This window comes from Balaenoptera acutorostrata, chromosome 1, assembly GCF_949987535.1.
Source record: "Balaenoptera acutorostrata chromosome 1, mBalAcu1.1, whole genome shotgun sequence".
NCBI classification, from domain to species: Eukaryota; Metazoa; Chordata; class Mammalia; order Artiodactyla; family Balaenopteridae; genus Balaenoptera; species Balaenoptera acutorostrata.
The window spans coordinates 109,381,654-109,661,971 of record NC_080064.1 but is presented as its reverse complement, the minus strand read 5'-3'; the positions used below and the strand labels follow the sequence as shown (position 1 = coordinate 109,661,971).

The 280,318-nt window shown below is 43.3% G+C and overlaps 12 protein-coding genes, 1 long non-coding RNA gene and 1 other non-coding gene across 47 annotated transcripts; 4 read left to right on the top strand and 10 right to left on the bottom strand.

Annotated features, from left to right (window-relative positions):
* Positions 1–6,738: 6,738 nt before the first annotated feature.
* ADAMTSL4 (ADAMTS like 4) lies at positions 6,739–19,121 on the bottom strand. Of its 5 annotated transcripts, none has more exons than XM_057536484.1 (18): positions 18,759–19,121; positions 15,952–16,097; positions 15,675–15,732; positions 15,008–15,363; positions 14,142–14,823; positions 13,799–13,901; positions 12,892–13,028; positions 12,316–12,520; positions 11,916–12,088; positions 11,651–11,762; positions 11,361–11,489; positions 11,036–11,165; positions 10,494–10,698; positions 9,985–10,161; positions 9,462–9,668; positions 9,190–9,369; positions 8,771–8,915; positions 6,739–8,620 (listed from the first exon to the last, which is right to left on the bottom strand). In XM_057536484.1, the coding sequence occupies exons 1-18, from the start codon at positions 18,852–18,854 to the stop codon at positions 8,484–8,486; spliced, it is 3,378 nt and encodes a 1,125-aa protein (XP_057392467.1). In that variant the 5' UTR covers positions 18,855–19,121; the 3' UTR covers positions 6,739–8,483. The 5 variants fall into 5 exon arrangements, with proteins under 5 accessions (XP_057392467.1, XP_057392427.1, XP_057392607.1 ...); XM_057536444.1 differs by having other exon boundaries at positions 6,742–8,620; positions 11,361–11,546; positions 18,759–18,956; XM_057536624.1 differs by having other exon boundaries at positions 6,743–8,620; positions 11,361–11,546; positions 15,952–16,181; positions 18,759–18,897.
* Positions 16,201–18,511, bottom strand: LOC103005816 (uncharacterized). The gene is given in 9 exon segments (XM_028165446.2): positions 16,201–16,996; positions 16,999–17,048; positions 17,050–17,069; positions 17,071–17,118; positions 17,121–17,153; positions 17,156–17,380; positions 17,383–17,482; positions 17,484–17,565; positions 17,568–18,511. Coding segments are annotated over 9 exon segments (753 nt in total). The 5' UTR covers positions 17,692–18,511; the 3' UTR covers positions 16,201–16,925.
* A 21,368-nt stretch (positions 19,122–40,489) lies between the features above and the next one.
* On the bottom strand, positions 40,490–44,836 carry LOC103011240 (serine/threonine-protein phosphatase 6 regulatory subunit 2-like). The gene is given in 3 exon segments (XM_028165409.2): positions 40,490–41,484; positions 41,553–43,916; positions 43,919–44,836. Coding segments are annotated over 3 exon segments (2,835 nt in total). The 5' UTR covers positions 44,058–44,836; the 3' UTR covers positions 40,490–41,152.
* A 6,127-nt stretch (positions 44,837–50,963) lies between these two features.
* On the bottom strand, positions 50,964–60,187 carry ECM1 (extracellular matrix protein 1). 4 transcript variants are annotated; one of them, XM_007177990.3, is made up of 10 exons: positions 59,941–60,181; positions 58,708–58,770; positions 58,526–58,627; positions 58,343–58,420; positions 58,168–58,248; positions 56,725–57,047; positions 56,049–56,423; positions 55,314–55,534; positions 55,057–55,144; positions 54,149–54,629 (listed from the first exon to the last, which is right to left on the bottom strand). In XM_007177990.3, the coding sequence occupies exons 1-10, from the start codon at positions 60,008–60,010 to the stop codon at positions 54,399–54,401; spliced, it is 1,632 nt and encodes a 543-aa protein (XP_007178052.1). In that variant the 5' UTR covers positions 60,011–60,181; the 3' UTR covers positions 54,149–54,398. The 4 variants fall into 4 exon arrangements, with proteins under 4 accessions (XP_057388357.1, XP_007178052.1, XP_057388369.1 ...); XM_057532374.1 differs by lacking the exons at positions 54,149–54,629; positions 55,057–55,144 and adding an exon at positions 50,964–52,694 and having other exon boundaries at positions 59,941–60,184; XM_007177991.3 differs by lacking the exon at positions 55,057–55,144 and having other exon boundaries at positions 54,421–54,629; positions 59,941–60,177.
* Positions 60,188–60,593: 406 nt separating this feature from the next.
* On the bottom strand, positions 60,594–71,563 carry TARS2 (threonyl-tRNA synthetase 2, mitochondrial). Of its 5 annotated transcripts, none has more exons than XM_007177989.2 (18): positions 71,416–71,563; positions 70,893–71,089; positions 70,455–70,578; positions 69,652–69,776; positions 68,757–68,874; positions 68,574–68,638; positions 68,241–68,319; positions 66,913–67,059; positions 66,625–66,723; positions 66,105–66,322; positions 65,464–65,626; positions 65,109–65,246; positions 64,850–64,927; positions 63,050–63,150; positions 62,738–62,839; positions 62,490–62,562; positions 61,887–62,001; positions 60,594–60,966 (listed from the first exon to the last, which is right to left on the bottom strand). In XM_007177989.2, the coding sequence occupies exons 1-18, from the start codon at positions 71,479–71,481 to the stop codon at positions 60,818–60,820; spliced, it is 2,157 nt and encodes a 718-aa protein (XP_007178051.1). In that variant the 5' UTR covers positions 71,482–71,563; the 3' UTR covers positions 60,594–60,817. The 5 variants fall into 5 exon arrangements, 4 of the variants coding, with proteins under 4 accessions (XP_007178051.1, XP_057388330.1, XP_057388344.1 ...); XM_057532347.1 differs by having other exon boundaries at positions 71,407–71,554; XM_057532361.1 differs by lacking the exon at positions 60,594–60,966 and adding an exon at positions 60,975–61,138 and having other exon boundaries at positions 71,407–71,555.
* Positions 71,564–78,274: 6,711 nt separating this feature from the next.
* RPRD2 (regulation of nuclear pre-mRNA domain containing 2) lies at positions 78,275–163,767 on the bottom strand. Of its 7 annotated transcripts, none has more exons than XM_057532329.1 (12): positions 162,563–163,767; positions 125,241–125,370; positions 110,839–110,939; positions 109,896–109,973; positions 108,560–108,612; positions 107,839–107,965; positions 106,189–106,364; positions 91,074–91,356; positions 89,227–89,487; positions 86,441–86,641; positions 82,054–83,235; positions 81,688–81,913 (listed from the first exon to the last, which is right to left on the bottom strand). In XM_057532329.1, exons 1-12 carry the CDS (start codon positions 162,765–162,767, stop codon positions 81,825–81,827), a joined length of 2,886 nt encoding a protein of 961 aa, XP_057388312.1. In that variant the 5' UTR covers positions 162,768–163,767; the 3' UTR covers positions 81,688–81,824. The 7 variants fall into 7 exon arrangements, with proteins under 7 accessions (XP_007178047.2, XP_057388298.1, XP_007178048.2 ...); XM_057532340.1 differs by having other exon boundaries at positions 82,816–83,235; XM_007177985.2 differs by having other exon boundaries at positions 78,275–83,235.
* Positions 163,768–171,651: 7,884 nt separating this feature from the next.
* PRPF3 (pre-mRNA processing factor 3) lies at positions 171,652–190,562 on the bottom strand. Of its 2 annotated transcripts, XM_007177984.2 has the most exons (16): positions 190,430–190,562; positions 188,245–188,435; positions 187,434–187,564; positions 185,288–185,434; positions 183,856–183,939; positions 183,435–183,655; positions 182,145–182,451; positions 181,303–181,469; positions 180,439–180,518; positions 178,322–178,465; positions 177,506–177,605; positions 177,220–177,333; positions 175,728–175,846; positions 175,375–175,458; positions 174,263–174,324; positions 171,652–172,014 (listed from the first exon to the last, which is right to left on the bottom strand). In XM_007177984.2, the coding sequence occupies exons 2-16, from the start codon at positions 188,387–188,389 to the stop codon at positions 171,868–171,870; spliced, it is 2,052 nt and encodes a 683-aa protein (XP_007178046.1). In that variant the 5' UTR covers positions 188,390–188,435; positions 190,430–190,562; the 3' UTR covers positions 171,652–171,867. The 2 variants fall into 2 exon arrangements, with proteins under 2 accessions (XP_007178046.1, XP_057393219.1); XM_057537236.1 differs by lacking the exons at positions 188,245–188,435; positions 190,430–190,562 and adding an exon at positions 186,071–186,166 and having other exon boundaries at positions 187,434–187,565.
* A 42-nt stretch (positions 190,563–190,604) lies between these two features.
* Positions 190,605–202,871, top strand: LOC103002301 (uncharacterized). Its single transcript, XR_450606.2, has 3 exons — positions 190,605–190,681; positions 199,991–200,084; positions 202,541–202,871. It is a non-coding gene; the product is annotated as an uncharacterized LOC103002301 (long non-coding RNA).
* On the bottom strand, positions 199,130–212,794 carry MRPS21 (mitochondrial ribosomal protein S21). 3 transcript variants are annotated; one of them, XM_007177981.2, is made up of 3 exons: positions 212,715–212,794; positions 212,141–212,255; positions 199,130–199,720 (listed from the first exon to the last, which is right to left on the bottom strand). In XM_007177981.2, exons 2-3 carry the CDS (start codon positions 212,221–212,223, stop codon positions 199,540–199,542), a joined length of 264 nt encoding a protein of 87 aa, XP_007178043.1. In that variant the 5' UTR covers positions 212,224–212,255; positions 212,715–212,794; the 3' UTR covers positions 199,130–199,539. The 3 variants fall into 3 exon arrangements, with proteins under 3 accessions (XP_007178043.1, XP_007178045.1, XP_007178044.1); XM_007177983.3 differs by having other exon boundaries at positions 212,696–212,743; XM_007177982.3 differs by lacking the exon at positions 212,715–212,794 and adding an exon at positions 212,472–212,684.
* TRNAA-UGC (transfer RNA alanine (anticodon UGC)) lies at positions 210,496–210,568 on the top strand. Its single transcript has one exon. It is a non-coding gene; the product is annotated as a tRNA-Ala (tRNA).
* Positions 212,795–218,281: 5,487 nt separating the features above from the next.
* Positions 218,282–232,891, bottom strand: LOC103001469 (uncharacterized protein C1orf54 homolog). Of its 11 annotated transcripts, none has more exons than XM_057537358.1 (10): positions 232,863–232,891; positions 230,604–230,669; positions 229,328–229,411; positions 228,490–228,548; positions 227,962–228,072; positions 221,841–222,257; positions 221,598–221,673; positions 221,288–221,366; positions 221,070–221,172; positions 218,282–218,934 (listed from the first exon to the last, which is right to left on the bottom strand). In XM_057537358.1, the coding sequence occupies exons 2-10, from the start codon at positions 230,647–230,649 to the stop codon at positions 218,407–218,409; spliced, it is 1,503 nt and encodes a 500-aa protein (XP_057393341.1). In that variant the 5' UTR covers positions 230,650–230,669; positions 232,863–232,891; the 3' UTR covers positions 218,282–218,406. The 11 variants fall into 11 exon arrangements, with proteins under 11 accessions (XP_057393341.1, XP_057393380.1, XP_057393293.1 ...); XM_057537397.1 differs by having other exon boundaries at positions 232,855–232,873; XM_057537310.1 differs by lacking the exon at positions 232,863–232,891 and adding an exon at positions 231,111–231,306.
* A 129-nt stretch (positions 232,892–233,020) lies between these two features.
* On the top strand, positions 233,021–236,561 carry APH1A (aph-1 homolog A, gamma-secretase subunit). 2 transcript variants are annotated; one of them, XM_007177969.3, is made up of 7 exons: positions 233,029–233,360; positions 233,919–234,089; positions 234,256–234,329; positions 234,565–234,687; positions 234,841–234,968; positions 235,390–235,513; positions 235,853–236,559. In XM_007177969.3, exons 1-7 carry the CDS (start codon positions 233,248–233,250, stop codon positions 235,915–235,917), a joined length of 798 nt encoding a protein of 265 aa, XP_007178031.2. In that variant the 5' UTR covers positions 233,029–233,247; the 3' UTR covers positions 235,918–236,559. The 2 variants fall into 2 exon arrangements, with proteins under 2 accessions (XP_057393828.1, XP_007178031.2); XM_057537845.1 differs by lacking the exon at positions 234,841–234,968 and having other exon boundaries at positions 233,021–233,360; positions 235,853–236,561.
* Positions 236,562–237,293: 732 nt separating this feature from the next.
* On the bottom strand, positions 237,294–243,346 carry CA14 (carbonic anhydrase 14). The gene is made up of 12 exons (XM_057537939.1): positions 243,182–243,346; positions 242,981–243,042; positions 240,999–241,019; positions 239,847–240,026; positions 239,193–239,335; positions 238,871–238,966; positions 238,609–238,675; positions 238,254–238,411; positions 238,023–238,143; positions 237,783–237,803; positions 237,573–237,657; positions 237,294–237,448 (listed from the first exon to the last, which is right to left on the bottom strand). Exons 2-12 carry the CDS (start codon positions 243,033–243,035, stop codon positions 237,385–237,387), a joined length of 1,011 nt encoding a protein of 336 aa, XP_057393922.1. The 5' UTR covers positions 243,036–243,042; positions 243,182–243,346; the 3' UTR covers positions 237,294–237,384.
* Positions 243,347–258,888: 15,542 nt separating this feature from the next.
* On the top strand, positions 258,889–273,913 carry ANP32E (acidic nuclear phosphoprotein 32 family member E). Of its 3 annotated transcripts, XM_007177967.3 has the most exons (7): positions 258,891–259,258; positions 262,105–262,254; positions 262,733–262,855; positions 264,254–264,419; positions 265,481–265,662; positions 270,831–270,885; positions 271,551–273,913. In XM_007177967.3, exons 1-7 carry the CDS (start codon positions 259,205–259,207, stop codon positions 271,619–271,621), a joined length of 801 nt encoding a protein of 266 aa, XP_007178029.1. In that variant the 5' UTR covers positions 258,891–259,204; the 3' UTR covers positions 271,622–273,913. The 3 variants fall into 3 exon arrangements, with proteins under 3 accessions (XP_007178030.1, XP_057414580.1, XP_007178029.1); XM_057558597.1 differs by lacking the exon at positions 262,105–262,254 and having other exon boundaries at positions 258,890–259,258; XM_007177968.3 differs by lacking the exons at positions 264,254–264,419; positions 270,831–270,885; positions 271,551–273,913 and having other exon boundaries at positions 258,889–259,258; positions 265,481–265,645.
* Positions 273,914–280,318: the final 6,405 nt, after the last annotated feature.

The window sequence follows — 280,318 nt, the reverse complement described above, 5'->3', positions numbered from 1 at the left end:
AAGTTGGGAGTTGGGAATCTGCCTGCAGGCAGATGTAACAGACCTCTCAGGGATTCTGTGTTCTTTACTAATGATTCTTGTGAGGTTAAAAAAAAAGGGGGGGGGACAGGCTTTTGTTCCCACGCTATACCTGGTCTTTTCTTTTGCAGTTCCTTTCTTTACCTGCATAGCATAATAGTTCTTGACTGCTGGGAAATGTGTTTGGGCCAAGAATACGACTCTGGATTTTACCCCTTCCAAGTATCCATTTCCATGGCTTGTCTCTGCCATTGGATTTCTGTATTCTTACCCACTTTGCCTTCTCTCCTTTTCCCCTGTTCAGGGGTTACTTTAGTTTATTAAGAATGTTTCAATACTTCAATGAACTGGGACATTTAATGAGCTCAAGGCAGCCAAATGTTTGTTGAGTCTCTTCATTTGTCCATTACCTGGCAGGGGACTGCTTACTATGCACCATGCACTTTTGGATGCTGGAGTTATGAAAAGACTAATTCTTACCCTCAACACAATCAAAAAAGACTAGGGTGGAGTGGGAGGTTGGGGTTAGCAGATGTAAGCTTTTATGTATAGAATGGAAAAAAAAACAACAACCAGGGAACACTTGAAAGAAACATGACAACTAAATGCAGGGTGATCTTTGATTGGATCCTGGATGAAAAAAGCTATAAAGGACTTGGGAACAATTGGGAAAATTTTAATATGGGCAATATGTTAGACAGTACTGTATCAATGTTAAATTTCTTGAGTGTGTTAATTGTGGTTATATAAGAAAATGTTCTCGTTTTTAGGAAATACATCTGAAGAATTTATGCATAACAAATCCATGGAAAGAGCAATTGTAGCACAACGTTAAAGCTCACAGTCTAATAGGAGTGATAACATAGACAAAAATAATTAGGATACAGTACACAAAATACTATAATAAAGATGTAAGACGAGGTGAGACAAAGCAGGGTGACAACTTCTGGAAGTAGAAGGTGGTCAAGAAGGCTTCAAAATAAACATTTGAGGTTGGACCTTAAAATGAGTAGGAAACATGCACAAAAGCATGGAACTGGGAAAGAACCTCTGGTGGGGGGTAGGAGAAGGGGGAGATGTGTAGATAATTTTTTTTCTTCTCATTTCATCTTCCCTCCCTGCCTTCCTTCCCCTTCACCATACATGGCCAGTGAAGGTAGTATCTCTTCAGTTTCTTCCATTTAGGGCCTTATATAAAAGTATTGGAAAACACTGGTAGGAAAAAAAAAAGATGTCTCTTTGGTCTTAGAAGTCTGAATTTGGTATAAATACACACAGCTGGGTGGACTGCGTTTATTTGGGAAGTAAAGAAGATAGACTCTATTGGCCGTTTCCTCTGTCTTGTTAAAGTGGTAGCCCTGAACACACACAACGTAAGGATCATAGCCATCACTGGATCCTGGTGTAGGAGCTGGCATTGGCAGACCTGCTTTGAATAAAGTTGTCTTAAGAGCATCACCTAAGTTCGCTCACAACATCTCACCAGCCATCTTCACCCACCCAAGTTCACATAGTCAGGGAAAGGAACCAGGTTTTTGAACATGGACCCGAGACTGCTCTGCTCTCTGCAGAACAATTTAATAAAGAACAGCCCCCAAAAGTTATTTAACTGGACCCTAAGATACTGAATGATGGCTCCACTCTCCCTAATCCTGTTCCCGTGGGAGACTCAATCACAGCTATTCCCGTCCTGGTTCAAAAATGAGTTTGCTCTGACTGCCCGGACTTCCCCACAGGCTGCATTCTTGCCCATGAGCTCATTGTTTTGGCTTCTCTGCCTGTATAAATCCACAGACAGGGCCCGAAGTCTCAGTCCCAGCCCCCTAGCTAGCTGGGGCTGCATTCCATTCAGAATTTCCCCACCCCCACTTGGTCTCCCCTCCCCCCACCCTCTGTGGTCACATGTGTATGTTTATTGAAGTTATTCTGGAACAAGGTGTGCTGGGAAAGAGCCAAGGAAGCAGACAAGGAAGAGAGTATTTAACCGTTGGGTTTCTACCTGAATGAGATAAGTTTTCTACTTTATTTTGATTAAGAAACGCCTTCAATTCTGTGCCCCTAAAAAACAGTTCGTTTTCTAGTCTAATAGGAGGAGCTGGTTTCAGAAATCTTGCTACACATTTTATAGACACCCCTGCGGGGCTGGCATGACTCAGGTGTTCAGATTTGGGGTCGGGGGTGGGGGAGGTAGGGGTTTTCCCTAAGAAACATTGGTTTCATAAACATTTTATTCCTGAATCTCTATGCCCAGATCTTTCATGCATTCCATCCTCAGTTCACACCTCTATTCCTGAGGTTGCCTGGAGTGGTTCCCACCCATCTCTAGACCCTGAAAGCCCAGATCTAAGGCAAGGTGGGGCCCACTTAGGCTGAAGCGCTATGGGAAGGGCATTTTGCTTACTTTGTAAGGCTTTGGGTTAATACTGTATGCCCAGTGTACGCCTTTCCTGTCTCTCCTCTTCATCATACAAAAAAAAAAACAAAACCCAAAAAACAAAACTGCAGACTGAGACTGTGGGAGGTGACTTTTTTCATTTCTCAGAAATCCTCCGTGAAGCAAAGTAGAGAAACAGAAAGAGGGAAACAACTTCGTGTCGAAATGAAGTGAGGTTGTCTGTGTGTGTGTTTTGAAATGAGGTGGCTTGTTTTCAGCTTTAAGGAACAACAGCTGTACAGAGGAGCTTGGTAATGGTGGGGGAGTGGTTGATTACCTGCTTCTTTGCCCCTTTCTCTCACTTCAAAGTTTGATAGTTGGGGTCAGGTCTGAAACAGGATAGAGGTTCTGTATCTTCCTTTCCCCCCTCATGAACCATGATGGATAGATAACGTCAGTCCATCACGGTACTATTGAGTGAAAGAAAACCTCTAATACAAAAGAAGGATTTGGTAAGCAATCCCAGAAATAGGTTATTTAAAAAAGAAATGCAGCTGCATTGCTTTTAAGTCCAGAACATAATTAACATACAACTTTGATTAAGTTTGTTCTAGGGAAAAAAACTGTGACTCAATTAGTAATATATAAGCCTATGTTTGTATGACAGTGTGTGTACCTTACACAAAGACCATGTATATTTATTTTAATTTTTTCCTGGGGCCTAAACACTGAATATATTTGAAAGGATTTTTAATTCCTTGAAACTTTGAGTTGAAAAATGAAATTTAGACAGGATTTTCCTAAAATGCAGAGAAGTCATGAAAGACATTTGAAAACAACAAAAACACTTGATCCCATCCAACTTCCAGATCACTGTGGCCCAAAGAACTGAGTATTTTGATAAATGGTGCTCTGTGGGAATGAAATTGAATAGCAGATCAAAGGAATTAGAATTTTAAAAGTTAAAAGACTAGACTTAATTTTCTCCCCTGTAAACTGGATTTAATTGTCTTCCCCCATCTTATTATTGAGAAGATTTAAAGAGAGAATATATACAAGTGCTTTACTTTAAAGCACTAAACAAAGTGCTTTAAGGAATTTCGGGAAACGTCCCTTAAGGATTTACTCTATCAGCCATGTCCAAGTCATTGAATTCCCAGGGAGAAACCACTAAGAAGCCGATGTCAATAAATAGGATGTTGAATTAAAAGGGTCTACAGCTGTATTTTGAAGCAGAGGGGATACAAACAGGACTTTCCATGGCTGGGCATTGTGGGAGTTCAACCAGACAGAAGAAATCCCAGGGGTAAGTAAACTCCCTGCCAGCCAAATCTGCCCTATTGCCTGTTTCTGTATGGCTCAAAAGCTAAGAAGGTTTTTGCATTTTTAAATGGTTGAAAAAAGATATTTGGTGACACGTTAAAATTATATGAAATTAAGATTTCAGTGTCATAAATAAAGTTTGGTTGGAACACAGCCATGCCCATTTGTTTACAAACTGTAGGGCTGCTTCTGTGCTACAGCAGCAGAGTCAAGTAGTTGCAACAGAGATTCTATGCCCTGCAAAGCCGAAAATACTTACGGCTGGTCCTTAAGGGAAAAAGGTTGCCCACTCCTCTGCTAGAGCTAAAAAGGCATCTTATGATGTCATGAAAGAGGCAGGCAACCAAGAATCAATAGTAGTGAGGGGAGGGAGGAAGAGATGAAAGAGGGGGTCTGGTTCCAGGGCAGATTAACTCTGCCCCTCCCATCAAGGGCAGGGCCTCTTGCCTTTTAGCCTAGGGATCCCAGGGACACACACAGTCTTCTTTTTATGAGTAACCCCACCCTCTCACCCCCAGTTTCTTTTCCTCCTCACTCAAAGTTCTGTCGAGCTGTCTCTTAAAAAGATTCCGGCAAGGCTCAGAGGAGTACAACACACACACAGACATCCTAACCCCAACCTGGGACATTCCTGAAATTGAACCCATCTCTCCTCTAACACTGAGGTTCTTTCCCAGGACATTCAAACACAGCTCTCTGGTGCTCGCTGAGAAAGTGCTCTGGTCTGGTTCCTAGCCATCCATCCCTACACCTCCCCTTCAGCTGGTGTGGCTGATTGGTTGCCTAGGATCTGACTGCTATGGCTCATGCATACCTTGTTTTGGACTAATTTTGCACATTTCTCCCTCCAATCCTTTCTACTTTCTGACCTCAGCCATGAAACAACCCCCTCTAGAGCTTTCCCCAATCTCCAGGGTCAAGGAGCCCAAAGTCAGGTTGAAGATTTGCACTGTCTAGTTTGGTTAACCCAAACTGTTTCTCTCTTGTTGACTGACTTAGTCTTAGGTACTTTCCTGAGGCTTTCTACTTCCTGTAGAAGGTGCCTCTCACCCTTTAAAGCTGACATCTCTTCATCACCTGCCTGTGACAGATAAGCCCCCTCCGCTCTAACTTCCTCACCCACCTAACTCCCAGAACCAGAGGTGATGGATTTGAGGGATGCTGGTCAGAGAGAGGGTGGGAATGCAGGAACCCACGCCCCCACTCCACCTCCAAACTACTGAGGTACTCTTTAGCATGACTCCCCATGCTTCAAGGAGAGGAGAGGTCTCTGATTCCGTTTACTCTGGTGGGGGAAGGGTGTTAAGTTCAAATGAAGTCTCTGTTTGTAAAACTGGGGAGAAGGGGAAACAGGAAATGAAAGAGGATCTGGTTGGACGGAATCTGGAAGGGACCTTCTCCTTGCATTTTGTTCTCACTCTCATCCCTCTGCCCTCCTGCCGCCCTCCAGGTCTATCGAGATCCTCCCCTAAAGGGCTCCTGAGGGAGGGTGTCTTCAGGTTGAGACACTCATGCCGTAGGTCAGCAACTGGGGCCCTGTGCTCTGCTTCACTCCTAGTTAACCACAGAGGTTGAATCTGGATAAGTGAAGAGTGTGGGTCTGGTCTCCTCAGACTCACCCCTGCAGCTGTGAGCACCTGCTTGTAGGGAGGCCCCTGGTTGGGGAAGTATAGAAGCTAAATTTAGTCTGAAGGCTGAAGCTTAATTGGGTGGGTAATTACCCTGGGGAAACTGGGAGGGGGGAGGGGAGAGGAATTCTGACCCAGCTGAACTGAGACCTCACAAGTTCACCCCTAAGTCCACTGACACAGAACCACAATCCCCTTCCCCCAACAAACACCGAGAAAACGAGAAGCCCTAGCAATTTGCTGGCCTTCTGCACGCTTGATCTCTCTTGTGCACATCAAGATTGTTCCCATCACCACCCCACCCCCACCTCGATTCTCAGGGGTCCAGTTCCTCTGAGTCCTTCCCTAAATTCCACCCAGGGCACCAAACCTAGGGGCCCATCTAGCACATCTCCCTGACCTTGGGTTGCAGCTTCCTCTCTCCCAGCCCTCCAGAGGGTTTCAGAGGTCATCAAAGAGGTATCTGGCCACACTACTCCCCTCTAAGGGGCCAGGAAAAGGGGTGCTTGGGGTCAGGTTTCTCTTCCTGAAAACTTTCACATTGACACCCCCCCCCCAATACTGACCTCAGTGACCAGAGAAAAGAATCCTTAGGGGCTGCACTGAATCCTAGCTTTAAAATGAGGTGAAAGGGGGCGACCCCCCAGATGAAAGCCCACATCCTGAGCAGTCAGAGGCTGGAGCCTATGAGGGAGCTGGGGGCTATCAGAAAGAGAAGGGAGTTACCGAAGCTGGGGGAGCCCTTAGAGGGGCTGTGGCTGCATTCCCCACCTGTGATTGGTTCTCAGGCTCAGGCCAAACTCCAAACCTGCCCGGCAACAGCCCAGAGAGGCCCAAAGAGGGAGGAGGAACTTCGGGGAAGTCAGCTGAGCAGGGGCCACCGCCCAGCCTTCAGCTTCCAGGAATCGCTGGGAGGGCCCCAGCTATTCACCACACCCCTCCCTCGGTCTCAGGGCTCCGCCTTCAGCCCTCCGTATCTACAGGGCTGGCTCAGGTCCCACTTCCCTGGTCCCCCCGCGTCTCTGATCCCCTAAGGGGTTCACCAAAGAGAGGAACACATCTTATGCCTTCTCTTTACACTAAGCAGAGACACTAAGACTGGGCTTTCCTTGTACCCCCGTCCTTACTCCTCGCCCTGGACTAAAGTCAGTTTCATTTTCCTTTCCCCCCATTTTCTTTTGCCTCCTTCCTCATGCACTGTCCTCCCAAGATGTTGTCCGGAGTCTTCCTTCTCAGCCACTTCCAACCCAGGGAAAGCCTGCTTCCCAAGGCAACAGTATGATGTGAGGGAGCTGCCAGAGCAGAGAAGTCCTGTCTCCTCAGGCAACTCTGGGGTCCTCCCCAGTGTCTGGGTGTCTGGATGTGCAGGCTCAGGAAACAGTAGTCACCGAGTTCAGCTGTTTCTGCAGGCCTTTATTTACGGTCTTACTCGGCCAGACTTGTAGAGGCGCAGGGATGGGGGAGGGATGCTTCTAATGGGGAGAGAAGCTCAATTCTATTGCACTTCCCCTCTTCCTAGGCATGGGGACCCCTGGGAAGTCTGGCTTCCACAAGTGGAGATCTGGACTCAGACCTCAGAATTGTAGGGGTCAGGGAGAGGATCTGTGTTATGGAAAAGGCTGCCCACTCTCACACCACCTCTAGCAAGCTATTTACCTTGAGAGCGGACATGGGCGGGGGAGGGAGGAGGGAGGAGAGTAGGGTGAGACATCTCTGAAGAATGTGTCTTTGGCAGGACATCCAGTACTGCCTTGGCTCCACCCTCGACTCCACCCCCAAGTCCCCTAGAGCCGGGCCAGGCTCCTCCTCCGGCCGTTTCTGCTGAGGGAGAGGGGTGTGGGGTGTGGGGTGTGAATCATTTCCTTTCCTCCCACCCTATAAAAAGCAATAAACCAAGAGCTTAATAGGGAGATGGGTAATAGCAGAAAGGATGAGAGGGGAAGGAAGGCAGGGCCAAAGAAAGGGAACAGGAAAAAGGAGCCCTGAAAAGGCAGCCGCCATTCAGCTCAGCCCCAGATGGGAAAAAAGTGCTACTAGATTCCAAGAGACTGTACAGAAAGACTCAGCCTACCAAGAAACCCACCATAGACCAAGCAGTTTCTTCTTCAGCTCTGGACCCAAGCGCCCAACTCCATACCTAAACTGGGAGAAGTGGTGACCTCTAGTGGTCAATGACCAACCTGCAGGGCCTGAGGTGGGCCAGGATCCTCTCCCTCTCTGACCAAGGCGCCTGGTCTCAGGTGACTGGGGCTCACTCATTAGCCTTTCTGGACCCAAACTCTCTCCACCTGGGCTCCAAGTACCGTTCCCCTTCCCACCCTTCATTCTGATCTCACACTGCTTGCTTAGGTGGCCTGTATGGCTGGGTTCCCACGAGGACAATGAAGAGCCTGTTTCTCATTTGTCATAATCATCTTTAATAAAAAATAAATTAGTTCTGGGGTGGGAACCATTTTAGGAGGTGGGGAGCGGGAGCAGGGGCTAGGGTGTCTTATTCTAACCTTTCTCTTTTCCATCCTCTGCCCAGCTGGTCCCTGCTCTGGGGAGATAGTCTCTCTTCCTGGGGAAAAGCAGGATTGGCAATGGCTCACCCCATCCCTAGCTAACTGTGAGAGGGAGGGATAGAGAGACTAAGTAAGGGGAGAAAGGGTCAGAGGACAAAAGGATGGTTTAGATGATGTGTGGCCTGAACAGGAGAAATGAGGTTTAGGACACAAAGTTGGGATTAATGGGGAGGCCAGACTCTAAGTAGCTCAGATTCCCAAAGAGTTGCAAACTTGCTTTCCTTTCAGCCTAGAAAACTCTCACGGAAACAGGCATTGTCCCCTCTCCCGGTTCCTTCTCAGTCTGTGTAACTTCTTTTTGAGAAGTAATACAGATTTATGGGCGCACACACATCCACACAGGCCCAGATACACATCTGGGGGCATACGTGCACACACATCATCACACCACTGCACAGACCCAACCACACGTCCTGACGGTTACTGTCCGTCATCTTGCCACCTTCGACCACCCTGGGGGACGTCCCTAGTGAGACCAGGACAGGCTAGAGAGCCAGAGGGTACAGAGTGGGCTGATTGACAGGTGACTGATGGTGGCATGAGAAAACCACGAGGAGAGGGCCTCCTGGGCCCATTTCAGGCGGGCTCCGGGGGAGACCGCTCCAGGACATGGGCGCAAGAGCGGCAACAGGTAGCTGTGTAGTAGGGATAGACGCAGAGCCGGGCCTGCACCACCAGGGGGCAATGTGGAGAGCTGTCCTTGCATTGATCATCTGGGGACAGAGAAGGCCGTTGGGCACAAGAAGTCACCAAGATCCATCCCGCTGGAGGTGTGTTGCCCACTCCCACTCGTCCTTCCTAATCTCCACCCACACTTCAGCTAACTCCGCTCTGCTGGGGATTGGGGAGAGGGAGCTCTTTACCAGGGCGCTGGCTGCAGGGTTGGCTGTTACAGGATCGTTTCCTGGAGGGCCGCAGGTGAGGAGGGCATCGGATGCTGAGTGTCTGGTTGGCGGTCAGGCACTGGACCTCCCTTGTCTGCACGCCCCCCTGGCAGGAGCGAGAACACTGGGGAGACCCCAGCTATCAAATCAGACCTTTGCTGTGTCCCAGGCTCCTCCTGAACCCCAGGCCTCCTCCTCCTCTGAAAGGAGTTGGGGGGCTCTCCGGGAGCATTATGAAACCCCACGTGGAGGGGGCCCACCTGTCCTCCTGGTCTAGGAAATGGGACAAGTTAAAGTGCCGCTGGCCTTAGCCTGGGGCACAGAGGGAGGCACAAGGAGGGAAGCCTCCCCTCCCCTGGAAGTCCATGCTGAGCAGGGCAAGGGTGCCAGGCACTCACCGGACTCCAGGGTGTAGAAAACCATCGGTCCTGGCAGTCCTGCCCCTGACAGGGCTGCAGGGCAGGGGGCCTGGGCAGGTGGGAACAGTTGCTAGGGGAAGTCACATTGAACTCAGTCCCCAGTTTGGACACGCAGATGATGTCTCTACGCTGCGTGCCAGAGCCACATTCTGAGGAGCACTGACGGAGAAGACGGGAAGGGAGAGCAGGATTACTCCTACCTCCCCCCAGGGAATCCCACCGACGGGCCCCCTCCCAGGCTCTCAGCTCACCTCTGCCCAGGGCCCCGTGTACCAGCACCACGTCACCTCACAGGGCCCCAAGCTGCAGGCACGCATGTCAGGGGGGCGGCTTCCTGGTGCACAGGTCTGCTCAGTGGCTCCTGTCCCTGTTTCCTCCTGGCCCTCCCCATGGGTCTCCCCACTCCCGAGGCAGACAACAGAACGTCGCTGGATTCCCGTCCCACACTCAGCTGAGCACTGTTGGGAAGCAGAGTGTGAAGGGAGGCTGGAGTGACAAGTAGGGGAAGGGGAGGGGGCTGAGGACAGACACATCCGGATCCGGGAGTTAGGGAATGCCCCAGGGGTACCAGCCAGATACGGGGAAACTTTGCCAGGCAGGGGTCAGGATGTCAGCGTAAGTTTTTCTCTGAGTCCCCAACATCAGCAGTGTCTAGCAGACGGCAGGTGCTTGCTCAATCAATGTTTATGCAACCGTGCTGGAAAGGCCCCGGGAGGGTGTCCTGGGTGGGGGTACCGGGGGCGTGGGGCTCGGCTGAGGGGGTGTGGGGCCCACCTTGGAGCTCCAGTCGCTGTGGAACCAGGCTGTGGTGCAGGGCCCCATGTCACAGGCCTCTCTGCTGGGGGGCCGCGGGGGGCCTGAGACGCACTCCTGCTCGCTCACTTCATCACCGTTGTTGCCGACACAGCGGACCTGTCGGCTCCTCTGGCCGCGCCCGCACCGCACAGAGCACTGAGGGGACGAGGGGCATTCAGGCCTGGGCTTCCCGGCTGCCTCACCAGCCTCCAGCTCTGGGGCCTCTGGACCAGGATCTGCCTTTGATGCCTGGCTCAGCGGTTACAGGGCTTCGTGGGCTGAGGAGCAGGCTGAGTATGGGGCTCTGGGCCCCCAAGCCCCAGTTCTGTCTCTTCGCAGACTTACAGATGGAGGTTCTACATGAGATCTCATTTGTAAAAGTTTCTGCTGATTAGAACGGAGTTGGAAAAACCACTGCTCTAGCTCACTGGTGCCCACGCTTCCAGGATCTTCCCACTCCAAGAGCTTCCTTGCCTGGGGCCACTCACCTGGCTCCAGGGGGAGCGGACCTCCCAGCGGCCGCAGAGGCGCAGCTGGCACGGCTGGGTGATGTTGGGCCGGGGCAGATGTCCGCAGCGCTCCAGGGGCACCGACGAGCCGCCGCCCCCAAACTCCTGCCGGCAGCGCAGCTGACGGTGCTGGGTGCCGGGGCCACAGGAGCGGCTGCAGGACGTCCACTCGCCGGCCTCCCAGCTATGGGCGTGGGCAGGGAGGGGAAGGGACAGAGACACAGAGGGCAAAAACAGAGATGTGTGGGGCTGCCACGTTTGGGGAAGGGGACGACAGACTGGGGCTGGGGACCCCTCAGAGGAGAGTGGGCATATTTGGAGTCTGGGATCCCTTGTGGGGCTCAGGGTTTCCTTGTTGTCTATGGAATGTCAGCCTTTCTCACTGAATAACGTCTCTCTGAAGCCAGGAGATCTTGTGTTGAGTGCAGAGTCCAGGTGAGATCCTATGGGGGCGAGGATGTGTTTCCCCGGGGCAACCGTCGTGTCCCTAGGACCCTAACCCTCCCGTGGGGCACACTCACTACGGTGGGCACGGGGGGCCGTGGCAGGGTTCCTGGGAGGCTGGGGGCCTGGTGCCCACGGCACAGCTGCGTTCATCCAGTTCCTCTCCTGACTCACGAGAAATGCAGAGGAAGACAGGGCGCCAGACACCTGAAAGGGATAAAAGGGAAGCCAGGGGAGGCAGGATAGCTCGGCATCCAGTGTCAGTGGGGTCCCAGGCACTGAAGTCCGATTCGGCACAGAGTCAAGGTGTGGACCCACAATCCAGGCTATGGGGTCAGGAGTGCCAAGCTGGGGATCTGGGCTGAGGGTGCCAGGAATACAGGCTGGTGCGTGAAGTCTCACCTTTTCCACAGGAGGCCGAGCACTCAGAGTGTCCCACCCGTTTCCAGTATCCGGCTGGAGACCCCAGGGGTGTCCTGGGATGGGGCGGGGCGGGCATCTGGGGGATCCGCACCTGACGCTGGAGGGTGCCTGGGGTGCGGGCAGGGCGGGGTACTGAAGCAGGTGGGGGCTCTCCCCTCAAAACCTCTGCGCAGGGAGAGCCGGGTAGACAAATTAGATGCATCCCCATTGCCTCGAGCTCCCCTCAGCCTCTCCCCACCTCCTTTTAGGTCTGGGGATCAAAGTCTTACCAGGCTGGAGTTGGGGGAGACGGGGCTCTGGCGTGGGGTTCTCAAGGTTTGGAGGAGGTGAAGAGATGACATACTGGTAGAAAACACCTGGGTTTTCCTCCTGAAAGATCATCTGGGGAGAAAAAGAGAAGGTAATGAATGTTTGGGGGTGGCCAGGGGGGCATCCACTAGCCTTCTGCCCATCTTGAGACCCACAGCTTTCCCCTCAGAGGAGAGGCAGTGGGGCGGCCTCCTCCTCCGGCCCAGGCGCAGGCCCCTCGCTCACATAGACATCCACAGGCTGGGTCGTGGGGCCTTCCGCGGACAGACTCTCTCCCACGCCCTCCTCTCGAGGAGGACGGCTGTACCGGAAGACAGTCCCGCCGGCGGCGTAGGACCCAGGGGGATCCACAGCCCAGTTTCCATTAATGATGGACCGGCCCCCAGGGCCACGAAGTGCTGGAGGTGGCAGATCAGGACATGCGAGGTTAGTCATACTGTCCTCCTCTCCCACCACTTCCCTGACAGCACAGAACCCCACATACCCCGTGCCCACGCGGGAGGGAGGAAGGGAGCCCTGACTTCCCGGGTGGCTCATTTGCCGTGCTGAATGGGGGTGTGAAGGGCAGAGCCAATAGGCCAGGAATGGAACGGGGGACCAAGACTCGGGGAACCCAGGGACTCACCGAGGTAGTTGGAGCTGGGCCGGAGCTGGGCGATCCGGAGCCGGGAGGCTCCAGCAGGAATCAACAGGATTTTCTGATAGCCCAGAGGGCCCCCCCGGTCAGTGAGGTTCCCCGAGACGAGGCGACAGGTAGAATCATCACCCCCACAGACTCCACAGCCATCTGGACGCCTGCCCGAGCCAAGGATCCCATCACAGCCAGGGCTCTGGGGGAAAGCGGAGTGAGGCAGGGTCTGCCAGAAGCCAGACACCACCTCCAACCCTGGCCTGGTCATCTTGGAGCCTTCGGCTCACCACGTGCCTTGACCTCTGCACTACAAGTGAGACTTGTAGGTTCTCTGTCAGCCCCACCATCCCCAGCCAGCCTCTGGGAAGCTTGGATGGGCTTAAGGGGGTCTTTCTTGCAGTTCGACTCTTGACTCTGCTCAGCCCTGCTTGGCAGGTAAGAACTTTCCTCTCTGCAACCTGAGTCTGGTGTTTTGCCATTGTGATGATGAGCAAGGAGACTCTGTGTGTGTGCCTGTAGTAGTTATTAACACTGCCTCTCTCCCCATGTGCGCACCCCGCCCCCCCTCACCAGACAGTGTCCGGCCACACAGATGTCTGGGGCTCCAGGCTGACACAGGGTCCCGTCCTGGACCTTTTCGGTGTGACGGACATAGAAGCGGAAGCCACGGGGACGGCAGTTCAGTTCACAGCGCTGGGAACCCTGAACTAAGAGACAGGGTAGAAGGGTGGTTAGCTGGGGTCCCTGGCAGGAGGTTAACTGAGAAAGAACCCAGGGCCCTGAGAGCGGCTTGGCTTGCCTTATATTAGCAATAGGGCATCCTGAGGTTGCCGAGGTCACTGTGGATGAAGGGAACACGACAATTCTGTACTCTGAAAGGTCAGTTTGAGGGTCACACAAAAGTTGGGTCAGATCAATTGAGGTCACTAAGACCAGAAAAGGGGTTGTGAGCTCTGAGAGAGGACAGATACGTGAAACTATGATTATGTGAGTTCAGAGCTCATGAGGGCTTGTCTTGGTATCAAGGTGACACAGGCTGAAAATCAAACGGATGGTAACTTGGGAGAAAGTGATACAACACTGTCCAGGATCCATGGGGTACCTCCACCAAGCTGTCACCACTGGACAGGATCTCTCTGACCATACCCTGCTCATGTCACATCCATCCCACCTCCTGGGTTGGGCTTCTTCCCAGAGGAGACCAGCCAAAGGGCACCTCTGGACACATCCCTCCTCCTAGCCTGACCCCTCTGCTGACCATACACTGCCATCTGACAGCTAGGGCTCTGTCCGAAACCCCCAGCCCTTTCTGGGCCTGTTCTGTCTCTTCACCCCAGCACTGGGAAATAAGGAAGACAATATGACACAGGAGAAATACAAGAGCCTACAGAGAAGAAAAAGAGGGGCTGAGTGTCTCCCTCCCCATCATCCCCCAATCTCCAGCCCCCCTGTCCAGGGAGTGGGCTAGAAACCTCACCTTCTGTGAAGGGCTCCCACTGGTACAGCTGACCCATGAACTCCTGGGAGTCAAAGGCTGCACACTGCAGGGCCCGGGGGTCTGGCTGCTCAGGGGGGCAGGGCTGAGGTGGGGGATACAGAGGAGTCAAAGCTGGGGAGGAAAATGGGGGTGTGGGTCAGGGCTGGATTGGGGAGATAGGGAGGCAGGTCAGGTCTATGGAAGAGCTCCAAGGTCCCTACCCTGAAGAGGTCAGATGCCAAGGCCCTTCTCCCTCAGGTCCAGATCTGACAGGCTGAGGACCCAGGCTCAGGGTCAGGGAAGCAGAATTGGAAGTCTGGGAGGGGTCCAAGAAGGAACTCACCGCTTGGCTGCAGGCTCTCAGCTGCTCACTCTCCCCAGAACATCTTGGGACAGGGCTACTGGGAGCAAAGAGGCTCCAGAGGGGGCTGGAATGGGGGCCAGCACTCAGCAGAGGCAACCAGCCATCTGGGTAGTGAGGGACAGACTCCGTGAGGGACCCATGAAGATTCCCCCCAGGTCTCCAGTGCTCCCGGCTTTGCTGGCCTCGGCTCCGAGGGACAGAAAGGAAAGGATTAGGGTGTCTCTCTGCCAGCCGGGGACCGGCCCAACCCTGGGAACTTGGCCTTCTTGGCTGAGGGGACATGTGAAAGGAGCTACCTTCTCCTGGGGATGGAGGGAACAAGGAGGACTCTGTGCCAGAGGCCTGGGCTCTGGGGTGGGGCCGTGTGAGGGCAGGCCTGGTTCTAGAGGGCATCTCTGTCTGAGCAGCTTCGGGGCTTGGGGGTTCTCCCGGGGGGGACAGGGTGTGGGCAGACGGTTCAGTAGGAGGGAGTTCAGTTTGCGGGGTGTGGTTTGCAGAAGATGGCTCTGTTCTTGGAGTCAGGGATGGAAGATCTGAGGTCTTCGAGAGCTCAGAGCTGAGTGGTCTCCTGGGGTGCCTGCGGTTCCGATGGAGCGGCAAAGCAAAGGGCACTCTCCCATAACCGAACATTCCTGGCTTGATGGGGTCTCGAACCCGGGACCTGAGAAAGTGTTGCAGACGTGGGGTCACAGCGCTGGCTACCTCGGAGCCTGCCTCCCCAGGCGACTCCCTAGCACCAAAGATAAGCCTTTATAAATGCTGGATCCTTTGCTCCCCTTTCCTTCATCCTTAGCTCCGCCCCTTGCCTAAGGCCCCGCCTCTTCCCTCAAAGCCCCACCCCTCACCTCCTGGCTCCTTCAATCTCCTGGGCCTCCTCTCTCCCTAAATGAGAAGCAGGACCTCGAAGGGGGCCACCTCTTCCCCGAGGTGGTGGCCTGTACAGGGGAAGGGTTTCTCGGGAAGTATGAGGTCTGGTGCCTTGACCCCGGGGGAGCAGGGCTTCTGGATGTCTTGGGGGCCGGGGTGGGAGGGGCAGGCCCTGGTGGAGTTGAGCTGTAGGGAGCTGACACGTCCGGCTCCTGCGCTGCACCCCAACCCCGCAGGGCTGGGAGCAAGAGGCCCACTGGTCCCAAGGACCCCAGACACCCTCAGGGCCCTGGTTCTCCTCGGGAGGTGTCTGAAGAGAGTGCCCAGACAACACCTGTGTAGACAAAAAGTTCAGCCAAAATTAGAATGATTTTCGAGGGAACTGTACAGAATATCTAGTCCAACGCTGGAGGCTTGGGGCAGTAGTGACTGGCCCAAGGTCACATTCAGTAGGAGAGGTGGGACTTGAAGTGATTTGGCAAGGAGTTAGGGAGTTGGGGAGGCTGGGAGGCTGGGAGGGCCAAGTGTGAGAGAAAGGGGCCGCGGCTTATCAGAGGCTGCGGGAAATGCAGACGCGGCCTGGAGACTGTGGGAAGCGGGGAGGCAGGGAGAGGAAAGGATCGTAGTCTCTGGTCCCTGGCTCACCTCCTGATCCAGGCAGAGCTGAGGGAGGAACAGAAGCAGCATCAGACACAACCGGGACCTGCAAACCAAAGGCAGGAGTGAAGGTGTCAGCCGGGAGCCGGAGGAGGTGTTACGACACCGCCCTCAGCCCAAGGAGGCTCCGCACATCCTGATACCAACTGCTCAGAAATCAGAAGTTACTCATCACTTCCCCCAGCCCCTCCCAGAGAGCTCTTTTCCCTCCCTTCCAGAGACCGAGACCCAGCCATCCCTCCTCCAGGGCCGCTCCACCTCTTACCTGCCCACCCACTTCTCCATCGCTCCTCCCTTGATGGCCCCAGGGCCAGGGAGGAGGGGACTGGAAATAAACTCTACTCCGGCATCTGGGCGTGGGGTGGGGGATGCGCTCTGCAGGGACCGAAGCCTGGTCCAGTCTCCAGAAAGCTGGGGGTTGGGAGGGATGACTCCTCAGAAGGACATCTCAGAGTGAGAATGGATGGGTGAAGACTGGCCCACCCCTTTATGATCCTAAGGGAGGGAGGGAGAAGGCACACTGCCCTTGTCCATCCTCCCAGGCTGGAGGGGTGGCGGTCTGCCCTCAGCCTCCCAACTCAGGCTCAGTCCCCCTCCTCAGCTGCAGGAACTTCTCAGCTCCTCCATGTCCTAACTAGGAACTGTCTCTAGGCCAGCTCAGGCACACGCATCTTTCTTAAGATGGTTTTCATCTGGCTCCCTCTCCTGCCCTCCCAGAGGTCCTGGAAAGCTGAGGAGGGAGGCTCAATGAGGACTTACCAGACACCCCCTCTGAGCTGCTGACTGGAAGCCCCTTGGGCTTTCCGTTTCCTACCTGACTCCCAGCTTTTTCTTCCCTTCTTAGCTAATAAAGCTCCTTCTGGAACACTCAGGCACATCTCTGCCTGCCTCAAACACTTTCCAGTCAAGGGATAAACTAAATGGGCTGATGGTTTAATCTCTAGAGAAGCAGGTGATTTTTCCCACTGAGATTTAACCTCCCTCTAGGGGCCAGCATCCAGCATTAGATCAATGAGGCCTTACTTCAGGCAAGACTCTGATGGGCTAGGGAAACCTGGGAAGGGGATATGCAGCTAGAGATGCCATTGCTCCCCAATCATGCACGGTCTACCTTCTGAAGAGCCAGGAAGTCCCTCCTGAAGTCTAAACTTGATCCTTGGGGAAGTGGAGCTTGGAGCCTTCCCCTGGTCTAAGCCTGACTCTCCCATCGCTCCCCCTTGCCCTCCAGCCCCTTCCTGCTCACAATGAGCCCTTCCCACCCCCACTCCTCATGCTGCTCGGAGTTCTGCTTTCCAGGAAAAAAAAAAATGTTTCTGTTGGATCCAAAAGGCACCCGGGAGAGGAATCCAAGGAGCTAATGCCGAGGTGGGCCAGCTCAGGGGCAGGAAAATGACAGAGGGAAGGGCAGGAATGTGCTTGGGGGTAGTAACTCTCAGCCCCACTTCCCTCCCTGAGACCCCAGGACTTGGGAAGTTAAGGGAGGGATCACAGTGGTTGAGCCTGAGCTGCAGGGTCTCCTCAGCTGCTTGGGGTTGGGAAGGGGGTTGCTGATGGCTGCTCCTTCCCTTGGCTGGGCTGACCACTGAGGTCAGCAACTCCGCCCTGATGGGGGGGGGGCGGGTAGGGGCTCCAGAGGAGGGCCAACGTTCCACCCAAAACTTCAGCTCTCTGCCTGACTCTGTTACTGGATGTTGAAGGGAAGGAGAGATAGGGTGATGATCACTGCCGCTTCTTGCTGCCGGGTCCGGGTCCCCTCTCTACTCCCTCTCTGCCTCTGCTTCTCTCTGCTACCTCTTTCTCCATGGGTCTACCCAGTACACATAATCCTGTCCTGAGCTGGGTTTGGCTTTGGCAGTTCCCTGGAGAAGTAAGGGGTGGGGTGGCGTGAGCTCTTGGGGCCAGGGCCAGGCCTGGCTCCCTCTCTGGAAAAGTCCTACCCCACCCCCTGCATAGCTGGGCAGGGGGCCGACACTCCCCCTCCACCCCTGCAGAAACAGATACACATTTGTGGTTTTCACCCCTTCTCATGTTCCTCATCTGGTGTGTCTCACTGCCCAGGGTGAAGAAAGGAGAGGTCAGAAGTGGTCACTCTTGGGCCAGGCTGACTCTGGTCTAGACAAACCTGGGCTCCTCCCGGCCATACCTCCACACTGGCCAGTGAAGATCAAGGAAGAGAGACCTGGGCAGAACTAACCCCTTCACCCCCAGGGGACCCACCTCTGGGAAATGGGTGGTGCTGCGGGGCAGGGCGCCCCACAGCAGGCTCCAGGGCTGGCTGGAGAGTCCCTATCTTGGATGAGAACTCCCTGGTCCTCCTTGGGCCCTCCACTCCTGGGTCCTGGAGGCCCATCCCAACAGGCATCTTCCCTTTCTAGTCGTCAGGCTGAGCTGGATCAAGGGCACCCACATGCGTCCCTCATAGCGTCCCTGTCCCCCAACTCCAGGACAGAAGAGGGTGGCGGGGCTGGGGGATGAGGGGAACACATCCTCCAGGAGCACCCATCTAGAGGAGGAGGGCAGGAGGCGCCGGGCGTGTGCCGGGAGGTCCTGGCTACGTTTTCCAATTTTACTCTGTGACTTCGTAGGAATTTTGGCTGATTCTCCGCCCGAGTGATGGGGGTCAGTGTTCCAAGGGATAAGAACCCCCTCCCCAGGAATTCGACCCCAGGGACTTCCGAGGCTATAAGAGCTATAAGAGCTGGGGCTGGGGTCGTGGCTGGGGCGCGACCGCGGGGCGCAGGGAACAGGGACGGCGCGTGCGCGCAGGGCGGGGGGTCTAACGGGACCGGGGAGAGAGGGCGGCCGGGGCCGGGGGTCCCAGGGAAGATCTGTACCTGCTCTGCTCGGCCCCGGCGGCCCGTTAACCCCTCCGCGCCCGGGCGCTCTCTCCAGGCAGCCTTGCTCTGCGGCGGCCACTGCTGCCCCTGAGCCCGGCTCCGGACACTGCCGCCTCCGGCCGCGGCTCCGCCCTCGCCCCGCCCACCCGCCCGCCACGCGCCCAGCCCGCGCCCCGAGCCGGCCCCCGGGTCGAGGCGGCCCACCCCGAACCCCTTACCCGCCAGGGCCACCCACCCCGGGCTTCGGGCCTTGGCCACCCCAGCCCGGCACCCGCCAACGGCTCGAGGGGGCGAAGCCGAGGGTGTCCCAGCCCGCTTCGGACGGAGCCATCGCTCCCGGGCTGTCCCCAGGCCCGGCTGGAGTTCGGGACTCCCGGACCCCGGCCTCCAGACCGGCTCCGAGTGGGCGGTGCGAGCGCTGCGCCTGCCCAGGCCAGGCGGCCGCGAGTGGCGCCAAGGGGCTGGGTGGTGCCTGTACCCGAGCGGCGTGGGCGAGCCCCGGGCCCCAGATCTGGGCGTTGCTGGACCGAGATGGTCCCGCCCGACCCCAGATCCGCGTTGGTCCAGGCCCTCTCCTCCACGCAGCCTCCCGTGCAAGCCCAGTCACCCCTGCCTCTCCCGAGTTGGGCTGTGAACCATGTGGTTCTGACTGCTCAGGGACTTCTATGGGCCTCGGTTTCTTCATCCATAAAATTTTACACACGGGGCATAGCGGAAGGAATGCGCTGATTTAGGAATCCGACGAGCTGGATTTGAATCTCAGCTCGAGTACTTATCAGCTCTGTGGTCTTGGATGAATACTACAACTTTTCTGTGCTGCACTTCCCTCATCTGTAAAATGGGGCTAATCTGATATATAAGAATAAGCTTGCAGATATGTCTGTCTATTCATTTATATCTGGAAGAATACACCCCAAACTCGGAATTGGGGGCAACACCTGGGCAGGGGCTGTGGGGTTGGGAGAGAAAAAAAAAACAGCCTTTCACTTTTTACTCTACATGTTTATATGCTGTTGAATTTTTAACCACAAGCATTATCTATGTTTTTAGTTATGTTAAAGAAATAAATAATATACATGAAAGTGTATGACAAAGTAGATAATAAATGGTCACTACTATTTTTAAAGTTTTATTTGCCATTTATTCATGAACCACGGTCCTGTATTGCTGGGTCTACTCAGTATTTGAAAGGTTTTGGCTTTTTTTCAGTGACTTGTCAGTATTTTATTTTATTTTATTTATTTTAACTTTTTGGCGGCACCGCCCGGCATGCAAGATCTTAGTTCCCCAACCAGGGATCCAAGCCACGCCCCGCGCCGTGGAAGTGCAGAGTCTTAACCACTGGACCACCAGGGAAGCCCTAAAATGCTTTGAAGTGTAACAGGTATACCCTTATTTGAAGTTTAACATCCATATTTTGTTTTCTCAGTAAATCCCTAAGTTTTTTCAACACAAGGAAAGAACTTTAGGCTACTTTGTGTCATCTATATTTTTTCATATTTTGTTTTTATGTTTTGTTTTTTTTTATTTGTAGAGTTAAAAGAAATATTTGAATTGGAATGATATAGAACAGACAAATGAGTCCCAGGTGCCCAGGCCTGATTTCCAACTTTTTTACCCAAGCTCAGGCCCACAGGATGGTGGGTAAGCTGGCTGGGAACCCCTAAGACCCCTGTTATTTTGTGCGGGTACAGGACAATGTTGCTAGAGCTTTTTTATTAAGTTTTTATTTTTTAAGAGACATTATAAAGTATCCTGGTTTTAAAATATTGACAAGTCACTAAAAAAACAACTTTAAGACATCAAGTACAACCTACAAAACATGACTGTTGCTCAGATTTGTCTGCAGGCCTTAAGTTTGTGCCTCTTCTGAAAACATCCTCAGTCTTGGTCTCATGCTCCTAAAGAGCTTGGGAAGATAATGGGTTAAGGCCCCCTCCCGATAGGGGTGGTTTATCATGGGACTGTTGGTGACATGCAGTCCTAACCCAGAGGCATATTTATAGTCCTGGATTTGGAGTGGGAAGCCCCTTTGCTCAGACCTCAGAGTACAATTATGATGAGATGCCCAGTCCACAGGGACAGAGGAAGATATTTTAGGTCAGGGACCTTTCAGTGCCCCCAAGTCACACTCCAGCAGCATTCACTTATCTACCAGGAGGCAAGCTGCAGGACCAGAAGGTGTGACCGAAGACAGAAGAGTGGGAAGGAAGCCTGGCCGGAGGGAAAGGTCCGCCTTTGACATTTGTAATGCTGTGAACTGAGGGTCAGATATAGTCCTTTCCATTAAGAAGTGGCTGTGAGCCAAAGAGCTCACGAGATTTATTACAGCTGTCACCTCCCATGACTTGGTGGTCTGAAAATATTGTATAAGGAAAGGAATTTCCTATGCCTCGGCACTGTGCAAAATGCCAGATGAAATTTGTGGACACTGTCTCAAGGATTAAAAGAAATTTCTAAAAAGATTATGCAATAAGTAGATGTTCACCCAAAAGTACCTGTAGGGCTAGGACAAACGAAGGACAAAAAGGGAACAGTCTAAGTATGCGTCTGACTTTGAGCTTAACATAGTGATTTAATAATAATAATAATATAGCTAACATGTATATAGCACTTACTCTGTGTGCAGGCCTCATTGTAACAGATTTGGAAACAAAGACACAGGGAATTCCAGGGGTCTCGGTTTGATCCCTGGTCAGGGAACTAAGATCCAGCAAGCCTCATGGGGTGGCCAAAAAATAAAAGAAACAAAGACACAAAGAAAAATTCGGTAATTTGCCCCAAACCTCACAGTGAGAAGCTATTACCTGTGTATGTTGTGTGCAAGTGAAATGTTTGAGAAATTTAGCTAAGTTCACTTAATAATTTTTTTTTCTGGTAGTAGATTAAAGAAGTTTTATTTGTGTTGAACCGAATAACATTTTAAACTCATGTTTCCTGTGAGACGTTGTCCCTACTCCAACATAATGCTGATGCCGATACCAGTGTGCACAGGTGGGGCCCGGAAACTAGTGTGAAACTGTGTGTCTTTTGGTTTGTGGTCATAGTACCCATTTTCAGAAAGCCCAGTGCTTGCCTTTCTGCCTCTGGGAATCGTGGTTTGCTCAACTCCTTTGTTCCAGAAGAGCCACTCTATTACCAGTTGCTACACACCAGGCTGGTCTCCAGCCGTTGATTCTCAGTGTCCTGTCACGTTGTTCCGCACTTTCTGTCACTGATGCCATTCTGCTGACCATCGGCCTAGTTAGCTTACTCCCCACAACAGTTATGAGAACAGCCTATTGTGACCTGTTCTCTACAAGGAACCTGGAGGGTGGGGGCCACCCGGCCATGTTTACCTTTGTGTCCGCCACCTCGCCTGGCATTTAATAAATGCTTGTGGGATAAGCCATGAATGAGAAATGGTGATCCCTGCCTCAGCTCTGGCCACATTCCAGCACTTTCTGATTGTTGTGTCAACCCATTTTGGCTGAGCTGGTTCTAGGATGATGAAATCATGAAGAAACAGGATGTGACCCATTTGGTAAGATGAGGTCCAAGACGAGGATGGGACTTTCTGGTCTCCCAGTCACTGCTCTGGAGACATTAAATTTGGTCAGAAACTCTCAAAGCCAGGATTCTTTTTTTTTTTTTGGCTGCCTTGGGTCTTCGTTGCTGCCCATAGGCTTTCTCTAGTTGCGGTGAGTGGTGCGCGGGCTTCTCATTGCAGTGGCATCTCTTGTTGCGGAGCACAGGCTCTAGGTGCACGGGCTTCAGTAGTTGTGGCACAAGGGCTCAGTAATTGTGGCTCGCGGGCTCTAGAGCGCAGGCTCAGTAGTTGTGGCGCACAGGCTTAGTTGCTCTGCGGCATGTGGGATCTTCCTGGACCAGGGCTCGAACCCGTGTCCCTGAATTGGCAGGAGGATTCTTAACCACTGTGCCACCAGGGAAGTCCCAGGATTCTTTTTAATTTGATTACCATATTTCAATCTTCCAGGGCCTCTCAGGCAGGTCCTGGGGTCCTTGGTGACAGACTTTGCCTCAGTACCGCCCTGAGCCATGTGTCTGTCTGTCCATCGGCATTCAAAAAACAGGAAGTCCTCAGTAAATGTTTATGGAATTGAATGATTTGATCAAACATAACCTTGGCAGCCATTAAGTTTACAAAATCGTCAGTACTTTGACAACTATGTTAAGTGGTTTGAACTCATGTGCACATCTTCTTACATATGTGTTTGGGAAACATGGCCATAAGCTAGAGCTTCTGGATTAGGCCTCCAGAATGTTTGAGAATATTCATTGTTTGCTAAATTGGGAAGATTTTCAGATGATATTCTTCCTCTGTTATAGTCTCAATATAACCGATTTACAGATTTAATAAAATGGTACCCATCACCAGGCATGGGGAACAATTAGCCAGGACCCATTCCTCTGATACAAGCCTCCACTTAGTCCTGTCCTTAGGATCTTGGAGAACATTCTCAAGTAGCCACATTCCCCTTGGCTGCTAGGGCCTGGGGAGCCCAGGGCAGTCGGCTGTCCCATGCTGCCACTGCTGCTACTGCTGCTGCTGCGAGATCCAGCCCTGGGTCCTAAAGAGATTAAGCGCTGATCCAGATTCCATCCCAACTTTGCCATTCAGGGGCTGTGTGACCTTGGGCATGCTAAGCTTCAGGCTTCTCATCTCTAAAATTGGAGTAACAACAGTACTCAGTTTATCTACTTCATGGATTATTGCAAAAGCCAAAATAAAAATAAGAGCAGGTGTGTGAAGCTGTAGAGTCATAGAGAAAAAAGTCAGTCAGCGTTATGATTAATGATGCATTTAAAATTTTATTTTAGTTGATGTGCCGCGTAAATCAAGACTCTGCGCTGTGTAAAGACTGAGACCTGGGGCTTCCCTGGTGGCGCAGTGGTTGAGAGTCTGCCTGTCAATGCAGGGGACACGGGTTCGAGCCCTGGCCTGGGAAGATCCCACATGCTGTGGAGCAACTAGGCCCGTGAGCCACGACTACTGAGCCTGCGCGTCTGGAGCCTGTGCTCCTCAACAAGAGAGGCCGCGATGGTGAGAGGCCCGCGCACCACGATGAAGAGTGGACCCCGCTCGCTGGAACTGGAGAAAGCCCTCGCACAGAAACGAAGACCCAACACAGCCAAAAATAAATAAATAAATAAATTAAAAAAAAAGACTGAGACCTGCCCCATCGCGATGCCCACGTTCTGTGCTGAGGGTCCTCTCTCAGAGCCCAACAAGATTCAGCAAGGATTTGCCAGTGACAGAGCACATATTAAATGTGTTCTCACAGCAGGTTGACAACGGTGGCCCAGCCTCTGTGCCAGGGATTGGGGAAAAAAGTTATGTTGCTGTCTGGGTAGAAGCTATCTTCCTTACTAAGAAATCTGGCAGCAGATTGGCCACCAGGACTGAGTTCTGTGATGTCTTCCCAGCTTGGCAGGCTCTTTGTGCCTTGGGGTTCGTGGACCAGAAGGTGAGGTGCTCTGGACTGGCACAGGTTCAGCAGCGGCTGAGGGCAAAGATGCACTGGGAAGACATTGTCCCAGAGTCACAGAAGAAAGGGCAGGCCCTGCTTGGTGGAGGTAGGGCGAGGGTTGAGGCCTCCAAACATTTTGAGAAAACAGAGAAACCTATTGTTTTGTTCTTGAGTCTGGAATTGCACTTAATGTACTGGCCACACATAGTACTGTGACCAATTCCAAGATCAACTGCAGATGTGAATTAAGAGCAAGGAAACAGTGTGTTTTATCCCAAGTAAGGAAGGTGGCAGAAACCCATCTTTCCTCTCCAAAGGGGCTCCTACAGAGAGAATAAATGTCCGTGTGATAAGTGGGCCCAGTGTCCAACCCCTCACCTAATTCCAGAAGTAAATTAAGAATTTCTCCAAGCAGAGCAGAGGTATACAGAGAGGCAGGCTCTGGAGGTGATGTGGGTCCTGTTTGTGGTTTGAACAGGGCACCCCTTTCAGAGTTATAGAGCAGAGCGGGGAGATCAGCTCATGTGCTGGACTCCATGGGCCAGAATCTGAGCAAGTTATTTCCACCACTTGAGCCTCAAGCAATGGCTTCTTTCTTTAGTGGACTGTCGCTGGAGACAGAGGAGTCTAACCTCAGGACTGCCCTAAGGAAAGGGCCATGGTAATTCTCCCCACAATGAATCTCGCTCTCGTGCCTAGAAGTTTCCCTGAATTTCTAGAGAAAGCCAGCTTGGTGTCAAATTAATTTTGACAAATTGTGCTGAAGGCCTAAGAAAGGCAGACATAAAAGGGTAGGAATCAGGGTACAAAACTCAAAACTGCAGCCAGAGAATCGGGCAGGGCAGCCAAAAGAGAGGCAAGAATTTTGTACATACCAAGGACTTGAAGTCAGAAATGGAAGACTCAGAGCTGGCTCTGAAGGAAATGAGTCGAGGCAGGAGGTAGTGCGGGCTTGCCCCTCTGACCACAGGCCCAGGCTCATCTCAGAGACCTTGAGGGCCCTGTGTGGACAAGCAGGGGGCCACATCTGCTCCTGGTGCTGGAAAGGTCTCCCTTCTCTTGCTCACAGCCTTCCCTGCTCCTGGCAGCTTCAGGATCTAGTCCAGCTCTAAGCATGGCATTCAAAGCCTTGCCCTCTTGGCCACAGCCTGCCCCTCTGGCTTCACCACCCCAAACAGGCAAAGCCCCCAGCCAGGGCCTGTGTGCCTCCTTGCCTGAAATGCCCACCCCCATCCATCTCCTCTGAGGTTGGAACCTTCCATGCCCCAGCAGAGTCTCTCTATGAGTGAGCCCCTCACCTCCCAGGACCACCTCTGTCCCTCTCTCTCCTTGGCCCAAAGCCCTGGCCCTGGCAGCTCTCTAGGCCCAGGAGTCTCTCACTTAGGTGTGTCTGACAGTTGCCTGCGAGGCTATTAAAATACAGCTGCCTGGTCCCCAGTCTGGGTGATCTCGTTCCTGACCTCCACGGGGGCTCTGTGCACACCCACGGGGGAGGTCCACTGGTCTAAACCACTCCTTGGGAAGTTTGCCTGTGAACCAGGTACCCACTTGGGTCCTCCAACCCAGGTATGCAGGAACCACACTTCATTTCTCAATAACAGCCTCATTTCTGTTTCAAGCCCCCCTTCCCCCGGGGGTGATGGAAACTTAATTGTCAGTTTAGGGGCTTCCCACCCTCACCTGTGGGCACTGGGCAGCCACTCATTTCCTAGCAAGATTGTGTTGGTGATGGAGAAGGTGTTTATTCACAGAGGAGAAGCTGACAAATCTCCTGGAGCAAAGGCCAGGTCCTCTTCCTTACTCTGGCCTTGATGCAGCAGGGTCACGCTCTCCCAGGGGAGGGAAGCAGCGGATGCCAGGCAAGATGAAGAACAGATCGGCCTGTGGCAGTGGGAGCCAGAACCCAGTGGAAGGAAGGGTCATGAAGGGGTACACTCAAATTTATGTAAAACTGACATCCTCTCCCCAAACCTTGCTTCCTCTCCTGACTTCTCACCTCCTGTTGTTGGGACTGTTCTTCAAAACCCTAGAGTCATCTTTACTCCTTTCTCTCCTTTAATTCCAGAATAGTACGGAAATTTAGAGGTTATTTTACCCAGTCCCTCCATTTTCCAGGTGAAGAGATTGTGGCAATTTCTGGCAAACCCAGAATTAGATCCCAGATCATGTCATGGACATGAAGTCCAGTCCTCTTCGCCCAAAGACTTCCTGTCCTTCACATAGTTATGTGTCCTCATCCCTTCTGTGGCCACCACCTGACAAAGCTCTCCTCACCTCCTGCGTGGATCACAGTGACAGTGACCAATACTAATGTGTGACACTTTGCTCCTGGCGTCCATGGAACGCCTTCTCTCCTTCCCATCCCTTACATCCTACTCATCCTCCAAGGTCAGCTCAAATGCCACCTCTTCCAAAATCAGGTGCTGGTCTGAGGTGTCCTCTTCCGCTCCAGCTGCATTTAGCACCACGCCCCAACGGCTCACGGCAGGTGAGACGGTAGGCAGGCTGCACCTGTACGAGATTCAGTTTTCCGTAATTAGATGATAAACTCCTAAGAGCAGGGACTTGCCTTACACTTCTTGGTTTCCCCTACAGGGCCTCGGGGACCACATGATAAAATTTCAGTTGCTGCTTGTGTGGTGTATGCTAAGAGGGGAAACTTTAGCAAAATGCTTAGAGGTGGCCACTGAGCCGCTGGCCCAAGTGAACTGGGAACACAAACTGAGAAGGAAATGTTTAATTTCTGGGGTAAGCAAGCTCCAAGAGTGGCTGAGGGTGAGGGAAAGAACTGATACAGTCCAGCAGGCGTCTTCTTCCAGGACAGGAGGAAAGACTCTACATACCAAGGACCTGATGTCAGAAATGGGAGGGTGGAGGCTCGCTGCAGGGGGGGGGACGCGGGGGAGGTGCAGGTGGAGGCAGGAGGTAACCAGCTCGCCACTCGGACCTGCCCCCAGATGCACAGATGTGCCTGGACTCCGGCTGAGCCACTGGCCCCAGCTGGACTTCTGGGGCTCTAAGGTGACCACTGCTCTTCCTGGGGCTGAGAAGCCTAAGGGTCCCTGCTCTGTGGCCTCACGTTCAGTCTGGGACTGCAGCCTGGGTCCCCAGCTTCCCTAGTCTGGCTTCAGCCGCTGCTCCCACTTGATTCTCCTCAGTCCACATTCCCGGACAGGCCCCACACGGTCCCTCGGCTCTGCTGGCTCAGTCAGTGCGCAGGGGACTCCGAGACTCACCCGCCGGGCATCCACCTTGGGCACTTGGGAGCTCATTGTTTTCCAGTGTCTGGTACCCGGTAGGTGCTCAATTACATTGTTTAATGAATGAGTCATCATTCTGGGGTTCAGCTCCCTGAGCCTCCCCTTTGAAGCCCCAACAGTCAGCCCAGGGTCAGCATCAGAAAGAAAATCCCTGTTTCTGAGTCCTTGTGTCTTCTCCTCACCTCAGCCCCCTGCTGTCTGGCTGTCCTCTCACCATGGGGAGGGGCTGCTGCCCCAGGAGGGGGTGCCTGGCAGACAGGGCGACCTTGGTGGAGGGTGAGGGGCGGTTATGCCCAGCACTGCCTGCCAGTCTCACTTCAGGGCCTGTCCTCATCTCAGAAACGCCAGGATGCAGAGGGTAAGAGACCTGCCTTGGCCCCGGTTCTTCACTGTGCACAGAACCTCCAGTCTCCAAGGGCTTTTTATTTTTTCTTTTTTGGCCGTGCCACGCAGTTTTCGGGATCTTAGTTCCTGACCAGGGATCAAACCCGTGTCCCCTGCAGTGGAAGCACAGAGTCCTAACCACTGGACCACCAGGGAATTCCCTCCAAGGGCTTTTTTAGATTCATCATCTCATTTTATCTTCTCCCCAAACCTTATAAAGTGGGGGTGGGCCTGTGGACATTACTTCCATTTATCAGATGAGAAAAATGAGGCAGGAGAGGATGCCAAGCGCTTGACTTAGAAAGCAGAACTGGAGCCAGAACCCAGGTCCCCCCACCCCTGGCCCAGCAGCTTCCCGGCACCGTTGTGCGCCGCTGGGGCAAGGAGAAGTGTTGGCAGGCCTGGTAGTGGTTTTCCCAGCCAGCATCCCAGCAGGAGGAGCTCACACTTTTCTGGGAAGTAACCTGCAGCCTTTCAGAGCTGGGAGCGCTGGTGCAGTACAGGCTGTCCCCTTATTTTACAGAGGAAACGGCAGCCTGGGGCCCCTGACTCCAGGCCGGCAGCCGGTATCCCCGCTGCGTGCTTGTGTGCAACAGTCAGGACCCTCAAGTTTACTGGGCCCGGATTGCATCCTATCTGATTACTGGGCCCGGATTGCATCCCATGCAGCTATAGGCACAGTGTTCCCAGGCTGCCTGGGTTCACATGCCAGCTCCTTGACCAACTGGCTGCGTGACAGGGGGACGTGACCATGCCACTACCTCGGGGCTCAGTGGGTTTTTTTTTTTTTTGTAATTTTATTTTATTTATTTATTTATTTTTGGCTGCGTTGGGTCTTCATTGCTGTGCACGGGCTTTCTCTAGTTGTGGTGAGCGGGGGTACTCTTTGTTGCGGTGTGTCGGCTTCTCATTGTGGTGGCTTAGGCTCTAGGCACTTGGGCTTCAGTAGTTGTGGCTCGCAGGCTCCAGAGCGCAGGCTCAGTAGTTGTGGCGCACAGGCTTAGCTGCTCCGTGGCATGTGGGATCTTCCCAGACCAGGGCTCGAACCCGTATCCCCTGCGTTGGCAGGCGGATTCTTAACCACGGCGCCACCAGGGAAGACCCTCAGTGGGGGTTTAAATGGGATGATACACGTAGTCTTTAACTGAATACTACCTGATCCATAGTAAGTAAGTAAGTAAATATTGGATGGTATTATTATTTAATTTAGAGTTAGAAGACTGAGTGGTAAAATTCTATTAGGCTACGCAATTATAAATGCCTGTGCTGACACCACAGAGGTGGCCCCAGGAGGAAGCTATTGAAAGGTCTGAATTTTTTCCCAGCAGGAGAGCAGCTCTGCGGTTTAATTGGCCTGCACAAAGCCACCCTGATACCTTCCCCCAGTGTGGACAAGGAGGCCCTGGCCTGCTCTGCACCCTGCCAGGAACCTGTCATCAGCAGCTGATTCCACTCCCCAGCTCATGGACCGGGATTGCTGCGGATCTGAACACCCTAGGGAGGCAAGCCCCTGCCCACTTCCTGATCACTGAGAACAGGTGGGTCCTGAAGGTCGGGCCAGACCTATCTGTGGGGAGGCAAAGCACAAGATTCTGGAGAGAATTAAGAGAAAACATTCCCATCTCAGCCTCCATCTGCCTGGCTAGGGCTGGGCATGGACGTCAGGCAGAGCAAGGGAACTTTTACTCAAAGCAAGATGAGCAACAAATATCATTTGTTGGGGATGGACCCTTCATAAAAGAAGCTGAGAGATGCATTCAGATCTGAGCCCAAGGCTCCTGGTGGGGTCGGCAGCGTGCCGTGCTCCGGAAGCCCCGGCTTCTCTTGGTGAAGTTGCAGGGCTCAGAGGAGCCTGGGGCTCAGGCAGAGGACAGTGGCCTCAGGTCCTGAGCAAGGGCATCTCCAGGGGATCTATTCTGACTGAGGCAGGAGACAGATGGGCCCCCGGGGCAAACAGTTTGAGTTCGTTCCTTGTGGACCGATACTCCGGAATAACAGGACAGTTGAGAGAGGAGGCTGGGCCCTGCCCAGATAGAAGATAAGAGACCACATATTCCTCATTCTCGAAGTCAGGAGACCTCCCCGACTACACATGCACAGAAAGGCTCCTTGGAGGTCAAAAGGGGTGTGATGCCAACTAATGCTCACTTACCCATAAGCCTCTTCGGTAGAATCCATCTTGGCTAAGAGATGTGCAGGCACACATGGGAAAATCCTGAGCTATACCAAATTCAGACTTCGAACCAGGCAAATCAAAATGATTGGCCAAAGGAAACCTGGAAAAAGTGCCCCATATAAGTGATTTAAACTGCCACAAGGGCGCGACTCTTTCTGCGCCCGCCCGTGTGTCTATCCACACGTACTGTACTTCTTTTTTCTCCTAATAAATACTTGTTTCACCACTTTCCATCTCTGTGGGAATTCTTTTTCTGCAAAGCCGTAGGGCCCGGGCCTTGTCACTGACCACTGATCTAGTGCCTAGGATTCGGTGCTCTCACCGCCGCGACCCGACCTCAATCACTGGCCGGGAACCGAAACCCTGCTTCAAGCCGCTGCAGGCCGAGGCCACCCGAGATCATGACCACTCTCCCAAAGCAGTGCAGTTGGCGCTCGCTGGGCAGCCGAGCCCTCCTGCACAGACCCACATCTCTGGGACAAGCTCTTCAGAGTTGAGGGCTGTGAGCACCGGTTAGCGGTGGGGTGGGTCAAGTTAGGACCAGCAGGTACGTCACTGCCCTGCCCTGGCCACAACCAAGACTTTTGCACCTTCCTCCTCACCCTATCCATTCTCCTCTGGCTTCAGTCCTTTACACTGAAGCGGATTTTTAAAAATAGGTAAAGCAGTGGTGATCATTTTGTAATGTATAAAAATATTGAATCACTATGTTGTACGCCTGAAACTAACATAATGTTTTAAGTCAATTATACTTCAATTTAAAAAAATAAAAATAGGTAAAGCACATGGTGCACAGTACAACGCGTCTCCCCGCTTTCCCCCCCTACCCCTGCCCCTCGCTGCCCACATCCGCGGGTCCTTACTAAGAAGGCACATGCGTGCACAAGCATACAAGTCAGCAGCCTCCTTTTCTATCTTCTTTTGGTTACAGAGACTCCTCTGAGAATCTGACAAAGCCTGGGTTCTTCCCTAAAATAGGGTACACACATGCACAAAATTAGTGTACAACTTCAGGGGTTCACACACTCTCTGTGGCCCATTTTGTCCTCCTGAACAAGGGATTCTGGTTGTGATTTAAAGCAACTGGGCCTGAGCCACCTCCCATCTCCTCAGTGCCATCCCCCCACATACACACATCCCCCGACTACCAGGATCTTGACAAAATCTCAACAAGGGAGCTCTTCTAAGGCTTTGACAAAACGGCTGAGGCAGGCAAGCCGTTTAGTGCCTTCTCGCAATAGCTTCCTATTATATTTAGAATAAAATAAAATCTAAACTCTTAACATGGCCTCGAAAGCCCTCCTTTCATGCCTGGTCTGACCTGAGCTTCCTTTCCGGGTCTCATCCCACCACTAGTACCCTCCCCTCACGCTGCTCTAGCCACACCCACCTTCCTTCTGTTCCACCTTCTTTCTGTTCCATATTGAACGTATCAAACCCAGTCCCACTTCAGGGCCTTTGCCTAAGTTGCTCCCTCTGCCTGGAAAACGACTTCCCCTGGGAGAATTATTGCTGGTTCCTTCTGGTGTCAATGCAAATGTCATTCCTCAGACAGGTCTCCCCCAACCACATTTCCGTATGCTGTGCTGCCAACCCCAGCACCCCTTCTCTCTGTCCAACATCCTATTTTCCTCAGGGCACTTACCACTTCTGAAATTATATATATATTTTAAAAAATTAATATATATATATACACTTTTTTTTTTAGTCATTTATTGTCTGTCTTCCCCCACTAGGGTGTGAGCTCCATGAAGTCAGTGGCCATGCCTGGTACGCACTACGGCACTCAGTAAATATCTGTGTTTTGGATAAAGGATTTTGGTGGAGGTTAGAAAAGAATCTTGACTCAAATCTCCATCCCACCCAAGCAGCTCCAGGCAATTCTTGCTCTGGTTCTAGGCAAGATTCCTGCCTTTCCCTCATTTCTCTATTCCCAGTTGTCCTATCCTTTTCCCAGATCTTTGGAGCCTCTCCCTCCCAATCAGCATCTAACAAAAACTCTTTTGTGATTTTTATGCCTGGGGGATTTAATCTGAGTCAGTTTGGCTTCCCCAGCTCTCACTCAGTTGAGTCCAAAGGTCTGCTCAGCATTTCCAGTGGATCAGCCAGCAGCTCTGCTGTTTGAGGGCTCAGAGCTCCACCCCAGGGGAAACCAGGGAACTGACAGAGGTCTGGGTCTCTGCTCCCTGCGCTTTCATTCCGGGGTCTCATGGAAATAACCAGCCAAATGAGAAAAGCACGGGCAGGCTATGTATTCTGTCCTTGCTATAGCAAGGGAGTCAGCCAAGGTCACTTGTGTTTTAGGAGAGAATCAAAAGCAGGCAGAGGAATGGGAAAGCTTCATAGTGGATAAAAGGGAAGGTTTCAGGTGTGCCCTGATTGAGGCTGTTGGCATGGGGAAGCTTGTAGGCGGGCTAGCTAGAAATGGGGCATCCTGGGGCATGACTGGTTAGGGGTACCTATTTGGCTTTGTATGGTTCCTCCCACATTGGAAGTGGGGACCAAAATTAGGGAAGTTGTCAGTTATTAATCAAGTCCTGGCCTTTTTGATCCAATTGTTATGGAAGTTATTGGTTTTTTGTTTGTTTGTTTTTGGCTGCATCGGGTCTTAGTTGAGGCACATGGGATCTTTGTTGAGGTATGCGGGATCTTTTTCGTTAGGGCGTGCGGTCTGCTCGGGTTTCTCTCTAGTTGCAGGGCGTGGCCTTCTCTCTCGTTGAGGCGTGCGAGTTCAATGGTTGTGGTACGCAGGCTTAGTTGCCCCGTGGCATGTGGGATTTAGTTCCCTGACCAGGGATGGAACCTGCGTTCCCTGCATTGTAAGGCGGATTCTTTACCACTGCGCCACCAGGGAAGTCCCTAGAAGTTATTGTTTAGCTTCCTGGATTGTTGCTAGAGATAGTCTAACTTCCTACAAATCTGATTTATAGACTTCCTGGGTGGTTTACTGTAGATAAGGGGTTGGTTTCCTGGGCAGCTTTCAGAAGGTTGTGGGTGAGTTCTCTTTTTCCATAGGATCTGGCCACTGTTTATGTGCTCAGTCTCTTGGTCTACAGGGCAGATCAGCCTTTCAGTGTCTCTTCCTCCCTTCCCTTAGACATGTGAATACCTTGGAATAGTAGAATCATCAAGTATTTAATTTCCTTCACTCAGCAGCTCTCTAGAGAAGGCATTTTCTGCCCAAAGAGCAGTGATAGGTGCAATAAAAGGAGTAGGACTGGGCCTGGGAGTCTGCAGTTTAGTGGGGAGGTGAGCCGTGAGGTCACTGCAGAACTGTGAGCATGTCATGAAGTTGGTTCCAAACCGGGATTCTGATTAGGGGAACCAGAAAGGCTTTGTAGTCGGTGTGGGATTTCACAAGTAGGATTGTTGTAGATGGAAACCAGGGAGAGGAAGGGATGCCATGAGGAAGGGGGCAGGTGGAGGGGCCTTAGGTTTAGTCCCTTACTCTGTTTGGGTCTCAAGTCTTCACCTCAATGAGCTGCTGTGAGGTAGACATGGTATGTGTGAGGTGCTTTGTGAGTTGTGAAGGTTTCAGTGTGAGGGAAGGCTTGGGAGCCAGCTGCAAAGAGCCGCTCTCATCAAAATGAGGAGCTTGAATATACCTAGGCAGTAATAATAATATTAATAATAATAATAATACCAGCATTTAATGAGTTGGACTCACTGCTCTGAGCCCATATAGAAGGCCTACGGACTTCCCTGGTGGCACAGTGGTTAAGAATCCGCCTGCCAATGCAGGGGACAAGGGTTTGAGCCCTGGTCCAGGAAGATACCACATGCCACGGAGCAACAAAGCCTGTGCGCTACAACTACTGAGCCTGCGCTCTAGAGCCTGCGAGCCACAACTACTGAGCCCGTGTGCCACAACTACTGAAGCCCGCACACCTAGAGCCCGTGCTCCATAACAAAGAGAAGCCACTGCAATGAAGAGTAGTCCCTGCTCGCCTCAACTAGAGAAAGCCCGCGCACAGCAACGAAGACCAAACGCAGCCAAAAATAAATAAATTTTTTTTTAAAAAAGTGAACTTTATAAAAAAAAAAAAAAGAAGGCCTACAAAAATCCTATGAGGTAGTTACTATTACTAACTCCACATTACAGATAAGACAACTGAGGCACAGACCGGTTAAGGAACTTGCCCCAGATCACACAGTAAGTTATCAGGGAGAAGAGACTGCTCCCCCAAATGATGCCTCCTGATTCGACCTCTTTGTCCTGAATGTGGGTCCTGACGCATCGCTAACCATTAGGTATAATAAAAACCAGCTCTTACTAAGTGCCAGGCATGGTCCTAAGCACTCACATGTACTAACTCATTTAATCTTTGCAACAGCTCTCTGAGATAAGGAACTGTGATTATCATTCCCATTTGATAAGAAACTGAGGAGCTAAGTGGCATAGCCCAGGCCTCTGACCCTGGAGTCTACACATCTACCACTGTGCCATGCCACCTCTCGTTAATAAGCAGGGCTGTGACCACCCATCAGTCAAGCCCTGATGGACACAGTGGATTCACACAGTGGCTCACGGCTAGGAGCTAACCCCAAGTCAGCGGTTCTTGCCTTTCTGGGTCACAGACCCTTTTGAGAATCTGGTGGAAACTATGGACACTCACCCCAGAAAAATGCACAAGCACGCGCGCACACACACACAACACACTTTAGGAAATTCACACATCCCCCTCATAAGCCTTTCCATGGCAAGTGGGAGATGGGGGCAGACCTCTGCAGTGAGTGCTTCAGCCAAGGGATATTCTCCAGTCTGGAATGAAAGGGCAGGCCTTTTGAGTTCTACAAGGTTTAATCTATTGAGAGATTAAATAAATTAAATAGAATTCCATATCTACTTTTACTTACTTTACCAGAGACCAGAACAGAAAGCAGCCTGTCCTGAGAGCCCCCATCTTTGGATCAATCTAACTACGCAACTTCTTTCCCACACCCAGACAGCTGACCACTGCTGGAGGAAACCTCATAATTCTGCCGACTGATGCCAATGCACATACACGGTTTCTAATCCCAGCTGGGTCTTTAACACTACTTGGCAACTCTTACTTTTCCCAGATGAACACTCATACCCAGTTCTCACGATGGTCATTCCAACTCTTCTGTAATGATCCTTTTTATTTATTTATTTATTTCTGGCTGTGTCGTGGGCTTTCTCTAGTTGCGGTGAGCGAGGGCTACTCTTCGTTGCAGTGCGCAGGCTTCTCATTGCGGTGGCTTCTCTTGTTGCGGAGCACAGGCTATAGGCATGTGGGCTTCAGTAGTTGCAGGATGCGGGCTCAGTAGTTGTGGCTTGCAGGCTCTAGAGCGCAGGCTCAGTAGTTGTGGCGCACGGACTTAGTTGCTCTGCGGCATGTGGGATCTTCCCAGACCAGGGCTCGAACCCGTGTCCCCTGCATTGGCAGGCGGATTCTTAACCACTGCACCACCAGGGAAGCCCTGTATTGATTCTTTGAGCTTTAAGAGTTTTCGTCTGTTAGAAGAACAGTTGCACAAATTTAAATTCACATCCTCCAGGGTTTTTATCTAGTTTCTCCCTCCACTTGTGCTCTTGATGCTTTTATTTATGTGTCTATTTGGATAGTTATTTATTTATAAGAGGCTGCCATGCCTGGCACTGGGCTGGGCTCTAGGATACCTACCATGGTCTCTGTTCTCATAGAGCTTACAGCCCAGAGAGAGACTATCATTCAACAGATATTAGAAATATGATGAGGGGCACTAAAGGGAAAGTAGAGTGTATTATTGAATGTATTGATCTGGAGGTTTCAGAAAGGCTTCCCTGAGGAAATGTTATTTAAAGCTGAGTCTTGAAGGATGATATGTCAATTAGGAACACTTTGGACAGCACATAACAGAAAACCTGACTAACAGTGAAACCATAAGAATATTTCAGAAGCTTGGAAGCAAAGGGTTCCAGGATTTTTAAGTGGCTCCACAATATAAAAAACCATGAGTTGGGGCTCCCCTGGTGGCACAGTGGTTGAGAATCTGCCTGCCAATGCAGGGGACATGGGTTCGAGCCCTGGTCTGGGAAGATCCCACATGCCGCGGAGCAACTGGGCCCGTGAGTCACAACTACTGAGCCTGCGCGTCTGGAGCCTGTGCTCCGCAACAAGAGAGGCCGCGATAATGAGGCCCGCGCACCGCGATGAAGAGTGGCCCCTGCTCGCCGCAACTAGAGAAAGCCCTTGCACAGAAACGAAGACCCAACACAGCCAAAAATAAATAAATAAATTAATTAATTAAAAAAAAAAAAAGCCATGAGTTGACACTTCTGCAATTTTCTTGGCTTTTCCCTCGGTCGTAAGAGGGGTGCCACAGACTCAAGTGTGACTTCCTTCCATAACATCACCCCAAAGCACAAAAAAGAGAAAGGGCTCTGGTTCCCGATCAGCTCTCTTTTAAAAGGGCACAAAAATTCATCCACAAGTTCTCAGGAATTTTCCTCTTGTGTCTTTTTTTTCCCTCAGAAGTGGGTCATATGCCCACCTCAGGCATAGAAGAAGGGGGTTACCATGATTGACCTAGCCCAATTATGATTCATCCTATAGCACAGTGAAGATATTGCTGAAGATATTGCTGCCTATTGGAGCCCTCAAATGAGGGTCTTAGGGACCACCAGTTCTGGATATGGAAGCCTAGATAGTTCAGACAAACCCTCATACCAATAAAAACAAAACAAAACAAAACAAAAACTTTAAAAAGTCATCTTAAAAACATCAGAGAAATAAGGAGATTTGAAGAATTACTGAATTGAGATGCTGAGATACTGAAGAGCATGAGAAAGTGAAGTGAAACCTTCCCTACAGGCTGCTTATGCCTTGGGGTTCTTGTTTTGGAAAAGGCTGAGCTGTGGTACTGGCAGCCTCAAGGGGTTGGGGTGAAAATTTCAGGCTTATGTGGTTCCAGATTGCTAGTGCCCTCAGGAGCTGGCAAAATAAGTTCTGTTTAGTGGAGATGATATTATCTTGACCCTCAAGGAATTTCTATAAATAATTTCTCAAAAACAATGTCCAGCACACAGATATAACCCAAGGGTATAAAACAGCATAAACAAGAATAGGGGGACTTCCCTGGTTGTCCAGTGGTAAAGAATCTGCCTTACAATGCAAGGGACGTGGGTTCCATCCCTGGCTAGGGAACTAAGATTCCACATGCCGCGGAGCAATTAAGCCTGCGTGCCGCAACTATTGAGCTCACGCGCCTCAACTAGAGCCCATGTGCCGCAAACTACAGAGCCCACGCGCCACAACGCCTGGAAACTGCGTGCCACAACTAAAGAAGAGAAAAACCCACATGCCATAACTAGAGAGAAGCCCGTGCGCCACAACGAAGAGCCCATGCACTGCAACTAAGACCCGACACAGCCAAAAATAAATAAAATAAATAAATAATAAATAAAATCTAAAAAAAAAAAAAAAGAACAATAAGTACCATAGATAATAGAGAGGCAGATGCCACTATATCTTTCACTTCCTAGCCTCAGAAGTGACATACCATCACTTCTGCCATGCTTGATTGGTCACATAAACAACATGAGAGAGGGACTACACAAGGGTGTGAACACCAGTAGGCAAGGGTCAGTGGGGACCATCCTGGAGGCTGCCTGCCACAATCAAGAACCACACAAGGTCAGGATGCCCTCAATCTCTGCTTCCCATCAGTGTTCCTTCAAAGTCTATCCAGGGGAGTAAAAAAGAAAAAGAAATAAAAGACAAGAGGATTAGAAGGAAGAAACAAAACTATTGATACTCATAGTGGTTGTGATTGTGTGCACAGAAAATCCCAACGACTCTACAGTTAAGGCACATCTTCTTTCCCTCCCACAGTCACCTCTGGGATGCCAGCGCCTAAGACCACATCCTGCAGTTCACAAGCCAGTTCCACTGCCAGTTCCACCGAAGGCGAGTTAGAATCCACGGCAGATGTACAAGGTTGCCCTGAAAAAGCTGAAGCCAATCAAAAGAGACAGGAAAGGGTAAATCTCCAGATTTTTTTTTTTTTAAAGTCTAAACAATATAAAAAACGAGGAAAAGCAAAAGAGAGTTAAATAAGAAAAAAAAAACACCAAACCAAGAATGGTATGTAAAGAATACCTCAAAGAAAAGGGAGGAGGAGGAGGAAGAGAGGAAGACTTACTAGAGAAAACGAGGAGGGTTTTGGTGCAGCCTTGGGTGCAGAGAAGACAGGAAGTCACGTCTGGGACATTTTACATCAGGTTTATCAGTGGTCCTTGTATTGATACTAACCCTCAAAATAGTTTGTAAATGACTTTGTAAATGTATATTTTCAGTAGCCCTGGAAACATTAGGTTTTTTAGTAGCTAAAAACAAATTTTCAAGAGGGAGGAAATTCTACCTCACCTCATTATTTTTCACAAATTTAGATAAATGTAAATGCATGTGTGTGTGTTTTAAATGAGGCTGTTGATATTTCTGCACAACCATAAATTAGTGGCATATCAAATTAAGGGAGACATATCACCTTGAGTGCAAACTTAACATTCCATAGGCAGGGAAGGGGAGTAGTTTCTATAATGGATAAATGAATTTTGGTGAAATACAAAGCATAAATCAATGGCAATTTGGAATCATAATTATGTATTTAACATGTCTTAAGTATTTTAAATGGTCTATCTTCTATACCCATGTTTAAAAAAATAACTTTAGGGACTTCCTTGGAGGTGCAATGGTTAAGAATCCACCTGCCAGTGCAGGGGACACAGGTTCAAGCCCGGGTCCGGAAAGATCCCATATGCCGCAGAGCAACTAAACCCATGTGCCACAACTATTGAGCCTGCGCTCTAGAGCCCGTGAGCCACAACTACTGAAGCCCGCACTCTCTAGGGCCTGCATGCCACAGCTGCTGAGCTGGTGTGCTGCAACTACTGAAGCCCCTGTGCCTAGAGCCTGTGCTCTGCAACGAGAAGCCACCACAATGAGAAGCCCGCGCACCGCAACGAACACCCAATGCAGCCAAAATAAATAATTAAAAATAAATTTAAAAAATAACTTTATTAAAGCCTATTCTGCATATCATTTAATTCACCTTTTTCAAGTGTACAATTCAATGACATTTTAAAAAGTTTACCAAGTTGGGTAACCACCACCATAAATCAGTTTAAAAATATTTTCGGGAATTCCCTGGTGGTCCAGTGGTTAGGACTCTGTGCTTTCACTGCTGAGGGCCTGGGTTCAACCCCTGGTTGGGGAACTAAGATCCCACAAGCTGTGTGGTGCGGCCAAAAAAAAATTTTTTTTCATCACTCTAATAGGATCCCTCATGGCACATTTACTCTTAATCCTGTTCTCCCTCTCCTACCCCAGGCAACCACTAATCTACTCTTTGTCTCTATAGCTTTGCCTTCTCTGGAAAGTTCCTATAAATAGAATCATACAATATGAGGTCTCTTGTGTTTGACTTCTTTCACTGAGCATGCTTTTTGATGTTCATCCATGCCATAACATGTATTTTGCTCCTTTTAATTGTTGAATTGTATTCCATTGTATGGACATAGCAGATTTTATCTATCCATTCTCCAGTTGATGGACATTTAGGATGTTTCCAATTTGGTTTTCTTTTTGGCTATTATATTATGGAATAATATTGCTAGGAACATTTGTGTGCAAGTCCTTATGTGGATATATATGTTTTCATAGCTCTTGGGAAGACACCAAAGATTGGAATTGCTGGGTCATATGGTAAACATATTTCAACCTTTTGAGAAACTTCCAGTTTTCTGAAGTGACTGTACCATTTTTTATTCCCATCAAGAATGTCTAAGGCTTCCTGTTTTTCCACAACCTTGCCAACATTTGTTTTTATCTGTCTTTTGTTTTGGGATTTGTTTTCTTTGGCCGACGCGCGGGCACGAGGGATCTTAGTTCCCCGACTAGGGATCAAACCCCGCCCCCTGCAGTGGAAGCGCAGAGTCTTAACCATTGGACCACCAGGGAAGTCCTTCTGTCTTTTTTTTATGAATATATTTATTTATTTATTTATGGCTGTGTTGGGTCTTCGTTGCTGCGCGTGGGCTTTCTCTAGCTGCGGCCAGCAGGGGTTACTCTTGGTTGCAGTGCGCGGGCTTCTCATTGCGGTGGCTTCTCTTGTTGCAGAGCACGGGCTCTAGGCACAAGGGCTTCAGTAGTTGTGGCACTCGGGCTCTAGAGCGCAGGCTCAGTAGTTGTGGCACATGGGCTTAGTTGCTCCACGGCATGTGGGATCTTCCTGGATCAGGGATCGAACCACTGTCCCCTGCAATGGCAGGCAGATTCTTAACCACTGCACCACCAGGGAAGTCTCTGTCTTTTTGATTATAGCCTTTTTAGTGGGTGTGAAATGGTACCTCATTGTGGTTCTGATTTGCATGTCCCTAATCACGAATGATACTGAGCATCTTGTCATATGCTTACTAATAATTTTTGTATCTTCCTATGTGAAATGTCTATTCAAATCTTTTGCCCATAGTTTGATTGGATTGTTTGTTTTCTTAGTATTGAGGTGTAAGAGTTTGGCTATTCTCTTCTGTATATACACCATGCTGTTCTTTTTTTTTCATTATTTTTTTTTTGGTGAGAATAACAACTTTTATTGGGAGTTGTGGGATCTGGGTGCCCTGTCAGATTATCAGAACAGTAACATGAGATAACTCTGCACACCCCCCAGGGCAGCTCGGCCCTGCCCTCCACGGCAGGTGCAGGGTTAGGCCCCCACCCCCAGGCACTGCTGGGCCCTCCGCATCCCATCCTGCAGCCCGTGGCCAGCTCCTGCCAGGCGCCCCCACTGCCCACTGCAGCGGGAAGCCTGGGACACCCTGCCAGGCTGCGGGGGGCTCGTTTTATTTTTAAGTCAGTCAGGTTTGCAGCCTGGCTCAAGACCAGCTCCCAGGGCCACCAGGCAGCTAAAACCCTGTCTGGCCAGCCCAGCTCCAGACCCACATTTGTCCCCAGAGCCTCAGAGACCCTCTCCTGCACTGGATAAAAAGTGCAAACATGTAGCTCTATCTGCGTTTGTTAAATAATGGATAAAAACAGGCTCAGAGCCTGTGGCTCCCAGCCCAGCCCTCGGTCCTCACGGCGTCTGGAGTCACGGCCCCCGCAGGCAGAGACCCCGTCTGAGGCCTTATTGCTGTGCGTGGGGCTGGACCCTCGAGGCCCACCCAGAGTCAGGCAGGAGAAATGCAGGCTGGGCTGCCCGACTGGTTCCAACAGTCAGCTTTACCAATGCAGCATTTATTTTTAAATTAAATTTAATTTAATTTAAAAAGATGAACTGTGTCACCAGGTAGTTTTCTTGGCTGGGGCGCCAAAGCTGGGTGGCGGCAGCAGCATCACACGAGGCTATTTAAGGCGGCTCCTGCAGGCGGCGGCCCGTCAGTCTGCCTGTCCTTTGTCACCGTCCCTAGGGCGGCCGCCGTGGAGACAGCTGGGCCAGCTGGGGCTGTAGTGGTGACGGCCACGGCCAGCACAGGAGAGACTGCCAGGGTGGCCAGGGAGGGGCCGGCGTTGCTCGGTACCGTGGTGGCCGCCATGGCAGCCTCGGGAAGGACGGCCACGACCAGGGCAGAGGTCACTTCCACAGGCGCAAGGGAGGCCAGGTCTGGAGGCGTGCTGGTGGCGCACTCAGCCCACTCTGTGGGCCACACGGGCCCAGGGCCCTTCCCTGGACACCTCGCAGGCCACGTCTGTCCACAACACTCCCGCCCACACCTGGGGACTGACACGGGCGGCGGAGGGCGGCCTCCCGACCGGGACCCACACTAACGGCCTCCGAGGCAACAGCCACCATCTGCTTGTCCTCACGGCTCCTGGAGGCCACCAGGGGCGCCTTCCTGGTAACACATGCGTTCCAGGCACCCGGAGTGGCCGGGCCAAGGGTTCTCTCTGGGCCCTGGTTCAGGCCACCCTGGGCATCGCCATGACCTCTGTCCACCGAGGAGCTGCACCTGGGCCCCGACTCAGGGCAGCAGAAAGGCTAGAAGTCAGCGAACTCGGCCCAGCCTTTCTCCTCTGGAGCCAAGGCACTGGGGGAGCTGGCCGCCCACACACTGGAACCCACGCCCATCGCCAGTGCCAGGGCCGGGCCCGAGGCCATGGAACTCTCCGGCTCATCAAACACCGTCCACGGGGCACCTGCTTCTGAGCCACCCTCAACACGAGGACCTTCCTTCTGGGCGGCAGCCCGAGGGGCCCCCGCCCGAGCCGTGTCCCCGTCTGCTCCCGAGCTCTCCTCCCCGCCCTGGCCTCGGCGCTCCGGGCCGTCCTTCCGGCAGCTCTCTGAAGCATGAGGGCCCCCGAACCTGGCTCTGGTCACTTAAGCCACACGGTGTGCCTCCTCGTCCTCCCAGAGGTCGTCGTCCTTGTCAAAGGGCTGGATGTGGTCACTGCAGCAGGCCTCAAACAGAGTGGCACCGGGGCTGTCGACGCTGAAGTTGATCTCCACGATCCTGTCAAATGGGGCGTTGACGCTGTTGTCCTGCTCGGCAAACTCCTCGTTGCTGAAGCCAAACGGGTCCACGAAGGCGGCCGTCATCTGCTGGATCTGGTACTCGGAGAAAGCCTGCTGAAGGGACAGCTCACTAGGGAAAACGCCCTCCACGTCCTCTTCCTCACTTAAGGGGTGACAATGGTGGGTGCTAACCAGGTCCACCGCGTTCCTGCGGTTGGCCTCTGTCAGTGTCTCCTCCACAAAGCTCTCCCAGTGCCCGCGGCAGTCCCAGGGGAGCCCTCGGATGACCTCGCTGACCTGGGTCTGCATGGGGCCCCCCTCCAGGTTCTGCACCACCGTGTTGGCGATCCGGGTGAGGTGGCCCATGTTCCCGCGCCTCATGCCATCCACTGTCTGTGTGTGGTCACTGGCTTCCCAGGCCTCCAGGATCCTCTGGACCAGGCAACACTTCTGGAACAGGTGGGTCACCATCGTGCTCTCGGGGCGGCTGGCGGCAGGCTGGGGGGTCTCTGGGTCCCCGATGGAGGGTGGAGGCTCCACCCCGTCCTCAGGTCCACTGGCCACGGCCCTGTCCTCCCGGGCAGCGTGGGACAGGATGGCGGCCATGCACAGCTCCACTTGGAAGTGCAGGAAGTTATTCCAGGAGTACTTAACAAACAGGTCCAGCAGCAAGCTCATGGCGTTGAGCCAGCAGAGCTCCTGGTTGATGCTGGGCATGTCCGTGTGCAGCAGAGCGGCCACGAGGCGGGCTCCGTGCAGGCGGGCTTTACCCAGGGGCTCCTCCAGCACGCCGATGGTGGTCAGGATCGCTGTTTTCTTTGGCGGGCTGAGCAGAAGCTGGTGGAAGTCCTTCAGCCACGGCTCGATGCCACGCAGGACGCTGGAGCCGATGGCACACAGCCTGTCCAGTCCCAGGGAGCAGGAGTCCAGCAAGCCCTCCATCCCCGCCCTCCTGGGCTCAAGCAAGGTCAGTAACACCTGGGTCCCACTGACGAGGCAGAGCTCAGTCTGGGCTCCGTCAGACATGTTCTTCAGCAGCTGCTGCATGCAGTCCTGCGACTCCAGCACCGTGAGGAGGGGGTCTGGCTCCGGAGCCTCCTGCAGCTGGCTGCCCTGCTCCCTGCCCAGCCTGACGATGTCGCAGGGCGCCTGAGAAGCGTTGGACTGCCTATCTTCATCCTGACTCGCATGGATCAGTTCCTCGAGTCTCTGGATGATCTTCTCTTTATTAAGCCAGTGCAGGACCTCCTGCCGGAGCCCGGCGGGCTCTACGCAGCTGACCAGGTGCAGCAGCAGGTCCATGAGGGCCGAGGTGCCGATGTGCTTCAATACCAGGCTGAGGAACTTGTCCTTCTTCCTCAAGAACACAATCACCTGTTCAGTTCTTCTTTCAATGAGACTGCCAATGGTCTTGCTGAAAAAACTGGCGAGGAGAGGACTGAAGGGCGGCTCACGGTTCAAGAAGTCGTAAAGAAGGTTGAGCAAAGTCTCGTCCCCTCCCAGCCGGTCGTTGATCTGCGGCACGTCACACGGCAGCAGCTCACAGGCTGTATTTGGGTACTTGAAGTGGACCTTCTCTTCCATGTCCAGGGCCGGGTCCTGTGTGACGAGGCTCACCAGCTCCTCCATGCTCCGCTGCCTGCACAGAAGTCCAGCAGCTTCCAGTTCTGGGCCTTGCACTCCTACAAGATGTCATCTTCGTCCATTAACTCTCGCAGCGTCACGTCCTCCTTATCCAGCAGCTTGTTGACGTGGGACGTGGTGTTCAAGTCAAACTTCCAGAACATGGTGATGGCCACAGAGCAGTGTATTTGGGGAGAAGCTTCGAGAACAAGTTGAGGAGTGGCTGTCCTTCTATGAGACTGGAGAGATTCCACGAAACAATCTGCATGTCATGAAGGAGGTGTTCAGGCAGGGGAAGCAGCTGCCGAGATTACTAGGAAGCAGCATCTTCTAGACTCTTATCCAACAGCCAAATGAGAGGAACTTCAAGTTCTGCCTCTTCATTTACTTTTTCTGGTTAGTATAACCATCAGACAGAAGGCAGCTTCCAAAGAGAAATGTTGTCCGTGTGATCATGCAGTTCCATGCACAGAGCCCTGTAAACTGGGGGCAAGGAGCACCCTCCGCATAGAGCTGCTGTGAGGATGAACTGAGCTACCCGATGAGGAGCCCAGAACAGGGGCTGGCACACTTTCTCCTCAGAGGTCCTGACTTCTGTGAAACTCCTTGTTTAAATTTTGTATTTAGGCAAAATATAAAAACATTTGGGATTTTCTCTTGGAGTATATGCAACTTTAAGAAAAATGTTTTCATTCAGTAGATTTATAATCTCTTCACCCGCCCCGCGGGCCGGGCGTCGCGGCGGCTCCTCGGAGGCCCGGGTGACGGCCAGGGCGCGGGCGGCCTGGGGCGGGACGCGCGCACATGGGCCCGGCCGGGCGATGCGCCCACGGACACGGCGCCCGCAGACTCAGCGCGGCGGGCCGGCGGGTCGGGACCTGCGGCTCGGGATCGGCTTGGGCCGTGGGCGGCGCTCCGGTCGGTCCAAAATGGCGGCGGCGGCGGCGGCCGGGCGCGCGCATGCTGTTAAGTAGAATTGCCTCTTACGCACAACTATACTATGGTCTTGGATCTCCCTCTCAGAATCATGTGCTATCCTTGACATCTTTGGTAGTGCAGTCTAGTTTTTCCTAATAACTTTGATATGTGCTATGAAAGCCTAGAAATTTTTATTGAATATATGGTGTGTATAATATTAAAAATAATTTTAGAAGCACATTGTCTGTATTAGTTTCCTATGGCTGCTGTTACAAATTACCACAAATTTAGTGGCTTACAACAGAAAGTTATTCTCTTACAGTTCCAGAGGCCATAATTCCAGAAGTCTGGAAGCCAGAGTCTTACACAGCTAAAATCAAGGTGTTAGCAAGGCTCCTGAAGCAGCCTTTTGGAGGGCCCAGGAAAGAATCTTTTGCTTTTTTCTTCCAGTTTCTGGTAGCTGCCTACATGAATCACTCCAATCTCTGCTTCCATAGTTGAAGTCCTTCTCTTTTGTTGTCATCTCACTCTGCCTCCTTCTTATGAGGACCTTTGTAATTACATGTAGGGTCTGCCCAGATAATCCAAGATAATCGCCCCATCTAAAGGTCCACACCCTAAGTCACATCTGCAAAGTCCCTTTGGCCATGTAAGGTAACATTCACAGGTTCCAGAGATTAGGACCTGGATATTTTTGGGGGCCACTTGTCAGCCCCCCCGGATGTTGTCCAATAGAAATATAATATAGTGTGTGGGACTTCCCTGGTGGTCCAGTGGTTAATACTCCGCGCTCCCAATGCAGGGGGCACAGGTTAAATCCCTGGTCGGGAAACTAAGACCCCACATGCCACACTGTGTGGCCAAAAGTTAAAAATAAATAAATAAATAAAAAGAAATATAGTGTGAGACAAGCCACGTATGTAATTTTAAATTTTTTAGTAGTCACATTAAGAAAAAGTAAAATGAGACAGGTAAAATTAATTTTAATAATATATTCATTTAACCCAATATATCCAAAAGATCATGTCAACATGTAATCAAAAGAAAAACTATTAGTGAGATATCTTGCATTCTTTTTTTCATGCTGAGTCTTTGAAATCTGGTGTTTTTTTACAACAGGACATTGCACTTCAGGCTAGCCACATTTCCAGTGCTTGAGACCCACGAGTGACTGGCAGCTACTGTACTGGATAGCATGGCCAAATACTAAACCGGAAAGTCACTGTAATAACTGTTCAGAAAACACAACATGGCTCTTCTATTTTCAATACTTACATAAAAGAATCTGTACAAATTTGTGACTGATCATTAAACAGCAGTCAAGACACTCTTAAAAAAGAACAAAGTGGGAGGGACTTGCCCTATAGATATCAAAATTTGTTATAAAGCTACAGACTGTGTAGTATTGTGCAAAGATGAACAAATAATAGAACAGAGGGTCCAGAAAGAAACCCATGCACATATGGACACTTGACTTATGACAAATGTGGCTCTGCAGAGCAGTGGGAAAACAGCAGTCTTTTCAACAAATGGTGCTGGGATAACAATCTCCAAATGGAATAAAATATGAATCATGACCCCAGTATAAACAAACATCATCTCCTGGTGGATACCAGTCTTAAATGAGATAGGCCAAACAATAATACTTTTCAGAAGATAAAATAAGAGAGGATTGGGGCTCACCTGGTGGTGCAGTGGTTAGGAATCCGCCTGCCAATGCAGGGGACACGGGTTCGATCCCTGGTCTGGGAAGATCTCACATGCCACGGAGCAACTAAGCCCGTGTGCCACAACTACTGAGCCTGCGCTCTAGAGCCTGCGTGCCACAACTACTGAAGTCCCTGCACCTAGAAGCCGTGATCCGCAACAAGAGAAGCCACCGCAATGAGAAGTACACACACTGCAGCAAAGAGTAGCCCCCGCTCACCGCAACTCACGCGCAGCATCAAAAACCCAATGCAGCCAAAAATAAATAAATAAAAAATAAAATAAAATAAAAGAATAAGAGAGGATCTTTGTGATCTGGGGGTAGGAGATTTTTAAAAACAGACGGAAAAAGCACTAAACATATTGACAATTACATTAAATTTAAGAACATCTTTTCATCAAAGGCACTATTAAGAGAGTGAACAAATTTCCAACATATTACATGCCAAAGAGTTAATATCCAGAATAAAGAACTACAAACCAATAAGGAAAAGTCTAATAGAAAAATATGCGAGAGACTTGAGCAGGCATCTGACAGAGGATATCCAAATGGCCAATCAACATATAAAAACGTGTTCAACCTCATTTAGAGTCATGGAGATGCAGATTACATCTGCACTGAGATATCAACATAAATTCATCAGAATGGCTAAACAGAGAGACAACCTTAAGAGTTGGTGAGGATATGGAACAAGGGAAACACTCATACCCTGTTGGTGGGAGTAAAAATTAGCACAACCACTGTGGCATTATCTAGTCAGGTTGAACAGCTTCTATGACCCAGCAATTCAACTCCTAGCTGTATATTCAACAAAAATGCATACAATATGCACCATTTTTATAGTAGCATATTTGAAATAGCCTAAAACTGGAAGCTATCCAAATATCCTTCAACAGTAGAATGGGTAAGTTGTGGTATATTTCTAAAATGGAAATCTATATGCAAATGAATAAACTACAGGTATATGAAATAACATGAATGCATGCTTTATTTTTATTTTTTAAAATAAATTTATTTATTTTATTTATTTATTTTTGGCTGTGTTGGGTCTTCGTTGCTGCGTGCGGCCTTTCTCTAGTTGCAGCAAGAGGGGGCTACTCTTTGTTGCACTGCGCAGGCTTCTCATTGCGGTGGCTTCTCTCGTTGTGGAGCACGGGCTCTAGGTGCATGGGCTTCAGTAGTTGCGGCACGCGGGCTCAGTAGTTGTGGCTCACGGGCTCTAGAGCACAGACTCAGTAGTTGTGGCGCTCGGGCTTAGCTGCTCCGCAGCATGTGGGATCTTCCCGGACCAGGGATCGAACCCGTGTCCTCTGCATTGGCAGGCGATTCTCAACCACTGAGCCACCAGGGAAGCCCCGAATGCATGCTTTAAGAGCCAGACATAACAAAGAATATATTCTGTCCCGTTCCATTCTCATAAAATTCAAAAATGGACAAAATTAAATGATTGTGCATTATTCACAATAGCCAAAAGATGGAAACAACTAAAGTGTTCATCAACAGATGAATGGGGGACTTCCCTGGTGGGGCAGTGGTTAAGAATCCGCCTGCCAAAGCAGGGAACATGGGTTCAAGACCTGGCCTGGGAAGATCCCACATGCTGCGGAGCAGCTAAGCCCGTGCACCACAACTACTGAGCCTGCGTTCTAGAGCCCGTGAGCCACAGCTACTGAGCTCATGTGCTGCAACTACTGAAGGACGTGCGCCTAGAGCCCGTGCACTGCAACGAAGAGTAGCCCCTGCTCGCCGCAACTAGAGAAAGCCCGTGAGCAGCAACAAAGACCCAATGCAGCCAAAATAAGAAGTACCTACAAATAGTGTACATGAGACTGCTAGAATAGGCAAATTCATAGAGACAGAAAGTGGATTAGAAATTACCAGGGGGACTTCCCTGGTGGTGCACTGGTTAAGAATCCGCCTGCCAATGCAGGTGACACGGGTTCGAGCCCTGGTCCGGGAAGATCCCACATGCTGCGGAGCAACTAAGCCCGTGAGCCACAACTACTGAGTCTGTGCTCTAGAGCCCATGAGCCACAACTACTGAGCCCGCACGCCACAACTACTGAAGCCTGCACACCTTGAGCCCGTGCTCCACAACAAGAGAAGTCACTGCAATGAGAAGCCCGTGCACTGCAATGAAGAGTAGCTCCCGCTCACCGCAACTAGAGAAAGCCCGCGCACAGCAACGAAGACCCAATGCAGCCACAAATTAATTAATTAATTAAAAAAAAAAGTTACCAGGGGCTGGGGAGAGGTGGAAATGGGGCATAATTGCTTAATGGTTGTAGAGTTTCTATTTGGGGTGACAAAAATGTTTTGGAAATTATGTAGTAGTGATGTTTGCACAACATTGTAAATGTAATTAATGGCACTGAATTGTACACTCAAAAATGGTTAAAATGACAAATTTTATGTTCTATATATTTTACCACAATCTTAAAAAGTTAATAATGGAATATATTGAAAACCATTGCATTGTACACTTTAAATGGGTGAATTGTATGGTACGTGAATTATATCTCAATAAAGGTTTTTTGAAAACCTAAATGATTGTTTTTAGGATTCATATTTAGGTGGTAAAACAATAAAGAAAAAGCAAGTAAATGGTTACGATAAATATCAGGACAGTAGGACAGTGGTTACTTTGTGAGGGTTGAAGGAGTCTATGACCAGCAAGCAGTATTATGGGGGATTTCTGGGGTGAAGGCAATGTCCTTTTTCTTGACCTGGGTTGTTGTTGCAGGGGGGTTTCATTTTATAATAATCCATTGATATATACATTTATGTTTAGTGCATTTTAAATATGTGGATTATTTTTCACAATGTTTTTTTTTTAAATTTAAAATTCAGCAAGGGGACTTCCCTGGCAGTCCAGCAGTTAAGATTCCGTGCTTCCAATGCAGGGGACAGAAGTCCAATCCCTGGTCGGGGATCCCACACGCTGCGCGGCCAAAATATAAAAATAAATAAAAAAGTTTAAAATAATAAAATTTCGCAAGAACAAAGTATTGGGGGGGTTGAGGTGGATGGTTCGTTGAGTAGATAAGAAGTGTTTGTTAACCATTTGAGCAGAGGGGGGTAAGAGAGTTCTTTGCGGACAGAGCAGCATGGGAAAGTCCCTGAAGCACAAAAGAGTATGGTGAACCTGAGGAACAGAAAGCCCAGTTCTGACAGGGCTTAGAGAACAAGAGGAAAGAGGTGTGTGTGACATGAAGTCCAGAGACTGGGCAGAGGCCAGATGGCAGAAGGCTGGGGCAGCCATATGGGGGTGTTTTAAACCTTGTCCTAAGGGACCAGTGGGATGTCATTGAGGGGTTTTAAAGCAGCAAAGTGACCTGCTCAAACCAGTTAGCAGGTCAATCTGCCTGGAGTGTAGGGCATGGATTGGACAGGCTCAGGAGAAGGAGCCAGGAGGCTAGTTGGGAAGCTGTTTCAATAATCCCGAGGGTTGATGGAAGTTTGGACTAGGGTACAGGCAGTGAAGAGGTGAGAAATGCAGCATCCTTGTGCCCTGTGTACATTTAACAACTATATGCAGCACTATCTCACTTTTTTTTTTTTTTTTTTAAGATCAACAGGTTTATTGAAAGACAAGGGCAGAGGTCCTCCTCTCCCCCTGAGGTCCTGGCAGCGTTGGCCTCAGGCTCTGAGCTTCCAGGTGTCCTGCAGCTGGAGCACTATCTCATTTTTGTATGTAGTTGAAAATACTTTAATGTTATATTGTATATCTTATTATATACTGTACATTACTATACCAGGCTTATACATACATGCTTGCACATACATTTTGTTTACAGAGTTGTGCACACAAAACCATGGCTGCTGTATTTTTTTTTTTTTTTTTTTTAACTTTTGGCCCCACGGTGCAGCCTGAGGGATCTTAGTTCCCCGACCAGGGATTCAACCCGTGCCCCATGCAGTGGAAGTGCCAAGTCTTAACCACTGGACTGCCAGGGAAGTCCCATGACTGCTGTATTTTATGAGTGATTTAAGGGATTTCCAAAGGTTATGTTGACTATGTAACTTTTGCCTTATGTACTGACTTTAGAACCTAACCTTGGTATAAGGTGCAACTCCATTGTTGCTGGATGTAAGAGATATTTAGGAGATTTGGTGACTGACTGGAATAGAAGGGAGGAGAGGGACTAATTAAATGACATTCCCAGGTCTGTTGCCTAAATAACTGAGTAGATGGTGGTTCTGTTTATTGAGATGGGGTTCACAGGGGGTAGGGATAGTTGGAGGGTAGAGATGATGAGCTCATGTCAAAAATGCAGAAAAAGGTTGACAGATTGAATAGTGAACACCCATATGTCCACCACCTAGATTCTACAGGTCACTTATTGCTACATTTTCTTTTTCACATCTCCCCATATACCCAGAGGAATTCATTTTTGAACAAGCTGAATTTGTGCTATCTAAGGGACTTCCAAGTGTCGTGTCTAGAAGGACATTCAAAGAGCAGGCTACACATGCTGACTCCTCTTTTTCACCTCCCATTCACTATCAATTCCCTAGAATTTGGCTTTTGACATCTTCCTCCTGAAGGTGCTTTTCACTAAGGACACTAACTACTGAGGACTCAAAAACTGAACTCTTATCATCCTCCTGTAAAACTTGCTCCTCGTCCTGCATATCCTTACCCAAACCTCAAACTTGGGAGTCTTCCTAGACATCTCCTGTAGCAAACAGGTTCTGTCAATCCCATCTCCTAAATGTCTTTAAAAGATGTCCCCTCCCTTTTCATCCTCTCTACCATTAACAAAGTTCTGGATATCAGAGTTTCTCAATTTTATTAATATTGAAGAATTACAATTTCAACCTCTGAACAGGTTCGGGTCTCCACCCTCTCTCCAGCTCATCTACTCCTATCCACCTGTCTGTCCATCTAATTTATCTTTTTTTTTTTAAATTAATTTATTTATTTATTTTTGGCTGTGTTGGGTTTTCGTTTCTGTGCGAGGGCTTTCTTTGGTTGTGGCGAGCGGGGGCCACTCCTCATCGCGGTGCGCGGGCCTCTCACCGTCGCGGCCTCTCTTGTTGAGGAGCACAGGCTCCAGACGCGCAGGCTCAGCAGTTGTGGCCCACGGGCCCAGCCGCTCCGCGGCATGTGGGATCTTCCCAGACCAGGGCTCGAACCCGTGTCCCCTGCATTGGCAGGCAGACTCTCAACCACTGCGCCACCAGGGAAGCCCTAATTTATCTTTTTAAAAAATAAATTTGTTCACATCACTTTTCTTTTACAACCCTTTATAGGTGCTTATCCCCAAGTTGGCGTGACTTCTATCGTGTTTCAAGAGCTTCCAGAAAGTCTGAAATTTCCAACCTCATGCCTAGCTACTCCCCCACACTATTTTTACTACTTAGTGGCTCTTCAAATATACCAACCACAATTCCTGCTTTATTTCCTCCTCCAGAAGACCTACCTGAAAGCCAGGCTAGGTGGCTCCCAAAGAATCCTGAGAATATCTATCATTAGATATTCAAGTCTCCATAGAGCTAAAACTCATTGAGGACGATTTTTTAATATTCTTTATAGCCAGAATACTTAGCACTCTGTTTAACAAAAACATATACTCTGTTTACTTTAGCTGAACTTTGCATACACCCAGTGCTTTGTTCATCCTCCCTTTCCCTTCCAGCAAAATCCTACTCAAGCCTGCATTCCTCCATAAAGCATTCCCGGCCCCTCCAAGTAGTTAGGGTCTCTGACTCCTTTATCTGAACTTAGTACATTTTATCTTACTTATTTTTTTCTTCCAGTTTTATTGAGATATAATTGACATACAGCACTGTATAGAATTTAATATATTTTAAGTTTTTCTATACCACGAATTGCCATAAATGTTAACACGTTCACCATTTGGTAACTAACAGCAATCCTATCCATGCTTCGGGGCTCTGTGGAAAGCCACCTCCTCCATTTAACAGTACCCCGATTCCTACAGATAATTACTTCTTTTAACGCTCAGTTCTTGATGCTTATATCTATTTAGCACTTGATATTTTTTTCATGATAGCTGCTTACTACTGCTTTCCTGGTTTCCTTCCTCTCCTCCCCGGCAGACTGTAAACTCCTCGGGGCTGGGACTGTGGTCCAACGCGTCTCGGACTCCCTCTCCAGACTTGGCGGGGCGCTTTGCAAACGCAGTACGAAAGCATCTCCGGGAAGCTCCTGGAGGGACAGAGCCCGTTAGTGGTGCCTCTGCCGGTGGAGCTGCCCGCCCGTCCCTCCATCGGCCGGGGCTCCGCCCCGCGAGCTGGTTTGGACCCGTACACCGAGGGCGGACGAGCGGACGGTGTGGGGGAAAGAGGGAGCCCTGCCTCTGCCAGCCCGGTCCCTGGCGCCCAGAGGCGATCAGAAATGGTCCAGACGTCCGCGCATACAAGCTGACGCCCTCCGAGAGCGCTACCCAAGCGCGCTGGCCGGGTTGCCGTCGCAGGGGCGGGGCACGGAGTGTCTCTCGCCCGCTCATTGGCCCCCGTGCTGACGGACAGGCGAAGGAGCTGCTAAGACACTGATGAGTTAAAAACTGCTATGCGGGCAAAGTGTAAGTAAATAAATAAAAGGCGGTGGAGGAGCGGAGGGAACGGCGGGTGTCAGTTTTAGAGCTGCTGGGGCTCATCTAGTCCCCGGCTGGGGAAGGACGGCAGTCCCTGTTTCACCCTCTTCCTCCATAAGCTGGGCCGGGGACGTCCTGCTTTCTGGAAAGTTGTGCAGGCAGCAGAATCACAGAGGACTCATCCCCACGGGACTAAGCCTTCATTCCAGTTCTTTCAGCTCCACCCTGGAGGCTCCGGTTTCCTGTGGTCAACCTCGAAGGGCCGCAGGGTCCCGCCACCCTGTGGTCTAGCTCCAGTCTGGGTGCTACGGCGCCCTCCCCTCAGGCATTGGCACGACACTGTCCGAACTGGCCTCCCAGGTTCCTGCCTGGCTGGCTGCCGACTAGACATCGTAAAAGGCAAATCTGAACACATATTCTGCTTGAAACCGCCGGTGCCCTAGCGGGCAGAGGTGCCAAGATGCCCTTTAAGCCGGGCAGATGAGTCATTCGTGATGAGCTCCTGCTCATCTTTCCAGCCTCATCTGGGAGGAACAACCACCAGTCAGGTCCTTTCAGCCTTTGTGCTTCTGCATGAGTTGCCCCTTCGCCTGGTCCGTACCTGCCCCTTGTACCCTCTACTTCTCCTGGAGAAGCTCCGACTTCACCCCTGCAGAGGCCTTCCCTGGTGCACCCCTACTGCCCCCGGCCCTACTCCCAGCTCTGGCCTGGTTATCAAGTGCTCCGAGCATACTGGCACTCTGGCAGCCCTGTACCACAACACTTATCACACCTGCTAGGTTCCTGGAATGTGAGCAACCTGAAGGAAGGAACTGTGTGTTTTCCGAATGTGTATCCTGCAGTCTAGCACAGTGCACATCGACAGGAGTTCAGTCAATGTATACTGAATGAATAAACACATGGACTCCAAGGATCAAAAGTGAAGATTACAAAATGTCAGGCAGGGCTGTGCATTTTGGGTGCTCAACAAAGACATGAATCATATCTTTTCCACTTCTGAATCCTGATAGCCAACTAACAAAGTGACATTCCTTTTAAATGTGTGAATAAATTCAATGACAAATACTGAAGTTAAACCATTTAGTTTTGGTCCCAACAAAGCCTGTGGAAAGACTTCTGCTCAGTTAGTGGGGGTGGGGCAGTGGGCCTCAGGGGCCAGACACTGAAGAAAATCGGGCAGGCTTAGGAGGGTGTGTTTGTGTGAGACAACAGACACGATGAGGCCAAATCCAAGAGGTGTTTACTGTAATGAGTGTTCCAGGAGGGTGGGGTGGGGCGGGGTCCCCCAATCTGATCCTCCAAGGCTCTGGGGTGACTCACTCTTCCTTGGGCTCAGGGGTGGGGCTGATATTTGTTCCCCAAGTTGGGCCCTGCTCCCCCTGGTCCTTGGCATCCCTAATGTCTCCAGCCACTAGAGCCACATTCCTCAGATAATTAGTGTTGAAGCAGTTGATCTGTTCATCCCCAGGACTCAGTTTACAGCAGAAGGCAGAGTCTTGCCAGAAGTTACGTCGGGGACCACACAGGTCATCAATAAAGGCGGCTTTCTGATGACGGAGTAAAGCAGATATGATAGGGGAGGAGGGTTGTCAGAGGTCAGGCCTGGTTACTTGGATGTCCAAAGTCCCCCTTCCCTCAGCTTCTACTGCTCTCTCCCTAGATCCCTTCTGGGGCTCAGAGAGAGTACAAGGCTGCCTTTCACAGCTGGACTGCTTGTGATGGACAGATGTGAACAACTGGAAATGCCAGAAGCTAGAGGCCCAGAGAAGGCATAATAGGCACTTAGAGATGGGGAGCAGGTCAGGTCAGGAGTGAAGACTCCTGGAACCAAGAAAAAAGATCTCCCCAGTAGTCCTCATTATTTCAGTGGGCTGGTTTGAGGTACTAAAAAAAGGGGCATCCTGCCGTTCCAGCCCTCTCACTCCCCTCCTCTGCATTCCTCTGGAGACTATGACCCCCTGCCCTCACACTCACTTCCTCCTCAGCACAGCAGGCCTGCTCTGGAAACGGCAGGTCACAGCAGCGGGCAGTCACGTTCTGGATCAGCCCAGGAATCTGCTTACTATGTTGGTGGGAAACGGGTAGGGGTCAGGGTCTTTGGGTGTCTCCAGGCATCAAAATGGTGCTTGCAGACCATGATTTTGCTCTTCCCAAGAGTGCCCCAGAGGGTGCCCCAAAAGGGAGGTTTTGGAGAAGGGAAAAGAGTTGGGGAAGAACTGGGCAAGACTCACTGCTTGGTGAGAACTCTTTGATTTCCACAGAGATGACTCATGAAGTTGGGGGTAATTCGGCTGAGGTCCAGGGTCAAGATGTCCCGGTCATAGTTGGGATAGGGAGCCTGCCGGGCAAAGCACTCATCTCGGGCAGGGCTAGGAGGGTAGTGGCAACACGAGTAGTGGTGGGTATTTGTAGCCTTTTCCTGATCACAGTAGCTATCAAGGGTATCCTCCCACTGTGGGCCAGAAAAAGGAAAATCAGAAGCCTGGACACTTGGCCCTCCTGACCCACTGCTTCCCTCACTGCCCTACGCTATGAGATGAGGGACTCTCAGCCCCAGGTGCCAAAAGGGAAGGGCAAAGAACCAGAGGGCAAGGAGGCAGCTGTGGATGTATGGGATCGGGAAGGTGGAAGGGGAGAAGAACAGATGAGGTTCGGAGCTGGCCACAGGAGATGTGCTGGAACGGTAGACAGAGAGGGTCGGGTGAGGCCAGAGCTGGACAGATGGATGGCAGACAGGTACATGTGTAGGGGATTCGGTGGACGAGGCCAGGAGTGCAGGATGAAGGTGCACGATGAACAGACTCAGACGAAGAACACAGTGGATGGACGGACATTCACAAGCAGATGAATGGGCAGGCATGCTCACAGGGGGTAGGTACATGGATGATGAATAGGCTGGTGGGATCAGAGGTCAGAGACAGGTGGGCAGGCAGACAGGCTCTCAGGATGCTGGCATGCCCACTTACGGCCTTCCATGTACAGGTGTGGTTGTTCCCCTGCTGGCAGCAGTGCTGGAACTCCCCCTCCAGCCGGGTCAGAGCCTGCAGCTGCCTTTGGATGGGGTCAGTAGCTGGGAGGTTGCGTGGCACAGAGCGGAAGCGTCTTAGGTGGCAGATGTTCTTGATATTGTCCAGTGTGGGTAGCCCAGGGGGAAAAGGCAGCTCAGGACCCGAGGAAATACCAGGCTGGTGGCTGGGGCAGGCCTTGAGCTGGTAGTGTGGCCGGGGAGCTTCGTCTTGGAAGCAGGAGAATCGAGCCTCCCCCCGACGTTTGCAGCACCAATGGGCTCGGGTCTTGACAGAAAACTCAGCCTCACAGAACCGGGTCATTGCGTCCTCCCACTAGAGCAAGAGGAGTAGATCAGCCTGGTAGCCCACTCTCCACATACCTGTTTTCCTCCCAGGCTCCAAAAAGGACCCTGGGTATGCAGATAATAAAGAAGCAGAGGCAAAAAAAATAAAAAATAAAAAAGAAGCAGAGGCTGTCCCCTGCTCTTCTGGCACAATGAGGAGGCCCAAGGTAGGGCCAATGAAAGGGACCTGAGGTTCCTGCATACCCAGGCTTAGGCCTCTAGTCCTTGAAATACACACATACTGTCTGGGGGTTAAAGGACATCCCCAGGATCAAGAGCCCAACCCTTACCATGACTTTTGCACAGTCCAAGCGGTTTGTGTAGCTGTGATAGCGGCAGCAGCGGGAATATCCAGTCTCCAGCAAATTGAGGGTCTCACCCTGACGAACAAGGTGGGAAAAGCCAATCTGTGGCAGGTTCCAAGTGCCGTACACCACATGCTGACGATTAGGAAGGCAGATCTGGTTCAGATTGTCCGGAGAAGGCCGCCCAGGGGGGAAGCCATCCAGCCGGTGGCCCCAGCCCCCTTGGTATCGGCCCTGTTGGCAGTGCTGGGCTGGATTCCAAGACTCAGGCTCTGGGGGGCTGTGGTCCATGAAGCGAGCCAGCTTTTCTAGAATGGGGAGAACAGAGTGGGAAGGGGGAACATGCAGAGGGATAGAGAAAGGCTGGATTGAGTTGGGAGGATTGAAAGAAGTTGGGGTTGAGGAGAAAGTGTTGGGAAGATATAGAGGAAAAGGGGACAAATGAATTCGTGGCTCTTAACTTCAGAATGACTGACCAAAAGGAAAAGAGACCTGAGTCATGAAAGGTGTCACCCTTATAGCTCCCTGACCCCAAATCACGCCTGCTCCCTGTGCTGCTTCCCAAGGCTCAGAATACCTGCTCCCCCACCCCACTACCCCGACCAGGGTCTGAGCATTAAAGCTGGGGGATGGACAGACTAAAGCTGTCACTCACTCTCTCTCTGCTTAGATTGGAAGGTCATCTCTTGATAAAGGAAAGATGGGTCTACTGGGGTAGAAGGAGATGCGTAAAAAACATTCATGTTGGGACGGGCATCTCTAGAAGACAGGCCAGTTCCCAATCATAAAAAGTAACTCAATAGAGGGACTTTCCTGGTGGTCCAGTGGTAAAGAATCCGCTTCCAATGTAGGGGATGCAGGTTCGATCCCTGGTCAGGGAACTAAGATCCCACATGCCACAGGGCAACTAAACCTGCACGCCACAACTACTGAGCTCGCGCACCTCAACGAGAGAGCCCACGCATTCTGGAACCCGCGTGCCACAACTACAGAGCCCATGTGCCCTGGAGCCTATGCGCCACAACTAGAAAAGAGAGAAAAACCCGCATGCCACAACTAGAGAGAAACCTGCACGCCGCAACGAAAGATCCCGCATGCCTCAACAAAGATCCTGCGTGCCGCAACAAAGACCCAACGCAGCCCAAAATCAATCAATAAATAAAATTTTTTTAAAAAAGAAATAGCATATGCTTTAAAAAAAAAACGTAACTCAATAGAGAAGTGAAAATAAATGCTACTTTTGTGTCATGTAATCTTACAATTTTATAAAATAGGTATTATTTCCCCAATTTTACAAATAAAGAAACTAAGGCTTGGAGAGGTAACTTACCCAAGGTTATTACACAGCTAGTAAGTGGCAGAAGCCCCAAAGCCCATGCTGTCAGCCACGGGTAGGCAGGAGGGTAAAGAGGGGAAGGAGTCACTTACCTTCCTTCTGTTCAATAGGGACCTGGGGAGGGAATAGCTCTTCTTGGAGGGGGACGGCCTCTTGAGGGAGAGGCGGATCCCCTGCAAGATAGGGGTGAGGACACAAAAGAGCAAGGATCAGGCTGATGTCAGCCAGATGCAGTGGGTGGGAGTGAGGGAAAGGGCAAGCACTCACCTTTCTTCTCCACAGGGAGTCGGGGAGGGGGCAGCTCCTCTTGGACAGGGATGGCTTTCTGAGATGGAGATGGCTGTACTACAGAAAGCCGAGTGTGTAAGTAGCCCACTCCTTCTTCCCCTCCCATTCTGAAGATCAGGAAGTAAGTCAGACTAGAAACCTAGAGGTGCAACTGAGACTTACCTTCACTCTGTCCTTCAAAGTGAGGGCTATGCTGAGAGGTGTCAGGGTGATCCATGGGGAGAGCTCTGGTCAGAGGTGGGGAAGGGGGTGCAGCATAGCCAACTACCAGCAAGAAGGGAGATGGTCAGAGCCTGCATTTCCTCCTGGAGCCCCAATCCCATGCTACTCCCCCAAACTCTTACCTTCTTGAAGGGGGTGGGTGAGGTGCACTGGCCCCAGCTCCCTCGGCCCTGAAGCCTTGATGTCTGGAAGAGGAAGGGTGAGTCAGGGGTGGTTTTGAGGGGCCCTTTCCTGGCCCTGAGCATGGGAAGGGGAGGCAGTAGAGGTTAAGAGCTTAGAAAAGATGACCAAGACACCAGAAGCCTCTCTGTACTGCTCCTGCCCCACGTCCCCTAAGCCACCCCCAAAACACACCTGGTCAAGACCGATTGGGTGTGATAATCTGACAGCCTCACCTCTACCACGCTCAAAGCCTTGGGTCTCCCAAGTCCAGGCCTAAAGGGAGTGTGACACATGGAGCTGGGAAGGAAGGCCTTAATCTTGTGTCAGTGTCTTTCCCTTACAGCTTCTGGGCTCTCTCCACAGTCCAGACCTTGAACTGGCTGGAGCCTCACCTGCCCATCTCCTCCACCCTCCTGCCTACCACAGGCCCTTTAAACATCTTTGGGCCTTCTGGTAAGGAGCCCACACAGAAGTTGAAGTGCCTCCCCTTCGGCTAGTCTCAGATCCCCCTTAGTTCAGGTCTCAATTTAGGACCTGGGAAACTGGGATGGTTCAGGACTCCTGAGGCAATTCACGCCACAGCCACAGGGAAAGGAATCACCTGTAGCTGATCTGCAGTCACCAAAGACCAGGACCTGGGAAGGACAAGACAGGGTCTTCCAGATAGATTAGATCTATGACACTCTTGCAATAGTTTCCCACAGTAACATTTTGTTTGGTATCTAAGCAGATAATGTGTGTGTGAGCTAGAGAGTGGCTGTGCCTGGTCCCCTGTAGATGGATGATGCCCTCTCTTCTCCTAACCAGGTAGGGAGTCAGTCAAGGCTCTCTGGGTCAGTAAACTGGTTTTGAGCAGCCTGGGAGCTCCTCTTCTTCTCACTTCTGGCTAATAGGTGCCACATATACATCAGGCCCCTCACTCTGTGAATCTATCCACCCCCGCAGTTGTCCGTTTTGACTCCAATATGTGTTTCTTGGCAGCAATCTCTAGGAACCCCTTTCCTTCTGTACCCCTGCTCCCCTCCCTGGTTAAAGGCTCCAGTGCCTAGGCCCACCACAGGCCTGCTCAGAAACAGGCAGCCAAATGGGGCACCCTTTTGCTGGTGATGAGCCATCCGGGATGGCTGGACCCAGGCCCCAGGCCCATGCTGGCCAGGCCCCCTTTCCAAGTGCTGGCTCCGACCCCAACTCACCTTCCTTAGAGGCTACAGAAGCAACAGCTAAACAGGCCAAGACCAAGGCTGCTCTGGACGTGGTCCCCATCCTGGGGCAAGAACTGGTCGACGGCCACCCAAGTAGGTCCTCTCAGGCAGATCCGATTTGAAGGGCTGCGCTGCTGGGAACTTGCTTCTCCAGTTACTGTTACTGCTGTTGTGAACTTCAGGGCTGGTTCCTTCTCCTCTTTATAGTCTATCTGGGGATAGCTACCGCCCTCCTCAGCTTCCTGCCGTGACTCAGTCCCAGCTGCTCCTCCTCTGGCAGACACTCCTCCCACACACCCTGAAGTCTCCTGAGAGGACTGAGAAGAATGGTGAACCCAACCCCAAGAGAAACTGATTCTGAGAATCCTGGAGCAAGAGAGGTCTGAGACTTTGTTTTGTGCCTCAATTTCTCCATTTGGTCTTCTTTGGAGAATGGATCTGACAACCTGCTGAACTGGGGCTGGGGAAACAGGGCACTGAGGAGTTTAGACAGGGGAACAGGACAGCTATCCCAGGGAGCTCCCCAACCAGTGAGAGCCATGGGCTGCCCCTTTTCAATTACCCCAATCCCCTAGGACAAAACAGCGGGAGACAGAGTCAAACTCCCTTTTATGTCCCCATCAGGAGTCAGAGATGAAGACACATTCCCAGTAGTTTCAAGTTTATTATTTTTAGTTTCACTATCCTCACATCCAAACAGCTACAGCTTCCCCCAGACCAAATCTCTTTCCATGACAGCAGATTATGCCTCCACACGAGTTCTGAGGGGTCTGGGGAACTTCAGACTATTGTCAGTTAGGTTGGGCCCCTCCGTGTTAAGGGGGCCTGATAGCTCCTACAGGTCTTTGCCACATCTATACACAAAAGCTCAGAAAATTTCTTCAGCATTTGGGACCCTGGTGTTCTGTAGCTCCAGTAGCCGCTGTACAGCCTCGGCCAAGTCCCGTTCCCCAAGTCGACGATTATCTCGAGTCCGAATGTTCACTGTTCTCTTACTCTGCTCTTTCTGGCCAACCACTGCAGAAAGAGGGGAGGTTTGCGAATCTCAGGGCAAATTTATCCAGAGGATATCTCCTTTTGCTATGCAGAAATGTGAGAGACCGAAATCTTTAGGAAGAGCAGAGCTCAGACATGGTTCCGGGAAAGGATATATTTAGCTATCTCTTGCTCTCCAGGTTCCCTGGTCATCCTGAGGAGATAAAGAAATATTCCAGACATTCTCCTACATGCCTTATCACTTCCACTCAGGAGCCCAGGGGTCAGAGATAGTAGGGTCAGCCAAAGAAAGACAAACAGATCAAGAAGCAGATCCAGAGAGAGAGAGAGAGAGACAGAGTGTGTGTGTGTGTGTACATTACAGAAAGGGGAGGGTGGCAGGGTGGATGACACACGTGCAAGTCCACGGGCTCATGGGCAGCTTGCTCCAAGGCTGGCAGGATGAGTGGATGTGTATAACTAGAGAATCAGGTAATCTGGCTGAGACGTTCCTATTCCTTGCCTTCAAGACAGAGCTCTGAACCTTGGAAAATGAAAAAAAGGAGCAAGGTAGGCCTAGACTTTTTTTCTTAAGGCCTTTTTCCTCATCCCTTAGGGCTGACTCTATCTAGGTCTAGAATAAGCAAAGCTAACTAATTAATGCCTTATTAACCCTTCCTGTTCCTGTCTGATGCTCCCTTGGCTAATTACTAACAGACACCAAGAGCTAGGGTGGGGGTCAGAAGAAAACTGTTCTGAGGGTCAGAGGTGCTGGTCAGGGGGTGAAGGAGCCTAGGGCCCAATGGCTCAGGAGTTCTGAATCCTGGCTCCTGCCCAGCTCAGGTAACGAGCTGCAATTTACCCAAATACACGGATGACCAAACGTAGTAGACAGGAAAGAACAACATACAGGCCGAGCGGAAGAGTGCAAGGCTCTGAGGGCTGTGCTGACCCGGTCTTACCGAACTGAAAATTGTAGTGGGCAAGCTGAGCCCGGCGGATCCTCCGGCCGAGGGTCAGTCCGGAGTCAGCGTCCAGGTCGCCAACCAGTCCTGCAGCTCGCAGGCTCCGCTGTGCCTGGGGCAGAGGATCATTGACAGGAACCTGATTTAATGGAAGGCTGAGGGGCTGGAACAGGCTGATGTCAGTTTTCCTCAAGCTCCCCCATCTGCTCCTCCTTCCTCTGCCTCAAGGCTCTCCCTTCTCAGGGACAAACCCTCCTCACTCTCTACATTGAGGCTTCTCCCCAGCCCCCCAGCCTCCCTGTCGGTCTCCTCCTGGAGCCAGGCCTCCCTGGACTCTGCCCAACCAGCTGCTCGACTCTAGTACTGTCCATATCCTTACTTCTCTCTAGAGAGGAAAAATAAAACAAACATTTCTGCAAGCCCCCTTTTGTGCCAAGTGCTCAGCTGTCAGCATTTAACATTTATTAATTTGAGTCCAGTCTTGTGATTCCAAGTGCCGTGCCCCTTTCACTACCCCATGTGGCCTCTGCTACCCATTGCTCGTCCCCAGCCTCCCTATTAGTCTTGCTTTGGCCCCCAGCCTCACCCCCAACTCCTCACCTCCCTGGCATATTCCTCTTGCTCAGTCCCCACAGGTATGACCACCACCTGGAATGGTGACAGCCATAGTGGCCTGATTGAGAGAACAGAGGAAGGCAAATTATTTATCCTGGCTCAGACCCCAAGTGTGGCTGCAGGGAGCAGATTCTAGAAGGAAACAGAAGCTGGAGTCTGAAGGGAGCCAGGATGTGGAGCACGCACTACCTGGCTTGAGGGCCAGAACAGGCATCGGGGGTCAGAGGTCTCACCATTTTCCCCCGCAGCTTTCCGCCAGCACTCCCAACATCCTTTCCACAGAACCTAGCACTGCTCGATGAATGAGGACTGGACGCTCCAGGGCCCCCGCCTGCCTTGGAGGGAAAGACGGGGGGGCGGATGGAATGGAAAAGTGTCACACAATGTGCACCCAAGATCACCTTCCAGTTTCCAAGAATCTTCAGCCCTGGCAAGGGAGGGTGTGGAGGATGTGGTTGAGTTTTTAGGGTCAAAGGCAGAAAGGGAAGTTGTCCTCCACCTATTCCATGGGCCAAGGGAAAAGGGGACAGGACAAGGTTCTGTACCCCTTGTACTGGAGGTCAAATCTCAGGGGCAGTTGGAAGTCAAGCTGGATTGTCCCACACTGATGGGGCCGACCCAGGGCATCGCGGAGGTGCACGTCAATCTGGAGGAGACAGAAGGGAGGACATGAGAGAAACCAGAACCAGTATCCTCCATTACGCATGCCACCCCCTTCTACCTAGCCACATCCCAGGCTGTGTGGAGAGACGTGTCACCCAGCTGCATCGTGCTGTCTGTCACTCGCTGCAGACTCTGGCGGTGGCTCTTTCCGCTTAATAGTGGTGTATTATTAGGGAACATCAACATTCACATGAATGGCCCATCCTCACCCTGGCCTCTCAATTCCTTGAGTTCCTCATCTCAGAGACCTTCATCCACGCCCACACTATGGCTACATCCTTCATGCTGTCACCGCCCAGAATGGCTGTGCCTCTGAAACAGTCCATCAGACACCTGCTCTGATTACTATCTCTTGTCCTTCCAGCTCGACAATTATTCCTATTAATGGCTCTTCAATCTCTCGGCTCCTTAACTCCTCATTTTTCTTCCCATTCACAGGCCTCTCAGCCTCTCCCACCTCTCTTTCCCCATGCAGCTGTAACCACTGTCCCTGGTTCCCTGGTATCACTGTTCTTCTGTCACATCCACATGACAAAACCCCACCCTGGTGGCACCCTCGCCTCCCACTTCCTTGGCCCTGGAACAGAAGTGCCCAGTGCTGCCCAGCACGCCACACACCACAGACGCAAAAACAGCGATTGATGCAAGTTGCTGTTGTGAACCTCAACTGAACCCTTGCTGCTGCCTGCAATCCTTTGGCTGCCCTAATCAGCTCTGCGTCGTTCTCCTCAAGGATTTTCAAGCTTTCTCCTCTCTTCCCATCTTCAACCCCCTCACTGACAACTCTCCTATTCCCCAATCCTATCTCAGCAAATGATCCTGCCTCCTATCTCATGGAGAATTCTGATAGTTGGTATCATGAGATAGGAAAATGTCTCAACTTCTGTCACCACACCTATAAATATCCTGGCACCTACCCCCAAGCCTTTCCTTCTACCCCCTGAACAACAGCACAGGTGGTTCTTTCTGTGGAGGGCTCTGGATCCCACCCCTCAAGACTCCCCAGAAACTTTCCTCTACTGAAACCCCTTCTACAACTTCAACTTCTCCCTGACCCAAACAGGCTCCCTCTCATCACAGCATTTAAACATTCTCAAGTCTCTCCCTTCATCAACATCTCTTTGGATCTGCCAGCTACTCTCCTTTGCCTCTATAAGAGCCAATGTTCTTGGAAGTGTTAGGTTCATTCATTCACTTCTGACTCCACGTCCAGTCCCCACTTTACTGAAAAATGGACCCTCAAAACCTAACAGCCTTTTCACTAAATCCAGCAGACACTTTACAGTCCTTTTTCCCCGACTTCTTTCACCTCTTCCAACTTGCCGTGTGAGTTTTTACTCTTCGCCCCAGCCTCTGCCTACAACGTTCCCTCCTGAAGCACCTTTTTACTTGGCCAACGATTACCTTTCAGATCGGAAAGAGATTCCTATGGGAAGCCTTTCCTGACCCTCCTGAGTAACGTGCCCCCTTAGTACCTACACAGCACTGATCCCACGGTGCTGAAACACCCTATTTACCTCCCAGAGCCCTCACCAGACCTAAGTTCCATGAGAGCAGGAGATGTACTGCTCTTCTTTATATCTTACACAAATTTAAAAACATTCCTTCGTATCTATTAAACAGTTAATAAAACAAAACAAAAAAAGGAATAAATAAGACTCTAACCACGGTCCCCAGCTTACCTTAGGCCCATAGAAGGCACCATCTCCAGGGTTAAGGTCCCAGGGTTCTCCAAATTCTTCTAGGGCCTGTTGAAGGACCTTCAGAGGAAAGGGTACAAGAGAGGAATATGTCATCTTCAACTTTATGAACAACAGATCCCTTAGTCCCCCACAGTGACCCTCTCAGCACATGCCTCTGCCAGGGACCCTGATTCCCATCTCCCCTCTCCTTCCATCAGAGACTGGTTTATCTGCCTCTGCTTCCCTACCACCTGCTCACCTGCTCAGCCTGGTCCCAAAGGCAAGGCTCTCCCAGGAAGCCAGATGGCCGGGTAGACAGTGCCAGGCGGAAAGAGAACCCAAGGACAGTGTAGACAGAGCGGAGGAAATCAAGACAGCCTCGGATCTCTGCTTCCAGCTGGGGGAATAAGGGCAGGTGAGCTGCGTGCTAGCTAGAGCTCTGGGGTGGTGGTAGTTTGGGGAAAAGAGGGCAAAAACATAAAGGAAAGGTTGCGATAGAATGTAGCTAAATTATCATATATAAAGAGGGCAACTGAGGGTCAGGAATGTTGGCAGTTCACAAGGAGAATGCAAGGCGGCTTAGAAATGCTTTGGTGGAGCTGGGGAAGGGCCACCTGATCCGGTGCACAGAAGATGTGAGCGTCATCCTGCTGGAAGCGCCGCAGCCGGGTCAGTCCCCCAAGACTGCCAGAGGCCTCGGCCCGGTGCAAGGCCCCGAAGTCGGCCAGTCGCAGGGGCAGCTCTCGCCAGGATCTGGGCCGGTGGGCGAACATCAGGCTGAGTTGGGGTGGGGAGGAGTCAGGGCCACAGGGAAAACTAGCCCCTGAAGACTGCTCCTCCGCCCAGGCTGCTTGCTTCCCTTCTCTGCACCATCAGCTAACATGCTCTCCAGCCTCGGCATGCCTGAGTCCTGTCAATCCCACTCATCACAATCTGGGCCCTGCCTGGTTCAAAAGTGAATCTCAGTAACAACAATAACAGACATCACTTACTGTGCCCCTGTTCTGTGATAGGCACTGAACTGAAAGAAGAACGTTAGACAGCAACTCCAAACCCTTGATATTACACATGAGGAGACTGAGGCTTAGGGAGGTGCAATGATTTTCCCAAATTCACATGGTGAGCTAGAGGGCAGATTCAAGACTCAAATCAGGTGTTCCAATACGATTCCAAGTTTTCTACAACTTAGTATTTAGTAACCCAGCTGCCTAGCCCTAGCCCTGGGAGGACCCAGGTCTCCTGGATGCCAGCTCACCAGTGCGCAGGGCAGTTCATGGGCTTGAGGGCGAGCGTGTCTGCGGGATGGCTGGTAGAGTGGTCACTCTGGGAGCCGGCATGGCTGTCAGAGCCTGGGGGCTGCAGGGCAAACATGTCTTCCCGGTAATGCTCCCAGTGCCCTGACAGTTCCCAGAGTTTCGTAGAAAACAGCGTGGGGGTTTTCACTTCCGAGAAACCACGGCGGGTGTACTCGGCCTAGAGAGGAGGGTACAGACATGGAAGGCCAGAGTGACTGGGGGGAGAGGAGGCAGGATGGCGGCTGTGTGATTCTTCTGGGCCCTCAGGTCATGCTGAGCACAGCTACAACCTAGTAAGCACCATCCTCCCTCGGTATGCTCCTCACTGTAGACCACACATTTCTAGGCCCTTGATAAAGGTTACTAGCACTTTACGATATTTACGTTTAAACTTCTAATCCCCCTCTTCTAACACCTGGCTTCTTCTAGGCCCTCAGTCCCTCCCCAGTCTTCCTTCCCCTGAACATGGGTCCTCCTTACCCTGATAAAAGCCACGAGTACATTATACACCCTTGTCCCTCGAGGCAGGAAGAAGCAGCTCCCGGGGCTCAGTTCATGGAAGAAGAAGAGCTCCTGTTCCTGGAGTCGGGACGGCAATGGTCACTTCAACGGGGAAGCGGGGGCTTGGGAACCCAGAAGAGATAACTGACCAAGCTGCTCAGTCTGCAGGATTCCGAATCTACTCTCAACTTCACAGTCAGGTTCCTGCATCTCTCTCCAACCCTTATCATCACCCCCACCCTGCCCCCATTTTCCCAGTCTCTGTACCTTCCCAATGCGCCGGTGGTCCCGTAACTCTGCTTCCTCCCTCCACTCTTCCCAGGCCCTCAGCTCCTCTGCAGTGGGGAAGGAAATCCCTGACACTCTCTGCAGTGTCTCTGGGGCGCCGGAAAACCTCCATAAGGATGATGAGTTCTGTGGGAGGACAAAGGGAGTCAAAGGGAAGATGAGAACAACCTCTCTTTCAATCCTCATATGATACTCTGAGCATAAGCATCACAGGTATGACACTTGACAACGATCCCATCTCATCTCTCTCTCTACTTTTCCCACCATCACCACCGGGAGGATGGCCACCGCCATCCTCCAGATACCCCCTGCCATGTTTACCACCCTGGAGGTGCCTGAGCCTTGATTTCTACATATGTCCTGCTGAATTCTAACCTTACCCTGCCACCTCTTTTTGTCCCCATTCTCACTATCACTGCCCTACCAGCACCCGTGTACTTTGTTCCTTTCCCTTCTAATCAATGACTGCTCAGGGAAGTAACCCTAAGTTCTGGTCAAATATTAGTCTATCCATCCCCTTATCAATCTCCCATACAGCTGCTAGAAAACTCAGTCTCCCACACTAGGTCCTATTCCTGGATCCATGAAATTCAAATGCCTCTGCTTGTTCTTTCCTTGAACAATTGTATGGTACTAATAAGAAACAGCCTGCATTTTATAGCACTTTTAACTTTTCCTCACTTTCTCTTGTGTTAGTTGGTTTTGTCTCTTTGATGTCGATTTACTGGTAGGACAGGAATCAGCTTCATTTTATAGATGGGGAAAACGGGTAAGGAGATTTACTCAAGGCCGTATACTTCATCAATGGCAGAGACAGGACTAATAGCAGATGCCTAGGTTTTCAGTCCAGGGTTTTCTGCTCTGCATATCTGCCTCTCCCCTCTCTCCCTGCTCCTATTCCAACTAATAGCTCACCTTGCCCAGGAGCAATATTTTCAGAAAGGGCAGGCCTTTGACTTCAGAGTATTCTCTCTGTGCCTGTCAAATGGTGTTCCACACTGGTTCTCTCCACAGGAGCTTTCCCTACATGACCGTGTCCAGCCTGTTCATGCCCTCCCTCGCCATCTCCCTTAGTGCTAATGTCTGACTATGGACTCGGAATTGGCTTCTGGGCCCTGGCAGGATGTCCAGTATCTGTCATCAGATGGGGATTTCTAAAAGGCAGGGACAAAGTTTCTTTCTATTTCTGGATTCCCCCCTTAGCTATCAGAGCAGAAAAGGGGCTGAGAGAGAGGATCACCTTCCCATTCCCCAGCTCACTCCAGTGAAAACAGGAATCTCAACCTAACCCAGCCCTCACAACTGACCGTTAGCAGCTTCAGGCCTCCAATCTGTCCAGTATGCCGAAGGTGGGGGCCTCTGCACAGATCAACCAACATACCACACCTGGGAGAAAGAAGGGGCCAGTTAGTGATTTCCAGGTTTTTGAGCTTCTAGGATTCTCCCTCTAGGGTGTTTAGCTGACAGAAAGAGACATAAAGAACTATTCCACAGAGAAAGCAATGGAAGATAAAAATCAATTCCCATTTCTTTTTTGGGAGCAACAGATTACCTTCTATCTTCTTTCCCTTATCCCATTTCTGGCCTTCTTTAGTGCATCCCCACCTCTCCCTGTTTCCCTCAATCTTGACAGCTCTCACCCATATACTGTTGCCGTTGGACCTGTCACTTTCTCCTCGATCAGGTGAAGCTTAAAGGGGTTATCCTGGAAGAAGGGAAGAGTGAAGACAAGTCTTTATTCCCACGAAGAAGTCCTGAGAGAGAGCCACTCCTTCCCTCACGTCTCTAGATTATCCTCCTAAACTTGTGTGTCTCCACCCCACCTTGAAGAGCTGCCGAAGCTGATCCTGGGAAGCCTCTAGTCTCCGGAAGGGTTGAGCAGCAGCTGCAAGTTCCTGACAAATCCGTTCCAAAACAGGCAGCTCTGAGCCCTTGATTGTCCTGGAAAGATGAGGGTTGGTTGGCTTCCATCCTCTAAGGAGCATCACCTGGGTGTTGGCCAGGGGATGAAATCCTGCCTTCCAAAAACATCTAAAATTATTGGCAAAGACAAACAGACTAGGGGAAAACAAATAGGAAATCAGGTACAAAGTTTACAGCTGGAGCAAAAGCTCTCTGTACGAAATTAAATGTTGTGTGCAGGCAATCTGGATAAAGAAAACTAGAGCAACAGTAATAAGGGATGAAGTAAAAGTTGAAGAATTCATAAAAGCTAGAGAAGGTAAGTTTCAAGCAGATTTAGAAAAGGAAGGACAGGGACTAGTGGAGAAAGTGGTACCTATGTCACAGTTGAGGCATGGAGGGACCTGCCCCAAGCTTTCTTTCTCCTCCAAACTTAACATGCCTGAGGCCCCAGAAAAAGGTCTCAGAAAACACCCCAGGAAAGAGGTATAAACTTTCAGTTATAAGATGAATAAGGTCTGAGAAACTAATGTATAGCATGGTGACTATAGTTGATAAATTCTGTATTGCATAAGTAAAATTTGCTAAGAGCAGATCTTAAGCATTCTCACACACACAAAAAAAGCATGTGATAATTAACTCGATTGTGGGAATCCTTTCACAATGTATACATGCATCAAATCACCACGTGTACACTTTATATTACAACTTTGTCAACTATAGCTCAAAAAAACAGAAAAATAAAGTAAAATATGGTGAAATCTTTGAAAACGAAACCACCCCAGAATCATTCTCCTCCTTCCTTGCACTACTCACCGTTCCTTTCCAAGGAAGAAATCATGGTAAAAGCCACATCCTGTGCTTGGACCTTGGCAGAGGACAGCACCTAGAAGTTGTTCAGCTGCTGCCCCCAGGACATGGGTACTGGAGTGCCAGAATACCTGGGTTCACAAGAAAGGAGTTCATGAGTTCATAACCTTCTCCTTTAGCCCCTAGCTCTCGGATCCTCTCCTCAGAGAAGCTGGCATGAAACCAGTATGAATAACTATCACAAAATGGGGAACCTGACTTTGGGGTGACCACTAAATAGTAAAAAGTAAAACGAAAACAGAAACAACTGAATAGAAAAGAAAGAAGGCCACTAGAAGCAATGCACAGAAGAGAGTAAGCCTCACTCCTCAGTGCTTCTGGTTCTAGAGCATAGTAGGAGGCTAGTCAGTTTTCATGCCATCCAAGCTGACATAAAAAAGTGAAGATGAGGCCAGGTGATGTGCTCGGTTGTGCAAGCCACATTAAAATTAAATATATGCTACAGATGACTTATAATGCATGTCTGAAGAGTTGGAGGGCTAACGTGGCATTATTATCCTCTGTTTTCAACTTTATATCTCTCCCTTTCATTAGCACAATGATCACTGCTTAATAGACCCAGGCTAAGTAAAAACTTTCACCCTAAGTTTCCAGCTTAGCCAGGAATAATCAAGACAAGCAATCTGTGGTAGGTCTCCCTCCCAACTGCAAATGGAGAAACTGAGGCAAAAGAAATAAATGCTAGAAGTGCTCATTTAAACATCTCTTAGTTTAGTAGCCACTGTATCCCTGATAAGGAAGAAACTTACTGCTTTCCCCTCTGCAGAATCGAATGTCAGAAATCTGAGGTCAGAATCTGTCTCTAAGGGCCGCTCCAGATCATAAGGTTCTCCATTCACTTGAGCAGCCACTGCAGTATCTGCCAGTTTAGAACTTCAGCAGTGGGGGATGGGGAAAAAGAGAAAAACAAGGTTACCATCCAAAGGGGTAGAGAGGGACTAATCTCTTAGCAACTCCAAACTTGAAAGGGGAAACGTGTTACCAGAGCAAAAGAACCTATCGTTTTTTTCCCCGATGCATAATAGAGGAAGGGCAGAGACTATGAAACTAATGCAGATAAAAAGGAATCAGCAGGAAAAGCTGTCTTGATGCGAATGGAATAAACATACAGAGCTCTTTCCCTGCTCAAATCGAGGAAGTACAGAGATAGAAGGATTATTCTGGTAGGTAAAGAATGGGCCTGGTACCTGATCTGCTGGGCTAGTTGGTAAGGGGTTGTGTTCCATGCCACAGCATCCACTTTCTGGCCTCCAGGAAGTGATATCTTAATAGTCCGGTGTTCCTTCTGTGCCATGCTTGCTAACCTCTTTACCTGAGCAGTCCATAGCTCCTCAAAAAGGCCAAGCCGCTCTACCAACCAGTGTGGAGGGGTCGGCACAGCTGCCTGCAGGGAAAGATGTTAGGAGGTAACACATGTCCCACCATTCCTTCTTGGGATTGGGGACAGTGGGAAATTGGAACATTTAAGTGGCCGTGATCCTAATCCCTAGTCTTTAAAAGGACTGGGTGATAACGGGTCCTAGGCTGGGAGCCCTAGGCCCCCCAGGCTGCTGACCCCAGGAAAAAGATGGCGCATCTAAGGGCTAGGGTAGCCGGGTCTGGAGACGCAGGGCGGGAGTAGAGGGGGTCAGGCTGGGTTGAGAGCCTACACTTTGGGGTTCCGCTGGGCTGGGTCCAATGTGGTTCGGAATCTTTGGGTACCTCACGCACCGTGTGCAGCCCGCAGGCTTGTAACCCTGGGATCCGAAGCCGCCGCCACCTCTGATACAGCCCCATTTTCCTTCAGACCCGTCCTACATCCTCAAATAAATGATCGCTGCTTCTCCATCGCCAGATTCCTCATTGGCTTCCGGCCCAACAATGTCCATGCCTATTGGTTATTACAGCTGCCACTCCAGTCTGGGACCACCTCCAGGAACTCCGAAGAGGTACACCCCACACAGCGCGAGCAGCGATGCGGGTGGTTCCGGCTGACCGGAAGACCTAAACTGTTACACATATGGGCAATTCCCGAGACCTGCAGTTTCAGACCGAAGTAGCAATAAGATATCCCGCGGCTTTGAGGGCAGGGGCAGGAAAATTCTCCAGAGTGCGAGCGGGAGAAAAACAGATTAGAAAGGGTAGTCATTTTCTTTTAACCATTAAGTTTTCTTTTACGTAGTCTTCACTGGCAGGTAGGAAACAGGTAAAAGCATAGACTTTGGGACAAGACAGACCTAGTGTAAATCCTGGATCGCTACGTAATTTTGGGTAAATTAATTTCTTCTAAGCTTCAATTTTCTTATCTATAAAATGGGAATAATAATAGTTATCATTCTGAATTGTTGAGGTTAATTTTATGTAAATCGTTTAATACACTGCATGGTACATAGTAATGGGCAACAATAGCTACAAGCTATGAGAACAAATGAATATAACTGCTTTGGGGCTAGAGCGAAAAATCTGCAGAGGGCACTCCTTGGAGTCCCTTCATACTCATCGTGCTTAAATAGGGACCTTAGAAACCTCTTAATCTTACAGATGAAGAATTTAAGGTCAGAGAAGGTTAAGTGGTTTAAGGCCAAACAGTAAGCACTGACGCTGGATTCTGAATCCACATCTTGTATTCCTCTACCACACCAGACTTTCTCTGGTAATAGAGTTTACTCCAATGCAATTCCCTCTTCACTTCAGAAAGAAGTGCCTGACCCTAGAATCTTAGCTCTCTGCTTCCTACACAAGACCTTTGCCTCTCATTCCCATCCTAGCTCTCAACTTCCTTTATCCCTTCTCTTCCCTCTCCCTGCTATATCCAGAACACAGGACTAGGTATATTTGATTTGTTTTACACAATAAAAATTGAAACACAACCAGATATGTAGTAAAGTATGAGGGGAAGTGGATTTGGGGACAGCTGTGAGGTTGTCAGTAATTCCCATTAGTCCCCTCACCTGGGGGTGGGGCTGGTTGGAGTTGGTTCTCAAGTTTCCAATGGTGATGTTATCAAGGATTGTGGAGGAAAAGCTGTCAGAGAAAGATGTTTAATCTAAGTTTCCAGAGGTTCTGAGAGAGGCAGCAGTTGATCTGAGTCACAGGCACCACCCTGGATCTTGGCTCCATCTTCTGGTATGTTAGACACCCTGAAATACAAAAAGAAATAAACAAGACTGTGGAAGAGGAAGATTACTTGTGTGTGTGTGTGTGTGTGTGTTTGGGAGAAGGTAGGGAGAATTTTTAAATGGCATTCAGAAAGTCTGACAACAGGCAGAACTTTCCCCATGGCTCTGCACCAAAAGGGACAGGGGAGTGTTACATTGCAGGCAACAAATTGGTAGCTGCTCAATAAATAATTATTGATTTAAGAATGCACCAATCACTGTACTGACTCGAAACTCCAAAGTATTGATATACTGATACACACCTTCTTCAATCATTCTACCTTGTAAGGATAGTAGAGGGATGGTGGAATAAGTAGATTACACTGTTATGGTAGCTCCCGGCACTCATCCCTCAAACATTTACTGACTGCTTACTGCGTGCAATGCACTGAGCTGAGTGCTCAGGAAGTGCCAATCAATCAACTACTATATCATCACCTATGTAACCTGTTTTGAAGTGGAGGGAGGAAGGAAGGAATGTCAAGTTATTCCATTCCTCCGTATGGCAAGCAACCCAGCAAGCAAGCAGACAAAAGCAAGCTAGCTAAGGCCAACGCATTAAGCCCTGGTTCTTCACAGTGATTTTGATCTATGACTAGCATGTCTCAGCCTCGGAATTTTACTATGTGCCAAGTGCCATGATTCACTATCTCATTTAACTCCTAGAACCCCGACAAGTAGTAGCTCTTCTTACGCTCCCTTTAAAACATTGAAGAGGACTCTCAGACAAGTCAAGCCGCAGTCCGTCTGAAACCAAGGCCTGTGTTCTGCCATGCTATGCTGTCTCTCAGGGACCAGGATAATCATAATGCATCATGTTTGGTAGCACAGCTCCTTTTTTTCTCTCCAGGGTACACTTCTAGGAGCCTTTGGGGCCTAAGAGATCTTTAATATAGGGTGGAGAGAAAGGTCCAATAAAAAGCCAAGAAAAGAGGCAAAGAGGCATCTTACCAAATATCCTCTACCACACTAAGGTTAAGAAAAAAGAAAAGTTTAGGAAATAATGGCAGAAGATTTAACAGAAGTCTAGAGAAAAGGGAATCCTCATTAAAGGGTATACTAGACCCTTAATCAATTTTGGGAAATTCTCAGCTTTACTCCACTTTTAGAATAGACATCCTGTTAGCTAAAGCTTTGGTTGAGGAGGTATTGTTTTTATAACGTTAAACTATTTGTAAGAATTCTCTCCATTGAAGGTAAAGTACATTTCCCACTTGTTATCAGGATCAACACATTACCTCCAAATCTTAGTTTTTAGAAGCAAAATTTCCCTGCACCAAAGAAATTTTGAAAGGTATTGGAGGTAAAAGAGAGAAACGTAAGAAGGTAAAATACATAAAGAAAGGTTTACATCATTGCCACCAAATGCTTTTGAGGCCCAAAGAACTAGCCAAGTGGTTAAGCCTACAGGAGGTACTGTGGGGAGTTTAGGTTAAAAAAAAATGTTTTTTCTTCCTTAGTAATGAAGATCTAGGACGCAGCCAAACTTTAACTTTGCTTTAAAGATGCTACAAAGAGAAAGTCCAGCCAACTTTGCTGAATAAATCAAGAGGGGGAAGCTTCCTACCCAGAGCATGGGGATAAATTGAACTTTGAAGACAAAACCTTAGGCTCACCTAAAAATCTATGCTAACATTTCCCTTTCCCAAGACATTTCTTGAGTCTGAGAAACAAGGAAACAGCCACCTCCACCCTGCCTTTTAAATGACCCTGGTTGGTCAGGTCAACACCAACGGAAAAATATGAAGTCTCCCAAACACAGGAGTCAGTGCCAACTTAAGTTTGATGCTGAAAAAAAAAAAAAAAAAACACACAAAAGCAAAGAGCAAAGTACTCTGAAAGAAGGCCCTAGCTACATCTACGGAAGACTACATACAACTATGGCCCACTACCCAAAAAACCAAGATTTGAAATTAATACTTCACTAATCCCTACTGCCTTTGACAATGATTGGCTACCTAGAAAATGGGACCTTTAAGTATTACCTCATGTGGGTGCAAAGGATTCCTAGCCAGGGGAGGAGAAAACAGAAGGAACTGGATGTTGCCCATCTCCTTTCTACCCATTCCAACTGAAATACTCCAAGAAAAACGTAGGAAGTTTCAAGTCTTATCTCCTTCCCACAAATTATGTGGCAAAGGACTTAATTCTCAAAAAGAAGGGGATCCAATGGGGAAGGGAAAGGAAGTAATGTGGTTGGAACATCTAATTTGCTAGGAACCCCAGCAGATCCAGGGTGTACTGGTTTAGCCAACACCCTTTTCAGTCAAACACAAACAACTGCAGCCTGTATTTGTTCTGTTGGCACTGCTTACTAGCCTCTCCACCCATATCTGTGTTCTCAACGTTTGACTCTTGCCACACTGATAACAAAAGGGAAAGGACAGGAAAAAAATAATAGAACCGTAAGGTAACTGTAATATGTTTCTAGATAGATCTCAGCCTTCTTATCCCCTTCCCCTCAAACTTGTAACTAAGCATTAAAGGTTTCTTCTGTCCTCCCCCAGCAGTTCATCAGAAATTGATATTTAATTTTACATTGCACTTGCTCCTTTCCTTTAAAGCATTATGTGCTTCTTTCTACTTCTACGTGGGGGGAGAACAGGATGTTTACTTAGGAGCCATCTCACTTATGGGTATCCCTCTTGCAGCTTTGTCTATGCAGACTCAATGAGTTATTACTCAGCAACTGTGAACAGCAGCTGACTGGACTTGTCCATACAGTTACTCATAAACAAGTATGAGAAACGCCTCAATACCCTAAAACCCATTCAGATAGTGTTTGTGTTATTCTGTCTACATACATGAGGGGGTAACTCATTCCTTCTATACCATATTGGCTTAACTAGAACAATTTTGGGGAAGTTATGTATTTTCAACATGCCCAGAAAGGCCGATGAGGAATTCTAAAAGCTGTTGCTTCCTTGGGGTGGAGACAGGAATCAGGTGGGCAAGTCAAGGTCCCAACTGGGGACCAGGAAGTAAGGGTGAGCCAGATTCCAGAAGCAGCTAGCATAGTGGTACACCCTACCTGCTGGGTGTGTTCCTAGGCTGCTGCTATTTCTGAAGTGTCCGGTAACACATCTGTAGCTTCACGTATTCAAGGCTGCTATTTAGAGCATTCTATCCTGCCAGTGACCCAGCCTGGTCTAGACGCAGCAACTCTCTTCACCCCTTAAGCCAACATTCCATTTATTAAGCCTCACTGGGTTATGAAAAATGGATGGGGTTAAGAGAGAGGGGTTGAGTGTAGCTTCTGTATGACAGACTGTCAATATGCAAGAAGGGTAGATGTGGGCAAAGAATTGGCCAGAAGGATCCCTATCACCACTACCCCAATTTTATGTTTGCTTTAAAAATGCTTCTTCACTCACAACTGTACAACTTTTTGAAGACATAACACAAGCTACCATCCATACAGTATGCCCACTTCATTACTAACCATTCCCTGAACATCTTGATCTCACCCCACCCAACATCCCTTTCAAAATTGAATTTCGTAAAGGATCAAAGAGAAAACCACAAGGCCATAAAGATCTCAAGAGGCTCAGACTGCCTTCAGTGACACTGAGTGCAGAAGTCAAAGGGGACGACAGCTGGACAACATCAGTGCGAGAGGGGAAAAGTCAACCACACAACAAAGGAAACCATACTTTATTAAACAGGAAAACAAAAACATAATTTTGGGGGCAAAGAGATTAAAAAAAAAAAAAAAGAGGAATGGCTGGAAGAGAGGAAAGGGCAAGTGGTCACAAGGAAGGGATGAGACGGGTGGTCTGTGGCATCTGTGTTTGCCTTAGAACCGTGCAGGCACACACACCAGCCCCTCTACCCTCCATGCACTCTTAGACCAAAAGCCAATACAACTGTATCTTCAGAGATATATCCAGGCTTTTCTTCCTGCATTCTGTAGCTGGTTTCACCTTCAGCCCTGGACAGTCATGTAGGGTCTTTGCTGGAGAAAATTTAGGTCTTTCCAACCATAGGCCTGTTCCACAAAGCAGCAGTTTCAACTCCTGGAGAAATTCCCTCCTATGTGCACTCACCAGAGAAGCCAGGGGCCCTTGGTCAAAGCCCCAGATCTCAAAGAAAAATGTCAAACCTTTAGAACTAGTTATTTTATTAAATGATATTAATACACATTTCAAAAGGATTTCATTGTTGTTGCCTCTAAAGCATGTACTTGTTTCGTTTTCCACACTGAACACGTGAGAATATCAATCCAACATATCTAATTTTAATCTTAACAGGCACCCCAGCCCATTCGAAAAAAGGGGGGAGGGGGAGGAGGGGAAGAAAAAAGGGGAAAAAGCAGTAATTTACAGCGGCTTCAAAACAATAACAGCTGAAGCTTAATTCTGCATGAACCAGTAACTTCAAGATTGATAGTGAATATTTTGCAATTAGAAGTTTAGCATATTCACATTATCTAGATAGGTTTGCTGTACCATATATATCACAAACATTGTATTCCTGGGATAGGAAAGGATAAAAGGCCTATTCTCTTATCATTTTACCTTCCCTGGAAACAAACCAAATTCTAGTTATTCTCAACTTTTGGGAGGGCAGAGGGGAGCAGGGAGGGAGGTTTCATCTAAGCTGACTGAAGAGTAACTCTTACAAAATACTTAAGGACTCAATTTCTGATACTGTATCACTGTGTTTTAAGTGGTACCAGTGTATTCATGACCCCCACCCACTGATTCTCTGTCTGTGATTTTACAGTGAGCACCAAGGACGTTAGTAACAACTTCACATATTCTGCTTGCATATGAATCATGTCCTTGCCAAGATACACTATGCTATGCTTTCTTTAAAAAAATCTTGTTTATTTTTTAAACTCAGGTTGAAATACAAAAGTCAGAGCACGGAGTTTTAAATCACAGACACAGAAAGAATAAAACCCCTTTGTTTCATGTTATGAATACCAGAATTGTCTTTTTTGTTTCACTATATCACATATATACATTGTTGTCTTCATTTACTGCTGTAGACAGATTTCCTTAAAGTTAACAACAGCTGACAAGTCACATACAAATCCTCACTTCCATCTTGAAACAAATGCATTGAGGATTTTGTGGCTTAAAAAAAAAATAAAAAAACACTCCACCAAAAAACCAACCCTTAAAAGTCCATCTTTTAAACTGTACAAGGTCCTTCTTTCATGGATTAGCTATCATGCTTCTGAGGACAACAGCCCTGCCCCAACATTCAGGAAGCCACTGTCCTGACAACCCCGCATTTTCTGATAAAATCAAATGGTCAGAGAGCCTTTTCAAGTAAACACTACTTTTAGCTTAAACGAGAGCAGCAAAAAGAATTCACATTCTTTTATTCTAGAATAAAAAAAAAAATCCCACTTTCCTGCAAAGGAAAATAAAAACCTATCTCAGTTTCGAGTCAGAGAGAACTCTCCCTTTCCCTCCCCCCACCCCCACCCTCACACTCTCTTATACTTTTCTCTAAACAAATGTCTTAGGACTCAACATAACTGTACTGTTTCTTTGCTTTGCTACACTATATACCCCACCCCACTTACAAGGTCATGGTATCATGCATTTTTTTGGGGGGGGGGAGAGCTACAGGGCAGAGAGGCTTGAGAAGGTCAAAGAAAGAAAGAACAGTTGGCTTAAAACCAGAAATGCATTAGGAAGATGAATGACTTGCAGGATCCTAACCAAAGAAAACATGGCGAGCCCAAATAAATAATATGGAATAAATTACACAAAAACTCCCCAACTATGATGCACACCTGGTTTAAGCTGCTCTTTATCTGAAACTCTTTATCTGAAAAGCAAGTTTATTCTGAGACAAATAATCTTCTATCACTACACTACCCACTCTCTCCCATCTTTAATATTTCGTTGGAGGAATCCAAAGCAATCCCCATACTTCCTACAGTTACTCCTATACTAACTTGGAAGAAAATATAGAACTTGCTAGAATTTCCTTTTCTTTTACTCATCTGGCTGGAGATGACCAGTGTGTACCTTGGGGTAACACACTAAATAAAAAATAGTAGTAAAGCAACATTTGCCTTTCAGTGTCCCTAGATAAAAAGACATAAACACTCAGAATGCAGTGATTGTCTTTTTCCCAGTACTAGTTGTAGAAATACAAATAAGAAGCCTTTCAGTTCAGGGACAAGAAAAGCACTCCTTTCTCGTGGAAAATGACTAAGGGCAGAAACATTATTTTCTATTGAGAGTGGGAGGTGAGGTTAAGGATTGAGCCTTGAAATGTGACAGGCTGCGATCTGTAGAGTGGGGTAAATTTGAATTTATCAGGTCCTCCTGTTTCTCTGTAAAGATACAAATAATAATATCCACTGGTCACTAAGACAGATCTAAAGAGGTATAATATAAAGAAAGATGCTACTGAACTTCCTCCTTTGAAATACCCAGAAGAGGGGTGAATACAGGACTAGGTCAAGGGGAAAAGAAAGATAAAGACAAATATTTCCTTTTCCCTTGTAGTTAACTTTTGCTGAAAACTACCAACAAATGTCACTTACGTTAGGGAGGCACCATGGTAAAAATGTCTACTTCTTATTAAAAAATACAGGGATAATATTTGATAACATTTCAGTTACACCTTCATATCAATTGTCAACTGTAGTGACTTTCTTTCTGGCTAAAGCAGAAATGAAAACGGAGGGAGGAAAAAGTCAAGAAAGAAAAGCAGGAAGCAAGAGTTTGGTGCAAGATGTGTGAAACTACCTCAGAAATGTTTCCTTGTTTATGACAGATGGGCAGGTCACAACACACCATTTAACAGTTCCTTTCTCTAGCTCTCAATATTGTAGCTACTCCTTATTTTAACCTTTAAATTATATCCAGCCCCCTTTCTTTCACTCCAAGTATAAAGAGGAAAATTTTTTACTAGGATAAAATGAGGTCCGTATCTCCTCAAAGTTACTGCCTGATAGTACTTTAGAAGAGGAAAAAAAAGAAGAAAAAAAAAGCTTTAGATTTTAGGAGAGAGGTAAAGAACTCAACTGCAACATGCCTTTAAAAACAAAACAAAGCAGAACAAAACAACTTGACAGGTCCAAGGTCTCCCACATTTCTCCCCTGCAACATCTCCTGGCTGTCAGCAGGCCACAGAGCGTACAGGGAAGAGCGCCACACTGGTTACAGCAGTAACGGAGCTGGAGAGAGAAGGGGACAGGAATCCTTCCACTGACTACTTTTGACATGCCAAGCCCAAAATAACATCCCAACATTGCACGTTATTATCTGTACTGATGGAAGTTTTATTTCAAATGTAATAATACTCTTCCATAGATGGGGTAAGATAAGAGCTGTTTTCCTCCCCACCCCTCAAACCCCCAGCCAAATGAAGTGGCTTTGGTTGTGTTTCTTTGCCCCCCACCCCCTTAAAATACAAACAACTTGGAGAAGGTGGGTGTAAGTGCAGTGGGAAGCAGGACTGGATGGAATAGTGAAATGTGAGCATATGCACATGGGACTTTTTAATTTGGAAGGGAGGTCCTCTGTCATAATAAAAAAAAAGAAAAAATAAATCAAAGGAGGGAAAACAAACAAAAACAACAATAATAAACCAAACTCCTACTTCCAATTCTCTCTAGACTGTTCAAAATGCCTTTCCCTTAGTTTCCATCAGTACCTGGGAGGGAAGAATGGGCGTTTTGGTGCAAAGAACGGAGGGCCCCTAGCGAAAGGTGGCCTGGGTCTCTTTAAACTGTGAAAAGGGTCTCTGCTGAGAAAAGGTTCCCTAGGCCGGAAGTCTGGCCGGGGACTCCGCAAGATCATACCACTCCGGTTGATGGCGTCTCTGTGTGAGGGACCCAAGGGGGGGCCGCTGCTGTTGCTGCTGCCTCCCCCACCTCCTCCTCCATGGGCTGGGCCCAAGTGCTCCAGAGAAAGGGAGGGTAGGCTCAGGCTCTCACGTACACGGCTAAGGCCAGGGCCGTTGAGGTCCCGTTGGGTGGGGCCCCCATGGTCCCTGGGTCCTGGGAGCACCCCAAAATGATCAGCCAGGGTCCCTTGAAGGAGGGAACTATGGTCCTTGGGAAATACTGCCACAGCCCCCGCCACTCCGTGCTCTGCCAATGGTGGGGTTGGGAAGGGTACAACCCCAGAGTGGTCAACAGGAGGTGGAGGAGGAGGAGGAGTAGAAAAAGGGACGCCACTCCCGCCACTGCTGCTATGTTCCCCAGGGGGTGGAGGAGGGGGTGGGGTGGGGAAAGGAACTCCGCTGTGCTCTCCAGGAGGAGGTGGGGCAGCATGGGCCAGGGCTGCCTCCTTTGTGAAGGGGTTCGAAAGATCCACAGAGGGTAGATGAGTGGGTGCATCTCGAGAGAAGATACCACCATGATCCTTAGGAGGGGCAGGTGGGGCAGATGATGGCCCCACTGGCTCTCTCTGGAAGGGTGTCCCATGTTCCAACGGGGATGGGGGGAGATGATGCTCAAATGTCGAGTTGAAACTGTTGGAACGAAAGCTGCCGACACTTTCCTGAAATTGGGGTGCTCGTTCTTTGTATGGTGCTGTTTTAAAGCCAGTGAGGCCTCCGCTGCCCCCACCCCCAAGGGATGCCAACTCAGAGGCACTTGAGGGGCCATTGTCAAAGGAGCTGCCTGAGGTGCTCAGATCAAACCAACCCACCCTTGAAGCCTCACGCCCATGTCCTCTATTTCCCTTCCCAGGCACTCGGATGGACTCTACAGTCTGTATTGGCTCCCCTGACATCCTCCTATTGGATGCATTATGATAACCCAAGGTTTCTATAGGGGCCCCCTTTTCTTCCGTACTATCAGGCAAGTCTAAGCAGGAGGAGGAGACTCGGGTCTCTATGCGGTAGTGCTCTTCTTGTTGCTGCTGATCAGTGGCTGTCAAGCTGGGCTGGGAGAGGTTTGAGAGACTGACACCATCACTTGAAGTGCCCTTGCTGGGGGCCTGGCCAAAATGTTTATCATCTGAGGGCTTTCGTGAGGCATTTTTAAGCATATTCTTAAACTCAATCGTCGATGTGGTGGAAATGGTGGAGGCCAGGACTTTCTCCACGCCTGACGTGGGTGGGTGGCCCGTGGGAGCAGCAAGGGTATTCTGCGGAGAGAAAAGGGAACGATGTGGAACTGGGTGAGGAGAGTCTGGGTACTGCTTCTGTGGCAAACTGAGATGCCCAGTGGTAGACTGAGACAAGCTATTGTGGTTGGAGTCAGGGGTGAAAAATGAATCATTCTTACTCGGTGATGGTGACCGGTCAGACCCAGGTTCATTCCCTCTTATGCTGAAGGCACCAAAGAGCCCAGGGGAAGACGAGAGACGGTCACAGTTCTCACTAGAGTCCAGGAGGGCCCTTACAGATGGAGGGAAGGCAGACTTTACCCCAAATTCTTGGCCCCTGTGACTATAACTGGATAAGATGGGCTGGTACTCGGTGGTATCAGAAAGCTTGCTTGATTTCAGGATAGATTTGGCTGGTTTCTTCTCTAGGTTCATCATGGCAGAGGGTGGAGGCCCTGAATACTCAAAATCTCGGTAATCTTCATCTTCCTGGAAAGAAGTATCTGGATAGAATTTCTCCTGTGAAGAGTCCATCAGGGAAGATGGTCTCTCCATTCCATCAGAAGGCTGCTTATAGGGTGATTCACTGCCCAGGCCAAAGGGTCGATATGTAGATACAGAATTGGAGAGCTCTCGGGGGTAGCTTTCCTCTCTCCCAGGGGGTGGTGATCTTGTACTGCTGGGTGTTGAGGAACCAGGGCTAATGATCTTAGAAAGCAGGGACATGGTATCTACACTGCTGGATGTGGGCTTGTCCATCATCTCATCCTGGGTGGGCGTCCCACTCCGTTCATCCCGCACAGGGGTTCCATCAATGTTGTCGATTGATGTGCTAGTAGGGCCACGCTGGAAGTCTGAGGGATGGCTTTCTGCTGGGGCACTGGATCCCAAACTGCTCAGGATTGGGATGTTTAAATTTAAGCCACTGAAACCAGGATTACCTTTTAAGAAGTTGTGGATCTTCATTTCCAGGCTTGGGGAGGTGGACTCTGACTCCAGCTTTGGCTTGGAGATCTCTGAAGATTGGCACATGGCAACTTCAGTAGGTGGGGCAGCAGGGCTAGTATTGTGGGTACCTGTAAACCCCAGAGTGTTTGATGGTAGCTTGAAAGTAGAGCTTGGGAGCCCTGGGCTTTGCCCAATTGAGGCCTTGCTGGCTGATGTTGAAGAGACTTCAGAAGTTGATGAATTAGGGGAATAGCTGAAGCTTTTCGGAATAAAGGATTGGGTATTGGAGGGCAGATTTCTTCCTTTTATGCTAGAGACTGTGGTGTTGGCAGGGGAAGCTGAAGTGCTCTGGGATGCAGCTTCGCTGGATGGAACTGGGTTCCCAGTAACACTCTGAAGTAAAGATGACAGGCCTGTAGAAACAAAGATTAGAGGAGTTAAAAAGAACTCCCTACCTTCGAATGAAAACAATGTAGGCTAACTGGATATTCTCATTCATTCCAGTCGGAACTAGATAGACATTAAAATATGAGATCAAAGGGAATCCAGACCAAACAAGTAATGGCTAAATGTCATAGAAAACACTGGACCTATTTATCAATATAAGAAGAGCAAATTACTGAAATGTTTCTAGTAGTCATGAAACAAGTCCAACATGGCAAAATAAAAGGCAACAGAATGGGGGAGATTTTAGTGTCAGAATCATTCACAGCTTAAACAAGACAAAGCAGGAAAAGAAAGGGTGCAAAATTACTTTTAAAATAACACTTTAAGCCAGTATTTCTTAATGTTTGGTCTGTGGAACTGTTTCTCTAAATGCAAATAGATATTCTGCCCTATCCTTCCTTTCCAACCTCCACAACTGTCTCTAACAAGTTAACCTACACTGTTATTCTCAGGAGAGAGACAGCAATATGCAAATTGCAGGAATTTATTTGAACTGGGACGCTTTTTTCAAGGAGCATCTCTTGCCGCACTAGTGTTATCTTTGGGGAAACAAAGCTTTGGTTGTAAAAATTTTAGTTGTAAAATGTAGCAATAATAAATATACAAACATACACCACAAAGCTTATACAGCTAGACCACTGGGGCACTGATTCTTTCACAAGAAAACATACAATCCCCTTCTTATAGCTTGGAAAATTCAAGGATTATTCAGGCTGACACTGATGAGATTCAACCCCACTCACTGACAAAACCTTCTCAGAAGCACTGAGAAAGAATTCTTTGGGGCAAAGAAGACTGAAGTTCACCAAAGCAAACTGCTCTTGCAGAAAAATGCTTGGAAAAGTACTTGATAAAGAGATAACAGAAGGTCCTTTAAATTCAATCACATTTTGGAAATTTTCCTCAATTTCTGATCACAAATGAAAAGTTTATGTATACTTCACCTGAATTTATAGCTTTCAGTCATACACTAAAACTGTTCCTTCAAAATGATTGAAGGAAAATATTTCATATGATACTTCAATTAATGTTTCTTCAAAATTTCAATTTTTATCCTTATTTGCTAAGAGATTTAAGGTCTTAAGAATTTTAAGGTTGCTCCATCCTTGCAACATTTTCAAATGCCATCAACTTCTAAATAATGATGCATGGCTTTTATTATTATCCAGTGTTTGATAATATCCAAATAAATGAAACATTGTTTATTTCAGTTATTATCCTCCTGAAAAAAAAAAAATCCATGTTTCATTTCCAAAAAGGTCCCTGGCTATATAAATTTCCCCTTCCTAACAGTTTGATTTAATTCTTAGTAGTAACTGCTCCTACCAAAACCAGAAGTCTTCAAGCACTGGAAAGTGAGATATGATAATATCATGATTTTAAAAAGATATTTCAGTATTATCTTTCAGCTGTTGTGAAATAAATTCTTCAGAAGACCATCTTCTTAACAAAGATACTACTCAGATTTCTGGTAATAGGTGAAATAGTCTCTTACCGCTAAATATTACTTTTCTTCAATCTTAAACCATAGTCTATGGCCTCTGCCTACTGAAGTCATTCTTTTGTGCTGAAAATCAGTCAATAAGGGCTATGGGTGACACATTCAGAGCAAAGTTCTAAGAGATTTCCTTTATGGTCTTTGAAGAAATTATCTATTTAAGTTGCCGGACACAGTTCTTTTAAAAGGCAAAGAGAATTCCACTTTCCATAAGGAACTGAAAGGTGATAAACTGCCCTGTTATTCCACAAAGCTTGTTTCCTGAGATTCCCACTTTTCATTTTGTCATAACACACCTAGTTCTGTTCAAATTTTGCCTGATGAGAAGGTCCACATGATACTATTGTAACAATCTGCTGAAACAAAAAGCTTCTTCTTTAAGATCTAAGTATTATATCTATATAAGAAGTTAAAATACAAGTGACTTCAAAATTTTTACTGTAACTATAGGATGGTGATAGAAGAGGGAGTGGAAGGGAGAAATCATATAAACATGCCAATCTCTCAAACTAATTATCCCTGAAATCAGTAGTATGAGATGCACTGTAGCATCATCACTAATTCTTTTGCTGGTTCCAATATGTAGAGCTGTGGATTACTATTTCATAGTATTTAGTTATGTGTAACAAAATTCTCTTACATGGTAAGACAAAGCTCACTATAATACAGTGCCTGGCGGATCCACTTACAGAACAGTTTAGGAAATAAGAAAATTAACAGATACCTGTACTGCTGCTCTCTATTCATATAAAGCAGGATCTCAGCACCACTGACATTTGGGCGGGATACTTCTTTGTTGTTGGGACTGTCCTATGCATTGTAGGGTTAAGCAGCATCCCTGGCTTCCACCCCCTAGAGGTACAGCACCCCCACCCCATCCCCGCTGTGACCAACAAAAACGTCTTCAGACATTGCCAAATGTCCCCTGGAGGCTCCTGGTTGAGAACTATTGATAAAGAGTAAGTCACTGTATTGAAGCTGTAATTCACTGCATAATTATACTGAGGTTGGTATCTGGAGGGTCTGAGAACAAAGAGCAAGGTAAGCTTTATGAAAAAATGTTAGAAGCAGACAGTTTTAGCACAAAACAAGATACTTAGCAAAGCTGAAGAGAGAGGTTCAAATAAGGTAGCGATAATAGCTAGGCAGAAAATACAAAAAGGTATGATATCTGTAGAGGCCTCTATAAAACATTAGGACATAAAAAAAAGAGATAATCATGTCTCATAAGAGTTCTGATAGTAGATTGATCTTTCTTACTGTCTTTAGCTTCAGTTAACATTAAAATGTGTAAACCTCAACATGTACTAACTTATACTAAGAGGTTGGGGTACATGGTGTAAGTGAAAGAATACTGGACTCCAGTCAAGAAATCTGGCTTTTAGTCTCAGCTCTTCATTGAACAGACAGATGTGTGATCTTAAGCAGGTCACATCACCTCACTGAGTGTTAATTTCCTCACCTGAGGAGGGTATCGGACTAGAGGATATTTAAAGTCTCCTTCAGCTTTGACATTTCAGAATTCTATAAATGTCAGTTTGTACATGATAAAGAGAATAATGAATTAACTGTATTATATATTTCATAGCTTTGGATTCCTCAGAAATGGAATCCAGGATTAAGCCAGAGACAAACATTCACAATTCAAGTCCCTCTAGCGCATGTCAGTTTACCTTGCAGTGCAGGGGCTGACTGTGTCTGGGTTTTGGAAAGAGCAGACAGAATGCTCTCTGGGGTGATCTCCACCTTCGAGAGGATATTTGCTAGAGGGTTATGAGATGTTGTCGTGGCAGGTGCAGGTGTTTTCAGACCACTGGTGAGGTTGCTGGGACTTGTAGGAGTTCCTGGAGAAGGTCTTGATGCAGGACTGACCCCTGGTGGCAGAAAGATTAACTCAAGAAAATGCAATTCAAAATGACCTTTAAATTCATGATACTTTCCAGTCACTTAATTGAGTATGGTATGTTTAATAGGAATTCTTCTGTGAATGATCCACAAATTGTCCATCTTGTACAAAGAAAAAATCTGAAAATTAGATTAAGACTTGCTCCTATCTACTTGGAACACCGTTAAATTCGATTAAGTATTAAGTTATTTTTTTTCATATGTATTTACTAGTTTTCAGAGCCCCAATAGAAAGAGACCAGAGAACCTATTTCTTTTTTCTCTACCAAATGGAACTTACACCTCAGACTCCTTTAAGTGCTCAATAGATATTGCTGGCTAATTATGATCAGACTTGGCCACTGCATAATTCTATGTGATAAGTAAGTTATTTCCTTTTGAAATGGACTTTAAAATGAGGTTATATAAGCAATCTTTACATTTTTACATTTTAAAATACTGGGTTGATTCTTAACATAGGAAAAATGGTATATAAAGAAGAAATGATTTTTGAATTTTTAACAATCAAAAATATAAACAGGTATTTCACACACACAAAAAATGATAAGCATATGAAAGAAATTTTAACCACATCTTTAATCAAAGGAATGAAAATGAACAATTTTTTTAAGATTGAATTTGACAAAGTATAAAACAAAACAGTGTTGGAGAGGTTGAGGAACAATGGGAACTTTCATATACTTGGTACATAAAATAGTACGTTTTTTGGAGAACATTTTAGTTATAACATGAAAAGACTTAAAAACCTACATGTTGAATTTTTTGGAGTCTTTATCTTTTAGAAATAAATACTTAGTTATTTATGAAGAAATGAAATAATTGGGATTTTCTTCAAAATAATCAGGATTGGATAGGGCACAGCAGAAACAAGATGGGCCATGTGTTTACAGTGTTGAAGATGAGTGATGAGCATGTAGAGGGGCTCTACTTTATATATCTTCATTAGAACTTCCATTAAAAAAAGTCCCATATACTTATCAACCCTTTTAAGAAGGGTTATGCATAAAATTTTAGCATCAAGGTTGTTCAGTATTCTTTTTTAAAAAAAATTTTTTAAAGGAATTCCTTTATTTTATTTATTTACTTATTTACTTACTTACTTATTTATTTATTTATTTATTTATTTATTTATTTATTTATGGCTGTGTTGGGTCTTCGTTTCTGTGCAAGGGCTTTCTCTAGTTGGGGCAAGCGGGGGCCACTCTTCATCGCGGTGCACGGGCCTCTCACTATCGCGGCCTCTCTTGCTGTGGAGCACAGGCTCCAGACGCGCAGGCTCAGTAGTTGTGGCTCACGGGCCTAGTTGCTCCGTGGCATGTGGAATCTTCCCAGAACAGGGCTCAAACCCGTGTCCCCTGCATTGGCAGGCAGATTTTCAACCACTGCGCCACCAGGGAAGCCCCTACAGTATTCTTTATAACAGCGAAAAATTGGAAACACACTAGATGTTCTGATAATAAAGGCTTACATAAATTATTGAATGCTATATAGCTATTAAATGATATAGCTGAATGTTTAATGACTTACAAAAATGTCCATGATATGTAGTTAAATTTTAAGTCGCTGCTTTCAAAAGAGTACAGTTGTCCCTCGGTACCCATGGGGGATTGGTTTCAGGACTCCTGAATATATCAAAATCTGTGGATAATCAAGTCCCTTATAAAATGGTATATTATTTGCATGTAACCTATGCACATCCTTTCATATACTTTATTTATTTTTGTTTGTTTGCCGTGCCACATGGCTTGCGGGATCTTTGTTCCCTGATCAGGGATTAAACCTGGGCCATGGCAGTGAAAGCACCGAGACCTAACCACTGGACCGCCAGGGAACTCCCCGTCCTTCCATATACTTTAAATCATCTCTAGATTACTCATAATACATAATATAAATAGTTGTAAATACAATGTAAATGCTATATAAATAGTTGTTGGGGCATGACAAGTTCAAGTTTTGCTTTTTGGAACTTTCTGAAAAAATATTCCCCCCAAATATTTTCAATCCATAGTTGGTTGAATCCTTGGAAGTGGAACCTGCAGATGCAGAACCGGTGAATATGGAGGACCGACTGTATACACAATATGCTTCAATTACTGAAAGAAAAATTATACTAACATTTTATTTCCCAAAACACACACACACACACACACACACACACACACACACACACACACTTGTAAGGTTAAACACAAGTGGTTTCCTTTGGGATGGCAGAATTATGGATATTTATTTTATTCTTTTAACTTATCTTCTTATTTTCCTATGATGACCATGTATTGGTATGTATGTATGTATGTATGCATTTATTTATTAATTACGGCTGCACTGGGTCTTAGTTGCGGCATGCATGCGGGATCTAGCTCCCAGGGATGGAACACAGGCCCCCTGCACTGGGAGCATGGAGTCTTACCCACTGGACCGCCAGGGAAGTCCCTACGTTTATTTTTTAATTAAAAAATTACTTTTAATTAAAAAACAAAAACAAAACCCAGATTGATGGTTCAATTAGAAAGGTGGAAATAGGCCTTTTATCTTCTTTACTGGGGCTACTTACCAGTATTTTTCATGACTGATGTCAGGCTGCTAAGGATGGAACTGATCTTTGCCAGATCCACATTAGCCAGGTTTGGCAAAGCCAGTGCTGGAGTAGGGGAGAGAAGAGAAGTATTCACAGGCTTTGGAAGAGGTGGGGTTGCTGTCACGGTCACAGGCACTGGAGTACATGAAGAGGCCTTTGAGATACTTTCTGTTGGCTTTGTAGGTACAGCAGTGGATACAGCTGACTTCTCCACAGGTTTTTCCTTCCTGTCTTCTACTGTTTAAAAAAATAAAAGAGATGGTATTGCATCCTACTACTTCCCAGACTCTGCTTGCAATATGAAATAACATGTCCCAATATTTCCTAAAAAGTACTACGCTTTAGAGAAAAATAATTCACTTCATGATTTTTTAAAAAAGTCATGCTCTTTATAATTTATGAACCTTCCCAGCTTTAATATCTGCTTAAAATGAATTCCCCAAATGTATCTTTTTTTTTTTTAATTTTTAAATTTATTTACTTATTTATTTATTTTTGGCTGTGTTGGGTCTTCGTTTCTGTGCGAGGGCTTTCTCCAGTTGCAGCAAGTGGGGGCCACTCTTCATCGCGGTGCGCGGGCCTCTCACTATCGCGGCCTCTCTTGTTGCGGAGCACAGGCTCCAGACGCGCAGGCTCAGTAATTGTGGCACACGGGCCTAATCGCTCCGCGGCATGTGGGATCTTCCCAGACCAGGGCTCGAACCCGTGTCCCCTGCATTGGCAGGCGGATTCTCAACCACTGCGCCACCAGGGAAGCCCCCAAATGTATCTTTTATCTTACTTTTTAATGATTTCTTTACATCTTCTTAGTATCTGTATATTAAATTTGTACATTTCTGGAAGCATGTTATTATTTGGTACACATTTGTGTTCTGTCTTTCAGTAATATTTATGTCATAAATTGTCCTGTCTTTTCTTTGCCATTATTAACCTGAGAGCTTTCTAAGAAACAGAAACTCAGTACATATGTTAATGTATTATCCTTTGGTCTCCTGAAATTGGTCTGGCACTGGGGGTGCAATCAGGCACTAATGCAATGTTTTAACTCTTGATGTCTCTGCAATACATTCCTCTTAATGCTTTAAAGGCAATGCACTATATGGACAGTGCATTAAATTCAACCTAAGTCAAACTGCCTAATAAGAATAATTATAAAAGCTGGGGATGTCAGAGAAACAATTCACCAATCCAGGTTAATTCTGAAAGTGTGGTTAACAAAATGTGGCTTTGGAATCTTGAAGGTCAAGAGTGACAGAGAATAAGGAATTCCAGCATAAGTGGCCCTTTAGAACAGTGCTGTTCAAAAGAAATGTAATTCAAGCCACATATGTAAGTTTAAATTTTCTAGTAACCATATCAAAAAAAGAAAAACAGGTAAAATTAATTTTAATAATATATTTTACTTACCTCAATATATCCCAAATATTTTCATTTTAATAAGTTATAAATATAAACAATTATTAATGAGATATTTTCACTCTTTTTTAAAGCACTAAGTTCCTAGAATCCAGTGTGTATTTTTTGTTTTTGTTTTTGCCACACCACGTGGCTTGCAGGATCTTGGGTCCCTGGCAGCGGAAGCGCGGATTCCTAACCACTGGACCACCAGGGAATTCCCTGAACAGCACAGATCTTGAGCAATGATTCTCAACGTATGTGGCATACCAAATCCTGAACCACTGCTCTACAGACAATACTACTACCTTGGTGTTCTAATTTTATAAGGATTAAACCATCTTTTAATACCTGCCTGTGATAGATTTATTGGTGGGGAAGGCAAAACAGATAAGGAGCAAGTTGTCTACTAATCATATAGGACATACCAATGATTTTTGACCCATCATCTTCCACATCTGAGAGTTCCATGTCTTCCACATCACGATTATCTGTTGCAGGCTCAGGTGTGGCAGATTTCTCACTCTCCACGGTTGGTGACTGGGATTCCTCACCCCCCATTCCTTGAAAAGGAGATTCAGAGCCAGTTGGGGAGGGAGCATCCATGCTTGGGGAAGGGACTGGTGATTCCTCAGGATCAGGAAGGGTTGACTTCAATTGATCCAGCTTTTTCTTTAAATTGTTCACTCGATTAGCAAAGGTTTTATATGCCTAAAAGAGAAAAAGAAGAGTTTACTCCTCTGAGAAGTAACCAAGAAGCTACCATTTTGACTTGATCAGATTTCTTCATTATTATTAACTATATCACTGGTATAAAATAAGAAAATATCATCTGTCAAGCATGGAGTAGTTTCCAATCTCTGCTTTTTATATTCCCTAAGTCAATATTACCATCCACAGTTGCCCAAGTTAGAGACTTAGAAGTTATCTGCAATTCATCCTCCCTTGCTCCCCTGTATCCCTCCAAGCAACCAATATTTATCAAGAGCCTAAATGTGCTGGCCACTCTTCTAGGTACTGGAGATACAGCAATGACTAAGAAGACAAAAATCAAATCAATAAATAAAGCATAGCCTGAGAGGTCAAATACTATTGATTTTTTTAAAAAAAGAAACTGTTTATTTTAAAAGGTTTAGGTGTACAAAATTACTCTGTAGATAAAATAGAGTTCCCATATAACCCACACCCAATTTTCCCTATTATTAACACCTAACATTAGTATGATACATTTGTCACAATTAATAAACCAATTTTGATAATTATTATTAACTAAAGCCCATACTTTATGCATATTTCCTCAGTTTTTATCTGATGTTCTTTTTCTATTCCAGGATCCCATAATTTAGTAGTCATATCTCCTAGGCTTCTCTTGTTTGTGATGGTTTATTAGATTTTCCTTACTTTTGACGAACTTGACAGTTTTGAAGAGTACTGGCCAGGTATTTTGCAGACTATCTCTTAACTGAGGTTTGTCTAATGTTTTTCTCATGGTTAGACTGGGGTTATGGGTTTTGGGGAGGAAGATCACAGAGGTAAAGTGTGATTGTCATCACATCATATCAAGGGTACATACAATCAATACAATGTACCACTGTTGTTGTTAACCTTGATCATCTGGCTTAAATCCTATTCATCTGATTATCTTAATTGCCAGTGTCTTGAAGCTGTGTGTCTTTTTCTTTTTTTTTGTTAAGGGTGTTGGAACATTAGATCGTGGGATCATTTTGGTTGGTTGAACAAGAGCATTATTTAAAAAAATGGAAGTGGAACAGAAAATAATATGCTAGAATTGAGCTTTTGTTTCTAGATATAATTGAGTAGTTTGTAGCACAGCAATGCTCCCATCAAGAACAACTAGAAAAGCCAGATATATACACATACATATCCATACACACTCACACGCATGCACGTACGTGCACACACACATATTTGAATGTACTGTAGAGTGCTAAGGCAACGAAAACCCAAGTGGCAAATTCTATAGCAGGGGGAAACCATGAGGAGAGTCAAGCTGACATTCTGCAGTTGCCTTTTCTCTCAGGGTCCTACTGATTTTGGGGAGCTAGGCAAGAATTTGAGAATTCAGGCAAAAGGAAAAGGCAGAGGGTTACTACTAAATAATATAAAGAAAAAAGGAGAACTTTTAAAAGTCTTGCTGGCCTGTAGAGATAAATTAGAAAAAATTAGAAAGGCCAAAATTTTGATGAAAGAGGAAAGACAGAACTGGCTCAACAATATGCTATTGCTTTTCCTTCAAGATATTTGCTGATAGATAACCAACAAGGACCTACTGTATAGCACAGGGAACTCTACTCAATATCCTGTAATAACCTACAGGGGAAAAGAATCTGAAAAAGAACAAATATATGTATATGTATAACTGAATCACTATGCTGTACACCTGAAATTAGCAGAACACTGTAAATCAACTATACTCCAATTAAAAAAAAAGATATTTGCTGAATTATGAAGCTTGCTTAAGAGGGAATTAAAGAAGTCAAGCAGAAAAATTCTGAAAAGCAAAGCAGAGTTAAACATAGTCTCATGGTGCAGAAGAGACAAGGATTAGCGTTCAAATCACACAACGAAGGAGGGGCCCTAGTGATGTCGCAGGCTCTCAGTGGGAAAAATCTGTGACTTAGAAGCTGGATGAACCCGAAGAAATCAAAAGTTTGCCCAAACTGCAATTCAGCCTGAAGTCAGTTCAGTTTCAGATTTGATTAATATGATTAGCTCTTGGACTTCCCTGGTGGCACAGTGGTTAAGAATCCGCCTGCCAATGCAAGGGACACGGGTTCAATCCCTGGTCCGGGAAGATCCCACATGCCAGGGAGCAATGAAGTCCATGTGCCACAACTACTGAGCCTGTGCTCTAGAGTCCGCGACCCACAACTACTGAAGCCTGTGCGCCTAGAGCCTGTGCCCCGCAACAAGAGAAGCCACTGCAATGAGAAGCCCGTGCACTGCAGTGAAGAGTAGCCCCCGCCTACTGCAACTAGAGAAAGTTGTGCACAGCAATGAAGACCCAACGCAGCCAAAATAAATACATAAAAAATGAATAAATTAAAAAATATATATGATAAGCTCTCACAATATCTGCCTAGCAAAGGAAAGGGTGAATCCTTTCTGGAGGAAGAGAAATCACTGAGACTCTAGAAATATTTTCATATACAATGTTCAGTATCCAATAAAAAATTAGCAAGCATGCCAAGAGATAAAAGAAAAGACAGACACTATGAACAGACTCAAAATAAGTATAGCCAATATTGGAGTTACCTAGCAAAACCCAAATAGCTATGATTTATATGTTCAAGAAAATACAGAAAATCCCATCTTGAACAATTCAGTCCAAAATTCATTAGCAAGAGTTGAAGGGAAGCGTTGGTCGCCTAGGTTAGGTAACAGAGCCAAAATGGGGTGAGGAAAATGACTGCATGGGAGGAAGGCATTGCATGGGATGTTGAAGCCTAAGCGAGATAAAAAGAAAGCCAACAGAGATGGCTGGGAGGGATGGAAGTGCTGGAAAACTGGCTATACACGTGGGCAATGATCAAATAAGTGATTATGTTGAAGATAAGGGGAGCAAGATTTTACATTTTTAGAAAAAGCAATTATAAATGTGGAAATGGAGAAAACTAGAACGAACCTCGTAGTGTTAGACTGGGATCGGAGATAATAGTGTGAACTCACGGTTTTTGACATATATAGACAGATACAGAAATATATATAGATGTAAATGTGTGTATATAGGTTAAATACACACACACACACACACACACACACACACACACACACAAATTTCCTACCTCTGTACACTGATATGGTCTGGAAGCAGTGATATCCCAATAGTAATAAGTACACCTAGTACTCAGATCTTGGTTTCGAAAGGTGGTTTTTCACTAAAAGGAACCAAGGCTCCTTGGAGAAATGACTGATTCCCGGGCTGGACAGAAAAGTGCAAGATGAACCTGGAATACCTTGCTCCAAAAGTAAGGAAACGCTCAAAAAATGATGGGGATATGTCAAAAGAACACAGAAAGCGGCTTGAGAGGAGCTCCCACTGGGACAATCTGAGCATCAAAATAATTATTTTGCAATGAAATCAGTAGTTAGTAATGAATTAGAACACTGACTAAATACGACTGAGTCCATACTGATATAAATAAATGAATAAACTGAAACTTCGAGGAGGAACAAAATATTTGCATAGTTTCAAAACGCCTCCCCACAAGACACTTACTAATTAGTGTATGGTTTCCTAGTGTGTGGTACTTTATTACTGAGTGGCTTAAAACAACAGAAATTTATTGTCTCATAATTCTGGAGGCTAAAAGTCCAAAATCAAGGTGTGAGCAGGGCTATGATCCCTCTACGACTGAGCAGGATCCTTCCCTGCCTTTTCCTAAGCTTCTGGGGGTGGCCATCAACCCTTGGAATTCCTTGGTTTGCAGATGCATCACTGCAGTATCTGTCTTGGTTGTCACATGATATTATTCCTGTGTGCATCTGTATCCAAATTTCCATCTTCTTATAAGGACACCAGTTATACTGGATTAAGGCTCATCCTAATGACCTCATCTTAACTTGAGTACATCTGTAAAGACCCTATTTCCAAGTAAGGTCATTTTCACATGTACCAGAGAGTTAGGGCTTCAACATTATCTTCTGGGGTACACAATTCAACCCACAGCAACTACCAAGTGAAAACTTTTCAGTGGACAAGCTGGGAAGATGCCACACTAATAAGATACCAAAGGGAATGTTACAGGTAGTAAAACAAATCAAACTTGTGTGCTAACTGAAGGATGAAATGAGAAGAACACAATCACTTCTGTGATATTCCTACTAAAGATATATAACCTCAATCTGATCACAAAGAAACATCATATAAATCCAAATTGGGGGACACTGGACAAACTATTTTGACTTGTAATCTCCAAACATATTTAGGTCATGAAAATTAAAGAAAAGACTGAGGAACTATTCCAGATCAATGGAAAACAGAAATGCAATAAATGCAACTTGTGATTCTGGACAGGAACTTTTGTTATAAAAACTGGTCAATTTGAATAGGGGCTGAGGATTAGATAATAATGCATGAAATGTATCAATTAATTTCATGATTAAACAGCTATACCTTATGGTTATGAAGGAGAAAATAATTGTCTTGGAGGAAAATACTCATGAAAATATTTGTGGGTAATGGGGTGTCAGCAACTTCTTTTCTTTTTTTTGGGGTGTGTGTTTATTTTTATTTTATTTATTTATGTATTATTTACTTATCTTCATTCTTTTTTTATTTTTATTGGAGTACAGCTGCTTTACAATGTTGTGTTCGTTTTTGCTGTACAGCAAAGTAAATCAGTTATACTTATTTTCAAATGACTCCAAAAAAAAAAGGTCTTCATAATATACTTAAGGTATTTCTTTAAGTTTGAAAGTGTTACAAAATAAAAAAAAGAAGACTGAAAAAAATGAGACAGGAAAAAATGAAAATAGATTGACAGAATTTTACCAGAAAAATCGAATTATTTCTGAAGAAAAATCAAATGGCAATTCTAGAACTGAAAAATAAGCCAACTAAATTAACTGATGGGTTAAACAATAGACAAGATTCAGCAGAAGAGAAAATTAATGAATCAGAAGACTGGTTAATAGAAAATATCTAGAAGGGAAGCACCGAGGGGAAAAGGATAGAAAATACAGAAACTAACATAAAAAGACATTTGGAACACTGATGAGATCTAGTATACAAATTAGTAGAGTTCCAGGAGGAGAGGAGATATAATGGAATAGAAACAATACTTGACAAGAAAACATCCCAAAATTTATAAGAAACATTAAGCCACTCATTATGGGTTGAATTGTGCCCCTCAAATCATACACTGACAGTCCTAACTGTATACCTCAGAATGTTACCTTATTTGGACACAGTTTTTACAGAGGTAATCAAGTTAAAACAAGGTCATTAGGATGGGCCCTAATCCAATATGACTGGTATTCTTAACAAAAAAGCGAAAATTTGGAAACAGAGGGAAGGCAATGTGAAGAGACATAGGGAAGAAACAGCCATCTACAAGTTAAACAGGAGAAGCCAGGAACAGAATCTTCCCTCACAGCCCTCAGAAAGAATCAACCCTGCTAATAACACCTTGATTTTGGACTTATAGCCTTACAGTATGAGACAATAAATTAACGTAGTTTGAGCTACCCACTCTCAGGTACTTTGTTATAGCAGCCCTAGTAAATTAATACACCACTGACTCAAAAAGTTCTGTAAACCCTAAACCAGATGAATATGAAGAAGACTACACGTAGGCAGATCACTGTATAACTACTGAAAACCAAAGATAAAGAGAAAATATTAATAGCAAACCAAATGCAGTACAATAAAAAGGCTAATAAACACTAAATAAATACTGGCTACATAAAACAACTGTAGAATATGTATGTGTATAATTAAAATATATAACAATAAAAACATATAAATCTGAATGGTGGAAATAGTTCCTTTGATGCTATCTCCAAGGAAGCTATGAAGTTAAAGACCTGATGATTTCAGCAGCTGCCCAGTGCCAGGCAAAGAGTTTAGAGTTTATGCACTGTCAATTTAGAGAGGCTTAGTAAACACCTTCACTTCCTATTAAAACCCCACAAAGGCCATGGATTAGGAGTAAGGACCATGTCCCAGGACTAAGGGTTATGTTCAAACAAACCTAAAACCAAGCCTTCACATCACAGTGATCCACTGATAATTTAACTGATTGCCAGAAAAAAACCTCAACACTTTTTAAAGGTAAAATGATACAATTCACAGTTTCCACAAGTATCACCCAAAAGGTCTCCTATGAAATAAATTCTTAGACAAGCAGATAGGATATATAGGTATGATTAAAGTACACACACACACAAATTATAGAAAAAACAGTCAATAGGCGTATACCTAGAAATGACCCAGATACTGGAATTAACATATAAGGTCTTTAAGACAGTGATTACAAATATTACGTTAAAGAATTTTTAGGAAAAGATGAAGAACGGATGAGTAGATGGGAAATTTCAACAAAGAAAAGGAGCTCTAAGAAAGAACGAAATGAAAATTCTAGAACTGAAAAATACAGCATACTGGGCTCAGCAGAACAAAGAATATTTGAAGACAAGTAAATATAAAGTAGCCAAAAATCAGTCCAGAGAGAAAAAAGAATGAACAGAACAGACAGAAATCTAAGAACACATGGGACGTATAACTGGAGTCCCAGAAGGAAGAGAGAAAGAATGAAAAAGAAGGAATATTTTAAAAGATAATTGTCGAATAGGTTCTAAAATTGATGAACAATATCAAACCACAGATCCCAAAAGGTCAGTGAACCCCTTTTATCCCTTTGTAGCAGGAGAAGTATAAAGAAGAAATCTAGGCACAGCTGACTTCTCAAGGGACGACAGGTAGAGAAACATTTTTAGGTAATGAAAGAAAAAAACTGCCAACTTAGGGGCTTCCCTGGTGGCACAGTGGTTGAGAATCTGCGTGCCAATGCAGGGGACACGGGTTCGAGCCCTGGTCTGGGAAGATCCCACGTGCTGCGGAGCAACTAAGCCCGTGAGCCACAATTACTGAGCCTACGCGTCTGGAGCCTGTGCTCCGCAGCAAGAGAGGCCGCGATAGTGAGAGGCCCGCGCATCGCGATGAAGAGTGGTCCCCGCTTGCCACAATTAGAGAAAGCCCTCGCACAGAAACGAAGACCCAACACAGACAAAAATAAATAATAAATAAAATTAAAAAAAAAAACAAAACTGCCAACTTAGAATTCTTTATCCAGTGAAAACATTTCTCAAAAATGAAGGTAAAATAAAGACATTTTAAGATAAACAAAATCTGAGAAATTCATCACCAACAGTCCTGCACTATAAGAAATGTTAAAGACTTTAGGCTGAAGGAAAATGATCCCAGAGGGAAACATGGATCTGCAAAGAGGAATGAAAAACACCAGAAATAGTAAATATAAAAGACTATTTGCCCCTTAATTTCTTTAAAAGTCTACTCACTGTTTAAGAAAAATAATAAAAATTATACTACATAAAATATACATAAGTAAAATAGTTAACAATAGCATAAAGACCTGGGGGAAGGGAATCCTACTACTGTTAAGGTTCCTAATTATATATGAAGTAACAGAATATTAATTTAAGGTTTTATTATAACAATATTAAGATAGTAATATTAAATTAAGATAATTTAATTTAAGGCAATAAGTTAAGAGTGTCAGATTTGATTAAAAAACAATAACCATAAAACAAAACCAAGATCCAACTATATGTATAAAAACTTGTGAGATGTGGGACTTCCCTGGTGGTCCAGTGGCTAAGACTCCAAGCTCCCAATGCAGGGGGCCCGGGTTCGATCCCTGATCAGGGAACTAGATCCCACATGCCTCAACTAAGAGTTTGCATGCTGCAACTAAAGATCGTGCATGCCGCAACTAAAAGATCCCGCATACCACAACGAAGATCCTGCATGCCACAACTAAGACCTGGCAAGGCCAAAAACAAACAAATAAAAAACTTGTGAGATGCAGCTAAGAGGGAAGTTTATTGTATTAAATATACATATTTTTAAAAAGCTGAAAATCAATTATCTAAGTATTTATCTTAAAAAATCAGAAAAAGTATAGGAAATGAAATAATACAGAAGAAAGAATATCTCCCAGTATATTGCATATAACAAGAGTAAGTTTTATTTTGTGAAACTTTTGCTGTATATGTGCACGTGTGTGTGGTTCTTAGTTTCCATGTAAAATCTTTCTTTCATACGGACTGTGGTCAAAATCTTTTTGAGAATATTGCTTTAAGGTTTAACTGTTTCCACAAGTCAACCTAGATTATTTCAATAACCTACTAACTTGTCTCCCTATCTCTAATAGTCTCCTATTCTCCATTCTGCTATCTTGATTCCAAAATGCAGACTTGATCACATCATCAGCAAAATTAAAATCCTACAACTGCCTTCCATTGCTTTCAGGGTAAAATTCAAAGACCTTAGAATAAATATAGGCCTTTCAGGACCATGTTCCTGACTTCCTCTCCAGGTTTATTTATCACTTCCTCATAAATGCCTACCTATAAGAAACTACTTTCAGGTCCACCAATTTTGCCATGCTCTCTTTCATTCCCATGCTTTGAAAATGCTCTTCAGAGAATATGGTCTTTCATTTGGCCAATTACTGCAACTTCAGAGTTTAGCTCCTTTGGGAAAATTTTTCTCCATATCCTCCAATCCCACTCCCAAATTAGCTAAAGCACCTTTTCAATCTGCTCTCCTAGCACCCTATAGTTACCTTCATTATAGCGTTTATTACACAGAATTGCAATTATGTGTGCTCAATGAATGCTTGCTGAACAAACTTCTCCCAGCCATTTGCTAAGGATCCTCCAAAACAGACTAAATGATTTTATATAATTTCATAAATAAATAACAATGGTTCACTTCTCAAAAATTATAAAATGGTCTTTTGAGTAAAAATGGTAAACTAATCACTCCTGTTCAGTGTCTCTCCTTCCTGGGACTCCTATAAAATAAATAGTAGAAGTTGAGACACAGATGTAGAGAACAAACATATGGACACCAAGGGGGGAAAACTGCAGTGGGGTGGGGATGGTGGTGTGCTGAATTGGGCGATTGGGATTGACAAGTATACAGTGATGTGTATAAAATTGATGACTGATAAAAAAAAAAAAGAAAAAGAAAAATGAATAGTAAAGGAACACAAAGGTATAAACCAGTAACAAGGAAAAGGTTTTGTAAGAGTAAGAAGTAATGAGGCAGGGTAGAGAAAAATGAGGTTAGGAGTATGCAGAAAGGGAGTTAATACCTGGGAAAGGAGCTGATCTGTCTTGCAGAATCCCTGAGAAGTTTTGATCCAGGAAATGATGAGTATAAAAAAGTAGAGTGAATAGTGGGGTTGAAATCAGAAATTAAAAGTGTGAATACCTTGGGGTCTTCCCTGGTGATGCAGTGGTTAAGAATCCGCCTGCCAATGCAGGGGACATGGGGTCGAGCCCTGGTCCAGGAAGATCCCACATGCCGCGGAGCAACTATGCCTGCGCGCCACAACTACTGAGCCTGTGCCCTAGAGCCTGCGAGCCACAACTACTGAGCCCGCGTGTCACAACTACTAAAGCCCGTGTGCCTAGAGCCCATGCTCCGCAACAAGAGAAGCCACCGCAATGAGAAGCCCACGCACCGCAATGAAGAGTAGCGCCCATGCAGCAACAAAGATTCAACACAGCCCCCCCCAAAAAAAAGGTGTGAATACCAAACACTCAATACCACCTCCTCTGTAATCTTTTTTTTTAAACATCTTTATTGAAGTATAATTGCTTTACAATGGTGTGTTAGTTTCTGCTTTATAACAAAGTGAATCAGTTATACATATACATATGTTCCCATATCTCTTCCCTCTTGCATCTCCCTCCCTCCCACCCTCCCCATCCCACCCCTCTAGGTGGTCACAAAGCACCAAGCTGATCTCCCTGTGCTATGCGGCTGCTTCCCACTAACTATCTATTTTACATTTGGTAGTGTATATATGTCCATGACACTCTCTTACCCTGTCACATCTCACCCCTCCCCCTCCCCATATCCTCAAGTCCATTCTCTAGTAGGTCTGTGTCTTTATTCCTGTCTTGCCACTAGGTTCTTCATGGCTTTTTTTTTTCTTCCTTAGATTCCATATATATGTGTTAGCACACTGTATTTGTTTTTCTCTTTCTGACTTACTTCACTCTGTATGACAGACTCTAACTCCATCCACCTCATTACAAATACCTCCATTTCATTTCTTTTTATGGCTGAGTAATATTCCATTGTATATATGTGCCACATCTTCTTTATCCATTCATCTGTCGATGGACATTTAGGTTGCTTCCATGTCCTGGCTATTGTAAATAGAGCTGCAATGAACATTTTGGTACATGACTCTTTTTGAACTATGGTTTTCTCAGGGTATATGCCCAGTAGTGGGATTGCTGGGTCGTATGGTAGTTCTGTTTTTAGTTTTTTAAGGAACCTCCATACTGTTCTCCATAGTGGCTGTATCAATTTACATTCCCACCAACAGTGCAAGAGTGTTCCCTTTCCTCCACACCCTCTCCAGCATTTATTGTTTCTAGATTTTTTGATGATGGCCATTCTGACCGGTGTGAGATGTTATCTCATTGTAGTTTTTTTTTTTTTTTAATTTTTATTTATTTATTTTTGGCTGTGTGGGGTCTTCGTTTCTGTGCGAGGGCTTTCTCCAGCTGCGGCAAGCGGGGGCCACTCTTCATCGCGGTGCGCGGGCCATCTCACCATCGCGGCCTCTCTTGTTGCGGAGCACAGGCTCCAGACGCGCAGGCTCAGCAATTGTGGCTCACGGGCCCAGTTGCTCCGTGGCATGTGGATCTTCCCAGACCAGGGCTCGAACCCGCATGCCCTGAATTGACAGGCAGACGCTCAACCACTGCGCCACCAGGGAAGCCCTCATTGTAGTTTTGATTTGCATTTCTCTAATGATTAATGATGTTGAGCACTCTTTCATGTGTCTGTTGGCAATCTGTATATCTTCTTTGGAGAAATGTCTATTTAGGTCTTCCGCCCATTTTTGGATTGGGTTGTTCGTTTTTTTGTTATTGAGCTGCATGAGCTGCTTGTAAATCTTGGAGATTAATCCTTTGTCAGTCGCTTCATTGCAAATATTTTCTCCCATTCTGATGGTTGTCTTTTGGTCTTGTTTATGGTTTCCTTTGCTGTGCAAAAGCTTTTAAGTTTCATTAGGTCCCATTTGTTTATTTGTGTTCTTATTTCCATTTCTCTAGGAGCTGGGGCAAAAAGAATCTTGCTGTGATGTATGTCATAGAGTGTTCTGCCTATGTTTTCCTCTAAGAGTTTGATAGTGTCTGCCCTTACACTTAGGTCTTTAATCCATTTTGAGTTTATTTTTGTGCATGGTGTCAGGAAGTGTTCTAATTTCATACTTTTACATGTATCTGTCCAATTTTCCCAGCACCACTTATTGAAGAGGCTGTCTTTTCTCCACTGTATATGCTTGCCTCCTTTATCAAAGATAAGGTGACCATATGTGCGTGGGTTTATCTCTGGGCTTTCTATCCTGTTCCATTGATCTATATTTCTGTTTTTGTGCCAGTACCAAACTGTCTTGACTACTGTAGCTTTGTAATATAGTCTGAAGTCAGGGAGCCTGATTCCCCCAGCTCCATTTTTCGTTCTCAAGATTGCTTTGGCTATTCGGGGTCTTTTGTGTTTCCATACAAATTGTGAAATTTTTTGTTCTAGTTCTGTGAAAAATGCCAGTGGTAGTTTGATAGGGATTGCATTGAATCTGTAGATCCTCTGTAATCTTGATACTCGGCAGCCAAGGCACTATGCCCCAGGCAAAAAAAATATGACTTCTTCTCTAAAGAGTTACAATATTCTGGCAAAAAGACTCCAGCCTTCTGACATTTAGGGCTCCTCCCACCCTGACTAACAGCCAGCTCCTTACCTAAGCAGATTTTACTATTATTCATTCTTGGGTTAAACTCAGAGTAGATAATTCCTATCTATGTACAGAGAGCCCTCCCAATCAATTTTTTCATACCTCATTCTTAAATATAAATAGGACAGAGATATTACCTGATTTTTGAGGAAAGCCAGAATCATATAAAAGAAAACCAAATAACTAGAGGGAAGGAAAAAAGACTCTAGATCTTCCAGAAAGCAGAACAAAAAGATCAAGGCTGATAAAACATAAGAAAACACAGGACACATAGAGGATCAATCTAGGAGGTCTAACAAATGATTAACTGATGTCCAAGAAAGGGAAAACGGAGATAAAGAAATTATCCCAGATTAAAGAATATCAGCCTTTAGACTGAAAAAGCCCTCCACTAACCCATAATGAATGCAAAACAAAACCTCACAGGTAGATACATCATTGTAAAAATTCCAGAACACCACATAAAATGTTCCTAAAAAGATCTTGCAAAGACTTCATATCAACAATACTAATGACAATGGAGTGACACCTTCTAAGCTGTGAGGGAAAATGATTTCCAACCAGCCAACCTATCAGAGCAAATGTGAAAACAGAAGAAAGACATTTTTAAATATAAGGACTCAGAAAATTCATCTCTTACAAACTCTTTTTTTTGGGAAATTGAGGATGTGCTCCAGCAAAACAGGAGAGAAAGTCAAGAAAAGAAGACATGGAAATTGGCAAACAGAGGCCTCAGCTCAGAACAGCAGCAAAGAATAGTCCTAGGATGAGATCTAGAGACCTAAAATGGAGCAGGAGAATGTAAGCTCTGGTAGGGAGGTCTCTGGGGGAAAACATGGATTCAGAATATCTGTTATGATACAGAATCTAGAGAGAGACCAAAAAAAAAAAAAAAAAAAGACGCTAAAAGGCAAACAATGCAAGAAAAATAGAAATTCTAGGAAAAAACAAAAACTCTCTAATATAACCATAGTTACCAAAAGACCTTGCAGTGAACAATGTTCAAACAGTTATGATGTAAGCTTTATTAATTTTCAGTCTTTAGAGCAAGGAAGACATAATTATAAAATAGAATGTAAATATTATCAACCTAGACAATATAAAAGTATTGTTTAGTGATGTTGGGAAACTGAAGGGACAGAAGAAAAGTAATGGGAAAGAATAGGAATGTTAATATTTTCATTTTACAAAGTGGGGCATCTAGAGTTAGTGGTCAAAAAAATAGTAAATTTAGTACTTCAATTTACAGGGCAATCAACATATTTAAAGAATTATATAATGATACTGGGAGAAGGGAGAAGGGAGGTGAATATAAGCTAAATCCTCATTTGTCACACCAAGAAGTTAATAGATATTTCTTTTTTTTTTTTTGGTCACACTCATAGCATGCGGGATCTTAGTTCCCCTACCAGGGATGGAACCCGTGCCCCATGCAGCAGAAGCACTGAGTCTTTTTTTTTTTTTTTTTTTTTAATGATATTCTTGTCTGCTTACATTCTTTTTATTTATGTATGTATGTATGGCTGTGTTGGGTCTTCGTTTCTGTGCAAGGGCTTTCTCTAGTTGTGGCAAGCGAGGGCCACTCTTCATCACGGTGCGTGGGCCTCTATCGCGGCCTCTCGTTGCCGCGCACAGGCTCCAGACGCGCAGGCTCAGTAATTGTGGCTCACGGGCCGAGTTGCTCCGTGGCATGTGGGATCTTCCCAGACCAGGGCTCGAACCCGCGTCCCCTCCATTGGCAGGCAGATTCTCAACCACTGCACCACCAGGGAAGCCCAAGCACGGAGTCTTAACCACTGGGCTGCCAGGGAAGTCCCAACAGATATTTCTTATATAGTATAAATCAAGAAAGAAAAATAGAAGTACATTATTCAGAAATATGAAGGCAAATACCAGAAAAAATAGCTAAATGAGTTACAAGAAACTGCTTCTAGGAAGTGGGACTGGTGGGATCTAAAGTACTATGTACTGGGAGGGACTTCCCTGGTGGCACAGTGGTTAAGAATCCTCCTGCCAGGGGCTACCCTGGTGGCGCAGTGGTTAAGAATCCGCCTGCCAATGCAGGGGACACGGGTTCGAGCCCTGGTCCTTGTCCTGGAAGATCCCACCAGATCATGCCACGGAGCAACTAAGCCCGTGCGCCGCAACTATTGAAGCCACGCACCTAGAGCCCATGCTGCACGAGAAGCCACCGCAACGAGAAGCCCACCCACTGCAACGAAGAGTAGCCCCCATTCGCCTCAACTAGAGAAAGCCCATGCGCAGCAACAAAGACCCAACACGGCCAAAAATAAATAAATAAATAAATAAATTCATTAAAAAAAAAAAAAAAGTATATATATACTGGGAATTCCCTGGAGGTCCAGTGGTTAGGACTCCCTGCTTTCACTGCCGAGGGCGCAGGTTCAATCCCTGGTTGGGGAGCTAAGATCCCACAAGCTGGGTGGTGCAGCCAAAAAAAAAAAGTACTTAAAGTACTATATACTTTTATAACCATATATAGTGATTAAAACTAAAAACTAAATAAAAATAAAGTACAAAACAGTTTCTTTCAGGGGCCATTAGACAAATGTCTAATTATCAACCCCTCTTCCAGTTGAGGTGGGGAGAAAGAGGTTCCTTAATTGAGTTGATGAAATTCAGAAACAATGTTTCCATCTAGTATCTGGATTTAAAAAAATATATATACATACTTCTGCCCAATTTTATATCCCTTAACAGTAACTTGGCACACTCCCACTGAAACGCTAAGACATAAGGCTTTAGCAAAGCTTAATGGTCAGGGTATTCACAAGCTTTAGCATCCGAAAGACCTAGGTCTTAATTCAGACACCTTCACTTGCTAGCTATAATATTCTACCTTGTACAAGGTTACTAACCCTCTTCAAAAGTAACTTCTTCATCTGTGAACTGGAGATAATAATGCTTATCCTAATAGAGTTAGATAACACATATAATCAGTCACAGATATATTGTAAGCAATTGATGTAAGACAGCTTTAATCATTACTTACATTGGCCACCACTTTTACTTCTTTGTACTGTGCTTCATAGAAAATTCCAGCATTTTCAAGTGCTTCTGTTAGTGAGGGCCCATTTTTCACCTGCTTATCTAGTCCATTCACAAATTCCTCCAGCTTGGCACTTGCCTCTTCAAATTCTTTGGAGAATTTCTTCCCACCTGTCTTATCTAAAATAACAAGAGGAAGTATTCTGTAAAATTCTTAGTCTCATAGTTTCACCTTAAAGAAGCTTCTCTAAATCACAAAAATCACAAAACAGATTATTTAAATGGTTTGTGTGATCCTGCTGGAGTGAGGCAAGAGTGCATGATGAAGGCACTTGCAATTAAGGTAAAGAAAAGAAAGTTCAACTAAATGAAGTTTGTTGACTGCTTTTATTCACAAATTTGATGTCACACTGCTACTTAGGAATAATGGAATGAGGCTCAATTCTGTACACTTATACCATTAACTTTTATATACAGATTGTAATAAGATATCTCTCTTAGATGAGAAAACAGAGGTTCAGAAAAGTAAAGATAAAGTGACTTCTTTGTGTATCAGGCTTAAAAATTATCCTTTCCTATCTGAAGATCTCTGGTAATTTGATATTAGAAGAGTACCATGAATTATTTTTCAACAATAGCGACATTGTATGACATTGTAAACTGTTTCTTACTCTCCTAAGTACTTTTTTCCCAGTGATGTTGGAATGTGGCCTTAGGTGTGGATATAAATTTAGGCTTTGCATTTTATCAGCTGTGTAACTTGGGCAAGCTTCTTATCTCCTTATGAAGCCTCAGATTTCTCATGTCCAAAATGGAGGTTTTTAACATGCTTCTGAGTTGTTGTGAGGACTAAATTAGATAACATATGTTAAATTTAAAGCATGGTACAAGAACAAAATAGGTGCCAAAACAAATAGCTGGTAGTCATTTACTCATTATTTCAAAAATATTTATCAAATGCCTATTATGTGCCAGGTATTGCTCTAGGCACTAGGATACAGCAAGAACAAATAAGGATAATTTCTACTTTCATGAGATTTACATTCTAATAAATTAATATGATTATTATTTATAATCTACAATGTAAGGAAAAGAGAGCACGTCACTAGATTTTATGAGGCATTACAGTGACCTTATTTATTTATTATTATTATTTTTGTGGCTGCACCATGTGGCTCGCAGGATCTTAGTTCCCTGACCAGGGATCGAACCCAGGCCCAGAGCAGTGGAAGTGCCACATCCTAACCACTGGACCGCCAGGGAATTCCCTACAGTGACCTTATTGAAGAGCATAGCCAAACCAGTTAATCACTCATGTGAAATACCCCTATCATAATCCAATACATCAAGAAAGGACTAGAAGTGGGGAAAAGGACAGAATTTACTTATTTAAAAAATTTTTTTAAAATTTACTTCTTCTCCAGCTTTATTGAGATATAACTGGCATATAACATTGTTTAAGGTGTACAATTTAAAGGCTAGGAATTTACTTATGAAATTGACATGTATGAAATCACCACCTGGGAAAGAGGCGCCACAACTATTCTCTGTAACGTGCGGTTGTCTTTATGGAAGGAGTCAGTCTGATCACTTGAAGATGACATATCTAGAAAGAAAATCTGACTTATTCTATTTAAAAGGATGTAGGTATTACCTTTTAAGCATTTGAGAGTTTCTGTGCTGCACACATCCACCCTCATGGTTGACAGCTGTTTTTCTTTCAATTCTATCTGATCTTCTGAGCGCTTATACAGCAACAGCTCTTCAATGAGGGCCTGAGACTGAACACAGACCAGGGTCATATTTAATTTATGAAATCATCCACTTATTCTACCTTTCCACACTAAAGTAAAACATGAATAAAACCTAACAAAGCCATGAGAGGCAAAAACCCTTCATATTTCCTCATAATCAGGGATATCAAATATCAACATCAATTCTCATGTCAAAACCATATTTTCAGTTACATACTTTAAAAGATCCTTTTCCTTATTTATTCAAAGCTAATTTATGGATACAGAGTTAAGACTGAAACAGACAAAGGTCCACTAATATCTTCTTTAAATTTTAACTAGATAAACGGTCTTATTATGTTAACTTTAAGCAAATTTTAATTTAATACAGTTTTATAGAAAGATGAATCCCTTGTTGGGACTCAACACAAAATTCAGCTGGTAACAGATATTTCAGAAGAAGGTTACTTTGTCCTTTAGAAGTACAGATAAACCTCTTAAGTTTTAGACAGTTTGAACATGTTTAAAATATAACTGATGCATAACTGAATAAAAATAAATCTTTCAGGATGGACTATACAGAAAACTAACACAAAAGGGGTGAATAATATTTTGGCATGTTGAACATATTCTGTAACTTACTCGAAATTCAGCAACTATCTTAGACTTGAGAGCAGCTTTTGGATTCGTGGATGCTGTTGGAATTAAACAAAAGGTCATTTAAGAATATAGACACAAAATGTTGACTAATATTCAGGAAAATTTCCAGTTTTATAGTTAAGGCTGTACTCTTTGAATATATGTCGAACATGCACATTTAAATCATGGTATAATTCTTAGAATAAATAGTGGAATATGAAATTTGAACACTCCCAAGCATAGTAAATATAAAAATACACTATTTAGATAGGTCTAACCTACTTACCTCCAACATAACCTGTAAGTCTGAAGTCCTAGAATTATTGATTTGGAGATACTGAGATACATGAAGTACCTTTTTGCCTAGTCTGACTGAGTGTAAGAGGATCTTAACACCTCAAATTAAGAGTGTTCAGGAGCAGGACATCCAATTAGTCCTGAGCACTGGCTGAAGAAAATTTACTTAGAAGCATCAACTCCATTCTTATGTATTTAATTTTGGATTTCTTTTTCTGCTGACTCAATTCATAGCAAAAATAGGCAGGGAAAGTTCTAAGTACAATACCACTGTGGTTGAACTTTGGCTGAAATGATGACTCTTGTTGTTCCTAAGCATGCAACTTACAACCAAAAGGATGTGAGAGGACTCCCTTAATCATGATGAATATCACATGCTTGCTGGAGCAAAACCATCCCAAGTGTCTTGTTTCACCTCCCAATTCTCACTGTCTTTTACCTTGTTCCCTCCACACCTTCAAGTCTTTCTCAATATTCCTCAGTTTGGCCCACAGCAGCCTATCACATGCAGTATTCCACTCCCTTGATCTCATGCTGGGTAAACATGATAAACACAGCAGGAGCTCCTGTTAGAGAATGAGCTTCTGGCCAGGATTTGAGGCCCATGTCTAATCTGGTAGAGTATATCCCCAAATCTGAAGGATTTCATGGCTCCCACAGAAATGCTTCTTAATGCCTAGTCTCCTCTTCAGCTCTGTTGTTTAATGCCAGCTGCCTCTAACTTCATATATCTTTGAACCTGAAAGTTAGCCTGGGCACTATCACGTATTTTTTTCTTCTTTCAATCCCCCAACTACTCTTGAATCTTCACTCATTTAAACCCTTTTTCTGCATTTCCTTTGTTTAAAAGTAGTTTTATTTTTATTTTTTTAAAGAAGTAACTCGATGATGGCTTGTTTAGTGTAAGTCACTGGGAGCCTCCCAGGCCTGGAAAACACAGGCTTGCCCATGGTTTATGCCAGGTACGATGTCAAATGGTCTACATTTTCTTCTGCTCCAAAAAGAGGAGGTAATTTATATTAGTTGAGATTTTGTTCCTTACTTTGTGATTTCTTCCACTGCTTATTCGGTTGTTTGTTCAGATTTTCTTTCAGCTGCTTCTGAGTTTTGAAAGTGGTACCTGGAAAACATTTCAGTTTTTGCAATCTGGCGTTATGGGAAGCTGTTCTGTCTGTCCACTTCAGTGTCAAAGTTGTAGCATGAAAAAAGGCAATCCGAGACTGTGTGTTGTTTCTTTCTCTCCTTTTCTTTCATTTTTATAAAAAGATAAAAACACCCACCAGATCTAAGAAGCTGTCAAATAAACATGATTTCTACATCAATGAAATAACAAATTTTGAGAATAGGGTAGAAGCTTAAAAACACCAGGTAACACATTCAAATGAAGAATTTAACAGCTTCTTAGAAGATGCTATTTTTACAGCAAATTTCTAGTCAATTTATGGTCATGGTATCAGATACCACCTACTGCTATTCAATGACTTAATTACATGTATCTAATACACAGGAACTAAGTAATTTAAATAACACCAGTACACAACTTACTGCAAATCTAAACCAAAAGAGAGACCGAAGAATGCCAATATATGCTTAGTATCAAACAGCTTACTGAAAACTGAAACCCTGTCCAAAAATTGTCCCATAAGTAAGAGGACAGGGCAGTAATTATTAAACACAAAAGATGAACAGTTTAAAGCATTCAACTAAAGTAAAGCAAATGCCGGAAAATAATTAGATGGTCATCATCACTTAATATGCTTGACTTTCTTTAGTCAATAAAAACGAAATTCAACCCTCCCCAAACCAATTCTACTTAAATTTTAATGCAAACCGATTTTTACAATTATTTAATTTTAAACAAACAGGGCCAGATCCAAAAGTTTATTTTTTGTTATTAAGCAAAAGGACCAAATCTATAAAATATATATAATTTTAAAGACTGAACAATGACTCAATCTTTCTTTTAGGAGAGAAAAAATACTTACTCAAAGCTTCTCTTAACGCCATAATCATTTCTTCTGGGTATACATTTCTATCTTCCCAGATTTTAAAGATTCGTTCTATAGACTTAGAGACAGATGGATCCCTGAGAAGAAAGAAAAAGTGAGACAGACATATAAAAATGTTAACTTACATCTCAAATCAGAAATCTGAAAATAAAGTTGTCAACAAAATTATTTTCCAAATGTCTTCTCATGTTTATTTTAAAACATCTTTTTCTGGTGTCTAGGGCTAAAATCTTAAAAACTCTTATTCAACACTTTTTACTACTGACATAGATGAGGCTATGGATAACATATTGAACTTTAAAAAAATTTACTGAGAGTAATATTGGTTCATAATATAAGTTTCATGAGTATATTATATTTCTACTTCTGTATACACTAATGATTATACACTCATGAGCATGCTCATGATCAAAAGTTTAAGTTTCCATCCATCACCATACAGTTGACTCCCTTCATCCATTTCACGCTCCCTCCACCACCCTGCCACGCTGGTAACCATTACTCGGTCCTCTGTATCTATGTGTGTGTTTGGTTTGGTTTGTTCAGTTATTTTATTTTTAATTTTTAAAACATATTCCATGTATGAGTGAAAACATAAGGTACGTCTTTCTTCACCTAACTTCACTTAGCATAATACCCTCAAGACAAGACAAGACCCTTGTTGTCACAGACAGCAAGATTTCGTCTTTTTTTTTAAATGGCTGAATAGTATTCCACTGTGTGTGTGTGTGTGTGTGTGTGTGTGTGTGTGTGTGTGTGTGTGTGTGTATATATATATATATATATCTCACACCTTCTTTATCCATTCATCCATCGATGGGCACTTAGGTTGTTTTCCTATCTTGGCTATTGTAAAAAATGCTGCAATGAACAGAGGGGTGCATATATCTTTTCAAATTAGTATTTTCATATTCTTTGGATAAATACTCAGAAGTAGGATATCTGGACATGCGGTAGTTCTATTCTTAATTTTTTGAGGACTCTCCATACTGTTTTCCATAGTGGCTGCACGGATTTACACTCCCACCAGCAGTGTATGAGGGTTCCATTTTTTCCACATCCTCTCCAACACTTGTTATTTCTTGCCTTTTTGATAACAGCCATTCTAATGGGTGTAAGGTGATATCTCACTGTGGTTTTGATTTGCATTTCTCTAATAATTAGTGATGGTCAACATTTTTTCACGTGCTTGTTGGCCATTTGTATGTCTTCTCTGGAAAAATGTCTATTCAGCACCTCTGCTCATTTTTTAAACAGGTTATTAGTTTTGCTGTTGTTGAGTTGTATGAGTTCTTATATTTTGGATATTAACCCCATTATCAGATATTTGATTTGCAAATACCTTCTCCTATTCAGTAGGCTGTCTTTTTGTTTTATTGATGGCTTCCTTTGCTGTGCAGAAACTTTTTAGTTTGATGTAGCCCCATTTGTTTATTTTTCCTTTTGTTTCCCTTGCCTGAGGAGGAGATATATCCAGAAAAGTAATGTTAAGACCAATGTCAAAGACTGTACAGCCTACAATTTCTTCTAGGAGTTTTATAGTTTCAGGTCTTACATCAAGTCTTTAATCCATTTTGAGTTAATTTTTGTGTCTGTCGTGAGACAGTGGCCTAGTTTTGGGGTTTTTTTGTATGTTGCTGTCTTGTTTTTCCCACCACCATTTACTGAAGAGACTATCCTTCCTCCATTGTATGTTCTTTGCTCCTTTGTTGTAAATTAGTTGTCCATAAATGCATAGGCTTATCTCTGGGCTTTCAATTTTGTTCCACTGATCAAGGTATTTGTTTTTCTGTCAATACCATGCTGTTTTGGTTACTATGGCTTTGTAATATCATTTGATATCAGGGTGTGTGATACCTACAGATTTGTTCTTTCTTCTCAGGATTACTTTGGCTATTCAGGGTCTTTTGTGGTTCCATACAAATTTTAGAATTTTTGTTCTATTTTGGTGAAAAACGTCCTTCAGATTTTGATTGGAATTGCACTGAATCTGCAGATTGCTTTAGGTAATATGAACATTCTGACAACATTAATTTTTTCAATCCATGAGCGTGGAATATCTTTTCATTTATTTGTGTCTTCTTCAATTTCTTTCAACAATGTCTTATAGTTTTCAACGTACTGGTCTTTCACCTCCTTGGTTAAATTCATTCAAGGTATTTCATTCTTTTTTGTTGCGATTGTAAATGGGATTGTTTTGTTTTCTTAATTTCTTTTTCTGCTAGCTCATTGTTAACATACAGAAATGAAACCAATTTTTGTATACTGATTTCATATTCTAAAATTTTACTGTATTTGTTTATTGATTCTAATAGGTTTTTAAAACAAATTTTTTTAAAATTAATTACTTATTTAGTTTTGGCTGTGCTGGGTCTTCATTGCCGCACGCAAGCTTTCTCTAGTAGTGGTGAGCAGGGGTTACTCTTTGCTGCGGTGCGCGGGCTTCTCATTGCAGTGGCTTCTCTTGTCGCGGAGCACAGGCTCTAGGCTCATGGGCTCAGTAGTTGTGGCTCGCGGGCTCTAGAGTGCAGGCTCAGTACTTGTGCATGGGCTTAGTTGTTCCATGGCATGTGGGATCTTCCCGGACCAAGGCTCGAACCCGTGTCCCCTGCATTGGCAGGCGGATTCTTAACCATTACGCCATCAGGGAAGTCCCTGATTCTAATAGGTTTTTGGTGGAGTCTTTAGGATTTTCTATATATAAAATCATGTCATCTGCAAATAGTGACAGTTATACTTCTTCTGTTCCAATGCCTTTTATTTCTTTTTCCTGCCTAATTGCTCTGGCTAGAATTTCCAGTACTATATTGAATAAGAATGGCAAGATTATACATCATTGCCTTGTTCCTATTCTTAGAAGGACAGCTTTCAATTCTTCACCACTGAGTATTATGTTAGCTGTGGGTTTGTCATATACTGCCTATATTATGTTGAGAAACGTTCCTTCTGTACCCACTCTATTTTTTTAAAAAATTAATTAATTTATTTATTTTTGGTTGCGTTGGGTCTTCGTTGCTGCGCGTGGGCTTTAGTTGCAGCGAGCAGGGGCTACTCTTTGTTGTGGTGCGTGGGCATCTCGTTGCAGTGGCTTCTCTTGTTGCAGAGCACAGGCTCCAGGTGCGTGGGCTTCAGCAGTTGTGGTGCATGGGCTCAGGAGTTGTGGCGCACGGGCTTGTTGCTCCACAGCATGTGGGACCTCCCCAGACCAGGGATCGAACCCGTGTCCCCTGCACTGGCAGGCAGATTCTTAACCACTGCGCAACCAGGGAAGTCCCACAAATCCATGTTGACAGCTATTTTCTTTTAATGCTATAAAAATATTTTTCATAACTGCCTTCTGGTTTCACTGTTGCAGTTTAGTCTGTTGTCAGTCTAACTGTAGTCCTTGTGCATGTGATCTGACTTTGTCTTTTCTCTTGACTACTTTGTTTTTTGTTTACTTTTTTTTAACTGTCATAAAATAATAACATAAAATTTTTCATTTTAACCATTTTTAAATGTACAACTCAGTGGCATTAGTTATATCCACAATGTTGTACAACGACCTCTATCTGTTTCCAACAATTTTCACTGCCCTAAACAGAAATTCTGTGCCCATTAAACAATTAACTCCCTATTACCCCTTTCCTCCAGCTCCTAACAACTTCTAATCTACTTTCTGTCTCTATGAATTTACCTATTCTAGACATTTCCTATAAATGGAATTATACAATATTTCCCGTACAACCACAATTCTACCTTCTGTTTCTGTGAATCTGACTACTGTAGTTACTTCATATAAGTGGAATCATACAATAGTTGTGCTTCTGTGATTGGTTTATTTCACTTAGCATAATGTCTTCAAGATTCATCTACGTTGTAGCATGTGTCAGAATTCTCCCCTTTTTAAGGTTGAATGATATTCCGTTTTATGTATATACCATATTTTGTTTATCTGTTCATCTGAAAATGGGCTGGTTCCTTCTTTTCGCTATTGTAAAAAGTGCTGTTATGAACACGGGTGTACAAACATAAATTCAATTTCCTGCTTACATTTCTTTTTTTGTATATACCCAGGAGTAGAACTGCTGGATCACATAGTAATTCTGTGTTTAACTTTTTGAAGAACCATCAAACTTTTTCCATAGCAGCTGCACCATTTTACATTCCTACAGAAATGCAGAAGTTTTTCCTCATTCTCTCTAACACTTGTTATTTTCTGGTTTTATTTTGTTTTTAAATTAGTTATCCTAGTAGGTGTGAACGCTTTGGCTGCTTTTAAAAATCTTTTTGTTTTGTAATTTCATCACAATGAAGGACTAGGTGTAAATTTTTTATTTATCCTGCTTAGTATATGTTGTGCTTCCTATGTTTGAAGATTCATGTTTTGTTTTGTTTATTTCATTACTTTCAAAGTGTTCTCAGCCATTACCTCTCTGAAGGAACTCAGAAGGTCTCTCCTCCAAGATTCTCATTTGATGTTAAATAGGCCTTTCATTCTATTCTTCATTTTTCCACTTCCTTCTCTCTACTGCTGCATTCTAATTTCTTCAGAACTATTTTCTAGCTTAATCTCTTTTTCCTTTCTAGAATTCCTACTGGTTCTTTTGCCCAAATATCTTATCCATTGTTCATTTTATTCCATTTAATCTTTCTTTAACATCTTTTATAATTGTCTTATATACCCTGTCTGATAATTCTAATATCTGAAGCTCACTGTGAGGGGATCTAAATCTGATGATTCTCCTTCGTGGTGCTTTGTTTCCCAATGTATTTGGTGACCTCTGATGGTGAGCACATATTTTTTTCATCTATGAGATTCCTGGTGATCTAAGTAGGAAATGTGTTCCTTGAGAGCAAATCTATACTGGAAGCCAGGGGGACTTATGACTCAAGACTACTTTATCCCCTTTCCAGAGCCCAGATCATGTGGTAGGTACTCTGAGATAGGCATACTAATTAATGTCAGCTCTGCCATTCTAATATGTCCACTGTTGTTGGTTCAGCTTATATTTTGTCAACAATGTAATTGTTTTACAAAAAAGGACCCTTTGGAATAGATGGCTGGCCATTCAGCCAGAAGCCAAGTCATAATTATCTGTAAATGTCTGTTTACAGAGCTTCCTCCTGGCAGAAGTTGTAACTTATTTACTGTTGCTTCTTCAGCACCTACAAAGTGTTCACTAAATAGTAAATGAATGAATGACAACTGGATTTTGTCATTTTCAAACCCAACTATTCATTATGAAGTCCCAACAGCTATTCACCAAAGTCTCAAGTAAAATATGCTGGAAAAACAGCAACTGCTAAGAAATCATAAAAATAAGACCAGGGTATAATATAGTAAAAAACAGCACTAGATTGGGAAACTAGAGGTTTTAGTTCTGGTTTCAGTGAGAAGTCTTTTGGAAACTAGGTTTCTTCATTTGTAAAATGATTTTTACTAAACAATTTCTGTTAGCTCTAAAATTCTTGGCTAGATTCGTTCTTTATATGAACACCAAACTCTCAAACTTCCATAATCCAACCATCTCTTGAATTTACAAATTCAACTAAAATAAAAAACCAAAACAAAATCCAAAATAGCAGTTTTACTTACCTTGTAATTCTAGACCTCTATTTCAGCCATTACTGATCACAACCTTAATTTCTACAGAACATACAATTATTACCACACACAACATAAAATAATTAAATATAAACTTTGTTGTTTGACTTATAAGTAACAAAAAAACTGACTGACTTGCAGAATTGCTAGGATGTTGAATAGATGCTTTCTATGCTAGCAACCCTCACCCCTGGACCACTTTTTTTTGTTTTGTTTTTTTTTTTTTGGACCACTTTTAAAACAGCAAGGTATTAGCAAATTATTTCAAGGCATAAAGTTGATAAGGAGTACAAGAGGTGCCCAGGTATCACAGATAAAATAAAGAGAACTACGGAATTTCCTGGCGGTCCAATGGTTAGGACTCTGCGCTCTCACTGCCGAGGGCCCAGGTTTAGTCCTTGGTTGGGGAACTGACATCCCACAAGCTGCGCAGAGTGGCAAAAAAACAAAACAAAACAAAACAAAACCAGAACCAATCAGCATAATCTTGTGCCTCACTCAAGAATATCTTTCTTTATCAGTATCTTATTTCTGGGACACCATCAGAATAATGTGCTATATATCTTGCAGGTTCTTTTTTTTTTTTTTTTTTAAAGGATTTTCTTATTTATTTATTTATTTATTTATTTATTTATTTATTTTTGGCTGTGTTGGGTCTTCGGTTCGTGCGAGGGCTTTCTCCAGTTGCGGCAAGCGGGGGCCACTCTTCATCGCGGTGCGGGGACCGCTCTTCATCGCGGTGCGCGGGCCTTTCTCTATCGCGGCCCCTCCCATCGCGGGGCACAGGCTCCAGACGCGCAGGCTCAGCAATTGTGGCTCACGGGCCCAGCCGCTCCGCGGCATGTGGGATCTTCCCAGACCAGGGCTCGAACCCGTGTCCCCTGCATTAGCAGGCAGATTCTCAACCACTGCGCCACCAGGGAAGCCCCTCTTGCAGGTTCTTAATAAATATTTGCCAACTGACTGAATGGAAGACCAAATACTGGGTCAACTCAAGGAGGAGGCAGTCGATACTTAATCAAAAAAATCTTGGAGCTCAGAAATTAGATGGAGAGAGATTTTTATCTCTAAAAACTTGCTACTCTGTATCTCCTAAAATAATCCCCATTTATAAAACTTATCTTTTTTATTTGCCTATAACAAATGTTTTCCCTAGTGTGTCACTTGTCTTTAATTTTATGGTGTCTTCTATAATGCAGAAGTTTAATTCTGATGTACTTAAATTTATAAATACTTTTCTTTATTATCTGTTCTTGGTGTCTTAAAAGCTTTCTAAACTAACCCTTATAGTCATGAAAACATTTATATTTTCTTCTAACATTTTAACGTTTTGTTTTATACATCAAGGTAATTCATTTGGGATATATTTTTGTGTACTGTGTTGGGAAACATTTAATTTTATTTTTTCCACACAGGAAGTCCATGTCCCAGAATCACTTATTGAAGAGTTCATCTTCCCCCCAATGAACTGTAATGCAAATGCTACCATTTACAGAGGTCCCATATATGTATGAGTCCATTTGTGGGCTCTCTGTTTTGCTCCTTAAATCTATTTGTCTACCCCTGTATTAATACCATATTCTTTTAATTACTACAGCCAAATAATAATTCTTGATATTTCATAGGTTAAGTCCTACTTGGCTTCTTATCAACAGTCTTGACTACTCCTAAGACACTGACTCCTCTATATGAATTTTAGAATCAGTATAACAAACTTCTTAAAATGTCCTACTGGGAACTTGATTAAAGTGTACTGTATTTACATGCTGACTTTTGTCTTTTTGAAACAGTTTATAATTTTCTTCATAAAGGTCTCAACACACTTTTGTTCTAGGTACCTATAAGCTTTTGTTGTTACTGCTAATAATATCCCTTTTTTAAATTATATTTTAATTGGTTATTTCTGATATACTGAGATGCTATTGATTCCTATATATTGACTTGTATCCAGCAACCTGGCTGAATCCTCATTAGTCTGTAAATTCTCTTGGATTTCCTATGAATATGATCGCAAAGTCTCCATATTATCTTTTTACCCTATGTTTCCCCTGAAAACATTTTATAGTTCTTCAACAACTATAAATCAGAATTTGCAAATTAAACAAAAATACAGTAAATACCATTCATATTAACATTGATTTAAAGTGATAAATATTTTGTTGAAACCAAGTACAAGTTGCAATGTAAACATGATACTGAATATATACACTGAATTTAATACATTGTTTTTAATTTATCAAGCCTATAATACTATTATCATTCAATTATTTCACCATTTTTCTCCATTTGAACTACTATGAACTTTTTTTTTAGTGTATGTCGAAATTATTAGTGCCTTCAACTGATACAAACCATTATTTATATATTAAAGCCATCTTTAACCTTTCCTCATTAGCCTTTGATAAAGTAATATTATCTTATGTCAAAATACAAACACATGATAACACAGTCACTGAAAATGAGTCACAGAACTGTTAATAAGGTAATCATACAGATGACACTGAATATGCTTAGACAATCCACAGACCCTTTAAACTATGTCCATGGACCCACCTAGGAATACCTAGGCCTGTACTTAAGAAACACAGCTTTACAGCTCTCCATGGTATTTCCATCCATGCATCAAGCTAACCAACCACCTATGAAGTGACAAGCTTTGTGCTGGGAGCAGAATGTCTGGGAAATAGAAACTGGTGACAAAAAGCATGTGTATCAATTACAAGGCAGTGTGCTAGGTGCTATGACAGAAGTAGAGACAGGTATAATGGTAGCAAAGAAGAATTGTTTAATCCAGACTAGGAAGTAGAAGTCAGGAAGGGAAAATTTCTTGAGGATATTAAATGTATAAGGAAGGTGAAAGGATAGAGCAAACAAAACTCTACAGAGTTTATACCTACAGAGTATACCTAATCGGGAATACTGTATTGCTCTACGGTTGATTATACAATTTGTTCTACTAGGCTGCCAATTTGATTTTCAAAAGGAATCAACTTCTTAAATTCATTTACTTAATATTGTAGTTTGCAAATTGTTTAGTCCAAATAAATCTTATATTATGGAAAAGTTGCATATAATATATAATTACATATGATATATATTATAAACAAATGATTAAAAAGTGAACAGCCATGTAATCACAACCCAGGTCAAGAAATAAAACATCACTAGCTCCCCAGAGGACCTGAGTGGCCCCTGCAAGATCCCAATTCCTTCCATCTACCTGGGATGGTAGGCTTTTGTGATAATTGTTTCCTTACTTTTCTTTGATTTAACATATAGGTAGGTATAAACAATAGTTCATTTTTTGCCAAATTTGAACTTTATATAAATGGATTCATACTATATATACATAAATATTCCTTTGTACTTTCAATCAATATTTTGTGAGAGTTGTCTATGTCATTGCATATAACTGAAATTCATTAATTTTCCTTGCTGTCTGGTATTCCAGTATGCCACAATTCATTCACTTTACTGTAGAAAAAAATGTTTCCAAATTTTTTTTATTAGGGTTTTCACTTTATTAATTTATTTTCTGGCTGTGCTGAGCGGCTTGTGAGATCTTAGTTCTCCAACCAGGGATCGAACCTGGTCCCCCTAAAGTGGAAGCACAGAGTCCTAACCAATGGACCACCAGGGAATTCCCCAAATTTTTATTACCATAGACCATGTTGCTATAAAAATGCCCTTCCACTGATCTTGCTGCACATGTGCAAAAGTTTCTCAGGGGTAAAAGCCTAGGGGTGGAATCGCAAGATCTGTACATAAACTTTTAAAAATTAGGTTGTTTTATACCAATCAACCCTCAAAGCAACAGTAATATAAGAGTTTCCACTGTGCCACAATCTTGCTCATGTTCGTACTGGTGGACTTTAAGATTTATGCCTTATCTGGTACGTATGTGTGCTAGTTATTAATTTACTGCCTCTCAGCTCTAACATGCCCTTCCCTTGCGGTACCGGAGCCAGACTCTGCAAACTCTTTTTCCCCTTGGTTCAGTGTTGGACTCTGACAACAGAGAGCCCTAGAGTGACACTGAGAGGCTAGAAGAGGCACTACTGATTCTTCTTTTCGTGTTCTATTTTCAAGTGGATCAGCTTAGAGGCATCCTGGGTGCGTTCTACCATAGCTTTTGTAGTTCAGTGGTGAGTGCTCTCCAGCCTGTTTCTTAACCACTAGTGACAGGCAGCATGTTCTTACAGCAATCCACTCTTTCCTCAGGTCTGAATCTTAGCTTGGGGTGGGGTGGGGTGAGTCCTTATTTACTTTTCCCTCAGGTTCAGAGGTAGTAGCTGCTTTCAGCAGATACTATTCCATAACACCTTAGAGTCAGTTTATTCTTTCTAGTAGTTAGCTACCTTTTACCTACGTAACAATTCTTCATATTAAATTTTCCCTGTTTAAATTACTGATATGTGATTTATCTCTCCTGATTGGGACTTAACTTATATGATATGTAATGATATATTTCAGCAGTTCTAGGGCTATATGACATGATATCAGAACAGACTGAATGCAAAAAGCAGGTAAGAAAATATAGCTGATATTAAGCCACACATTAAAGAGATCTGGCAAGAATGCAAAACACCACCACTCTTCTCACTAAAATTTTAAGTGTTGGTTATTAACGTTTATTGTTTTAAAAATTATTGATAAATATTTAAATAATTTCTGGTTTGATTTCTAATATAAGTGCCAGGTAAAACTAAAATCTTCAAATTTTTTGTCTTTCTCTTATTATTTTGTAATTCTTTATATATTCTGGATATGATCCTTTTGTTGACTGCATAAAAATATTTTCTCCCACTTTGTGGCTTGTCTTTTCACTCTTTTTTTAATTTATTTTTGGCTGCACTGGGTCTTCGTTGCTGCGTGCAGGCTTTCTCTAGTTGTGGCGAGTGGGGGCTACTCTTCATTGTAGTCTGTGGGCTTCTCATTGCAGTGGCTTCTCTTGTTGCGGAGCATGGGCTCTAGGTGCCCGGGCTTCAGTAGTTGTGTCACATTGGCTTAACTGCTCCACGGCACATGGGATCTTCCCAGACCAGGGCTTGAACCTGTGTCCCCTGCATTGGCAGGCGGATTCTTAACCACTGCGTCACCAGGGAAGCCCCTTGTCTTTTCACTCTTTATAGTGTCTTTCAATTAAATGGAAGGGTCTTCATTTTAATGTAGCTGTATTTATTAATCTTATGAGGTAAGGTCATGAAAAATTCTACATTGTCTTCAAAAGATTTGTAGTTCTTTCATGTTTAAGTATTTAATATGCAATTGATTTTTGTGTATGATGTGAGTGGGATCTAATTTTTTCTATATAGCCAATTTGTCCCAGCAATATTTATGAAAAAGTTCTTCCTTTTCTACTACCTAATAGTTTCATACAGAGACCAAGTATATACACTGGTCTGTTTCTAGACTTTGTATTATGTTCTACCGGTTTCTTTGGCTATCTCTGGGCAAATATCACACTGCTTTATTTATCACAGCTTTATAATCAGTCTTGAAATCTGGTAGAGCCAGTCTTCCCACCTTGTTGCTCTTCAAGAGTTTCTAGGCTTTCCCTTTGTGGGGGAAGGGGAGGAGGGAGCTCTCTGCACTTCCATACAAAATTCAAAATCAATTAATAAAATAGGGGGGGAAAACACTACTGAGATCCTAATTAAGACTGCTTTGGATTTATAAATCAATTTGGGAAGAAATGACAGTAAACATTGAGTCTTCCCTATCCACAAATTATTTCTTTAGGTTTTCTATACTGTTTCTCAATTATGTTTTATAATTTTTTCAATAGAGATCTTATACATCTTTTGTTAAGATTTATTTCTAGATACAGTTGATTCTCATTAATTGCATATTCTGTACTTGAAAATTCACCCACTTGCTAAAATTTATTTGTAACTCCAAAATTTAGTCATCAGATGTGTTTTGTCTGGCTAGCAATAAATTTTTTAGAATGTGATTTAGCTTCACACATTTAAAAACTGGGAGGCTTCATATAAGAATCTAGATTTTGACCTAGCTTAAAAAATGAGAACGTCTTTGGAAGGTCTGACAGCATAGGTCAACAGTCTTCTTTATGGCCATAGGCTAGGGCTGAGTAGTTGTTGCCCCTTTTAGATGGGTTTTTCCTTATAGTCCACCCACTTCACTCACCTGGGTTAACTGTCTAGAACTTCTAAACATTTGCCCCTCAATTAAAGGGATTTAAATGATAGCCTTAAATTAAGAGAAATGAATTCACAAAAGGGCAGAAATGAGTCTAAAGTATAACCGTGAACAGAAATTTAAAAGGGGGATGGGATGGGGTTGTTTATGGAATACTAAAGCTCATATCCTAATATCCTCTCATTTATCATATACTTTATAATTAATTTCTTTATAAGCGAGAATATATTCTGTTTCACTGATATAATCTTCTACTCCTGATTCTATTGTTTTAAAATATATACAGATAATTGACAGGGGAACTCTGACTTTGATGTTCTTATAAACAATTATCTTGGATATATATCCTTCCACATCAAACTCTACTGAGATTCTGACTGGGATTACACAATGAATTTATAGATTACATATTGGGAGAGAACCATATTTTTAGCAATACCAAATCTTTCCCTTCAAAAGTATGTATCTAAAAAAAAAAAAAAAAAAAAGTATGTATCTATCTCTTCATTTATCCAGGTCTTCTTATAAAATTTTCTCTATAAAAGCCTTACATACTTCTTCTTATATTTATTTTTGGGTGGGGTTTCCTTTATTTGGGGGGGCAGAAGGCAGTACTTTTTGTTGCAAAAGGAATCTTTTTTTCCTAATTACATTTTTAATAGGTTACTGCTAACATATATAGGAAATCTACTGCCTTTCTATGTTGAACTTGAATCTGGCTATTTAACTGAACTCTCTTATTAGTTGATTCTATGTAGGCCAGGGGTGAGCAAACTACAAACCTCAGGCCAAATCTGGCCAGCTGCCTGTTTTGTAAATAAAGTTTTAGGAACACAGCCACACCCATTTGCTTATGGCTGCTTTTATGCTAGAATGGCAGAGTTGAGTAGTGGCAACAGAGATCCTATGGCCTGCAAAGCCTAAAATACTATCTGGTCTTTTATAGAAAGAAAGATATAAAGATATAGAAATCTATATCTATAGATATAGATTCTATCTCTTCTAAATGCCTTCTTCTTATTATTTATTTATTTATTTAGAAATGAATGGAATCTCCACATAATGGTGAATAGTAATGATGATAGAGGGCATTGCTGTCCTGAAATGCTTTTATTGTTTCACCATTAAGTCTGATTTTATCATAGGTTTCTCAAGATATCCTTCATTGAGTTAAAAACGTTTTCGGAGTTTAAAATTTTAAAGGACTGTACTTTATTCTGAGATTATGCCATTCCTATGTTTTTCTGTGAAATAGTAATACAAAGTAGTTGTTTTTAAAAATATCTTTACATAGTAAAATAAAAGGTGACAACCCTATATTAATCCATGAACTAGGTCATGAAATCTAAGTCTAGGATACATTAGGTTAAGTTTTTAAGACTATAATGATATTTACAGCAGAAACTCTAAGTAGTGGAGATCATGTAGCACACTGCTTGTCTTACTCAAAATTATACTGGATTTATATATGTAAAGAAACAGCACAGACTAGTGGTCAGGTGGCAAAGAACATAAGCTTTGGGGTCTAGACAGGCTTGGATAGGAATTCTGCCAAATGCCAGCCCCCCCGCCCCCTAACCCGGTAGCTGTGAGAGCTTAGGCAAGTTACTTAATGTCTCTAAGCCAGTTTCCTCCTCCTTAAAATGGGGGTAATAGTAGTAGCCACTTTAAATGTTGTTCTCAGGTTTAAACAACCTGAAGTACACAAAGCACTTTGTATAATAATAATAATATCTGGTCAATTATGACTGCTCAATAAGTGTAGGTGCTATTACTGTTATTATTTTATGTACTTCTGACGTGCATAAATCTTTATTACTTAGTATATAAAAATAAGACCACATTTTAATCTTTTGTAATACCAAAGTAGACATCTTAAGTTTACAATCCAAAGGAAGGAACAAGGATCATTCCATTCTAACTGGGTTAATACTAACAAATGGATCAATAATATACGATAGTCATATATTCAAATATATATTATGCTAATAAGTACATAATTTGAGGAAATATTTAGCTATTTTGATTTTTCCATATAATTGTTTATCCTCCAATTGTGTGTAGATCTGCGTGTTTCTCACACCAAGCAAACAGCTTACAAATATGGATGAAACACAAGGAAAACACTACTAATACAGGGCAAAAATAAGATCAAATATAAGTATTCCAGCACTTTGGGAAATGCTGGATACAACTTTGCAAATGTAGTAAATCAATATGGAATTAAGAATAAATATTTTCATTTCTCCCTAATTACACAGATTTCATGAAGGGGGCAAGATTTCAGAAAGACTCTGAAAGAAAAATGGAAATGTGTAAAAAACACAAAAACAGAAAAAGCAGTTAGAAAGAAGTACAGCCAGAGAGTATGACCAGGAGATACACTCTCCTGGTCAAGTTAGGAGAGAAGAGGCGGAGCATAAATAACAGACAAGTTTTCAAAAAGGGAGGAAAGAGTCTTTAAAAGAAAAGTGTATTACCAGGAAGGAAAGTTACAATGAACAATTTGGATAAAATATCCTTGGATCTTCAAGCATGTGCAACTAACTATTACAGTTCTTACTAACGGGAAACTAAAATTCTAAATTTTCTAAGCTTAGATCCCAAAGAGGAGTAAGAATTTACTTACTTCACTAGAGCAGCTGCTTCAGGAAGTACATCAGCAAACGATTCACGGAATATGATTGCGTTTTTCCTTTTACAGTTCTGTATGACATCATTGGCAAGGTAAAAGAGATTCAAACGGTGGGGATAGGCAGCTGGAGATGACAAAAGACAATAAATAAGACCAAATGAGTCAATTTATACTTAGTGCAACTTATTCCAAATACAGTGTTCTCAAACTGTATAACTGCTACTACAAGGATGGATGATGAATAAACAGACAAATGAGCTAATGGATCAAGTTACTGAACCTAATGCCTAAAAACCTTGACTGCTTCAGGTTAAGTTTCTGTTCAAGGTATTGCTTTAGTAAATTTCTACTTCACTTTGTATGTATTTGGCACTAAAAAATGCATTAACTCTGAAGAAGCTCAAATAAAACAAAACTGTTCTCCCAAACATTTGGGAAGATAAAAAATTGAGTTGAAGTAGTTCAATTTGTTGCAAAAACACCAGGGTTAGTGGAAGGAGAATGGGTTTTAGAATCCAATCAGAATGTGACCTTAGGCAAGCAAATTGCTTAACCTCCTCTACATTATTGTTGCAGACAGACTCTTTTCATCAACCAGTCCAGATACACCTAAGTCCTCCCATCTACTGGAAGAGAGGCTCTGCTGCCACTTTCATCACTAGGCGAATGTCCTGGGAAATAAGTAATTTGAGCCCATAAACCCACCCACGTCAACCTTTTTTAAGGTCCAGGACAGGGCCCAATCAATTTACTATCTGGAACCTTGAGCAAAGCCACCCTAAGTTTTATTATTATCCTGAAAATTTTTACTGTCCATACGGATGATTCATCATGTTTTCTAGTCTCGACCTCAAATGCAGCGACCTCCAAGAACCACTTCTTTCTACATTTTAAAATCACCCTTTCTGACCACAACCGCCCACTCCATTATATTTGTCCTTCAATTTCATCAAGATTTCAGTTCTTTATTTTCTCTAACTCACATATAGTCTCTTCCAGTACTCAATTCTTTCTCTACCAATTCCAGAGTCTTTCTGATCCATTATCGAAACCACTCATATCAAAACCTTCCTTTGCTTTTCATCCTCCTTACAATTTAGGCTTTCTATCACATGTATTCAACAAAATCCTAAATCTGGATCAATCTAACTGAATGCCTTTACTGCACCTTTATTTCTGCCTCTGGGTTCTGCTGAAGAAAAATCATACCACCAGAAGTACTGAAACAATGTAAATTCAGTCCCTTCCTTCAGTGGGCCCTCCTCCCACATGTCTTTAATCAGCATCCTCTCTCATTTGCTGTAAGAGCTATTTCAAACTTTTACCACTCTTGTCAAGCGCCCTCTCTTACCACATTCTTTCTCACTCTCAGGAGATAAGCTTAATATGCTATTTCACAGAGAAGCAGAAATCATTAGATGGGAATTATGTTCTCTCAAAAAATGTACCCAGGGACTTCCCTGGTGGCGCAGTGGTTAAGAATCCGCCTGCCAATGCAGGGGACATGGGTTCGATCCCTGGTCCAGGAAGATCCCACATGCTGCGGAGCAACTAAGCCTGTGTGCCACAACTACTGAGCCCGCGTGCCACAACTACTGAGCCCGCGTGCCACAACTACTGAAGCCTGCGTGCCTAGAGCCCATGCTCCGCAACGAGAAGCCACCGCAATGAGAGACCTGCGCACCGCAACAAACAGTAGCCCCCACTCGCTGCAACTAGAGAAAGCCCGCGCACAGCAACGAAGACCCAAAGCAGCCAAAATTAAATAAATAAATAAATTTATTTTTTAAAAAAATGTACCCATATGTAAGTAAACCCATCCAGATCAATTTACCTGAGTCAGTTAAGATCTTTCAAATTAGGGATCTGAAAGAGTGTTATTATACGCACTGTCTCTAATTTCTAGTAACTCCATAATTATAGGAGCTACCTTTTTTCTGTACTTAAAAAATATGCAATCTACTATGTGAGGAGTCTTATATAAATTATGCTATCTCATTTATGTTGCCATCACTTCACTCAAACAGCAATTACCAATATTACCAATAACCTCCAATTTATTAAACCCAAAGCAGATTTTTCTTTAATATATTTAATTTATTTATTTATTTTTGGCTGTGTTGGGTCTTCGTTGCTGTGTGCAGGCTTTCTCCAGTTGCGGCCAGCGGGGGCTTCTCTTTGTTGCGGTGCGCAGGCTTCTCATTGCAGTGGCTTCTCTTGTTGGGAAGCACGGGCTCTAGGAGCGTGGGCTCAGTAGTTGTGGCCTGCAGGCTCTAGAGCGCAGGCTCAGTAGTTAGTGGCACACAGGCTTAGTTGCTCCGTGGCACCTTCCCGGACCAGGGCTCGAACCTGTGTCCCCTACATTGGCAGGCGGATTCTTAACCACTGCACCACTAAGGAAGCCCCAAAAGGAGATTTTTCTAAATGCTATTTCTACAAAGAACTATCATTTCCACCAGGCTTTGGCACACAGAATAATGTGCTATAGTAATCCCTTTTTGTTTCTCTTATAATCATTCTCTTAGTTCTCTGACGTCTCTAGCTCTTCCTCCATATATATACACAGGTGGACATGATAGGTAGGCAGCTCTGCCTGTGATCATCCTCCTTTATTTATTTCTTTTTTAAAAATATTTATTTGTTTATTTATTTATTTGCAGGTCGCAGGCTCCTTAGTTGCGGCATGCAGGTTTCTTAGTTGCGGCACACGGGCTTAGTTGTGGCATGCTAACTCTCAGTTGCAGCATGCGTGTGGGATCTAGTTCCCTGACCAGGGATCAAACCCAGGCCCCCTGCACTGGGAGTGTGGAGTCTTATCCACCGCGCCACCAGTGAAGTCCCCATCCTCCTTTAAATGTTGATGCTCCCCAGGGTTCTCCCCTGAGCACTCTTCTCAATTCACCCGTAGCATAGAGTTGTAAGATTTCAGGTTCAAAATCAGATAGTCTGTTCTATTCCTTGCTTTGTCACTTATTAGCTTTAGGGTCTTATATATTACCTAACTTCTATATATTGCTTTTTTTTCCTTTGCAAAATGACAAACTCATGGGTTGTTATAAGAATTAAATAAAACAATGTATGCAAAGCATTTAGGACTGTGCTTAGCCAACAGAAAATGGAATGCTATCAGCATAATTACCCACATTTAACTACTACCACCTAAGTACCAATGACTCCCATATCCATAGATTTCATGCTTGGATTTCCCTTCACCAGTCAATGCACACATCTTCTTCAAAGTCTCAGAGATACCTTGAACTTGATTTTTCAATATTTTATTAATAATCTTCCTCCTCTTCCATCTGTTACTGCTCTTATATTTAGCTAGAATTTCAGCAGTCTTTTTTGGCTCTTCTTCCTCCCTACCTGACCCTCAACCCCCTTTTGATAAACCTCCAAGTCCAGCCAATTTTGTCTCCAATAATATTTTTCAAATTTATCCCCTCTTCTCCTTCTCTTCCTACCATTGCTCTTTGTTGGGTCATCACTTTTGACCCGGACTACTACTGAAATAGCCTCCTAACTGGTTATCCTGCCTTGGACTTGGCCTTCTCAAATTTATTCTCTACATTGTTGCTGAATTCATCTTCTAATACGTAAACAGTATCCAACTATTTCTCAGATCAAATCTGTCAATGATTTCCAACTGCTTACTACAAAAAATGCCCAAACACCTTAGTCTTCATTTACGTTCTGGATCTTACCTTCTCTTCCAGTCTCATCTCTTCCCCCTTCAAATTCAAAATTCCACCTTTAATGAATTACTCAGTTCCCAGAAACACACCTCTCTCTCTCCCCCTCTCTCTCTCACAGAACTTCCCTTTTCTACGATAACCCATCCTAAATAATCTTCAGTGTTTTCTACTCACCCATAGGAAAAAGTCAAAAATTTTAAATTTAATTCATGTCAGATTCTGACCCCTCTCTACCTCGACCTCCCAAAACAAATCACCCCAAACTTTTTTTTTTTTGGCTGTGCCACGTGGCTTGCAGGCTCTTAGTTCCCCCCAGGGACTGAACCCAGGCCCTTGGCAGTGAAAGCCTGGAGTCCTAACCAGGAAATTCCCGCCCTACACTATTACTGGAGAGATTAAGAGACTCAAGGTACAGAGCAATCTGATGTAACTAATTTGTGTTTCTGAAATGGATATAGGTTTGGACTAGCCAGCTGTAAATGACATTTCTGGATCAACTGAAGAAATGTGAATATGGTCTGGGATCAGATAAAATGAAAATTTACGGAAATGGAAATAAATCATCAACTGGGTGGAAAAAACAGTAATTATAAATGATCTCATGTTAGAAAAAAAATCTGTGAAAGAGATCAGAAAGAATCAGGAATTAAGTTTTAACAGTATTGATCTCTATTTTTTTCACTTTTGTTTGCCTGTATTATAATTTTCTGTAATACATATTTGCTGCTTCCATTATTGATTAAGGAAATATAATCATTTTTGTTCAAAAAGTTTAACTGATTGTCTTAAACTAATTTGTATTTCAGCCTGGACCTGTTCTTTGAACTGCAGACTCAAATATCCAACTTCCTACCCAACATCTCTCTTGGATGTTTAATACACAGCTCAGACTCAACATGTGATATTCTGATCTCTTCCTCTTAATCCTCTCCTCCTATAGTCTTCTCCATCCCAGTAAATGGCATTTCTTCTGTGGTGGCTTTTTTCAGCCAAAAATCGGGTCATCCTTGACTCCCCTCTTTCACACTCCATATCCAAACTCACAATGCAGATCTCAGTAATGCTACCTTTGAAATATATACAGATTTAGGAAGTTACAAATGCGGAAAGAAGGAGATTAGAATAAACCCCGTGGTGCTGGACTGTAATTGGAAGTCTTGGTATGAATTCACAGTTATATATAGAAAACATATACTTATTCAAGTGATAAAAGTTAATGTCACTATTAATGGGGCAGATTGACATTATGTTCCTCCAAATACATATAATGCTTTAAGAACACAGCGCCACTTCTGTGGTATTCCTGCCCAAAACTGCATAACCTGAATCTAAAAAAAAAAACAGACAAACACAAATTTATGGATTATTTTACAAATTACTGGTCTATAGTCTTCAAAAATTTCAGGGTCATGAAAGATAAGGAAAGACTAAAGAACTGTTTCAGACTGAAGAAAACTAAAGAGATGTGACAATTAACTCTAACAAATGACCCTGGACTTTTAAAGACCATTATTGGGATAACTGGCAAAATTCAATTAAGGTCTATGGATTCGATGGTAGTACTGTATCAGTTTTCATTTCCTGATTTTGGTGGTTGTACAGATGTTACATAACAACTGTTGCAATGTACTGAACTGTGTCTCCCCAAAATCCATATGTTGAAGTCCTAACCCCCGATGTTACTGTATGTGGAGATAAGGTCTATAAGGAGGTAATTAAGGTTACGTGAGGACATAATGGTGGGGCCTTGGTAAGACGACACGAGTGTCCTTATAAGAGACATCAGAGGAACTCTCCCTCCCTCCAAACCCTCCTCCACCACCTGAGGACACAGTAAGAAGGTGGCCATCTACAAGCCAGGAAGAGAACTTTCACCAGAAACTGAACCCTGTCAGACCTTGATGTTAGCCTTTCCACCCTCTAGAACTGTGAGAAAGTAAATTTCTGCTGTTTAAACCACACAGTTTGTGGTATTTTGTTATGGCAGCCCAAGCTTATTAATACAACTATATAAGGAAATTAACTGTTTTTAAGGACACTCAAGTATTAAACAGGGCATCATGTCTGCAACATACTCTCAAATAGCTCTGAAGTGTGTGTGTGTGTGTGTGTGTGTGTGTGTGTATGAAGAGAGCAATAAGAGATTAAAGTAAATATGGTAAAACGTTAATTACTGGGGAATCTGGTGAAAGGCACACAGAGGTATTTGTAATATACTGCAGCTTTAAATTTGAAATTATTTAAAAATAACAAATTTTTAAAAATACATAGACTCCAACTACTACTTACCATTGCCTCCTGGTTTAAGTCATATCATCTTTTGCTTGAATTATTGAATTAGCCTCTTAACTGGTCTCCCTGTTTCTACCTTTGCCCCACTTCAGTCTAGATCCTTTCAAAATATAAATCTGATCATATTATTTTGTTGCTTTAAATCCCTCCAATAATGGCTCTCGTCCTTACTCAGAGTAAAGATCAAAGTCCTTACTACGGCCTGTAAGTCCTAAACAATCTGACTTTGCATTATCTCTCTGATCCCCAGTCCTGGTAACCATTCATTCCATTCCAGCCACTCTGGCCACCTTGCGACTGCAAGACCTACAACACACCTGGCATACTCTTGCTTCAGGGTCCTTTGGGCTCCCTGCTCCCTCTGCTTGGAACATTCTTTTCCCATATAATCTCATGGTTTACTCTCTCACTGCCTTTAAATCTTTGCCCAAATGTCATTTTCTCAGTGACTTTCTGTATTTCCCTGACCAGGAAAACTGCAACATCAAACCACCAACACTCCTATCACCCCTTGTTTTTTTCCCCCAATATACTATAATTTACTTACTTTATCTTTTGCCTGTCTCCCCCGCTGAGGACAAGGATTTTTGTCAGTTTTGTTTAGTGTTGAATTCTCAGCACCTAGGACCATGCCTAACACATAGTAGGCTTTCAGTAACTATTTCTTGAATAAATAAATTAGAAAAAAAGAGAAGGAAAATACAAAGAAAAGAAAAAGTACTCATGAAAATGAGTACTATAGTCTTCTATTCAGTTTGGTTAATAATCCCATAAGGTAGCTGGCTTCTGAGTACCTATACAGAGTAGACAGGGACTAGATTTCATCTAAGATACCGTTAGGTACTGTAATTAGTGCACGATTTTAAGAATTAATCTTTTGTCTTAGGTACTGATTTTAGAACCCGAGTCCCGAGTAAATGACTTCAATGTACACTGAAAGAGCCACATCTAAGCTAAAAAATTCAAAATGGTCTCTCAACATTTGTAAAGTATCAACTCAGAAGTTCTTTGGCTAATTTGCCACTAGGAACATCTGTTAAATATCGTTATATATAATTATCTAGAAATCTACTAAATCCAAACATTCCCTAACTCTAAACAGAAAACTACTCAGTGTTATCAATGATCTGTAAAGAGCCAAAAGAAAATCAGAATCTAAATATCCACCAGTAGTAGAGTTGACAATCATTAATCAAATATGAAGACCATACAGAAAATAGAAAAATGGTTTACATATTGCAAGTGAAGAAAACAAAAAATATATGTCAACCTTGCCTCTTGCTTCCCCTTACTTTCTACATTTAAGTCCTGTTAATCCTACCATCTTATTACTGCGTATTTCTGAATTTAAGATAAGATTGTTGGGCTTCCCTGGTGGCGCAGTGGTTAAGAACCTGTTTGCCAATGCAGGGCTCACGGGTTCGAGCCCTGATCTGGGAAAATCCCACATGCCATGGAGCAACTAAGCCCGTGCGCCTCAAGTACTGAGCCTGCACTCTAGAGCCTGCAAGCCACAACTACTGAGCCCACGTGCTGCCACTACTGAAGCCCGCACGGCCTAGAGCCTGTGCTCCGCAACAAGAGAAGTCACCGCAATGAGAAGCCTGTGCACCGCAACGAAGAGTAGCCCCCGCTCACCACAACTAGAGAAAGCCCGCGCGCAGCAACGACCCAATGCAACCAAATATAACTAATTAATTAAAAAAATAAAAATAAAAATCTTTACTTTAAAAAAAATGATAAGATTGTTTATAACATGCACATTTTATATACCACCAAGAAATTTTAAAAGTACTTCCAATTAGCTGAATGAAACCATCAACTGTAAAATATATACTGATTTCAAACATGTTAAAATGTGAAAAGACGATGTACATCCTAGAATTGATGAAGTACATTAATTTCTAGTTCATTTTTTCCCTTCCCATTTCTTTTGCCACTACCCTACTTTAGTTTCTCATCATTACTACAACAAACTTCTTAAAAACTGATCTCTGTCTGTAGTTTCAATGCATTCTCCAGACTGCTGGGAATTAATCCCACCAGTATGCTTGTCCCTGTGTACAAAGATATTCTTGCAGCACTATTTCCAACAAAAGTCTGGAAAAATCCTAAAAGTTCTTTTTTTTTTTTTTTTTTTAATTTTATAGCTACTTTATTTATTTATTTTTGGCTGTGTTGGGTCTTCGGTTCGTGCGAGGGCTTTCTCTAGTTGCGGCAAGTGGGGGCCACTCTTCATCGCGGTGTGGGGACCGCTCTTCATCGCGGTGCGCGGGCCTTTCACTATTGCGGCCCCTCCCGTTGCGGGGCACAGGCTCCAGACGCGCAGGCTCAGTAGTTGTGGCTCACGGGCCCAGCCGCTCCGCGGCACATGGGATCTTCCCAGACCAGGGCTCGAACCCGTGTCCCCTGCATTAGCAGGCAGATTCTCAACCACTGCGCCACCAGGGAAGCCCCTAAAAGTTCTTAATAGGGGCTTCGCTAAATAAATTGTTACCTCCATCTAGCTGAAAAGTACGTAACTATTAAAAAACTTGTGTTTTTAATAGTTCATTTTATAGTTTATTTAGAACTAACTCCAAGATATAAAGCAAAAACAAGATATAGTGAGTCTACTTTGCTAGTATATGTGTACAGAAAGTACAAACAAGCATATACTTCATATTTATAGAGAATACCTCTGGGAAGATATACAAGAAACTGCTAACAGTGCTGCCTCTACAGAAGGAAACCAAGGGATCAAGAGAGACAGAGACAGTCATGACAGAGGAATTCATTTTCCATTGTACACTTTTTGGAATTTGACTTGGGCATGTATTTACTTATTCAAAATAATACATTAAAAATTAAAAAGAAAACACCCCTATGCCACTACATTTTATATGTCCTTCCTCAATACTGCTAAAGCACCTTGTATATAGATACTGTACTTTTTCACTTGGAATTTAAAACATCCATTTATAAATGTTTCCTCATCAGACCATGAGTTCTTTCAGCACACTGGCTTGGTACCTCAATGCCAATCAACTATTTATCAGGTATACGATTACTATCTTCTATTGAATAAATGAATACTAACCAAAGCCTCCCTTCTAAAATCATCCCCATCCAGGCCTCATCTTCCCCCATGCTCCAAATTATCTGTTTCTCTCTCTTATCAATTATCCCCAAATGTTTTGGGGTCTCCTAGATAACACCAAGCAATAATCTAGGATGTGAAGGAGACTGAACCTTTTACTCCTGTCCCTTGTTAACCAAATCCATCTTCTGTTAAGTCTATATTACAGAATCTTAAACAACAACCACCCACCATTGCTCTTTCATAACATTTACTCTTTCAAGCTTACCCTAATCTCACTAATATGAAAATGCTGGTGAAAAGAGAAATACCAAATAAATAATATAATCTGCCCCACCTCAGTGCTAAGGAGAGTCTTGTCTCAAATACATATAGCAGAATTCTCATTCCTTTCAGAGGATGGTATAACAGAAAGAAAACAGAAATTGGACTCAGACATACATCAATTCAAATTTTACCTCAATAACTGAGTCATGACCTTGACTAAAATTATATGTCTCTGAGCCTTAATTTCCATACCTTAAAATGAATATAATAGCTTGAAAGACTTTGGAAGGAATAAATAATATATGTTAAATGTCTGTTTATAGTACCTACTAGAGAACAAGTCAAATACTTCACTAACAGCAATTGTTTTCTCCCAGTTTTCCTTCCCTGTAAGCTAGTATATATCAGGTGAGTATGAGGGGAAAATGCCATTTGATTAAACTAATCTAAATTAAGATATGTATGACAATAGTTTCTTTCTCTTTAACCCTGGCCTCCGAAAATGGGGAGAGAAAAGGCTATTTTATTCTTAGCTCCTCCAGTTCCAGGACTCCCTTGCTCTATTCTGGCTCCTGATATCTAGGAGGCTTGTGAAACATCTAGGTTGCAAAAAAATCAGAAGCGGAATCACTTGGGAACCCTAGTCTTCAGAGAAGTCCGAGGGCTTCAACTCAACGTTTTCTTCTCAGCTGACCTCAGAATGCTTGGTCTTTCTATAGTAATACTAAATATAGAGATTTATATGAGTTGTTTAATTGCTTACACCTAATAACTATGCAGAGTAACTATGTACATATCATTTAATAAGCGAAATGTTTTAAAAAGTTGATTATAACCAAAACTCTGTTCAGGAACAATTCAAATGTTGGTTAATCACATAGCCAAGCTGTCCGTTCATGGATTTAAAAAAATGTTCACACTACTTCTTCCATCTAAAATGACATTACTCTTCTCCTTTTATTATTTGAATTCTCATCTCAAAACCCAAGTCAAAACCCTGGTCCTCAAAGACAGCTCTTGAAACCATTTCCATCTTTCTTAACTCTGAACTTACACTGCTCTTATATTTAACATCATGTACTGCTTCACACATTAGCTTTCCGTTGGCTTGATTGTAAATTCTTTGAAACAGAATTATATCATTTACTTCTTTTCCATCTTTCATAGTGCTGAATACAAACTAGCCTTTTATTATGTTTTTTTTTTAATTTTTAAAATTTATTTATTTATTTTTGGCTGCGTTGGGTCTTTGTTGCTGTGCGCGGGCTTTCTCTAGTTGAGGCGAGCGGGGGCTACTCTTCGTTGCGGTGTGCAGGCTTCTCATTGCGGTGGCTTCACTTGTTTCGAAGCATGGGCTCTAGGCAGGCGGGCTTCAGTAGTTGTGGCACACAGGCTCAGTAGTTGTGGCTCGAGGGCTCTAGAGCGCAGGCTCAGTAGTTGTGGTGCACGGACTTAGTTGCTCTGTGGCATGTGGGATCTTCCCGGACCAGGGCTCGAACCTGTGTCCCCTGCATTGGCAGGCGGATTCTTAACCACTGCGCCACCAGGGAAGCCCTTTTATTATGTTTTTATTGACCGACTGCCTACTTCCATAGTCTAACTTGAGGTCCAAAAAAGCAGATTATTCCTTTTCATCTTCAATGAGTATTAGCACAACTATTTATTATTTACATTAACGAAGGGAAATACTAGTGTGGCTAATCCCAACAAATTAATTCCCAAAACATTTCCACTGTACATTTAGAATATATCATATCAATTCTTTTAACAAATTTATCTTGGTAATTATGTACTTAAGTTTATATCACAATAATCTACCTTACTCTCCACACCTTATACTTCTCTAACAGAGAAGGAAGAGAGATGCCACAAAGATTAAGAAAGAGTAACTTGTGAGAAAACAGTCAACTTTTTATAACCAGGGTGTCATATATTTCAACATCAATGTCGCCACCACCACCAAGAAAATATATGTGAAACCAAGAGTTATAAACTTATACATTTACCAAAAACTTAGAGGAATTACTTTCCATAACACTTTCATAATATAATGTCTGCCAATCAGCTGTCAGAGTCAGGTACTGTGCCCTTTTTTCTCCATCTATCTAATAAGTATAGAAAAATTTCCAAGAAGCAGTATAATATGGCCTGGTGCAGCGGTTCCCAAATTCTGGCCATAGCCTGTGATGAAATTTCCATTGGTTTGCAGAGAAATGAGAAAAATAAGGACATAGCAGCTTATTTTTCCTAAAGCAAAATGTATCCAAGTTAAAGAATGGTTCTCTATTATCTTCTTCCTATTTTTCTGGTAATTAAAATATCTTTATGAAATGATGGTAATGATTTTAATGTCAACTGGAAATATGAACAATCCTATTTCAGCACCTTTAGTTTTTTTATTTTCTTAAATTGATTGGCCCATGTCTAGAAGCTACTAGTCCAATAGATCTTCTCTGATCCTGACTCATTGTGAGCTACCAAAATAAATGAATGCTTAAACACTTCATTGCTTAGTTTGCTTTTTACTATCAATAATTAGACTTGTGTGTTAACTGTGCTGGGAAAATTTCTTTCTTGAGATTACATGGACCCATGATCTGTGGATCACAAAAATGCCAGAAGCAGCATTAGTGTATGAAGATGGTCTTTTATTTATCCCAAGAACTCAAGGATGGCTTTATCTTAGAAAATCTGTAAATATCATTCACTATATTTACAGAAAAATTCTTGATAAAATTCTGTGTCTGCTGAAGTAGATACTGTTAGCAAATAACAATTTCCGTTAGAAATAAAAAGGAACCACATAACGTGATAATGCAGTCTTAAATACAAAGAGTGAAGTACCATAGGGGTAAGACTATCATATATATCAGATCAGTTCTTCCACATTGATCAACACATTCAATAGAATTCCAGTCAAAATCCTAATAAAATACATTAAGGAATCTGACAAGCTGATTCTCCATTTTATATGTTAAGTGCAAAGGCCTAAGAATAAAAAGACACAAGGTAGAAGAATGTGACCTCCCAGATACCATGACGTCATATAACAGGCTATGGAATTTGCGCAGGTATGGCCAAATTGACCATTAGAACCAAATGGAGGGCCCAGAAACAGATCTGTGTTAACTGACATTTATGACAAGGGTAGCACTGCAGATCACTGGGAAAAAGGAGAATGCTATTCATCAAAGTAGATAGGACAATGGTGTTTCTACATAGAAAAAAAATGAAAATGAACTCTATCATGTCATATACAAAAATCAGTTCTGAATGGAATAAGGACAAATACAATAGGCTAACCAAAGGCTTCAGCAGAAAACACAGGAGAACATCTCTATGACCATAAGATAGGGAAAGAGTTCTTAAACCAAACACAGTGTGCCAACCATAATAAAAAGTGGGTTAACCACAATACATATATAAATCTAATATTATTAAAATTAAGAACCTCTCTTCATCAAAAAGACATCATAAAGAGAGTACAAAGATATACCTCTAACTGGGAGAAACTCCTTGTAACTTCTTATGTGGACAAAAGAAACAAATGGGCATTTCACAGAATAGGAATCTTGAATAGCCAATCAAAAAAGAACTTCATTAATAATCAGAAAAATCCAAATTAAGATCAGGAGACAGCATTTACCCGCCCCACAAACCTGGCAAAAAATTAAAGAGAGCTGACAGTACCAAGATTTGGCAAAGATGTGGAGAAACAGAAAGTCATTTTATTTATTGTGTTGGTGTTTTGCTTTTTTAAAAAAAAAAAAATCAGGTTTATTATTGAGGTTTGATTTACATACACCAAAATTCACCCTTTTTAATGTACAGGTATATAAATTACGACAAATTTTGTGGTGTAACCCCCACAGTTCTATTACCCCCCAAATCCTTCCTGCCCATTTTTAGTGAACCCCTCTCCCTACCTCCACTCTTTAACCATATAGTTTTGTCCCTTCCAGAGAGTTATATAAATGAAATTATATAATACATAACCTTTGAGTCACTTGGCATAATACATTTGACATGTATCTATGTGTGTGTAGCAGTACTTCATTTCTTTTTTTAGGTCTTTTTTTTTTTTTTTGGCCATGCTGTGCAGCATTCAGGATCTTAGTTCCCAGACCAGGGATCGAACCCGTGCCCCCTGCAGTGGAAGCGCAGAGTCCTAACTACTGGACCGCCAGGGAATTCCCTTAAGTCATTTTTTAAAAAATTGTGGTAAAATATACAAAACATAACATTTCATTTCTTTTTATTGTAAGATAATATTCCATTTCAAGGATGTTCTAAAGTTTGTTTGTATCACAGTTTGTTTGTTGAAGGGTATTTGGGTTTTTTTGGTTTTGGTAATTATGAATAAAACCACTATAAACATCTCTTAATAGCATCTTTAAAACAGCAAAATTTCATAATTTTGATGAAGTCCAACTTATAAAAAAATTTTTTTTTAATGGATTGTGTTGTTGGTATCCTAAGAAATCTTTGCCTATCCCAAGATCACAGACTTTCTCATACATAAAGGTGAAATACTGAAAGCTGCAGGATGTTCACTTTCACCCTTTCTCTACAACTAGAGGTTCTAGCCAGTGCAGTAAGACAAGGGAAAGGAACAAAGGCATATAAATTGGAAAGGAAGAAATTACAACTGTCTTTTGTTGCAGACATGATTTGTCTACATAGAAAAACCACAAAGAATCTACAAAATAGGTACAAGAACTAGTGAGTGAGTTTAGTAGAGTTGCAGAATACATGATAGATAGAAAAAAATTTTTTTTTACGTAGAACCGTTTATAACAGCAAGAAAGACTTAGGTAGAATCTAGCAAAATAAGATATGCACACAGAGAAAACAATACAAAACACTGATGAAAGAAATCAAAGAAGACCTAAATAAGTGGAGAGATATACCATATTTATGGGTTGGAAGACTCAATATTGTTAGGATATCAATTCTCTCCCAAATTAATGTATAGATTCAATATAATCCTAATCAAAATCCCAGCATGATTTTTGGAAAAAACAAACTAATTCTAAAATTTAAATGGGGGACTTACCTGGTGGCGCAATGGTTATGGTTAAGAATCCGCCTGCCAAAAAAAAAAAGAATCCACTTGCCAATGCAGGGGACACCGGTTCAAGCCCTGGTCTGGGAAGATTCCACATGCCATGGATCAACTAAGCCTGTGTGCCACAACAACTGAGCCTGTGTTCTAGAACCCGCGAGTCACAACTACTGAGCCTGCGTGCCACAACTACTGAAGCCCACGTGCCTAGAGCCCATGCTCCACAACAAGAGAAGCCCCTGCTCGCTGCAACTAGAGATAGCCTGCACGCAGCAACAAAGACCCAACAGGGCCAAAAATAAATAAATTAATTAATTTTAAAAATAAATAAAATTTAAATGGAAAGACAACAGACCTAGAATAGCTAAAATAATTTTGAAAATCTTGTTGGAGGATTCACATTACCTGATTTCAAAACGAGATATAGTAATCAAGGCAGCGAGGCATTAGCAAAAGGACAGACACAGATCAATGGGACAAAACAGAGTTCAGAAATAGACTCATATGGTTAACTGATTTTTGACAAAGGTGCATAGGCAATTTAATGAAGAAATAAAGAAAGGACAGTCTTTTCAACAAATGGCACTGGAACAGTTGGACATCCATTTAAAAAAAACAAAGAACAACCCTGACCCACACTTTGTACCATTTGCAAAAATTAACTCGAAATGCATTATAGACCTAACTGTAAAATCTAACTACAAAATTTCTGGAAGTTCAATGTCTGCAGGATCTGTACTGTTGTTCCTTTTTCATTCCTGCTATTAGTAATTAGCATCTTCTTTTTTTTGCCTTTGTCTGGCTAAAGATTTGTCAGTTTTATTGATCATTTTAAAGTACTTTTAATGGGATTTTAAATGAGAAACAAATTGACAACACACACTTGTAAAGTCAAACAGTGGCATCCCTTCAATCTGGCGATTCCTCTCTTGCACATGTGCCCAAAAGTATCCATAGCAGCATTATTCATCACAGACAAATAACTATAATACAGACTGAATTCTGAATAGTTACAACCTTGAATGTAAGTCATAGAGATTATTTTTTAATTTGATGAGATCTGATGCAGCCCGGCAAAGACATCCACTTGGACACGAAAAACAGCCTTGTTTAAAATTTTGAAGACAAAAAATTATTTCAAACTAATACTCAGCCACAGAACATGTTAATAAAAGCAAACACACTTACATGATCATACAATATATGGCTGCTAAACCAGCTGGGTTCTAAGCCTTTCTCAGGTTTTCTATTTCTTAAGCCAATAAGGGTTCTATATATTAAGAATATAGGGACTTCCCTAGTGGCTCAGTGGTTAGGAGTCCGCCTGCCAACGCAGGGGACGCCGGTTCGAGCCCTGGTCCGGGAAGATCCCACATGCTGTGGAGCAACTGGGCCCGAGCACCATAACTAGGGAGCCTGTGCTCTAGAGCCTGCGTGCCACAACTACTGAAGCCCACGCACCTAGAGCCCGAGCTCCGCAACAAGAGAAGCCACCGCGATGAGAAGCCTGCGCACAGCAACGAAGAGTAGCCCCTGCTCTCCGCAATTAGAGAAAGCCCGCATGCAGCAATGAAGAACCAACACAGCCATAAATAAATTAAAAAAAAAAAAGAATATATATATTCTATATATTAAGCCAATATTTTTATGGACATTTTGTCCATTTCCTTTAGGCTTTAAAAATTATTAATGTAAAGCTGAAGATGTATTTGTTTGTAATTTTAAAAAATCTATGTCTATAGTCAGTTCTCTTTTAAGAACACACTGGGTAAACAAAATGTGATATACATATATATAAATCTCACACACATAATGGAATATTATTCAGCCTTAAAAAGGACAGAAACTCTGACACATGCCATAATATGGATGAATCTTAAAGAGACATTATGCTAAGTAAAATAAGCCAGTCACAAAAAGACAAATACTATATGATTCCACTTATATGAGGTACCTAGAGTAGTCAAAGTCATAGAAAGAGGAAGTAGAATGGTGGTTGCTAGGGGCTATGGGATGGGAGGAATGGGTAGTTACTGTTTAATGAGTACAGAGTTTTAGTTTGGGAAGATGAAAAAAAGTTCTGGAGATGATGTTGGTGATGGTTGCACAACAATGTTAACGTATATAAGAAAAAAATAAGAAACTGTTAATAGTGGAACTTGGCATATAGAGGAAGGTGATGGGTAACTTACTTTTCATTTTGTAACACATGTATAGTTTGAATTTTACAATGTACTTTTATAATCATAAAAAGTTAGTTAAAAAACAAACTAGTTAATGGCTCCCTAATTCTGTATACTGAAGTGACTTTCATTTGAAAATAACCCTCCCTTAATTTTACATAATCCATCATAGCTACCTTCTCACTTCTTACCTTCCCTCCTCCTTCAAATATTTGGAACACTGTCTACTACAATGGCCAGATGTCTCTCCATGTCCTCACCTAGGACAAGCTATTTATTATTAAAAAAAAAAAAGTATATATATATATTAGTCATTTAACATTAAACATACAAAAAGTATGCAATTTATTAGATGACATTCTTCTATAAAGAGTTTTTCTTTCTTGCCCCTCCCTTGTTCTCTTTCTCTTTTCTTTTAATGAATATAACTATAGACACAGGGATTTTTTTCCTCATTCATTACTGTCATTCTTTTTGATGTACAAACTGTCCCACAGTTAGCCAGTAAAATCCCTTTCAAGCCAGCTCTTACATCCTTTTGATATGATCTCATTCATCTTTGAGCTCTTCTGAGACCTTCTTGCCCTCCTGCCAAAGACATTCATTCCATGAGCCTGATGTTTTCTTCATAGGAAGATTTTACAAACTACTAACTCAGTCTGGTTAATACTTACAGAGCTATTCAAATTTTCTAATTCTTCTTGGATTATTAATTTTTAAAGGAATTTGTCCATTTCATCTGAGTTTTCAAATTTATTGGCATAAAGTTGTTCGTATGATTTTTAAATTTCTACTTTATCTGTAGTCATGCCCCCTCTCCATTCCTAATATTGTTTATTTATGCTTCCTCTTTTTTTCTTCCTTGATCAATCCTGACAAAGGTTTATCTTTTACTTTTTTTTTTAGTATTATTTTTAAATTTTATTTATTTTATTTTTGGCTGCATTGGGTCTTTGTTGCAGTGCGTGGGCTTCTCACTGCAGTGGCTTCTCTTGCTGCGGAGCACAGGCTCTAGGTGCACGGGCTCAGTAGTTGTGACCTGCGGGCCCTAGAGCGCTGGCTCATTCGCTGTGGCGCATGGACTTAGTTGCTCCGCAGCATGTGGGATCTTCCTGGACCAGGGCTCGAACCCATGTCCCCTGCATTGGCAGACGGATTCTTAACCACTGTGCCACCAGGGAAACCCCTACTGGGCTTTTTGAAGAAGAAAGTTTTGTCTTTGCTGACCTTCTCTATTTTATCTTTCTTTTGTACTTATTCTTTGTTCTTATTTTTAATCTCCTTCCTTCTACTCTCCTTGGCTGGGCCTATTCTGTTGTTCTTTGCCTGTTTTTTTTTTTTTTTTAAACAAAAGATGCTTAGCTTATTAAGATTCAGCCTCTTGCATTTAAGGTTACAAATTTCCCTTAGGTACAGCTTTACTGCATCCCAGCCCAGACTTAACTCAAGACCCATATACCTACTTGTGTAACATGACATCTCCACCGAAGTATCTAGAAGATATCGCAAACTCAACATGTTAAAAACTAAACTCTTGGGGCTTCCCTGGTGGCGCAGTGGTTGAGAATCTGCCTGCCAATGCAGGGGACACGGGTTCGAGCCCTGGTCTGGGAAGATCCCACATGCCACGGAGCAACTAGGCCCGTGAGCCACAGTTACTGAGCCTGCGCTCCGCAACAAGAGAGGCCGCGATAGTAAGAGGCCCGCACACCGCGATGAAGAGTGGCCCCTGCTTGCCGCAACTGGAGAAAGCCCTCGCACAGAAACGAAGACCCAACACAGCCATAAATAAATAAACAAAACAAAACAAAACAAAAAAAGCCACCTCTCAAAAAAAAGAAAAAAGAAAAAAACAAAAAACAAAAAACTAAACTCTTGATCTCTCCCAAATCTTGTCTACTCAAAGCCTTCATCACGTAGTTAATGACAACTCCATCCTTCTATCACTCAGGACACAAACCTTGGAATTATCTTTAATTCCTCCTTTTTCTCAAACTGTCAGCAATTTGTTCTGTCTTCAAAACGTATCCAGAAATCATTTACTTCTTATGACCTTTATCCCTGTCACTGCAATCTAAGCCATCATCATCTCTCACCTAGACTATTACATTACTCTTATAATAGGTCTCTCTGCTTCTGTCCCTTCCTCCTTATAGTCTATTCTTGCCATGGCAGTGGAGAATTCTTTTAAAAGGTAAGTCAGAGCATGCTCAAAACTCTCCAATGGTTACTACTTCCACTCTAAGTAAAAGCCAAAGACTTTGCCCTACGTGATCTGCCATCTCCTTTATCTCTTTGACCTCATCTACTTTCACTCCATTCCAGCCATGGTGTTCTGGAACACTATTCTTTGAACATACCAGATATACTCATAATTTAGCGTCTTAATTCTAACTGTTCCCTTTACCTAGAATCCTCTTCCTCCAGATGTGCACCCGGTAACTCAGTGTCTTCAGGTCTTTACTCAATTCTCACTCTCTCAATGAAGCCTATTTTAAGTGCTTCCTTTAATACTGCAACCGGTTCCCCAATCTCCACCGTTAATTCCAATGCCCTTTACCCTGCTCTTTTTACTTTTTTCCCATACGATTTTTTCATTTTCTACCATAATAGGTAATTTACTTTTTCATTATATTTATTGATCCACAAGGTCAGAAATCTTGATGTATTCACTGATGGATCCCAAATAAACAAATGGTAAGCACTCAATAAAATGAGTTATTAGTTTCGATGTAGTGTTCTTATTACTATTCAGTGCTATGTATTTTTAAATTTCCACTATGATTTATTCTCTGATCCATGAGTTATCTGGAAATGCACATTTTAATTTCCAAGCAAAGGGGAAATTTTTGTTTTGGCTATTAAATTCTAAGTTAAAAGTACTATATGGCTAAAGAACATGAATCTGCATGATACAAAGGATCTAAAATTATACTAATCTTGCATTAGGGGCCAGTACACATCACTAATTGGTTTAAATATTCCTTGTTTGTTCAAAAAAGAATGCACATTTTCTAATTTTGGAGCACAGGGTTCTCTATATGTGAGTCAATTAAATCAGATATGGTAGTATAGTATAAATTCTCTATATTTTTACATATTTTGTATCTGCTTAAACTACCAATAATTAACAGTTACATTTTAACTCTCTCACTAGGATAACAAAGCTGGTAAATTCTCCTTTCAGTTCAGGCATACTTCTGAGATATCGTGGGTTCGGTTCCAGACCACCACAATAAAGTTCCAAATATAGAAATAAAGTGAGTCACATGAATTTTCTGGTTTCCCAGTGCATATAAACGTTATGTTTACACTACATTGTAGTCTAATAAGTGTGCAATAGCATTATGTCTTAAAAAAAAACAATGTACACACCTTAATTTTAAAATGCTGTTGGGGGACTTCCCTGGTGGTCCAGTGGTTAAGAATCCGCCTTCCAGGACTTCACTGGTGGTGCGGTGGTTAAGAATCCGCCTGCCAATGCAGGGGACACGGGTTCGATCCCTGGTCCGGGAAGATCCCACATGCTGCGGAGCAACAAAGCCTGTGCGCCACAACTACTGAGCCTGTGCTCTAGAGCCTCCAAGCCACAGCTACTGAGCCTGTGCGCTGCAACTACTGAAGCCCGCACGCTCTAGGGCCCGTGTGCCGCAACTACTGAGCCTGCACGCCACAACTACTGAAGCCCGTGCACCTAGAGCCCGCACTCCGCAACAAGAGAAGCCACCGCAATGAGAAGCCCGTGCACCGCAATGAAGAGCAGCCCCTTTTATTTTATTTATTTATTTATTCTTTTTAATTAATTAACTTATTTATTTTTGGCTGTGCTGGGTCTTCGTTTCTGTGCGAGGGTTTTCTCCAGTTGCGGCGAGCAGGGGCCACCCTTCATCGTGGTGCGTGGGCCTCTCACTATCGTGGCCTCTCTTGTTGCGGAGCACAGGCTCCAGACGCACAGGCTCAGTAGCTGTGGCTCACGGGCCCAGTTGCTCCACGGCATGTGGGATCTTCCCAGACCAGGGCTCGAACCCGTGTCCCCTGCATTGGCAGGCAGACTCTCAACCACCGCGCCACCAGGGAAGCCCCTAGCCCCTTTTATTAACTTAAACTTTTGTATCTTATCATTAATAGTTTAAGTCTTTAGGGGTTTGTTTCTACCAAATCTCACTCAAAGTGACTTATTTCCTTGTGTTTGGTAATTCTCTGTTGAATTTTATCTGTGGGAATTCAAAGAGCCAAACCAGAAAAAACTTTCTCTCAAAGTGTACTTGCAAGTGCTACGGCAGAATCAGGGTAGTACTGACCTTGGTCCAATTTAGCATCTTTCTCAGAGGGTTCTTCCACTTTGCTGTGGGCCAAAGGCTTAGGTTTCCATTAGTGCTAATATGGGCATTTGCCTTTGAGAGCAACCTTGCCTTTTCTGTTTGCTCACAGCTCATTGTTCCTGCTTCAGCTGACTCTTCACTTTTGTGAGAAGAGACCCTTAGAGAGCCCCCTAACTTTTTTAGCATACTCAGTAATGCATTAAAAATTAAGCTTGTCACCTTCCATGCACAAAGATACTGCCCCCTCAAGGAGGTGGAACATCAACTCTGCACTCCTTAAGTTTGTACTGTGCACAGTGACTTCTTTTCAAAGTGTGTAGTTTGATAAGGGGGTGGGGGGAGACAGTGATTTTACAGTGAAGAAACCTGATAAATACTGCCTCAGCCAGGTGATCAAGGTTAGCATCATCAGTGATAAGTCATGTTGACAGGATACTCTTGACGTGATGTGATGCAAATGGCACTTTTCCTGTGTTCTCTCCAAGAACCTATAGCCCCAGTTAATCATGAAAAAAAAAATATATCAGACAAACGCATATTTTTGTTTATTCATTTGGGCCGCGCCTAGCGGCTTGAGGGATCTTAGTTCCCCAACCAGGGATCAAACTCAGGCCCTCTTGCAGTGGAAGCACGGAGTCCTAACCACTAGACCACCAGGGAATTCCCCAGACAAATCCATATGGAGGAACATTCTACAAAATACCTGATCAATACTCCTCAAAACTGTTACAGTCTAAAGGAGCCTGAAGTGACATGATGACTAAATGTAATGTGGAATTTTGGATGGGATCTTGGGACAGAAAAAGACATATGGCAAAAACTAAGGAAATCCACAAATAAAGTATGGACTCTAGTTAATAATGACCTATCAGTATTGGTTCATTAGCAGTAACAAATGTACCATATAACAATGTAAGATGTTAACAACAGGGGAAACTGGGTGCAGGGTATACTAGAACCCGCTATACCATCTTTGCAACTTCTCTGTAAATCTAAAGCTATTCTAGAATAAAGTTTATTTTTAAAAGTTATGTTTGTTACAATTTCTGCAGGATTTAGTTATTTTTTAGGGCAAAAAAAATATAGTCTCTCTGCAAAATATCTAGTCTGTCATATCATCAGAAACAGAAATTGTCCTATTCACCCTTCTCCCCAGTACAATCATGCCCTTTCCCAGAACCATGTTCCTTGGAAACTCCATTGGCAAACTTTCTCTTCCCTTAATTTCTGAGAAATTACTTTGCTCTGATCTTCTCCTCTACCTAAGATACCTTTTCTTCTGAAACTCTGGTGTTTCCCAAGTTCTTTCACTGGCCCTATTCTCTTCTCACTTAAAATACTGTGTCCCTTGAAGTGCTCATTCATTAACTACTACCAATATAATTACAATTCCTAAGTCTCCATCTCTAGTCCAAAGCTCCCTCCCAAATACAATATAGTGGTTATGAACATATTTAAGTTAGTGAGAACTAGTTTCAAAGCCCAGCCCCTATTTCCAACTGCATGACCTTTTCTCATCTATACAATGAGATGCTTTTCACATCTATATAATGAAATAATAGTACCTACTTATTCAAAGGTTTTTCTCAAGATTACATGACAAAATACACAAAAAATTCCTAGAATTGCATCAAGTATATAACTGTCAATAAATATTAGCCAATATTAGGATTATAAGCACTATCAAAATGGTTAATTATCTGTTAAACAACTTGTTTCAGATGCCCTCCAGACACTCCAACTCCATGTGTGCAAGCCTGCTTTTATCATCTATTTCCTCCCAAATTTCCTGTCACCCAAGACAGAATCCACGGGATCCATCTTCCAAGCTTTCCTCTAACTTCATCCCGTACATCCAACTGGTCAGCAAGTTCTGTCAAATTCTACTTTCTAAATACCTCTTAGATCTTATCTGTCCTCTCCACTACCACTTATATTCTTTCAAATCTTTGTCATTTGGTTAGATTATTATAGTGGCTCCTGAACACTTCCCCCAAACATATTATCATTTATTTTTGGAAACTGTAATATCAGTTTCAGGTATTGCTATTTTAAAGACCAAAATACAATATTTTTGTTGGCATAATACAAAAGCAGTTCATTCGTCGTCCTTGGTTGCCTTTATCTCTTTCCTACCAACTCACCCACCCCCATTCCTCTCACTTTCACCACAAACTCCTTACCCTACTAACTATGCAGTTCAGGAAACTCCCCTGACTCACCCCCCTCTACCTTTGTCCTGGCCCACTTATAGGGAGAGTCTGCACCTGAGGGAAAGAACCTTCCATAACAAAGAATCTCTCCTAGGGAAAAGAAAGGATTTAAACTCCATTAGGGAAACATTTCCCAAGTTGGCCAAGAAAAAAGTCAAAACTTCGGCAATTTTGAACTACTAAACATAGACAGGTGGTTCCGAAAGCACTGGTCAGGGGAGTTAAATATGGCAAGAAGATACTAAAGTCCAACCCAACCAGCTACATCACACAAAGCAATTATAAAGGTACCTCAGACAAAAAGACCAAAGTCAAAGGAAGCAGCAAAGCCAGGAACAGCTGATGATTTACATTACAATGATAATCTATGTTTAATATTTATGTTTTTATAAATTTACATTTTTACTTGATGTTTTAAAATATGAAATACTTTAAAAATCTGGGCTCACAGACTTAACTTCAATTTTTGAATTCTAAAAGCTTCGAATAAATCCGAAAATATACTAATACCAGTATTACAAAAAAGTAATTTTTGTCCAGTGTTACAATCACTATCTATTGTAGCTTTTGTGCCTATACATAGTTACTTTGTTTTCAACATACCTTCCCTCCCCACCATGTCTTAAAAATCATGGCTTTTATTGCTTCTCTTTGTCTTTTCCATCCTCACTTGTCTATGTGTACTTCTGATTGTTCACTCTCTGCTTCTGATTCTTTTACACCTTTGTTTGTATTTGAGATGCCTTCTTTCACCTGCTTCACATCTTTTTTGAACAAATGTTTCCTCCATGAAGCCTTTCTTACTTACACACAAATATAAATTGGTTCTCTCTGCTCTTTAATTGGGGGTTTCCTAGAAAAACATCCATAACAAAGCTTCCCAATGTGTGTTCCATGGAACAGTAATCACATGAGATGGCTAGAAAAGAAAGTAACTCCATGGTCAAATAAGTTTGGAAAATACTGAATAGCCTATCCCCCACTCCTTCTGGAAATTCATGAAGCATTTTTATTAAAGGTACTAAAGTCTAGCAACATGAAACAGGTTTAACTTTAACTTCGTAGGACCTAAGCTTTGACAGTGACAACCTAAACTAAACATCACCACTTTCTAGAAAATGCTGTTGTACAAAGTCAAATTCATACTGTATTTTTTGTTTACTGCTATGTTTTATTTTCTCTGTATCTTATCCACATTTATGTTTATACATATGTACTGTACATGGCAATCTGAGGATAAGAATGAATAGGAGAATAGAAATGAATTCTTATCCTAGTTTATACTAAACACAGTATATATGTGTAAGGATGACCTATAAATGGATTTCAAAAAGCTATTCACTTTTCTATTATCAGGTTTTTAAAGACTTTTAAAACAAAGTGAAATTGATCTTCCAAAATGTATCTTGAAATGAAATTTTCTTTTTAAAAAATCTTTAATTTCAAATTTAAAATTTTAAATGAAAATATGATTAATATTTGGTCTTTATTATTCCAACTTCAATTTTTATAAACTCCTTGTTTTTGATAGGTTATTTTTAAAAATCCAGCAGCACTAAAGATATTGCTGTCCCTGTGAAATCCCTTCTTTGAGATGCATTTTCATATTAGCACAACAGCTATAAAAATACACGAAAGATTCTTAAATTCTATGAACTTCTAGAACTGCAAGATATTGTTATACAAATAGGTACATGAAATACTCAAAATAGGTAAATAGTTTCCAAATTAGTGTGTTTTCCAGGCATTCTCTAGTATAAATAAAAAGGCCTAAAAAAAAAAAAAAAAAAAAAAAGGCCTAAAAAATCTGTGTTCATTCCTTTGGATTATTAACCTTAAAATTTCACCTAGGGCATGCAGGATTAACTGGAAGAATTTAAAGCTTAAACACACAGGCCTGCATGAAACATGGTGTAATAAAAATACATACCATAATTGCATTTAAAAACAACAATAGTTACCATTTGCTGAGCTTTCTTTATATATATATATATATATGTATATTTTATTGAAGTGTAGTTGATTTACAATGTTGTGTTAATTTCTGTTGTACAGTGCTGAGCTTTCTAAATGTCAGGTAGTTTGCAAAGCACTTTATATGAATTATCTTTTTTAATACCACTAACAATCACATAAGGTGTGTTGTATTATTATTATCCCTATTTAAAGGCTTTAAGAGGTTAAGTAACAATTATAATGCCTATTGGACTCCAAAGCCCATGTACTTTGCCAATTAACCACTATACAATATTGTATATCCCCCTACATATGTAAATCTATGTAAACAAAACTATGTAAAACCTCTATAGCAACAATTCTCGAAGTGTGCTCTGTGGTCAGATATAAGAACGTCATTAATTAAGCACCTTCTATGTTCTACGCCATCTTCAAGGTGCTGAGGAGGCAGTGGTGGGCAAAACAAAGTCCCTGCTGTCATGGGCTTACATTCTAGTTGGGGGTGACAGGGGACATGCATCTCAGTAAATAAACAAATAAATAAGGTAATATCTTATAATGGGAAAAGGTATATAGAGAAAATAAAATAGGGTGATGCAATAAGAGAATGATAGGTAGGAGCAAAGCGGGGTAGGCTCTGGCTAGGACGATAGGGCTCAACCTCTAAGGAGATGACATTTGAGCTAAGACCTGAAAGACAAGGACATTAAGGCAAATTTTTCATATAAAGTGGTAATTTATAAAATGATAGTGATAATATAAATGGTAGTGTATTTTACATCCTTATTTGGCAAAATAAAAAGTTATCAAACTTATGATCTCACAAATTAAAAAACAGTAATTAAATGGTTATAAAATAACATCTGGTAACCCCTGGGCAATACACAGTATTAAGATGAGAGACAATGGACGTGTACGTTGCAGAAACTTGATAAAGGTCATTCTACAACATATCAATAAGTCAGTGAATTCTCAAACCTTTTGGTTTCAGGATACCTTTACCCTCCTAAAAATTACTGAAGACCCCAAAGAGCTTTTGCTTATGTGGGTTAGTTATATTTATGCTCTTTACTGTATTATAAATTAAAACTAAGAATTTTAAAATATCTATTAATTTATTAAAAATAATAAAACCATTCAGTTAATAAGTTATACATATTTTATTAAAAATAACTATATTTGCAAGAGAAAAAATTTAGTGAGGAGAGTAGCACTGTTTTACATTCTTGAAAATCTAATGTTTGGCTTAATAGAAGACAACTAAGTTCTCATATCTGCTTCTATATTCAATTTATTGCTATATACGAGTTAATGAATTTTTTTCACCTCTGCAGCTCCGTGAAATCCTCAAAATAGACAGGCACAGAACTCACATAAACAGAGTAGAATGGTGGTTGCCAGGAGCCAGGGAGTGGGGGAATGGGAAGACGTTGGTCAAAGGGTACAAACTTGCAGTTATAAGATGAATAAGTTCTGGGGATCTAACATACAACATGGTGACTATAGTTAACAATATGGCATTATATACTTGAAAGTTACTAGAAGAGTACATCTTGTGGTAATCATTTTGCAATTTATTCATGTATCTAATCATCACAACTTACACAATGTTACACGTCAATAATATATAAAAAAGCTGGGAAAAAACAGGCACAAGGGCTGTTTGGGAACCATTATACTATATATACCACACTATGGAACACTACAAAATACCAATAAACTTTGAAAGAAGTGGAACGCAGTCTAGCACAAAGGTAGAGAGTAGGCTCTGGAGTCAAGACTGCTTAGATTTTCATTCTGGCTCTACTGTTTACTAGCTATGAAACTTGAACAATTAATTTTACCTCACTGAGCCTTCAAGTGCTTCAGTTATATCATCTTTAACGTTTTCTTTATTATTTTCCCTTCATCAGCGTAATTTTACATATATATCACTAATAGCCTTACTAAGTAATAAAAATTACATAATATCAATACCTCATGAATTGTTATATTAAATGAGATCACATGATAAGAACTCAGGAAATGTTAACTATTTATTACTAAATCTATTAGTGATAATGTTTGTGAAGTTAACTGTATTAATGATTGGAAATTTAATAAAGAACATTGTTAAATAATAACAAAGTACTTGTAAGCAACTCAGGCTTTGAATCCACCATATTTCTTGTATTTCTCCCACTCACTCTCACCTTCTGCCTTCAGAGAACAAAACCAAGGGTGGAAAAAAAATTAAGCTTATGCTTAGCCACCCTGAAACCAGGCAGTTTCCCTTTCCTATGCTATAAAAATGTTCTGACAATTTCCTCAAAATAATCAGTTGACTTCCCTAAGCCTCGGTTTATAAGAATTTTAAGTGGGGACAACTCCTACCTTACAGAGCTTATGTTAGGATTATAGGAATATATATATATATATATATATATATATATGATATCTAGTAAGGGTGCTCAGTGAATCATACCTTCACTCCAACCAAAAAGTGATAACTCTTCGAAACTGGTACAGCATATAACAACTCATATTATCATACTTCCCAGAACAAGTTATTTTTGTTCAATTCTTATCTTAGTTACGAAACGTTAAGTTCCTCATAATTCCATCTCTTTCAGAGAGCGAGCGACCTAACAAAGTTTTACGTAGAGTAAGCACCCAATATTTCTTTTTTTTTTTTTTTTAATGCTATTCTTGTCTGCTTACATTCTTTTTATTTATGTATGTATGTATGGCTGTGTTGGGTCTTCGTTTCTGTGCGAGGGCTTTCTCTAGTTGTGGCAAGCGGGGGCCACTCTTCATAGCGGTGCGGGGTCCACTCTTCATCGCGGTGCGCGGGCTTCTCACTATCGTGGCCTCTCGTTGCCAAGCACAGGCTCCAGACGCGCAGGCTCAGTAATTGTGGCTCACGGGCCGAGTTGCTCCGCGGCATGTGGGATCTTCCCAGACCGAGGCTCGAACCCGCGTCCCCTGCATTGGCAGGCAGATTCTCAACCACTGCGCCACCAGGGAAGCCCAGCACCCAATATTTCTAAATTAATTTTCTGAATTCTGTATCTTTAGACATAAGAATACACTATAAAAGAAATGTTAATAACTCAAGTAATGCTGACTGCCTCTTAGAGATCATCATTTAAAAATAATGTGTTATGCTACCATTTTAAAACTATCATGACAGTAAAGGGAACACAAAAACAGCACAGGATCCATTCGGGTCTTTTTTTAATTAAAAATGATAAGTTATAATGCCTAACATTAAAAAAATCTTTTCCCTTCTAACAGTGAAACTTTCACTAAAGGAAATAATCAATCTCCTTTCTCCCCCCAGCCACCTCTGGTGGGTACCAAAGAAACCATAGGGTGAAAGTAAGTGAAACTAATCACTAGCAAGTGAAGTGAAGGAAGAGAGATGAGGGAAAGATAAAAGGCTGCAACCAAAATTTAAACCCAGCATATTAAACATTTTATTTCTTTCATCAAACAGCCTCTATTTCAATGTTTCTAAGAGAACAAGAAAAACAATGAGTTTTTTTTTTAGACTATCTTTATCTTAGCCAGAAAGACTTTAATGTTCTAAAGCACAAATGGAATTGTTGCCTTTTTCCAAAAGGAGTAACTAGGTTCTACTACTTCTCCACAAGATGTGCATCTCTCCAGTGTTCTATAACTAAAATCTGTGGATGCAGTGGAATCAAAAGCACTACAAAGCACCAACTCCTTTTTGTTTCCTTGACAAACAGATGAGAAACTCAGTCAAGGTGGTTTGTGCAACAGTGTTAAGTTTTTGAGTAATTTTTTTTTTACTAGGGTCTCTGAGCTCCTTCTACACATTAAAAAATCTCATGTAGTCTTAGTTCTCAGACGAAATTTTAAAACAACTAACCCAAAATATCCCCTTCGGACTTTTTAAAGTACTGCTGTAGAACACTTGGGAAAAGTGAGAAAAAAAAAAGATTAAAAAAAAAGATCATAACTTGGGCTTCCCTGGTGGCGCAGTGGTTGAGAATCCACAGCCAATGCCGGGGACACGGGTTCGAGCCCTGGTCCGGAAGGATCCCACATTCCGCGGAGCAACTGGGTCCGTGCACCACAACTACTGAGCCTGCTCTGGAGCTCGCGAGCCACAACTGCTGAGGCCCATGTGCCTGGAGCCTGTGCTCCGCAACAAGAGAAGCCACCGCAATGAGAAGCCGGCGCACAGCAAGGAGCGGCCCCAGCTCATCGCAACTGAAGGGGGCCCACGCGCAGCAACAGAGACCCAACGCAGCCAAAAAATTAATTAATTAATTTTAAAAAAAAGAGCCTCACAGCCCCTTCAGCCCCCTCTTTATCTTCCCACCAGCTGGCTTCACACTTGCAAATTGGTTTCCATCACCTGCCTGGTAGACAGAGGCTATTGCCAGCTGTACCTTGAATCCGGAGACCAGGGTGTTAGGAATCTTGGAATTGTAGCTTTCTCTGTCCATGACTGATGCCAGGGGGGTTAAAATAATTAATTAATTAATTTAAAAATAAAAATTTTAAAAAAGATCATAACTGAATGACAAAAGCTTAGGAGAAAAGGGAGTTCGGATGCATCTATTATTTATTAGTTTATGAAAGGCAGGAAGCCAAATCACTAAGAATAAAATCAGAAGTCTCCACTCTCGAAGAAATTACACACATACATACACTCACCCCTTCTCTACCAACAGAACTGAAATTTTGGGGTGGCCTGTTTAAGGAAATGTTAATATTAGTAATTTTCCATTGGAAATGGAAATTTCCAATGGAATTTTCAAGATATTTCCACACCACAAAATCACTTGAAGTTTGTCAATACTGTTTCACACTTTGATTTATGGGACTGTTTATTTGCTATATAATTTAACATTTAGCTTACTATGGGATGTACAGCAAAAGAATGTTTTACATATTGCTTTAAATCCACCTAAGGCCATGTATATAATACAACCCTTCTGCATTTGAGAGACAAAGCAGCTAAATGAAGAATATAACAACTGCTTGTGAAGTCTCATAATACACATTAAAAGGCTCATTTAGTATACACCATTACAATAATTACATGTAATAATTACGGTAGCTCATGTTTTGAAACACTGTCAGAAAACATGGAAATTACCTACATCTCTATGAACCTAGGGCAATGGATGGAAGAAAAGGTGACCTAGGCATCCAAAGGGCAGAGAGAATATTGATTATGCAATAATTTTACAACTGGGAATTATAACAGACCTAATGCCTAACTAATCCAGAAGTGTCATTAAACCTAAACCAAGGGTAGAAATATGCAAGAGATCAAAATAGATTTATTACTTCTTTGGGGAGCTGAAAGTTTACCTTGAACCTCAGAAAGAACCAAACACAATAACACATTAGACCAAGTAAATAGAAAGAGATATCTGAAATACCAGAATGCCCCAGAGCCTTCTCTCTGGACCTCTTCTCTATCTATACTTACTACTCTGTCTTACTACACTTACTTCTCTATCTACACTTACTTCCTAGTACATCTCTTCCAGGCTGATGGCTCTAAGGACAATTTACATACTAAGCAGATACCCTGTGGTGACTGTCGCACAACTTTGTGAATATACTAAAACAAATGAATTGTACACTTTAAATGAGTGAAGTCTGTCAATAAATGTCAACTCTTTCTAGTCACTCAGCCAAAAAAACCCCAGAGTCATTCTTGATAACTCTCCTCTCTTACCCCACATTTAATTCATCTAGAAAGCCGTTTGGATCTACCTTCAAAACAGATCTAGAATTAAATTACTTCTTATAACTTTCACAAGCTTGTCCAAACCACCAATATTTTATCCCAGGATTACTTCAATAGCCACCTACTGGCATCCCTGTTTCTGCAGCAACTAGAATGATCTTTTAAAAACAGAAATCTGTTCACATCACTTCTCTGCCCCATCTCATTCAAAATAAAAGCCCAAGAATGCCTATAAAATTCTTTGTGATCTGCCCCTTCTGCCATATCACCCCACCATAATCTCTGAGTTCATCTGCTAATCCTTACTTTCACTACTCCTTTCCAGCCACAAAAGCTTTCTTGTTGTTCCTTCAACTCACCAGGCACACTCTAACCTCAAGATCTTTGTATTTTTCTGTTCTTTGTCTTGGAACATTCTCCTGTCACACCCTCCTATCTATATTGCCTATACCTCACTTTCCTGCTCAAATGTCACATTCTCAGTGAGGCCTTCCCTTAGCACCTAATTTAAAACTACAAACTCTTGTAACACTCTGTATTCCCCTTCCCTGCTTTATGTTTCTTTTTAGCACTCCTAATATTTTTTACCTTCTAATATATTTAATATTTTGTTTGTTTGGTGCTTGTCTCCTCTTCTGACAGTATAGGCTCTGAGAGGACAAAAATTTTTCTCTATTTTATTCACCTGCTTGTGTCCCCAGTGCCTGGCACAGTAGGTATTCAATAAATATTTGTTAAAAGAACTGAATGTAAACTAGGGATTTATAAGCAAAATTCACCTAGAAACTTAAAGTAAGAATTTGTACCTAGTCCACCTACATTTGTATACATGTGACATGTGATTAAAAAGCTATGGCAGGGACTTCCCCAGTGGCGCAGTGGTTATGAATCCGCCTGCCAATGCAGGGGACAGGGGTTCGATCCCTGGTCTGGGAAGATCCCACATGCCGCGGAGCAACTCGGCCCGTGAGCCACAACTACCGAGCCTGCGCTCTAGAGTCCACGAGCCACAACTACTGAGCCCGTGTGCTACAACTACTGAAGCCCGTGCACCTAGAGCCCTTGCTCCACAACAAGAGAAGCCAGGGCAACGAGAAGCCCGCGCATCGCAACGAAGAATAGCCCCTGCTCGCCGCAACTAGAGAAAGCCCGCGCGCAGCAACGAAGACACAACACAGCCAAAAAAATAAGTAAATAAAATAAAATAATTTAAAAAAAAAAAGCTATGGCAGTACTGTTATACTCTGTATGTGTAGCCAACATATCTGCTACAAAGGATAATTACAAGGAAAGTAAACAGTTAAAGGAATAGCTACATTTCAGATACCAGAGGTGCAGAAAATAGTTCCAGACCCTCAGATTTGTGCAATATCAAATACAAGATTATAGATTTCACTCTCCACTGACCAATGGAGGTACCAGTGTGGTACCCCAAACTTTTTGCCACCAAAAAAATCCTTCTATTATTTAATCTAAAACACCTAACATTTAGAAATTTTTATCAAGTAGACAACTTTAGTAACTAACATGTTCAATTTGCTTTCCTTTTTAATTATAAATGACTATCAGAACTTCAAATCTATACAAGATAATCAGTTTTCCCACAGAAAGCAAAAATAAAAACAAAAATATCCACAAAGCTTCAAAATCTAGACATTATAGTTAATCTGCATGGCCTAATATTGTAGAAAATATTTTATGAATAGGAAAGGCTGTGTAGTACAGTGGCTAAGAGCGTATGCTCTAAATCAAGAATGCCTGGGTTGAATCCCGGATCCACCACTTATTAGCTCTCTAACCATGGGCAAGTTACTCAACCTCTCAGTGCTTCTGTTTTCCCATCTGTAAAGTGGGGATCATAACAATACCTACTTCAAAGAAGTATGAAGATTGAATGAATTAATACATGCAAAATGCTTGGAACAGTGCCTGGCACATAATAAGCACTGGATAAAAGTTAGCTAGAAAATTATTACCATCTTCACGGTCCATTCAAGGATCTGAGAAACCACTGCCGTACATCAAAAATAGTAAATTGCACTTTTCGAATTCTCTGCAACAAATTAATCCTGTATTAAGAGATTTTTTTTTTTTTTTTTGGCCAGTCCATGTTTATATAACAGTTTCTCTTGTGGAGAAAATACCAGATTGTACTGAGATTTGCTTCAAATGAGGAGGAGGAGAAGAGAAAGTAAAGAGGACAGAAGAAAAAAGATCGGCCATTAAAATAACTACTGGGACTTCCCTGGTGGCGCAGTGGTTAAGAATCCACCTGCCAATGCAGGGGACACGGGTTCGAGCCCTGTTCTGGGAAGGTCCCACATGCTGTGGAGCAACTAAGCCCATGGGCCATAACTACTGAGCCTGAGCTCTACAGTCCACGAGCCACAACTCCTGAAGCCCGCGTGCCTAGATCCCGTGCTCCGCAACAAGAGAAGCCACTGCAATGAGAAGCCGGCGCACCACAACGAAGAGTAGCCCCCGCTCGCCGCAACTAGACAAAGCCCGCACACAGCAATTAAGACCCAACGCAGCCAAAAATAAATTAATTGATTAATTAAAAAAAAAAGATAACTACTGAAGTGGGGTGATCAGTGGTGGCGGGAATGTTATTAATTTTCTAATCTTGTACATACTTAAAGTTCGTACCAAAAACAGCTGAAGGGAAATCTGAAGGGAACAGCTTTTCTGCTCTACAAATGATTCTACTTTCCTATAACCCCCTTTTCTTCAAAAACTCATTTCAATTCTCATACACCTTCTAAAACAGACCAGCCCATTCAATGGTTAGAAGCAAAACAACTTGGAGATATCATGAACACAGTATTTTCCATTTTGTCCTACTAGTTCTTCAGAGAACTTTCTAATTCACTACAGAAAGGCTGATCCAAATCATCTCCCCCTGACTGGGAATGTAATTTCCAGCACTGTTCCCAAAACAAAGTAATTATTTCGAATAGTCAGGACCTTAAGACTATCTACATCATCGTTGTCATCATAATAATCTGAACATATACATATATGCTAGGACCTATACTAAAATACCTGCATTATCTTCTTAAGTCTAGACAACAAGCCTATGAGAGATAATTACCTCTACTCACAGATCAGAAATTGAGACTCACAATTTAAGTACTGTGCCCAGGTATTAACTGATGGAATTAAGATTTGAACCTAGGTCTAATTCTAAAGTCTGTGTTTTTCTACTTTTCCATACTGATTTCCATGTTACATTAAAAATGGGACGGATGAACAAAATACAGAAATGACAGTCTAGTCAAATTGCACATCAAGCTCATATAAGAGCCATATTTTGAAACTGCCAACAACCATACCTATCATTTCTTTTACTAAATTATAAACGCTGCCTTCTGATAAACAGAAATTAAAACAATTCAAGTTCTTGATTAACTATTCCACAAAATTATATTGGCAAATATTTATTACTTATTGTATGCCAAACACTGTTCTAGTTGCTTGGGGATGTAGCAGCAAAGAAGACATAGCCCTGTCATCCGGTGGAAGAAAATAAATAGTAAGCATATAAACAAATAAATAAGGTAATTTCATATACTGAAAATAAAGTGATGTGTTAGAATGCAACTGAAGGAACCATGTGAAATAAGATCATTAGGGAAGGCCTTTCTGAGGAGGTAATATTTGAGCTTGGATCTAAATGATGGGAAGATAGGATTGGAAGAAGCCTGAGAGGTAGTAGGCAGGGCAGGTGGTGTAGGAACTTGTAGACCTTTTACTTGTAGTAAAAAGAAGTTTAACCCTTAAAGCCTGTTGCAATGGGATATCACTGAAGGATTTTAAAGCACAGAAATGACATCGGTTTAGGCTACAGAAAGATCACTTTTGAAAAATGATAGCAATGGAAGCTTCAATCAAACAAATTAAAACAAGTCTGAAAAAAATCAGTAGAACCCACCATGGAGTGCGTCTTCAGGAAGACTACTTGCCTTCTCTAAGTTATTTCCTTTATTGTTTTTTTAATTTTTATTTATTTATTTTTTGGCCATACTGCACAGCTTGCGGGCTCTCAGTTCCCCGACCAGGGATTGAACCTGGGCCACGGCAGCGAAAGCCCGGAATCCTAACCACTAGGCCACCAGAGAACTCCCTAAATTATTTCCTTTAAAGTGAACAAAAGTCTCTTATTACACATTATGAAATAAAGGATAAAAATGAAAATATCTCAGAAAGAGTTAACAGCTACTTAAACTCACACTGAGGTCTAAATATAAATTACTAAATAATGGATGTCAAAAGAAAAAAAGGAGAAGCAAAAGGGGCATCAGGAAAATGGACAGAAAGGCTGGGAATGCCAAAGACACCTATTTCACAAATGTGCCTAAAGCTGACTTAAAAACCAAACTCGAACTAAAATAATTCTAACACCAATCTCCTGAATATTTCTCTCAAAAGGCTTTATTTACAATAAGATAAATGATGTTCACTCAATGTAAATATAAAACAACTACAAATTACCCTTAACCATTTTAGAAAGTTAAGTTGCATTCCACCAGACAAAAAAAAAAAAAAATCAGGTTTATAGAAAGCCAAAAGCATTTAACTATACAAACTATATATAATGCACTTCAAATGAAGTACTGTCTTCCTAGAGCAATCATTTTTTTCACTCTTAAAATATCAACAAGGGAAATAAGCTCAGGCACAATATCAAAAGTAGAGGCAGAAAAATTCTGGCTCCAGTGTATCTCGTTATCGCTGACTGGAAAAAATATTGTAATTGCATTTGTAATCCCACAGGCAGGGATGGCGACCAACTTATCCTTGCAAATGATGTAACCATACAGTTAAAGCACCAGAGCCCAAAGGGAGGAAAAGTAAAAATGTTTTAAAACAGGAAGAAAAATATGTTTAAGGAGAATACGTCCTCAGGCTTGAGCACTGCTTGCTACCCCTGGTGTACCAAAAACATTGAAGAATAATCATGAAAACATTACTTTACAAAGTTAAATGTGGCCACTGTCATCTGATATGGTGGAGTCAAATCCCAACTCCACCATTTTACTGTATAAACTTAAGCAGCTTACTTAACATTTCTGAGGCTTAGTTTCCACATCTGTAAATCAATTATTAAAAAATCTACTTCTTAGCGTTAGTTTAAGGTACAATGAGATACTAGATATACTGTAAATGACAAAGGGCTGGGCACATAGTAGACACTTACTATGTGAGTCTTTGATAATGACTGGTACTTGATATTGTATGTTCTAATTTTACCTCTTGGAAAGAAGTAACTTTGATCTGCTATTGGTAAATATAGGTAATCCTGCCTTGGTTATACAACCCTTTCTGCATATATTATTCAAAGAGCCACAAAACATCTCTCCCAACAATAACTTTATACACAAATGATTTGAAGTTTGGGGTCTATGATTTTGTAAGTTTTATCCATCTGTTCCCTAAAAGTAAACACAAATTAAAACACTACAGGGTCAATAGCAAAAGTGGAATAAGAAGAATAAGTGGACGATGGGTCTCACTGGTGACATGCCATAGACAGGAAGCAACAACAGACCTAAAATTCAAATAGATATACATGGATTTAGGGTCAACCCTCTCTTCTCAGCAGGAAGCAACAAATGACTTCTCCACACTTTGTCCTAAAAGATCTGAAATTTTCTGCAAACAAGCCATGCTTCCTGACAGTCTAATAGACCTCTTTTCTGCAGTAACGCAGCAAAGTGAAAAAAACTCCACGATGTAGACAAAAAAACAATTAACTGGGGTAAAAAAGTAGTACCTATTCAAAAAGCACACTTCCTGATTCTTTGTTTTGATTACCTATGAAACCAATTCCTATTCTTTAAAAAGGTATCTGAACTGGTTGAAAAGTAGCCGGATATGTTTTCCATTTTATGGTGTTAGTGGCGATACTGACTACGGTTGTTTCCGGTCAGTATCAAGAAGCCTGTATTTTACCGCAGCAAATATAGCTACAAAAACCTCTCAGGTGGTCGCCTCAGCTCTATGTGGAGCTCACGTTACCTCTTCATCTAGGTAAGGCCCTTCTAATTACACATCACAAGTTTTAGGTCAATGGAAAATAGAATGGTCCCACATATTCCAGCGAAATAGGTGCATTTACTACTGCTTAAACCATAGCGTGTCTATCATCAGGAAAACAAGAAATCATTAACACGTCAGGGCCTATAAGAAATAAACGGACGCGACAATTTCTGTGAAGGTTCAGTAAAAACAACATCACCTTACAAGGCTCTAAAACAACATGTAAATCTCAACAGACTTGGGCCCAACGGCCCAAGGTCACACCAAGTCAGTCGCTATAAAATCCAAGAAATGATGAGCCTCCTGCAGTTCAGGACAATCCTGGCTAGGAATAGGGTCTGAGTCTGGGTACACTCTGGTCGAAGATTTAATATGAACAACCCCAACCGAATGCAGCGGCTCCACAGGGAAACCCTAAGCGTTTCGGGTAGTATTTCCTTCCATCCCCCGTCTTCCCTTCCCTAGTCACCCCTCAACACTCACATCTCCGGAGCCACTTCATCCAATGGTAGACGATAGTAGTGTGGTGTTTCTTGTTCTCTATACACCAAGACGACAGGCCTTGAATAGATTCCATGGTGTTAGTTACCGACTGGAATTTTCGATCCAACGAGGACTCCAGAGCCCCTGCCGAAGAGGCCGACGAGGAGGAGGCCTTACTGCCGCCTCCGCCGCCGCCGGCCGCCATCTTCCCGGTTTGCACAAGCGCTGCTGCTCCTCTGGCGGCCGCGGCGGCAGCGGCGACGGCGGCGGGAGCGGGCAAAACAATCACTGCGAGTGCGTGAAAGCCGCAGGTGGGGAGGGAGGCCAGGGGGTGGGGATGGTGCACGCGCTAGGCTCTTCTGGAGGTAGGACGGGAGGACCAGTTGCTGGGCACGCTGGCGGCTCCTACACGCTGCAAAGAGGGGCTGCGGGTTTCGAAGGTTTATCGGAATTGTTCAAGGGATTGTGTTTAAACCAGTCAGTAATCACGGAAGAATTAAGCAGAAGACAGGTCCTGCAAAGCCTTTCTAAACGCCTAGCCCGGAAATTAATGGTTTTATACTCTTCGGCTCTCAACGCTTAAGGCCCTTCCCCACACTCCTCTAAGAGCGGGCATGAATATCTTAAAGTTAATACTACCCGACTGCCCCTTCAGATGCAGAAATCTTTCTCTCTCCTTTAGATCCTCTAGAACAGAAAGGCCCAAGGCTACCTAGTCAGGATTTTTTTTGCAACGCAATAGCAGCAAAGGGACAGCAACACTATCGCGCACGCGCTGCTTGGCCCCGCCCCCCTGCTTCCTTCTCAACCTAGAAAAAGCAGAGGGAGGTGTGATGGCGGGGCAATCTGGCCAATCAAGGGAGAAGAACGAGAAGCGCGCGCAGAAGCCCACAAGCCCCAAGGGCTAAGGAGGCACTTCGATTATTCGTGCGCCTGCGCAGCAGGCCAGCGCGTAGCGGGTTGGGAGGAAAAACGGGGAGAGAAGGGTGGGAGAGGGAGTTGGTCAAACTAAGGAGAGGTTGGGGGAGGGGCTTCACCGCTCCGCCCCGCGTTTTGCTTCCTAGCGAGGTGTCTCTCTTGGGGCTGTCCAGCTCACACAGCAAGGCCGAGAAACTCCCACCGCTCAGCGGCCACTGTTATTTTCTGGCACCTGCAGCTGCCGCCGCCGCCGCTGCTAATTCCTCGGGGCACCAACGCGCCACAAAGTCGCTGGCAGCCATCTTGCAGTGCCTCAGAGGATGCGCATGCGCCAGCTCAAGCGAGCCATTCACTACGCAGACTCCCAGACCAAACAATTTTTTGCACTCCCCTGGGACGATAACACTCACAGCCACTTGACTTTTTGGATTATAGGAAGAGGAAGTAAATGAAGTGAAACGAAAATTTTCCCCGTAGAATTTTCGAGACGCGGAAACAATAAATGGCAAGATGTGATCTCACCTTCGCCAGTTATGATACAGTCTCACAATTGCATAATACATCATAGTTTACAAAAGCCTTAGATATTTATTGTTACATTGATTAGCACAACCTAGATTAACCGTGCAATTGCATATGCCTATGTAAATCCTCTGGGCAGATTTGGAGACTTCTTTGTTCCACTGAACACATGCAGTTAGTGTATTTTAATTCTTTCACGTCTTCCCAGTAGACTCACGTTTTTTGAGGCAGGGAACCTGTTTTGTCAAGCTCACATATAGTATTTGTTAATTCAACAAAAAGTTGTTGAACGTCTTGTGCCAAGTACAGTTTTAGATGTGGGGGGGTAACATAGCAAAATAGACAAAAATCCCTTTCAGCTGGGGCTTATTGGCAGCAGACCATAAAAAATATATATCAGGGAGTAATAAGTTCTATGAAGTAGCATGAAGCAGGGTAAGGAAGAGAGAGGGGTTGTGTGTGTGGTCCTTAAGGGAATGGGAATAGTGGTTTGGTGGTCAAGGAAGGCTTCTGGAAGGAAGTGATACTTGATCTGAATGTTGAGCACAAGGTAACCAAGCAAATATGGGGGAGGGGGAGAAAAACATGCTGACAGGTGGAACAGCAAGTGTAAAGGACCTAAAACAGGAATGTCTTGATATATTAGAGGAAGAACAAGGAGGCCATTGTGGCTAGAGAAGAAGACAAGTGATAGAATATGAGATCTGAGAGGTGAAGGGAGAGAGTTCATGTAGGGCCTGGAAGGCCACTGTAAAGACTTTGGCTTTTAACTTTGAGGTGGGGAACACTTAGGCAGAGCAGTTTTAAGCAGAAAAGTTACATAGCATTCTTTTTAAAAGATTACGTTGGTTGCTATGTTGAAAATAGACTGACTGCAGAGCCACCAGTTAAGGAGGCTATTGGAGTAATCCAGACAAGGAAATGATGGTGGCTTCTACTAGCATGGCAAAAAAAAAAAAAAAGAGAAGTGGCGTCAGATCCTGGATATAGTTTGAAGGTAGAGCCGAAAGGAGTGCTCATGGACTTGAGGGGAATATGAGAAGAAAAAAAAAAGAGTCAAATATGACACCAAGGTTTCTGACCTGATTAACTAGAACAGTGTTTCTCAGCCTTTTTTCCCATTGCTGTTGACCCTAAAGATTCTTCTTAGATATTTTTTCCTATTCCCTCAACCCCCATGAAATGTTAATGCCACAGTTATATTGTATATCTGTTTATGTACTGTCTGTATATTTGTGCTTTATACAAGAGTAAGCATGAAGTTTACTTTTTATTCAATGCAGAGTTGAGTGACTAAAATCTTTGTTAAAAATTTAAAAAAAATTTTTTTATAGAGACTGCAGCTTTAAATTTATTTTATTTTTATTTATTTATGGCTGTGTTGAGTCTTCGTTTCTGTGCAAGGGCTTTCTCTAGTTGCGGCAAGCGGGGGCCACTCTTCATCGCGGTGCGCAGGCCTCTCACTATCGCGGCCTCTCTTGTTGCGGAGCACAGGCTCCAGAGGCGCAGGCTCAGTAATTGTGGCTCACGGGCCCAGCTGCTCCACGGCATGTGGGATCTTCCCAGACCAGGGCTCGAACCCGTGTCCCCTGCATTGGCAGGCAGATTCTCAACCACTGCGCCACCAGGGAAGCCCCTAAAAAAAAAAAAATTTTTTTTTTTGATGTCTTTCTTCCATTGAATTCTTTTTTTTTTTTGATATTTATTTATTTATTTGGTTGTGCCAGGTCAGTTGCGGCTCGCAGACTTCTTAGTTGTGGCATGCAAACTCTTAGTTGCAGCATGCATGTGGGATCTAGTTCCATGACGAGGGATCGAACCCGGGCCCCCTGAATTGGGAGCGCGGAGTCTTATCCACTGCGCCACCAGGGAAGTCCCAAAACTTAAAAAATCTTAATGCTAATAATATTTAACTTTATAACTGTATTTGCTGAGTAAACTTCAATGTAATTTATGTATATAAATTGTAATTCACTGCATTACATATGTAAATTAACAATTTATATAAATACATAATAGCAATGAAATCAGTTTTTGATTTTTTTTTTTTTTTGGCCACACCGCGCGGCTTGTGGGATCTTAGTTCCTTGACCAGGGATCAAACCCGGGCCATGGCAGTGAAAGCGCCGAGTCCTAACCACTGGACCACCAGGGAATCAGTTTTGTTTTTTTTTAATTTATTTTATTTATTTATTTATTTTTGGTTGCGTTTGGTCTTCGTTGCTGTGCATGGGCTTTCTCTAGTTGCGGCGAGCGGGCTTCTCATCGCGGTGGCTTCTCATTGCGGAGCACGGGCTCTAGGCACGCGGGCTTCAGTAGTTGTGGCTTGCAGGCTCAGTAGTTGTGGTGCATGGGCTTAGTTGCTCCGCGGCATGTGGGATCTTCCCAGACTAGGGCTCGAACCCGTGTCCCCTACATTGGCAGACGGATTCTTAACTACTGCACCACCAGGGAGGCCCGGGAATCAGTTTTTTAAAAATCATTCAAAACTTATATTTCCAGCAGAAGTAAAATAATTGAAAAATTAATTTCTTAAAAAATTTTAGTGAACTTTTTTTTTAAGTATTTATTTATTTATTTATGGCTGTGTTGGGTCTTCGTTTCTGTGCGAGGGCTTTCTCTAGTTATGGCAAGCGGGGGCCACTTTTCATCACGGTGCGCGGGCCTCTCACTATCGCGGCCTCTCTTGTTGCGGAGCACAGGCTCCAGACGCGCAGGCTCAGTAGTTGTGGCTCACGCGCCCAGCTGCTCCGTGGCACGTGGGATCTTCCCAGACCAGGGCTCGAACCCGTGTCCCCTGCATTGGCAGGCAGATTCTCAACCACTGCGCCACCAGGGAAGCCCTTAGTGAACTTTTAACTTTATTTTATTTACTTATTTTTGGCTGCATTGGGTCTTCGTTGCTGTGCATGGGCTTTCTCTAGTTGCGGCTGGCAGGGGCTACTCTTCGTTGCGGTGCGCGGGCTTCTCATTGCGGTGGCTTCTCTTGTTGCGGAGCACGGGCTCTAGGCACGCGGGCTCAGTAGTTGTGGCGCACGGGCTTACTGACTTTGCATACAATTTTCGTATCTTCCATGAACTCAATGTCATTGCTGCTTGTGTCACACCCAAGAAAATGAGAGAAATTAAATAAGGAGTAAGATTTTGTTGGGTAGAGTTGAGCTTTGGAAGGTGACAAAGCATTGTAATATCTAAGACTTTTTCATCCCCCAAGAGCCAACTTTTTCCCCATGTGGGGTGATATTGCTCCCTCGGAGAATGGATTGCCATTTTCTCAGACGGACCAGGGGAGGAAAGGGGAAGGAGCAGTCCTGTGAGAAATGAGTAGAAATCGGGATTTCAGTTAAATATCTTGAGTTTGAGATGTCAGAGGCATAAATGGCACCAGATATTGTGAGTCTAAAGTTCATGAAAAAGTTCTTGGTAGGAAACATCAGTTTGAGAACTGTCAGTATATAGATGATCTTAAAGCCATGAGATGGATGAGGTTGCCCAGAAGTGAGTGAGCGTAGATAGAATAGAGGACCAAGGACTGGGCTATAAGGAACAAGTTTCAAAGGATATTGAAAAGGAATGACCAGCGAAGGAGAACCCAGAAAGTAATGTTCTGAAAGCCATGTAATGAATATTTGTCAAGCAGGAGGGAGTAATTGTGTCAGGTGTTGCTGCATAGGTTGCATAAGTTGAGGACTGAGATAACCACTGAATCTGGCAAACACAGTAGTCACTGGTGGTCTTGACAAGGGCTGTTTCCAGGAAGTGAAGTGATTGGAGAGGGTTCTAGAGAGAATGGGAGATGTGGAGTTATCATGTGTAGACAACTCTTTCAAGAAATAAAATGGGAGCAGAGAAATGGAGCTGAAGCTGGCGGGAAATGTGGGTTCAAAAGGTCATTTCTTTTTTCCAAGGTGGGAAATAATGTAGCTATTATCAGATGCTACAGTTGATACAGGATAGAGATGGGACAATTGCTGGCTGATTTCCTTGAGTAAGTGGGAGAGGATAGGATCAGGTGATAGGTCCATAGACAGTTCCTTTCTTGTAACAGGAAGGTAGAGAATCTAGGTAGAGATTCAGGTAGGTTGATAGACTTGTTGGTGAGAATGTGCAGAAATTCTCTTCAATTGCTTCTCTTTTCTCAGTGAAATAGGTAGGCACTGCAATAAGTGCTGAGGAAGCACACTCTTAAAAAGCATCAAAGATCTATTAATTGCTAATTCCAGTGCACTGTTTACAGTCTCAGCCTTCAGCTTTTTCTGTTAGTGCAATAGTTTAGAGTAAGACACTTAGAACCAGACTGCTCAAATTCAGCCTCTGCCTCTTGCCATTGGCAATTTACTCTCTGTGGTGCTATAATTATTAAATGAGTTAATGTGTGTAGAGTGCTTAAAGTAGTGCCTGGCTTAGTAAAGGCTTGATGACGTTGATGTCAGCTATTATTTTACTTAAATCTTTCTTAAAATTCATTTCCCTTTGCTTCTGTTAAATATACAATCATTAATCAGATCCCACTAAATGGATCCTTTCTCTGCCCATTGCTAGTTTTCTTACCCCCTTGTGTTTGCCAAAATTCCATTTTTAGCCCTTCTCTCATTTTTCTGCTCATTCTCTCCCAAAGATTAAATTTATCACCTGCATTCAGATTTATTCAAGTTGGATATCCTAGTTATCTTTGATTCTACCCCTTCAACTGGTTATCAAATCTTGTAGACTTCTACCTATATATTTCTTGCATGAATTCCCTTTTCATTCCCCTTGCCCTCTACCTAGATTATCATCACCTTTCTAATCTATATATCAACAGCATCACGATCAGCTTCCTAGTATATCTCTTCAGCTTATATACATTACCAGACTAATCTCCTAGTTTTCCTCTACTCAAAAAACAAAACCAAAAAACTTCTTCCTTGTTATGTACCAAGTTAAGTAAAAGCCCTAACTTTTAAGACCCTCCACAATGGTTCCAATCTAACTTCCCAGTATTATCTCAAATGCCTTTCCTCCAAGGTTCCTTGGGCTCCAAACTGTTCCTTTTCCTTAAATGTATCCTGTAATTTTCTATTTATAATTAATTCTGCCTAAAATATCCTCTTCTATTACCAAAATTCTACCTATCTTTCAAGAACTATCTTAAATTGCCTCTTTCAGGCAAACTTCCCTGATCATTCCAACTGGATCGAATCTCTCTTTTGAACAGTAGCATTTTCTGCCCTGAATAAAATTACATGTATCTTAACTACAGAATATTGCATTGAATAGCATGCAAAAGCACCCTGATTGCTAAACAGTGTTAGTTATGACTGAATTGTCTTATCCAAAAATAATTATTTGGTACCTATATTACAATTATATTGCCATTGTTCAAGATATTTCTGGAAATTCATCAAGGTAAGCCACATATAGGAAGGAAAAAATCAGTCCAGTAACTTTATATTTGCATTTTTTAACAAAGAAAGCTATTATCTACTTTGATCATCTCACTTAATTCTCCATGATAAATTCCAAATGACTTTTAAAGTTCTTTCCAGAACGCTACAGAGGACAAATAACTGCCGTTAACTACAGATATACATATAACTTCAGATTATGAAAGATATTACTAAAGTTCACAATGTATTCTAAGTGATAACAGCATCCCAAGATAGGAACTATTCTGAGTCTAGCATTCATTTGAAAGAACACATGTTCCTACCACCTATTTCACAAATGAAGCAGCATGTGTAGGAACTAAGTTTGGGTTTTAGTCAAACCTGGGTTCAAATTAAACTCCATCACTTACTAGCCATAACCTTGGAGCAAATTACTTACTCACTGTTAACTTCAGATTTCTCACCTCTAAAATCTACTTTCCTCATAAATTTGTTCTGATAAAGGAGGCAATGCTTATCGAGCACAATGCTTAATACAGTACAGGATCAGATAAATTAAAAAACCACCACCACCCTGAAGCACACGGAGTTAAGACTTAAAACAAGGATTAAGTCTCATTATGGGTACAGTAAGCCCCCTACAGACGAACCTTCAAGTTCAGAACTTTCAAAGATGCAAACATGCCCCTGTATGCCAGCTGTTGTACTGTACTACTGTACTTTTCAAGGTACTGCACTGTAAGATTCAAAATGTTTTGTTATGTATTATCTGTGTGAAAAGTATTATAAACCGATTACAGTACAGCAATTGTGTGAGTTGGGTACCTAGGCTTTGTTGGATTTACGAACAAATTGGACTCATGAACGTGCTTTCAGAATGGAACTCATTCTTTTATGTAGGGAACTTACTGAACTTTATAATGAACAAAGACTCCTTTTAGGTCTTCAGCAAATGATACATTTTTGAAGTTGTATATAAATTATTTACACGCATATTTGTAATAAATCCTTTAATAAAAGCAAAAGCACTTACTTCTGACAATGAAGTTTTCCCCTGGATTTGTTTAAATCACGAAATATCAATTCTCTAGCTCCTAAGTCTCACAGATATAGGCTTTTTTTAGATTTCTTCCTGCTCTAGGAATTAGTTGTCATCTGTCTGGGTTATAGTTTGCTTATCTCTAAAAAAGAGAGGTTGTAGTTTTTCCGTAAGTCCTTTTGCAGTCCCTTGTCTCTTTCCACCTTTTTTATCCTAGCACTCTCTAATACTGCCTTAAAATTGGAACTCTAACTAGGGCCTGAAACAGTAACTTTTTAATTCTTAAAAATTATATTTATTTTTGGCCATGCCACGTGGCATGCGGGATCTTAGTTCCCCAGCCAACGATCCAAACCGTGCCCCCTGCATTGGGAGCACAGAGTCTTAATCACTGGACCACCAGGGAGGTCCCCACATTTTTTTTAAAGGGGTTAATTTGATAACATAGAATGTTTTAACTTCTGGTCAAGTATTCATTCTGACACTACTTCCTAGTAAACTCCAATTAGCAGGGAGGAACTCTAATGGCTCCTATGTTCAATCCGTTCTCAATACATCCTCAACAGGCAACATGAAATGGAAGGATATTTATGGTAAGAATTTTGGACTTCTATGGATACTTATTCTGACCCAAATACTCCTAAAACCAATCCAGAAACATTAAATGCTTAAACAGAACTGCATCTTGTCAGATTCTTGGGGGCGGGTGGGAAAAAGAAATTACACATTGTCTTTTAGAAAAGGATTGGTTTCTTTAATTAGTAAAGAGAAGAAATAGGCTAAATTCCCAAATCCTATTCCCTTTTACAAACTGACCCATAACATCCTCTTTGGACTCTCTTTCTGTGTCCATTTCACCCACGACACACATTCTCATATATTCACCCATATGAAGAACTAATTTCCTGTTAAGACTACTCAGCCAAGACCAGAAGTAATCTGTCAACCTCGTGACTATCCACTGAAGGTTAAGAGATGGAAATTCCCTCTCCCCTATCCACTTAATACCTTTTCCTTCTTCACTCTGCTCCAGGAAAACGGTATTTATCATTCTTGCTCTAAGATGAGGTCAGAAATTTCCATTATCCAATCACCCATCCATTCGTTCATCCATTTATATATACATAAATATCAATAACAAAATTTTCTTTTTCCACAGCAATTGCTAGAAGTCTGGAGAAAAGATCACCTGAAGACCCAAACTCCAATACCTTTGAACGTGTGAAAAATATCATACCGACTTTAAAAATAACTCTTTAATCATATTCACATAAGGGGAATAAAGGGCAGCACCAGGCTGTCTGGGGAAGGAAGCAAGGTGTTCTCCCTTTGTCCCAATGTCAGCCTGGCACAGTTCTGAGATCACACACACAAGTAGGGCTGGGTTTGGAAGTAGAATAAGGGAGAGGACTGAAGAGACAAAGGCAAGAAGGGAGAGGCAAGGGCTTGCAGTAGTCTCAGTCGGTGGACTCCAACACAGATTCACTCAGCGCAAGGTCCCAGTAGTGCTCAGCCCCATGCTTTTTGAAATGCTCCCGAGCCATGTTCTCTGTAGGGCACTGTTTGAACTTCATCTCCCCAAAGCTCCGGTCTTTGGCTGTACCCTGGGAAAGAGACAAAATTTTTAATAAAAACACTGCAACTTCTAATTTAAATCAGATATAATATTCCTTTATAAAGCCTAATAACATCTGTGTAGCAATGTGCCTACCTGAACATAATTTTATGGTAAAAACAATTCTAGGGACTTCCCTGGTGGTCCCGTGGGTAAGACTCCATGCTCCCAATGCAGGGGGCCCGCGTTCGATCCCTGGTCAGGGAACTAGATCCCGCATGCATGCCGCAACTAAGAAGCCCACATGCCGCAACTAAAGATCCCGCATGCCTCAAATAAAAGATCCCGAGTGCCGCAACTAAGACCTTGTGCACCCTAAATAAATAAATAAATAAATATTAAACAAACAAAACAAAACAAACAATTCTAACCTCCACCCCCTTGGATATCTGCTGAGTTTCCATGACTTTATATGGGTTTGTTTTTTTGACTGAATGGAGGATGAGTTCTGTGCTCTGGTGCCTGGATGGAAGAGTAAGTCAGGAAGGACTAGGGAGGGTGAGATGGGATGAACTTGCCTCCTACCAGGCCTCCAGATTGGGGCATTTAAGGAGAAAGGAGTTAGAGGCTAAAAGGACTCTTTTCACAAAACTTAGTGAGACTGTGTATATAAGCAGGAGGTTCTGGGGCCCAGTGACAAAGAACAATACAGGGGTTCGGGGGAGAGAGGAATGGGAGCCAGGGGGGATAACCTGCAGACAACTACAATAGAAAGATTCAGTACTTAATGGAACCGCATTCTCACCAAAGGGACCAGCTGCAATGGCAGTCACAAAGTGCTACCTCAAGAGGCTTTCAGGGATCAGATTCCCAAAAGGAGGCTAAAGCACAACTTGGCTTATTTCTGAACCTGAGAAATAATTCCTGAGGACTCTCAGAGATAAATGGAACAGAATTTTAAAGAGATGAAGGGGCTGGGGGATATTAAATATGCAGATGGGGACTTATGAGACAGAGATACAGTTATTATGGTTATTATTACCTACTTAGTATGCATAAATTGGAGGAATCTGGGGTAAGACAGAAGGATACGTGAAAAACAGTAGCAATTACCTATAGAGTGGTCTTAAAAAATGAGGGAATCGGAAGGGACTATTTCAGTAAGTGCTCTTCTGTGTTGTCAGAATTTATTTTAATGAGCATTCACTACTTTTGTAGTAAAGTACTACTTTTTTTGTTTTCGGGCCGTGCCGCATGGCATGTGGGATCTTAGTTCCCCAACCAGGGATCGAACCCGAGCCCCCTGCAGGAGAAGTGCGGAGTCTTAACCGCTGGACTGCCAGGGAAGTCCCAAAGTACTACTTCTATAATAAAGAACTAGTTACTAAATATGAGCACATTTAAAAAATAGAAGATACACACGCGCATGCAACCTAAAAGAATAAAATGAAAACATTAAATCAACACAAAGGTAGAAAATATTTACAATGTATAAAATGTATTTTGGAGTGGGAATAAAAGGATTACTGCAGTACACCAGGATAAGAATATAGTTACTGAGGAAAGAAACTTTTAATGCTTCCTGGAGAAATAGGATGATATTTTACACTTCACAAAGGGTGAATGATCCTTAGTTCACAACTTGGCCTGAACAAGCATATTCACTCATTCATTCATTCTTCACAATAGTGTGGCTCACTAAGAAAATTTGAGGGATGAAAGAACTGTATAACCATAAAAAAATTCCATTTTAAGAGTGATTTAGTCACATTTTGCAAAGCATCATTACATAATAATCAAATTAAGTTCTCAAAAAAAAACTGACAATAGGGAGAGAAAATAATATCCACATTTTATAGACAAAGCAACAGTTTTTGACATTAAGTGTCTTGCCCGGTTACACAGCTAGTAAGTGATACTGCCCAGACTCCCAACTTTGTATTCTTAAGTCTAGTACTTCTTTCACTATATCCAAAGAAAAATTCTACAATTCATTTCCCTCTTTCCAAGTCTCACATCCATGACTGTGAAATAAATAAATAGAGAATTTGTATTCTTGCCACCAGTTTCCATACTTTTCCCCAGATGGCATAAACTATATACCCATCAATTTAACTAAAATATAATCAGGAAGGATTTGCTGCCAAATACTTAACAATGAATTCCAAAAAGAAATACAGATTACTTAAGGGATTAGTCATTATTTAGTTTTACCATTATATTGCTCCATTTGCATAGTATAAGCAATCAGGAATTAGCTAAAGTTCTGCTTCAGTGTTTAACAAAGGATCACCTACCTCCCAGACTAGTACACATTTGTTGGTTTTCTTCACAGCTTCCTCATCAGATTCCTCATCATCTGGAAAAGACAATATAGCTAAATCTTGCTCTAGACTTAGATGAGACACCAAGATTTAGGTTCTAAACAAACAGTATTCAAGCCTACCCAAATTCTTTTAAATATTATCACCTTTTCTCATGTATTGGGATCAAATGTCTTCTGTTACTCTTTATTTCCCCCCAATTAGACTGAAACCTCCAAACAGGCAGGGACATTAATTAATTCAACAAACATGTATTGAGGACCAATTACGTGTCAAGAGCTGTGACAGGTATTGGGAATAAGGAGATAAATAAAAGAACAATAAAAACTTGTCCTAAGCACTTCAGATGCCAAAATGATAAGAGTCCATTCTCAAGGAGTTTTTAGTCTAATGAAGGAGGACAGATATAATGAATGAAAATATCTTAGGAACACTTGCGAAACAAAATAAAATATAGGTCAATTATAGTAAAAAGTGTACTTTAAGTACAAAAATAGGGAAGAACGAAAAGTATAAAAGGGCCAAAGTTAAGGAAAGTAAGGTTCTCTGCACATGTTAAATGCTAACCCAGGTCTTCAAAGAAGGGAAGAATGAATATTGATGGAAGAATGATGGCCTGGAGGATGTCAAATATATATACAAGATAAACTTGGGCAAAAGAATAAAAGTTTATTTTCTTGAATGAAGCAGAGAGCTTTTTTTGATCTGAAAAATATTTTTTGCTCTCAACCCTTTAAAAAACTTTTTATCAAAAAATCATATAATATAGACAGTGCACATATGAATGCGCAGCTTGCTGAAATTTCACAAACTAAATACACTCATGTAGCCAATATCCAGATTCTGGGCTAACAGGGAAACCAGCTGGTTAGAAAGGCCTTAAAGGACAGGCAGGAGAATAACTAATACTCATGCATATGATCATATAATAAATACTGTATGAATGTCTAGCATGCTTAAAGTCCAAATGGGTCTAAAATTCTTGAACATTATCTGGTATTTGCAAGAGTGTCAGAGAGAGGGAACAGATGAATGGACAGAGTACCATCCCACCTCCCACTTAATCCCCTCTAACCCCCATTCACCATCTCCCTTTGTGTTAGATGTCTGTTCATCCCACTTTATCCGATGCAGCATAAGACGCTTAAATTTCTTCTGGGCCTTGGGGCCTAGAAACAGAGAAGGAGAATTTTGCCAGAGTTGTGGAAGACAATGGGGTAGAAAGAACGTTTGAGTGCATTCAATGCTCAGACATTAATGTGGTAGCTGAAGCAATCCCAGGAACCACATCTTAGGTCCTTCTACTCCAATAAACACAGAAACAGAGGCCCAAGATATTAAACCCAGGTATGGCTCTAAAATACTATCTTTTTCTCCTTTCTTCCCACCATGTTAATCACTTCAAGGCCTAGGGTTGCCTCAATTTTTTCAGACTCACCCCCTTCCACTACTACCACGTTGACATCCTTGTGCAGTACCACCACCCCTGTCAGGTACAGCTGCCCAGCATTGGCCTCAATCTTGAACTTCTTGGCTGGGTTGCTCAAATTTCGAACTCTGGAGAAGGGAAAGTTTAGTTATGGCTTTCATTTTAGCATCAGCAGCTGCCTGAATGGAATGGCAAATAAAAATGGATCCAAAATAGTTTTCTCTCTAAAAACAAAGGCATTTGGAGTAAGCAAATATACTAATGCTTAAAGGTAAAACTGATGAATCCAGAAGTATTTCTACTGTCTTAAACTTCTTCAAAGTCTAGCACTGTACACTTTACAACAAATAGCAGGTAATCAAAATTTACTCTAAGAATCAAGGAGAGATATTTACCATCATCCAAAAATATTTATATGCTAGTTGTTCTTGACAGTATAAAGACCAACAAATTCTTTGCTCTCCAGATGCTTATAATATAAAGTAGTCACAATGCTATGCCTGAAAAACTTCTAGAAGAATATACGAAAAACTGTCAGTGGCAGTTACCCACAGTGAGTGGTCCTAAGGGATCAGAGAATAGGAAGGAGACTTTTTCAGTAAATGTCCTTCTGTATTGTTAGAATGTTTTTCATCTTAGTAAGCATTCACTACTTTTATAATAATGTGCCATTTTTATAATAAAGAACTAAACATGAGCACATCTAAACAGAAGATACACATGTACTTGACATAAAAGAATAAAATGAAAACATTAAATCAACACAAAAGGTAGAAAATATTTACAACATATAAAGTCCAGGGCTTCCTTAGTGGTGCAGTGGTTAAGAATCCGCCTGCCAATTCAGGGGACACGGGTTCGAGCCCTGGTCCGGGAAGATCCCACATGCCACGGAGCAACTAAGCCCGTGAGCCACAACTGCTGAGCCTGAGTGCCTAGAGCCTGTGCTCCACAACAAGAGAAGCCACAACAAGAAGCCTGTGCACCGCAATGAAGAGTAGCCCCCACTCGCCGCAACTAGATAAAGCCCGCGCGCAGCAACGAAGACCCAATGCAGCCAAAAATAAAAACAAATAAATAAATCAAAAATAAATAAATAAATAAATAAAGTCCATTTTGGAGTGGGAATAAAAGGATTACTGCAATACATTAGGATAAGGATATAGTTAACTGAGGAAAAAAACTTTTAATGCTTCCTAAAAAAATAATATTTTATGCTTCATAAAGGATGAATGATCCCTAGTTCACATCTTGGCCTGAATAAGCATATTCGTTCATTCATTCTTCAGAACTAGTATTAGTTCACTAAGACCTCAGAGATAGAAGACTAAGTTTTTAACCCTCACCAATGAAAAAGATCTACTAGCTCTTGATTTACACTAGGGTCGTTAAGAGAGTAGAACTGATATTAGGTATGCTTTACACCAGTGATTCTGCCTCAGTCACTTGGAAAATGTTTTGGTATTTCTAAGGAAAAGGCTGGCCCAGTTTGGACACCTACCTATAAACAGATATGTGTACCCCCTGTGAAATGTCTTCTTTAAGCTTTTTAATTTTCTTGACCTTTCTCTGTTCTGCTGTAAGTTTTCGGGCAGCGTTGGCCTCTTCATGCGCTCTGTCGTGACAGGAAGGACATCCACAAGTGAGAAAGGCATTGAAGATCAGAGGCAGGGCTGAGGGAAAGAGAGAGCAACGGAGAACTCTCCCCTCCCTCCAAATATGGATCCCCCAGAAGAGTCTGGGAAAGGTACTTGCCCTGGGTTTCCACCCAATCCCATGGCACTTACTTCTGTCTTTTTGCCATCTGAGCTCTGACATGGGCTTCTACCTTCGTGGGGTCTTGAACAGCTTCTGTTCCTAATACTCGCATCAAATTTGAAATTCTCACTGCAGTGAAGAGATGATAAAAATCAATCTCCTAAGTCATTACTCCAGCTGGGATAACCTGTCAATCTCTTCTCTACTAATTCATATCATTCACCTATTTCAAATCTCTGCTCAAAACTCACTTCCTCCAAATACTCTTACCTTGAAAGCCCATCCAATTAATTCAGCATTTGAGGGAGGTCACATAATTAATCTAAATAATTGGTATGCGTTTATTCACATTGTTTGAAAATTTATGAAAGACAAGGAACTTAATTTCTTTGGCATTTTTCACTCTTATCATAGCATTTAGTGAAAGATCCTATACATAACAGTGCTCACTCAAAATATTACTAACTGATAATGGAAACTACAGGAGTGAGGTTTTTTAAACTGCATTTTCATTTTTCAAACATTTAAGAATTATGTACGTAACAACTCTATGCAAATACACCAACTACTATCTTCATGAATTTCAAGCCTATTATTCTTCCAGGAATATAGGAATGTTTTATGGTCAATATTAGTTTTTTTTAAAAAAAAAGCCTTAAATGACCTCTACAATGGCTATGTTGACCTGTCTCAATAAGGAAAGACAATAGAAAATTTAGGAAAGGAAGAACCAATGAATGATTCTGAGAAACAAAAAGCACCCATATAGAGAGAGATGCTAAAGTTCCTCTAGAATGACAGAGATAAACTTGTCACCCTTTCTTCCCTGCCTCTAAGATATGTACCTTTGGGTTCTGGAGGAGGCATCAGGCCTAGCCTGACTTTCTCTTGTAGCTCCTTCTGTGCTTCCCTCCTTGTTTGCCTTCGAAGTTTCTTCTGTTCCTTCTTGGTCAGATATACCCCCAGAGTAACTGGTGTGTCATTGTCGACTGTCAGGCAGAGAAATGAATGTACCAAAGTAATAAGCATATTAGAGGGATATAGGTGAATATTAATCACATTAAAAAGAACTTTACAGCAACATGGATTGACCTAGAGATTGTCATAATGAGTGAAATAAGTCAGACAGACAAAGACAAATATATGATATCGCTTACATGCGGAATCTGAAAAAAGGGTACAAATGAACTTATCTACAGTTACAGATGTAGAAAACAGACTTATGGTTACCAGGGGGTAAGGGGGAAGGGATAAATTGGAAGACTGGGATTGACATATACACACTACTAATAAGGACCTACTTACTGTATAGCACAGGGAACTCTACTCAATACTCTGTAATGGCCTATATGGGAAAATAATCTAAAAAATAGTGGATATCTGTATATGTGTAGCTGATTAACTTTGCTGTACGCCTGAAACTAACACAACATTGTAAATCAACTATACTCCAATTAAGATTAAAAAAAAAAAAGAAAAAGAAAGGACCTCTAGTTTGTTTTTAGTTAATTTTAGGTTGTGATAATGGTATTATGGTTATGTCTTTAAAAAGCATTCTTTGGGGGCTTCCCTGGTGGCGCAGTGGTTGGGAATCTGCCTGCCAATGCAGGGGACACGGGTTCGAGCCCTGGTCTGGGAAGATTCCCACATGCCGCGGAGCAACTAAGCCCGTGAGCCACAACTACTGAGCCTGCGCATCTGGAGCCTGTGCTCCGCAACGGAGGAGGCCGCGACAGTGAGGCCCACGCACCGCGATTAAGAGTGGTCCCCACTCGCCGCAACTGGAGAAAGCCCTCGCACAGAAACGAAGACCCAACACAGCCAAAAATAAATAAATAAATAAATAAATAAATAAATTTATATTAAAAAAAAAAGCATTCTTATCTTTCATGAGTAATGTTCTAACTTGTTTTTCTTTAAGCAGTTGAACTCTTTTATAAACTGAAATGTGGCAAATATAGAAAGCAAAATTAGAGCTGCTCCGGTTGCTCTGTGTGAGGATTTGGGGTAGGTGGTGGGTATCCAGAATTCCATTTGGATCCTACTTATTGAACCTCAACGTGCCTATGGAATACAATTTGAAAACCACTGGCCAACATTATGAAATTTATAATTTAAGAGTCATAGAGATTGGGAAAAAATCTTCTGAGCTCCCAAAGCAGATTTACTCAATTTGTTAAAACAAACAAAATCCCCCACTTTCTGCTAATGATTCACGCTGATGACAGCTAAGTACATTCTGATTAAGTATAATTCAATAATTATTATCCTTTTATTATCACAGGGTCTCAATCTACTTTTCTGAACTTATTAGAGATACTGGCAAGCAAATTTACTGAGTAAATTTACTAACTGAGTAAAAGCTAACCTCCTCTATTCATCTCAAATTTGATGAAAATATTAAAATCTTCTGTGATTGCTTAAGAAGGAATATCAGTTAGTATTATCTCTACATATGAGGAAATTCTTTATTATAAGTGATCTACCCAAGGGATTTAGCTAGTTCACAGCCACAACTAAAACCCATCTCTTCTGACTAAGCCAACAGACTTTCACTACAAAAATGATAAAGAGAAAGGCTGAAGAAAAAGATTGAAGAAGGCCAGGAGTTTAGTGGTGGTGCACTAGACTGGAGTTGGGAGTCAACACTATGGCAAAAGCCCAATTTGTAATATACATCAGTGAGGCCATCTATAGATTAGACCTCAGTGCTCTACAGCTGCACTGTCCAATACTGTAGCCACTAGCTACATGTACTATTTCAATTTAAATTAAAATTGAATAAAATTAAAAATTCAGTCCCTCAGCTGTATTAATGCAACTTGGCTTTCAAGTTCTCAATAGTCATGTGTGCACAGCAGCTATAGTATAGACAGCCCAGATAGAGAACATGCCCATTATCACATACATTTCTATTGGCTAATACTTCTCTAGAGCCTTGATTGAGTAATCTCTACATTACCTGGAGGGTTGAGCTGGGCTGGATGTTCGACAAGATTTGTGATTCCAAAATAATCTTCTCTCTTGGGATTTTCCTCTGTACTAAAATTGGAGGAAGAAGGGAAAATAGGATATGTGGGTAGAGATGATTCCAAGAGAGAGGGAATCTCAGAAACACAATGAAAAAATCCACTCTCCATAATGCATTCTAGAACTTTTTAAAGTATTTGCATGTCTATAATATGTAATATATTACATATAATTTTCAAGATGAGAGAACGGTCCCACTAAGGTTGGATGCACTCTCTACACCAGTCATTGTCAACCTTTTTTTTCTACCCTAACACCCCTGATGGACACCATATTCTCTCATTAGTAACAATAATTCGCTGGGACAGCGGTTGACAAAGGAAGCATAAGGAAAGGCTGAGACAGTCTCCTAAAGCCATGTATCAGAATAATGGAGCAGATATGATTGAAGCTCGCCAAATGTTTCTTATATGCTTTATTTATCATTCTCTCCCCCATCAACTAAGAATCCTTGCTCTATTCTAGGACTGGATCTTTAAGAAATGTAAACACCTATTATAAGTAGCAAAAGAAGGTAATTAAGAAAACAAATATGGTAAAAACAAATAACAATGTATAACAAAGCAAGCAGAAATTTTACAGATTATTTGTATAGATTATTTCGACTATATGTGCCCAATCCTCCTACATTAACCCAAAAAACTAAAACAACCCATACAACATATTCTTTACAAATATATGAGCTTGTATATGGTTATCTATCTTCCTTGGATTTAAAATTTTTACTTAATGCACAAGTACCATCTTTCCCATTAAAACTCTAGCCTTATTAAAAGGTATTAACCAACAAACTCACAGGTCAAAGCCATTGGGGATGATATAAGAGTCCCACCACTCAATTTCAGGGATATCACCTTCCTTCAACTCCTTCTTAGGAGCAATGAGGGCCAGCCTAGTTGAAGTATGAATGCCTGTTTTTCGAGCTGCTTGTGAGATCTCTGCCTGCAGCTTCTCCAGTTGAGCCTAAAGACAAGACAAGAAGATAAATTGAAGTCAAAGAAAACAGGGAAGTAGTAGAATCCCAAACTTTAAAACACTCCTTTGTTGAACTCTTTACATCTAATGCAACAAATTCATACTTTCTGAAAGCTTAGAGAAAGGAGGTGTTCTTTACTTTATCCTTTACTTGGTTGATTTACATACATTTCACCCTCATCACTAGCCCTTTACCCCACAGTGCCTGCCTGCAGCAAATATGCAGAAATGGAATTTTATGGAAAACCTCATTCTGAGAAGATGAAAACAAGAAGGTAAAAGTCATCACATATACAGTCAATTAAACTATCCAAGTGTGTGGACTGTCTGCCGTAAATTTTAACACCAGACTAGCTTTCATCAGTTGCCCTGAGGGTTCTCAATGGTTTCCCTCCACTGACCGTTGTATGTGGAGAATTTTCAAATTCAATTTTATTTCTACCTAAGTAGAATGAAAGTAACTGAGAAGACAAATCAGCTAAAAATCAAGTATTCCAGGAAAAAATATAGTATTTTAAAAATTACTCATTGCTTTACTACTTGTTTATCTAATTGCCAAAAACATAGAGAACTGAGTTGACGGTTATTTCAGGACTATATTCAATTTCCTTTGTCACCTTCCTAACTTCTTCAAAATTCTTGATTATATTCTAAGCCAGATACCTTTGTCCGTAATCGCTGGGCAATCTTTTCAAATTTGCCCTTGTCGTGGAATTTAAAAGTGCGTCTCTGGCGCTGGGAAGGGGCAATTGAGACTCGGGGGTCAAAAAAGGTATTAGACTCCATGTCTTCTGATGGCTTTTCTTTTAGCTGTTGCTTGAATTGTTCCCTCTTCACAGCCCGAATATTGGCCTTCAGAGTAGGCATACGGTGTGTCAGCTCAATTTCCTTGCCGGTTGCATCTACAGTTCGACCTTGTTCATCAAGAATCAGTGGTGTAGGTTTAGTTTGATCTTTTAACTCCACCTTCCTGAAAAATAGCCCACAAAGGAATAAATCCCATTTGGAACAATAAGTCAAGCAAAAAAAAAAACAAGCAAGAAAATAAAAAACAGGACTTCCCTGGTGGCGCAGTGATTAAGAATCAGCCTGCCAATGCAGGGGACACGGGTTCAATCCCTGGTCCAGGAAGATCCCACGTGATGTGGAGCAAGCCCGTGTGCCACCACTACTGAGCCTGTGCTCTAGAGTCTGCGAGGCCCAACTGCTAAGCCCACGTGCCTATGCTCAACAAGAAAAGCCACCACAATGAGAAGCCCGCACAGCGTGATGAAGAGTAGCCCCCGCTCGCCACAACTACAGAAAGCTCACGCACAGCAACGAAGACCCAACGCAGCCCAAAATAAATAAAATTTAAAAAAAAAAGAAAGGAAAAATCAAAACCCAACAAAGACAACTAGGTTACAAAATTCTAAGGAACATAAACTCATCAGTGAATAATAACATCTTGATTGAAACTATCAAACTGGACAGTTGAGTATAGAGTACAATCAGATGAAATGAACTTATAAATTACAATGGTAAGAAGTTGGAATCATATCTTCCTTTACTCCTTAATTCTTGAGTCAGACAGGGGATGGCAAACCAATTAAGGTGCTAAAAATGAAGTCTATCACCTTTACCCAGTTGTAGAGAGCTCTCAGATCTGGTCTCACTCAATGTGGTTTAATGGATATAGTTCTGACTTATGAACCAGGAAACCTGACTCTATTCCTACCTCCAATATTAGAGGAATAATCTTAACTTCAGTTCTACCAATTGTAAAAAGAAGATAATTAAACTCTGCAACAAGGTAACCAAGAGAATAAATTCAATTGGTATTTATTGAATATATGTAAGAAATATGAAACTAAGAAATTATTTAAGTTCCTTGCAAGAAGAGGATCAATAACATTCAAAGGTATTTATTGCTTCTCAAGCTTCAGAAACGAGTTCCATGAAACAGATACTCACGGGGGAGCAATGCCCATAGCATGGAGATTGGCCAGGCCCACCATGTTGGCATTGCCGATGAGCCCTGGCTTCAGTGCCAGCTGGGCTTGGATGCGGGCTTGTAGTTCAGCTGCTTTCCTTGCCTTCTCAATGGCATCATTCATGAAAGTGGCGGCCTGGGAGGGCTGAATAGTGTTGCCAATTGGAAGTCGCTCTGGTTGGGAGGAAGAAGGAGTCTTTGGCTGTGAGACAGAGAAAAAGAAATCAGAATCAGAAAAATTAGACAAGCAGACAGATCTCCCCCGGCCCCCCCCCCACAGAGTGGTAGACTGTGGTAAATTGGAGGTGGAACATGCAGTCATCTTCTGGACTCTCATTTGAGTGGGTGGCAAGAAATTCTGTGCTAAAGATTCTTATTTTCAGAGAAATCTGGTTACAATACCTGAGGCGTAGGGGGACTAATGAAACTTAGTTGTTTTTTCCTTTCCTCGATTTGCCGTGTTGCTGCCTCCATCATCTGTTTGATCTGCTCTCAGTGGGGGAAAAAGTTGAAAAACAGTTAACATCTCTTTTTTATTTCTCTCATACAGGTTCCTAAACTCAAAGGGCTTTCAGGTTTAGAGAACAAAAAATTTTGAATGACGCCATCACATTCTGCTTGTACCACAGGCTAGAAAGTGTAATAAAGATAAGCCTACACAGCTGAGCACTGGAATTTTTCAACCTATCTTCCCAAGGCAGGATTGGCATGTTAAGTATTGATAGTAACATAGCTTGCTAATTAAGACTCTGGAGTCAGGGAAACTTGAGTTTGAATCTTAACTCTGCCATTTAATGCTTGTGTGACCTTGAACATGGTATTTAATTTCTAAACCTCCAAGTGTCTAAAAGGGGTAAAAATGGTACCTACCTTACAGGGCAACTGTGAACATTTAAAAAATGCATGCAAAACTGACAGAACCCATAAACATTATTACACTTAAAAAAAAAAAAAAATCACACTATTGGTCCCTGAATTCCTAGTTTGGGTAACGGGAGCCAACAATGTAAAGACTTACTTCCTAATCTCTGTAAATCCCTTCCTCTGCCCTAAAGAAGTTCAGAATAATAAGCTTTGAGGACATGATCAAATAACTCTTCTTGAATTTTCCAAAAGAGTCCTGTGTCAAGGCGCTTCAAGATATTTTTAAAAATTTATTTTTAACATTTTTTTGAATAGGTGGTATATTTACATAGTTTAAAATGCAAAAAAGTACAAAAGGGTATACTGTGAATTCTTGACCCCATTTTCTGTAAAAAAACATCACCATCAGTTTCTTTCCTTTCAGAAATATCATACATAATATGCAAATCCACCCATCCATCCATATATATGTATATATTCTATTTCTTCTGTAACAAGTTTTAAGTGGTACAAGAAATATTTACTAATTGTGTGGTATCAAAATTTTTTAACAGTGCCCATTTTAAATGCACAGATAATTCCTATTAAAAACATACAAAGTGAACTCAAAATTATTTAAGTGGATTATATCTTTTCTGTGTTATAGTATTTGGAAATTCTTCTCTGCCATCAGGTTGAGTTCTAGTCATTTCAATAATTCTCTTACTGACACAGTGAGGTAGATACTTGGGCAAATGATGTATGTAACACACCTTCCCTGCCACATAATAGGTGCTCAGTAAATGCTATTTCAATAGCCTTCAACTGGAATACTCCTGGTTAAACCAAAAAACGATGAAACATAAAGCAGGACATAAAATTTTCCCAATGCTAACAATTAATTCAAATTAAGGTCACGAGAAATCTGGACCCATCCATCTCTTACTTCTTCAACTCTCAAAAGCACCGCTTCCAGTTCTTAATTACTAACCTGGAGCTTAGTCAGCATGCCAGGACTCTCTGAGGGAGGCCCAGGGATTACTTCTGGCTCCTCTTCCACCTCCTCAAAACGGGGTATCCGTCGCTTTTTTACTCCTGATGATTCCTTGGAGATCTCAGAGTCATCACCAAACACTTCCTAAGGGAACCCAAGATGAAAGAAGAGTTGTATCCCTGCCCATGGGAGAAGGGAAGAATAATCCTAGTCCTTATCAGCATTTTGTGGCTTTTCCCAGAGTCTTCTAGACCCTCCACCAAATGGACCATCTCACCCATCTCAACTTCATTATTCTCCTACTCCAGTCAAACAAATTTCATCCCATGTTCTTATAAATGTTCCCATCCCAAGGTCTTTGCAAATCTTACTGCCCACATTTGTAATGATCTCCCTTAACTTTTCCCCCAGTCCAAATCCTGCCTAAAACTCACCTCCTCCAGGAAGTTTTTCTCATTAATAATCTCATCCCACTCTGATCAAACTGTTGTTTCACATCCTTTTAGCGCTTAAGAGCTTGGTTCATACTAAGTAAAATTACACTACTGATATTCTGTTTGCCAAGTGTTAAGTCTTCCAATGTTAGTACGTACTTTCTCCCAACTAGTGTCTAAGCTCTTCCAGGACAGGGGCTTTCTCTCTTTTTCAGTATTCCCCAATAACACTTTGTTCTCATCAAACAATGGGAACTCAAATATGTTGACTAATTTGCAAGGTGAACTTAACAGGACCAAGAGTGGCCAACTGGAAGGGACAATGGGAAAAAGCAAATGTACACACCGGTGGTAGGCTTTGGGTGACATCCCCTCTTCACTAGGAGGGCTCGTGTTTTGCAAGGACATATCCTCGGCCAGGGGCGAGCGCTTCCTGGAACTCCTACAGTTCAAGAAAAAGGACTCTCCCATAATATATTGTGTGGGGTGGGGACTGAATGGACCAAAATGGGACCCGAATCCCAAGGCTATCTAGATACCTCCTTCAAGAAACCATTTTTATTAATCCCACCCAATGTAGTCACTTTATTCACAGCAGGCCCTCAGCACTTATACAGTAGCACGCCCTATCAAAACATAATCTTCACTCTACAGATCTGTGTATACTATGGATCAAGCATTCCCCCTTAAATGTAACAAAATTCAACGAAAGTCTGAAACTCTATAGTCAACCCTAAAATTTACATGAAACTGCTACTCAGATTTTATAATTTGTGACTGTATTTTGTTGTGCCCTCCCATCCCCCAACCCTTAAACTGCAAATTCCTTTAAGGCAAGGACTATCTTGCATTCCTCTGATAACCCTACAAAACTCTAAACACAAAAAGCACACAAATCTCTATTTCTCTTGGTTCCACAGCCTGGCCAGGGACCAAGCAGACACTGCTTATTCATTCTTGTGCCTCAGGAAAAACAAAAGGATAGCCAGGATATCAAAAGCACTTTGGAAGGTTTGATGGGAGTCACAGAAAAGATTTTTTTTTTAAGAGACAGACAGAGAAAAGAGATAGATCAGCTACTTGACACTGCTAATATTGAAAGAGGCCATGACCAATCAGCAACTATAGGATAAAAAGTGAAGGAGGTAAGGGAGGTAATGATGGTCCCTTTAAGTATCCCACTCATGGGGCCAGATGACTGGCAATATGCTATGTGGAAAACAGTAGGCTCTCAAGACACACAGGAAAAAATCAATTGCTGTTAGGTGTCCCATCTACAAGCCCATTGCAGAGTAATATCTCTAAAGGACCAACAGTGAGGTCTATGGCTCAGGTAGCAGTGACGTCACATTCTGAAGCAATCTATTAGGTCTCAAGTAAATCAAAGTGTAAAATCTTAGAGCAATCAATTTATTAAAAAAAAAAGAGAGAGACTTAGGGAAACATGAGAACCAAAACTCCTAACTGTATATGAAAAAGGACAAAGCTACCTACTGTTTCCTTGGAACGTTTCAACCCATGAACTTAGGTAGTTCATCACCATAAGATGGTGATAATACATGTTCACCCCCTCTACTTCAATGTCTAAGTACCTCTCTTAAATATTAGGTATTCTAATAGTGGATATTAAAGTGTGAGCCAGGTAAGCTCAGCAACTTTGTTACCATTCAAAACACTCCAAGCTCGTCATATAGTTAACTGTAACCTACCTTTAGCTCTCGTTTTCTGCTCCTGTCACTGCTGGACTTGGAATGCCTAGAGCTTCGGCCTTCCTCCACAGCCTCAAACAGTTTGTCCACAAATCGGAGAGTAGAATCATCAAGAAAAGGTTTCAGATGGTCTGGCAAGAGAAAAAGAGGTGGTAAGGTTGAAAAGGTAAAAGTACTTAGTCCAATACTAGGCATACAACAGATGCCAACACTGGAATTTTATCCCTAAGAGGGAGGGAAATGCTTTCTTAAGTTCTTTGTAGGATTCTCATACATTCTCTTACACTGAATAACCTTGCCCCATGAGACAAAAATAGTTATAATTTTTTGGCATAGGAAGTAGCATAGCCAGAGCAACCTGTTTAGGTTGAGCATCAAAGTTTAAGATGAATAACCACTCTAACTTTTCCCAAACAGCAGTTGGAGGAGACTACCTTAACAAAATCTGCCTCCCTCAACTTTTTTCATGTATTTTATAGAGACTGCTATATGTTTAGGTGTCGATCTGAATCTGAATATACCCATCTGACTTTAGTATATTTCCTAAGTAAATATAATTTAGGTAACTCAGTGCAGTGGTCAAAGGAAATCAGTCTGAGATTCAAAATATGTCACAAATAGTATAAAAAATAAAAAATAAGAGAAAAAGCAATATTAATTATTTAGGCTATTTCCATTATAATGCAAGAGAAAATAAACTGTGGCCTGACATTTTCTTAGACACTCCCAACAGAGAGAATTTTGGGGACGTTCAAAGCAGTATTTGGGGCCATCCTACATGTTAAGCCAGAAGTTTCAGAAAGGTACATACCAGCTGCCTTCTTCTTGTCCATGCCCTTCCCCACACAGTTCAGTGCTGCTGTGACCACTGTGGGCTCTGAGAAACCCAGTACCCTCTTCACTGTCTTCTCTATCCATGGTTTCAGCTCATCCAGCTCCCTCTTAGACAGTGCCATTCTTCAGGAAAAGGAGGATAGCTCAAAATAGGATTCAATACTGCACCTAAAAAGAAACCAGTAAAGAGTTAAGTTAGAGGACAGGAGAAGACTAAAATGATCCCAGGCAACAGTTAGTATATCAGGAATGCCTTCCCCACCTCTATTCTCAATCCTAGGCAAGTTCCTCTACTTCATTTCAAGCCAAATACTTTCCCTACAACTCATACTTCAAAACAGAAAGAACTACATTCTGTTTGATTTTTAACGCTAACTCAGTAAGTATCAGTGGATCAGTGAAACCTGTGGAATAAACAAACAAACCTTGGGAATAACCTAGTCTGAGAAATGAGTCCTAGCTTCTTTTTTGATTCTGTCATATTCAACAAGGACTGGCAAGCATATAACATTAAATCAAGACTGAAACAGCCCACTCAGAGCCCAGCCGTTCTATTCTTCCTACTTCTGGGCAAGCATTCCTTAACCCAGGCCTTCTTTTAAGGGACAGAAATAAGAGAGGGCTTATCCAGGTCAGTCATCCTATATTAAAACTCATAATCCTTAAGACTGTTCTATCACATTTCTCTGTACTCATATTCATCCCAGTGGGAATTCTGTACCTAGATACTTTTCTCTCATGTTCTACAGGGTCTCTGTCATAACTAATCCCTCAGTTCAGAAAAGATTACCCTCGTTTTGGATGTACTCTCTCTTTTCACCTTTATTCTTCTACTTTTTAGCTTAATAGAGAAAACACCATCATAAAAGACTCTCTACAACAATCTTAATTTGTTGTTTAATAAGTTAGTACAGTTCTTAAATTTTATTCATGTTTACATTTCTATCTCCTACTTAAATCTCAAAACTCTTCATGAGCATACAGAATATTTTTATTTCCCTGATTTTCTCCATATTACCTAAAAGTCAATAAACTAGACTGACCTCAATTCCAAGCTAACCTCCTCCCAGCAGCGCCACACATCAGGGTCCAATCTGGGATTCAATCTGTTAAGATGTTTTAAGACATCCTTTCTCCTCTAAGGTACAGTCTGATTATCTTCTACATTTTTGGCAGGTTTATCCTCTATAAGAACTGTTGCTAAATAGTGTATTTAATTTTGGCATAACCATATGAAGCTAGTAGATTAAAGTCATGAAACTAGGAGTGAAAGATTTCGTGCCTCAGTGACATGTTATATGAATACAGTGGCTCTATTTACCCATCATGAGATAGCAGTAGAGCCTATCAATTTCAACATGTGCATTGCTCAAAAGCATATTCAGACACCACAGAGAATTAAGAGCTCACACCGAGCTCTCCCATTTACCAGCCTTCTGACAAGTAATTCCTCTCAGACTGGGTTCATTCATCTTACAAAATGAGGACGACTGCCATTCCTATATGGCACTTAATTCATTCAATAACTATTTATTGCATAACTAATTCTATCAGATGAAATGTGTGCCCAAGCACCATACGAATAAATGTACTCAACTTCAACCCATTCCTCCATAAGATAACGTGCAAACTAAACAGCCAGTGGCCAAAATAAAAGTTCCAAACGGTAACTAGCTTTGTCACTAATCAAATATTCAACAATAACTGCGTGGGGCGGGGTTGGGGTGGGGTGTGGTTATGGTGTGGAAGGAGAGGAAGGCAGCATTCTGCCTCTGCCTCAGCTCTCTGAATGAGCTGGTAGCAGGTTCTGATCTTCTGAAGGACTTCTTTACTCTGTGCTCTCCTTTGCTACAAGTCCAATTTCCTCCCTGAAACTCCCATTCTTCTCTTTTTGCTCTTTCCGTATCTGACCCGCCCCCAACCCAGCCTCGTTCTACCCCAACTCCTCATCTCAGAGGTAGTCTCCTCAGCTCGTCCCTTTCCCGCCCCCGCCCTTTTCCTCTCAACAATCTCATTCCAACCCGTTCACCCACAGAACCTTGTTCTTTTCTCAGCTTCCTTTCCACTGAACCTTCCCGCCTCTGTCCTCCCCTTGGATTGAACCCTAGCCCCAGTCACTAGGACGCGAGGATACCCTCTCTGGGCCCGGGGCCACTACTCACCTCACAAACTTCAGCCCCTGAGACGGAGCCCGAACGTTACACCGGAACCGGAAACCTTCTGACCGCCCTATGGCCTGCCGTCGCTACCGCCACTGCCGCCGCCACGCCGCGGTCCCACAGCACGTGACGCGGGAGGGCGGGGCCGCCAATTCGCGCAGCCGTAGTGGGTACTTTCCCGGCGGCGGAGCGCCTGCGTGGCGGCGCCCTAAAGTTTTCCGCTTGTGAGTTCCTTGCCTCCTTCGGTTTCCCCAGGTAAATCTGTTAACTAGGTTATTGCAAAGTTAATGTTCCCTGAAGCATAAATTGGGCTGCTTATAGGATTCCTAGTGTGGAGAATAAGTGCGCTAAGGTCATGCTAGAACTAAAAACGGGGCTTCTGCGTTTGGGCTAAACCTGGACTTTGTGGTAGAAAGTAAACCCTGCGAGAGTCGTGATCACTAGCATTAGCCGCCCCCCGCCCCCTCCTTAGCCTTTTTCCCTAACTTCGCAGTGGTGCCAGAGATCACCCAGAAAGAAAACGAGTGTAGGAGGACTCTGAAGATAGTAGCCCACCCCTCCTCTACTGTTTTTTCTTCCATTCATTCACGCAACAAATAACTACCGAGTGTCTATTGCTATGTGTCAGGCATCCACTGAGATTCAGTATTACTTAATGATTAAGCAAGAGCACGAGTTTTAAAGCCAAAGTGTCTGTATTTGTATTCCAGCTCTCCCACTCATTAGCTGCGACATTAGGCAAGTTACTTAAGCCCTCTTTCCTCACTTGTAAAAAAAAAATCCACCTCATAGCGTTGCTGTGAAGACAAGAGTGACAGTGCTTCTCACAGAGTTCAATAAAGCTACTTGGTATATAATAATATATCCAGTTGGCTACATAAATGTATAGTAGACATCCTAAACTTACATGATGAAAACTAAGCTTCTGATTCTAACCACCACCATCCCCAAAAACCAGCTCCCAACACAGTCTTCCTCATCTCAGTTAATGGCAACCATATTCTTACAGTTGATGACAAATTGAAATTATAGTGGAGTAACCACAGTTCAGGTATACAAAAATGGAGTTGGGAGGCCATTGAGGATCTGGTCTCAGACACAATTCTGCCCCACTGAGAACTTGAACTTTCTTTGAACTGTACAGAACCCAAGGACACCACTGGTCATATTCAGAACAACACATGCCACTGCAGCCTTATGGTCTCAAGGTCTCCCCTTGTAACTGTGCAACCAATTCGGACCCCAACCAACCCTTATTTAACAAGCACCCTTGGGAATTTCCTGGCGGTCCAGTGATAATGACTTGGCGCTTTTACTGCCAGGGCCTGGGTTCAGAACTAAGATTGTGTAAGCCGTGTGGTGCAGCCAAAAAAAACCCCCCCAAAACAAGCACCCTTACTTCTTGCCAGCTCCAATTATAATTCTTGATAAAGAACTCATGTAACTAACTGTAACCTTGTGGTTTTTGCCTTTATAAGCCTCCCCCATTTTGTAGTCTGATGGAACACATTTCAAGTGCTTCTTGAACATGTGTCTCCCTCAGTAAGACCCTGTATAAAACTAAACTCACAGCTCTCATGTTGTGCATTTTTCTTTCAGTTGACAGTTATGCAGGCCAATAATCTCAGTCATCCTCAACCCCTCTTTTTCTCCAGCCAATCAGCAAGTTCCATTGGCCCTACTTTCAGAATATATACAGAAACCATCTGCTTCTCACCACCCTACACTACTATCACCTTTATGCTTGGATTATTTTAGTAGTCTTACTGCTTTCTCTTGCTTCCACCTTGTCCTCACTTAGTCTAGTTTCATCACAGTAGCCATCATCATGTTAACACATCAGAAAGGTTATATCACTTCCCTGCTCAAAACTATCCACTGGCTTTACATAGCACTCAGAGCAAAATGCCCTACAAGATCTGCCCCACTCCATTATCTCTGTGATCTCACCTACTACTCTTTCCTTCACTCATTCACCTCCAGGATCTTACCTCTTGTTGTTCCTTGAACATGCCAAGCATAATTTCACCTCAAGGCCTTTGCACTTGTTGCTTTCTGCCTGAATTGCTCTTCATCCAGATATATGCATGGTTTGCTCCCTCACTCCTTCAGATTTTTATTCAAAATTAACCTCAGAGAAGTCTTCCCCAACCACCCTATTTAATTCCGAAGTCTGCTTGGCACAGTTAACTATCCCATTTTTTTTTCCTTTTTTCTTTTTCCATAGTATTTATCACCACTTATGGTACTAGTACTAGGTAATTTTATTATATTTATTGCTTATCATCTGACTCCCTCTGCTAGAATGTCAACTCCATAAAGGCAGGAATCATTGTTCATTGATATATCTTAAATGCCTACAATACCACCTGGCACAATTAAATATTTGTTGAATTAAAGTACAGATCTTTTTTAGCAGTGGATCTTACAGGCCTCAGAACCTGCTGAAGTCTGGTGTCCTAAAGAATGGAAATTACTAGGAATTCCCTGGCAGTCCATGGTTAAGACTCCATGGTTCCACTGCATGGGGCGCAGTTTCGATCCCGGGTCCAGGAACTGAGACCAGGGAACTGAGATCCTGCATGCCACAAGATGCGGCCAAAAAAAAAAAAAAAAAAAATGAATATGGGGGAGATGCTTGGTGACTACATAAATGTCACGTTTCTCATCAAATTTTCACCTTCTAATTTTAGCATTCATTGATGATCTTGCCTGAAATAATAATGTGATTGCAAAAAAAAAAAGGATGGAAATTCCTTACAGACAGGAATTGTGTTACATTGTATCTCCAGGACCTAGGATAGTGCCAGGCATAGTAAGGGCTCAATGTTTTTCTCATTCTACCAATAACCCTGTATTTTTCCCTTTCTTCAAAATGAGGCTTTAAACCTACTTTAAATGCCCTTTTAACCAGTGTTTCTGAAAAGCATTGTGTGTGGGTGAAGAATAGTTTGGAAAAAGCATGCCCAAAAATTGACACAATTTTATACATGGAAAATTCAAAAAAAAGTGTTATTTCCAGATTACAAATGACAGAAATGAAAATTATAAGACGTTTTCTTAGATAGTAGGTTCACTGGAAAATGCAGTTATTCTCTAGGGAGGTTATTAGAATTTCCCAGGGAGCACCAGATTTTTGTATTTAAAATCTGGTTTTTAATAAGCTTGAGAAGTATGTACCAAAATCTACCTTCCCTGATGGTGCAGCATGAAACAATGAATAAATCCTGGCTTTGAGTAGCAAACTGAGGGTGCTTCTTGCTCAACTAATTCATGCCTCAGTTTCCTCATTGTATCTACAGCACCTAAAACCAATGTCTCACATAAGTAGTCACTCCAGAAAGTCTGTTGAATGGGTTAATGAGTTCCAACCCTGCAGAGTTGTAAATTTAGTTTCAGTGCTTTTAACTACCTGGATTCAATTCCCCATAGGGATTTTCTTTTTTTTTAGGAACTGATTTTATTTCCAATATTTGGAATCAGATGGGTTTAAATCTTAGTCTCTCAGTTACTAGCTGTGATTCTGTGATTCCTTCAGGTAATAAATTTTTCTGAGGTTGTTTCCCCAATTATAAAATGAGAATAAGTCTCTACTTTAAAAGAGTATTGTGAGGATTAAATGTAAGTTATAAAACATATTTAGGGACTTCCCTGGCGGTGCAGTGATTAAGAATCCGCCTACCAATGCAGGGGACACAGTTTCGAGCCCTGGTCCGGGAAGGTCCCACATGCCATGGAGCAACTAAGCCCGTGCCCCACAACTACTAAGCCCGCGCGCCTAGAGCCCGTGCTCCGCAACAAGAGAAGCCATCGCATTGAGAAGCCCACGCACCACAACGAAGAGTAGCCCCCACTCGCCGCAACTAGAGAAAGCCCGCGCAGCAACGAAGACCCAATGCAGCCAAAAATAAAATAGATTTAAAAAAATGACAACAGAAAACAAAACATATTTAGTGTGACACTGGCATAAGGATGGACATATAGATCAACAGAATAGATTAGACAGCCCAGAAATAAACCTCACACATACTGTCAGTTGTTGTTTTGTTTTGGTTTTTTTTTTGGCTGCGTTGGGTCTTTGTTGCTGCACGTGGGCTTTCTCTAGTTGTGGCGAGTGGGGGCTACTCTTTGTTGCGGTGCGCGGGCTTCTCATTGAGGTGGCTTCTCTTGTTGTGGAGCATGGGCTCTAGGCGTGTGGGCTTCAGTAGTTGTGGCACGTGGGCTCAGTAGTTGTGGCTTGCGGGCTCTAGATCGCAGTCTCAGTAGTTGTGGCACATGGGCTTAGTTGCTCCGCGGCATGTGGGATCTTCCCGGACCAGGGCTCAAACCCGTGTCCCCTGCATTGGCAGGCAGATGCTTAACCACTGTGCCACCAGGGAAGTCCACGGTCAGTTGAATTTTTTAAAGGGTGTCAAGACCATGCAATGGAAAAAGGACAGTCTTTCATCAGGTGGTGGAGGGAAAACTGGATATCCACATGCAAAAGAATGAGACCCCTTCCTCATTCCATATACAAAAATTAACCCAAAGTGGATCAAAGACCTAAACTTAAGAGCAAAAACTATAAAAAGTCTTAGAAGGAAACGGGAAAATCTTCATGACATTGAATTTGGCAATGATTTCTTGGACCTAACACCAAAAACACAGCAACAAAAGAAAATAGATAAATTGGACTTCAAAATTAAAAACTTCTGTGCATCAAAGGACAGCATCAAGAGAGAGATAAGGTCATCCACAGAATGGGAGAAAATATTTGCAAGTCATATGTATAATAAGGGATTAATGTATAGAATATATAGAGAACTCCTATAACTCAACAAAAAACAAATAACCCAGTTAAAACATGGGCAAAGGACTTAACTACACATTTCTCCAAAGAAGATATACAGGTGGCCAAAAAGCACATGAAAAGATGCTGAACATCATTAGTCATTAGGGAAATAAAAATCTAAATCACAAGGAGATACCACCTCACATCCATTAGGTTGGTTACTATCAAAAAACCCAGAAAATAACAAGGGTTGACAAGGATATGGAGAAATTGGAACCCTGCACACTGTTAGTGGGAATGTAAGATGGTGCAACCACTATGGAAAAATGCATGGTGGTTTCTCAGAAAATAGAATTACTCTGTAATCCAGCAATTCTCCTTCTGGGTATATACCCTAAGAACTAAAAGTAGGGTCTCAAAGAGATACTTGTACATCCATGTTCATAGCAGCATTATTCACATTAGTGAAAAGGTGGAAGCAACCCAAGTGTTCGATGACATGAATGAATAAGCAAAATGTGGCATATATATATATACACACGTGTGTATATATATATATATATATATATATATATATATATATATATACACAATGGAATATTTTTCCTCCATAAAAAGGAATGAATTTCTGATACATGGTACAACATAGATAAACCTTGAAAATATGCTAAGTGAAATAAGCCAGACACAGAAGGGCAAATATTGTATGATCTGACTTATATGAAGTATCTAGAATAGACAAATAGAATAGACAAATACCAGGGGCTATGGGGAGGCAGGGGGTGGAGGGTGGGAAATTATTGCTTAATGGTTAGTTTATTTCAGGTGATGAAAAAGTTTTGGAAATATATAGTGGTAATAGTTACATAACAACAGTCAATTGTACATTTAAAAATGGTTAAAATGGTAAACTTCATGTTATATATTTTTAAAATATTTATTTATGCATTTGGCTGCACTGGGTCTTAGTTGCAGCACGTGGGATCTTCATTGCCGTGTGCAGGATCTTCGTTGTGGCATGTGGGATCTTAGCTGAAGCATGCAGGATCTTTAGTTGTGGCATGTGGGATCTTTAGTTGCGGCATGCAGGATCAAGTTCCCTAACCAGGGATCGAACCCGGGCCCCCTGCACTGGGAGTGAGGAGTCTTAACGACTGGACCACCAGGGAAGTCCCTGCATCTAGATCTTTTTGACTGTAAAAAACTATGCATATAAGGTAGCTGGCACATACTAGAAGCTCCAGTCTTTTCCTTTTCCTTCAACTACCTACATTTAATACAGTCTGAAGTAATAGTCCCCTACATATGAACGAGTTCCGTTCCAAGAGAACGTTCGTAAGTCCAGTTTGTTCATAAGTCCAACAAAGTTAGCCTAGGTACCCAACTAACACAATCAGCTATATAGTACTGTACTGTGATAGGTTTATAATACTTTTCACACAAATAATATGTACATAAACACAAAAAATAAAACATTTTAAATCTTACAGTATAGTACCTTGAAAAGTACAGTAGTACAGTACAACAGCTGGCATACAGGGGCTGGCACGCACATTCACATCTTTAAAAGTTCGCAACTTGACGGTTTGTATGTCGGGGACTTAACTGTATACAGTGAGTAGTTATTCCTTAGTATTTTCAGTTAACATATAGGCAAACTTATTTTGTACTTAGTGCACTTCTGAAAACTTTAAAGTACAATGTCAAAGTTACTCAACAGAGTCCAATTTTAAAGGGGTACCTGTTTCCAGAGTACTAAACGTGCCTGACAGAGGTAATCCAGTGGACATCTAAGAGATGTCATAGGTGCCTAAGATCAAGGTAGGAGGTATCGTATCTATTGCCCTGTAACTGTGTAAATACTAAAGCACCCCTCTCCTGAAGCTGATGCAGGAATAAAAAGATTAGGGCAATCCCCACTCATTAAGTGACCATGAGGTATCTTCTAGCTTCCCAGAGCAGGGAGTGGAAGGTTTTTCTTCCTTCCATGACAGCACAGGCTGATTGGGACCTCACCCAGCCAGCTACCCCCTTCTCACACACGAGGCCTTTTCAGCTGGCTACCTGCTACAACCCATCATTGTTCACTGCTCCAGGGAACATGGACAGTGGTCAGGACTGGAGATTAGGACAAGCAGGGGATAATTTCAGAGACGAATTCCAGACCTTAGCCACCCCTTAGTATTTTGGAGAGAAGACAGAAGCAACTTTAGCCTCAGAGAAAAGCTGCCAAGTAACAGACCTAGTTCTGCTATCACAAACATACCCTACCATTTTGGCAGAAGCCAGGTCTTTATTCTTTAGCAACAGCAATTGGCAACAGGTGATACCATGCTGTGGCTCAAAATCATTCAAAAGTAATGTACTGAAGACCAAATTCAGAGATTGAAAGGTGATTCAGAAGTATCAATGTCTAATTTGTTAACTTATTAAAATGAGGTTGTACAAAAGTAACAGAGTTGAAGACAGTCTGTATATAGAATTTCTCAAACCACGATGTAAGTTTCTAGAGGGCAAGGACCACATCTTCAATTTATAAGCTGTTTCTATGTTGTGCCCAATAATATGATTTATTCACCATGGGCCTTATTCCTGATGAGTGGAAGACAGACAATCAAGCCCTGAGAAACAAGGTACACTGGTTCCATCATATCTGCTGTTTCATCAGTAAGTATGGTTACTGTGAAAGAGAGAAAAAGACACTGAAGACAGAATTAAGACTAGAAGAAATCTGAAGCCACGCTACTGTACCACAAGGGGGCAATATTTGAACACTAGTAATCTGGAGAGATAGGAGGCTTGGCAGTCGGCTCTGTTTACTTCCTTTTTTAACACTATGCTGAGTGGGCTCCACTCAGGGTGAGGAGAGGTGGGCTAGCCACTTCCACCTACCCTCTGCATTCTCCTACAGGGGTTGGCACCAACTCTCCTTATACTAGCAGGCATGGCTGTTAGGGGACCAAGATCAGAGGAAACACAGCAGGAGAGGAAGCAGAGCAGCTGGTCTTCCCACAGTGGTGAGATGCCCCAGCTGTCAAGAGTCCCATGCCCAGGAATGCCTGTTAAGGAGAGGTAGGGGTGGTAGTTGAGACCTCCACCTGGAATCTCTTTTGAGTACTATAGGGCAATGGTTCTCCAATTTCAGCCTGCATCAGAATCACCTGCAGGGCTTGTTAAAATAGATTGCCATGACAGGCTTCAACCTGAATTTCCAGTTCAGAAGGTCTAAAGTAGGGTCCCAAATTTTGCATTTCTAGCAGTTTCTCAGGTGATGCTACTGATCTGAAGATCACACTTTGAGAACCACTGCTGTAGGTATTTCAGGCTCTGTGCCCTTCTTTCTCTTAACACTCCCCCATTCTCTCTTTCCTACCATCCATCTACTGCTTTCTTTTCCACCAACCCTCCACTAGCCTCCTTTAGGAAAACCACAGGAAAGACAAAACAGGGGTGAATGTTAGATTGTCTTAAGGATTCCTTTGGGGAAGGGTTTCAGCTCTCTACCCTGGTTGATGGGTGTTTCTGAATTAGAATTTATTCCAAATATATACGTTTCCTCTTCCTTTTACCTAACAGTTGGAAGGCACTTCAGTAAAGAGGAATAGATCCTTTTTCAATAATAAGATCTTGCTTTGGGTTTCATAAAAATTAGACACAGTAGATATATTCCACTACATTTTAGAAAAATTTCCCACTTCAGACTACTTTTTAAAAAGTTACAATAAAATATAGGGACTTCCCTGGTGGTCCAGCAGCTAAGGCTCCATGCGCCCAATGTAGGGAGCCCAGATTCGATCCCTGGTCAGGGAACTAGATCCCTCATGCCACAATTAAAGATCCCGCATGCGGCAACGAAGATCCTGTGTGCTGCAACTAAGACCTGGCGCAGCCAAATAAATAAATAAATATTTTAAAAAAATTACAGTAAAATATACAAAACATAAAATTTATTTTAATCATTTAAGTGTACAGTTCAGTGGCATTAAGTACATTCACGTTGTTGTGCAAGTATCACCACTATCCACCTCCAGAACTTTTTCATCTTCCCAAACTGAAACTCTGCTCTCATTAAACAATAATTTCCCATTCCCCTCCTCCCAACACCAGCCCTTGACAACCACCATTCTACTCCCAGACTACTTTTGGACTCGGTTTCTCTTTGACTTAATACAAGAAAGTGTCCATTGCTGACTAGTGGGATTGCTTCTATATATGCAGGCCTTCTTGCATATATGTGATTGAGTTTATTGTAAGAAAGGTAAGAGAAAATGGGGTGGGAGAAAGAAAAGAGGTGGAGACAGCTGGATAAGGATTTTCACATGGGGCCTCCTAGTCACAGGCCTCAGCAGCCCTGCCATGGATCCGCCCGATTCTTTCGCATCAAGAAGTTGATCTTGCGAGCCATTTCCATGTTGTAGATTCGCCGGCAGGTTTCATAGCTTTCCCTCTGTCGCCGGCGGCAAGGCTTCTCGTAGTATCGCCGTCGCTTTATGTCCTCAATGAGCCCATCCATGGTAAGGATTCTGTATAAAGACAGGAATGAAGTTAGAGGCTTAGGCTCATTATTGTTCTTTTCCAGTTTCACAATGATTAGAAGTCAACTGACCAAATAACTGGTGTCTGTAAGAATGGTGTGAAATGGTGACAATACAGCATTAACTGCCAACATATAGAGGCCAGGCACCAAAGAGTAATATGTGGGGAAATAAAAAGGCAATTAATTATATAGTCCTTGCTCTTGGGGAGTTTATAGTCATGGTCATGTTCTCAACCTTTTTTTTCTTCTACCACAGCACACCTGAGGGCTATGGCACAGTCCCAAAAGAACAGTGGCTCCCTATGGCAGTGAGTCTCAACCAAGGGGCCAGTTCAGAATTTTCAAATGGGGTAAGTCATTTGCAGTAGGAAAAAATAACTAGGGGTGATTCCGACGTGGTCCTTAGTGGAGAATGTAGTTCCACCCCTACTGTGTTTAAGAGCTGATGCAGCTGAAGTCTGTAAGTCTGAGAAATATCTGGGCCCACTTAATACAGGGAAAGAAGAGGCCCTTATCACACCAGTGACACAAATGGGAGCATTAAAATAACAGCCTCAACCATCATTTTTCCATGTACCACATGCTCCAACCACACTACTTTACTGACTACTCCCTGAACACATATTAATACCAAGTCTTTACTCACGCTGCTTCCTCAGCCTAGAATGCCATCCCCAACCTGTAGATGCCAACCTGAGATTTTCCACATCTTTTTGATGCTAAATCCAGATGCCATCTCTCCACAAAAGCTTTCTCATCTTCTTAGAGAAAATAATTTATTTTGTTGTATACCTATTTAGAGATTATTTCATTTTGCCATTCTGTTAGTTATTTATACAAATGTCTACCTCATTAGACTAATAACCCCTGAAGGCAGAAACCGTATTTTATTAATCTTAATTTAGTTCAATTTGTTTTTTTCCTGCCCACCTAATTCCTTACAACACAGTTTCTCTTGGATTCATAACATGCTTAATTCAAACTAACCTCTTTGTTCTCACTGAGCCAAGAGGACACGGGGGTTTATTCTATAACCTACCTTATCCCTGGGCTCCTGAGAGCTCTGGCTCCAGTCTGCAACTTGTCTCTCCCTCTCAACCCATCATCAGTTGGTCCTGAGGAGGTCTAGAGGCACCTGCTGCTACTGCCCTCCATCCTGGCACTGTTTTGCATGACCCCATTCCTGCCTACCCTTTCCTTTCATTACATGTAAAAAGTAAGTCAAAAACACAATTGGAGGTAGAGAAATTGAGACATGGCTATTATAACTGGAAGGGGGACAGCAAAAGGAAATAAAAATAAGAGAAACTACCAGCTACTTCTGCTCAGTGGGAAACCCTATAACAATAATAGATTGAACATGTACTTGAAAAGATTTGAGCTTTGGGTACATTACAAATGTGAATAGACATGGGAACCACTGTCCTTTGGGATCCTCTCCTAGGCTCCTGCTGATTTGTAAGATCAGTTTGTCTAGGTTTTAGTGGCAGGGAGATGGGAGGCAAGGGAATTGTTGCCAACTCCCAGAAGTGGGAGGAGTAGATAATTCAGGTTCTGCTGAAAACACAGTCATGCCCGAAGTCATGTGGATCCAACACGAGAGTTGTACAATAGAAAAGTAGGGCACCAGGGGACTTTCCTGGTGGCACAGTGGTTAAGAATCTACCTGCCAGTGCAGGGGACACAGGTTCAATCCTTGGTCCAGGAAGATCCCACATGCCACGGAGCAACTAGGCCTGTGTGCCACAACTTCTGAGCCTGCGCTCTAGAACCCGTGAGCCACAACTACTGAGCCCATATGCCACAACTACTGAAGCCTGTGCGCTGTAGTACCCACGTGCCACAACTACTGAGCCCACATGCTGCAACTACTGAAACCCACACGCCTAGAGCCCGTGCTCCACAACGAGAAGCCACCGCAATGACAAGCCCACACACCGCAATAAAGAGTAGCCCCCACTCGCCGCAACTAGAGAAAGCCTGCGCGCAGCAATGAAGACCCAACGCAGCCAAAGAAAAGTAGGGCACCAAAGACTCAGTATCTTGGCCCACAAAAGGGTCTCCATTGCTGGCTTTCTTCCTAATTTACCCTTAACTGTTGGTATCCCTCCAGATTCTGACTGTAAACCTCCTCCTTTTTGGTTCTCCATGATTCCCTTAAACTTTACCATGGGCTTCAACCCTGTGCACAATGGAATCATTTCCTGAAGAGCCTTTAAAAAGTATTCATGCCTCGGTCCCATTCCTCAGAGATTCTGATTTAATTGGTCTCCAGTGGGGTTATACACTGGGTATATACACACACATTTACACACACACACATTTACAATATCATATACACACTTACAATATCCTATACACATTTACAATATCCTATACATTCTATAACCTGAAATAGTTCTTAGATCTTTTCCTTCTCTCCTTTCCCTATGGCTACAGCTTTAATTATGGTCCTTATACCTGTACTGAAATAATCATCTAATAATCATCTAACTGGTCATTTAATCAAAAAGTATTTATGGAATCCCAACTCTGTACCAGACACTGTGTTAAATGCCGAGGATAGAAAACAAACTTAGGCATAGTTCTCTACCCTTGCAGTCTAGTAGAGAAAACAATTATGTAAGAATTACAATAGAATGTGATAGATGCAAAGATAAGGGAAGCACACAGGAGAGGTATATAATCTGTACTTGTTAAGAAGGTGGTTATGAAAGCTTCCTAAAGGATACCTTATTTGAATTGTAAAGGATAAACAGGTTCCCTATTTCCATTTTCCCTCCCTATACCAATTATTGTCCTAAAGCATAAATCAGATTGTGGGACTTCCCTGGTGGCGCAGTGGTTGAGAATCCGCCTGCCAATGAAGGGGACACGGGTTCGAGCCCTGGTCTGGGAAGATCCCACATGCCGCAGAGCAACTAAGCCTGTGTGCCACAACTACTGAGCCTGCGCTCTAGAGCCCGTGCTTCCCAACAAGAGAAGCCACTGCAATGAGAAGCCTGCGCATCGCAACAAAGAGTAGCCCCCGGTCGCCGCAACTAGAGAAATCCTGCACGCAGCAACGAAGACCCAATGCAGCCAAAAATAGATAAATAAAATAAATAAATTTATAAAAAATAAATCAGATTGTGTACTCTGATGTTAAAAAATCTTTCCCAGTAAATAAAATAGTCTAAGCCAGTGGTTCCCAAACTTGTTTGCACATTAGAATCACTTGGGGATCTTTTAAAAATTCCAGCTAAGTCACAAGTGGGGAGGGACATGGGCAGGGTTTGTTAAGTTCCCTAGGTAATTGCAATGTGCAGATAAATTTGGGAACCACTAGTCTAAGCTCAAAGTCCTAAACAATTGAGCTTCACCCTCTCGCTCTAGCTTTATCTTTAATAACTTGCCCTAAAAAGCCTACGTCTAGTCATATTGAACTAGGTGTTTTCCAAACACACTACACATCTATTTTTTACATTTGTTCATAATGTTCGCTGAGAATATGATTCCTTTCTTTTTCTGTTTTATGAAAGGCTATTTATTCTTCAAAGGCACAAATCAATGGGTAACGACATTTATAAACTCGTCCAGGAGATATTAATCACTCCTTCCCTCTGTTCCCAATGCACAGTGGTTCTCAAACTTTGAGACTCATGCAACAGTCACCTGTAAAACTTGTTAAAGCACTGACTGCTGTGCCACCTCGTTTCTGATTCCATAGGTCTAGGGTGGGGCCCGTGAATCTGTATTTCTAACAAGTTCCCAAGTGATTTTGCTGCTAATGGTCCAGGGAGAACCAATGCCACAGTACACACTTTTAAAGGACTGATCAGACAGTATTATATTTAGTCATGTTTAGTTTTTTAGTTTTTAAAATCTCCCTTACTGGGTTGTGTGCTAAGGTTAGAGATTAAGTCTTTCATTTTTGCATTTAATATAATACTTGGCAAAGAGCAAATATCAGTAAATGTATGACAAAAATGAATCCTCTTGGTGACTGACAAATGTCTACAGCTCAAGGGATTAAGTTACTTTCTAACAGACACAGTTCTTGGGAATATTAGCTCAGAAGGCCTCAATGTTACCTTTACTAAAATGGCACATTAGACTTTAGATAGCATTTTCATATCCATGATCCTGATCATTATCCTATGAAACTGATTAAACAGGTAATGTCATCTTTTTTTTTTTTTTTGGCTGCACCACACGGCATGCGGGATCTTACCACTGGACCACCAGGGGAGTTCCCGTCGTCTCTTTACAGATTAGAAAACTGAAGTTTAGAGAGGCTGACCTGCCCAAGATCACAAAATGGAGCTAGCAGTAGAATTCAGGTCTTTAGTGCAGTGCTCTATAATAGCACTCTGCTTCTCAAACAAAAACCACTGAGGTTTGAAAGACAAATTATTGCGGTGCCCATGGGCAAAGCGAAAAATGAGGGAGGAAAGAGCTGGGCCAGGCTCCTTAATTAGAGTGAAAAGATGCAAGCCAAGAAGACATGGCACACTAAGGGAAAAGAACTGATCCAAACAATTAAGTATTATTTCTGTCTAGACCTTGTTTACTGCTATTTAATGAAGGCCACTTTTTGGACTAGAGACTAGTATATTAGAGAAAAAACAGAAAAAAAAAAGTGCCTGAAAGGGAAAGACTGGAAATATAAAAAGGGCAAGGAGACTGGATTTGAGGAGAGACTATGAAAAGAACAGAGACCCTAGATATGACTTCACCTAGGAAGAAGAGCCTACTGGAATGACAAAGACAGTTTAAAGTAGTATGAAAGAAAACAGCAAAAGGAGGAGGAGTTTAGAAACATACTCAGGTATCCTACTGGAGTTTCAAAAGGGTTCTGAAACAGAAGTGATCATCTTACCAAGTAAGTGCCTGTGTGGTCAGGCAGAAAAGACAGACAAGAAAAAAGTACCAAAGGAATATAAGAGTAGAGGAGGGGAAAAAAATGAAAAGATCGGTGGCCCCCAACATAATGATGGGGTTGCTAAATGGTGTTCCTTGGATGGTTCTATTTTCAAAACACAAACCAAATAAATTCCAAGGTGCCAGGTGAGGATCTCCTTCCTTACCTTGCACTTTCTAGGTATCCTGAAAAAGCACAGATTATCTTCAAATGTTCCAGAATCCCTACAGTAGAGGCATCTACTCAACTCATTTCTAAAAAAGGATGTAGGAAGAGTTTTGTAGAACTCATGAAGTAAATAGGGTGTTACTAATGATGCTTCTGCTTTCACAGGTAGTTCAAGGACTAGTCAACCAAGAGGTTTAGAGTAAAGAGATCAGCCTGGAGTTTGGGCACCTGGCAACCTAACATTTAAGGAGAACTCAGCTGCCAGTTTAACAGATTATGTAAAAGGAGCTGAGCTGCCTGGGCTGGGGAATTTGGGGGTGGCAGACTCACATGTCAGTGTAGCCAGCCTACATCAGGATCAACATGTACACAGAAGAACTCAATGGGCCCAGAAGCTCACCTACCAGGAATAAAAGGGGTCAACTGGGCATGCTTCCAGTGTGCTTGCCTTTCTTTACTTGGGCGCCAGCCAATCAGGCAGGGCTTCCTAGCGACCCCCACTCTCCATCTCTTCATCCCAGGGCACCAATGAGGGCCCTTGGTTATATAAAAAGCATTTTGTGGTGGTCTCACTGTGCAGACACATAGGCTGTTTCCTTTGTAAGACTACATCTGTGCTCCAAACATGCTAAAGCTTTAACCACCTCCCTCTCCTCTCATTTGCTCTCATACCTATTGTTGTAATTAGACCGCAGAACATGCAACTTATTTTTAAACTACCAACTATCAGAAAGCTGAGAGAAACGAGGAGAAGCCTGGGATTTAAGAGAGATATACAGAAAAGGCAGCCAGAGGACATCATGGAAAACCAGAGGAAAAGAAGTAAAGTGTCAGAAAATACTGTGTTTGGATGGACTTGGAAGGCATTATGCTTAAGTGAAATAAGTCAGATAGAGAAAAACAAATACTGTATAATCTCACTTATATGTGGCATCTAAAAAATACAATAGGGCTTCCCTGGTGGCGCAGTGGTTGAGAATCTGCCTGCCAATGCAGGGGACGCGGGTTCGAGCCCTGGTCTGGGAAGATCCCACATGCCGCGGAGCAACTCGGCCCGTGAGCCACAATTACTGAGCCTGCGCGTCTGGAGCCTGTGCTCGGCAACGAGAGGCCGCGATAGTGAGAGGCCCGCGCACCGCGATGAAGAGTGGCCCCCACTTGCCACAACTAGAGAAAGCCCTTGCACAGAAACGAAGACCCAACACAGCCATACATACATACATACATACATAAAAAGAATGTAAGCAGACAAGAATAGCATTAAAAAATATATAAAAAATTAAAAATAAAAATAAAAATAAAAAAAATAAAAAATACAATAAACTAGTGAAAATAACAAAAAGAAGCAGACCCACAGATATAGAGAACAAACTAGTGGTTACCAGTAGGGAGAAGTTAGGGGAGGAGCAATATAGGGGTAGAGGATTAAGAAGTACAAACTATTAGGTATAAAATAAGTTACAAGAGGAATTCCCTGGCGGTCCAGTGGTTAGGAATCACCACTTTCAATGCCAGGGCCCAGGTTTGATCCCTGGTCAGGAAACTAAGGTCCCCAAAGCTGCACGGCACAGCCAAATAAATAAATAAATAAGCTACAAAAATATACTGTACAACGTGGGGAATATAGCCAATATTTTACAATAACTATAAATGGAGTATAACCTTTAAAAAATTGTACACCTGTAACTTATATAATATCATACAGTAACTATACTTCAATACAAGAAAAAAAAGGGCTTCCCTGGTACCTCAGTGGTTAAGAATCCGCCTGCCAATGCAGGGCACACGGGTTCAAGCCCTGGTCCAGGAAGATCCCACATGCTGCGGAGCAACTAAGCCATGTGCCACAACTACTGAGCCTGCGCTCTAGAGCCCGTGAGCCACAACTACTGAGCCTGCGTGCCACAGCTACTGAAGCCTCTGTGCCTAGAGCCCGTGCTCCGCAACAAGAGAAGCCACCGCAATGAGAAGCCTGCTCACTGCAATGAAGAGTAGCCCCGGGGCTTCCCTGGTGGTGCAGTGGTTGAGAATCTGCCTGCCAATGCAGGGGACACGGGTTCGAGCCCTGGTCTGGGAAGATCCCACATGCCACGGAGCAACTGGGCCCGTGAGCCACAACTACTGAGCCTGCGCGTCTGGAGCCTGTGCCCCGCAACGGGAGGGGCCGCGATAGTGAAAGGCCCGCGCACCGCGATGAAGAGCGGCCCCCGCACCGCGATGAAGAGTGGCCCCCACTTGCCGCAACTAGAGAAAGCCCTCACACGAAAGAAATAAAAAAAAAAAAAATTAAAAAAAAAAAAAAAAAAGAGTAGCCCCCGCTCACCTCAACTAGGGAAAGCCCACATGCAGCAATGAAGACCCAACGCAGCCAAAAAATAAATAAATAAATAAAAGAAATTTAAAAAAAAAAATGAAAGAAAAAGAAAATACTGGGCTTCCCTGGTGGCTCAGTGGTTAAGAATCTGCCTGCCAATGCAGGGGACATGGGTTCGAGCCCTAGTCTGGGAAGATCCCACACGCCATGGAGCAACTAAGCCCGTGCGCCACAACTACCAAGCCTGCACTCTAGAGCCCGTGAGCCACAAGTACTGAAGCCTGCGCGCCTAGAGCCTGTGCTCCGCAACGAGAAGCCACTGCAATGAGAAGCCCGTGCACCACAATGAAGAGTAGCCCCCGCTCCCCGCAACTAGAGAAAGCCCACACGCAGCAATGAAGACCCAGTGTAGCCAAAAATAAATAAAATAAATAAATTTATAAAAAAAGGAAAGAAAATACTGTGTTTACTGTGTCTGACAGACTGACAGATAGGAAGGCTGGGACACTCCAGAACCAACCTGCTCACATTTGGATGCTTAAATGTCCTTGCCTATCCTAAGAACAAAATATTTGTTCACTTTTTTCTCCTGAGGCTAAAATACAATTTAAGGATATATATCTAACACTCCAAGGTAAAAAGGAACATAAATGCAGCTTCCTAAAGAATAAATCTACATTGACAAAATACATATCCTCCCCAAAGATTATAAAAATCACTGCCATAATACTTGCTCCAAGCTGGCTTCTTCCAACCACGCACTTCTTGCACTGTTTTCCTGGATAACCTTAGTCACAAAGTTCGAATTTTCCAAATTCATAAGGAAGCCTAAAACGAGATCATCACACCTCAGGCCCTGAGTGTCTGGGACCAGAATTTCTTCTTTTTTTTTTTTCTGCCTAACCATGCCTCTCCTTTCTGATCAAATTCTTTTCTTTTTCAGCAATGTAAATTGTTTTTCCCCCCAAATCTATTCGTATGTTGGTGTTTTAATCCCTGAAGTGAGGAAAAAGTAATACCACATTTCTTACCTAGGATACTTGATAAAATGCCAAGGGTACTATCCAAAGACAGAAATCTTTGGATAAATTCAATGCATCTGCCTGGAGGACCAACTTTAACTACAGTGGAGGTGGGGGTGCTAGCCCTAAAACAAACGTAAAAACAACAAATAAAAATCACCTAAAATTTTAATTAAAAAGAGATTAAAAAAAGAAATTCCATGTTTGCTTGTGGTGGAAGAACCCCTTATAGTTCCTTCATTCTCCTCTCCTGTTAAGTATACTTCAGTGGAAAGGTTTGACAAACACTAAATTTAGGGAGTGACAGAAGATAAAGGAACATTTATATTCATTAAGTAGACATTTATTGAGAGCTTTCTATGCACCTGACACTTTGGTAAATGCAAGGGATATACAAATGAAAAAGCATAGGTCTCTACCCTTAAGACTATTAAAATCCTAGCTGAATATTAAAATCTCATGAGACATTGTAAAAAATGCTGCTGGTCAGACGCCACCACCGAGAGATTGATTTAGTCTCAGGTTGGGCCCTGACATAAAGAGGGTTTCTGTTTTTTGTTTTTTTTTTTTTAAATAAAGATTCCCCCAGGTGATTGGCAGCAGGGTCAAAAACCACATAGCATTATACTGACCAGTTTCCTGCTGTTTCTGACTAAAATAAGCATTTCTACCCAGGAAAAAAGTATGCATAAACTGCAATTCACCTATAAAAAGAGAATCTTAAAAGTATGGGGCTCTTGTTTAACAAAAAGGAGGAAGGAGGGAAGAAGAAAGGAAAGAAGGAAGAAATCAATTTAGAGATATTTGAAAACAGATTCTCAGGAACAAGAAGGTATGAGATAGTACTAGGCCAGGCCAGATGACAGAAGGTATCCAAACACACCTCACCTTCTGTCATTTATTTCTTTTTTTCTCACCTACACCCACTCCACACCTGGGATCAGGAAAGATTTTCAGATAAAATGAAAAAAAAAAAAAAAAAAAGAAAAAACAGGAAAAGCAAAACCCTCATGTTGCTTAAATAAAAAGGTATTTGCTAAATTAGGATTTCATAAGAGGCGGAGATACAGAGATTTGTTTCCAGGTTAATTAGAACAATCCCAGGCAAAAAAATAGCGGAACAGTCTTCTCTCAGAAGGTGAGTTGGCCTTATGCTTTCTGCAGACTTGGCATCAATAGAGAGATGATCAACTCCTTTAGGCAGGAAGTTAGAAATATTTTGTTTTTCAGGTTTTAAATTTTTGTAAGTGGAAATGGGGGATGAGGGAGCAGTGTATACAGAGGGAATAAATGCTGTTATTTCAAAATGAGATTAGCATTAGCATATAGAGAAGAAGCCTTGGTTGGAAAGTATCAGCGTGTATAGGAAAAGTCATTCCAATACCAGTAGCCAACTAGAGCCTCAGGACAAAATAAAGCTAAATTATTTTCTCATTTTTTCACCTCCAGGCCACCTTGAGCATAACTTGATGATCAGGGAGCATAAGAGAAAAAACAGTTAAAGCAAACTGTCAATCTCTCAAAACAAATGAATAAACAAATCACCCACAAAGTAAAACCAAAAGGGTAAAAACTCCCTTACATTTACTTCCAAATTATGATAATAGCTAACACATAATGCCTACTATGTGCCAAGCACTGTCCTAAGCAATTTATTTATATTACTAACTTAATCCTCACATCAACCCTATGAGGTGGGCACTAGTAGTAGTTCCATTTTACTGAAGAAACGGAGGCAGAGACATTAAGTAGCTAATCACAGATTATGAGGCCCAAAAATGGCACAGCAGGGAGCTGAACCAGTCAGTTGGCTCTGTGCTCTAAACCACTGAGTTATGCTGCCTCATTTATGTGAGAAAACTATTTTCAGGCCTGGCTTTGGTCAAAAGTGTTAAAGTTGTAGCTACTTTCTTTCTTTCTTTCTTTTTTTGGCCTTGTGGCCATGCCATGCAGCATGTGGGATCTTAGTTCACGCCCCCACCCCCCCCCCACCTCCAATCGTGCCCCCTGCAGTGGAAGGGCACAGTCCTAACCACTGGACTGCCAGGGAATTCCCTGTAGCTACTTTCTTGATACAACTGTAAGAAATGGTTCAATAAATAATGCTGCACAAATTATTTTTTGGTTCTTCATCAGAGTAGTTAATTTCCTAAAAACAAAATTCTTGCTTTTCTGTTATTCTTTAAGAATAAAAGAGGTGAGGGGAGCTAAAGCTGAGCCTTTGGAAATTTGTTTTACCATCAGGTTAACAGCTGCCCTTTGACATCCCTTAATAATACAAACATCACAGTCACCCTAGTTAGAAGACCCATCTAAATCCACCAAAATAAATCATACAGAAAAAAATCTGGGATTCCCTGGCGGTCCAGTGGTTAGGACTCTGCACTTGCACTGCAGGGGGCCCAGGTTCGATCCCTGGTTGGGGAACTAAGATCCTGCAAGCTGCACTGCACAACCAAAAAACAAACAAACAAACAAAAAACTTACAGGAAGAGGTCAGAAGAAGGGTGAGGTAATCTACAAGACTTCCTTTCCCCAAATTCAGCATTTCATCTCACTAGCTAATTCACTTCAGATTCTATAAAGACATTCACTTGGTGCTTCCAGTATATGGGCAGAGAAAGATCATTAGACATCTCAACCCTCCCACAGACATGCCACTTAAAGGTCTGAAATAGGAGAGTAGGGAATGAACAGCAATACAAAAACATGAAATAGGATTATCTTACTGCCCTGTACTTAACTGATTATCTTTACTTTCCACACAAGTGAAAATGCAGAAGGAAAAGCTTCTGCCCAAGGATATGACTGGCATGCACAGTCATTGAAAGTAAAGAGGCTGACCCAAGACCAGATCCTTTTAAAACACATACAAATCATCCTCAGCCTGCAACTGCTTCTCAATTACATAGCTTCTGACAGCATCTTTGTCCTCATTTACTATGGTCTTCTGCCATCCAGCCCTCCATACCTAGAACTCTTTGCTTGGATAAGAATTGGTTCTCTTTCATTTACCTTCTCAGTCCCCAAGAACCCCACTTATATTTAAACCCAATCAAATACGGATTCTTAACTGGAGAGTGACTGCCATAGGTCTCTTCATTTCCAGAGAAACTAGTCAATAATGTAGGAACAGAGCAAAGAACACTGCACTAGAAAAATGTGATTTATGCTTCTTTCCACCATTCAACAATTGTAACCCAAGGAATATAACTTCATCTCCCTAGGCTTCTCTTACTTCTGACATAAAGCTACCACCTTAGTGGCCTTAAGGCAGAGGACCAGCTCATATATTAACATCTCTTTCATATAATTATTTGATAATTCAACTCAACAAGCATTTGTTTCTCCAAACTCTGCTTCACTGGGGAGAGAAAATGATAAATGAAAGTCAAAATCCTTACAACTAGTGATAAGGGAAGCTTAAGGAACTATTTTCTTGAGAAACCACAACTGTGAGGCGTTCTTTATTAGAGTCATTCTACACCTCTTACCCTAGCATTCAAAACCTTTCAATACAGCTCCTCCACTCCAGCCAGTTCATTTCCATCTTCATGTTTTTGCTTGTGTTAACCTTTCTCTGAACCTGTAACACTTTTCTATCTCTTGCTTGCTTCTCTAAGATCCCAAATCTGAGTTCATCTTTTCCATTTGCCTTGTCCCATACCAATCCCTCACTCAGCTTTCTATATATCATGTACTATGTTTTCGCTTACTAGCAATTTTATAACTTGATTTTCCCTTTGGGCTCTTTTTAAAGTCTTGGATAGAATTCAGGTTCATTATCAAAGGAATGACTGCTGATAAGTAAGCCTCACAGTTAGGTTTGGGAAAGAATTTCATTTTTAATATAGTAAACTGAGGGTCTGAGAAGTTTCAAGGCTGTGAACACCTGGGCTGGCACTGGTTTGAGACAACCTACGACAGGGGAAGTGAGAGAATAACCACCGCACTTCTCAAGAGTTGGTCTAGGCATGATTCTGGTCCCTAACCAGTTACCTGTTTAGGGTCCTGTATGCACCTTCCACGTTCCCTTCCTGTACCATCACAGTCCTGGCAATGAACTTCAAATGTTTTGCCATGACCTAGGATTTAAGTCTTCAGTCTGCAGGACCTAAAGTATGACGGAGAAAGGGGCAGTAAAGTATAAAGACCAGCTAATAAAGAGAAACACAACAGAATACACAACGACGTAGCTTATTCAGGGCCTGGAAATGCAACGGGCCCTGGAACATGCGCGACAGGGGCACGTGCAAGTCCTCATATCCTAGAAAGTATACGCGACTTCTTATCAAGATTCACCCGATCTCTTTGCCAATACAAACCCTACCATAGGGAAGAAGACACACGGTAGCAGGGCGTCCCCATGGAGATTTATCTGGCCGGTCACGGGAGACCGGGACGCGCCGCAGGCGCCTCCTTTCCCTCCCAACTACCGCTCCTCGTCCCAGGACGGTTTGGGGTGGGAGTCGGGAACACAGTCTCTCCGTGCTTGGAAGGGGGGAATCTCGAGGAACCGCGCCCTCCCGCCACGCCCGCCTCACTTTATCCTACCCCCGCACAAGGTCCTCACCCCTCAGCGCCCGGTCGACTGGAAGCCCGCCCCGACCGGAAGCGGAAGTTGCGTGTTCTCCAGCGCCGCGCGAAGACAAAGAGGCTGAAAGGGAAATGAAGCTACGTGGAAACCATGGCAACCGTCCTGCTGGCCGGGGTTGGCTGTTTCTCTAATCCTCCCCCACCACCGCCAACCCCCGGGTCTGGACTCAACACCTGACAAAGCGAAATACTTGTTGCCTTAAATTCCGCCCTAAACAGATTCTTCGCTTTCTCGTGGAGTCGCCGTCCTTCGGCCTCAGAGGTCAGCCCGATTCCGTACCACTTAATCCTATTAAATCTTTTTTTTTCAATTGAAGTATAGTTGATTTAAAATGTGGTGCCAATCTCTGCTGTAATCCTATTAAACCTTAAATAGATGTTTAATCCATTTCTTTTTCTGGAAGGAAAATAAGAAAAATAGGCGAAGCTTCCTGAGCATGCTTCCTGTTTTCGCCAAGGACAGATTCCTTGAGATCTTTTCTCCGGATGGAAAAGAGCTTTACCCCTTCATCTGCCTGAAAACTAAGGGGAAAAAATGAAATGAACATACTATCAGATTCCTATAACATCACCTTCTCAGACATTTCACTAAATAAAGTGAAATCACTGAAGAAAGAATTGGGAGGGACTTCCTTGGTGGCGCAGTGGTTAAGAATCCGCCTGCCAATGCAGGGTACACGGGTTTGAGCCCTGGTCTGGGAAGATCCCACATGCCGCGGAGCAAATAAGCCCGCGCCTAGGGCCGGTGCTCTGCAACAAAAGAAGCCACCGCAATGAAAAGCCCGTGCACCACATCAAAGAGTAGTCCCCCCTCGCCTCAACTAGAGAAAGCCTGCGAGCAGCAACGAAGATCCAACGCAGACAAAAATATAAATTAAAAAAAAAAAAGAATTGGGAAACACCTGCAAGATTTAGAATCAAAGACTCTTTTATGTCAGCTTCTATCCCATTTGTCTCCTAGTGACACTTAGTATAAACAACTCCTTTTTTATTTCTTCCTCATTGTGGAAACAGCTTTCCTTTTATTTTATTCGTATGTTACTTCTACATATATATCATTTTATGGTTATTCACATATGTTCGGATCTACTGTAAGTGGCTACTGGAAAACAGTAGGGAAAGGCGCAGAAGAAAGTAGGTCCCAACCAGGTACCTGTGTAATAAGGTTCTCCCTCCCCTAAAACACAGAGGCACATACACACACACAGATGCATCCTCATCAATTATGCTAGTAGAACTCACACAAAAACTGAAGCCCTGGACTTCCTTGGTGGCGCAGTGGTTGAGAATCCACCTGCCAATGCAGGGGACATGGGTTCGAGCCTTGGTCTGGGAAGATCCCACACGCCGCAGAGCAACTAAGCCCGTGCGCCACAACTACTGAGCCTGCGCTCTAGAGCCTGCGAGCCACAACCACTGAGCCCACGTGCCTAGAGCCCACGCTCTGCAACAAGAGAAACCACCACAATGAGAAGCCCGTGCACCACAAGGAAGAGTAGCCCCCGCAACTAAAGAAAGCCTGCGCACAGCAACGAAGATCCAATGCAGCCAAAAATAAATAAAGATAAATAAATAAATTTATTTTAAAAAATATCTAAAAACAAAAAAACAAAAAAAACCCTGAAGCCTGCCTTAGAGTAAGCCAGGTTCAAAGTACCAAAATAGAGCTAGACTGGGACATGATTACGCTTATCAACAAACTTTTATTGAATGCCTACTTTGTGTCATGCCACTGACTCTTGGACTACCAAAAGACAGTAAGTAGCCATAAAAGATAAATAGTAAAACAAGGTAGCATATATTGAATGCAAAATAACTTATATAGGCAGCAGCATAATATAGTGTAAAGCACTGGATTGGAAGTCAGGAGATCTGGATTCTACGCAAATTCTGATACTGAGGCATATGACCTTGAACAAGTCACTTAAACCAGTAGTCTACAAAGTACTGCCTACCGGTCAAATCCAGCTCCACGCTTGCTTTTGTAAATAAAACTTCACACCATTGTGAAGCAATTATACTTCAATAAAGATGTTTAAAAAAAAACTTTATTGGAACACAGTTGTGCTGTTTGTTTATATATTAGGTATAGCTGCTTTGGGCTACAATAGCAGAGTTGGATAGTTGCAGCAGAGATGTATGGCCCACAAAGCATATATCTATCTGGCTCTTGCTGACCCCTGACTTAAACGCTCAGTCTATTTCCTCATTTGTAAAATGGAACTAATATCTGCTGTCAATCACACAAAATTCGTCATGGGAATCAAATGGGATAAAATATAAAAATACTTTGAAAGAAAAGAAGAGGAAAAGTAGCACTTTTGAGAACCTACAATATACCAAACCTTGTACTAAGCAGTTTATGTACCTGATTTCATTTAATGGAGTAAAGGGCCAAAGACTAAGCATATATATCTTTAATGGAGTGAATAATTGGGAGAAGGACTTGAGTTAGTCATTGAAAGAAGGGTAGGGCTTAGTTAACAGAAGCAGGAAAGGCTGGGCAAGGTGAATGGCATGAACAAGAGTTTAGAGGCAAAAAGGCTTACAGTGTTCAGGGCAAACAACAAAAACAAAAAACGAAAACCTGGAACAGAGGGATCATACAGGGGAGCAGAGGGAGAAACAGAGACCTTGACTAAAGGTTCTGGACTTTCTTCTCAAAATACCAGGGAGCCATTGAATAGGTAATGACATGCAAAGCATTGTTCCAGGAAGATTAATCTTGTTATCAGTGAGAAGGGTTTAGAGGTAAGAGAGGCTATTGCTATAGTCAAGGTTTAGACCAGAGAGGTGGTAATGGAATGGATAGGAAGAAACAGATTTCAAGAGACATTCCAAATACAGAATAAAAGGGATTTGGTGATTAAATACACCACGTTTTAAGCCTAGTTATATAGAAAAATGATGGTACTGGGGCTTCCCTGGTGGTCCAGTGGGTAAGACTCTGTGCTCCCAGTGCAGGGGGCCCTGATTCAATTCCTGGTCTGGGAACTAGATCCCGCATGCCACAACTAACAGTTCGCATGCCGCAATTAAGAGTCCACACGCCACTAATAAAGAGCCCGCACGCAGCAACGAAGATCCTGTGTGCCGCAACTAAGACCCAGCGCAGCCTCAATAAATAAGTAATAAATAAATAAATAAATAAATATTTTAAAGAATTAAAAGAAGAATGATGGTACCATCATTTACAGAAGAAAAAGAGGTTGTAAAAAGGCAGAACGGGACATCTCTAAAAGAAGGATAATAGTTTGATTGGTGAACACTAGAAAAGGTACCAGACTGGAAAATGAGTTCTGTATGACACATTGTGTTGTCTTACACAAGCTACCTAAGTTTTCTCATCTATAAAATGAAGGGGTTGAATTAGATACAGATGGTACCCTCTTGGCTCTAAAATGCTGAAATTTTCAATGTTTTAGTGTTAGTAATAAGTAACTGGAACTGTCCAGCAGAAATGTAGACATTCAGTATGTCATCTCAGGGGAAAGACTGGGACTGGAGATGAAGCTTCAGAAGTCTTCTACTTGAGGCAATAATTAGAACCATGAAAGGAGATGAAACCTTGAAGTGAAGGAATGTAGTTAGAGAAAAGAGCCAAGGGCTGAGCCTAAGGGAACATGCATACTCTGGAGTGGGCAGAAGTGAGGCTATTAAGAGATATAGAAGTTGTTGCCAGATAGGTAAGAGGAGAATTAGGATAGCGTGCTGACATGGGATCCAAGGGAGGAGAGTTTCAGTAGGCATTACCAAGAGTGTCAAATGATACCGAGAGCATGGAGTACCTAGGCTTTGTAAAAGCCCCTGGATCTAGCTATTGACTGGATGGAAGCTACATTATAATACTTTAATTCTGTAAGATCTTCTTAGTGACTTAAGAAGGTGCAGTAGAGTGATAGCAGTGGACGCTAGGCTGCAAGAATTTAAGGACTGAGTGGTGGAAAGGAGTCAGAAAGAGTATGATTAGACTACTCTTTTTTTGTGGGGGGGTTGTTTGTTTTTGTTTTTTAATTTTTTGGCTGCACTGCACGGCATGGGGGATCTTAGTTCCCCGACCAGGGATCAAACCCATGCCCACTACAGTGGAAGCACAGAGTCTTAACCACTGGACTGCCAGGGAAGTCCCTAGACTACTCTGTCAAGAATTATAGAGAAAAGATGAGAAAGAGGGCAATTGGGCTCAAGAGATATTTTCTTTTTTTTAAAATTATTTTTAAATTTATTTATTTATTTATTTTTGGCTACGTTGGGTCTTCATTGCTGCACGCGGGCTTTCTCTAGTTGCGGCGAGTGGGGGCTACTCTTCGTTTTGGTGTGCAGGCTTCTCATTGCGGTGGCTTTTCTTATTGCAGAGCACGGGCTCTAGGAGTGTGGGCTTCAGTAGTTGTGGCTCACAGACTCTAGAGCGCAGGCTCAGTAGTTGTGGCGCATGGGCTTAGTTGCTCCATGGCAAATGGGATCTTCCTGGACCAGGGATCGAACCCATGTCCCCTGTATTGGCAGGCGGATTCTTAACCACTGTGCCACCAGGGAAGTCCCTCGAGAGATATTTTCAAGAAGGGGGTACCTGATCATACTTGTGGGAGGAATAATTATTACTTGTAGGAGAACGAAAGAATAAATAATTCAGTAACAAATGGAAGTTACAAGGTAAAGAGGGCATAAGTGACTCAGCAAAAGTTCCAGAGGTGCAAGGTAATCAAAAGCACAACTGGAGAAGTTTGCCTTAGGGGGAGGGCATGTTGTCTGAAATAAAATGAGACAATAATTCACTGAGAACAGAGGACTTGAGAAACAGGTGAAAGATGTATAACCAGCTATGAGGAATATGCTAAGTAGCCAATATGCAATAACTAAAATGACTAAGTAGTCTGAAACACTGCCAAGGCTGGGAGAGGACATGGTTTTGATGGAAACTGTGACAAATCAGAAAGAGTAATGCATGGAGAAGGGTAGATGTAGGTAAATTCACAGACTTCAGTTTTGCCCTTTGATGACACTGGGTAGCATACATTTAGCGGCTGCAATTTTTTGAATAAGGAGGCCCAGCATCTGAGGGGACTTCCCATTCTGACAGTTCTGGGGCACTGCTTCCTCTTCAAAACTGGCAACCACAGTGGCTGTTCGGGCTTTTGTGTCCCTCCTCTGGCAGCAGTAGATTACATATGCATTTAGCCACAAGCATCAACAGCTCCCAACAAAGCAAAGAGCTACCCCAGAGCAGTAGAACCTGCTAGTCTGGGCCAGCTGGAAGGTTACAAGAGTGAGAGACACAAACAGAAAGGTACTAGTCTCTGAGCCTGAATGAAAAAACAACCCAACTCTGAACCCTGTAACTGTCCCAAGGGTGTTCCCTAGGAAGATAGCAGCAGAGAATCCCTTTTCCTTTCCCGCAGGACGTATATTGTCCCATCCAGACTTCTAATTTGGTGGAGCTCGGGTTCACAAACATTCCCATCCCCTTTCCTGCAGCTCAGAGGATAAATATTGGAATTCGAGGCAGAAGGTTTCAATTTCCCCCAGTCAGCAAACTGTTTAGGTATAAAATTTATTTAATGAGAAAGGATTTCTCTTCCCTCAACACAAATTCACACATTAACAGTTAAAAAAGTATATAGAGAGACATATATTTACACAAATTAGAAACTACAGTCTCAAGTCCTGCATTAGGGATTGAGAGGAGGGACATCAGGAGCAACAGAAGGGTGGCTTCTCATCTGTTCTAGGTCTCCCACGGTCATCTCTCTGGTCATGGTGGGTACACCAGGAGGGGATGGGGTACAGCTCCAGTCTGATGGCAGAGTTACTGGCCAATTGTGGCAACAAGGCCCCTCTCCAGAGAGTATCTTAGGATCACCAGGGATGACAGGAGATGCTGTAGTAGTAGATGGAACTGGAGTGGTTGGGGCTGAGTGGGTGAAGGGCCGTACTCCATGCTGGAGGAAAAGGATGACACCAATGCTGGTTCCAGTGCCTAAAGGACCATGGCTAAAGGAGATGGTACCTGGGGAACTGAGAGGGGGATTGCAAATTGGAGTAGTGTGGATCCAAGTGAGGTTCATAGCTGGCCATTCAGTGAGGTGCCAAGGCTGCTTTGGTTTCAATATTAGCTGTCCTAGCTGTGTCTGGTCCATCTTTTCCACAGAAAGTTCAGGAGAGGAAGCAGCTGGATAACTGTGGTGGCCTGGAGAATGCTAGGGAGGGGGAGAAAAGAGAAAAAATTATGTGAGAAAGCTTTCAGATTAACTCCACCTGGTTGCTTAAACATTTGCTTTCCTTGGGAACTCTGTAATGCTAACATATCTTGTTTTATACAATACATAATTTCCTGTCAGGCCATGATTAAGTAAAAGTTTTAGTAACCAAACTGTACTTTCATTTATTTAACAAATTCTTGTACCACACACTACATAGGCACTGGCTATTCACACGTATACAAAATAAAACAAACAGTCCCATAGATTCTCACTATTCATAAACTAATTTATTTTAGAACTTCTTTCTAAAAAGTCTATTTTTAACTGGAATCATCATTTCCCAATTTCTGTATTTTAAGTTCTAATTTCCTATGTTGAGTTCCTTAAGAAGTGTAGATTAATATGCAGGCAAGATCCTCCTGCTTATGTTTATGTATTTATTTTTTAATTTTTAAAATAAATTTATTTCATTCATTTTTTTGGCTGCCTTGGGTCTTCGTTGCTGCGCGCGGTCTTTCTCTAGTTGCGGCGAGCGGGGGCTACTCTTTGTTGTGGTGCACGGGCTTCTCATTGCGGTGGCTTCTCTTGTTGTGGAGCATGGGCTTTAGGCGCGCGGGCTTCAGTAGTTGTGGCACTTAGGCTCAGTAAGTAGTTGTGGTTCACGGGCTCTAGAGCGCAGACTCAGTAGTTGTGGTACACGGGCTTAGTGGCTCTGTGGCATGTGGGATCTTCCCGGACCAGCGCTCGAACCCGTGCCCCCTGCATTGGCAGGCAGATTCTTAACCACTGCACCACCAGGGAAGTCCCCCTCCTGCTTTTTTAAAAAAATTTATTTATTTGTTTATTTTTGGCTGCGTTGGGTCTTCGTTGCTGCGTGGGCTTTCTCTAGTTGCGGCGAGCGGGGGCTACTCTTCGTTGCGGTGCACGGGTTTCTCATTGCAGTGGTTTCTCTTGTTGAGGAGCACAGGCTCCAGGCACGCAGGCTTCAGTAGTTGTGGCACGTGGGCTCAGTAGTTGTGGCTCACGGGCTCTAGAGCGCAGGCTCAGTAGTTGTGGCGCACGGGCTTAGTTGCTCTGTGGCATGTGGGATCTTCCCAGACCTCGGCTTGAAACCGTGTCCCCTGCGTTAGCAGGCAGATTCTTAACCACTGTGCCACCAGGGAAGTCCCCTCCTGCTTATTTTTAAATCAATTATTCCCACAGCAGTTGAAAACAAGGACTGTCCATTAGCTACAGGAGACTTTCCTCTCCCTCTCATTTGAGTGCCCCCTACATACTCTATTATTTGAAGGCACAGAAAATAGGTCATTCCACACTAGATCTAAGAATCTTTTCAGGGACTTCCCTGGTGGTGCAGTGGTTAAGAATCCGTCTTCCAAGGCAGGGGACATGGGTCCAGGAAGATCCCACATGCAGCGGAACAACTAAGCCCGTGCACCACAACTACTGAGTCCGCATACCACAACAACTGAAGCCTGTGCGCCTAGAGCCCGTGCTCCACAACAAGAGAAGCCACCGCAGTGAGAAGCCCGCGCACCACATCGAAGACTGGCATCCGCTCGCCGCAACTAGGGAAAGCCCGCGCGCAGCAACGAAGACCCAACGCAGCCAAAAATAAATAAAAAAGAATCTTTGCAACACTCTCCTTATGGGTGCCCCATGGGTGCCTTCACCCCTCCCAGTGATGTACTTCTTGTGACCAGTCCTCAAAACCCATGCTTCCAGAGGGATACAAGGGTACTTGGGAAGGAGTAAAAAGAGGGAGAGGAAAAGGGGTTTAGGGGCAGCAGAAGAGAAAAGATTTGCAGAAAGAAGCTGAGGAATCTTCCTGCATGATTCATTTGGCCAGGTAAAAAGCATTCTGTATCTATGCAGAAAGCAGATAAGCGACAACATGAGGAACAGGGCTAAATTCCATGGAGTTCCTTGAAATGATCCAAACAAAATAGAACCCCAAAACATCTAGAAATCAAGACAATGAAGGAAGTTTAGGCATTCCCTTCCCTGAAAAGAAAACTTGTTGAAAAGATGAAAAGATCCAAAAGAAAATGGAAGAGGGAGCCCATTTCTGCGTGTACACTTCATTTCTTTGGTTATTTCCCCACCTTTTCCTCAGGTTTATAAGTTCTCACCTTGGTCAGCTGACTACGCAATGATGACTTCTGGGCAGCTATATGAGGAAACCAAGTCTTTAACATTCCTTCTACCTGTAGCAGGGTTCCTAGATAACGCTCTCTGTGGGGGGAAAAAAAAAAGCCATTAGGTGTGAAAAAAGCAACAGGACAGGATTGGAGATAACTCCTTTTTTATGAAGTACTGAGGAAAGAATCAAGAATCAAGAATCAATTACCCCATCTGTGGCTTCTGCAAAACACCTACTATGCGCTGGATCCTGTCCATTGCCACGCTCTGCTGGAAACTGCTCAATCCTGGGGTCAGGAAAGAGAAAGAGAGATCAAGGATTGAGATTCAAGAATTTAATCAGGTAAAGGAAAGACAGAAGGGCTTAAAATGGATTCACCTAAAGAAATTGTCACAGGAGAAAAAGGGAATCATCCAGGCCCCAAACAAAGACTTAAGAGAAATACACATTCAAAACATATTTTGAGAGACAGAGAGATGAATGTAGCTCAAATGAATACAAGTAATCAGATAACTACCTCTCTCAAATCGACCCATCTTCAGTCCATTCAGTAGGTCTGTGAGAGGGGGTATGAATCCTCGGAGCTCTTTACACTGTAGAAAAACAGGACAAAGGGTATGAGAAGACCAAGAACTGCCCACACCAGTACTTATTCTTCCATCTCCCAATCTGAGAGCCAATACTATCCTCATGGGGTCCTTACCAACCAACTGGGTGCTAAGCCACTTGGTCGTATCTCCTTTACCCAGCTTTCTCTTACCTTCTGAGCAAACAGCAGGTCTCCTTCTGTGGTACAACCCTGGATGTTTGGACCGGTCTCCAATTCACCACCTCTTGATCTTTTGACCCCAGATCCTGACATAGAAGAAGCCAAGCCCCGCTGTTCCGAGTGAGATGCTGTAGGTTGCTTACTGGAAACCTTGGGTCGTTGCCTGCAGCGGATAGGACCAGGGCTGGGCCGAGAACCTCCCCTCTGACCAACAGTGTCTGGCCTGGGGCCATGGGCCCACTTGTCCTCCCTCTCACTATCGGAGGGGAAGCCAGAGTCACTGTTCACTGGGGAGGTGGAAAAAGAGGAATAAAGAGAGTAGGAAGAAACGCTAGATGGAGAATCCATAGGTTCAGAAGCAGGGGCTGGAGAGCAGCTCCCGGAGTGCCCAAACATCGGGACCTGCAACTGAAGAGCAAAGCGAGGGAGTTTGAAACCAGAATCTGAGTATTAGGAAATGGACTGGGAGACTAGGGTGTACTGTCTGCGATCATAATATCTCTTCTCTCCCTCCCCAATATTACCTGTCTCAGGGACAATAAAAAAAGTCATCTTCCCCGCCTCCCCTCCTCCATTAAGAACCTGGATTGCCTCTCTGGCCTCCGCAGAGCAGCTCTTAGCCTGACTGACACAGACTCTTTTCCCTCAGTTCAGAGTAAATATAATGATTCGACACCTTTCCCCGGTTCGCCTCTTCTGGTCTCATCCTGACCCCGCAGCGAGCCTCCCTACCTGAGATCACGCCACCGGCAAGCCGGAAATCTGCGGCACCCGAACCCACCTAGGGACCCGGCAGCAACCTCCCTCCTCTTGCCAATCTTTCTGATCAGGATCCCTGCGCCGGACCATCTCCAGTCGCGCCTGCCACGTGATGCGATCCCTCGCAATACCAATATCCGCGTTGAGTCCCTAAGCCCACTCCCACCGGGTCTGATCCTCCTGCGCGGATCACTCCCTGACCTGAGTCTCCTCACCTGTGTCGGTCGGCTCAGCCCAGGCTGTCTCCAGCTCCTACTCCGACTCTCGGGTCAGGGCTACCCACCTCCGCCTCCCTCCCACTGGGTCCCGCCCCTTCCCCCTCCCAGACACGTGCAGCTCCGCACGTGCCTTCCCCCGGCGTACACAGACCTCGCACCCTCATTGGTTGTCTAGCCGGTGGCACGTGACTCTCGTTACTGAAGTTCACATTCCATTTGCTACAGCATACAGGGGCTCGGCCAATAAAGAGGCAGTCAGGTGACGATTGGTTGGAAGGTAAGCATTCCGTGCTCCGCCCCTACATGCGGCTAGCGAGGAGGACCCGGTGATGAGAGAAGGAGGAGGATGGAAAAAGAGTGGAAAAGAAGGGAGGGGAGGAAAAGGGCGGAGCCTGTGGCTTTAAATAGGATGGTGGTGTGCCGGAGCCGCGCAGCTGGAGTGTGCAGACTGGTTGTGTGACCTAAGGGGTGAGCCTTGAGATGTGGGACTCTTGGCTCTTCCTTGGGAACCGACCCCTCTGCCCCCTCTTTCAGCGCCTCCGCTCACGAGTGCAGCACGTGGAAACGATCAGCGACTTGCGTCTGCAACGTGTGTGAGAGAATGGATGTGTGCCACTATGTATACTCTCCCCCTCTCGGCGGCCCAGCTCTCGTGACTGCCCCGTCTCTGTTTCACCCTCCCCTCCTCCTCCTTCTCTTACAAGTTGGGTGCCTCCTGCCCTGCTGGGTGAGGAGGGTGGGGATTGCTGCCGAGAACACCGCGTCCTCTCCCCGGCTCCCGCTGGGGCGGCTCCACCAGCCCTTTCCTTATGTAACCCGCCACGCACGTTACCAGCTCAGATGCCAGCCCGCCACGACTCCAGAGGTCAAAGCCCCGCTGGGTTGTTCCTGACTTTTCTACCCTGGTTCCCCGGGCCCTGTGCCCTTAGTTCTGTGTTTCTTAGCACAAGAAAAGGAGAGTGGGTAGGTCTCTGATCTCCTAGATTATGTACTTGTCCAGCTTCAGTTTCTTCATTTGTCCTCTGGAGAAGATTTGAAGGACGGAGGGTGGCAAGTCCGGAGTTTACTATTCACTGGCCCTTGAAGTGCTTTGTTTTGTTTTGTTTGTTTGTTTTCTTTTGCTGTGTCGGGAGGCTTGCGGGATCTCAGTTCCCCAACCAGGAATTGAATCCGGGTGACCGCAGCGAAAGCCCGGAGTGCTAACCACTAAGCCACCGGGGAACTCCCCCTTGCAGTATTGAGAGCACAGTGGAGAGAAGGGGACAGGACCCAGGGACTGTGGGCTGATTGAAGCTAAAACATCCAAGATACCGCAAGGGGGCAGCCCAGTTCTGATTAGGGTCGAAGGATAAAAGGAAAAAAAATTTTTTTCTTTTTAAAGTTTGTCCCTGGGCTTCCCTGGTGACTCAGTGGTTAAGAATCCGCCTGCCGATGCAGGGGACACAGGTTCGAGCCCTGGTCGAGGAAGATCCCACGTGCCGCGGAGCAACTAAGCCCATGTGCCACAATTATTGAGCCTGCACTCGCCCGCAAGCCACAACTACTGAAGCCCACGCGTCTAGAGCCCGTGCTCCACAACAAGAGAAGCCACTGCTATGAGAAGCCCGCGCACCGCAACCAAGAGTAGCCCCCGCTCGCCGCAACTAGAGAAAGCCTGCAGCAACAAAGACCCAAAGCAGCCAAAAATAAATAAATAAATTTATAAGAAGAAAAAAACAGTTTGTCCCCGAATGCCTTAATTACTAACTGAAAAGGGTACATAGTTAGGAGCTACAGTGGGGAGATAAGTGGAGGAGGGTGTGAATTTTAAAAATCTATTCTAAGTAGTTTTGATATTTTACGTATGTTTAACAATGTGCTTATTTTATAAAAAGGAAAAAAGGGTTCCACTTCAACTTTCTTTCTGCAAACATACTGTCTCAACACCATATATGATAAAGCAAAACAGTAGAATTAGAGGGAATTGTAGGCTGTGAATAAACCTGTTGTTTGTGGGTGTTTTTCTCCATTATTCCCAAAATTTCAGGGTTTATTTTTTCACAGCCCTAATAATTCCCTCTAACTCTACTGTCGCCTAACTCCCTTTCTAATCTACCCTTCCCACACCTATATCCTGGTGCTCTCTTCAGTGTTGCAGCTTTAGAACTGACCCTCATAAAGGAGTAGAGAGTAACCAGATTACTTCATTTATTTATTTAATCTTCCACTCTCCTCTTCCCAAATCCCCATCCAATGAGTCGTAGCAGCCTTCCCTCTCCTAAAAAAAAAAAAAAAAAAAAAAACGAACAAAGGGAAAAACAAAAAACAAAGGGGACTCAGGAAGCCCCTCCCACCTCTATGGAAACCCCCCAGATTTCTTATTTTGAGCTAGATTTCCCCATGACATCCACTAGATGTGTCCCCCTCCCCTCTTCACTCCTTCCTTCTGCTAAACCCCTTCATGCCCATAGTTATTTAGATTACCAACTTAAATTCCTTCCCTATAATACAGGTTTCTCTTCCTTCCCCCTTTCCACCATCTCTCCCCTACACTAGGGAACCACCCCCACTTCTGCCTCTTGACTCTGCCAGGTTGTAGGGCCCCTCCCATTTTGCCCTCTATCACCTGAAGAGCCTTAAACCAGGCCAGCTGGAACCAGCTTTGATTCCTCGAGGCAGACTGGAAACCTGGAGAAGTTTCTTCTCCATTCCACCTGCTTCTGCTCTAGGAGGTCCTGAAATCCTCCCAGTTCAGAAAAAGTAATGACTCTTATTACAAAGGCCTTTGCCTCAACATCTCCTAAACCTCCTTAAAGTTAGATAAGATTTTTCTATATGTGATCCCTCTTTAAGCAGCTGAGAGAGAATTGACCAGGCTGGAAACACTAGCCAGAGATACTGGTAAAATTGCTTCACAGACTCCCCCAAGGCCAGTGGCTGCACTCTCACCTTCTACATGAAATACATCCCCCCCTGAACGAGGGCCCAGGACAGGAGGAGTGCACCAGGACTCTGCAGACTGGATACAGCATTGTTCAGATCTGGACTCTGCTAAAATATAGACATCCCCTCATAGTAGGCTAGTGTCATCCTTCCTACTGCCCACCTCCCATTCTGGAAGGATAACCATCTCTTTACACCAATCTCTGTCTTCTTTCCTCTGAGCTTAGAGAAAGATCCAGCCCTCCTCCCCATCACTATAAGAAGTCCTTTCCTCTGTGCCTTTCAGCCATTCCTGACCATACCAGGGAGACCTGACTCAATTCAATGAGATGTTTTTTGTTTTGTTTTTTAAGCTATGTGCATGACACTATGCTAGTCACTGTGCTAGGTGCCATAGGGGGGATATAAATATAATTAAGACAGTGGTTCTGTCCTCACAGAGTTTACAATCTAAAGGGAGCCTACTATATACTTTAAAATATTTATCTGTCCTTGTCAAGCAACAGCTTTCCATTTCTACTAATTCTTCCCATCTGTGTTCAACTATATTCAGACTGCACTTTGATCCTGTTGCCCTTTCTAGCTGTTGCTTCTCTTTTTGCATTACCAGATTTCTCAGATGGTTGGTCTATCCTCTCCCTCCACTTCCTCACAATGTATTCCCGCTCTAACGCCACAAAATCTAGCTTTTGCTACATCTACCCAATTAAAACTGCTTTCTCTGTGATTATCAATCACCTCCTTCTCCTTGGCCTCTTGGTAGCTTTTGATTGATTGTATTAAGCTTTCTCTTCTAGACTTTATAATACAAATTTGGCTATCTGCCTACCTCTCCAATCAGCTTGTCTCCATTTCCTTGGTTGATTCCTCTTCTACTAACTACCGGCACAGTCATTGGCCTTTTGGTCTTCTGTGTGTACTGGCTCTAATGAGCTCATCTACTTTTGTAACTGTGACTTTGCACTTAGAACTGTAGCACTGACTTAATTCAGCTACCTTTACGACACCCTCATAGGGCTGTCACTATAAATTCAGCTTGGCCAATACCAAATTTGTAACTTCACTCCTAAATCACTCTGATCTCCCACAGTTCACATTCTGGTCAACCATTTTCCCAGATATCCATGTTTAAAACTTTTAAGTTATTTTAACTCTCTCCTCATTTATTGCCCATATGAAATTATCACTGCAGCAAGGCATTTTCTTCAAAATGTTTCTTATTTTTCTCCTCTCCATTCAAAATGCCACTTCCCTAGTCCAGACCTTTAATGGATTGTTTCTGGAATGATGCAAATCTCATGAGTCTCTCTCCACTCCACTGCATCCTTCATACAACCAGATAAATCATTTTTCAAAAATACCACTTTCATTGTGTGTTTACCACACTGAAGAACTTACTAGGCTCCCTATTGCTTATAAGTCTGAACCTTACCCGGATACTTCAGACTCTGTAATTTGGTCCTATCTTCCCATATGTGAGATTACCAAGCAAGTATTTGGAGCATTGTAAATTTTATTTCTTACTTTCCCACTGTTCCTTTCCATATACCCTCTCCTTCAATCCACTAAACATACCCTGCTTGTTCTATCCCCCTTGTCTATGCAGCTCTTTCGCTCTTGGTATAACTATTCTTCCCCCTAATTGCTTTCATCCTTTCATAACTTCCTGCCAATCAAAAGCTTACCTATTCTTCAAAGTGTATTTCAAACACAATTACCTCCTAAAAGTCTTCCAGACAACTTCAGCCTGTGCTAATCTCTCTCCTTCCACAGCCTAAAGCACTTGTTTGTCATATGCTGTCAAATGTATATGCAATTTAACATTGTGACAAATCTTTTCATTTTGTTTTAAATGTTTCATAAGTGTAAACTTGAGTTTTATGAATACTTTGAGGACAATAACAACATCACAGATTTCTTTTTCAGCATCATCAGCATCATCAGCAGCTTTAGGCATAGGTTACTTACACATTAAATACTATTCAACTGAAATTTAACTGCACCAAATCTTCCCAATGTTCTGTATACAGGGTTAGTGTTAAATCTCAGTGAAAGAAATGATGGCCAAGCTGAGATGAACACCTGCATTGTAGTACTAATTATTTGGTTCCCCCATCCACCAAAGCCTCCCTCTGCTGCACGTCACCAGCCCTGGGATCTATCCAGGGTAAGGGCTGTCTGTCTCCCTCCCCCCTTATCCCCAATCCACTCACTGGTTCCATTGTCACTGGTTTCTCTGTTACAGGCTTCTGATGGTCTGCAGGGTCTGTTTCACGACTAATGGTAGTCTCTACTGCTTCCATTACCTCCTTATCCAACTTGTTCTGCCCTCAGTAGGATTAGGAAACACAGAGTTATCACTGCCTCCATTCAACATTCTCATAGATTTTCTATTTAGAGTTCTTTTCTCCTTCACCACCTCTTCTCCCCCCTCCCCATCCCCCAAGACTTAAACTCAGGGATCTTCCCTACTACATGTTTGCATGGATTATGTACCCATCCCATTCACCAATTCCCTTGACTCAAGGATTGTTCCTCCCTTTCAGTGTCTTAGCAAACCTACTGCATTCTGGCTTCATCCCCAGCTTTGGTTAACAAATTTGTTTTGGGCTCACTACCTAGTTTCACTTCACCTAACTAATTTTTATTCCTCTTCATCATTTACATTTCAACAATGCCCAGTTTCTTTTTAACTGTTACCTATCCTGATCCTCCTAGAGGGTCATGTAGATATCACTCACCAGCCTGTTCTCTGACTCAAACATAGAGTAATCAACAGTGAAGTTTGCACCAAAGTCATCTGGGGAGGAGAAAAAAAATCAGTAGTAACAAAGGTGGCACTAGATCTGGAAATGAGAAGAGGAAGAAATTGTTCACAATACTTCAATTTGCTCAAGTTGTAAAATTTACTGGTATAATTCTAATGAACTTTTGATGTTAAAATGTTTGTGGGGGCTTCCCTGGTGGCGCAGTGGTTGAGAATCTGCCTGCCAATGCAGGGGACACGGGTTCGAGCCCTGGTCTGGGAGGATCCCACATGCCGCGGAGCAACTAGGCCCGTGAGCCACAATTACTGAGCCTGCGCATCTGGAGCCTGTGCTCCGCAACAAGAGAGGCCGCGATAATGAGACCCGCGCACCGCGATGAAGAGTGGCCCCCACTTGCCGCAACTAGAGAAAGCCCTCGCACAGAAACGAAGACCCAACACAGCCATAAATAAATAAATAAACAAATAAATAAACCCAAAAATTAAAAAAAAAAAAAGAAATTGCTGAACTGTCTATACCACTATACCATGTAAAAAAAAATGTTTGTGAATGTATATGCATTTATATTTTCAATCTGGTGTCTAAAATCATGTACAAATTTGAAAAATTTCAAGTTGTTTCAATCAATTTCTAAAGGATTGAAAATCACTAGTTTGAGACATGACATCATGAGCTTGATAGTCTTTGCTCATAGCCACATTTCTCTCTGACCTAGTTATACCATTGTAAAGGAAAAGTCAAAGTGTCAGAAGTGAGCATCTCCCAAACCTCTCTCCATCCTGCGAAGGGTCAGAACCTTATACATACTCACCATAGTTGGGGGTGACTGTGTAATAATAGACCACCTGATAATAGTCATCCTCTTCCAGTCCTTCTTCATCCTCATATTCTTGTCCTAGGGGGACAAGGACTAGACATCAGGGGGCATCTGGAACTCCTTAGCAATAGAAGGACACCTGACGTTGACCTCAGCTCTATCAGTTTCCTTTCCTTCTGCCTCCCCTCTACTATCTCCCTGCCTCTGCACCTCTAAACCTTTCTCAGTCTTCTGGGCTCCATAACTCTGATGAGACCTGTTACACTGTGCCCTTTCAATCCGGGAACTCCCAGAAGAGAAAACGGGTCCCTTCACATACTATAACCCAAACAAAGCCTTAAAAAGGTAGGAAGCAGAGAGACACCAGAAATTAAGACCTCCAAATCCACTCCTCAGTATGCTCTAGACCTACTTTATTTGTGAGAGATGTTCTCTTAGCAGTGGCTCCCACAACTAACACACACACACAGCCTCTTGGACTTGGGCTTTAGTTCCAGTTTCAATGCTAACTAGTAGAATATCTCTGAACAAGCCAGTTAACATCCGCTTTCTTAAAATGAGTCAGCTGGACTAAATGATCCATCTGCATTAGTTTTTCTTCCTTTCCAGGATTAAAAATATGTGGCTTGGACTTGATTGGGTCAGGAATTCTAGGCCTCCTGCTAAATATTTCCCTAAGCTCCTTGAATGCTCTCTCTTAACCCCAAGCAATGACACAGAGTCTGGAGGAAAGGGAAACAATGAGAGCACCTGGCAGACTGGGAACAAAGGAGGGAAGGAGCCAAGCTACTTTTGGGACCTTGTCCCTGAAGGCAGACAGTACTCACTATCCTAAAGGCCACCCCTTCTGTGTCTTTACTAATACAAAGCTTTTCTCCAACTCGCTGGGAAAGAAGATACCCTGGCTTCCCTCGGTAGTTTCAGACTGCCCCACCTTCAAAGAGTCCACCTCTCCCCACTCTCACTTTAGTCCTTCTCATCTTGTTCAACTCTGTGGTGATGGCGAGCTGAGTTCACTCTTGTTAGGACCTCCCCATGGCTGGGGCTCCATCCCCGTCAGCTGTCTCTTCTTTGACAGGACTATGCTCTCCTCCCCTTTTCCTGGCCCTAATTTCCAGATTCCCCCTCTGCCCCTGACATCTAACACAGTTGAGAAAGTGTTATCACTCCTTTTGAACTGCACCTCCCGCCCTCTCCTCATTTTCTTTTCTCCCACCCCATTTATGGTAGAAGACCTGGCTCAAAAGCTCACGGAGAGACGTGTACTTACCCAGGATGAGTGGCACAGCAAGGATGGCTACAAAGAGGACATCCATTCTGGATTCTGCACTAGTGCCTTGAAAGTAAAAAAGGAAATTACAGCGTTTCCCACCAAACTTACCCCGCCTTCTGCCCTCCTCCAAAGCAGGGAAGGAGCTGCAGCAACCCTTCTCCCAGGGGGGGGAATTCCCCGCCCACTTGCTGACTGACTGGGCCATCAGTTACTACCAGTGCGGTCCTCAGCCACAGCTGCCCAGATCAAGAGAGGCAAAGTGAACTTTGATGGAAACATGTTCATTGAGACCCTCTGGCTCTAGACTAGATCCATTCAGGCCTCCTGCTGCCACTTCCAGAAAAACAAAACAAACAAACAAACCCACAAAAAACCCAAAGAAACCCAAACCAAACAACAACAAAAACCCCAGCCTACCAAGGAGTTTCCCCTCTCCCCTACTTTGCTTCCTTGTTCCCAGTCCTCACAAAAAGCTCACCCTCCCTCTCGCTGTCCCTGACTTACTATCACTATCCAGAACTGCCCTTCTCTCCGAGGCTTCATCACAATCTCTTTCTTCACAGTCAAATTATTCTGAGGAAGGGATGAGCATTTTTCCTGGACTGAAAATAGTCTCCCTTCTCTGCGTGTCTCGGACTACGAAGTATGGGAACAACATCAACATCATTGTCTGACTCTCCAAGCACCTGCTGCATTGTTTCTGATTTCAAAAAAAAAAAAACAACTTTCAGTCAAGACTAGTTACTTCCTCTCTGCTAAGTACTGATCTCACCTCACCTCCTTCTCAACTTTCTGCACACAGGATAGGAAAAGGGAGGAAGCAGGTAGTCTCTTTCCCTGCTGTATATGCGACACCCCTTCTCCCACTTTCAGTCACTTGGTATGTTCCCTTCATTCTAGCCTACAGGGGTGGAGTTCATCTTATCCTTCTCTCTGCTTTTATATTTCCCATTTTCATTCAATTCAATTTACAAACATCAAACATAATGTATGTGCTAGGCACAGTGTGCTAGGCCTAGTCTGATAGGCAATTCAGGGTTCAGAGGCAAGGGAATAAGAAAAGAATGCAGGTATTTTTTTTTAAGGGAGTTAATAAACATCCATTCAACATCTACTATGAGTCAGACACTATGCAAGTCTCTGTGGAACTACCAATGAACAAGATAGGTTTGATTCCCGTTATTAAGTCAGCAAATGCTGTGGTGACAGCTCAAAGGAGAGATGAGAAGAGTTGTCTTATCCCTATCTCTTCTGGTTTGCTATGCTCAGAAGCAAGACAATAGAGTCTTGAGCACTGGCCAGGATGTTCCCACCCTCTTAACCTTATTGGGGGAGGATTTGCATGGTGACTTCTCACGTACATCTATCTAATCTATTCCTTCAGCTCCTTTCCAGAATTTTCTGGAAAAAAATGTAAAACTCTTATGTGGATGTACATCTATGCATTGCCATAAATCATTTCCAGGAAGGAAAGTAAGCCTGGTTCTCTCTGAAGAATTTCTATAGTTTTTTTGGGTACTTTGATTACTCTCTCAAGAACAATATTCCAGTTTCCCTCACTTTCCCATCCTGGTACTCTTTTTCCTAAACATCCTCCCTAAGGACTAACCCCACCTGCATCCAAATGAGGATACAATACCCTCTTCTCATACTTTAACTTTCTTTCGCTCTAATATGCATCCCCTGCGCCTACCCTTCCCCCCAGCCTGAGGAAAAGACACCACTGAGGTTCATTTTCAGAAAATAAATGGAGGAAGTATGACATAAAAGGAACTGAGTAACTTGGCGGGGTAGGGGTGGGAGGGTGTCATTTTCCAACTCCATAGCTCTAATTGCTTTTTACAAACAACTTTAACTCTCGATTTTAACTCAAAATCCCCTCTAACCCTCCTAACATTGCTCTCCAGGCTCCTTTTACTTCGCTCTGATTCTCCTGTCATTACGGATGAAGGCTTCATTAGCGATACACTGTATTGCATGCTTCCTATAGTAGCCTGTTCAAAGAGCTCCTACTTTTAAGTGCAACCTTCATCTCTTAGGCAGTAGCTCTAGCTCATTTCCTCTCATTCAAGTAAGAACAATACCCGTCCCTATCTCCCTGCACCCTCTATCCTGTGCTTTCTTTGTATTTGTCCTTTAGGTTCCAACAGGATCTTCCCCCCTCTGCAGCTCTTCAAGAAGCGTAGGATTGCTACTACCCTGCCCCATAAAATAACGAAAGGGAACAGCGACCAAGGTCGAACCGAACCCAGGAACCTGGTTTAACCGGCTGGAGCCACTCCCAGGGCCGAGGTCCAGGAGGAGGGCAGGACTACAACTCCCAGCACGTCGTGAAGCCACGCCCCCGCCTCCGCAGCTCCGCCCCCGCGGGTTCTCCATTGGCCTCCAGGGGGTGGGGATTAGATGGGAGGTGGCCATGGGGCCGCGGCAGGGGTTTGTCCCCTCCTCGGCTTCCGTAGAGGAAGTCGCGCCGACCTGTATCTGGGGTTTCGGTGTCCCCGCCTTCCCGGGGGTCCGGGGTGACATTGCACCGCGCCCCTCACGGGGTCGCGTCGCCACCCCACGCGGACTCCCTGGCTGGCGTGCTTCACCCCTTCGCCTCTCTTGGCCGGGCCCCCACCTCGCCCCCAGCTGCCCAGCCATGGGGGCCGCAGTGTTTTTCGGATGCACTTTCGTCGCTTTCGGCCCGGCCTTTGCGCTTTTCTTGATCACTGTGGCAGGAGACCCGCTTCGCGTCATCATCTTGGTCGCCGGGTGAGTTAAGGGGTTGGGGAGACGCGGGAGGACGCCGAAGAGAGAGATCCGAAAGGGGCTGGAGGAACTGGGGCGAGCCTGGAAGCCTGAGAGGGGGAGGCAAGTCGGAGGTGAAGATTGGAGAGGGTCGAGTCAGGGATCTGGGTGATTTGCCCTTGCCCGCAGTTGGTTTCCGCCTTCCAGAGATCGCACAGATTCCTCCTATACTCCTCCCGCGACGTCCGAGGAGGCCCAAGGCGAAGACTTGGAAGGGGGCTGTGCTGACCTCGGCCGGCCCTAAGGGAGTATCCAGGAATGGATACCTCGCCCTCCTGTCCTCCTACACTCTGGCTCTCATCACTCTGAAGACTCTTTAATCAGATTTCTTACCTTTTCCCAGCGTTCGGATCCCTACAAACTCCCTTGGTGGAGACACCTATCCTATCTCCTCCCTGTCTCCCTGGACAATCCGGAAGTCTAACTTCCACTTTTTATGCTGCAGCCTTGGTTGGTTCCCCTCTTTGATTTCCCTGGATGCCCCCTACCCTTGCTTGTCTGATTGCCTTTGTCTTTCCTCAGGGCATTTTTCTGGCTGGTCTCCCTGCTCTTGGCCTCTGTGGTCTGGTTCATCTTGGTCCATGTGACCGACCGGTCAGATGCCCGACTCCAGTATGGCCTCCTGATTTTTGGTGCTGCAGTCTCTGTCCTTCTACAGGAGGTGTTCCGCTTTGCCTACTACAAGCTGCTTAAGTAAGAAGATGGGGTGGTCTGGAGGGGAGAAGGGCAGAGGACTGAACTATAAGTGGGGCAGCCCTGGGTGGTGGTTTGGACGAGGAGGTACTAAGGGCAGATATTAGAGGGGAAGGCGATTCCTGCCCTCCCTCATGTTTCCCCTATCCCACCCACCCCACCCCAGGAAGGCAGATGAGGGGTTAGCATCGCTGAGTGAGGACGGAAGATCACCCATCTCCATCCGCCAGATGGCCTATGGTGAGCCAAGGGAGAGGGACTGGAGGAGGGAGTTGGACACTCCTCTCTCCCAGGGAAGTCTCTAAACATCCACATGTCCTAAGCGGCTTCTTGTTTTTCTTCATACCTGACTTCCAAGGAGAGGTGGTCTGGAGGGAGAGTAGGTGTGGGGGAACTGTGACTGGGAATGGGGAGGGATCACTGGTAATAAGGCTATAGTGATCTTTGACATTGATGAAACCCTCCCTCCCCCCAGTTTCTGGTCTTTCCTTCGGTATCATCAGTGGTGTCTTCTCTGTTATCAATATTTTGGCCGATGCACTTGGGCCAGGTGTGGTTGGGATCCATGGAGACTCACCCTATTACTTCTTGACTTCAGGTAAGATCCACTTTCTTTCTTGCCTTCATGCCCCATTCATCCCTGACCCTGATCTGATTTATTGGCCTTCCCTGGGAGACTTCTTTGGCTCAACATCTCAGGAGGCTGGGAGAAGATGAGGGATGTATCTCATCCCCATCTCCCTCCCTGCAGCCTTTCTGACAGCAGCCATTATCCTGCTCCATACCTTTTGGGGAGTTGTGTTCTTTGATGCCTGTGAGAGGAGACGGTACTGGGCTTTGGGCCTGGTGGTTGGGAGTCACCTACTGACATCGGGACTGGTGAGTTGGGGACAGGGGCCTGAGTTAGAGAGAAAAGAACTTAATGGTGAGTGGGATGGAGGGGAAATATATTCTCACTTCTTAACATTTAAAAACTTATCTTGGGAGGAGGCAGAAAGGTGAGTCTTTAGACGTCTCTCACCTCAGCATCAATTGTATAACCTGCTCTGCGGATGCTCTAGGGAGGAGTTTGAATGGATTAGTCAAACTAATGCAGATGGCCTGAGGTGAGCAGGAGTGGCAGAAACCTCTGAGGGGGCTGAAAAATCACAAATGCCCTTAACCACAAGATATCGGTGTTCTGAAGGACTGGGAGATTTGAGTGAGATATCTGGGGGAGATTTGGGTCAAAGGCACAAAGAGAATATGGGGATTAGAGGAAGAATCTAACCTCTTTTCTACTCTTCCCCCCCATCCCCAGACATTCCTGAACCCCTGGTACGAGGCCAGCCTGCTGCCCATCTATGCAGTCACTGTTTCCATGGGGCTCTGGGCCTTCATCACAGCTGGAGGGTCCTTCCGAAGTATCCAGCGCAGTCTCTCGTGTAAGGACTGACTACCTGGACTGATCGCCTGACAGATCCCACCTGCCTGCCCACTGCCCATGACTGAGCCCAGCCCTAGCCCGGGTCCATTGCCCACCATTCTCTGTCTCCTCGTCGGTCTGTTCCACCACCTTCAGGGTTTTGCTTTGTCCACTCATGACCTTTAGCCTCTAGGCTTTACCAGGAGCAGTCTGGGTTCAGCCAGTCAGTGACTGGTGGGTTTGAATCTGCACTTATCCCCACCATCTGGGGACCCCCTCCCCTTGTTGTCCAGGACTCCCCATGTGTCAGTGCTCTGCTCTCACCCTGCCCAAGACTCACCCCCATTCCCCTCTGCAGGCCGACGGCAGGAGGACAGTCGGGTGATGGTGTATTCTGCCCTGCGCATCCCACCCGAGGACTGAGGGAACCTTGGGGGGGACCCCTGGGCCTGGGGTGCCCTCCTGATCTCCTCGCCCTGTATTTCTCCATCTTCTGTTCTGGACAGTGCAGGTTGCCAAGAAAAGGGACCTAGTTTAGCCATTGCTGTGGAGATGAAGTCAATTGGAGGTTCAAGGGTAGACGAGCTCTGGGTTTCCCAGTACCCCCTCCCCAGACTGGATATCTTAGTCTTTTTCTCAGGTCTGAGGGGAACCATTTCTGGTGTGATAAAGACCCCCAAATTGCCTTTTTTGTTTTGAGCGGGAGGAGGGAGGAAGTATGTTGGAATTCTTCTCCTAACCTCCTTGGACTATGTTTTCCCTCCTCAAATTGCTCCTTATGGCTGGGCTTATATCTATCCAGCTTTCCCCTTGGTCCCAGGCTTTGGGGAAAAGGAAGGAAGTGCATGTTTGGGAACTGGTATTACTGGAACTAATGTTTCAACCTCCTTGACCACCAGCATCCCTCCTCTCCCCAAGGTGTACTGGAGGGTGCTGCGGGGAGCTGGCCCACCCCAGAGCCGCAGTGCCACTGGGGGAGTCAGCCTACCGTGACATCGCAGGGAAGGAGGGCAGATTTTTTTCTAGTTTTTAATTGGGGGGTGTTGGGGGGGGCGGGGAGGTTTTCTATAAACTGTATCATTTTCTGCTGAGGATGGCATATCCCATCCTTTTAATCAAGGTGATTGTGATTTTGACTAATAAAAAGGACTTTATAATTGTGGGGGAACTTGCCTTTAAAAGGAGGGGATAACATGTTAATTGAGGTTTCTGCCCTCTCATGTCTCTTTTCCAACCTCCCTCCTAACCTGGCAACCTCTGGTTCCCTCCAAGCATAGCTTCGATACAGGGCAGAAATCTGGGCTGGGTGTCTAACATGTCAGAAGCTCTGGGTTAAGCATTTTCCAGAAGTGGATCTCCCCTTCTCCAGAATTGGGGTAAAAGGAGTTATTCACCCATTCTTCCTTTTCCCTACCCTTTGCCCACCTCTGCCATCTGAGGCATTAAGGAACTCTCCCGTTCTCAAGAACCCCCAAAGTAAGGCCGGAGGCGGGGTCGGCAAATTTAATTTCCTAATATATTGAGGGAAAAAAATATAACAGCAGCAACCCTTTTTCCTAAGGGGAGATCTTGTACTATATCTAGGGACAGGGATATAAGGATGAGGGGGTGGGGGACTTTGGAGCACATCCCCAGCTTCCCCTACAACTAAACACAGTTTACCCTCTGCATTGTCAACATAGGGCTGTCCTGATCTACATGTTTTGAGAGGCTGAAGGTTCTGTTGTTCTTCCTTGAATGAGAGCCTGTCCATACCTCTGTGTAGGGGCTGTCTGGAGGAAGGAGGGATGTCAGCCTACTCCTACAGTATTTTCTGGCCAGTCCCTGCACCCCACTTTAGAAGCTCCCTGATAGGCGAGGGGAAGGCATCTGTGGTGACCGGGAAGGAGTCTATGCCTCGGTGGCTCGTGCTGAGGTGAAGACCACACTTTTCCGGTTTCCTAGTCTCTTCTTCCTGGAAGAGGGAGAATGGCTAGTGGAAATGACTAATGTCCTAGGCGAAACGGGTTAGAGGTGGAGTAGGCGAATGCTTTTCAACGCCAAAGAAGGGACTGGAGGAATGGAGAATAGGACCTCACCGAATCTTTCTAGCAATGAAATAAACAGCCAGCAGAAGGCAGAGACAGCCAACCAGGATTCCCACTCCCAGACTCAGCATTTCACCTGGGAGAGATAAAGATGGAAGGTGTCAGCCTAAGACTAACATAGATATTGAGCTTTTCCCTAACTCACTGAGGAGAACCCTACCCCGCACTCCACCCCTCGATACCTGGGTAGGCCTGTCTTACCTGTGGTATACAAGGATCCCACTGTAAGGGAAGAAAACTTGGGTCAGTGAGACTAGATCCCCACCCCAGTTGGGAGTAGCACACTGTGCCAGTACTCGGGGTTGGGGCGTGGTTCCCAGTCCAAGCAAGTCCTGGAAATCCCTTCCCCTGTTAGCCTTCTTTTCCTTCCCATGGGTTCCCTAGTTCCTGCCATTGAGTCCCCCAGTTTCCCATCTCCTTTTCCGAGTCCTGTACAGTTACCTTGGATGAACGAAGCAAAGACCGTTCGCTGATTGAGAGGCTGGGGGGCTCGGTAGTTCTGTACCAGGAGCTTAGAGGGCTCGTCTTCCGTGGAGAACAGTGTCTCTTGAAGCTTTTCCAGCTGAGAAGTAGAAGAGTGGGATTAAGGGACAAGTGGCACTCGCTCTCGGGAGTGGGAAAGGGTTTGAGGTTACAACTATGTCTTTGCTGTCTCACCTCTCCACCACTCACCTGTCCCATTGAAATCTGGGCCCTTCGACTGAAGACTGTCCAGAGCACACTCTGGTAGCAGGGCGGTGTGGTGAGCGAGCCATTGTAACGGAAGAACTGCGCCAGCAGTGGGGGGAACAACTCTCTCAGGTTGAAGGGAGGCACTGAGGTCTTCTGATCTGGGCAAGAACAGACTAGGACTCAGCTCCCTCTCACTGCGCCCTCGCTTACCTAGACAGGGCTCCTAGAAGCGAACACCCCGCCCACCTCCGTCCCCAACTCACTGCCTCGTTCCAGGCCTCTCGGGCCTTTGTGAGAAATTTCCCTGAAGCCTAATTAATGTTACTTTGTCTTAAGATAGATTTTTAGGGCTCACCTTTATGCCTGATTTCATGCAAGTGACTCAGAATGTGTTCATAAGCTGGATTCTTAGTCTCACCCACCTGTATGGGGAGGAAAGGGCGAGAGAGTTCGGGATGAGTCCATGTTTGGAATAAGACATTTGTGTATAGGATAAATGGTCAGAATGGGTTGCTGACTTGTCTTGAGAGGGCGACCAGCAACAGACATGGGCAAAATAGGACTGAGGGATGCAGAGGAAGTGGAGAGAGACCAAGGAGGGATTGGGGGCCACTGACCTCAATGAGGATGCCCAAGACAGCCAGGCCCTGAGGCCTCTGAGCAGCCTCACTTAAGCTTTCGTAGGAATCAGAATCATAATGTACGATGTGGAGCTGAGGGAGGGGAGAGGGAATTGAATCGTTTAATGTTTCTCCACTACCCCCTCCCAAAAGCTTTTATCCTAGCCACCACCACCACCTCTAGCATGTCCTAAATCTGTTCCACAAAGCTTGCCCTTTCCCCCCAAGTATGAGTTTTCCCAGTTTCCAGATCCTTCCTTTCCCCCGGCACCGACAGTGCCTACCACTGTGTCCTAATCCAGGCTTTGCTCCCTGGTACCTCTGCAGCTGTGGCTTCGCCATTGATCTGGTGTTCTGACCCCCCCGGGGATCCTTTCTGACCCCAGTGCAGGTGGAGCTGGGCAGCTACGTATTTTCGGGGAAGTCCTTCCAGATACAGGGTAGGGGGCAGAGAGAGTTGCACTGTGAGGGAAAGAGAGCGAGTTAGGGTTGGTGGACGAATGTGGATACGTTCCCGCCCCTGGGTTGCCACCACTTTTGGGAGATTTGGCCAGCCTTTTCTGTCTCCCTGCACAGCACCCACTTCTTCGCATAGGCCACTGCTTTTCTTTTTTCTTTTTAGCCACGCCCTGCGTGCGGCATGTGGGATCTTAGTTCCCCGACCAGGGACCAAACCCGTGCCCCCTGCAGTGGGAGCTTGGAGTTTTAACCACTGGACCACTGGCTGGAAGTCCTAGCCACTGCTTTTCTAGTAAAGATCAAGTCAATGCTATGATGCTAACCCACCCATAGAGCTTGATCATACACATTCAGTTCCCACCTTTGGCTACAGGAGCCTGATCCCCATTCTCATGTCTCCAAATTTATAGATGAAACCTTCTGAGAATTTAGAAGTTAGGAGAATGCTTCTTCACCTCTGACTCCTAAGATTGGAACTGGAGCTCATATCTCCTTGGAGGCCTGGTCTTTTTACCTGTGTGGCCATTATTGTGCAGGTCCAAAGGCTCGGTGCCAGGCTGTTCATATCCATGGGGCTGCAGAGGTAGCAACTCAGGGTCAAAAGTCACACTGTCTGTCTGAATGTTGATGGGGGACTGGGCGTTGCTTCCACACTCAGGGTAAGAGGCTGGCCAGTGGTCTTGACCATGTGGACCTGGTGGGGGTTACCACAGACATCTGTCCTGTCCTCCAGCCCCTAACCACCCTTCAGCAACCCTCCACCAAGCTATACACCCGTGTGGAGGCAGAAATGCACTTCTCTCCACCCCAGATGAAGCTCCCAGTTGTGCGGGGCTGGGTGAGCAAGTCATCCCTGCTGGACTTGCTGCCGCAGTCCCTTCACCTATGCAGAGGCAGTGATGATTCCCCAGCTCTCCTGATGAACGGGGAGAGTTGCTTTTACTTACTTGTCCTCTTGTTGGAAGGCAAGAAAGCTAAATGAGAGGAAGAGGGGATGGATAGAAAGCCCGCATACCCAGGAGGGTGGGATTTGAGTAGGAGCAGGAAAACTGGGGAAATGAAATGATCCTAGAGAGGTAGGGTCTCCTTGGGACCACCCCCCCCCCCCATGAGGTGGCCTTAAGACTCAGATCTGCTGACTTTCCATCATTCACTTCTTGCTCTCGCACTGGACCTTGCATTGACTCTGGAATTCGGTTAAGTTATTAATCAGAAACGCAAAGAAGTCGGGTTCCACTTCTGCCAGGGTCACAAACTGTCCTGCCGGCCTCTTCCTCACCCCTGACCTCAAGCTCTGTCCCAATTCCAGATTCAGGTTGGGGTAGGATACATCAGGATAGAGGGAGAGCCAGGAGGAGAATTGGCAGCTAAGCTTATGGCGCCTTTCCCCACCCAGTTCCCTTTCCACTCCAGCTCCCTCACTCCCGCACAGATTGACTGAGGACATAACTGGCTTTTCTGCTGAATCAGGGTGTGTGGGATTTGATTGTTAGAACAGGGTCTAGGAATCATATATGTGAAAGCTGGGGCATGGGGAGTCGGGGAAGGGAGGAGCTAGGGTGAGGAGCTGGAGGAAACCTCCCCACCCACGTGGCTAAGTCTTCCCGCCAGGTGAAGAGGTCCCAGTGGGGAAGGGGTGTCGGTAGGCCTTGGGTTCTGCTCTCACCGTCGTATGTCCAGTGTTGACCTGCAAGGCAGAGTAATTTGAGTTACAGCCAGCGCAGCCTGGGGCAGGGCCCTCCTCCACACCGCCCCCCTTTCTCCTCCCTCTGCTCTAGCACTTCCCAAAGGAAGCCCTGAAACTGGACACCTCAGTGGAAAGGTCGAGGGGGGGGGCTATTTAAAATCACCAGCCAGGCTGTGCTTGTGCTCGCTGAGTAAAGGGGGAGGAGAAATGAAAAGAGATAAATCCAGGAGACTAAAATTAACCTGGATCCAAATGTGCAAAATACCCAACCCTCACTTTTCTACAGCCTCTGCCAAACCAATCTAACCCTTAGAAGATGGGGCTGAGGTGACGGTGTAGGGTTTGGAGGAAAGGGACTGGAACAAAGAGAGGGGCAAGAAGTTCAGCGTGGGCGGGCAGTGCTGCTGAGGGAAGAGGGCGATTATTCCTTTGCTTGGAAGCATTGCACGGAAGAAGGCACTGAGCTGTAAATGAACATTTAAGTTCCTCCTCTGGTCCCAGGAACTCTAAAGGAAACTTTTCCCATCACCAGGAAGCTCTGCTCCCTAGATTCCCAGATGGCTGGGGAAGGTGGGAATCGGGCAGGGTCCGCTCCACGTTGAGGGTAGTGGGTGGGCACAGGCTGCCAGGCTGGCAGGGACAGGATCAAAGTGAAGCGTTGTGTGTGGAAAAGAGCACTGCCAGCTGGGTCACATGCCAGGCTCTCATGCAGTCCTGTCTCCAGCTAAAAGGTCGGGGGTCTGCTGGTCCAGCTCTCACCCAGGGCCAAACTGCTTCAAGGGGAAAGGGAGGCCTTCCTGCAGGTTGTCTCTGCATTATTCAAATTGCTAGAAACTTTGGAGAAAAATTCTAACTTCCTCCCTGTCTCTCTCTCTCTCTTATTCCCTTAAATAAATCCCTCAGACTTCTAAGATATCCTTGATCTCATCGTTGGGCTCTTCTGCTGGCCCATCCCTTCGTTCAGACAATTCTGAAAAGCAGCGCAAGGGAGGGCTGGAGGCAGCCTCTCACTCACCAGCTCAGTGGGACGCTTCAACAACTCGAATTCCCTGGTTCTGGGCAGGCTGAGAGCCTTGCCCTTCCCCTCCCACGAAATCCTCAACACAGTAGTTTTACATCTCTTCCTCCTCTTTCCCAATTTGTCCCTTTCTCCTTAGGTGCAATTTACAACTCTCCTCGGCTGGGTGCCCCCCCCCATCATCTTCTTTGTGTTCCCCTTCTGCCCTCTGGATACCCCCCTCATCCTGTTCTTCCAACAAATTTTAATTACACACCTGCTATATGCTAGGCACAGGGATCACAAAAATGAGGGGTAGGGGTTCTGGGGACATTCCTGGAGCACCTCGGCCTGTTCCCCCCAAGAGTCCTTCCTCCTCTCCTGGGAGTTCCTGAAAGTCCTGTGTAAATTGTAAAGGGCCCAACAGTGTCGACTGTTATTGCTACAGCTTTCAGGAAAAACCAGGAAATTAGTCGCCCCATAGAACGGAGAGGGGACTTTGGCCATGAGGTTCATAGTCAGGGATCAGGGTGTGAGTTTGGCAGGAGGCGTAGGAGTATTCCCTCACCCCATCAGTCCTCTATCCTTGCACTCCAGGCCTCTTTGGCTCCCTAATTGGATGAGTTTGTAAATAAAGAAGAACAGGAGGGTTGCCTGGGACCAGGGCAGTGGGGGAAAGAGCTCCGGAGAGAATTTGTAGCCTGCAAAGTGACTCCCGCAGTGTATGTACACATCCTGACCCAGGCTAGTTTGCCCCCATCCCCACGAACAGCAAGGCTGGAATGGCAAAGGGAAAAGAAGGAAAGTGGTCTCCTCCTCAGTCCTGTCTTTTTCCCTGCATCCCTGAGCCTATTATTCTAGCCCTAGGCTTCCTCTTACACTCCTCCTCCTCCATTAAGCATGCATGGCAACATGTGTACATCAGCACACACAGACACACACACAGACATCCAGATGTACCTACCCCCGTTGGCAGCCAGGGTCCAAATCACTTCTAGCAGGAGGGTGAAGAACAACATGGTATCCCTGGAAGGAACACAAGGTACTGGGAGTTTGGGGACTAGAGGACTAGGGCAGGGGGAGGGGGGAAGAGAGGAGGGGAGAGAGAGAGGCGGAGGGGTGGCGGAGAGAGAAGAGAAGTTTCCTGGAGTTGCGTGTATTTAACTTTTTCTCTTGCTTTCTTTGTGTCTCTGCGGGCTTCCAGGGGATTTGGTTTTCAGTGGTGTACCATGAGTTTCTGGGTCCCCAGGATAAATCTCTCTCTGCCTCTCTTTCTGCCCTCTCTTTTTTATATCTCCCTCTGCAGTCTTCACTCCACTTGCTGGCCAGCTACTTCACAATTGCCTCCCGCTTTTAAGGTGGCTCTGGACGGGTGTACGTGGGGAGTGGGGACTGTCTGGGTTGCTGGCGAACAGCTCCTTAAATAGCCGATTAAGCATGCAGGATGGCCTTGCTCAGAGCAAAGCGCGGCGGGTTTCACAGGAGCCCTGGCCCTGGCTCAGGAGCCCAGCTGGGGTGAGCTCTTCCTTCCTCTGCTATTCACACAGACACTGTTGAGAAGGGTGTCCCCTGGAATGGGCTGGGGCAGGAACGGAGGGTTTGGGGGTCCGATCCTTTGGGGTCCCATCCAGCTCCCTCAGGGGTTCTTCTTCTCCATCTGGCTTCTCCTCTGAGGAGCACCTCCCTGGATGGTGTAGGGCAGATGGTGGGAGGACCCGTTCCCCATGCCCTGCAGAATGTGAGCAGCCCTGGAATAGGAAGAGCGCAGAGTTAGGAGAGAGGTAAACCAGAAGGAGCTGGGAGACTCAGGGTGCGGGTGGAGGGGAGGAAGTCAAGGACCAGAACCTGGGTTGTGGAAAATAAGGAAGAGAAGTGAGGCAAAGAGAATTTGTTTGGAGCAATCTCTTTCTCCTGCGCCTGTCGCCACCCGCTTCCCACGGTGAGGTTGGGTCCACGTGCCTGTGTGGCCTGGGAGGGGGGTGGTTTTGTTTGCTGAATAAAGCCCATTTGTGTGCCCAGCGGGGGGAGGGGCTGCAGCAACACCATAGAGAGACAGCGGCTCCAACTGTCAGGCCCAGCCATCTCCCTCCCCAGGGAGCCCAGATCTAGGGCGGCTTTTGTCACCAAAGAGGACACTGACCCCTGGCACGGTGGCCAGGGCAGGAGGAGAGACGGGGTGACCTTAGAAACAATCACTACCACCATCAGAAAAAAGGCGGACTCCAGGGAAAGAGAGGGGAGGGAGCAGAGAGAGACCATGTGATCCCACTGGAGTGGAAGAGGGGCCCAGGGTCTCCCCTCCTGCCCAACAAAGGGCTGAGGCAGGACTTTTGGGACTGAGCGAAACCTGCCACTAGAGAGCTGGGCAAGTGGAGCATAGAGGCTGCCGAGTCTCAGGAATGTGGGCTGGTGCTTGTTCCCCCACGGGACTGGAAATCCGATTGGAATGTACATCCTAAATCCCTCATTACAGAATGTGAAACCCAAAGATAACTTCAGGCCAGACTTTGAAACCTCTTTTTCCTCCATACCCTTCACCGGAGTCACAGACAGAAGGATGCACCCGTTTGAGCTCCCTCTGCCCTCCTTGCTTCTGCCAAGTAGCAATAAATAGCCAAAACAAAGGGAGCGGGAGCTAAATAAGGGTGCAGAATAAAAGCCAAGTGAACAGAGTAATGCATATGCTAGATCATCAGCCCCTGCAGAGGCAGGAGCGTACCATGCTTTTCTGTCCACTGTGATTGATCTGCAAAGCAAAGCCATTTTGCAGATGTCATTTCCTTTTTAATTCTTTCATCACCCTCCGAATTACTTTTCCCTTACAGATAAGTTTTATGTTTTGAAGTTCCCCCAAAGCCCCACTCATCCCATCTAAGAAGAAGAAAAGGCTTAAAGTGTAAATTAGACTTCCTGGGAATCAGGACAGTTAACACAGAGGAACAGAAAAAAGAAAGAAAGCAGAGACATCTTTTGCAAGGTAGGAAAGAAGAGTCCCGTACAGAATGACCTCTGCCAGGACAGAGTTCCCCTGGAGTGTCTGGGGCTGTGATGCAGCCTCCCAAGGTAGGTAATGTGTCTTACCAGGCGCCACCTCCTGGTTGTCTATGAAGTTTTTAATTTTTAAAGTTTCAGTTCAAAATGTTTTGCGTGTGATTCCTCCTGGGAAGTGTTTCGCTGCTGGTGGGCTTTGGGATTTTGCCTACACAACTGAATAATGTTTCACAAAGATGTCTTAGCCCCAAATCAGCACCTTCCCACTTCTGAGTGAGCAGCCCCTCCAGGCCCTCATGCTTCCCAAAGGGACAAAGGCCCTGGTATCTAGGAGAGGGGGAAGGGAGGCGAACTCCAGGGACTTGCCTTTATTTATTTATTTTTTAACATTTTTATTGGAGTTGCCTTTATTTTTACCTTTGGCTTTACTGTGGATATTTCTGTTGTCACCAGGCTGATTTGCAGTAGTGTCAGGAGGATCCCTACATGTTTAAAAAAAAAAAAAAAAAGCCCCCCCCTCCAGTTGCTACTCAAACTCTGACGCCTTTGTTTTAATTCCGACTTCTCCCTCTCTAGCCCTTTGCTCACTCTGGGGTTGGCTAAAACCCTACTAAAACCAAGGCATTCTGCTGCCTTCTGGCGCCATCTCCTGTCCTTCCAAATGCAGTGAAATGTGAACCAGTCAGAGAGTCAAAGGTATCCAAGTGTGGTGACTTTTGGGTTTGTTTTTTCTTGCCTTGTTTTATTTATTTATTTATTTGGCTGTGCCGGGTCTTAGTCGCAGCACGTGGGATCTTTGTTGTGGAATGCATGTGGGATCCAGTTCCCTGACCAGAGATCGAACCCGGCCCCCCTGCATTGGGAGCGTGGAGTTTTAAGCACTGGACCACCAGGGAAGTCCCAAGGGTTTGTTTTTTCTTAAGAGGTCCTTTTTTTTCTTTTTAATAAATTTATTTATTTATTTACTTTTGGCTGCGTTGGGTCTTCCTCTAGCTGCGGCGAGCGAGGGCTACTCTTCGTTGCGGTGCGTGGGCTTCTCATTGCGGTGGCTTCTTTTGTTGCGGAGCACGGGCTCTAGGCGCATGGGCTTCAGTAGTTGTGGCACGCAGGCTCAGTTGTTGTGTCTTGAGGGCTTCAGTAGTTGTGGCTCACGGGCTCTAGAGCGCAGGCTCAGTAATTGTGGTGCACAGGCTTAGTTGCCCCGAGGCATGTGGGATCTTCCCGGACCAGGGCTCGAACCCGTGTCCCCTGCATTGGCAGGCTGATTCTTAACCACTGCGTCACCAGGGAAGTCCCTTAAAGGGTCCCTTTTTAAAAGGATATTTAAACTTACTAAATATGGTAAATAGTCTAAAACACCTTACAGTAACCCACTAAGTGCTCTGAGTTTGTGTGGTGGGGAATATGAGAGTTCAGTGAGGGAGGGAGGCAGATCAAAAGGAAAGAGGAATGGTCAACACAGGAATTTGCTCAAACAGTACAGGTGGTGACTAATTGCCTAGAAGAGAGAATCGATGAGGAGACAGAATTAGATGGATTCAGCTTCCTAAAAGGGCAAGCAACTTTGCACCGTGAGTAACATAGACCCAGAGATAGTCTATTTTGATAATCACATTTGTTATCACATGCTTGTCTTCTAACACACTGGTACTGAAGTCCCTTAAGCAAACACAAAAGCTTTCAAGAATTAAAGTCAAAGTAATTTGGGGGAGGGTCTGGTCAGAACTCTGGATCATTTTCTCGGTTTTCCAGTTCACATCGCATGACAGATGCAGTATGAGAATCTTGTAGACAGAAGACAGGTCAAAGTTTGTGGTCTGAAATGTTGCAACTTTAATTAAAAAGGAGTAACTTTGTGTCATGCGTTGATTCCATGCTCAGAACACTGCCTGGTACATAAATATTTGCTGATTGAATGAGTGAGTCTAGTCACTGGAATATTTATTTACTTTCTTTCTGCCTTTTCCCAGAATTTTAGGCCAGGAGGGTCCTCAGGCATCATTTCAACTCCCTTGTTATACCCTATAAAGACTGAGTTTTGAGGGATTTGTGGATTCTCCCATGGCTAGTCATAGAGCTGCTAAGCTAAACCAGAAAAAGGACATAGGCGCCATTGAACTTTCTCTTTTTGGTTTTCAAACGTCATTGTACATCAGAATCACCTGGAAAGCTTGTTAAAATACGGATTTCTGGGCCTCTGCCCCAAGGTTTCTGATTCTGTAGGTTTGGGGTATGTCCAGAGATTTGCATTTTTTGATAGGTAAAAAGTAGATTTATTAATAACGCTTTGTAAAGAGGTTGGAGAAAAGTGGGGCACAAGAGGATGGTCATGTCCCAGGTCTTGGGCAAGTTGATTTGCGTTTCTAATAGGTCCCCAGGTGACCTGTTAGATGGTACTGGTCTGAGGGCCCATGCTTGAGAATCAGTGCTCTACACCTATTGGAGGAGCAGAGGTGGTAAGGAGTTTGCCTTTTTTTTTTTTTTTTTTTTTTTTTGCCGCACCGCGTGGCTTGATCTTAGTTCCTCAGCCAGGGATTGAACCTGGGCCACGGCAGTGAAAGTACCAAGACCTAACCACTGGACTGCCAGGGACTTCCCAGGAGTTTGCCATTCTTTGTAGAGATTCCAGCCATCTGGAATGCCATTCTTTGTAGAGATTCCAGCCATCTGGAATTGTTCTTTGCAGTCCCTTTTGCAAAGGTTAGCAACAATACTTTCACTAGTTTACAAACATATATTGAGTACTTCTAGGTGCTAGGCAACATGGCAGGCCCTAGAAATAAAAAATTAATGACATAATCCCAGCCCTCAAGAACTTCACAATCTCTTTAGGGGATGCAGATACCTTACCCAATTACAAGAATACAACAGTGAGAAGTTCTAATAGTGGTAGAACGAAGTGTTATGTGAACCAAGGGGGGTGGGAAATTAGCAGTGAGATTTTCTTTAGCTGATGTCAACAATCTTTCCACAGGATGGGTGCATAACCAGGGCCTATAGTTATATATGAGAACATAAAAAGTGCCACTCCACAGCAGGCAGACCCATGCTTCACTGTCTCTGAGATGACACCAAAGGATATGTTATGTCAAAGCAGGATTCTCCTTAATATATTTAATAAACTGCTTCCTCTGCAAGGAAGGATATCATGGCGCCCTGGAATTATAATAATTTGTTCCATCTGCTCTGGTGGCCTCCTCATTCTGCCTGACTTCTCCCTTTTCTTTTTATTCTCTACCATTCATCTAACTCAAATGAAGGTTGTGTTCCAACCCAAGCAAAAGACAGTAACACTTATGCCTCTTCCCTTTAATAGTGAGAAGATTCTAGTTAAAGATATCTTTTTCTTTGTTTTTTAAAGAATTGTTATGTCTGAATTGCTATAGGAATAGAAATCAGATGATAATATAGCAAAATCTTGTGACGATGGTAGCTTATTACTGGTTTAATCATCTCCCAAATAAGAAGTCTGTTCTCAGATCAGATTGTGACAAATGATTTGGGTTTTCTTTGAAACCTTAAAGGAAAAGAGCTTGCTGTGCTTTCATCGACATTTTATTTGCTTCAAAATATCTATACTTTTTTTTAAAAAGAGCATGAGTCTTGAAGGGTAAAGTGACTTGGCTGGGGTCATGTAGAAATATTACTAGGACAAAGCAGCAGGCTCTGACAGACCCACCACTCAAAATGTAAGATACTTTAAAAACAAAACCAAAAACCTTTAAAGGAAACAGACATTTTTGACTCTGGCTGCTTCTGCCTCAGTTAATTCCCTGTAGCTGGTGGGGAGTCATTGCTTTGAGGAGGAAATACAAATACAAAACCAACAAACCTTATTTATTTATTTTTTTTAAAGGTTCAAGTCATTTCTAAGGCAATACCTGCAAAAGTGAAAGGCAGTTATTTATGAGCTCATAGATCCTGCATTCTCCCCATTTTTCTACCATCAAACATGCTTATTGTTTCATGTATTACATATATTTTATTTAAATAGCACCATTGGGCTTCCCTGGTGGCGCAGTGGTTGAGAATCTGCCTGCTAATGCAGGAGACACGGGTTCGAGCCCTGGTCTGGGAGGATCCCACATGCCGCGGAGCGGCTGGGCCCGTGAGCCACGGCTGCTGAGCCTGCGCTTCTGGAGCCTGTGCCCCGCGACGGGAGGGGCCGCGATAGTGAAAGGCCCGCGCACCGCGATGAAGAGCGGTCCCCGCACCGCGATGAAGAGTGGCCCCCACTTGCCGCAACTGGAGAAAGCCCTCGCACGAACCAAAGACCCAGCACAGCCAAAAATAAATAAATAAATAAATAAATAAAAATTTAAAAATAAATAAATAAATAAATAGCACCATCACTGGCTGGCTACAAATCCATGCACATTGGCAAGAATTTCTTTTTGTTCCTTTTTTAAAAAATAAAAAGGAAATGTTGGAGTTGGCTCCAGAATGGTAGAGAATATCAGATCTTAGCAATGGCTTGTCACTTTTCCTCTTAATTATTATTTTACAATATACAAATAATACCTGATTATTTTAAGGAAAAGAGAAGATTCCAAAAAGCAAAAAAGAAAAATAACATCACTCAAAATTCTCCCAATTAGAGATAACCACTGTTACCATTCTGCTAACTTACAATCTTTTTTCTATGATGCTATATCTAAATGCATATATTTTGTGTGTATAAATATTTTTTTTTTACAAAAATAGGACCAAGCTATATACGTAATGGGCCTATAACCTTTTTTTCTTGACACTGTTTTGTGAACATTCTTCTGTGTCAATAAATATATATCCCTGTCAGCAATTTAAACTGCATAGTATTGTATAGTAGAAACCCAATGTGTTTAATCCTCTGCCTTTGGACTGGTAGGGTTTTTTTTGTTTTTTGTTTTTTAAAACATTTTTTACCTATGACAAACAATACTTCAATCAGAATATTCTTGTTCATATATATTTACACATTTGTCCAACTCTTTCCCAGAAGTAGAATTGAAAGAGGGTGTATACTTTTTAAAAGAACTCTTTATTATGAAAAACTTCAAACTCATTCCTTTTGTTAAAGTCAGGTTTCTGGAGGTATAATTTACATGGAGTAAAATTCACCCTTTTTAGTGTAGAGTTCTATGAGTTTTGACAAATGCATAAAGCCGTGTAACCACCATCATAATCAGGACATCACCCTGTCCCGGACATAATTCCTGATCTGTTTCTGACCCTGTAAGTTTGCCTTTTCTAGAGTGTCTTATGCATTAAATTATACAGCATGTAGCCTTTTGAGTCAGGTTTCTTTCACTCAGCATTCATTCATGTTGTTGCGTATCAGGAGTTTGCTTCATTTTACTGCTGAGTTTTTCCATTATACAGACGTACACAGTTGGTTTATCCATTCACTAGTTGAAGAATATGTGGGCTGTTTTTAGTTTTCAGCAACCACAAGTAAAACCACTATAAACATTCAAGTACAGGTTTTTGAGTGTACATATGTTTTTGTTGTTCTTAACTAAATACCTAGTGCTGGGTCATGTGGTAAGTGTATGTTTAACTTTGTGAAAACTGCCAAACTGTTCTTAATAGTATTTTTTATTCCCACCAGCAGTGTTTGAGAGCTCCAGTTGCTCCAGCACTTGATAGTCAGTTGAAAAAAAGTAGCCAATCTAATAGGTGTGTAGTGATATTTCATTTGGTTTTCATTTGGGGTGTGTACTATTTATTTATTTATTTATTTTTGGCTGCGTTGGGTCTTCGTTGCTGTGCGTGGGCTTTCTCTAGTTGCGGCGAGCGGGGGCTACTCTTCGTTGCGTTGTGCGGGCCTCTCATTGCGGTGGCTTCTCTTGCTGTGGAGCACGGGCTCTAGGCGTGTGGGCTTCAGTAGTTGTGGCATGTGGGCTCAGTAGTTGTGGCTCGCGGGCTTTAGAGCGCAGGTTCAGTAGTTGTGGCGCATGGGCTTAGTTGCTCCGCGGCATGTGGGATCTTCCCGGACCAGGGCTTGAACCCGTGTCCCCTGCATTGACAGGCGGATTCTTAACCACTGTGCCACCAGGGAAGCCCTGTTTCTTCTGTTTTAGCCCTATGCTCACCCTCATCTTCAAGGGTTCTTAGTGTTTCCAAATTCAAAATCTTTGTGGGGTTCTACAGTGTAAATCAATTTGTCTCTCAATCTCCTGCAGGCAGTAAGGTTTCAACTTTCTCCTCTCTGCTAAGACAATTACCTCTAGTCTAATGGGGTCTCTGAGGGGGGTCTCAATAATAGCATTCCTTCTTTGTGCAAGCATCCTGAACAAGTTGAGAAATAAAGCAAAAAGTAAATATGGAGGTCAACATATCTCCTTTATTACTGTTGGAGGCCAGATTGGAGCATGCAGCTTGGTTTGAGAGTCAGTGGGCCAGCTAACGTACCCCAGGATCAAGCAGCCTGGATTGGGGCAGACCTCGGTGCGGAGGAGCACAGCAGAATGTGTGTTCTAATGAACAGGCTCCCTCTCCCAGGAGCACAGAGGATGGAGGGGAGTGGAATACTCCACTTAGGGTGGATGAACAAAGGACTGGGAGAGGCCCAGCTGTACTAACTGAGCTCTTTTTTTCAAGAAGGAAAACATCAGAAGTGAGGAGAAAGCATTTCTGAACTACACGGTTCATCAGCTTTACAGATTCCATAATTCTGTTGAGCTCTCTCATCAACTGTATTCTCTTTGTTCAGTCTCTTTGTCCTTTTGGGTTTAGGTTTATTCCTTCAACGTCATTTTAGTAGGTTTGGGAAGGAATGGAGGTAAGTATGTACTGTATTAAATTCTCCCATGTTTAACTAGAAGTTTCAAGTTATTTTTTGAAAGTTACCTTGTTATCAAGGTTACACATTTCTTTTAAGGTAACTATTATCTGTGCTACTGGAGAAATGCAATGATGCAATAATTCTTAGAGTGCAAAATCTCTAAGTCATTTCTATTTGATATTGCAATATAGATTTATTTCTAGGAGACTTACTCTCCCAATTTTGTTTTACTTTGACTAATGTTAAAACTGGTTTGTACTCCCTTAGCATATAAAGAGGTGACTCAAACTGGGGAATATCAACCTAGAATTTTAACCTTTTGCAGATATTTCATAGAATTTGGTATTCATACCGCAAAAATCAAGAGTTTATTGTAATGGTATGCTTCCCTCTTCGCCACTCACTGAAAATCCCTACAGAGAAAAGGTTCTCAAATTAAAGAAAGAATGGGATTGGAAAAAACCTGGAAAATGTGTGGCAGTTCAATCATTTTATAGTATTCATGGTGCCAATCAAAACCTTTTCTCAAAAAAAGTCTGATAAATATCTTCAACTAAGTTTTAATAGAATAATTAAGTTTACTTATTAATTATCGTGGAGTGCTTACATCTCAACAGGGGTCATAAGATTGAACATCTATGTGTGGCATTTTGGGCATTAATGGGGGTAAGAATATTTTAGGGAGCAGAACATTTTGTGCACATGAATTAAACAGGATTATAATGGTCACCCTCGGAAAAAGATGTGAACTTTGATCAGAGGAACCAGGTTTGAGATTCATCTTCACAAAGCACTAATCATAGGACCTTGAGTATATCCCTAGTTTTGCTATTGTTTAGTTATCCATTGCTAACAAATCACCTCAAAACTGAGTAGTTTAAAACAACAACTGTGGGGCTTCCCTGGTGGTGCAGTGGTTGAGAATCCGCTTGCCAGTGCAGGGGACACGGGTTCGATCCCTGGTCCAGGAAGATCCCGCATGCCACGGAGCAACTAAGCCCGTGCGCCACAACTACTGAGCCTGTGCTCTAGAGCCCACAAGCCACAACTACTGAGCCCGCATGCCGTGACTACTGAAGTCCACGCGCCTAGAGCCCGTGCTCTGCAATGAGAAGCCACTGCAATGAGAAGCCCACGCACTGCAATGAAGAGTAGCCCCCGCTCGCTGCAACTGGAGAAAGCCTGCGCGCAGCAGCGAAGACCCAACACAGCCAAAAAAACCAAAAAAAGCAAAAAAACCCCACAACAACAACCATGCTGGGAACTCCCTGGTGGTCCAGTGGTTAGGACTTGGTGCTTTCACTGCTGGGCCCAAGTTCAGTCCCTGGTCGGGGAACTAAGATCCTGCAAGCCATGCGACATGGCCGGAAAAAAACAAAACCAAAACCATGCTTTATTTACTTCAGATTCTGAAATTTGGGCAGGGCATGGTAGAATGGCTCATCTCTACTCCACATGATGTTGGCTGGGACAGCTTGACAAGGGCTGGACGATCCAAGATGGCTTCACTCACATGGCTGGGGCCTCCACTGGGGTGGCTGGGACAGCTTGGTGGATGTCTGGGCTCTCTCTCTCTTTATAGTCTCTCATCCTCTAGGGCCTCTCTCTAAATATGGCCTCTCTCTCCAGCAGCCTAGTTGAACTTCTTTATTTGAGAACTGATCCCTATGAGAGGAAAAACAGAAAAATACCTGTCCTCTTAAGGGCTAGGCCCAGAACTTGCACAGTGTTATTTCCACTACATTCTATTGGTGAAAGCAAATCACAAGGCTATCCCAGATTCAATGGGAGGGCAAATACACTCCACTTCTTGATGGGATGAGTGCCATATATGCACAGGGTGGGAGAAATTGTCCATGGCCATTTTTGGAGACAATTTACCCTACCATGTAGCCGTAATAAACTTCAGGGTTTTTTCCTTTGGAAAGGTAGCTCATTTTAGATAGATATAGATATAGATATAGATATAGAGATATATAGCCCTTAACTCTAAGATCCTATACAAACATAACAACTTACTTCGCCTTGGCGGGTGTTGACCTGGAAGCTTTTCACAGAATATTAACACGATGAGCCTGTAGAATTGTTCACATTCTTTGAGTATTGATCATCTATCCTGGTGCCAAGAGGGGCAGTAGTGACCCTGTTGGATGGTTTCTGGGATTTCTCAGAGGTATGGGTAGGAAAAATTTCTCGTGGTTCGAAATCAGGCTGAACTCTGGAGAAAACGCACTGGCACCAGCTTAGTTTTGTCTTGAGACTGCAAATTAACTAGTTTGGAAAAGGGAAAGGTAAAAAGTTAAGAGGAAGAGAAGTTTGCAGTTATCCTTAACTCCTATTACTTATTCCTCAAGAAGGCATCAACCAAACTCTATATTTCCTAATGGAAGTATGAATTTAAACTACCATCTCAGAGATATTTGAGACATAATCAATTACTGAACATGTCTTGAGTGCCCACTGTGTGCTCAGCACTGTGCTAAGGCCTGTGAGTGATGCCAGAGGAAGCCAAGTTACTGACTTGGTTTTTCTCTAGGAAATTCCAATCTGGTTGGGCAAACTTGAATTAGATAACACCTATGAGACGTTGCAAGGCAGCATAGGATAAACACTGAATACATTTAATAAGTCCTAAGGATTCAGAGGGGGTAAAAATCATTTTGGTTAAAGTAGAAGAACAGCATAAGCAAAACTAAAAAGAGTAGAATGACTATCACCAGTACAGAGCAAAAGGGCACTAGTGAGACTTGATCAGAAAAATGTGATCGAGAGGGTTGTTCAAGTTACTATTGCTGTATAACAACTCCGAATTTAGAGGTTTAAATGATCATTTTAAACCTCTAATGATCATTTTATTCTCTCTCGTGGTTTTTGTGGGACAGGAATTGGGGACGGGTTCAGCTGGGTGGTCTGGCTCCGGATTTCTTATGTGGTTGCAATCAGACAGTGGCTGGAGCTGGAAACAGTGGGGCCTGGAGAAACTGAGGGCTGGCTGGGTACCTCTCACCTCTTCATGTAGGCTGGAGGCTTCTCCATGTAGTTTCTCCCATAGGTCAGTTTGGGCTTTCTCAGAGGGTAGCTATGTGGAGAGGGGCTCTGTCACATGTTTGGTTCCCTAGGAACTCAACTGTGAGATGGAAATAGCATTCAGGTTATTTACCGGGGAATGCTCTTGGGACCAATACCTGTGGAAGGGAGGAGAAGGAAGCAGGATTAAGCTGTGGGAGAAACTGAATGGCAATGCAGTCCAACAAAGGCCTCAGTCAACCCCTGGGGGTGCTCTAGAGCTGGGATGAATGAGTCTTGAGTTTGTTTAAGTCAGGGCAAAAGGGCTGGCTGGGCCTTTATACCTCAGTGTTGATCACTCACTGGATGTAGGATGCCCCCAGAAGGAGGTATAACCTTGGGCAAGGCAACTTTCTTCAGCTGAGGCAACCCCTACAAGTACTGACAGCTGAAGGTCATCTTCCGGCAGTACTCCCAGTACTATGGAATAAGTCCTCGTTCCTGAAGGAAAATCTGGGTGGTGCATCACAGTGCTGGCTATAGCCCCAAACAGATCTGTGACTTTCAGTAGAAGGAGTTGGTGCTCTTGTACCCACCTGACACAGAGGCAGTTGGGGAAAAAATACTCCAACCTCAGTCTCCTGCAGACTTCCGATTTCCTGTCAGTGCCCCTCCCCCATGGACCAAATGCAGGAAGTCATAGGACTTGATGCAGTTCATGTGGGTTTTGGGTAGCAGAGCAGGGTGGAGAAGGGTGAAGAGTGGATCTGGAGAGGCAACAGAAGATATTCGGCAGCAGAAGATTAGTTTTTGAACATTAAAGATGTTAAGTTAATAATATCCTGATGCATGCTTCTTATTGGTGCATTAAAGGAATGTTCTGAACCGTCCTCTCATTCATTCCACTCCTCGCTCCTTTGCTCCTGAATCCTTAACCTCACTCTTTATTCTACCATTTAAACCCTGCCTCATTACTTCAGCTTAAAACATGTTTTACTTCACGAGTTTGGCCTTTTTCCTGACTCTATTTCTTTTTTTTTAATTTAAACAAATTAAAAAAAAATTAAAGTATGGTTGATTTACAATGTTGTGTTAGTTTCTGCTGTACAGCAAAGTGATTCAGTTATATATATATATGTATATATTCTTTTATTTATTTATTTATTTATTTATTTGGTTGCGCCAGGTCTTAGTTGTGGCAGGCAGGCTCCTTAGTTGTGGCTCACAGGCTCTTTATTTGTGGCATGCGAACTCTTAGTTGCGGCATGCTTGTGAGATCTAGTTTCCTGACCAGGCATCGAACTCTGGCTCCCTGCATTGGGAGCGTGGTGTCTTAACCACTGAGCCACCAGGGAAGTCCCTATATATATATTCTTTTTCATATTCTTTTCCATTATGGTTTATTATAGGACATTGAATATAGTTCCCTGTGCTATACAATAGGACCTTGTTGTGTATTCATTCTATATATAATAGTTTGCATCTGCTAGTCCCAAACTCCCAATCCATCCCTCCCCCTTGGCAACCACAAGTCTGTTCTCTATGTCTGTGAGTTTGTTTCTGTGTCATAGATAAGTTCATTTGTGTCATATTTTAGCATTCACATATAAGTGATATCAAATGGTATTTGTCTTTTTCTTTATGACTTACTTCACTTAGTATGATAATCTCTAGGTCCAGCCATGTAGCTACAAATGGCATTATTTCATTTTTTTAATGGTATATATATATATATATATATATATATATATATATATATATATACTCACACACACACACACACACACACACACACATACTACATCTTCTTTATCCATTCATCAGTAATGGACATTTGGGTTGTTTCCATATCTGACTGTATTTCATTCTTTTATCCTTCATTTAGCTCCATACACCTGTCTGCTAGCCTGGTAGTATTCTTCTTCATCCAGCCCCTTCCCAGGCACCTTTCTTTCTGTGTACTAGCCCTGTGGGGAATTTTTATTCCCCTGCATCTTATTTATCCTGGCTTCTTGATTAAGACTAGAAAGTTTCAGGGTATTGAGGTAATGGAGATAAGAGGTGATATGAGGGTGGGGACAATGGGTATGGGGGGTAAGGCCCACTTTCGTGGATCCCTGTCTATGCTTACTATGGTGTACTTTGTGCAGTTACTATCCAGTGGTGAAATGAATTCATGGCCTTTCCTCACATTCATTATTTCTAGCCCACTCTCCCATTCTGTCTACTATGTTCTGTTACAAAAGCCCTACCATTTAACTCCCCAAATCATCTCTCCCTTGACATTCTTTGGCTTCCATACATTTTTTTTCACAAATTCACCTCCTTTTCTACCTGCTCCTCAATTTCTTTGACAACTATGGTAGACAACTTAACTTCTCTCTCCTCTTTCCCCTCAACCATGTTTTGCTCTCCTTTGCCTGATAAGTCTTCTTATATACATTCTCTGTGGACATCTTATTTTGTTCTCATGCCCTCAACTATCACTCATATGTGGATGACTCCCAAATCTGAATCTCCCTCCCTGAACTCTCTCTGAGATTCCATTCCAGAATTCCAGACTCTGCAATGGCTCGTGGGATCAGAACACAGGACTTCTTCCTAAGCTGGTACTAAAATGTGCTTCCAGCTTTCTTTGTACCCCTTTTTTCCTTCTCTTGTTTTTTAAACTCTTCCTTGAACTGTTCCTCAGTTCATTTTGGTTCAGTTTTATATCATCTTGGCTTCCTTTGGCCTGTATTCAAACAAACAAACAAACAAACTAAACTAACTCCAAATACCTGCCCCCCCCGCCCCCCCCACCCCGCCATGTCATTTTATACCAAAAGCTCTCCCTCTCCCGCTTTTTCATCTTCATAAAATTTCCTTTTCAGGGAATTCAAAGGAAACACTTGGCAAGGAAAAGACAATCACTATTTTGTTTTCCTTTAAAGTACTTAACATGCCAAATACCAGATATTTACATTTTAAATGTAAGCCTATTTGAGGAGCTGTGTGTCTCGGTATGGGAGGAGGGGTGATGTGGAGTGGTTAGAAATCTGTTAGGAAATCCTAAGGTCTCTAACTTGAGAAACTGGAAAAATAGCAAATAAAACACTCAGCTCTGGGAGAGGTTGTACTAAGTCACCCACTTCCTTCCCCAAATCATCTGGAATTCCTTTGGGTATTTATCCTGAGAAAGGTATAAGGGAATGGAAAGGACAGAATTTAAGCAAGACCTAAGAAAAACTAGACTCTCAAGACAAAATTTTTAAAAATCATTCTTACACCTCTTTTATATTCCACATTGACAGACTTTTAAAAGCACATTTAAACTACAGATTTCCATGGAAACCAACCAAAGGGATTTTAGAAAGGAGAGGCATTGCAGTACCATTTCTATGCGCGTTGATGTCTGATTTTCGTTAGGCCAGCACTGTTTTCCCTCCAACGTCTTAGTGTTTATTACAGCAACAATTACCTCAGTAACAATTCCTCCAGGGTAGTTTTATTTAAAGGTGCCTAACTTATACCTCACCCAACTGCTTTCAAAATCGTTCAGTCCTTCCTGCTGGAAGTTAAACTACCATCTTTATCCCTGCTCTGGTTCTGCACCAGAAGCCTATCTCCAGCAGGACAGTGCCACGAAGGCGTCCTTTTTATGTGATGTGCACGTTGCTGTACACTTTGGCTGCAAAGCAGGAGCTGTGCTTTAAAACCGCCAAGAGCGGGTGGGTGCCGTGTGCTAAATTATCTGTCTCGCAACTTCCACACGTAAGAAGGATGCTTTCTTCCTTCCTTTAACACTAAAAACAGGCAAAACAAAAACAAAAAGAAACCCGACAGGCTTCAAAACCGTCCGATCGCCTAGGGAAAGCGCGCCAATCACACAAAGAAAAGGAGGGGGGCTATTGGGATTCAAAATCATTTCCCCGGGACGAACACCTTCCTGGACCTATCGGAGTTAACTGCGCGCTTGGTCGTAGCCAATAGGCACAGTGTTTCTGGCTCAGGTCCACCCTAAAGACTGATAGACATTTATGTAACCCAGTGGAGTAGTGAGATGCTGAAGAATCAACCAATACATTCGGGAGGTGGGTGGAGTGTAGGCCAGGGGGTTGGCGGTGCCGTGTCATGGAGGCTCAGTCTCCGAGCAGCCATTGAAGGGGAAGGAACTGCGGGTGTGTGTATGTGTGTGCGTGTGAGTGCGCGCGCGACTGTGTGGACAAGGAGGTGGGGGCAGCTGAGTTAGAGTCCCAACTCCTTGGACTCCATTTGCTATTCCCTTCTTTCTCCCCCACACCTATCTGGTGGTGGTGGTGGGCGTTTATATTTGCGTTTCTTTTCATTCATTTCCAAATCTTTTAAAATTTTAGGGTTGGGGGTAGTGGGAAAGGCAGGAAAAGGTAAGGGAGGAGAGTAGTAGCAGAAGAGCAGGAGGAGGACATGGAGATGAAGAAGAGGATTAACCTGGAGTTAAGGGACAGAGCCCCGGAGGAGGTGAGATGACTCAGCCCCCTCCCCTTCCTCACCAGCCCTGTATTCGGAGGATCGGGTTTCTGGGGGTCCTGGTGGGTGTGTGGGGCGGGGTAATGAATTAACCCCCATCTGGGGGCAGGACTGGGGGAAAATATTTAATTTTAACTTTTAAATCATTAAAATCTTTTACTTAAAATGGCGAAGGGTTTAAGTTTCTAGGGGCGTTTTTGTGTGTGCTTGGGGGCTTAGCCCCTTCTCCTCTCCTCGAGTCAGGCGTCCTGGCCTCGTGGAGGCGGGAAGCGGGGTGTTGGGGGCCGCTCGGCCGCTTCGCTCCTCACGTTCCAGCTCCTTGGGGCCGGCGGCGTGGGCGCGATCCCCCAGTCCCACTCGCCTCTGCCGCAGCCATCGTCGCCTGAGAAGTTAGTCCAACTTTTCTGCAGTGCTGCCAACTCTTTTTTTTTGGGCTGGGGGGCGTCTCCGGCCTCGAGTCCCCTGGGCGTTGGACGACGTCGCGCCGGCCGCGGGCTGGGGTCGCTCGCGGAGTCTGCGGACGGCCCACTGCTGGCGGCGCCCACTCCCCCGGGAAGCGGCGCGCGCCGCCCGCCGCCAGGCGGAATCTGGGTCAGCGGCCCGTTCTTCGGCCGCGGGTAAGTTTTGGGACTCGTCGCAGTGACCGGAGGTGGGGAGAGGACACGAGGCTTTATCCCCTTCGTCCCCCCGCGGTGTAACGAAATTCGGCGTGTCGTATCGTGGTGGCTGCAACTCCAATTTTGATCCCTGGAGACGGTTTCACAAAACTCAACAAACGGGTCGTAGAAGTTTCGTGTTTTCAAGATGGGCTCGGCGGAACTAAATGATGCGCTCTCGCTGCTGTCGCCTTAGTTAAAGAGACGGGGTTGGGAGGGGCCACGTGAGGCGGGGTCGTGGTCAACTTTTCGGGGGTCGGGCGGGAGGCGTTTCCGCCTCCTTTTCGCGGGCGCCTCCTCGGCTTCACCCAGCTCTCCCCGCCCGGGCCGGAGTCGCTAGGGGAACGCGGGCTGGGAGGCGACCCCCTTTTTCCTTGGGGAGTCCCCGCCCCTTGTGGGGTTTCCCGTCGGTCGGAGCGGCAGGTCGCGAGAGCGGGGCCCATGGCCAACGAGGAACCTCGCATTTCTGGTCGCAGAGGAAAATGTCTATAGGGTCTTGCTAATTGCGGCCTCTGAAATAAACCCCAGAATTGCAATATAAGGGATATAATTTTTTTCCAGCAGGGGTGGAGGTGGTGCTTGTGCATACCAGCGTGGAGGATGAGTAGGGTTTGTTCGGTGGGCTGTGGCGGCGTGAAGGGTGGGAATCCAAGGTCTTTATGTACTTTTAAAAAAGTCTCTGTTTCGCTGAAATTGGTAGATAGCAGGGAGGAGGAAACAGTCAGTACTATCATCCCACAGATAACTTGAAGTTTCCTAGGGCCTAGTCTTTAGGGGCTTAAGGAAAAAACAAACAAAATCAAAGTTAAAATGCTGTCTCGAAGAAGCACACATTTCGAATACTCTTTTATGTCTTGGGTTGGAAAAGTGGGTTTGCCCCTCCTTCCCCATTCTTATACCTATCCTATCCCTAGTAATTTCCTTGCCAGTTTTGGGGAGTGCCGGATGTTGCCTTTTTGCAGCCTCTCCTCCTTCCCCTGTGGTGTAATAACGGTCTCCTATTTGTATAGTCCTTTACAGTTTACGAAGCGCTTCTCCTGTTTGTTGTTTCCTCCTTCCGACAGACTTGTAAGGTGGATGGTATTGTTGTAGACTCCAAATTAGCAAACGGAGTCTCAGGGCAGTGAAGTTACTTACTCAAGTGGAAGAACTGGTTTTCTGACACCAAACCTAGTGGCCCTCTCTCCACTCAGCTAGACTAGGAGTCGGAAGACTTACAGTGGAGGCACAGCTCCCTCCGCCACATACTGTGACTGACCCTAGGCAGTCATTCTTACCTTCTGGGCCTTGGCTTCCTCCTCTCTAAACAGATTATGATGCCTTCTTTGCTTCCTGAAATAATTATGTCATGTTCAAATAGAGAAGGTAGCATTCCTTGTTGCTAATTTTTATTTCTCAAAATACCTCAAACATATTTTTGCATTGAGAATGGAGAGCCAGGGTTTCCTGCCTCCCTCTTAAGATTAAGTCCATTTAGTCCCACACCAGGAAGTTTTGTTACAACTCTGACCTAAGAGAGGATCCAGCACCCCCTTCCCAAGACTGGGGAGAAGTCACAAAAATTCTACCAGGGTGGCAGGGAAAAATAACATTTTGTCAAGGATGTGTTGTTCTGGGTGATATTGTTTCGCCTCGATATTAGAACAAATAACATCTGAACGCTGGGCTGTCTCAGAAGGAGCTTTCTAACATTTCTTCATGAAGGGTAACAAGATATTTTTGAGTTATGGTGACATTTATCAACCAAAAGGGGGTTTAATCTGAAAAAGTGAATAAAACAATTTCCTTTCTTCTCCCTGCTGTTTTAGGACTCACTTAAATCCTCTCAGTAGCCTTGGTATCCCCTCATGCATAAGTATATGCCCTGATGTTGACGGTCTTTTTCATGAGGGTCAGAAACTATTTTCACATGGGACCTTTTTCAAAGTCTTATTTTTTATGCAATTAAAATTTTTTTATTAGTGATTTGAAGCAGGCATTGAACTTCTTAGTCCAAGTTTAAATTTTAAAAAGTTAACTTATAATGATGACTTAAGACTGTATTTCAATTTGGGGGGAGAATGAAAAGGATCTATATGAGGGAATTGGTGGTTTTAATATTCACATTTCCAGAGTGTCAGGACCCAGGTCTTTTGCTAAACAGACTGCAAACTAAAGAATCATTCATATTCTCTCTTATAGGTGACAGAGTTGGTCCTTGATAATTGCCTCTGTGTCAATGGGGAAATTGAGGGCCTGAATGATACTTTTAAAAAACTAGAGTTTCTGAGTATGGCTAATGTGGAACTAAGTTCACTGGCCCGGCTGCCCAGCTTAAATAAACTTCGAAAGGTAAGCTGGCACTAGGCGTGAAAGCATCATGATTTTGATGCCGTGGGCTATTATGTATATTTTTTTCCCAAATGAAACAACCATTCTGCCTTTTAATTAGAAGGTTCTAAGTTTCTAGAGGTAAGAAAACGGGTTATGTAGGATTTTGAAATCAGCTGTCATATTACTTTTGGAAATTTAAATTGACTAATGAAATCGCTTATGGCATGAATTTAACATCTACCAAATGTTTTTCTTTGAAACATAAAATCCAACTATTATACAACTGGAACCAAACCTGAGTTAGAAGTCTGTTATATAGAGAGTCTAATATTTTATTTGGCAGTCATAGGTGGGATTTTGGAAATTAAAGACTGTGACAGTCCCTTGAAGCCAGAGAGAATGACAATTGTTTTCTTTAAATTGATACATTTGAGAAATCTTTGATTTGTCCTAAGCCTTCACCATTCTTTGTTTTCTCCCCATGTTGAATATGTAGTTGGAACTTAGTGACAATATAATTTCTGGAGGCTTGGAAGTCCTGGCAGAGAAATGTCCAAACCTTACCTACCTCAATTTGAGTGGAAACAAAATCAAAGATCTCAGTACAGTAGAAGCTCTGGTAAGTGGAAAGGTTTGTCTCTGGACTTGCTATTTTTGGTTGAATTTTTCTGAGATTTGCTTGAATTTTATCTTACTGACTTGTATTTATGTCACTCTTTTGAAACTTCTGAATTTCTTATATGTTGTAATCTAGATGATACTGCTTTATTTTCCTTTGGAGTAAAACATTCAGATAAATTTTTTTTTAAATAAATTTATTTACTTTACGATTTTATTTTATTTTTTTTGGCTGCATTGGGTCTTTGTTGCTGCGCACGGGCTTTCTCTACTTGCGGAGAGCGGGGGCTACTCTGCGGTGCGTGGGTTTCTCATTGCGGTGGCTTCTCTTGTTGCGGAGCACAGGCTGTAGGGGGCTCAGTAGTTGTGGCTTGCAGGCTCTAGAGTGCAGGCTCAGTAGTTGTGGCACACGGGCTTAGTTGCTCCGCGGCATGTGGGATCTTCCCAGACCAGGGCTTGAACCTGTGTCCCCTGCATTGGCAGGCGGATTCCTAACCACTGCGCCACCAGGGAAGCCCCAGATAAATTTTTAAATCAGTGAGAAATTTATTTTATCATCAACTTCAGGAGCTGAATATCTGGTTTTAAAATTTCCAATATTTTCTTAAATTCTATTCCTTTTTCGTTCTTCTTGATTATTTTTATTTGCTCCTTTGTTTCCTGGTATGAGGGAAGGAAAAGGAGATGAAGTGAAACTCTGAAAATCGTTGCTCTGATTTTTTAAAAAAAGCTTAGGAGGAGGTTGAAATTGTTGAAAATAAGCTTGACTGTGGATTTAAACTAACCATGTTATTGTTGTTGCCTATTTAGGCAGAGATTCAGTCAACAAAGTATACTGAGTGCATACTATGAGTAAGGCACTAAGCCAGGTGCTAGAGATACAGCAGTTACCAAAACAAAGTTCCTACTCCCGTGGAGTTTACGTGCCAGGGCCTCGTTAAGAGAATTAGCTGTGCTTGATATAATAACCCTTCATTATAAAATTCTAAAAATCCAAAAAATCATTCTCTTGATTTAAAGTTGTATACATGTTCATGAATTAAAAATAAATAGGGCTTCCCTGGTGGCGCTGTGGGTGAGAATCTGCCTGCCAATGCAGGGGACACGGGTTCGAGCCCTGGTCTGGGAAGATCCCACATGCCGCGGAGCAACTAGGCCCGTGAGCCACAATTACTGAGCCTGCCCGTCTGGAGCCTGTGCTCCGCAACAAGAGAGGCCGTGATAGTGAGAGGCTCGCGCACCGCGATGAAGAGTGGCCCCCACTTGCCGCAACTAGAGAAAGCCGTCACACAGAAAGGAAGACCCAACACAGCCATAAATAAATAAATAAAATTAAAAATAAATAAATAACATGAGATTTTAAATCTTGAACGTAATTTTTAACTTTTTACTTTTCCAGCAAAATCTTAAAAATTTGAAGAGTCTTGACTTGTTTAACTGTGAGATCACAAACCTGGAAGATTATAGAGAAAGTATTTTTGAACTGCTACAGCAAATCACGTACTTAGATGGATTTGACCAGGAGGATAATGAAGCACCAGACTCAGAAGAAGAGGATGATGAAGGTAATCATTCTTAATACGCATAAATGTGTCACAGTTATAGCCTCCAGTCTAGCTGGCAAATTAGATTGGGCCTGGGTATTTAGGTGTGGGAAAAAAAAGACGTTAGTAAGACAAAAATTTAAAAACTCATAGCCCTAGTCCTGTATTCGTTCAGATTTCTGATAGCTTTGGGGAATTTAATGATTGTTATAATATTAAGCTCCATGATATTTTATATTTGTGTAAACTTAACCACCACCCAGTAAAAGTGGTAACTTTTAAAATAGTACTAAAAAAAAGAAAGAACCATTCATCACATAATTATCCATACAAGTCACAAAGTAGAAACAACCCAAGTGTCTATCAACTGGTGAATAAACAAAATGTGATAGATCCATACAATGGAATATTATTCAGCCACAAAAATGATTGAAGTACTGATACATGCTACAGTGTGTGAACCTTGAAAACATTCTGCTAAGTGAAAGAAGCCATACTCAAGCCACATATTGTGTGATACCATTTATATGAAATGCCCAGAAGAGGCAAATTCGTAGAGACAGAAAGTAGATTAACGGTTGTCAGGGCTGCGGGAGAGGATGGTGAGTGACTGTTAATGGATATATTTTTTTTTTTTTGGGGGGATGATGGAAATGCTCTAGAGAGTTGAATATACATTTTTGGATAAATGGGTGACTAATAGATCAGATGACAGAAAAGCTGTTGTCAGTAATGGGACACTGTTACTACTGGTTGAAAAGTTTTTCACATGTAAGAAGAAATTTGATAGATAAACAGTGTTATAAAATGATGGAATGATGGACAGGCAGGTTGTGAAGTGTCCACGAAGTAAAATAAACTTTAGTCCATGTAATGTTTTGATGAAAAATCTATACGTTGGGAAAATTTTAATATTTAGACAACATATTTCTCAAACAATAAATGGGATGTTATAAAAGAGAAATCTTAAAAAAAAAAAAAATCACCCTGAGATACTTTCTACCCATTGGCTTATGAGTTTGAGGGGCCAAGGCAAAAACATTTGCCCAGACATTTGCTTATCTTTTAAAATATTTTTAAAGATGGAGATGAAGATGAGGAAGAGGAAGAGGAAGATGAAGCTGGTCCACCTGAAGGATATGAGGAAGAGGAAGAAGAAGAGGAGGATGAGGATGAGGATGAAGATGAAGATGAAGCAGGCTCAGAACTGGGAGAGGGAGAAGAGGAGGTGGGCCTGTCATACTTAATGAAAGAAGAAATTCAGGTGAATAGGCCTTCTTATGTGCACTGAAAATTAACTATTTAGGCATAGGGTTAAGTAATATAAAAAGTAAGTTGTGTAGAAATCTGAGAGTTGTTTCTAACTTGTGTGTGTGTGTCTGCCTGTCTTTTTTCCCACTGCCCCCCAGTTCATATTATATCCAGATAATCATAAACCCTATGATTTTACCTCCTAGATAGCTTTCAAATCCGTTCTTCCCTCAGCAGCCTGGGATAGTGGAAACATTTTACAAATGTTTCTGAGCCTCAGTTTCTGCATTTATAAAACTGAGATTATACCAACTTCATAGGGTCGTTAAGGATTTAACAAACTAATATGTGTAAAGTATCTAGTTGCTGGCACGTTATAGGCACTCATGAAAACTTTCCTTTCCCCTAATTATTTCTTGCTTATGCTTTTCTAGTAGTTTTCTAAATGGTCTCTTTGAGAACAGCGTCACCACTTTGTTGTATCCTCTATAGTGCTTGCCTGTGTAGTCTGCATGCAAATGTGATCATATCAGTAGCCTGCTTGAAACCCTTTAATGTTTCCCTGTTGCCACCAAGACATACAAGGCCCTTCATTATCTAGCCTCTGCTACCTTCTCTAGCTTCATCTCCCTCAATACCAAATTAAATCATCACACGAAGCTATTATTGCCTTTCTGTATACACATTGTTTACTCATCTGAAATGACTTTCTACCCATGCCTTCTAATGAACTTTACTTTCTTTTTTCTCAGGTAAACATAAATGTACTAAAGCATGTAAAGTGGACTGATTTTATGTACAGCTCCATGAAATTTTATATATGTACATACTTGTGTAACTACCACTCAAATCATGCCTCGTGATTCTTATCTTTAAACACTCAACTCTGGCGTTGCCTCATTATTGAAACTTTCTGTAATTTTTAAGAGACAGTCACTCCTTCCTCTGTTACCTTTGAACCTTGATTAGGTGTATGTTGCCTGTAGACACTTTTGTAAAAACTTGTTTATTTGGCCACTTCCTACTAGATAGCTCCTTCAGGGGAGGGCTGTTCATTTTACTATCTCAGCATCCAGTACATTGACTGGGACATAGTAGGTTCACAGGAAATCAGTTGACTTGAACAAATGATCTTTAGTCCCTGGGAGTTTAGATAAGTTATTTTCTTCTAATGTTAAATTATTGAGTTTTGTTTTCATAATTCATAAAGTAATATTTATTATTAAGAATAACATCTCTTATTTAGACTAGAAATTGTATTTTTATTTGTTCTCCTAATGACTTTTACATTAGTTAGATAGACAGTATCACTGATTAATGATGATTTTTCTCTGATACCATTTTTTTAAAAAATTATTTTATTATTTATTTATTTATTTTTGGCAGTGTTGGGTCTTCTTTGCTGCGTGCAGGCTTTCTCTAGTTGCGGTGAGCGGGGGCTGCTCTTCGTTGCTGTGCACGGGCTTCTCATTGCGGTGGCTTCTCTCGTTGTGGAGCATGGGCTCTAGGCGTGCGGGCTTCAGTAGTTGCGGCACGCGGGCTCAGTAGTTGTGGCTCACGGGCTCTAGAGCACACGGGCTCAGTAGTTGTGGCTCACGGGCTCTAGAGCGCAGGCTCAGTAGTTGTGGCGCACCGGCTTAGTTGCTCCACGGCCTGTGGGATCTTCCCGGACCAGGGATTGAACCCGTGTCCCCTGCATTGGCAGGCGGATTCTCAACCACTGCGCCACCAGGGAAGCCCTCTGATACCATTTTAAATATGAAACTAGTGTAGAAAAAATGGGACTTAAACTTGTTTGGGGCTTTTGTGAGTTAGCTTTACAATAGTGAAGAACAGAACTTTTAAGTATTTTAAGTATTCAGGGAGAAAGGCAACCTATTCAGTTTACATCAGCATACAACTTGAATATTTTTCCCCTAAGTTTTAATTTACTTAGTAAAGTAATGGACTTGTTATTTTGCAGTTTGACTTTGTTTTATTTTGTTTGTTTGTTTGTTTGGCTGTGCTGCACTGCTTGCGGGATCTTAGTTCCCTGACCGGGGATCGAACCCATGCCCCCTGCAGTGGAAGCATGGAGTCCTAACCACTGGACCACCAGGGAATTCCCTGCAATTGACTTTTTATTTTCTCTGCCAGTAATTCTTCTTAAATAGTATTAAGTCATTTAAAAATGACCTTCAGCTAACTGCAAATGTTTATGTTTATCATTCCATTGAGTACTGGGAAATATTAACTAAAAATGATGTGGTGGAGTATAGAGCAAACATCTCTAAGATAATACATACAACATTAAGTCAATGTGGTACCCAAGTAGCTGGGACCAGAAGTTTTCAATCATGATGAGATAATTTGGATGTTTTTTAAAATGAAGTCTTGTTTTTATTTTTATTTTTTAAAATAAATTTATTTATTTTATTTTTATGTATTCTGGCTGCATTGGGTCTTTGTTGCTGCACGCTGGCTTTCTCTAGTTGCAGCGAGCAGGGGCTACTCTTTGTTGCAGAGCACGGGCTCTAGAATGCGGGCTCAGTAGTTGTGGCACACGGGCTTAGTTGCTCCGCGGCATGTAGGATCTTCCCAGACCAGGGCTCAAACCCGTGTCCCCTGCATTGGCAGGCGGATTCTTAACCACTGCGCCACCAGGGAAGCCCGAAGCCTTGTTTTTAGAAGCTAAGAGCCAAAGAAACTTCAGAGACTATAAGATTTAAAAAAGAAATTAGAAGGAAGTAGAAATGGTATTTGATTAGTTATGTTTTGTTTGAGTCTTATTTCTATTTCAGCTGCTCTTCAGAGGTAAGGAATTAATATGTATAAAGAAGGACTTATGTATGTGTAGTATACTTCATTAAAAATGGAGATGGGGGCTTTAGAAGAATTGGGAATTATGGTGTTCTTGCACTATTCATAGTACAAATGAGGAAACATTTTATTACCCACTAGTTAGGAACTAAGACCATAATCCTTACAGAGCAAGTCTCTGGTAATCTAATAGATGATATTTTTTTTAAAAAGGCATAAAAACATGAATTGATTAATCATGTTTTGTTTAAAACAAAATCCAGAGAAGTAATTTGCTTTTTAGACTTGGGCTTTTCTAAATTATCATGAATAAATGTGATTAGTATTTCAAGTGGCTTTTAAAAAATTATAAATATTTAAATACCCTCATTTATCATTCCTTACAGATTTGAAATGTTTAAAATGTCCTTTTCTTTCTCCTTCTTTTCCTCTCTCTTTCCCCACTCTTCCATCCCCTCTCTCCTCTACCCCTCTTCTCTTCCTTTCTTTTCTTCTTTAAATGTAAGCCCACACGTTCTCCTGATTTTTACTATAGTTCCTTAGTTTATTTGCTACCCCATCTATTGCTTATGCTCCTGGCAGCTTGGGTGTTCTGGTATGGAATGTTTTAGTGTTTGAATTGACTGTATAAGAATGATTTCTGATATAAGTGTCATGCAGTTTAGTTTCTCAGGGGCTTTAAGCTAAATGCTGAAAACATAGGTTCTGTTTAATATTTCTAGACACAAATAGAGCTGTGGATACTTTGAAAAGTGTGGGTTGTCCAAGTTTTTCCTAACTACCCAGCAGTTCTTAACATTTGCCATTTAAACTATTTTTAAGGAGTAAACTATTTTGGGGTTGGAGGGGGGACCCTAGCTTGATTCCATTTTTTCAAACATATATTGGAACTTAACCGTTTGGAACACAACCAAGCACAAGGCGGTAACTGTAAAAGGTATATGTAACAAAAGACATTTTCTTTGTAGGAGATTATTCAAGCCATTATTCTAATCCTGTTTTCTCTTTTATATTCAGTTCTCTGGTAAGCTTGTTGATCTATTTTCTGAATCCGTAGCAGATTAAAATTGAAATAGTAACTAACTGCAAAAGAGAAGGCATAAAAACTAGGGGAAGATACAACTCAAAGTAGAGGCCAGGGTCATTTTAAAAAGGAGAAAACCATCTTATATATATTAATAGGCTTTGAGAGAATTGGCATATACTAATTAGCGTACTGCTCATGGTCACAATGGTGACTATGACAATTCAAGAAAAAGATTTGTTAGGTTTAGCATAAAATGGTAGAAGTGTGCAATGCACTTTAGAGATTTTATCCCAGTTGGCTAAAGTAAAAAAAAAATGGTTATGATGTTTCAAAGCTATGTTTAAATCTTAGCTATCCAGAACAACTCATTCCACAGGAGTTGTAGATCAAGTTTTATTGTGATTTTTATTGACTTTTGCTATTTTGATGTGTAGATTTTTAGATGTAGAAGGAACTTAGAGATCTTTCTATATGAATACTTTCTTTCATTGATTGGAAAACTAAGGTCCGGAGAGATTAAATGACTTATTCAGCACGTGTAGCTGTGTTCAGGCTAAGATTCAGGTGATCCTTCCTCAGTCTATAAAACAGAAGACTGTGTCTTTGAAATAGTCAAAAGTTACTCTGTCCATTAGCCACCGTGCACATTTGTTTATTTAGTTAAAGTAAAATAAAATTAAAATTCAGTTCCTTATTTGCACTGGTCACATTTCAAATGCTCAGGAGCCACCTGTGGCTAGTGGTTACTGTATTGGACAGCACAGATACAGAACATTTCCATTGTTGCAGAAAGTTCTTTTGAACATTTCTGGTCTCAAACATAACTTGTTTTCACGAAGAAACTAGATTTAGTTGGGTTTTTAAAAAGACCTCTGTAAGTGAGGCAGAGGTTGTCAGAACACAGGATGACCATAGTTTTTGCTCCTGTTGGAATGTATTATTATCAAACAGTGAATAGCCCATGTCATGGCTTATTTATTCTCAAACTGAATTTTTTTTCTTTTAATTGAAGTATAGTTGATTTACAATGTTGTGTTAGTTTCTGGTATATGGCAAAGTGATTCAGTTATACATATATATGTATACATATACATACTCTTTTTCATATTCTTTTTCATTATGGTTTATTGCGGGATATTGAATATAGTTCCCTGTGCTATACAGTAAGACCTTGTTGTTTATCTATTTTATATATAGTAGTTTGTATCTGCTAATCCCAAACTCCTAATTTATCCCTCCGCCACCCCCTTTCCCCTTTGGTAACCGTAAGTTTGTTTTCTATGTCTGTGAGTCTATTTCTGTTTCGAAAATAAGTTCATTTGCATCATATTCAAACTGAATATTTGAATCTCAAGGATGAAGAAGATGATGATGACTATGTTGAAGAAGGGGAAGAAGAAGAAGAAGAGGGTGAGTTACATTAGCCATTCAAAAATCCTAAAAAGCTATTATTCATGGATTTTAAAGAATGAGTCTATAATTCAAATTATCACTGATCTCTTTGATGCTGGTAACATATAATAGAATTCCTTGAAAGGTGTAAAACCTTTTTTAAAGAGGAGTTTTCTCAGGGTATTCATTAATTCCATTTAAAATAAAAAAACAGCTTGTAACATTTATTTTCTAAATAGTAATGAAGAGATAATGGAACCATAAGCTCAATTTATTATTTTCTTAAGGCCTTTCATTTTGGAGGGGGTGAAACCTTATTTATAAGAGAAGAACAGTTGACCTCCAGATAATGCCCGTTTTAGATTTGCTCTCTGCTTCTCTTTACCTAGGCTTTTCAAGAAATTTAAAAATTCACTAACAATTCCAATGATGTCAAGCCCTTGGTTTCTTGATCTGTACTTCATGATTTGGCCACAAGGGTGCATAGCAAGCTGTCATTATTTATGGATTTCTAAGTCTATTAAGGCTGTTTCAATACTGAAATTGAAAGTAATGCAGAGGGGAAACTTAACCTATAATTTTCTTACGCCATTAACTTTTCACTAAGATTCAAAATTCTGTAGCTTAACAAATACTCATTTGTTAAAATTAAGTATTTTACAGTTTTCCTTTTACTCTTTCAGAAGAAGAAGGTGTTCGAGGGGAAAAGAGGAAACGAGATGCTGAAGATGATGGAGAGGAAGAAGATGACTAGATCATTCTAAGACCAGATTCCCTAATGTTCCTGGGTGTGCAATAGAGTGATCACATCTTCTTTGTTTCTTCATGTATGATAGCTATCCCTACAGAAGATAATGTGTAACTTTTTATAGGAAAAGTGTGGTTTTACTATTTTTGCCTTACCATTCCAAATAAGATTAACTAGTCTGTTAATGATCATATTGTATGTAGAGAAAATTTTTCATTGACCCCATTGTGAAATTCCCTAGCAATTTATTTAGAATCTTAATTTTTCTAATTAAAGCTCACTGTGTTAGTCATTTTTAGCATAATTAAAACATGATTGCTTTTACACAGGCGTAATATGGTGCATTTCATTCATAGGGTTTTAAAGTTATTTATAAATTAACTGAAATCACAGTTGGCTGGAATCTGGAACGAAAATAGTCTCTTGAATGATAAGTTGGTTATTTTTTTAGAGGCAACCCAGAGATCTTTAGTTTGAAGGCAGTGACTTTTTTTTTTTGGCTGAGGGTATTTGGGTGCTTTTTTGTCACATGAGTAGCTTGGAAAGTAGGAGCAGAATAGTAAAGGTTCTATTCAACAATATAGTTCATGGCTTTTGTGAAGGCTTCTAAAACCTTTTAAGCCAGGTGACTAAGAAGATTTTAGTTTTCAAGGAAAAATTGCTTATACTGAGTTCAGAGACATGTAGGGGAGCCCTTTCTTCTTCAAGTCGAAGATCATGACCTGCCAACGGTTGTTATTTTGTTTTGTTTTAAGTGTGCATTCTTCGTTTTCCTCTCAGTGTTTCTTTTATGATCACCTCCCTTTCTTGTTTCACTCCCCTCTTCTCAAAAAAGAGTTGGAAAACTTATGGATACCCAAGATGACTTTGTCTTATATCTCAACCACCTTTTCAGACCTGTCTTAGCTTTAAACAAGCTAAGTGAAAGAAATTGAGTATTTTCTGAAATACGAATATTATTATCAATACAGTTTTATGCAACAGACTCTGCTTACTGTAAATCTCTTTCTTGACAAGATGTACAGACTGTATTAGGAGGATGAAGAAAGAAAAGAAGCAGAGGAGGCTCTTGGAAGCAGCATGTGTGTTCCTCAAAAGTCAGAACAATTGCCTGTTGATAATTAATGAGACATTCAAATCAGATTAGCTTCCCAAATGATTTAGATACCACTCTGCAAAGTATTTCTAATTTTCCTGAGTAGAACCTTTAATTATTCTTTCTATAGTTTTAAAGCATTACCAGATATAGCATTTAATTGAAATATACTGGACAGTTGGAAAAATATTTGAAACTAAATCAATATTAAAATTAAGATTTGGTTTCAGGTGGATGTCCATTAAAAATAGAAAAATATTTGGGATAACTGTGAGTGTGTGTTTCCTTATACAGCTACTAAATACAATATTATGAGTAGGCAAGTACATCTCCTTTTTTTGTTGTGGAGGCTCCATGTTCAGGGCAATTGCTTTCTTAATTTTGGCTATCTAAAAATTTTTCCCCCTTTGTTTTGAATATTTGTAAGTTTTTCAAAAGTTAGTATCAGCAAATTAATGGAAGTTATACTTTCGTACTGGGACACATTTAAATTACTGAATATAGTATTGCTTCTTTTTTGGTTTAAAATGTATGACGGGGTTTTAAAGTAAAAAATGATAAAGTTATTTGTGGATAAACTAAAAAAGTTGCATAACTGACTGAAATAAAACTGTTGGGATAAGTTTAGTGGGGGGGTTGGAATCTCCAAAAGGCTAACATTTTACTCCTTTTTAACAATTATAATGCCCTGTTTTAGTCCGTTAAGGGTTCTCATTGCATAGTATGCCAGATTATAAAATACTTATTTTAAAAGTTAAATCTATATATTGACTTTCTTATCAATCATCTTATTGTGCAATCAAAATGAGAGTTCTTTGGTTTGAAAACAACACTTAGAGCCTCCAAAAAACTTTTTAAGACTTACTTAGCTTTGTGGGTGGTATTTTCATGCAAATAAGTAAGGGTGGGTTTTATATTTTGTAGAAGTTTTTGGTCCTATTTTAATGCTCTTTGTATGGCAGTATGTATATAGTGTGTTGAATTCCTCAAAACCCTCCTTAAAAACTTTGAAGTTAATACTTTTGTGCAACTGTGTTTTGAATAAAGCCATGACAGTGTTAAAAACAAACAAAAAAATGCAGTACTCCTGATTATTCTTTTATTATTTCTGACTGTTCTGTGTTTTTTTTTCTGTGACTGCTGTAACTTAAAGTTTTTGAAACTGAATTGCTTCAAATAAATTGAAGATTTGTTGTTAATGATTAGTTTCACTGTATGACATTCATTTTTTGAACACCACCATTGGGGGCTTTGAAGGTCTTTTTAGAAACAGAATCAGCTTGAAAGTTAACATTCAAACGCTTGGATGTGATATGAGGTACTACAATGTAATAGTTTAACTCATCAGCTTACTAACTTTTTTTCCAAAGAGCAGAAAAAATTGATTTTCCTTTTGGAGTTGCAAATTGAGCCAGTACTTTTTGTATTTGGATTTGAAGTAATAACTTATTACCTACAGTTGAAGTAACTATATCTATAGTTAACTAAAGTGATTATAAACCTCTTGTACACCAAATAGTTTTCTAAAATGAGTCCAAAGTCTCCATTAGTACTGTATAATGTTTATCTTCAGAGTCCTTAGGTAATGTAAATATAAATAATTCTTGCATGTTAACCTTGAGTAAATCCAACCTGAATCAAACATTTTTTCTGCTCTCATTTTGGCTTACCTGTGATGAGTGATTTTTTTTTTTTTAAATGTCTGAAACAAGTGATTTTTAAAATGTTTCATTTGTAGACAAGTCTGGAATCTATTTATAAAGTCAAGGCGTAAGTGTAATGTTAAGTAATGTTTTCATGATTGCTTTTCAGTTTAATATCGAAAGGGTATTTTAATTATGGAATTCTACTTCCTGAGAGATGGAAAATATTGAAGTATATTTCAACTGCAGGAATTATTTATTGAAATTAGTATGGTATTTTTTGGTTTTATGGCTTAAAATATTCAAAGCCTTTCCCCTCTTGGTTAAAGAAGATGGTAGAAATACACTAAAAGTTTTTGGTGGAGGTGTTAGGTAAAGAAGCAATTCTGTGACAGATTGTGATTCAAAAATACTTTTAAGTATTGTTTATTCCTTGTTCTATATTTTAAAGAGAGGCTTTGGAACACGTGACATTTATTCTCCCCGTTGCTGAAAATTTCCCCTCTGTTGTTCCTAGTACTGGATGCAATGATATCTGCAGCTATTGCTTAATAATAGCATTCTACTACTGTATTCCTTTTTCATGTACTAATCAGCCTAAGATTTGAGAACCAGGCTTGGGTAATTTGGCCTGAGGCAGTTACTTGTGTTACTACTAGTCTAATGAAGAGCCCTAACTTGAAGGAGAACAGGTTCTACCACAAAATGGAAATTACAAAATGATTTCCAGGAGAATCTATAAAAAGGCTTTATATATTGGTAAAATACTTTTATACAAATCTAGCCACTTTTTTGGGTGGTAAGACCCTGAAGCAGGGTTATCCCATGACAGCAGTTCTGCTTGAGTAGGAATCAGAAGCAAGTATGACTTTCAATTTTATGAATATTTACAAATAATTTAGATTTTTGTTGAGGCATCATCTGTACCTGGTTACTTATAAAATGGGCACATCCACATTACTTGTCAATACTGACACAGGCCACCAAATAGGCACACAACACTGGTGAAAACAACTCATTCTAGCTGTTCAAGAAGTGACTTTGTAAACAGTTCCCTATTTTCTCTGATTCTCCTATTAAATACTCAGACTGCACCATCTTGCAGATGAAGGCCATGACCTGTGCCCTCCACTTTAGTTGTAACTTTTCCTGGTTAGACTCACTCCACAGCTCCAGAATTAACTCACAGAGGCTATTGGGTTTCTCCACTGGAAGGCATTTTCTCCCACAGGCGTCTTCTCTTGGCACCAAGAAGCCAGTAACAGTGTACTCAATGGAGCTCAATGTCATTTATATAGACAGCTGTGTCTGAGGAATACTGGGGTTGGTAGAAGAATCTATAAGTATCATGGAAGGAACTGAAGTTGGAGCAACTATATTTCTTAAGAACCAATGACAGCAGCAACAGAGGGAGCTAGTGTCTGCAAGGGAAGCAGCAATTACCATCACGCTGCAACTCTAGCAGAAAAGCCAGTGCAGGTTCAGAGCTTTTAGCTGCGCACCCCGCCCCCGTTTTCTGAGAATATTCTGAGTTATGAACAAACTCATTTCTGCAGTGTTGAGGATTTATTATTTGTAGGAAATGAGTGAACTCTTCCTGAACAGGATTCCAGGTGAGGGGTCTTATTTTTACCAAGCTATCCATATTGCAATACGTGGAGGGAAATTTCCTTTTTTTATTGTTTCGACATATTTGGCATTTTATCCTTTTGCAGTACTGCTTGATTTCCCAATGCTAAGGTTCTTGGGCTGTAAAAGTCAGTTCATGATGGATCAGAACCCTAGAAATCAGCCCCATCCATCTTGCTTTTACTCCATGCCCTTCTCACTTCAAGGACGCCAGCTTTAAGACTGAGTTTCTCTAAAGCCTGTTTCTCACCACACTCCTCTGGGGCGAACCAACCACATCTTGCAGGTAATCTTATCCCAGTATCATTACTTCAGATTCTTGATAGCAGCCTGGAATAAACAGAGCGGGAGATTTTACTTAAACGCTTATATTGAAATAAAGTAGTCTTTTAGGGTATGTCTTTGAGGTTATCTGTGGTAGTCCTATGGGACACTTGCCTCTTTAAATTTTTACCTTAATTTCCCTAATCCTCTACCACTGAGATATAAAGCAGTTTTTCTCTTCCTGGGGGATTGATTTTACAGAAAGGCGCCCTCCAGCGATTCTGGAGTCTCACGCAGTAGGAAGAGGACTTGAGCGTGCTGGGGAGAGAGCAACAGGACTTGAAATTACAGAAATACACTCTAGTTATAGAGAAAAATAAATAAAAAGCGCCAGTCACTTTAGAGTGTGCCACTAAGTTGATTCACGGAACACACGGCAGAAAGTTCTGACAAACTAAATTCTTAAATTCAAGAGCGGAGTCAAAAAGCCAGGAAATTACGGACGAACAGGGGCCACCCGAATTGCTCCGCAAGGGCGCTTTCCGAAACGCCTCGGATTGGGCCAGAAATGCCGCAACCCGGTCACGTGTTTTCGCCCCACCCTCCCCGCCTCTAGATAAACGAGGGTCGGGGCGCCCCCTCGTCTTTAGGTCAGTGAGCTGCGCATGCGTCAGCGAGTTGCTGCAAGTCGCGCCGGGAGCTTGGGCGCTAGTGGTCCCGCTGAAGGGTTCCCTCCTCCTCCTCCTCCTCCTCCTCCTCTTCCTGAGTCCGCCAGCTAAGGCGGACTGGAACTCTCCCGGAAGGTGGGGTCCTTACAACCTTCCTTTTCTTCACTCACGTTTTACAGCCCTCGCTTAACGGTTTACAGAGCTTCTGTTTCCTTTCTAATTTTCAAATATTGAATGATTCTTAGTCCCACATTCACGAATATCATCCGATTTAACGACTATAAACTGAGATGTGTTATGTCTGTTTTCTAGATCTCTAAATGCGATTCGAGCTGAGGCCACTTTGTTCCTCCCTCTCCTTGTGCCTTTCTGCTTCAAGTTTGCACTTGAGTGACCTTCGTTTGGTGGTGAACTTTGCTTCTTGTCCCTAGGAGTTAGCCTGCTCTGCGGTTCCTATTCCCATTTTCCCTATCTTAAAGCCAGACTTTCTGGATTGATCTGAGCCTTAATAGTTCAGTCAAGTCGGTACCTAAGGACGAATCAATTTTGGAAAACATTAGAGTAACCAACTAACCGGAGGGAAGTCACTAAAAAATGACGCTCAGCCCATATGTAAAATGATAAAGAGCTGTAACATATGTACGATCTTTTCTCTCTCCTAGAAGGAAAGAACAGTTCTATTGGGGAAATTTTGTAAAGGTCAGTTTGCAGGCTTTTAGTTAAGGCAACTGAATTGTAGTTTGTTAGAAGTATCTCAAACTATTGAAGAGAAATTGTCATCAAATTGTACTTTTTATTGGAATCGGTAAGTCACCTTTCAGAGACTATTTGATTCAGTTTGTCTTGTACAACAGAAAGGTTTCTTTGGAGGTATGGAAAATGAAGGCAAACGAATTCTTGTATACACAATTTTTATAAAAATATTAAAGGATGGGGAATTCCCTGGCAGTCCAGTGGTTGGGACACCACCCTTTCATTGCCGAGGGCACGGGTTCCATCCCAGGTCGGGGAATTAGGAGCCCACAAGCCGCGTGGTGAAGAAAAAAAAAAAAAGGTTCATGATTTTACAGAATTAGCAACTATAAATATTAAACCTCAGTAAAACTGATGCCAGTCGTTTCTCAGGCATTTTCAATGGCTTTTACAAAACAGCCAAAAAATTGGGTAAAACAAAGGCCATCTTCTTCATTTAAAATAAAAGATGAGAACATACCTGGGTTTTTAGAAGCCAAGATCTTCTGTTGGGTAACAGTATTTCTCAGAAAAGGATTTTCCTTTTGTCAGAAGTAAATATTTAGAAGTTTATTTATTTATTTCTCCTTGTGTGGAGGGATTGTGTGTGTTTTCAGCATTGTTTTGATACTGCCACAGTACTCAGAAATAATTATTAGCAGAGGAGGTTGATAGTGAATTTATTTTTTACAACCCATAGGACATTGAGAAGCCACCTGCTGAGAAAGGGGCTACTGCCATCTGGTTTATGTTATGAAGCCAAATCATTACACTGATCCCATAATAAACCACCTTTTCTTTTTGTGTCATCTGTTTTCCCTTTCACCACTGTTTTATATTAGCCTCAGGTTGCTGTTGGAGTTCAGGGACAAATAAGAGGTCATATAATGTAGGTCATTGCATAATGATGAAATATCAATTCTGTAGTCTGTCTCTAAGGCTCTGTCCTTGATAATATAGTGTGCTGTGATGCTTATGAAGCTTTCACTCCACATTAAGTATTATTATTTTTAACTCACATGACTGTATAACTTCACTTTCAGGTTTTTATGTGTTCAGTCTTTATAAGCGGCAATAAACGGATGAAGAAGTGAGGAGGTTATGCACAGTATTTCAAGGCAAGGAGGCCTGTGGCTATGATCAAAGGCAAAGGATGTAGAAAAATGTTCATTTAACAAACTTTTTAATATCTTTGTTTAAAGCACCTAAGTGCTAGGAAAACAAAGATAAATAACACACAACTCTATCCTTTGAAAAACACAGTCTAAACACAAGATTATGAACTGAGAGAGAAAATGATGGAAGGTAGAGAAATGACTGAGCTGACAGCTTGTGCCCAGGAAGCTCAGAGGATGCCAGAACCTTGACTTGCTCACTTCAGTGAAGGTCTCATCTTCCATTTAGCATGGCTTAATTTTGTCAACGCAAAGTTGATCAGCCTGTGAGGGACAGGCTTGTGCCATGAAAACTCACAAGAGGGTAATGTCTAAACCAGAGGGTCAATTTATTGCTTTATAGGGAGATGGTATAATTACATTGACTGCAGTGTTCTTTTTTTTTTTTTTGATTTTTTTGATGTGGACCATTTTTAAAGTCTCTATTGAATTTGTTACCATATTGCTTCTGTTTTATGTTTTGGTTTTTTGGCTGCAAGGCATGTGGGATTTAGCTCCCCAACCAGGGATTGAATCCACACCCCCTGCATTGGAAGGTGAAGTCTTAACCACTGGACCGCCAGGGAAGTCCCGACTGCAGTATTCTTGTTCAGTGTTCTTGTTCAATAGGAATATAATAATATCCACAAATGTGAGCCACAAAAGTAATTTAAAATTTTCTTTTTAGCCATATTAAAAAAATAAAAAGAAACAGGTAAAATTAATTTTAACAACATATATTATTTAACCCAACTTATCCAAAATGTTATAATTTCAACAGGTAATCAAGAAAATTATTACTGAGGTAGTTTGTTTATTTATTTTTTCATACAGAGTCTTCAAAATCTGGGGTGGATTTTATACCTACAGCACATGTCAATTCACATTAGCCCTATTTCAAGTACTCACGTGGCTATGTGAAGGTCTAGGATATGCCTTTCCTAGAAAAAGTTAACTGGGAGGCCAAGATAATAATCAGAAGACTCTCTGGTGAGTATGGATCAGAACGGGGGTGCTGGATAGTCTTGAAGGATATTTTATTGGCCCGACAAGCATGATGAACCTACTCTGATCCAGTAGAGTATACCTTTTTGGTGGTTTTAGAGTTTGTTGCATTTAACATGTCTTGCATCAGCAGTAATACACTGATACTGCCAAATTCTTCTTTTGATTTTATATAAATCACTTTTTTCTATTAACATTTTATTCAAACAGGTTTAAAATTTTTTAACCTCTTTTATATTTAGTCATATTTGAATGCAGACTAGTCAATATTTGATTTGTATGTTCCTAATCTCTTCAGCCAAACAGTTATTCTTTCATGGGGTTAATACTTTCTACATCTAGCTAATTTCATCCATGATGTGTTTTCTAAAAATAAATATAAATTTATTATAGATGTATTTTAAGAATGTAAATTACAACCATATTACCAACAATTTGGAAAATAGAGAAGAACAAAATTTGCCCCAATACAATAATTGCTTATTACAGTGCATATTTTTATTTAGTTGGAC

Coding starts and splice junctions, on each gene's coding strand:
- ADAMTSL4 (XM_057536444.1), bottom strand. CDS start 18,854: ATGGCTCCGTCCGAAGCGGGCTGGGACACCCTCGGCTTCGCCCCCTCG. Junction 11,166..11,360: donor CTCGGCCTCCTGTGGAAAAG/GTGAGACTTCAC, acceptor TATCCCTTTCAG/GTGTCTGGCGCCCTGTCTTC. Junction 9,370..9,461: donor ACACGGGGCCCTGGGCAGAG/GTGAGCTGAGAG, acceptor CTTCTCCGTCAG/TGCTCCTCAGAATGTGGCTC.
- ECM1 (XM_007177990.3), bottom strand. CDS start 60,010: ATGGGGACCACGTCCAGAGCAGCCTTGGTCTTGGCCTGTTTAGCTGTT. Junction 58,249..58,342: donor ACTCCCTGTGGAGAAGAAAG/GTGAGTGCTTGC, acceptor CCTATCTTGCAG/GGGATCCGCCTCTCCCTCAA. Junction 56,424..56,724: donor TGGACTGTGCAAAAGTCATG/GTAAGGGTTGGG, acceptor CTCTTGCTCTAG/TGGGAGGACGCAATGACCCG.
- TARS2 (XM_057532347.1), bottom strand. CDS start 71,481: ATGGGGCTGTATCAGAGGTGGCGGCGGCTTCGGATCCCAGGGTTACAA. Junction 65,627..66,104: donor ATGAACTGCCCTGCGCACTG/GTGAGCTGGCAT, acceptor ACCCCAACTCAG/CCTGATGTTCGCCCACCGGC. Junction 65,247..65,463: donor TCTTCTGTGCACCGGATCAG/GTGGCCCTTCCC, acceptor TTATTCCCCCAG/CTGGAAGCAGAGATCCGAGG.
- RPRD2 (XM_007177985.2), bottom strand. CDS start 162,767: ATGGCGGCCGGCGGCGGCGGAGGCGGCAGTAAGGCCTCCTCCTCGTCG. Junction 109,974..110,838: donor GGCGTTAAGAGAAGCTTTGA/GTAAGTATTTTT, acceptor AATGTTTTCCAG/GTACCACTTTCAAAACTCAG. Junction 89,488..91,073: donor TGATGGGTCAAAAATCATTG/GTATGTCCTATA, acceptor TTTTTTAAACAG/TAGAAGACAGGAAGGAAAAA.
- PRPF3 (XM_007177984.2), bottom strand. CDS start 188,389: ATGGCACTGTCTAAGAGGGAGCTGGATGAGCTGAAACCATGGATAGAG. Junction 185,435..187,433: donor GCAGAAAACGAGAGCTAAAG/GTAGGTTACAGT, acceptor GGGTTCCCTTAG/GAAGTGTTTGGTGATGACTC. Junction 177,606..178,321: donor GCCTCCTCCAGAACCCAAAG/GTACATATCTTA, acceptor TCTTCACTGCAG/TGAGAATTTCAAATTTGATG.
- MRPS21 (XM_007177981.2), bottom strand. CDS start 212,223: ATGGCAAAACATTTGAAGTTCATTGCCAGGACTGTGATGGTACAGGAA. Junction 199,721..212,140: donor GCATACAGGACCCTAAACAG/GTAACTGGTTAG, acceptor GTCTTTATACAG/AATCCTTACCATGGATGGGC.
- LOC103001469 (XM_057537358.1), bottom strand. CDS start 230,649: ATGGATGTCCTCTTTGTAGCCATCCTTGCTGTGCCACTCATCCTGG. Junction 228,073..228,489: donor TTGAGTCAGAGAACAGGCTG/GTGAGTGATATC, acceptor TACTGAGGGCAG/AACAAGTTGGATAAGGAGGT. Junction 221,674..221,840: donor ACCTGCTGTTTGCTCAGAAG/GTAAGAGAAAGC, acceptor GTTTTTCTACAG/TGTAAAGAGCTCCGAGGATT.
- APH1A (XM_057537845.1), top strand. CDS start 233,023: ATGGGGCCGCGGCAGGGGTTTGTCCCCTCCTCGGCTTCCGTAGAGGAA. Junction 233,361..233,918: donor GTCATCATCTTGGTCGCCGG/GTGAGTTAAGGG, acceptor GTCTTTCCTCAG/GGCATTTTTCTGGCTGGTCT. Junction 234,330..234,564: donor CATCCGCCAGATGGCCTATG/GTGAGCCAAGGG, acceptor CCCTCCCCCCAG/TTTCTGGTCTTTCCTTCGGT.
- CA14 (XM_057537939.1), bottom strand. CDS start 243,035: ATGTTGTTCTTCACCCTCCTGCTAGAAGTGATTTGGACCCTGGCTGCC. Junction 238,676..238,870: donor TCTTGGGCATCCTCATTGAG/GTCAGTGGCCCC, acceptor CTCCCCATACAG/GTGGGTGAGACTAAGAATCC. Junction 237,804..238,022: donor CTTTGCTTCGTTCATCCAAG/GTAACTGTACAG, acceptor CTTCCCTTACAG/TGGGATCCTTGTATACCACA.
- ANP32E (XM_007177967.3), top strand. CDS start 259,205: ATGGAGATGAAGAAGAGGATTAACCTGGAGTTAAGGGACAGAGCCCCG. Junction 264,420..265,480: donor AGAAGAAGAGGATGATGAAG/GTAATCATTCTT, acceptor ATATTTTTAAAG/ATGGAGATGAAGATGAGGAA. Junction 270,886..271,550: donor GGAAGAAGAAGAAGAAGAGG/GTGAGTTACATT, acceptor TTACTCTTTCAG/AAGAAGAAGGTGTTCGAGGG.